This window comes from Capra hircus, chromosome 6 (genome assembly GCF_001704415.2).
Source record: "Capra hircus breed San Clemente chromosome 6, ASM170441v1, whole genome shotgun sequence".
In the NCBI taxonomy this organism is placed as follows: Eukaryota; Metazoa; Chordata; class Mammalia; order Artiodactyla; family Bovidae; genus Capra; species Capra hircus.
Window position 1 is genome coordinate 6,641,128 of NC_030813.1, and position 274,668 is coordinate 6,915,795.

The 274,668-nt window shown below is 40.6% G+C and overlaps 1 protein-coding gene and 1 non-coding gene across 5 annotated transcripts; one reads left to right on the forward strand and one right to left on the reverse strand.

Moving 5' to 3' along the window:
• On the reverse strand, positions 21,778-223,874 carry SYNPO2 (synaptopodin 2). 4 transcript variants are annotated; one of them, XM_005681273.3, is made up of 5 exons: positions 223,449-223,874; positions 63,001-63,152; positions 58,981-59,780; positions 54,393-56,578; positions 21,778-25,621 (listed from the first exon to the last, which is right to left on the reverse strand). In XM_005681273.3, exons 1-5 carry the CDS (start codon positions 223,551-223,553, stop codon positions 25,085-25,087), a joined length of 3,780 nt encoding a protein of 1,259 aa, XP_005681330.2. In that variant the 5' UTR covers positions 223,554-223,874; the 3' UTR covers positions 21,778-25,084. The 4 variants fall into 4 exon arrangements, with proteins under 4 accessions (XP_005681330.2, XP_005681329.2, XP_017904668.1 ...); XM_005681272.3 differs by having other exon boundaries at positions 21,778-25,624; XM_018049179.1 differs by lacking the exon at positions 223,449-223,874 and adding an exon at positions 130,197-131,214 and having other exon boundaries at positions 21,778-25,624.
• On the forward strand, positions 217,596-217,668 carry TRNAE-UUC. Its single transcript has one exon. It is a non-coding gene; the product is annotated as a tRNA-Glu (tRNA).

Here is a 274,668-nt window from a genome sequence, read left to right on the forward strand (position 1 = left end):
GAAGGTGTGGGGATAGTGTTGAAAGGCATTTAAAGCAGGGAGAGAAGTATGAGCTGGAAGTTGCTGTCTGAAACCACATAAGGAGTTCGTGGAATTGTAAGCAGTTTGGTATGGGTGGAGTATGAAGCACCAAAAGATGAAAGGTTATTAGCAAAAGGTAAGGCTGAAAGGAAGGAAAAGGTGAAACCCCTGTGGGCTTCACAGGAGTTAGGACTTTAGCCTGTGAACCGTGGGGAGCTGTTGATGGCTTTAAAGCAGGAGAAAGGCATGATGTGCATTTTTTTGCAGCATTATTCTGGCACTTGGATGATAAACAGAGTGAGGCTGTGGCAGTGAGACACTTCAGACCCTGTTTCAGCGAAGGGCGATGATGTGTGTGCACTTAGTTTCTCAGTCATTCCAGCTCTTTGTGACCCCATGGACTGTGGCCTGCCAGGCTCCTCTGTCCATGGGAGTCTCCAGGCAAGAACACTGGAGTGGGTTGCCATGCCCTCTTCCAGGGGCTCTTCCCCACCCAGGGATCAAACCTGGGTCTCCCATGTTGCGGGCAGATTCCTTCCTGTCTGAGCCAGCAGGGGAGGGAGATGAGGGGCTGGTCAAATGCTGTGACAATGGATGTGGCCGGGCAGGCAGATAACTGGAGACTCTAAGGAGGGAGCTCTCAGTGTTCAGTGATTAATGTGTCGAGTAAGGGCTGGGGTAAGAGGGGAAGCTAGAGCAATGATTCGAGGCCTGGCAGAGGTAGCTGGGCACCTAGAAAGACATGTAGGAGAATGAGCAGGCTATGGGGGGAAAGGAAGTGACATCTTTTTGAAATCCATAATGTTTGAGAGTCACCCAAATAGTGAGGTCTAGTGTGATTCAGGGCTGAAGTGGACGAGATCATTGAGTCAGGCTTGGATATGGATCGTCTGTCACCACAGGGAGGCAGTTGTAATTGGGTTACTCAGGGAGAGCCTTCAGAAAGAGGAGAGCCGGGGCGGGCAGAGTTGGAGCACTCACATTAAGAAAGGCATTTCCATATCTGCTCTGTTGGAAGTTTTGGGTACCTGCTATCCTGTCAAATGGCACAGGTGGTCCTATGGTAGTTTCAAGATACTCTATCAGACTCATCTCTTCTCTGGCTTAGAAATACTGAGCTGCGTCCTAGTTGAATCCTACCTAATTCTCACATGGAGGAAATTTCCTCATTTCCCCGTGTGTCTACTATTTCCAGCACACATCGCAGTTTATTTTAATAGGTGGCAATGGTGGTGGTTTAGTTGTTAAGTCATGTCTAATTCTTTGCGACCCCATATTCTGTAGCCCACCAGGCTCCTCTGTCCATGGGATTTTCTGGGCAAGAATACTAGAGTGGGTAGCCTATCCCTTCTCCAGCGGATTTTCCCCATTCAGGGATCAAACCTGGATCTCCTGAATTGCAGGCAGATTCTTTACCAACTGAGCCACCAGGGAAGCCCTATTTTAATAAGTGGTTTTATTTTTTTTGCCTCCTGCTCTAATTGGGAGCTCCATGAAAGCAGGGAATTATAGTTCTCATGTTTGCTCCAGTGCCTGGCTCACTATAGATGGCCAGTAAATAGTCTCCAAAGTGGATGACTCTGGATGGAAGTGGGTGTCTACAGGTCATTGGCCCTGGAGAAGAGAGCTAAATGGGGATCCAGTTAATTCCCCTGGGAGAAGTCCTTGCTGAGCAACAGTCTCTACTTGGTGCCCAGTACATAATGTGATTTCTATAATGGCATTCATAATAAGAAAAGTTACTTTACTTCAGCAACAGAACTGTCATTTATTAAAAGTCGGTGTTTAATTAATCTTATCATGTAATGTTTGGAGAGCTGTGTTTGTGTCCTGTTGATTTTGGTTAGAAGTAAATAGGATTTAATTACTTTCCCGGCACCAGGTCATTACTTTTTCTTTATACAGAGATTAAAAGACCAGTCTCTGGAGTCAGACTGCCTGGCTTTGCATCCTGAATCTGCCATGTACAAACTTCAGGCCTTGGGGAAGTATTTGACCATTCTGGGCCTTACTTTCCTCATCTGTAACATGGAGGTCACAATAGCAACTTCTTTATAGAGCAATTGTTCAGGGAATTATATAGCTTAATATGTAAACAAAGTGTGACACATGGTAAGCAATCCCAATGGTTATTCGCTATTCTTATTGTTACCTGATGATTTGTTTACTTTAAGAGCAGTTTTCTCCAAAATTTAAAATCTCCATTCTTAACATCAGTTCAATATATCCAAACATTAAACTCTTTTTTCCTTTCCTAAATTTATTTCTCACTTTAGTCTTCCTCATCTCAGTAAAAGTTATGCCATCCAAACAATGATTCAAACCATAAAATCTAAAAATAAACTGCAATGCCTCCCTTTCTTTTTCTGCCCACGTCTAATAAAACGTTTCCAAGACCTAGTGAGTCTGTCTCCTAAATATAACTAAAATCTGTCTGTGTTTCTTCCATCTCTGGTGACTCCACTTTAACTATTATTTGCCTGGATTTCAGCAAGAGCTTCCTAGCTGGGCCTCCTACTTTGACCCTGGTCCTGCTTCAGTTCGGTTTCTTCATTTTTAAATACACAAGTCAAATCAGTTCCACTGACTCGGAACTCTTCCGTAGCCCCCAGTGGTTTTTAAGGGAAAATTCTAATTGCTTATTATAGCCTACAAATCATGTGAAGCATTCATGAGCTGTGATTGCCCTGCCTCTACAACCATGTCACCAATGTGGCAAGGGCCACATAAACCTCTTTCTTTCTTTGACCATAGTGATTGATCCTTTTCCTCTCTACTGCCTGAATGCTCTGAGTACCTCTCTACCTGGAGAAGGTAATGGCAATCCACTCCAGTGTTCTTGCCTGGAAAATCCGATGGACAGAGGAGCCTGGTGGGCTATAGTCCATGGGGTCACAAAGAGCTGGAAGCAACTCAGGGACTGAGCGCAAGTCTTTGCCGGGCTAGACATCTCATCCTTTGAGATCTTCATTGGAATAGTAGGTGCTTGGAAAAGGTTCTTCTAACCCTCTTTATACGAGGGCCTTCCGCAGTTACTCGCTCACTTCTCTGCCATCAGTTACTTCCCTGACATTTATCGTTTGCATGTTATTTCCTGTCTGCATTTCTTGGTAGAAACAGTTCCATGAGGGCAGGAACCTTAAGGAACCTTATTTACCTTAAAAAAAAAAAAATCACTATAACCCCTGAGCTTAGCAGAGTACCTAGCACAAAGAAATATAATATTTGTTGAAGGACCAAAACTTGAATGGAAGCTATTGGGGCAAAAATCGGAAATCAAGAAGCCATAGTACTCTCCATATATTCATTCAACAAGCTTGTACTGAAGACGTACTTTGAGTCATCCATATGATTTGTTAGATGTTAGAGTGAAAGATGAGCAAGTCCTTGTCTCCAATACTGAGTATAAGTGAGACATTATAGAAATGCAGAGGAAGAAGTTTGGAGAATGAAATACTTCACCAAGTGATATTTGAGCTGCTTCTTGAAGGACGAACAGGTTCACAGACTAGGAAAAGAGAAAGCATTTTAGACAGAAGGAAGAGTATGCTGAACACAAAAGGAGAGGCACCTGAATCACAGGATTGTAGAAATGGATTATTAACCAGCTGGAGCAGTGGTAGGAGCTGGAGCAGGAAGGAGGCTAGATTGGTGCTTGATAAGGTAGACCTGGGCCTTCAGGAGAACGAAGAGATAACCAGTTTGAAGAGTTTAAGTAGTTCAGCATTAACAGATGATATGAGTTTTAGAAATACAATCATAATGGAAAATAATGGAACTGGAGACAGAGAGACATAGTATGGCGTATGATGCTATTTGAATAGTTCAAGTAACAGATGATGAGGACCCAGCCTTGTATAGGAACACTAGCAGTAAGGAAAGTGTTTTTGCACTCCATTGGGCATTTTGTCCTAGCTGGGTCTCAATTTTCTTCCTGCAGAATGAGAGTTTTGACTAGATAATTGCTATGATCCTTTTCTGCATCATGAACCCATATATGCCTTAGAATTTGTCTTTTGTTGTAAATTTACTATCTAGTTTCCCAAACATGGAGAGGCCACACCATCTATATCTTTTTATCATGTATATATAGATAAGTGCAAAGAGAATGGACTGTGAAACAGGAAGGCCCAAATTCAAATCCTTGATCTATCATCTTCTGTTAGTATGATCCTGTCAGTTATTGATGTATTCTGTACCTCAGTTTGTTCATCTATAAATAAGGATATTAACAGTATCAAGTATTAAAAGTTAGGAGCCTTAACAGATAATAGAGTTAAAAGCATATAGGATTTAGTACATTGCCAGTATGTATAAAGGGTGATCATCATCATCAGTCTTTCTACTTAGCAGAGTAATTATCACCTAAAAATACTGTATTCCTAATGAGTGATTGACTAAACACTGTGAAAGAGAATATGTCAAATCTCTATTTTTTTCTTGATTATTGAATAAGATTAATTCTGTGAATAAATGGTCTGTCTAGCCAAGGCCATGGTTTTTCTAGTAGTCATGTATGGATGTGAGAGTTGGACTATAAAGAAAGAATTGATGCTTTTGAACTGTGGTATTAGAGAAGACTCTTGAGAGTCTCTTGGACTGTAACTAGATCCAACCTGTCCATCCTAAAGGAGATCAGTCCTCGATGTTCATCAGAAGGACTGATGTTGAAGCTGAAACGCCAATATTTTGGCCACCTTACGCAAACAGCTGACTCATTTGAAAAGACCCTGATGTTGGGAAAGATTGAAGGCAGGAGAAGGGGATGACAGAGGATTAGATGGTATCACCGACTCAATGGACATGAGTTTGAGTAAACTCCAGGAGTTGGTGATGGACAGGGAGGCCTGGCGTGCTGCAGTTCATGGGGTCACAAAGAGTCGGACACGACTGAGCGACTGAACTGATAACTGATACTGTGAATAAATAAGCAGGGGGACAATATACAGCCTTGACATACTCCTTTCCCAATTTTAAACCAGTCCGTTGTTCCATGTCTGGTTATAACTGTTGCTTCTTGACCAGCATACAGTTCTCCCAAGAAGGAGGTAATGTGATCTGGTATTCCCATCTGTTTAAGAATTTTCCGGTTTGTTGTGATCCATGCAGTCAAAGGCTTTAGCATAGTCAATGAAGCAGAAGTAGATGTTTTTCTGGAACTCTCTTGCTTTTTCTATGATCCAGCGGATGTTGGCAGTTTAATCTTTGGCTCCTCTGCCTTTTCTAAATCCAACTTGAACATCTGGAAGTTCACATACTGTTAGAGCCTAGCCTGGAGAATTTTGAGCATTACTGGTTCAGCTTGGGAAAGGAGTATGTCAAGGCTGTATATTGTCACCAGCTTATTTAACTTACATGAAGAGTGTATCATGTGACATACCAGGCTGGATGAAGCACAGGCTGGAATAAAGATTGCCAGGAAAAATATCAATAACCTCAGATATGCAAATGACACCACCCTTATGGCAAAAAGCAAAGAGGAACTAAAGAGCTTCTTCCATGAAGGTGAAAGAGGAGAGTGAAAAAGCTGGCTTAAAACTCAACATTCAAAAAACGAAGATCATGGCAAGTGATCCAATCACTTCAAATAGATAGGGAAACAATGGAAACAGTGGCAGATTTTATTTACTTCAGTTCCAAAAGTCGCTGCAGATGGTGACTGTAGCCTGAAATTAAAAGACACTTGCTTCTTGGAAGAAAAGCTATGACCAACCTACACTGTATATTAAAAAGCAGAGACATTACTTTGTCGATAAAGTTCTGTATAGTCAAAGCTATGGTTTTACCAGTAGTCATGTATGGATGTGAAAGTTGGACCATAAAGAAGGCTGAGTGCTGAAGGATTGATGCTTTTGAACTGTGATCTTGGAGAAGACTCTTGGGAATCCCTTGGACCCAAGGAGATGAAACCAGTCAAACCTAAAGGAAATCAGTCCTGAATATTTATTGGAAGGACTGATGCTGAAGATGAAGGGCCAATACTTTGGCCACCCCATGTGAAAAGCTGACTTATTAGAAAAGACCCTGATGCTGGGAAAGATTGAAGGCAGGTGGAGAAGGGGATGACAGAGGATGAGATGGTTTGGATGGCATCACCGACTCAATGGACATGAGTTTGAGCAAGCTCTGGGAGATGGTTAAAAACAAGGAAGCCTTGCATTCTGCAGTCCATGGTGTCGCAAATAGTTGGACACGACTGAGCAACAATTCTGTGGAAGTAGATGAGCAATAGCTAAGTCTCTAGTGCACATCTGCACCTTGACATATTTAAGAAGCTTTCATTTGGAGTAACAAGTGTGATGGAATCATATCAGATCAGAAGCACATGTGGAAGAATTGCTCAGGTTTTGTAACTTTTCATTTTTTTTTCTGTTTTTGAAAATCCATAATAATTGAACTCTTGTGACTTTGTCATAATTTTTCACGTATCCTGTTGAAAGATTTTCACATCATTCTTGAGCTTGAACTATTTATGCGAGTATAGTAGACTGGCAGTTTCCAGACTCCAGGGCCGCCTTAGTTAGAACGAGTTATTATTGTAGTATGGCCCTTTCTGATTTACTCTTTTGGAAGCACACATTATTATACTTCTTCCATTACTACCTTCCCATTCATTTTATGTTTCTCCACTTTGGGAGGATTTTAGAATGGAGATAATGATAGAGTGCAACATAAAATCTATCCACTAGATCGCCAGTGACATCACCTCTGTCTGTAGAACAGGAAGGGAAGAGTGATGTTAACCCGGGCTGTGTCTGGAACAGGCATAACATTGGTTCAGGTTTATACACATCAAACACCTTAAGAGTTTAAAATGGAGTAACATTCATGTTTGAAGGGCTTCTCTGGTGGCTCAGTGGTAAAGAACTCGCCTGCCAATGCAGGAGACACAGATTCAATCCCTGGTTTGGGACCATCCCCTGGAGAAGGAAATGGCAACCGGCTGCATTGTTCTTACCTGAAAAACTCCATGGACAGAGTAGTGTGGCAAGCTATAGTCCACTGAGTCACAAACCAGTCAGACACGACTGAGTGCACACACACACACACACATTCGTGTTTGAAAGCAGCATTTTACCAAAAGTGAGATAATCGTGCCATCTTAAAACTAGTAGATCTTGCCTTAGAAAAGCTCTGCAATCAATTGTTTGAAGGAAGAACATAACATTGAAAGGAAAGAGAACCTGATGCTCATTGTGGCTTTTTAAATCTCTCCTGTGTTTCACTATATGGTCTAGGTTCCCTTCTCATTTTAATAGTCCATAGGTTTTAAAAACTTACCAAAGCTATCCCTATTTTAGTTCTTAATCTATTAAAATCATTTTGATATCAAAACATTTTTGTGGGATATTTCATTTTAAATGCTTTGAAATCAAGACTCTTTAGCAAAGGAAAAAAATCTTAGATTACGTTGCAGAAAATAAGATGACATTACTTAATCTGCCAAATGCAAATTTAATTTTTAAAGTGACTTACTCCTAGCAACTGGAAAATAAATGTTCCAAAGATTGTAACCACATCTGTAACATTCATTGATGACTTGGAGGAAGGTTGGGTCACCCTAGTGCTCACTCAGCCATTACCATCTTCCCAGAAACTAGAGAAGTGGGGCTCCTGGGGGTCACGCTTGCAGCACAATTTCCTGTTTTTTGTTCTGTTAAGAGTTTACAGAGAAAGCCAGCTGGCAGGCATGGTGTATGTCTGGGATCAAATGGTGAGGTGAGGAGGAGGGTGAGATAGGGTGCACTGTGGCAGAGAAAGGAGTGGGCAGTAGTGGGGGAGTGAAGGGACATGTAGGGGATAGTCTAGTGTTGACTGATTTACTACAAAGTGTTCAAGGAGGTAAACTGTGCTCCTTTTCACAGGAAAGACTTAACAGTTCTCCATGTCCTTCTTTCCTTGGGCTCTTCTCTCTCAAATATATCTTCCCCACTGCTGCCATTACCTCTACCAAGAGGAAATGTTATTTAGCGGCTAAGTCATGCCCAGCTCTTTTGCAACCCTATGGACTGTGCCCACCAGGCTCCTCCTAAATCAGGCCATTTCCTGTTTAAAATCCTTTAGTGGTTTCACATTGTTGCCTGACAGCAGAAATTGGAAAACTGTGGCCAATGACCCAAGCTTAGCCTGACACCTATTGTATACACAGGCAGTTACAAATAATTTTTACACTTTCAAGTGGATAGAAAAAAATTTTTAATAATATTTGATGACTCGTGAAAATTATGTGAAATTCCAATTGTCGTTGTGTTGTTCTGTTGTTTAGTCAGTAAGTTGTGTCTGACCCTTTTGCAGCCCTATGAACTATAGCCTACCAGACTCTTATGTCCATGGAATTTTCCAGGCAAGAATACCATTTATCTATGCAGCACTACACACAATGCTTCATGCCAGGGATGTATCAATGAATAAAATGTGGCCTCACATCGTGAGTTGATAGAGCTAAGGATACAATGTAAGGAGACAAGAACACTGGAGTGGGTTGCCATCTCCTACTCCAAGGGATCTTCCCAACCCAGCTATCAAACCCATGTCTCCAGCACTGGCAGACGGATTCTTACCACTGAGCCACTAGGAAAGCCCAATTACAGTCTCCATAAACAATGTTATATTAAGCCATGCTCATTCATTTTCATATTAGTTGTGGCCATGTTTGTAGAGTTGAGTCAAAGCCCTATGCTTCTCTAAGCCTAAAGTATTTACTCTCAAATTTTTCAAAAAGGAAAAATTTGTCCTTCCCATAGGATAAAATCTACTGCTTCCTGAATCTCACCTTATTATCCAACAATAACACAATCTTCCTTGAGCTTATTAGCTGTGCCCTCTGTCTTGAATGGGTTCCCTCTTGGCTGTACTCACCTCAACCAGTGACTAATGGTAGAAGTGAGTACAGTTACCCAGTCTTTAAGACACAACTCTGCCATGAATTCTTCCAAAAAGGCTTTCCTTTCACCCCACACACAGCAGTCTCCCACCCTTAAGGCTGGATTTTTTTTCCCCTACTCTTCTCATAATCTCTGGGTATAATCCTATCCACGTTCTTGTCTCCTTACATTGTACCCTTAGCACTATCAACTCATGATGTGAGGCCACATTTTATTCATTGATACATCCCTGGCATGAAGCATTGTGTGTAGCACTAGTAGATAAATGATGATGGTTGCTGACTGATGCATGAATGCCTGCGTCTCCCCATGACAGTAGTTCCTGAAGCTACCAACAAAAGGGCTTTTTGTGTTCCGGTCAAAAGTGATACATTCTAGGGGAATTACTAAATGCCCACCAATTGTGACATTTCATTTTCTTTCCTCGGGATAGCCTCTTAAAATTTGCAGTCTATAGCTATAGACCATGATGAGCCTATTTATATTAGTTTCTGCTTTGGGAAAGGATTTGAATTTGCTGTCCCTTTAAACCCAATTCTGAGTACATTCATTGTACCAGGAAAAAAAAAAAATTTAGGACAGAACAGAAATATCATTCAGTGTTTTTAAACCTGTTCGGACTCATAAAATTTCATGTTTCCTTTTGTCACAGAAATAAAAAATCAGGATGAGCATTACTTGCTGACCTGATAATTCTGCTGCTTTCACCAAAGGCACAGTTTTCTTAAATTAAAATCAAATTTTGCCATTGATGACTTCAAATAATAATAACTTGGGGAAAATTCAAACTTGAGTAATTTAATGCCTGAAGGGAGATTTCCTCCAGTGAATGCAATGCATGTTTTATGGAAATATTTAGCCATAAATATCAATGTCTTCATAGTAATAAAATCATTTGCTCTATACTTATGACTAAAATTCAACCTCCTTTTTTTTGCTTTTTGTTTTTTCCATATTGGAATGGCCTACATTTAATGTGTTTTATTTTAAGAATAATTTTATAGTGGGGTAATGGAGAAATAAAAATCTGTTACAAATTATTTTGAAACTTCCTGAGGTAAAATATCCACAGATTTTGTTCATACCTCTGATTTTTTCCCTGTGTTAGCACTTTAGGCCTTGAACAATTCTTATTTCTTTCTTAGTGTCTTCCCTTTTATACAGAGTGAGAAATCCAGTTACTTCACTTATTTAACGTGTTGTGGAAGTTGAATTTCAGTTGGAAACACTGTAAGATTTTCAAACACTATGGAAACCATGTAACTCAGATTGCTACTTGAATCCATGTGGCTTGGACTCAAATCTGGCCAAGACCCACACTTTAAACTGAGATGATACATCTGGTTTCAGGAGTTAATGAAACTCAGGTTCTTGATGTCTCACTGCAGAAATAATTCAGTGAGAGACAAAGTGATAGGTAAGAAATGGATTTATTTAGAGATAATACACTTTTCAGACAGAGTATGGGTCATTTCAGAAGACAAGAGCAGCCTCAAAATATGGTGTGGATAGCTTTTATGGACTGGGTAATTTCATAGGCTAATGAGTGGGAAAATTAGAGATACCAAGAGAACATTTCATGCAAAGATGGGCACAATAAAGGACAGAAATGGTATGAACCTAACAAAACAGAAGATATGAACAATAGGTGGCAAGAATACAATAAAAGAACTATGAAAAACAAAAACAAAAACAAAAAACCTAATGACCCAGATAAGCAGGATGGTGTGATCATTCATCGAGAGCCAAATATCATGGAGTGCAAATTCAAGTGGGTCTTAGGGAGCATCACTACGAACAAAGCTAGTGGAGGTGATGGAATTCCAGCTGAGCTATTTCAAATCTTAAAAGATGATGCTATTAAAATGCTGCACTGGACATGCCAGCAAATTTGGAAAACTCAGCAGTGGCCACAGGACTGGAAAATGTCAGTTTTCATTCCAATCCCAAAGAAGAGCAATGCCCAAAGAATGTTCAAACTACTGCACAATTGCACTCTTTTCACACGTTATCAAAGTAATGCTCAAAATCCTCAAAGCCAGGCTTCAACAGCATGTGAACTGAGAAATCCAGACATTCAAGCTGGATTTAGAAAAGGCAAGGAACCAGAGATCTAATTGCCAACATCTATTGGATCATAGGAAAAGCAAGAGAATTCCAGAAAAACATCTACTTCTGCTTCATTGACTATGCTAAAGCCTTTGACGGCATGGATCACAACAAACTGTGGAAAATTCTGAAAGAACTGAGAATACCAGACTACCTTACCTGCCTCCTGCAAAACCTGTATCCAGGTCAAGAAGCAAGAGTTAGAACCGAACATTAAACAGTGGACTGGTTCAAAATTGGGAAGGGAGTATGTCAAGGCTATATATTGTCACTCTGCTTATTTAACTTATATGCAGAGCACATCATGCAAAATGCCCAGCTGGATGAAGCATATGCTGGAATCAAGATTGCCAGAGAAACAGCAGTAACCTCAGATATGCAGATGACACCACCCGTATGGCAGAAAGTGAAGAAGAACTAAAGAGCCTTTTGATGAAGATGAAAGAGGACAGTGAAAAAGCTGGCTTAAAGCTCAACATTCGAAAAATGAAGATCATGGCATCTGATCCCATCACTTCATGGCAAATAGATGGGGAAACAATGAAAACTGTGTCAGATTTTATTTTCTTGGGCTCCAAAATCACTACAGATGGTGCCTGCAGTCATGAAATTAAAAGATGCTTGCTTCTTGGAAGAAAAGCTATGAAAAAACCTAGACAGCATATTAAAGAGCACAGACGTTACTTTGCTGACAAAGGTCCATCTAGTCGAAGCTGTGGTTTTTCCAGTAGTCATGTATAGATGTGAGAGTTGGACCATAAAGAAGGCTGAGCCCCACAGAATTGATGTTTTTGAACTGTGGTGTTGGAGAAGACTCTTGAGAGTGTCTTGGACTCTAAGGAGATCAAACCAATCAATCCTAAAGGAAATCAATCCTAAATATTCATTGGAGAGACTGATGCTGAAGCTGAAGCTCCAATACTTTGGCCACCTAATTTGAAAAGCAGACTCACTGGAAAAGACCCTGGTGGCTGGGAAGGATTGAAGGCCGTAGAAGAAGGGGATGACAGAGGATGAGATGGTTGGATGGCATCACCGACTCAATGGACATGAGTTTGAGCTAACTCTGGGAGATGGTGAAGGACAGGAAAGCTTGGCATGTTGCAGTCCATGGTGTTGAAAAGAGATGGACACAACTGAGCCACTGAAAAACAAATGAGTGGCAGGGTCATTCCAACTATTTTGGGAAAATGGTGGAGATTTCCAGGAATTCGACCACCACCCACTTCTTGATCTTTTATGGTTGGCCTTGGAAAATGGTGCCTCTAGGTGTGTCATTTAGCTTGCAGATGTGTTACAATGAGCATATGTTGAGACTTAGGTCTCAGTTCAGTTCAGTAGCTCAGTCCTGTCTGACTCTTTGCGACCCCATGGACTGCAGCATGCCAGGCTTCCCTGCTCAAACTCTATGTCCATCGAGTCAGTGATACCATCCAACCATCTCATTCTCTGTCATCCCCTTCTCCTCCTGCCTTCAATCTTTCCCAGCATCAGGGCCTTTTCCAATGAGTCAGTTCTTCACATCAGGTGGCCAAAGTATTGGAGTTTCAGCTTCAACATCAGTCCTCCCAATGAATATTCAGGACTGATTTCCTTTAGGATGGACTGGTTTGATCTCCTTGCAGTCCAAGGGACTCTATGGAGTCTTCTCCAATACCACAGTTCAAAAGCATCAGTTCTTCGACACTCAGCTTTCTTCATAGTCCAACTCTCACATCCATACACGACTACTGGAAAAACCATAGCTTTGACTAGACGGACCTTTATTGGCAAAGTAACATCTCTGCTTTTTAATATACTTTCTAGATTGGTCAATAGCCATTCTTCCAAGGAACAAGTGTCTTTTAATTTCATGGCTGCAGTCACCATCTGCAGTGATTTTGAAGCCCTCCAAAATAGTTTCTCATTGTTTCCATGGTTTCCCCATCTATTTGCCATGAAGTGATTGGACCAGATGCCATGATCTTAATTTTCTGAATGTTCAGTTTTAAGACAGCTTTTTCACTCTCCTCTTTCACTTTCATCAAGAGGCTCTTTAGTTCTTCTTCACTTTCTGCCATAAGTGTGGTGTCATCTGCATATCTGAGGTTACTGATATTTCTCCCTGCAATATTGATTCCAGCTTGTGCTTCATCCAGCCTGGCATTTCACATGATTTACAGTGCATAGAAGTGAAATAAGCTGGGTGACAGTGTACAGTCTTGACATACTCCTTTCCTGATTTGGAACCAGCCCATTGTTCCATATCTGGTTCTAACTGTTGCTTCTTGACCTGCATACAGATTTCTCAGGAGGCAGGTAAGGTGGTTTGGTATTCCCATCTCTAAGCATTTTCCACAGTTTGTTGTGATCCACACAGTCAAAGGCATTAGCGTGGTCAATGAAACAAAAGTAGATATTTTTCTGGAACTCTTTTGCTTGTTCTATGATCCAACAGATGTTGGCAATTTGACCTCTGGTTCCTCTGTCTTTTCTAAATCCAGCTTGAGCATCTGGATTTCTCGGTTTACGTACTGTTGAAGAATTTTGAGCATTACTTTGCTAGCATGTGAGATGAGTGCAATTGTGTGGTAGTTTGATCATTCTTTGCCATTGCCTTTCTTTGAGATTGAAATGAAAACTGAATTTTTCCAGTCCCATGGCCACTGCTGAGTTTTCCAAATTTGCTGGCATATTGAGTGCAGCACTCTCATGGCATCATCTCTTAGGATCTGAAATAGCTCAACTCGAATTCCATCACCTCCACTAGCTTTGTTTGTAGTGATGCTTCCTAAGGCCTACTTGACTTAGGACTCTTGCATGTCTGGTTCTAGGTGAGTGATTATACCATTGTGGTTATCTGGGTTATGAAGATCGTTTTTGTATAGTTCTTCTGTATATTCTTGCCACCTCTTAATATCTTTTTCTGTTAGGTCCATTGCAATTCTGTCCTTTATATAGAGTCCATCTTTGCGTGAAATGTTCCCTTGGTATCTCTAATTTTCTTGAAGAGATCTCTAGTCTTTCCCATTCTCTTGTTTTCCTCTATTTCTTTGCATTGATCTCTGAGGAAGGCTCTCATCTCTCCTTGCTGTTCTTTGAAATTCTGCATTCAGATGGGTATATCTTTCCTTTTCTCCTTTGCCTTACCTTTTTTTCTTTTCTCAACTATTTGTAAGGCCTCCTCAGACAACCATTCTGCCTTTTTGCATTTCTTTTTCATGGGGATAATGTTGATCACTGCCTCCTGTACAATGTCACGCACCTCTGTCCATAGTTCTTCAGGCTCTCTTGTCTATCAGATCTAATCCCTTGACTCTATTTCTCACTTCCACTGTATAATCATTAGGGATTTGATTTAGGTCATACCTGAATAGTCTAGTGTTTTTCCCTAGTTTCTTCATTTTAAGTCTGAATTTGACAATAAGGAGTTCATAATCTGAGCCACAGACTTCTTGGACCCATTTAGTTCTAGTCAGCATTGGACTTAGCTTTCACCATGAGACACATAGACAACTGAGCATAGTTTCCCCTTTGGCTCAATGAGCAGGAGATTGCAAACAACGGGACTGGTTGTTCTGGTCAGTTTACGTTGTGTCCTCGGGCTACGTCATTCTTTCCAGGTTTGTGCCCTGCCCCCTTCCTTCCTATTTCATTATCACTGGTGAATGCTGCAGGACATACAAACCTCTGCCTTCTTTTTATTTTCTTTATCAAATTCATGCTGGACATAGGGCTTGGCTTAGCTGAGCATTGAACTTTGGCTGCTTTATCCCTAAATCAGTGTTCTTTTTCCTCTTAGCCCTCTTGTAAGTATCCACTTCAATAAATTAAAGGCATTTTATATTGCAAATAATCAGACTTGTAGTTTTTGTAGACAGAAACCAGAGAAGATATCATTCGAATTTAAGAACCAAGTTGAACTGGCATAAAGTTCCACATTAAACCACGTTGTGGGAAAATAGGTAAACTCCTCCCCCATTTATTTATTTATTTTAAACATATTATTCTTTTCTGTCTTATGTACTGGTCTGGCAGAAGGCTGTGGTATGAGTGACATGTAGAATAGCAAGAAAAACTACCAACTTCTTGAAATGAGCCTATTTCTGACTAGGTCTGCGATCAGCCCTGGGGTCCTGCAAAACTGCTGTGGACTCATGTCATGGATTCCTATGCTGCTTAAAAAATGGTTGTTCCATCCAAGTGAGAGTAAAGGCAGTGCAGTGTATCTTCCCTAGTTTAAGGATGGCACTTTACTTTCCAACACATGTACTATATCTACAGAATACATCTGTAGCTCAATTTTCTCAGTGGATAATTTTTTCTAGAAGGGATGATGCTGGTAAAAGGCTAAAGCAGGGTCCTCTGAGTATTCATAGTAATGTAGACAGGGTTCTTCAAGATCAATTTGACCTTAGGTAAGATTGTGCCTTTACCTATATACACCCCATTATAAGGGCTTCCAAAGTGATGCTGATGGTAGAGAACTCTCTGACCAGTGCAGAAGACATAAGAGATTCAGATTCAGTCCCTGGGTCCAGAAGCTCCCCTGGAGGAGGACATGGCAACCCACTCCATTATTCTTGCCTGGAGAATCCCCATGGACAGAGGAGCCTGGCGGGCTACAGTCCATGGAGTTGCAAAGAGTCAGATATGACTGACGCAACTAAGCACACCACTCACATCCCTTTATAATTTATTTGGTAATTTAGGGCAAACCTCACATTTATACAGCTCATCATGGTGAGGCAGTCCTGCCCTGGAAAGCCTTTTCAGAAGTATAAATCTTAAAATCCTGAAGAGGTGGTGAAGCTTTTTCCTCTTGGCAGTAAGTGGGAATGGAGGACAGTTTATGAAGAAGAGTGGTAAAGAAGTCAAGGAGAAAGAAGGTGCAAAATAGCAACACTTCACTACAACTTTAGAGAGGAAAAAAAATCATAGCAAGACACACCGGTGGCATTTCCTCATAAAGTTACTTGATTTTTATAGAGGGGATTGCCAGACTCTTTCTAGAAATATAAACTGTTACATTTTTTTAAGACCGTGAATAATGAAATGTCCCTTTGTGAAAAATGCTGCTCCATTAAATTTGAGAAGTCACAGATTTTGTTATTTTCCGAAACGACTGAGTAAAAGCACTTTGCACTAAATGCTTTTAGTGTTATGTGGACTAGGGAAACATTGGCTAGTCCTGAAACATCTCTGTTGCTGTCTTCCTAGTGAACTAGCCAGGGAATTGGACTCTCCTGGCCTTAGCCTGCCGGCTGGCTCCATGTGAAAATAACATTACAAATCTCTTGGCATGTTTTGGAACGTGTAGTTTACTGAGTGATAGGAATTCATAAGAAAAAATGGGCATTTTCTATGGCATTAGCATCTTCATACATGTGAACAAAGAAACAACAGAGTGTGACTCATCATCTAGTTATACAAGGGTTATGTCAAATCCACTACAGTCAGCCCACCTACAGGACAGCACTGCCTGAGGGGAATACAGGATGGAAAAAACAGGATGATGCAGTCTGTGCTTTCGATAAACAGGCCTCTAGGTAGGTAAGTGAGAAAGCGGCAGAAAGTGAAGAGGTACTAAGTTCAGTTCAGTTCAGTTAGTTCAGTTCAGTTCAGTTCAGTCGTGTTCCGACTCTTTGCTACCACATGAATCGCAGCACGCCAGGCCTCCCTGTCCATCACCAACTCCCGGAGTTCACTCAGACTCATGTCCATCGAGTCCGTGATGCCATCCAGCCATCTCATCCTCTGTCGTCCCCTTCTCTTCCTGCCCCCAATCCCTCCCAGCATCAGAGTCTTTTCCAATGAGTCAACTCTTCGCATGAGGTGGCCAAAGTACTGGAATTTCAGCTTTAGCATCATTCCCTCCAAAGAAATCCCAGGGCTGATCTCCTTCAGAATGGACTGGTTGGATCTCCTTGGAGTCCAAGGGACTCTCAAGAGTCTTCTCCAGCACCACAGTTCAAAAGCATTAATTCTTCGGTGCTCAGCTTCCTTCACAGTCCAACCCTTACATCCATATATGACTACTGGAAAAACCATAGCCTTGACTAGACGGATCTTAGTCAACAAAGTAATGTCTCTGCTTTTGAATATGCTATCTAGGTTGGTCATAACTTTTCTTCCAAGGAGTAAGCATCTTTTAATTTCATGGCTGCAGTCACCATCTGCAGTGATTTTGGAGCCCCCAAAAAATAAAGTCTGACACTGTTTCCACTGTTTCCCCATCTGTTTCCCATGAAGTGATGGGACCAGATGCCATGATCTTCATTTTCTGAATGTTGAGCTTTAAGCCAACTTTTTCACTCTCCTCTTTCACTTTCATCAAGAGGCTTTTTAGTTCCTCCTCACTTTCTGCCATAAGGGTGGTGTCATCTGCATATCTGAGGTTATTGATATTTCTCCCGGCAATCTTGATCCCAGCTTGTGTTTCTTCCAGTCCAGCGTTTCCCATGATGTACTCTGCATATAAGTTAAATAAGCAGGGTGACAATATACAGCCTTGACATACTCCTTTTCCTATTTGGAACCAGACTGTTGTTCTATGTCCAGTTTTAACTGTTGCTTCCTGACCTGCATACAGGTTTCTTAAGAGGCAGGTCGGGTGGTCTGGTATTCCCATCTCTCTCAGAATTTTCCAAGTTTCTTGTGATCCACACAGTCAAAGGCTTGGCATAGTCAATAAAGCAGAAATAGATGTTTTTCTGGAACTCTCTTGCTTTTTCCATGATCCAGTGGATGTTGGCAATTTGATCTCTGGTTCCTCTGACTTTTCTAAAACCAGCTTGAACATCAGGAAGTTCACGGTTCATGTATTGCTGAAGCCTGGCTTAGAGGATTTTGAGTATTACTCTAGCATTACTTTGCTAGCATGTGAGATGAGTGCATTGTGCGATAATTTGAGCATTCTTTGGCATTGCCTTTCTTTGGGATTGGAATGAAAACTGACCTTTCCCAGTCCTGGGGCCACTGCTGAATTTTCCACATGTGCTGGCATATTGAGTGCAGCACTTTCACAGCATCATCTTTCAGTATTTGATATAGCTCAACTGGAATTCCATCACCTCCACTAGCTTTGTTCGTAGTGATGCTTTCTAAGGCCCACTTAACTTCACATTCCAGAATGTCTGGCTCTAGATGAGTGATCACACCATCTTGACTATTCAGGTTGTGACAATCTTTTATGTACAGTTCTGTGTATTCTTGCCACCTCTTCTTAATATCTTCTGCTTCTGTTAGGTCCATACCATTTCTGTCCTTTATCGAGCCCATCCTTGCATGAAATGTTCCCTTGGTATCTCTAATTTTCTTGAAGAGATCTCTAGTGTTTCCCATTCTGTTCTTTTTCTCTATTCCTTTGCATTGATCGCTGAAGAAGGCTTTCTTATCTCTTCTTGCTATTCTTTGAACTCTGCATTCAGATGCTTATATCTTTCCTTTTCTCTTTTGCTTTTCTCTTCTCTTCTTTTCACAGCTATTTGTAAGGCCTCCCCAGAGAGCCATTTTGCTTGTTTGCATTTCTTTTCCATAGGTATGGTCTTGATCCCTGTCTCCTGTACAATGTCATGAACCTCATTCCATAGTTCATCAGGCACTCTATCTATCAGATCTAGGCCCTTAAATCTATTTCTCACTTCCACTGTATAATAATAAGGGATTTGATTTAGGTCATACCTGAATGGTCTAGTGGTTTTCCCTACTTTCTTCAATTTAAGTCTGAATTTAGCAATAAGGAGTTCATGATCTGAGCCACTGTCAGCTCCTGGTCTTGTTTTTGTTCACTGTATAGGTATAGAACTTCTCCATCTTTGGCTGCAAAGAATATAATCAATCTGATTTTGGTGTTGACCATCTGGAGATGTCCATGTGTAGAGTCTTCTCTTGTGTTGTTGGAAGAGGGTGTTTGCTGTGACCAGTGCATTTTCTTGGCAAAACTCTATTATTTTGCCCTGCTTCATTCCGCATTCCCAGGCCAAATTTGCCTGTTACTCCAGGTGTTTCTTGACTTCCTGCTTTTGCATTCCAGTTCCCTATAATGAAAAGGACATCTTTTTTGGGTGTTAGTTCTAAAAGATCTTGTAGGTCTTCATAGAACCATTCAACTTCAGCTTCTTCAGCGTTACTGGTTGGGGCATAGACTTGGATTACTGTGATATTGAATGGTTTGCCTTGGAAACGAACGGAGATCATTCTGTCATTTTTGAGATTGCATCCAAGTACTGCATTTCAGACTCTTTTGTTGACCATGATGGCTGCTCCATTTCTTCTGAGGGATTCCTGCCCTCAGTAGTAGATATAATGGTCATCTGAGTTAAATTCACCCATTCCAGTCCATTTTAGTTCGCTGATTCCTAGAATGTCGACGTTCACTCTTGCCATCTCTTGTTTGACCTCTTCCAATTTGCCTCGATTCATGGACCTGACATTCCAGGTTCCTATGCAATATTGCTCTTTACAGCATCGGACCTTGCTTCTATCACCAGTCACATTCACAACTGGGTATTGTTTTTGCTTTGGCTGCATCCCTTCATTCTTTCTGGAGTTATTTCTCCAGTGATCTCCAGTAGCATATTGGGCACCTACCATCCTGGGGAGTTCCTCTTTCAGTATCCTATCATTTTGCCTTTTCATACTTTTCATGGGGTTCTCAAGGCAAGAATACTGAAGTGGTTTGCCATTCCCTTCTCCAGTGAAGAGGTACTAAAGAGCCTCTTAAGGGGGAGTAAAAACCTGACTTAAAACTCAACATTCAGGAGACTAAGATCGTGGCGTCTGATCCCATCACTTCATGGCAAATAGAAAGAGAAAAAGTGGAAAAAGTGACAGATTTTATATTCTTGGTCTCTAGAATCACATGAAATTAAAAGACACTTGCTCCTTGGAAGAAAACCTTTGGCAAGCCTAGACAGTGTATTAAAAAGCAGAGATGTCACTTTGCTGACAAAGGTTCATATAGTCAAAGCTATGGTTTTTCCAGTAGTCATGTATGGATGTGAGAATTGGACCATAAAGAAGTCTGAGTGCCAAAGAATTGATGCTTTCAGATTGTGCTGGAGAAGACTCTCGAGAGTCTCTTAGACTGCAAGGAGATCCAACAGTCAATCCTAAAGGAAATCAACCCTGACTATTCATTGGAATGATTGATGCTAAAGCTGAAGCTCCAATTTTAGCCACCTGATACAAAGAGGCAACTCACTGGAAAAGACCCTGTTGCTGGGAAAGAGCAAAGGCAAAGGGAGAAGAGGCAGGAAAGGATGAGATGGCTGGATGGTATCATCAACGCAATGGACATGAGTTTGAGCAAACTCTGGGAGATAGTGAAGGACAGAGGAGCCTGGCGTGCTGCTGTCCATGGGGTCACAAAGAGTCAGACATGACTTAGTGACTGAACAAAAGCAATAAAAGTAGTTAAGACATACATCTCAGGAAGAATTTCAATGACCCCACTTTCTTGCAGAAAAGCATAAAAATCATCAGTTTGATATATCTGTTCTGTTTGATTCAGTTCAGTTCTGTCGCTCAGTCATGTCTGACTCTTTGTGACCCCATGAACTGCAGCTCGCCAGGCCTCCCTGTCCATCACCAACTCCCGGAGTTCACTCAGACTCACGTCCATCGAGTCAGTGATGCCATCCAGCCATCTCATCCTCTGTCGTCCCCTTCTCCTCCTGCCCCCAAACCCTCCCAGCATCAGGGTCTTTTCCAATGAGTCAACTCTTCTCATGAGGTGGCCAAAGTACTGGAGTTTCAGCTTCAGCATCATTCCTTCCAGAGAAATCCCAGGGCTGATCTCCTTCAGTTTGATTAGCAGTAGTCTTTTACTGAGATGTATACTTGACTACCAGTATTTTCTAGCAAAAACTTTCATGTACACTGGCTACTCCCCCGCCTCTTCAGAGCAGTTTCTCAGAGCTACTGAGAGACTGTCTCCCAGGCTGTCATCCTGAGTAAGACCCTGAATAAAGCTTAAACTCACAACTCTATGTTGTGTGTTTTTCTTTAAGTTGACAGACAGTATGGAGCTGACTATCTCTTAAGTTTTTTAAATCTTTAAGTTGGTACTCATATTTAGGGAATATTTCAATATTTCAAGTGCTGGCTCTTTAAAACTCTTTTTTTTACTCAGATTGCCAAGAGAGTAATTTTATTCATAATTTTTAACAAGAAATATCGAAAAGCTGTGCTTGCATGGTTGCAGTGACCAGGGAGCTCACATTCCTGCTGATGGTTTTAATAGTATGTAAGAAGATCCAAGTCATTTTTAAAAAGTTTTCCTTAAATATGCTTTATTATGAAGCGTTCAATTTAATCAAGGTCAGTCATGGGGCAGCAAAGAGAATAAGTGATTAGAAGCAGTGGAATGACAAACATGGTAGATTCTCTGAGTCCAAAGTGGTTTTAGAAATTCAACCAACACATTATCAAGTCATATTACCACTGGCTATGCTTTTGCTTAGGACTGATTTTTCAATATTATGAAAGAAAGAATTAATAAAGAGTAATATTAAATTAAGAATAATACTATAATATGAAAACATGGGTCTAAGACCTCTTAACTTACACGTGAAACTGATCATATTTTCAGGTAAGTTGTTTTGTAAGTTTTTAAATGTTAAAATGTTGCCAATCAGCATGAAATTCTTTTAATGTGCCTGGAAGCTGATACTGTAGAAACTAAAATTTAAAAATATGTAGTAGATAAGATTAAATCTTTGGGGTAAAGACTATTTCAAAAGAATTTTTTAATAAGGAAAAATGAAAAGGCTCTTTAAACTGATTTTCAAGTTAATTTTTATTACTCATACAATTTTGATTTTCAGTATGCATCTTTCAAATACAGTCTTTTGGGATAAACAAAGGTAGAAATGTTAAGCTAATAAGCAGGAGAACATAGTCATTTTAGTAGGTGTGTGGATAGTGTAAATACTTCTACTTTGAAAAAATCAAATGTGAAAATCTACTTTCTCTTACAAACATTTCTACAGTTCCTCTCTAATTATAATAACTGAGCCTATTTGATATATTTTTTATCCAAAGTTTCAATTCATTAATGTATATATGTGTATGCTTGAGCCCTAACAGTGTAGCCCTTTCCAATATGGGTGATGAGGCCAAAACATGAGATATATTCAGAAATAAACGGACTAGAACCATGTAGTTTTAAAATTCAAGATACAAGCAGTGTTTAAATCATCTCAATAACAGATATTTCACACACATGCAATTATATTTTTAAACTGAAGATAGAAAGAAGTGCCAAATTAGTGTACTTCAAGAGAATGCTTTTTAATCATGGTAGCACAGAACGGTTTCTACCTCTGTGATTGCTACTAGTAGAAAAATGTCTCACAACACATGTGGTATATATTTACAAAGCAGATGGCACTAGCGGTAAAGAAGCTGCCTGCCAATGCAGGAGACATAAGAGATGCGGGATGGATCCCTGGGTGGGGAAGATCCCCTGGAGGAGGGCATGGCAACCCACTCCAGTATTCTTGCCTGGAGACTCCCCATGGACAGAGGAGCCTGGCAGGCTTCAGTCCATAGGGTCGCACAGAGTCAGACATGACTGAAGCAATTTAGCACACATGCAAGCTCTTCTCTGAAAAGAGTATTATTTGGAATATAAGACAAACCAATTTTATTTATGTATTATTATTTTGGCTGGTCTGTGCAGCATGTAGGATCTTAGTTCCCAGCCCAGGGGTGAAATCCACGCCCCTCACAGTGGAAGTGCGGAGTTTCAAACCACTGGACTGCCAGGGAAGTCCCAAACTGGTTTTATTTTTGTGAGAACCATAGTTATCTAGGTTTTCTCAGCAGGAATCAGATGTCAGCATGGCAGCCTTAGCTCAAACATTAGCTTGAGTGTAAGCAGTACAACTTTACTCCTTTTGTGAAAACTGGAGATAAATACCCATATATTTTGTGATGATTTGACAACACACTTTTTTTTTTCTGAATTATATCTGCAACGTATGAGTCCTTGAAACATTGACTTCTAATAAAAATGAGACATTAATTTTCCTGTGAATGAAAAATGTACAACTTTCCTGCCACGTGTTATATTTTCTTTTTTTGATGTCTGGAATAAATTCAGATAGCTTAATACAATGATTGTTTTGATCTAGTGCATGCAAAGAGGGACCTGTCTGTTTCATAATAATATTTAAGTTTAAAATGTCTGCATCTCTCTATTTTAAGTCTAGTGAAAGTTTTAGTGAATAATATAATGTATTATATATAAGCCTCTGGAACTGAAGTATCTAAAATCTAAGGAATGAAGGAAATAACTGCTAGCATTCATTTATAAAAGAAAACAACAAAATAGGATATGATCTTGTACAAAATTCCTTCTGCTAAATTCTACATATCTTAAAACACTGACATCTAGAATAAATGAACCAACACAAGAATTTTTATGTGGGGATTCCTGAGAATTGCTGACAGATTAACCAATATACCAGGCATTATTTTTTTTAATTCCATAGGAACTCTTTAGGAATCCATAATTATATCTTCTAATTTGAGATATAATTCAAATTTCTATGAAGCACTCTACTTTTCTCAATAATTGAACTAATTAGTATCTGGGTGATTCTATTACCAGTAGAACTTACTGTGATATCTTCAGCTTTTTTTTTTTGTTTGTTTCCAAATAAAGGATTACTTGTATCCTGGCAGTTTTTAAAAAATATTATTCTGTGAGAGAGATGATCATAATAATAAATTCAAGAGTCAAAAAAGTAAAACAAAGCAAAATAACCATATTTAGAAACCTAAGAATGTTTTGAACACTCAAGATGTTTTTATTTTTTAAATATTCTCATACTTGTTTATGATGTAAAGTACTTTGAATTTCTTTGTGTTTAATCCTTTGTGGGTGTGACAGTGAGGAGCAGATGTTTACCTGATTGTCTCACGGTCATGCTAACCAGGCATGGGTCATGGAGTTGTCCAAGCAACTGTTTAACTTCCTTTGAACATCCTAATGATGCTTTTCTAAAGAAACATCACTTGTTGCATAGGCTTCTGTGGCATGCTTTCTGTAATTAAACAAATGTTCATGACCTACAGTTGTACAATAACAGACACATCCATCTACCACTTCCTTTAATCCATTAATAGCTTTTTTTCTTCTCATCAGCCCTCACTCATGTAACACATAGCTCAAACCCTGCTGCCCAACAATTCCTCTTGGGCCTTTAATGATACATCTTGTGACACCAATGACCTAATCCACTCTTAAACTTAGTTTGATATATATATGATGAGCAACAAAAATGAATAATGCATCAAAGATCATTTTACAAATGAGAGAAAGTCAGTTCAGAATATCAGAACTGTTAAACATCGAGGAGATTAAATAATCTGATCTTCTCATCTCACAAGTGAGGACATCTGAACCCAGAGTCTATTCCTGTCTCAGGCCCCTGCCTTTAAATAGGTTAAAAATAAATCCTATACCTCCATCTTCTATTCCCCACATATTACACCACTTACCTCAGAAGTCCAACTGAAATGTATAATTGTCTTACTCTCAAATATTTATTTCTTTCTGAGAATGTCTTTGTCTCAATTCCAAAAACCAAATATGAATGTTATCAAATTTTAAAATATATTTCAAAAAAATGCTTAAAATAACACCAAGGAAATCCTTTTTATATAATTACTGCTCATACTACCATTGGAAACTTCTCCAATGTTATATTCCTTGCTGTTACTGCTAATAACAGTTAGCATACCATGTTTCATTAATTCCATCCTGGACTAAGGCACATACAAGAACATAGTTAATTTCGTTTTAATTGAGAAGTGTTTAGTTGCCTAAACCTTCCATATTCATGAAATAAATGGAATTTCTGTGTCATGAACACAGGAAATGAGTTCTTCTTTAAAGAAATTGTCTACGCATCTGCAGAGAAGGAAGTGATTTACACCAATGTGCATACACACACAGATAAATGACCTATGAGAACAAGCCAAGATCAAAAGTGAATCTAAACTATTAGAAAAGTGGAAAACACTGCAAAGAAACATAAAAAAAAAATCTAGGTGGCATATGACCAGTTCTGCTAACTTCATGTTTGACGTCTCCATCCCCTTGGGTGTGGGTTATAGTTGCAGTTGGTTGTAGAGAGACAATAATCAGACCTGGTCTCCATGGACATAATTTCAGAATCGTTTCTGGAAGGCTGCCTGTAATATGCATGTAGTGCCTGTGAACCATACTGGGAGCTGGGCATACTATAATTGGGTAGGGATGCAACATTATATTCTTGCTTTGCAAATGAGCCCGCACTGCTCTTCTGGGTTTGAGGGACATAGGACAGTCTTGCATGCCATTCCTCAGACTGCCCTGGAAGCACCTTTCTACGAGCTGCTGAGACCACATTTGCCACGATGGATTCCTGAATGTTTCTGGGTCTGAAGGCCTCATCCACTAAGCCAAGGGGAGACTTGGCAGCTGCCTCCCAAGGAGTCAGTCTCTTCTTTGCTTCCTCGAGCTCGTCAGTTGGTTTGCTAGCGTAGCTGTACGCAGGCTGGTATAACCAAGGAGATGTTGCAGAGATGGCAGGTGGGACTGGTCTTCCAGGAAGAGAAAGAGAGCGTCCAGTCTGCTAGAAATAATGAAAATGTTAATATATCTTATTCATTTTGGTTTATGCTGACTGGCTGCTAGTCCAAAGCATTCTCCACACCATTACTAAGCACTATAAAGATCAACAAATCCCCACAATGCTTATAATTAAAGCCAAAATAGGCTGCCTCTGCCTAGCTTAGGATTAGTGCTGGTCTGGGACTTGACCTTCCTTTAGGACCCCCTTGCTCTGCTTTTCTGAACCCATAGCTCCAATTGCTACCGTCTTTCTTAGGCATCACCACCATTGCAAGCACCCTGTTATCACTGGGGCCACCCTTACTTCTGTCTACCCTCTTCATATTCGTATCTACATCCACAGCCCACCCTCATTCTAGTCCTGTTTTTCTAATACCAAATAAGCATAAATATATAAATAACTCTGGAAACAGACCATGTTCTACTGGGCTTTGTACTTTTTCCAAGTGACTTTTAATATTTTGTCTTACTTTTATCTTATTTAATATTTTCTGTTTGATGGAGCAGATGACAGTTTTCCAGCCAAGTTCTGTTTATATATTGGTGAAGACCACGCGGATCTTTATTTCCTGAGTGTAGTATATTGCCTGTGTCTCTGAAGGAAACAGTTCAGCCACTTGTTTCATTTGTGCTTCGGTCCCTTTTATGCATATGGAGAAGGCAATGGCACCCCACTCCAGTACTCTTGCCTGGAAAATCCCATGGACGGAGGAGCTTGGTGGGCTTCCATCTATGGGGTCGCACAGAGTCGGACACGACTGAAGTGACTTAGCAGCAGCAGCAGCATGCATGTTACATCCCTTATTTCTTTGAGAGTATGTGTCCCTGAAACATTCCCTTGTGTATGCTAAATGTTCAGTTTGTCTAATATCATGAAATACAACTCTGTGAAAGCTTTTACTCATTCTCTATTTCCAAGGACCTTGAAGTCTGGTTATACATATTACTTCCTTATACATTCCCATTTGCTTGAGACTCTTAGGAAAACTCCTGGCAAAAAGTAGCAAAGACACACTTAAGAGAAATGAATCAACTTGGGAGTATCATAACATTGTGTTTCTTGAACAAAAAGCATTTCCATGCTTTAAAATGTGTTCAAATTTCATAAATGGCTTCAATATATTTTCTTTCTATATCAAGTTCTTAAATTTAAAATGAATAGCAACACCTAGACTTGGACAAAATATCTCAGATTAAAATGTTTGGGGTTTTTGTTGTTGTTGTTCCATTAGGCACACAAAGGTAGGTGGTTCATTGTTGTTTTGCATATAAAGAATAAGGGAGTCAATATAATGGATCTTGATTCTGTCTTTTTAATCACTGAAGCTTTAATAATAATGGAGAATTCCCTGGCAGTCTAGTGGTTAGGACTTGGTGCTTTCACTGTGAGGGCCCCGGGTTTTATCCCTGGTCAGGGAACTAAGATCTTACAAGCCACAGGGCATACCCCCACCCCACCACCTGCCCCCCAAAAAAACTCCTAGCAAAAACTTGTTTTCATTAATCTCCTTCTCTTAATCTAGATCTAATAAGTTACTATTTAAGGCTTTGGTTTCTATTCCACATTATTAATGTATTTGTTTCTTTCATTTAACAAAAATTTTATTGAATTCCTAATATTTCTAGGCATTTTCCTGTGAGCTCAAGATACAAAGATGCTTCAGATAAAGTCCGTGTCCTCAGGAAGCACACAATCCAGTAGTGTTTTTAGCTCTGCAGTTGTGAATTAGTCAGTCAGAGATCAGTTTAGAGAAGAGACTCACTACCTGTTTTGACAGGACCAATAGTTTTGCACATTAAGAAATATTAACATTCAGTATGATAAAGGCTTCCCAGGTAGCATTAGTAGTAAGGAACACACCTGCCAAAGCAGGAAACGTAAGAGTCACAGGTTCGATCCCTGGGTTGGGAAGACTCCCTGAAGAAGGCCATGGCAACCCACTCCAGTATTCTTGCCTGGAGAATCCCATGGACAAAGGAGCCTGGTGAACTACAGTCCATCAGGTCACAAAAGTCGACACGACTGAGCAACTAACACACACATACCCAACCTTCCATACGATAAAGAGAAATTAGCTCTCATCTTCCATAAACATGTCTATGTCTCCCTTTGTCCTTATCTCTGGAAGAAAGAGAACATTGATCTAGAGAGTTGCTGGGGCATTTTTCACATTCCAGATGATACCTATTTTCCATCAGATATAGCAGCTTCTTTAATCAGATCTTTAAAATAACAGAGACTTAAAGGATGGCAATAAAAGGATCCAAGTCTTCACAGAAATATAGGAGAAGTTCCTGAACATACATAAGGGTTACTACCATCACTGGCTAATAACTAGAAAGAGAAATAATTATCAATATATTTGGAAGTAGGAGGTACAATGTGAATACGTGCAGCTCAGTGGCAGGGCATACGAAACACTGGATGAAAGAGAGAAAGTTATTTTCTGGTCTTCTTCTGCCCACTTAGTCACAAAGTCTTCAGAAGAATGGAATCTTAACAGAAATGCAAAAGTTTAAAACACTGTTGAATGATATTCTAATAACAAAGACATCAGGGATTGTTCTTCAGCTAAGGCAAAAACGTAAATCCGTTGAATGTGGAGGAAAAGAGCAAAACTTTGAGGTATAATATTGAAAGGGTAACTCGGAGTTTTCTGAAGAGAAACTTAAAATAACACTGAGTTTACAAAAAAAAAAATCTTGTAGAATAGACATATGCTAAGTATAGCAGCAGTGCTGTGAAGGAAGAGTGCAGTGACCTCAATGAACAAAATGACTGTTGCTCGTCTACACACCCCTCAGTCTGCCAAATGTGACTTCATGCTCCTTTAAGCGCTAACAATAGAATAAAATTACAAATTGTCTTAGGTTAGAAGTGCACCTGTGGTATAAACAAATAGTTCTTTAGGCACATTGTTGTTTCTGTTTATGCCAAAAATATTTCAGGCCTCTAGTTTCTGCCTGCACCCAAACCCCTCATTCTAACCTATTTCCCGAAAGCCATTTTCACATCTTGTTCTTTGGTGCTGTTTCCTCTGTCAGTCTCTGTCCTGAGGCTCATACTGTTCTCTGCTTGGCTGGGTGAATGAAGCCATGTGAGCCGTCCTGAGCCAGAAATGACCAAAGGCACCTGAAAATAACAGAAGCGTTTCTTCTGTTCCGGAGTTTGGATGTCTGATGGTAGAATCCCAACATATCATGGGTTAGATTCTGGATTGGAATTTCTACCTTGGATTGTATTATTATCAAAAGAATTTAAAATTTTGATATGAGAGTGCTTAATATATTAAATTGGTTATTTTTTGTGAATAATATTTGATGTGTCATCAAAATGCTTCTTTCCTTTTGTCTCCTACTACCCTTTAATTTTTTTACCATAAAATTATTTTATTATTAATCTGAACTGGATTAGATTAAGAAATCTATTTTTTAATAAAAGAAATTTTTTTCACCGCTGCTGGATCAAAACTTAGGTCCTGTGACATTCGACTTCCTTTTAGGATTAGACCATCGTAAGTTACTCAAACCATTATATTTCACCTTATAATATTGCAGCCACTGGAATAAGAAATTTCAGTCTCCTCTTAGAGGTAAATCTCTTCTCCTTCCCTAGCTAAGGCTCATTTTAGAAGGACCACCTTCCTTCAGGGAAGGCAATGTGTTTAGCTTCTTCATGCTCTCCTCCTCTTCCTCTCCCAGCTTGCTAACCCTGACTTTTACCCTGAGGTGAAAGTGCAAGGATAGAGACCGAAAAAGAGTAGAAATTTTTTTTTTACTTCATATAGTAACATCATATTCTGGCTTTTCACTCTCAGAGCCAGAGAGGCGCAGAGAAGAAAACTTCTAAGGGATATTTGAAGATCCCTATCACTGGGAACATCTTGTCTATAGTCCTCGATTAATGTCAGTTCATCTCAATTCTAGAGTTAACTTGTAACTCAGTCTACAACCCCTGGAAAGCTGTCTGCCTACACCTTGTAGCTACTAGGGTCTGTTTGCATCCTTGGACAGGCCCTGGGATGACCCCATCCAGCTCTGCCTTACTTCTGCCCTGCTCTGGTCCATGGGAAACAATCACATCATTTGCCCTTGGGAGTTCAGCAGCAAGTTTCCCAATTCTTTGCCAAAACAGTTTTTCAGACCATCTCTCACTCTATAGATATCCTGGGAGGGAGTCAGACCCCAGCCCACTCTGACCTCCCATCCATCCTCATGCTGACATCTCATACAAAGTCTTTTAAGAAGTCACTTTAAATTAAATCTGTTTTCTCACAAGGCTGGAGGTGAGAGGGCAAGGTCCCCCAACTCCATCTACTCTAAACACACACCTTGATCTACAGAGTTCCAGAATTCCTTCTCACAAAATCCTTTCTTCCTGCCAGACTCTGACCCCCTTTAATAACCTGCAGCTGACTAAGGGGTTCAAGAATTGTGGCAGTGGTTTGCTAATCTTTGAGCACACCAGGGACACTCAGGTCTACTGTTTTCTCCGTAAAGTCTGTGTTTATCTGGAATCTCACTTCAGTGTGCAGCATCTCTTGTATTTGAGGGCCTCGGGGGAAACTTCCACTTTTAATATCCTATTATATAATATTATCATTTCATTAGAGAGTATAGTTCTTATTTTCTTTTAAAAATGAAATATAGGCTAAAAATAAAATGACATGTGTGTTTGTTTGTTTGTTTTCTTAGTAACATCAAATAGTCTTGAGATGAAACCTTTTACCTCACCCAGGCCTTGCTCTAGAGCAGGCAGCTCACTAATTTCCAGGCCATCTCAGTCTTTAAGCTCTAAGTGTTGAGAATGTCATCCCTACATTGAAGCAAACTTTGCCTCTCCTAACTTTACCCCACTGATCCCAGGAACATAGAGTGCATCTACTTACACTCCTATCCAGTCATCCCTTCATATATTCCCAGTTACTTCCCTTCTCTTGGAACCCTTCCCTGTCCTTATGCTAGTCTTCACTTTTCCAACTAAGGGGAAATAACATCGATGGTATTCATTCTCTCAAGTTTTCTACATTCTTCTTTTCCTAGTTTGTTAGATAAAGCTAATGCAAGGATAATATCTTGATCTCCTTAAGTAGATGTACTTAAATAAACAATCGCCAGAAGCAAACCAATGAAGATATCATTCAAACTGACCAAATTGGTGTGTCCTCTGGCAGGTCACATAGTTAATATTGGACTTGTTAACAGTAATCTGTGTGTACTTAGAGTAATGTGTCATTTAAGTGTTGAATCATGAGAGTATATGTCATTCTTTAGCTGGTCCAGTATAATGTGAAGTGAAGGCTGTGAGCGTTTGCACTGAACTCACGAATCACCTAATGTTATATATTCCCATCAAAAGAATAAACTGGAAGGAAGTGTTTTCCTACCTCTGCCTTTAATAATAGCCACCACTAGTAGATCACTTACTGTGTACCCAGTGGTGATGCTTAATTGCTTTATGTGGAATATTTCATACAATCCTTCATATAACACCATGAAGTAGGCACTTTTAAAATCCCTGTTTTCCAGATGAGGACAATGACACTTAGAGAGGGTAAGTAAGTTCCCTGAGGGTAGAAAGCTAGTAAGTTCTGGTGTATGGGGAGTTGAACCCAGGCAGTCTCATATGAGGTTTCTTAATCAAATACATCTGGCACTATACTTGCAATGAAATTGTTTAGAAAAAAATAAATTAAAAAAAAAAGATTTGAGGGGCTTCCCTGGTGGCCCAGTGGTTAAGACATTGCCTTCCAGTGCACAGGGTTCGCATTTACTCCCTTGTCAGGAAGATAAGATCCCACATGCCTCTCAGCCAAAAACCAAAAGCATAAGACAGAAACAATATTGTAACAAATTCAATAAAGCCTTTAAAATCAAACAAATAAAACGTTGCTTAAAAAAAGGGAGGAGGACTTCCCTGGTGGCGCAGTAGATAAGAGTCCACAGTTACAAGAATCCATAGTTACTGAGCCCGCGTGCCGCTATTACTGAAGACTGCATGCTTTAGGGCCCACTAGGCTGGAGAATCCCAGGGATGGGGGAGCCTGGTGGGCTGCTGTCTATGGGGTCACGCAGAGTTGGACATGACTGAAATGACTTAGCAGCAGCGGCGGCCACAACTAATGAGCTCCTGTGCAGCAGCTCCTGAAGCCTGCATGCCCTGGAGCCAGCAAGTTGCACCCGTGAGCCCGCATGCTACAAGCACAGAAGCCTGTGCACCTAGAGCCTGTGGTCTGCAGAGAGAAGCCCATGCACCACAGCTGCAGAGTGGCCCCGCTCAGTGAGCTCAAGAAAGCCTGCGTGCAGCAAGGAAGACCCAGCGCAGCCAAAAACAAGCAAGAAACAAAACAAGCAACAAGTGCAGGTAAATAAGTAAGAAATCATAAACGAGCAGTGTATACAAAAAAAAAAAAAAAAGAAAGAAATTTGAATCCAAGGAAACTAAATGGAATGAGACTTTAGAAATTTTGGAAAGGGACATTGAAATCTTAAATTTGGATTAATTGATATTGGCATCTTGCCATTTGTCACAAGCACCAGTAGGCGCCAGTGCGTGGGGATATATCACATTGAGAGGCATTCCCGCTCTCTGAAGGGGAGACACAGGGCTCTCTGCTTCCAGGTCAGCTGAAAAGCTCAGAGGAGCTGGGGGCCCTTTCTCCACTTAACATGGACCATCTTTTATGTCAATTAGATGCTGACTTATACACACAGCTTGTTAATGAAGTAGCTTAGTGAGCTTCCTTGTTACACAGTCTGGTAACCAATTTAACTTGACATTTTAAAAAAGGAAAGGTCATCTGAGGTTTACCTAGGACAAAGAAGTGAACTCTAAAGCAATGCAAATTGCCTAGAAGCCAAAGAAGTTTAATGTGATATACTGATATATGCTTGGAAATTCAAACTATTTCTTACCATAAACCTTAAAAGCTAAAAGAATTGTCTTGACTGAAATCCTGCTCAAACATGCACAGTAGAGCGTCTCCAGATGACAAATATTATTTCACCTCCTTCAACTTCTTTCTCTCTAAACATATATGAACAGTAAACACACATGATATCCCTTATCATAAACAGATTCCAATAATAGCCAACAGGAATAAATGGCATTTCTTTTGTCTTTTAAATTACTGGTTAAAATTTCTACAAACCAGGGGTCCATAAGGGGCACATGGATACCAGAAGGCACCAGGCATTAGCCAGTGCTCCATTTGCTCAGGTCCAAATATCACTATTTGAAGTGATTTTTGACCCCACACCTGAACTGTCAGCTTTAAAATACATACAGCATCTGAACATTCCCTACCACTGCCATTGGTACCATCCCAAGCTAATCTATCATACTCTTTTGCCTGGATTATTGCTACAGTCTCTTAGTTAGTTTCCCTGGTTCACCCCTGCTCCTTTAGTCTATTCTCAGTCTGGCAGTCGACGTTATCTTGTCAGAAACCTAAGTCAGATTATGCCACTTAGTCCTCTGTTTAAAACTCTGTCATGGCTTCTCCTTTCAAAACAGGGAACTCCAGGTTCTTTCACTGACCCACAAGGCCCTGCAGAATCTGCTGATTTCACACCTCCTATACCTCTGATTTCATCTCCTCCTGCTCTGTCTCTCCCACTTTACTCCAGCTACACTGGCCTCTGTGTTATTTGAATAGATCAGGTCCACTCATGTCTCAGGACCTTTATACTTGCTGATCCTCTGCCTGGAACACAGAATTCCAGGTATCAGCATGACCCTACTTCATTTTCTTTAGGCCTTGCTCAGATATCATATGATCACTATTGGCTGTTCCCAGACTCTCTCTCTCTCTTTGCACCCTCAAGATTCCCTCTCCTCCTTCCCACCTTTATTTCTACCCTTAGGCTGATGCCTATCTAACATAAAAAATGTTTATTTAATTATTCTATTTATCTGCTTCTCCACTCTAGAATTTACCTCCATCCAAAGTAGGGGTTATTGTTTTACTCCTTTAGACATCCCTTGATCTAGAACAGTGCCTAGCAAGTAGCTGTTTCATAAGCATTTGTGAAATAAATGAACAATTTCTAGATCAGACTGCCATAATCAGGAAATTTGGCTATCTTTACCAAAGTTTTTGGTCATGTCCTAAGATGCAGCCTTTCTCACCTGTCAGTTACATATGGTGAGGGCGTCACACAAATAGACCCATTTCCGCCAGCCGCAATACATGCACACCAAGATGTCTGGCAAAACAGATAGGATTAATCAACATTTACAGACAAGTCAAATTTTCTAGACAGGTAAAAGATTTTAACATGCTTCAAATAAATGATTTTCTTTTAGGTCAGTGGAGGTGTAAGGGTTTTAAATTGCTTTGATTCTCTAAATGAGAAAAGTCATGGAAAATTATACATGAATCCTAAAGAAAGCCCAAATTAAGACCAAAGAAGAAAAAGATCATGGAAATTGGGATGAGTAAGAGTTGGAGAAGAAAAAGTTAATTTATCACTGAGATTGCAAATAGCTATAGGAAATGGCAATTTCAGCTAGCTGATCTCTTAGGGGCCCTTCCAGCTTTATAGAGTCTTCACTTATAATTTCCTTGAAACTGGAAGCAGGTCAACATCAGAAGAAAGTTCTCCATAGGGATATAGAATTCCTTTATCTAGAGATCTTTAAATATAGGACAAATGCTCCCTTGAGATAATTTAGATACAGTTAGGTAGTCAGGAGAATTTTAAGGTCAGAGAATTTTAAGGTCAGGAGAATTTTAAGGTTAATTTTAAGGTTATTTTTGTTCTAGTCTCTTAATAACAGTGTCTATTTCCTGGGACCTGTCTTCTCAAGTGAATCTTAAATCTTTCTTTCCTGGAGTTTTGAGGAATTCTGTGGTAGCTCTCTCATATCAAAAAAAAAAAAGAAAAATAGAAGTGTGTCCATTTCTTTAGATAGAAATCAACAGTATTAGTCTGCTTACTAAGAATGTACAGATAACCAGTACAGGTGGCTTAGCGGTAAAGAAACTGCCTGCCAAGCAGGAGACTCGGGTTCGATCCCTGGGTTGGGAAGATTCCCTGAAGAAGGAAATGGTAACCTGCTCCAATATGCTTGCCTGGGAAATCCCATAGACAGAGGAGCCTGGTGGGCTACAGTCCATGGGGTCGCAAAAGAGTCAGACCCAACTTGGCAGCTAAACAACATTTATCAATTCATCTTAAACTATCAGATTAAATTTTGGGTTCTAAAACAATAGACTTAAAAAAAAATTGTTTCATTTTAGATTTGAAGACAATCTTTTTGTGAGAAAGAGTAAGAGTTCTAACTGACAATAGGAGCCAGTACGTTGTATTGGAAAGAACGTGAATTTGGACATCACACTGACCTAGGAGTCCTGCCTTTGCCTCTTTTTACCCCTATGATTCAGCCTCTCCCAGCCTTACTTTCATTGGTTGTAAAATGGTAAGAATGCTGGCTACTTGCTTCAAGATTATGGGTAGAGTAGAGATTGTGTTTATAAATCAAATGCCACGTAGCACAACAGATTATTCCTGTTATTGTGAGAAGAGTCCGTGAGGCCTTAAAAGGTGTCAGAGACCTGGTAGAACCTTTTGTTCAAGAGGCAACTGCATAGGCAGGCTGCTGACCCAGGATAAAAATAGGAGGAAGCTGCCTTTGAAGTGGCATTAGCACCGCACGCCTCAGATACTGCTGTGCCAGCCACTGCCTCCCTCATGCCAGGACACAGGCAGCAGGGTTAGCCAGAAACATCACCACTGACCTCATCTCTCTGCAAGCTCTGGGTGGGCCAAAGTATAGACTTCTTAATCTTTTTTGACAATATTGTAAAGCAGTTATCCTTCAATTAAAAATAAATAATTTTTTAAAGTTATATAGATTTCCACTATAGAAAAGAATGAATGATAGGAAAAGTTCAGCTCTCATCAGTTTCTAGAGAGAATTTCACAATAAATAAAGGTGTCGATCCTGTATAAAATAAACAAATTCTTGACCTCGTGGGAGGGTTTTGTAGAGAAAAATTATCAGTGCCTGGTATATAGAAAACACTTCATAAAAGATAGTAATCTTTATTAGTATAAAATTAATATTTATCCTATATCTCATTTGAATTATGATAAATTACCAAACCCACTTAAACTGTGTTTAACTGTGTGAATATACCTTTAGCTGTTCATAATATTCTAAACACCTTTCTTTCCTGAGACAAATCCAGGTAACCATCTCCTCCCTCACTCACTCACAAAAAGAAAAGTTACCATGAATATACATTTATCCTTAGAAGGAAAGTAAGAATAAGAGATCGTTTCTATAGCTTATGTGCCTGCTGTTTGAAGTAGAGCTAATACCACTCAAGCAAACTTGTTTCCCAACTAGAGTGACTTTTGCTTTCTCAGAGGAAAATTTTATCAGCTAAGATATTAAGAATTCTTAAGATATATGCGGATGCTAGAGAAAAGCTTGCTTGGGCCCTTTGCATGATAACATTCTCCAGATTTCCCACTGGCAGATTTTTAAGCAATCCATCTGTAACAACTCCTGATTACATTTATAAAACTGGAAAATCAAGCTGCTTAATGTCAGTGACAGACACATCAACAACTACACAACACGTGACATTATTTCATAAGGATGTGGAGGATACAGCATGAGGGAAATGACTTACTTGATCTTCGTAACTGTTTTTCTATTAAATTTCCAAGCTTATTAAGTGGATGCTTTGGTTCTTATTCTGGGCCGTGGGGAAAATGTTTAACACAATGTTTGTTGGGAAGTTTAAGGTTTAGTGCCAAATCATATGTATGTTTCCTTTGTCAAAAACATGGCCTAGAGTGATGTTTAAAATTGGGAATAAAAATATATAAGCCTTCATCTGGGAAATCACCTACTTGTTTTCTTAAGTACAGAGGAGATAAAAACTTTGCTTAATTGCCTAACCATATCTCTCTGGTACAAGTGATGAATTTTACTTAATGATATCTTTCTTGTTTGAGGGAATTTATACAGTAATTTCAAATATGTCATTTCATTTTAAAGACACAGGAATGGCATAAAGTGAGATTTTCAAATGAATAGATAGAAAACCACTAAGGCGGATAATAGATTAAAGCAGAGTGTACCCTGATGGTGTGCTTTTCAAATGCAAACAGGAAATATGGAAACATGTTCTAACAGAAGGGTCCAGATACCTTCCTTCAAAATAGGAAGTATTTACTTTACTTGAAAATACTAATCCTGGGTATAAATGTAATCCCATGAATGGTCCAAGGAGGTGACTCATAAAGTGTTAGTTAGGATGGTTGTCTACTTGTCAAACGTTCAAAATTAGAGAGCACATATTTAACTTTGTCTTTGGCATTAGCTGTTATTACAGCTTTTCCTGTTGGCATAGCTTTCTTAAAGCACTTACAAAACAGCAATATATAGTTATCTAGACATAACATTGCATATTAATACTATAGCAAATTTCTATATGTAGACCACTCATTTATTCAAAAGATCTCATTCCTTGTTATTTCCCTGACCACTCCTCATTTCCCAAACTCAATTTGATATGATATTAATAAATTATTGACTATCCAACTGCTAAACAATTGTTTCACTTTCAGTACTGACTCATGCAAACGTACAGATGAATGAACAAAAGCCTTATGATCAGCTACAAACATTTCATCAGCCCTCTAAGCCACTTTGGTTGTGTAGTCTTAGTCTAATATAAAAGGTAAATTCTTCTGGAGGTACTAACATGTCTAGACCCTTGTAAATACACATTGGAGATTGAGAGAAGAAGAAAAGAGATCCTTCAGTAAGATATATGTTTAAAGTTCTTATGCAACTACCCATTTTAAAAAAAAATCCTGGGGAAGAGATGGGGGAAAAATGTTCAAGAGCTTATCTATTTGCAAAAAGATTTCTTACACCAGCCAACAAGTACCTCTCAAGCCTGTTTTGATGGTTGTTTCCTACTTCTGTCCTTGTTCTTAATCTTGCTTCTTTCAATATTCATAAGTCAAATGAAGACAAGTCCTTTTTAACATATAGTTAATAGATCAAGTGACCACTGACCAGCTGAAATCACACATGTTAGTGACCTGGGCTGGAACTTTTGTGTGTTTTAGCTGAGAGGAAACTCATGTCCCAGTTCTTTCATGTTTTACAGAGCCTGAAGGAAGTGTGGGTAGGGGCAGCAGCTCTTGCAATTTCTCATTGTGGGTCACAAAGTCCCAGGTGAAATCCAGCTTTGATGTTACAACTGGTTGTCTAGATCAGTGCATTTTTTGCAAAAATGAAGTCTAATAAGACAAAATGAAGTCTGACAATGCAGTGCACCCCCACAATACACTGACAATTAAATGTCTATGCACCATTCACAAAATAAGATTTTGATTTTGACCACAGTTGACAGTGGTAGGTAGAATATTACAGAAGTTTGAGGGGGGAAAAGGGACAAAACAGAGATTGAAGAGTAAAGAAAAAAGATAAATATTAAATGGTTCTTTTCAAAGATTCCTTTTTGTATGCATGCACAATGCATTTGAATAATTTTATAAACTGGAACATGTGCGTTCTAACAGCAAAGGATGGAGATCTAGTGATTGAGGTGAAGTGATTAGCCAAGAGCAGTAGTCCTGCTTTACAGCATTACAAACCCTTTTCTTACTTTACCTAAGGGAGCCTGACTTCTGCCGTAGGACTAGAGGTGTCTCTGAGTTTCAGAATGCTCCCTTCTCAGGAAGTGTGTGTGTGTGTGTGTGTGTGTGTGTGTGTGTGTGTGTGTGTGTGTGTGTAGAATAGTCAGGAAGAATTATAATCGTTTTACAGACACTGGAGCTAAAGCAAATCCTCTAGTCAGTGCTTCAGGGAAAGAAAAATTATTCTCTAACCTCCTACTCTCTCATTAGTAAAATGACATCTTTCATTTTAAGCTATTTTGCTTCAGCTGCTGGAATTAAAGTGAGAAGGAACAAACAAATTCTGTCTAGTCAGGTTTTAAACTGACCTTGGTTTTTAAAACACTTAGCTACATCAAAATATTCACAACACTTAAAAACCCAAATCTTCTTAAGGAGCTGCTGCTGCTGCTGCTGCTGCGTCACTTCAGTTGTGTCTGACTCTGTGACCCCATAGACAGCAGCCCACCAGGCTCTCCCGTCCCTGGGATTCTCCAGGCAAGAACACTGGAGTGGGTTGCCATTTCCTTCTCCAATGCATGAAAGCGAAAAGGGAAAGTGAAGTCGCTCAGTCGTTTCTAACTCTTAGTGACCCCATGGACTGCAGCCTACCAGGCTCCACCGTCCATGGGATTTTCTAGGCAAGAGTACTGGAGTGGGTTGCCATTGCCTTCTCCACTTAAGGAGCTATTTATATGTAAAATTATAAAATCTTAAAGATGGAAAGCATTTTAGGGATCCCGCAGTCAGGCTTTCATGAGGTACAGGAGTTCCTGTTACAACACACCTGATAGGCACTGCATTGGGGACACACAGGCTATGAACACGGATAAACTTGGATTCAGCCAAGGAGTCTGCTACCCTACTGGCTAGGTGACTTTGGACTATTTTCTTAAGCTACCTGAGCTTTGATTTCCTTATCAGTTAAAAAAATGAGGATAATTTCCACCCAATAATGTTGTGAAATTTAAACTAAATACATATACTAAGGCCTGTAACACATTTTATGGCTAATATATTAGTTCCTTTTCCATCCCTTCTCTGCAATTTTTTGAAGTTTTCTTAAATTAAACTGAAATTTATGTCTTATGCTGCTAAGTCACTTCAGTCGTGTCTGACTCTGTGTGACCCCATAGACGGCAGCCCACCAGGCTCCCCCGTCCCTGGGATTCTCCAGGCAAGAACACTGGAGTGGGTTGCCATTTCGACTTCCATTCATTAGCCCTGTTTTTCTTTTTCACCAGTGGAGACCTTTAGTCTCTCATCCATGCCAAAGTGGCTCAAATACCCAGCTCTCCAACCTCCTTTTAGTCTTTACCCCTCCCACTGGTAAATATATAAACATATATCTCATAATACAGAACTTCCAGACACATCACCATCTTTTTAGTTTTAGAAATAAACTGTACTGCATCAAAGGCCTGAAAACAATACTCTTGTTGGGATCAAAGCTGCTACTCAATGGGCCTACCCGTTCCTTTGTTCCATTCACCCCTCTAATGTCTAAACAGCCTCTTTACTGATGTAGTGTTTTGTCAATCCACCACACCATTTGGCTGTCTTAAGTTTAAACAAAAATATTGGAATTTTTTCCTGTGATCCATAAAGTGCACAAACTTCTTTTTAGTTTTGAAGATTGTACCATCATGTTTGTTTTCTTTTTAAAAACTAATTAGCATTCAAAGTGCTTCAAAATTCTCCTTTAGTCTCGATCCCAAAATAAGACTGTTTTGATTATTGCCAGAGAGATTTCAGTTTGTTATTAGTAAGAACATTTTTGATTGGAGATAAGAGACTGTACTGCCCGACGGCCAAGGGAAGTCATACAATCCTTTTCCCCAGAGATAAGAAAAATCAGCCAAGGAACTTTGTACAGTCTCTTCTCTGGATGATAAAATTGTATCATTCTATTCCTAGAAATATTTATTCTGAGACTTGATGAGAAGCAGAGGGTCAGATAAAATCACATCTCAAGGTCCTGTTTATTCTTTTATTTAAAAAACAAATTTAAAAGACTGTTCAAAGCAAATTATTTGCTACAGACTGTAGAATGGCTGCCTGTGAAGCACTTTCTGATCGGAAAGGGAATTTGCTGCCACCTCCTGGGCCTTTATGATAAAGCCGTCAAGATCAGCAGCACGGCCTGTACCCTTCAGACAACATCAAGAGCGTTGGAAAGCAGGTGCTGTTTATAAGTCTGGCTGTCCCAGACTGAATGAACTGGAAACTATTTATGGGTTTTAAAGAATAAAGTTGACTTCAGTGTTTAGCGAGTTAGAAAACTGATATTAAACTGTGGTTCGCAATCTATTAGCATTAGAATCATCCAGGGTAAATGTTACAAAAACAAATTCCTGGGTCCCACTTTTCTTTCTTTGCTAAGTCACTTCAGTTGTGTCCTACTCTGTGCGACCCCATAGACAGCAGCCCACCAGGCTCTCCCGTCCCTGGGAGTCTCCAGGCAAGAACACTGGAGTGGGCTGCCATTTCCTTCTCCAATGCATGAAAGTGAAAAGTGAAAGGGAAGTCGCTCAGTCGTGTCCGACTCTTAGCAACCCCATGGACTGCAGCCCACCAGGCTCCTCCATCCATGGGATTTTCCAGGCAAGAGGGGCTACTAAATCAGAATTTCCATGCGGCAAGAGGAATCTTAATTTTCCCCTTGGAACAAAAGTTGGAAACCGTATGTTAGGATTCTGTGAAGGCAATAGTTTGCAAACACTGAAACACTGCATATAAAGGAAATAGTAGCAACTGGTGAATTGAAGTGTAACAGTAAAACGAAAAGTTCTGCAAGATATATTTTGGTTTGCTCTCAATTTCAGTAATACCAGCCGAAGTGAATTGTGACATTTTCCTGGATATTTCATAATGTTGTAGAATTTAAAATATATTTAGCCCATATTGAGTTTCTGTGAAGAATTATAATTGGCACCATCTGATCGGAGAAAGCAATGGCATGCCGCTCCAGCACTCTTGCCTGGAAGATCCCATGGACAGAGGAGCCTGGTGCGCTGCAGTCCATGGGGTCACTAAGAGTTGGGCATGACTGAGTGACTTCACTTTCACTTTTCACTTTCATGCACTGGAGAAGGAAATGGCAGCCCACTCCAGTGTTCTTGCCTGGAGAATCCCAGGGACGGGGGAGCCTTGTGGGCTGCTGTCTATGGGGTCGCACAGAGTTGGACACGACTGAAGCAACTTAGCAGCAGAAGATAAGCATTAACAAGTAAGTAGTCCAGTGGGCCAGACAATCAGTAAACTCTGAATGTGATTAAAAAACAAACTTCCAGCTAAGGGTTGATATACTTTAAATTAGCATTTTATACAGTCCAGCCTACTCCATAGTAATTTTTTAGCTCTTGAGGATGGTTTTATGACTACTTCTTTGTCAGTCTGATATATGCTAGCACACACACACAAACCATGCAAGGAAGAGACCTTGTTATTTCTCACTTTTTAAGAAAAAGTGTAGCAAAATGGCACAAAGGGAAAACTAAAGTCAATTTAACTGTATTTGGAACAAAAGATATTTTAGATTCAGATAAAGTTTTCAGAATCTCATCTTGTGATCTTTCTCTCTTCTACATCAGTCCCAACTTCTGGTTCTGACTCAGAAGAATTTTAAAGTAACAGAAAACCCACAAAAATTCCCTGGGTTTTAAAGTCAGCTGGAATTTTAGGCTCCTCCCTATATCAGTCACTCAGCTTCTGAGAACTGTTTTTCGTCCCTTGCCCTGTGAACTGGGAGTCTACTCTGTTTAGACAGAGGTTTCACTCTTTCCGGTTTTGGAAACTGATCATGCTTCTCAGGCAAGGGGATCAATTACTCTAAAGAGGCCATTTTGCCGACCCTTTGTCCTGGGACAGTGTTGGGGCAGAGGGATAAGAACAGCTGTTTGCTGCACCTTCAGAGGCAGGCAGACTCTGTCAGAGCCCCAGCTGTTGCAGGCCTGAACTGGGTGGCTTCGGAGATTGGGATGCCACTTTCTGTGCGGTAGACCTAACTGAGCTTCAGCTATCCTCCTAGATGGGCTTCCCCCATGGCTCAGCTGCTAAGGAATACATCTGCAATGCAGGAGACCTGGGTTCGATCCCTGGGTTGGGAAGATCCCCTGGAGAAGCGAGTGGTTACACACTCCAGTATCCTAGCCTGGAGAATTCCATGTATAGTCCATGGGGTCGCAAAGAGTTGGACACGACTGAACAACTTTCACTTTCACATCCTGCTAGAACCTTGCTCAGGATACCAGCTATCCTATTTTGAGAATACATTTCATCTACAAGCATTTCCCCATAAGAATTCTCTCTATATTGCCACATACACCACACTTGTTTTCTTTAATATTGGTACTTTGAACTGAACACAGTCCCTTTATAGCAGAGTCTCAAAGCCGAAATTGTTTCTTTTTAAAAAATATATGTATATATTATACCAGTCTGTTTGAATCCTGGGCTCATCCTTGTACTATAACATTTCTATACAATAGATGAAGACAAAGCAGAAAAAGTTGACCAATAGGCTGACTACAGAGGAATATAAAATATAAAGCTTAGGTAAGAAGAAAACAGTAGAGAAGAAACAAAGATCTCCCAGTAAAATACTCCTGGGGCTAGATTATTCTTCGTGTCCATATCAGATTCATGCAGACATGGCTTTTTCTATTTTTGTTCTTTTAGATTCCTTAAACTGGGATTCATATGAACAAGGAAAACAAATGTTTAATTATCATGTGTGTTTTCCTTCTTGGAAGTTTTTGAAATAGTAGCTATTGTTAGTGAAGTGCCCTTTACAAGAATATTAATAGCTAACATACGTTGAATGCTTTCTCTGTGCCAGGCCCTGTTTTTTATACACATCAACATACTGGTTTGTCTCATCTTCACAACTTGTGAGATACACCTATTATTCTCTCCATATCACAGCAGAGGGTACTGAGACACAGACACACTAAATCATTATCATTAGCTCAATGTCTCCCAACTAGCAATTCCTGGAATTTAGCAGCAGGCATTTTGGCTTACCACATGCTTTCCCGCTACAAAATGTCTCTGTACGCTTGGTGTTTATGTGTATGCCTCACCTAATCATAGGTGAGTTTCCCTTAAGAAATGGTTATCTTTTGCTTCCCCTAAGTCAAGTTAGGCCTTTTATATATTATTTTAATTTAAATATTTGCAGAACAATTTTTCTGCATTATTATTACTAAAATTTGAGGAATTTCTCATCACTATTTTTTTCCCTTTAATTTACCTGGTATAAATTAGCATAGCTGGGCTTCCTTGGTGGCTCAGATGGTAATAAATCTGCCTGCAATGCAGAAGATGTGGGTTCAATCCCTGGGTCAGGAAGATCCCCTGGAGAAGAGAGTGGCTACCCGCTCTAATATTCTTGCCTGAAGAATTCCCTGGACAGAGGACCCTGGTGGGCTACAGTCCATGGGGTCACAAAGAGTTGGACACATCTGAGCAACTAACACAGTAATATATGATGGCTGGAAGTGAGTAGTCTAATGCATCAATGGTCATAGCAAACACCCTCTTCCAATAACATGAGAGAAGACTTCACATGGACATCACCAGATGGTCAACACCAAAATGAGATTGATTATATTCTTTGCAGCCAAAGATGGAGAAGCTCTATATAGTTAGCAAAAACAAGATGGGTAGCTGACTGTGGCTCAGATCATAAGCTCCTTATCACCAAATTCAGACTTAAATTGGAGAAAGTGGGGAAAACCACTAGACCATTCAGGTATGACCTAAATCAAATCCCTTGTGAGTATACAGTGGAAGTGAGAAATAGATTTAAGGGACTAGATCTGATAGACAAAGTGCCTGATGAACTATGGATGAAAGTTCATGACATTGTACAGGAGACAGGAATCAAGACCATCCCCAAGAAAAAGAAATGTAAAAAAAGCAAAATGGCTGTCTGAGGAGGCCTTACAAATAGCTGTGAAAAGAAGAGAAGCAAAAAGCAAAGGAGAAAAGGAAAGACACACCCATTTGAATGTAGAGCTCCAAAGAATAGCACGGAGAGATAAGAAAGCCTTCCTCAGTGATCAATGCAAAGAAATAGAGGAAAACAATAGAATGGGAAAGACTAGAGATCTCTTTAAGAAAATTAAACATACCAAGGGAATATTTAATGCAAAGCTGGGCTCAATAAAGGACAGAAATGGTATGGATCTAACAGAAGCAGAAGATATTAGAAAGAGGTGGCAAGAATACACAGAAGAACTAAACAAAAAAGATCTTCATGACCCATATAATCATGATGGTGTGATCACTCACCTAAAGCCAGAAATCCTGGAATGTGAAATCACAAACAAAGCTAGTGGATGTGATGGAATTCCAGTTGAGTTATTTCAAATCCTAAAAGATGATGCTATGAAACTGCTGCACTCAATATGTCAGCAAATTTGGAAAACTCAGCAGTAGCCACAGGACTGGAAAAGGTCAGTTTTCATTCCAATCCCAAAGAAAGGCAATGCCAAAGAATGATCAAACTACTGCATGATTGCTCTTATCTCACACACTAGTAAAGTAATGCTCAAAATTCTCCAAGCCAAGCTTCAGCAATACGTGAACCGTGAACTTCCTGATGTTCAAGCTGGTTTTAGAAAAGGCAGAGGAACCAGAGATCAAATTGCCAGCATCTGCTGGATCATCGAAAAAGCAAGAGAGTGCCAGAAAGACGTCTATTTCTGCTTTATTGACTATGCCAAAGCCTTTGACTGTGTGGATCATGATAAACTGTGGAAAATTCTGAAGGAGATGGGAATACCAGACCACCTGACCTGCCTCTTGAGAAATCTGTATGCAGGTCAGGAAGCAACAGTTAGAATTGGACATAGAATAGCAAACAGACTGGTTCCAAATAGGAAAAGGAGTACGTCAAGGCTGTATATTGTCATCCTGCTTATTTAACTTCTATGCAGAATACATCAAGAGAAACGCTGGGCTGGAAGAAACACAAGCTGGAATCAAGATTGCCAGGAGAAATATCAATAACCTCAGATATGCAGATGACACCACCCTTATGGCAGAAAGTGAAGAAGGGCCTCTTGATGAAAGCAAAAGAGGAGAGTGAAAAAGTTGGCTTAAAGCTCAACTTTCAGAAATCTAAGATCATGGCATCTGGTCCCATCACTTCATGGCAAATAGATGGGGAAACAGTGGAAACAGTGTCAGACTTTATTTTGGGGGACTCCAAAATCACTGCAGATGGTGACTGCAGCCATGAAATTAAAAGACGCTTACTCCTTGAAAGGAAAGTTATGACCAACCTAGACAGCATATTAAAAAGCAGGGACATTACTTTGTCAGCAAAGGTTCGTCTAGTCAAGGCTATGGTTTTTCCAGTGGTCATGTATGGATGTGAGAGTTGGACTATAAAGAAAGCTGAGTGCCGAAGAATTGATGCATTTGAACTGTAGTGTTGGAGAAGACTCTTGAGAGTCCTTTGGACTGCAAGGAGATCCAACCAGTCCATCCCAAAGGAGATCAGTCCTGGGTGTTCATTGGAAGGACTGACATTGAAGCTGAGACTCCAATGCTTTGTCCACGTCATGCGAAGAGTTGAGTCATTGAAAAAGACCCTGATGCTGGGAAAGATTCAGGGCAGGAGGAGAAGGGGATGACAGAGGATGAGCTGGTTGGATGGCATCACCAACTCAATGCAGATGAGTTTGAGTAAACTCCAGAAGTTGGTGATGGACAGGGAGGCCTGGCCTGCCTCAGTTCATGGCGTCACAAAGAGTCGGACACGACTGAGCAACTGAACTGAACTGAACTGATCAATTGTAACAAGCGAAATATTAAGCTTCCCCCAGCGTTTTTGAGTTATAAGCAAACAGGCTGATGGAAGTAAAAAACATAGTTTTCCCCTTGTACCTGTTCAAAAGTGTCTATCATTTGGGGCTATCAAAGCTTTTTCAACATTTCTTTGATTTAGAAGGTTTTAAGTTATTCCTGAGATAGGTGTCGCTTATCGCCTCTGATGGGTAACTTCTTTTATATATAGTGACCTTTGTCTTTCTGTGATCAAGGGCAGTAATGTAGCCATGTGATTTGATTAGAGAAGGGGTCTGGAGTCTGTTGGGTCTTGATCAGCCCCATCACTTAGACAGGTTCCTTATCTTTACTGTATTTTCTCATCTGTAAAATAGCATGATAATGGTACTTTCTTCATACGCTAGTCATTTTATGATGACTGTGAAAGCTAACATTTGTCAAGTATTTAGAATGGCACCTAGCATATAGTAAGCCCTCAAAATTATCACTTTATTAATGGCTCTACAATTAAGGCCATGAAACTCTCCAAAATATATGAGGGGTTTTTTGGTTTTTGTTTTTGTTTTTAAGATTAACTTAGAAGTTCACATCTTTTCTCCTTAAAATTTACACTAGTTCTTTAGGAGATGTTTTCAAAATGACAATTAGACATAGTTTAAAACAAATACAAACAAAAACCCAAAGCTAAAAAAACAAAGAACTACTAGAAAAATATGAGGTATAAAACTGCCCTTTCTGGGAACTTTTTGACAGAAATAACCTTTTGAGAAAACTTCCATCGAGGGTGTTGTGGCAAGAAAGGTTTGCTGCTTCATCCGTACCCAGGGTGAATGCGTGCGAGTTCAGCCAAAAGGGACTTCATGGAACTCCAAGATTCCAGTGACGACTACATTTTTAGATATATTTGAAACACTGAAAACTTGTGACTCTGTCAGCATTATTCTGTTTAGAATTATCCTTGTTGAAATGTCTCAAGTTCTTATTGGTTCAGTAGCAAGCCAAGCTGCGTGCTGATTCATCATGATAAGAAAGTTCCTTGAATTACTTTTACTGGGAAAGGCATGAAGGGTAGCACTTCCTTTTATGTAGAGCCTTTGATTTTTTTTTTTAAATGACATTCCTCACTACCCGCAGCCCATAAATTTCACCTTTTCATCCTGAAAGAAAAGTGAAAGAATTTTGGGAATTCAAAAATACAAAATCACTGTGAAATCTATTTCCACTTATAAAACAGAGGCTTCTTTTTAGACTGGTTTTTCACTTCCCACATATTATTATAGCATCTGATTTTATAAGCAATCTTATGAAAGTAGTGGGGTACTTTCTAATGTCACTCAACATAGTAAAAGCCATCCATTAAGCATATACAGTGGGCTGTTGGTGGGTAGTTTGGTGAAGATACAATTAACAGGTCTCCGAGAGTGGGGCATGTTCATGTCGTACTGAAGGGGGAGCCTGGGCTTGGGTGTCAGATAAGTATGTAGTTCCAACCCTAGCCCACTACTTGTAAGCTTGATGATTGCCAGACAAGTTGGTTAGCCTCTCTGAGCTTCAGATACCTCACCTATGAATGGAAGTAATAGTGCCTTCACTTCCAGGGTAATTCTGAGTAAATTAAATCACAATGTCATTGGTTAAGGGTGTAGGTCGACATGAAATCCAGGGTCCGCTGCTTAATACCGTGTGATCTTGGGCAAGATATTCAGCCTGTTTGTGCCTCAGAATCCCATCTATAAACTGAGGATTATGGTGATACCTATCTCATAAGGACTGCTGACTATAAAAGATAATTTGAGGTGGTTACCAGAGGGGTGGAGGTGTGGGCGGGCAAAATGGGTGAAGGTGGTTAAAGGTGCAAACTACCAGTTACAAAATAAATAAGTCCTGGGGATACTGCGTAGCATGTAACTGCAATTAACAATGAAAAAAAGGCGAAAAAGTTAGCTGCTGTCATGTCTGACTCATTGTGACCACATGGACTGTAGCCTGCCAGGCTCCTCTGTCCGTGGAATTCTCCAGGCAAGAATGTGGGAGTGAGTAAGCATTCCCTTCTCCATGGTGTCTTCCCAACCCAGGGATTGAACCTGGATCTGACATACTACAGGCATATTCTTTACCATCTGAGCCACCAGGGAAGCCCATAGTTAAGAATACTGTATTGTACATTTGAAAGTTGCTAAGAGAGTAGATTTTTAAAGTTCTTATCATAAGGAAAAAAATTTGTAACTATGTGTGATGATGGATGTTATAGCTGGGCTTAACTGTGATGATCAGTTTGCAATATATACTAATATCAAATTATTATATTGTACACCTGAAACTAATAGTAATATACTGTTATATGTCAATCATATCTCCATTTTTTTTTTAAAAAGAGAGAATCTATGAAGATACTTGGGACAACTCAGGGCCCAAAGTTTGTGCTCAGTTAATGCTAGGTATTATAATTTACATAAAATATTTATGACCACTCCTGGCTTTTAGTAGAAACTTAATACATCATCCCCTCACCCTATCTTTTCCTTAGATCTTATGAGATTGTGTGAATGACTGTTACAGCTTACATCCCCACCCGTGTCCTCTGTACTTGAACTGTAATCTAAACTCAGGCTCTTTGTATGATCTCGAGAACAGACTATTCCACTAACTAAAGATATCAAAGACTCTCTCTGACTTCTAAAATGTCTCCTGAAGAACAATTTAAAATACTTACTGTTGTTTTTTGATATTTAGTTCCAAGAAGAAAATTTTTCTTAATTTATTCCCTAAATGTGCATTTCTTTTCAACTTAGAGCTAATTGTGATCTGTGTTTATATTCCATGAACAACTAATAATAGTTATCAGGAAGCTCAAGAAGTAGGGGCTATGAGGGCAGGATTCCTCCATGGTATATTGGAATGTTATTATTTTAAATATTATTATTACTATTACCAGGTAGAGGAAGAAGGGGCTTCCCTGGTAGCTTAGACTGTAAAGAATCCACCTGGAATGTGGAAAGCCTGAGTCTGATCCCTGGGTTGGGAAGATCCCCTGGAGGAGGGCATGGCAACCCACTCCAGTACTCTTGCCTGAAGAACCCCTATGGACAGAGGAGCCTGGCGGGCTACAGTCCATACGGTTGCAAAGAGCTGGACACAACTGAGCGACTGAGCACAGCACAGAGGAAGAAGTGTCGGCTGGAAAGTAGGTCCTTGTAATTACTTTTATTAGGGACCCTGAATGTATTGCATAAGTCATGAAACACACAAAATTTAGATAAACACAAGAATGAGGTATAAACAGAGGTAAACATGAGGAACTTTACATTTAGAACCAAAAAAATGAAAATTTATGAAATTCTGTGTATCAATAACTATTTAAACTATAGGATCCTGTAGAAGTCTAACTTTTTATACTTAAGAAATACTTTATTAGCTGGCATAGCTCTGATAAAATCAGGAATCTGAGAAATATCTGACAGGATTTGATATTTCTAAATTAAATTTCTCTTCATTCAGTTGCTTCTGAGTAGTAAGGTCTATGGGCTCTTCCTTGGTGGCTCAGATGGTAAAGTGTCTGCCTACAATGTGGGAGACCTGGGTTCGATCCCTGGGTTGGGAAGATCTCCTGGAGAAGGAAATGGCAACCCACTCCAGTATTCTTGCCTGGAAAATCATATGGACAGAGGAGTCTGGTGGGCTACCGTCCATGGGGTCACAAAGATTCAGACACGACTGAGTGACTTCACTCACTCACTCACTCAGTAAGGTCTATGATTTCCAAGTGCCAAATGGTAATTCAGTATAAAAGTATACATACTATGGAAATATTCTTTTTTTTTTTTTAATTTAAGAAACTGGCTGTACCTGATAACATCAAGGAAAAGATAATCTGATTTGGGGGCTTTTGGCTGTTATTGGCCCGATGTCGCACAGGATGGTCTGTAATTTTTTTCCTTTTACTTTCTAACTCAGACTAGCCTTTTAGCAATTTTGCCTGGTGTTTGGGTCCTGTGGGAATTTACTAGCTTGTTTTATGGCCTTTGGCCAATCTTGGTGGGAAGTCTACAGAAGAATACAATTTTGCTTTTTCCCAGAATACTTGTTGACAAACTCAGTGGCACCGAAGTGTTACATGAGTCTTTATGTCCCCCAGAGTCCAGTGATAAGGGGACTTGAGACCAGCAAGGGTCAGTGCTTCTGGGAATATGATGTTGGTTCTCAGAATTTACATATTTTTCTCATGAACTTTTAACAATTTTTATAACAAACTCAACAACTCTGACTGTAAGAGGGAATGAGAACACAGCCCACTGCTTCCCTCTGGAAACATTTTAAGCATTTAGCTTTTTAGAAAACAATCACTTCTTTTTGATGACCATGACTTCAAATACCCTTCCTGCTCGGCCAGTGGTGACTCATAAAATAGCAATAGATTTCAGGAATTCACCTGTAGAATATGGGTGCTTGTAGGTTCTCAAATTTATAACTGGATTAAATGATACAAAGCAAAAAACTTTTGTTTGGAAGATTAAATCCAAACTCAGACACTAACAGCCGTGTGTCTTCTTGTGTTCTCAAGAGACTTCTGTGAAAGTGCTGCAGTCAGAGTGTATGATATGCCTGTCAGCGGAAAACGGCCTTCGAAGTTTTTTTAAGCTAGTAACTAAACAAAACAGTGGTCCCGCATAAGTTAGTCCATTCCCTTTAAACACAGATCATTTGTTCTTAACATATCAGATGTGACCCTTGCTGCCAGGCTAGAATTCAGCTGTGTGATAATATTCAGGAGCGCTATGAAACCCACGTTCTGGAAGGAGTCAGCACTATCTTGAAGAGTTAAAGAACCCTGGCTTAGTCTCAAGAACTATTGTAACTCAGATCAATTTTCCTATAGTTAAGATGAGTTGCTTCCTGTGAAGATTAAATGAGATACATGTTATCATTAAAAATCATACAAGAAATATTTTGAAGTACAAACTTTTACATGCTTCAAAATGACAGCCCCAATGTGTCTTATAAAACATATTCTTAAAAATGTATGCTTTATACTATCAATGAATATTCAAAATGCAGAAACAGTGTGATTTTCTTCTCTCAAAGAAGAATGAGTTTATTATTGAAATATTAGAAATAAAACTGTAACTGTTCTAAGATCAAAGTGGCAATGGTTAGATCCCCAATCTTAAGAGTTCTGTGATTCAATCTGCCCTTCTATAGGACTGAGAGGAGTATGTGTACTTAAATTTACAAAGCACCTTTCTTCATAGAATATCTGGTCTTGTGTGCTGTACTCAGTATGGTACAACATTCCAGGAAGAAAGGTTAGAGACATTATTAAGGGGACACTGGTAGAAAGAAATTTGCATAAGGTCTTGTAGGAAGTCAGTGACTATTGTTACATTTTATTTTATATCCCAGTGCCTGTAAACCATATAATGTACATAAGGCGCCTAACATAACACAAGCACTCAGTAAATGAACGTTGCCATTGTGTTGGTGATGAAAACTTGACTTCATAGGTGTTCTGCATAGAAATTAAGCTAACAAAGGCCAAGCTTCCTCATACCCTCAAACCAGTCAACTAACCAACTGAAACATCTGCTACCAAGAAAAGCCAACAACACCCAGAACTCAAAGGGTGTCCAGTGGGAAGGAAGCTGATGTCATGAGTCCTAAGTCTCCCGCCTGCCACACTGACATCATTTCCAGAACTCCAGTCTGAAAGGTGACACACCCAGCTTATTCTGCATGCAAGTTCCCAGGGGCTCCCTGGCTGAGGAAAAAAGACAAAGAAATCTCTTCTCCTCCAGGGAGTTGGCTTAGTCCTTCTCCCCTCCATGCCTTCATCTCTCAGGATGAAGTTAGATTCTGCTGTGGATACAATTCTGGAAGATTCTCTGCCTTTTCCATAATTTGGGACTGAATGGTTCCGGATGAGAGCTATGCTACCAGCTCCCAGTCGAAGTTGTGGACGCTTTGACTGCATACCTGCCATGCTTCTTGGAAGCTTTTTGGGAACCCCATGACAGTCCCAGCCATGTTAGCTGTGTCTTTAGTCATCAACTCCAAATAGTAGCTCTGCTCAGATGGCCACCTGTCCTACAGGAAACAGACCCCAAACACTCCTCATTCCTACATACCACAAACCACTGGACAACTGGGAATACTTGCGGGTCGTCACCATTCTAGGATACTTTTGAACCAGAGGACTCAAATTGACTACCTTGTGTTCCACTGTCTTCTCCCTAATTCACGCCGTTCTTTCAATGCTGTGTTAAGAATGCAAAGTTATAAAAATGACCTCTTTTCCTGCTTCACCTTAAGATGCCTTTTTTGGTTGTTCTATTAGAAAAGAATGCAAAATGCACAGCATTCAACAGACTTCCTTTCCAGGGAACAAGTAGTACAAACAATAGTATTATATAATGGATAGACTGCTTTTTCCTTTATCCCGTATGAATCTTCCTAATTGATTTCCCAAAAAGGGAAAAAAAGACCAAGCTACATCCTGTGGTTCTAACCTCTAGGTAAACTGCCATCAAAGCCAATAGAAGATTTTCCAGAGAAAAAGAATAAGCCCCATTGTTCTGTAGCTAACTTAATTCTCCTCTGTGTTATATCATAGAAATACCTATGGCTTGCAGTTTTGCAGTGTACAGAGAAGTGGAAATGTTCACAAAAAAGAAACACAGATATTTGCAGAGTGATATAAGCGAAATATCAGGAAAAATGACTTAGAACAGCTCATACAGGAATTTTTTTTAAATACATTGAACAGATAAAGAAGATAGTAATATTTTAATAGGATAGTGAAAATATAGCCGATTGACAGTGATAGCAGAAAAAGAACAGGAATACAGATATTTTAAGAGGATTAACATGGTACCATGTACCCTCACACCAGGCAAACTTTTATGAGAAGTCTCTAGACATATCTCTTCTATTGAGAAGATGGTTTTCCTTGGAGTTGTCAAAAATGCTTTGTGGTTCTCTACATTAATTCATGTTGAATAGTTTCCGTGGTTGGTCAGACTTGGACTTAAAATAGATATGAGAAAGGTCTTCAGGTTTACTGTCAGAAACATTATTGACTTCAGAGCCAGCTGGATGATGACATGGTGTGTGACCAATCCAAATTTACAAGGTAACCTTGCCTTAATCCTCCTGGTCCATCAAATATAGATAATAAAATGAAGGTGCAAGAATAGAATTGCCAGGAACAGTGGGAGAAACAGTGGTCAGAAAGCAAAAAATAAACAGAAGGAAAAACTCTGTGAGGTCACTCAGAAATGATGCTAATAACTGTGTGTTCTCACCCTACAGCCTCCACACACATGGGGTTCCTTGTGCTTCACAGTCAGCCCCCAGAGTCAGTAACCCTTCAGTAACCCAGAGTCGGTAACCTCCCAATCACATGGTTTCCAAAAGGAAAACAATGGTCACACATGTGCCTTTATCTGAAGCCTACCCACCTTTTGATAGGTTCCTCCTTTATAATGTACTCTCCCGCTTGCCTCAGCTGAGGAAAACAAACATGCTTTCATGGGCAATTGGAGAGGTACTAACTGAGTTTCTTAAGTAATTGGGGAGGGAGGATGGGAATCAACCTCTAAGAATAATTATCCTTCTTGCCCAGCCAGTTTACTTTAAAGAAGTCTTTGAAATGAGCTAATATATATAAAACATCTGGCAAGAAGCCTGGTAGATAATAAGTACTCTGTAATTATTAATCCCCCCTTTCTTATCTACCTTGGTAAACTATGTACATTCCAACAATCCCCAAGTTCTCTGTGACATCAAGCAGGTGGCTGAGGTTGACAGACCAGAGCTGATCCCTGTCCTCAATAAATTTCTTATCCCTTAATACTAGTAATAGAGATAAAGCACTACTTAGAAAGGAAACATCAGTCAATACATGTTATATTTTCACTATAATCGAACCTTTTCACTGTAGGAACACAGCTGTTCTGTCACATAAAGACTGTGTCCTAATGTTGATAACACTGATCACTGTCTTGTGGCTAAATGCATAAACCCTAAGTATCCTGCTTACTTAATACAATGGCCCATGTCTATTTGGGGGTGCTCCCAGATTTTTTTAACTGTGCAAAGAAGATAAATATGTTTTAAGTCAATCTGAGTTAGATTTCTGACTCATTAAAAACATTCTGCTTCTTGGACCCAGATTGCGAGGTGACATCTGAAATTAAGTAAGTTGAGGACTCGCTAGGCATTCTCTGGGACTCAAGTTAACACCGCAAACAATTCGTTTCAAGCAAAGTGGACACTCAGCTTCCGCTAAAAGATTACTCTTCCACCACAGATGGTTTCCACACCTGAACTGTGACACCGCTCTTCTTTGCTGAGAACTTTGGCCTTGGTGCCACAAAGTAGGATGTTGAGGCTGATTCCTGCTTTGGAGAGGTGGGGATGGCCACGGGCACTGGGGAAGCGCTGACCGGTGAGGTGGCCTCAGCAAAGAAGGAAGGTGGAGAGGTATAGGCTGGCACGGAGTACACAGAGGAGGCCTGCACATCAGTGGGCGAGCGAGCGTTCACTGGCCGAGGAGGAAGAGCTTGCTTCGCAGCTGGCACTGAACTGACCTTAACCGATGGCTTTGCGGGGAGGCCGTCCTTCGCATCTGGAGGTTGGAAAGTAAACAAGGACGCATTAAGCTGATAGGGTTGGTGCTTCATGACATCCAAAGCATTGAGGGGTTTCTTGCCCTTTTTCTTGCCTGTCTTGGAGGCCTGTGGGCCTGATGGCTGAGACTTGACAGCAGCCGGTGGGTAGGAGGGGGAGTGGATAGGATTGTAGGCCACAGGCGGAGGCGCTCGGACATTGGAGGAGTACTTCCAACCGGCAGGGAGAGACGGGGTGGGAGAATGAGCCCGGGCAGCGTGGGCCTGCACGGTGTCCGAATCTACCACGTACTTCTCCATCCTTGACTGCCTCTTAGCAAAGAGCTGGGCTCCCTTCCCACTCATTCCTGGAAGCTCATTGGATGCTCCCACCGCACCAGCATGAGCAGCGTTCACTGTCGGTGTGGGAGCTGCTGGTTTGGGAGTATAGTTCCGGCTGGCTACCGCTGCCTGTGGGCCTTTGAAAGGACCAGCCAGGTTCAGAGCACTTGCAGGCCGGCCGGGAGCGTAAGAAGGCTGCGCGATTTTGATGGAGGAGACCACGGTGCCATGTGACGGGCTGGATGTGGGGAAGGCAGGAGGTTGCGCTGGAGCCACTCCTGGCGACCAGACTGGAGAAACCGGAGTGACTGGTTGGGAGGATGAGGACTTGACAGCAGGCTTTGGAGCGACAGGAGGCGGGGTCTTCTGTTTTGCAGAGGAGCCTTGCATGAAGTTACAAGCCTCTGCTCCTAAACTGAGGTAGTCTTCTTCAGGTCCGGAATCTGCTCCCGCTCCAGGGCCCTTTTTCCCCTCAGAATTTTGAAGAAGTGACAAGAGTTCAGGATTGGGGCTGACTTTGGGCTCTTTAAAAGTGAACATGGGTTTTGTTGTGCTTCTCCTTTTGGCCTCTTGCAATATCCCCGTTCTTTTCGCTGGCACCGCAATCCTTTCATCCCGGGAAGCTATTCGTTCAGATGAATCGTAAAAGGCCGGCTGGGACCATGGGGCAGGCTGGGGCCACGGAGGGGGCGGTGCTGAGCCGGCTGTTGGACTCGACACTGCTCTGGAGAAGGTTTCAGGTGGGGGTGTGACTGCAGAGTAAGGTGGAGGCGCAGGAAAGTCAGCGATGGGACTTGTCACATTTCGGCTTGGAGAGAAGGGGGGTGCCGGCTGGTTCCCAGACCCCGGGAACGGCTTGGCTGTTCTATTCACAGGGATCATCCTCTGAGCTTCTGCTGTCTCAGACACCCCAGTGAAGCCATTCTGTTGGGGCACATGGCCGAGACCGTGGCTCACCTCAATGTAGCTTTTGCTCACAGAGCTCTGCACTCTCACCGACTCTTCCTCCTTCCTTTGGTAAGACGTCACGGTTCTCAGGCCTGCTGTCTGGGCAGCGTCTGGCTCTCTGCTTGGCACTCCACCCGCCCTCTCCTCCTCTTTTTGGGCTGTGATCTGGTCCATTCTCTCCCTCCTCTTGGCAAACATGAGGGCCCCCTTGCCTGTGGTGTCTGGCAGCATCTCCATCTTGTCCCCTCTGTTCAGTTTCTTTTCAATGTCCACTAGACCAGAGTCCCAGTCAAAGTTCACAACGTGTGTGTTGTCGTCAGTGTCAGACAACAATTCTTCATCCACCTCCGATTCGCTTGCACCCAGAAACGCTACTTCACATGGATCCTCTTTGTCGCCGTCTTCCTCCTCCTCCTCTGCCTCTCGCTCAAGTTCACCAGTCCCGTAGCTGACGAGCGTGTATTTCCTGGCCCTCCGACGACGCTTCTTAAACATCAACACCCCCTTGGAGTTGGGGTTGGGGGCATCTGTCAGAAGGAGGGCAATGCTTTTGCATTTAGATTTTGCTTCTTTCACCTGCTTTTCTGATAAGCTTTCACTCCTCCTGAGCCCTAGGGAAAATACAAAGATTACATTGAGGTGATGAGTTCAAGGAAGACTGCATAGCAATCCAGAAATCAACTCTCCTGGGGGAAAAGAAATACAGAAAAAACATGTTTACAATTGGGTACTAAATTGTGATGCAATCCAACTCATTTCTCTTTCTTCTTTCAAAATGTATACTTCTATATTGATATATATGATGATATAATATAGATATAACTTGCATATATGTCACTTCATTTTTTTCTACAAATACATTTTTATATTGATTAGAATATGTCTCATAGTTTGTTTCTGTATAGCTCCTTAAACTTTAACAATAAACACTGGAAAATAAATGTCAGTTAATTGGATATAATTAAAATTACAACGGAAATAAATGAAGGACATAATAATATTTTCCAAAAATAACTTAGGGCATACCTTGCATTTTCATATTTTAAAAATAAAATGTTGATATAAAACATTTCCAAGCATTTTAAAAAGGAGGGAGGGAGAAATAAGAAAATATTGTTTACTTAAATCTTTTAATGTAATGAGTTTAAATATTTAGGTTTTCTTTTTTTTTAGTTTGCCATTCCCCCAAAGTCTTTGCATTCATAGCTACTAAATAAAAATAAATTTTAAAAGGTAATGAATAATAATTGAAGGTACTGAATCAATAATTAACAATAATTCAGAGTATAAAGTTATTGTGACTATATCTAAGAAACTTTAGCTACAAACTTGTCTAGATAAAGTTGTTCATAAATGCATCGCTCTCTTGGAAATATAATTCTACTTTAGTTACAGCAAGAATAAGTGTAAATCTTGGGGAAATTTTAAATTATATTACTAGCAACCTTTATAGCTGTGGGTAGAAATGATACAGAAATCAAGTCATGTATAATGAGAACCTGACAGTTTTAGAAAAACAAAAATTTATATTTAAAATTTTAATATTAATATTGTTATAAAAAATAAATTGGTGGCAAGTTAACTTATAGCACTATCAATGATAAAAATAAGCATGATTCACAGATAATTTTTGAATTCCTCAAAAGAGTTAAGTAAAAATTTGACATTAAAAAAATTGTTTTTGATTGAAAATTACCTCTGTTTGTGACTGGGGAAAAAAAATCAGACTTAATGGTTAATTTAAAAAAAATAAAATAGACTCAAAATAGTTTTACAACAAAATTACAGATATTCACTGGTAATCAAATTTTACTTAGAGAAAACAGTAAAAAGCATGGTCATCCCTAAATGTAATTCCTTTTTGACTAGTGTTATACAACTTACTATTAAATTGACAGTCACAGTTGCACAGTTGTTGCTAACTTCACTGCCAACATGTAAAGTATGTGAGTGCTGCCTTACTACACTTGTTTAATATGCTATAAATGTGAAGATGCATACAGATGCTTAAAGTATAAGGAATGATTAACAGCACTTGTCAATTCAGCTACACATGGTTATGCTAAAAATATGCTTTAAAAGGAATAACCGTAGTTAGGAGAATTAATATACTACTTTGAATAACCAAGATTATTACTGTTGTGTATCACTCATACATTCAAGTGCCTTTGATAGTCAGTCTTTACCTCCTCAAATGCCTAAAGGAAATTCCGAATTTGTTTTCAAAAAGTTCATGAAAGAAAATTATAGAAATCATAAAACCCAACTGCCATTCCTATCTTCATTCGCCTTTCTGTAATCACTCTCCTGGGTAAAATAAAACACCATAAAAGGCCTTGATTTTAAAATATATCTTGAGTTGGGAGACATTTAAATGACTTCACATGGCCTTGGGGATTGACTTCTGTGTCTAGAAGGTAGATGAGATGCTTTGCAGTCTAGTGAAGACTTAACAAAACGGAGAGGATCATGTAACTGCTCAGTCTTACACATGTCCTTGTCCATCAAACTCCCTTCTGCAAGCATCATCATGCTGCACAATGATTTTTTTTCAAAACGAGGATCTGCTTTTAATATCAGTGGTTGAGCCTGTGTTTTAAAGACACCTCTCCGCAGCAAACTCAACCGTTTTTGACATTTAAACTCAGCATCCACATGACTGCAAAGACTCTCAAATGCTATTTTAACATGGAATATGAGACAAATCAAAAAAGGCACATTAACTTTAGTATTTTCTTTAACAGTCCCCATGTCTTTGGGAAGAAAAGAAAGTGCATTAAAAACATTCAAATCTACTACAAAGTTAAAACTTATTACTTCCAGTTCAGAAATTGGTGTTTTCTACAATTTCATGTTTGTCATTTTGTGCATTAGTTAAAAAAAAAAAAAGCCAATGAAAGACATAAGAAAAACCTTAAAAAGAAAAAATCCAGGCAGGCAAACCAGCAGCAAAGCGCCCTAAGCTCCCAAGCCCCTTCCAGCTGCCCAGCAGTGCTCCCAGGGCAGGACTTACGTGCGTGGCGCGCTCTGTGCTTGTGAGGTCTGCTGTGATCCCTTTCTGAGCGTGGATCTTCTCCCTGCTCTGCGCCTTCTGATGAGACTGCAAAGGATACCAGAGAAGGAGGTGCTTCTGACTGCCCTCCTTCCACTGGAGAATCCACACACCCCTTTGCTGCCTGAAGCCTGCACCCTTCCGTCTTCTGCCTGTCAGAGCAGTCGAAGATCACCTCCACGCGGGGCAGCCCCGTGTCTGCCGCTTCATTTCCCTGGATCACTCTCAGCCCCTGGCCACTGGAGATCTGGATGGTCTTGCTGGACCTCAGAGGAGGGTCCTCTTTCTCGATAGTGGGGGCAGAATTTATGTGGACAATCCCGTCATGCTGTAAATTAGGCTCTGGGTCAGGAGACTTAGATTTTCCTGCTCCCAGGAGAGCCACTACGGCGGCGCTCGTGCCCTTGTGTCTCTCTTGCGACAGGGACAGTTGCAGCTCAACCACAGTGCCTGGCCGCCCCGCTTCTGCCTTCTCACTGAAGATAATCTCCTCTGGTGAGCGTCCACTTTCAGAGTCAGATGTGTGAGGGGCCAGGCCTGTTTCTTCTTTTATGCTCCCAGAAAAACCAGCACCACTCGCTTGCTCCTCAGCTAGGGGAGCTCCACTCTTGACAGGGACCATGTAGAACTCTCTGTACTGGCTCTTTGTGGCTGGTCGAATCTGTAGGGTGGTACTTTCCAAGTACCCTTCCTGGGGGACATTCTCCTGGTTTTTGTTTTCACTTTCAGAGATCGAAGTTTCACTTATTCCACTGGATGGTCTGCACACAGGAAAATTAGTCCAGACAGTTAAATCAAAGTGTATTACACCTGCCAAAGAACTTCCTGACACTTGTATGATGTCTAATACACAATACAGTAAAAATATTTCCTCCTAAATGTCAGCTGCAACATATTTGAAAACAGAACTTGGCAACATGTTTATATTATTATTTAAAGATCTTCCAAATAAACTTGTCTGTAAAGCAAAGCAAAAATGCTCACAAAAGTTTATAAAACCAAAATCCATCCTAAATTCACTTTTCTTTCTTTTTTTTTTTATAGCTATATGGATGCCCTTCACCTATAATTATTGGGGTGTTTTCAAACAATCATGTTTGTTATAATATGACAAAGCATTGTAATGTGTCATTGACTGAGTTAGGTCTGCACATTGTAAAGTTTTATAAACATATTCAGCAGCTTCAGAGCAATATTAGTATACAGATAACTCAAGTAATCCTTTTAGAGGCTGTGCTTTCTTGAAAGGAATGAAATAGAAGCTGTTTTTTAAGCTCCAATGAGCATGTGTTTTGTAATAAGTGGACCCCAGCCCAGTACTCTTGTGCAAAAAGAAATCCTTTCCATGCTGCAATGAATCATTGAGTCATGGAGTATTTATAATCTGAAATGTCTCTCCTTCTCTATTTGAACTTGTCACTTGGAGCATTTTCCTTATAGGATCTCTGAAGTCAAACTGTTCCTTAATCGCTCAGATAAGGAGCCCTCAGCTGTTCACCACAGTCTTTTTATTTTGACCTTAACTGTTCCCAGCTGGTTTTGCAAATGTGTGTTTGCAAGAAGCAAAGTCAGTTAAGGGTTAAATGACTTCTTGCATGAAACTCTAATTTAAACTCTTACTGCTTTTAGAAGAGAAGCATCATTCACAGAACAGCTGTAGGAGATGCTTTCATTTCTTACATTTGTAAATTTTTTAAAGAAGCAGTGGCATCTATCTCAGTCCCATTCTTTTTCCCTCAAAAGTACCCTAACTAATGCAGGATCATTTATTGAAGGGAGTGAGCCCATACTTCTATTATATTCGAAGGAATTCACCTTAGAATTTATGTAGTAGTAAAATTTAGACCAATATTCAAAATAATTACTCTTGACTTTGCTTTTCACTGAATTTAGCAAAACAAAAATAAACAAAGCACAAGCTAACAATCAAATGAAACGCAGCTTTCTCTGTGCAAATAATCTGTAGAGCTTCCTGGTAATAGCAAAAAAAATTATAATATAGTATTTTTAAAACATGGTGAAAGCAAATTAAATATTTCTTATATAGGAAGTGATGAATACACTCTATGCAACTGAAATTTAAGCGTTTCAAAAGGGCAGAGTTAATTTGGGAAGGTCTTGAGATAGAAGTAGATTAAATCACTTTGAATTATATTAGCAATAAATTATGAAGCTGAGAAGAGAGTAGTGTGAATTCATTCCAGCTTTACAGACTGTAATACAGCCAAATGGGTCAGATAAATATTAACATTTATTGGTAGCCAAAATAAAATGGATAGATATACATGAATAAAAATCATAAAAGAATTAGAGGTTAAATAAAGCTTTATACCTTAAAATGCTCATTTCCATTCAGCGCACATAAGTACTTAATTCCAAAATTTATGTGTCATGATTATATGTGTGTGTGTGTGTGTGTGTGCGTAAAACATTTAAATAAAATTTACAATAATAGAGACCATGTTGATAGTCTGACCCAGCTATCTCTGGGTAATAGCCCAGGAAAAGTAAATCACTTGTCCTCTAGGGACAGATGACAGTTACATGAGCAAGAGACATATTTAATTCCAGGAGACAATGTTCAGATATCCAGATTTGTAGGGATGGTAGTGATGATGGTGATAATTACTTTGGGGATGATTTTCATTAGAGATTTCATTTAAAATCTCTGCAATTATTAATTTATTTTGTAAAAATAAAAATACTTAAGATAAAATAATAATAATCAAGATTCCAGTTATTAAAAGTAGCAGAGAACTAGTCCATTTACTTTTAAAAGTAAATCTGTACCTAAGACTCAGCTTTAAACCACCAAAGACTTTCCCAATGACAGTCATCAAAACAAGAACTAGTAGGGGATGTTCCACTTGGCAAGTGTGTTCTGAAGAGACTGGCCTCATTAAATCAGCAAAGACACTAAAGGGGAATAAATTAGAAAAGGTTTTTCTCCTATTTTGGATGTGATTAAACCTTTACAAAGATGGAACTTCAAATACCTCAGAGATTTAAATGTAATAATGGCCAACACTGTGACTATACTTGGCAAGGTTTCTATTAGATCCCTCGAAAAAGCAAATGGCAGCTTTATAAATAAGTAGAATCTCAGTGGTTTGCACAATGGACTTGAGGGTAAACGTTTAGATGGGAGATTGTGAGAGAATGGTGAGATTTCTTTATTGTCACAAAATTTTGGCCAAAGTACGTTCGTGTTTGTATAGAAATGGAATCATATTGAATGATTACCAGAGGGGTAACGCTGTATGTGGCTTCCTAGATGACTCAGTGGTAAAGAAAGTGAAAGTGAAAGTGTTAGTCTCTGTGTGTGTCAACTCTTTGCGACGCTATGGACTGTAGCCCGCCAGGCTCCTCTGTCCTTGGGATTTCCCAGGTAAGAATCCTAGAGTAGGCTGACATTCCCTTCTCCAGGCGATCTTTCTGACCCAGGGATAGAACCCAGATCTCCTGCATTGCAGGTGAATTATTTACCATCTGAGCCACCAGGGAAGCCCCTCAGTGGTAAAGAATCCGCCTGCAATGTGGGAGACATGAGTTTTATCCCTGGCATGGTAGAGTGACAGAAAGACAGGAGCTCTGACTGTCTACATCGAGGAGCAAAGCCATTGCCAAACCGTGGCCCAGCAGGTCCAGCAGGGACAGCATTTCCCTGCCCTCTCATTTCCCTTGCTCTTTCTCTCTTGTTGGACTTCCTGTTGACCAAAGCCAAGCTTCCTAAGGAAGTGGTCTAAAATACCTAAGATTTTCAACAAAATTCTTGAAACAAACTTTTCAAGTTAATTCTCAATTAACCAGAAAATTCAGCTGATTAGAATTACCATTTTCCAAACACTATGGTTTTTCTGTTTATACTAACATACAGAGCACCCTCACTTCCCCATAGAGAACAGTTTATATGACAGTAGGAGCTGTAATTGTTGCTATGTAGTTTCAAGAGAAAATAAATATTCCAACAAATCTTTTTACCTTTTGACGAGCATTTGGAGAGAGTCTGTTATGCTTTCCATGAGCTTGATGACTTCTGGGTAGGTGAGGTCTGCACAAGGGTTGCCATTGATAGAAACCACTTCATCCCCCTCACAGAGCCCAGACCCAGAGGCTTTGCTCTGGCTTCTGATCTGAATGGAGTAAAAAAGGACACAATAATTAGAATTATATAACTTGTAAAAAAAAAAACACGCTACTGTCTTGGAGAAATTTTTACTTGAGAGTAGTAAATAGATCCGCAAACTAAAATCAGCCCTGAGTTTTAATTCGCCTGTTAACCTATAAGACAATCTTAAACACTTCTCACCCCTGGTACAATTTATTACATACCATACTATCAAACATTCAATTCATAGCTTTCTAGGTAAATAGACAAAAAAGACAGTAAATCTATGGTGAAGGAACAAGAATAATGAAATAAAGAATAGTGAAGAATGGCGAAGACAGAGGTTTAACTTAGTTATAGATTAAAAACAAATATTTCATACTGTGAAGCTTGATCTAATCATAACATGGCTTCTCTCATTAAAATAAATTTTAAGAGCCTTCTCATTGTGGGTGGAACACCAAGATGTATGGCAGGGCAATGAGTTTAAGGAGAGAGCTATACAGCTCAATAAGCTGATGAAAGCCCTTCCAGTAAAATGGGGGATATTAGGCAGCAAGATGTTAAGAATTATGTCAAAGGGAAAATCCTTCATTGAAATCAGTTATTCAAGACTTGATAATAAGCAAACTTTAGCAAAAAAGGAAGAAAAAAAAGATTATTTTGCAAAAAATAAAAACAGCCCTGCTTAAGGACTGCATCATATTCTAGCACAGATTCAGTGGAACAAGAACTGACTAAAAACCTTGAAGAGAACTTTCAGATGCTGGAAGAAGAGAAATTCGGAGGAGTAGAAGAGCAGCAGAGAGCTCCCACCAGTCCTGAGTGGGGAGTAGCAACAGTCCTCCCTGAAGGTTAACATTCTGTGTAATTACGATTATGGTAAAATGTCGTGCTAGTCATTCTCCCTCAGCCCATCCTCTACCCTCTCTGGCTCTGCTTTCTGGCCTCTAGAGACTGCAGTGGCCAAGTTCCCTTGCATGCTGACTCCTGGTTGGCGCTGGTCAACAGGAAGCTCCAACAAGAGAGAAAGAGCAAGGGAAATGAGAGGGCAGAGAAATGCTCTCCCTGCTGGACCTCTGGGCCACGGTTTGGCAATGGCTTTGCTCCTCGATGTAGACAGTCAGAGCTCCTGTCTGTCTGTCACTCCACCATGCCTTAACTCTTGTTGTGTTCCAATAACACACACCACCTCCTTGCCTCTTCAGACTAAGGGTAATAATAGCTTCCTGCTCTTGACCTCTGGGTGCTTCATGTTCATTCGCTGGCTTCCAGGAGCCTGTACTATATTATCTTTAATTACACCTTTGAATATGCCACCTATTTTCTGCTGGGACCCTAAATGATACTAATATGTTTTAGATTTCATTTTACAATGTGAATTTAATGGTTTTTAATGAATCATGTATCATGATCACACAATCTCAAAGTTAGGAATACTTTAAGATCATCTTCTGTTTTCCACCAAAGGGATCCCTGTTTGACTATTAAACTCAAGATTATGAGTCCAAAGAGCTCAGAACCAGGTGAGCAGCACTTCTTAGAGTGTTTTCATAGGCAGGCTCACTTCTGATTGGGCACAAAATGTATTTCAGTTTATCTCTAACAGTTGCCCCCTAATTCTTGCTAAGGTCTTAAATGATAATTAATTTGCTGACTGATATAGCTTTAAAGTTTATATCTCCATGTTTATTTACATTTTACATGATACTCCTGGAGGCAGAAGCATATCTTTAAGTGCCAGAACAATGATGCTAATGAAATTTGAAGTGTTTCAGTTAGTTTTGTTCTGGGCGGGTCTATTCTTTTATAGTCATAAATTATATGAAGGCCTTTCCCTTTTCTGAAAAAAATCAATCTCATTCCTTCTTTTTTTGAAAGCACACAACAATTTATTGCAAAATTAAATGAATTCAATATTTCCAAGGCTTTAAAGATGCAGACAAAACAATGAGAAAAAGAATAGTTGCCCAGTTTTGAAAAATATCTGTTTACTGACTGCCAGTTATACTTATTTTGTTGTCTTGCATGAAATTATTATAATGGAGATTCATGAAAGAGTTGTTAATAAATCAAGGACAAAACAATACTCAACAGTGAACATATAAGTTAGGGATATTTCATTCATTTAAATTTAATTTTTTAAATATAATAAAATAGATTAAAAATAGATAACAAAAAAGATAATAAAACATGTTTTTGAAGCATAAAATCATTCATTCAGTGGAGTCAGATGTACTAGTATATGAACAGAAAGTTCATCCTTTTGAAGACCAAAGAGGCTTCATGTTGATTAAACAGATGTGTCGTTATATCCTGTATCCCCTTCCCCGAGGTCAGTCTTGAAGCTGATGCTCCATTTATCAGCAATAAGTTATAAGAGTTTTAAGCAGCTTCATGGGTTTGCAGAGTAAGATGAAAAATTGGTTCTTGGAAGATAAACAAATCCTCAGCTTAACAGAGCTGTCTATCATCCAAACATGTGTTGCTTGATGGGAAGAGTGCAATTCATCATTGTGCTTGTCAAGTGGAGCTTTCAGTGGAATCCAAATAAGCAAAAGCACCATGGTAGGAGCCATCAGCATTCCTTCAGAGCGTGCATTCTGAGGTCAACATTCGGAATCAGCTGCTGCGATTGTGCTCAGTTGACCTTTTACAATTGTCTGAACAGCAGGAAATATTTTTCCCTCATGAACCATGTTAAATATGGTGATATTTTCCTTGCCACAGGGCTTTTCTAAAGGACTACTCTTTCTCTATTTTTGATAGGACTAAACTAAACAAAGGTTATCTGCCAGAGTCATTTGTGCCCAGACATATCCCTTGCAATCACCAGCTTAACCAATATGATTCTGTTCATAGGGGTATTGTGAAGAATAAACATTTATTAGTGTATAAAAGATCTTCACCTTCTGTATACAATTATGCATTTTTCCAATTTGTATAATTGTGCATTATTATGAATCTAAGAAAAAATGTATCCCCTGAGAATATTCTTACTTGTTAAAATGAAATACTTTGTCAGTAAAAAGAGTAAGTTTGGACATAAAAACCGTTAACATTTACAGTGCTGAATCTCTATGAATAAACTTATCAACCAGTTCTCCTCAGGCCATTAGGCCTAGATTCATAAAATATGTGTCCTAGTGGAAGCGAACACCAGCTCTGATGAAAGAAGGCGTAGGTTTCAAACGTGTGGCCCCAGTGCTTACTAACCCTCTGAACTTAGTCAGATGACTTGCATTACCTTCTTAAGCTCTAGTTTTCCAAAATGTAAAATAAAACTAATAAATCTGATCTCTCTTGAGGGTTAATAAGGATTAGAAATAATATATGTTAAGTTCCATGATGCACATACACCTCACAGAGGTGCTCGAGAAGGGATTACTGAATAAGAATGCATTGACTTCCTATACACACACAACACACAGATACACACACACAGAAAGAACAAGCCAATAGAGTTTGTCTGTAAGATGTTTGAACATATCTAGATTTATTTTCAGTTTTTATACATATACTTGGTATTAGCTCATCATAATCTAAGAGAAATAATTTTTCATCTGTCTTTTCCTCTGTAAGTACATATTTTATAACTGAATTGTGGATGAACACCAACCTATTTATTGTCTCCCAGAAGAAGTAATGATATAAATATGTAAATATTAGTGGCTTTTTAAAATTGAACACTTAACTATACTAAGCTCTTTACTTCCTTAAATCATTTATCTCCAGAAAACTTTGATGAGAAATATAACTTCTACTTGTATATGTTCAGATGGCCTGTCATTACCCTCATTTTTATGGAGAGGAAACCAGAGACTTAGAAAAGTGAGGTACTTTGCCTAAAATTATGCAGCTAAGACCAGAAATTGAACACGGGAATTCTGACTTCAGAGCTTGTGTTTCTAATCACAGGGATTCCCTGGTAGCTCAGTTGGTAAAGAATCTGCCTGCAGTGCAGGAGACCCGGGTTTCATCCCTGGTCAGGAAGATCCCCTGGAGAAGGAAATGCAACCCACTCCAGTATCCTCGCCTGGAAAATCCTAGGGAAAGAAGAGCCTGGCGGGCTTTTGTCCATGGGGTCGCAAGAGTTGGACACGACTTAGCAACTAAACCACCACATAAACTGTCTTCCTCATCAATAGTCTAACGTCTATACCACGAACCCTAGAATGAAGAGAGAGAGAGAAGTGCAAAAACAATTGACATAGTGTATATAGCCAGGGAGGAAACGGAAAGACTAGAGAAGGAGAAAAACTTGCCTGGTCAGTCTATAAACCAGTGTTGAGAAAGACAGATTTTGTTTATTTTGTTTTCCTTTTTCCTCTTTTATTATTTTAAGAGCTTTATATATATTAATCTTTAAAGATTTTTCAATCTTTAATTTTTAAATAGTTGATATTATGGCTATTTGTAAAATAATACGTTACAGATTCAAAATTGAGTAAAACTGTCTTTTACAAACTGTGATTTGGTACAACATACTTATGTGAGCATGTGATATAATTCCCTTTCTTTGAAAACATTCCCTTAGAGACCTCATTCCACACCTAATACATTAATCAGATGAGTGAGCTTCTGTCCATAAATACTATTTTCCCCTTCAGTGTTTCTCAATTTAATCAGATACATAACTAAGAGAAATACTGGTAATGTAAATATTTAAAAAATACTATGTCCTATTGCCTACAACCTCTTGACCCATGTCAGGTAAGATTTATTTTACTGAAACCCAGTGAAAATGTAAAGTTAAGGCTTCTGTGAGAAATTTAACATTATTTCACTTTGTAAATAAAATCTGAGAAGAGTATCAGCTTTTACTTTTATGATAAATAATTCCCTGGTAAAATTTTAAGAAGCTCCTTTTCTATTAACTTACTATTGCTTGATTCCCACATCTTCTAGAGCTGACTAGAAGGCAAGCACAAGATTTGAGTTCTCATGGAACCCTGGACTTAAACTATTCTGTATATTGTCTGTGACATATCAGTTGTGTCAGATTCGCGTCAGCAAAACTGTCTTTACTCATGGGTTGTATTTTCACATATAGCTCATTGACAAGTCCACTTGAAAGATGTCAGAGTGAGTGGTAGAACCAAGACAATCTCCTCCTTAAATTCCATTACTATATGTATTAAAATACATGAAAAGGAAAGAGAAAATTAGTGTAAATAAGCCTATCCCATGCAAGGCTATTCTTAATCCATAAAATAAAGTCTTGGGGCCTAAGGATAACCAAGACAGGATGAGAGACATGATCCTCAGACAAGTAAAAACATTTTGAGGGAATTTGGAAAGTAGTCTATGATCGAGTAGCTCCTTCTGAAGCCCCAGCCCTTCAGTTTTCCACTTCAGGCTTTTGGCAAAACTTACCTCATACTTCTGAGACAAATTTAATAAGCATTCCCTCACCCCAAGTGGCTCTTAAACTGAAGACTTAGGTAACCCCGTATTCATCAGCTGTCCAGAAAAATGGTCAGAATGGTCAGTGGAAGGTGCAGCAATGATGTATAGTTAAGGTTTTAGAAGTAAGCAAATAATCCTACTTTTAATGGGTTTCCTATCCAGATTCCAAAATCCAACCTCAGCCCCTGCTGAGGGGTTTTCTAGTACCAAAAGTGAGTACACAAGTTGTTGGGAAGTCATGTTTATGGTGGCACAATATTTTTGGAAATCAATAGGAATATAACAATTTCAGGATGACAAGGCAAAAGAAAACAATAAGGACCAGCACACCATGTAATAAAAATAATAATAACCCAAGAAAAATATTAATAGTAGGAAGTACAAAATCTTGGAATTTAGTGCAGAAATGCAAACAGTGAAATGGAAAAAAAGGTTGAGGAAATATCTGCTGCTGCTGAGTCGCTTCAGTCGTGTCTGACTCTGCGCGACCCCATAGACGGCAGCCCACCAGGCTCCCTCGTCCCTGGGATTCTCCAGGCAAGAACACTGGAGTGGGTTGCCATTTCCTTCTCCAAGGCGTGCAAGTGAAAAGTGAAAAGTGAAGTCGCTCAGTCATATCTGAATCTTAGCGACCCCATGGACTGCAGCCTACCAGGCTCCTCTGTCCATGAGATCTTCCATGGACAGAGGAATCCATGACTGGGATTCTCCAGTCAAGAGTACTGGAGTGGGTTGCCATTGCCTTCTCCGGAGGAAATATCTCTAGACTGGGATAAATAAATAAGAAATAGAACTAGTAACTGAGTAAATCAAAAGTCAGTAGAAAAGACTGGCAAACAGTTAAATGGATTGCTTGACTTTTGTCTCAAGCCCCTTGGAAAGTATCTTGGGTGCAGCAGAAGCAAAGGAGAAAAAATAATATTTCCCAGACTTTCCTTCAGCTTAGGTTCTAGGTGTGATTTAATTTCAACAAAACGATGTACCTGTAAGAAATTTGCACTTGAAACTGAATTAAGCAAAGAGAGGAATTAGACTGTAAGGCATCCATCTTGCTGCTGCAGATCTGGTAGAGATGACTGATACTCTGGATACAGCAGTTCTACTGGCAGCGTCTTAATCCCAGATCACAGCTAAGGTATGTAACCCTAGACCCAGTGCTGGGCCAGCCCAATAGCTTCGACTCCTTAATTTCCTGATTGTGGCAAATGTTGCCAATCCCTTGGATAGCCAGGTCTGCAGTGCTTGTCTGAAGCCTTTTCTGGAGGCCCTGTCTTTCCAGAGCTTTCAACAATTCTATAAGCACTTACATTCCTTTTCTCCCTAAAATAACTAGAGAGGCATCTATTTCCTGCAAATGAACTGTGAGCTGATACAGAAAGATAGAATTAAGGGCAAACATAGAAGGTAAAAAAAAGACAAGAGGTAAAAGGGCAACTGTTTCTCAGATACAGAAAAGGAAAAAAAAGATGGACACAAATGCTGGTATTTCAAGACAGACAGGACAGTGCAGGAACTTATACTAGATAAATTGTGTGGGGTCACCATCTGCCAAGAATAAAGGAGGAGAAACAGAGGGGGATTAAAACTTGAGGACAAGCAAGGAAGTTTCAGAAAAGCCACTGTTCTAAAAGAAGAATAGATAATTCCTAAAATTAAGCAAGGCTTTTCTCCATTAAAGCATTGATTAGTAGGTGAAGAACTTAATAAGAAATTAAATTACACGAATTGTCTAGTGAAAAGAATTCTCAACTATATATACAAGTCAGGTCATGGGTGCAAAATACAAGTAGACACTAGGAATCCACACTCAATAATCTGTTCTCAAACTGATGAAGATTAGGAACTTTTCTGTTCTGCCCAGTAAATATATGTCCAGCTACTTGGCAAAAAGTTTTCCTTTTGGATGACTGTCTTTATCCTTAGGGACCAAGTCACCATAAAAGTAAAAAGTATTCCTGGTAGCAACTTTGGAAAAATTCCTGAAGTAAATAACTCTCTTTGACAGGAATGAGGGCCTTAATCCATGGGGGCTGCATACTTAAGAATCTGCATACCAATGTGATTCCACAGGCAGAAACGAAGCCACAGTGTAAGCGCTATGAGCTGTTATAAAGCAGCCACCATGCTAGAAAACCAACAAGTACAAATATGGAATGGTATTCTCTGCTCTTCTTTCCTTCCAAAGAATGTAAACATCCCAGCTCTTTCAGAAAAACCCTGATGGGCCAGAGCCTTATGTAGGACATGTCCCTGTCTATGCGTTTGTTGGATTAAATTCTGAAAGATTGCACAAAGGCTTTGAACTGCATGCACATTCTTTTTATAAATATTTACACAGAATTAAAAAAAATTTTTTTCAAGACCTCATTTAAAAAAAGCACATGTAAAGCCTAAAAGATTAGACAAATAAGTAGTATAATTAGGAAGACTCAGAAAAGAATAAAGCTAGCACTCACCATTTGGGTTTCTCAAGTCTCTGTTTATATTTATTAACTGTACACCCAACTATTAACCAAATGTTAATTATGCTGCAATACCTCATCTATTAAGAATTTAGCTATCTAAAAAACCTGTAAGTATACTCAACAGTATTTTGAGTGGTTAAAATACAGTTAAAAATACAGTTACCTAAAACTTCTGTACCTCACTCTAAGTATCTGGGATCTTTTTTCAGTCTATTTGCTCAATTTTATACAATTCTAATAAGCTTTTTTGTTTGGTTTACAGAAAATTAGAAATGGAGAGGCGAGCACGAACTTTTTTAAAGGATGTTACAGTTAAGACAACACCAAAGCAAGAAAGTAAAAGCCAACATTTAAAAACACATGAAAATCTTAAAAAAAAAAAAAAAAACTCAGAATACATTTAATTAAAGTATAAAAAACTTCCACATGCTCAATGAGACTTAGTGCCTCTATGTATTTGAGTAAAATAATAGGAATTAATAATAATGATCACAAGTCATTTAAAATATTTAAATCATTGCGGTAGGTTGATTAGATGTAGAAAAAATATGACATCTTTTAGAAAGAATATCATTCCAAACAAATAAAACAGAAGTTTTTCTATTGAAAGGTAGAACTAGGCCTAAGGCATTGCTACATTAATAGAGAACTGGATTAGAATTCATAATCTGAGGCCCTAAATACTTTGCCTGTATTGCTGTTTTTACTGAAATTATTTAATTTCAGATGTGAATATGTCTCATGTACCCTGAAAAATGTATCTCTTTTTCCATAGCTCTAGATATCCTTATACAGGGGGCTCAGGAATGTTAATCAAGGACTATGCCTTTCATAGAAGGGCCAATTGGAATGATATCCTCCAAAGTTTTAGTTAACTGGAAGTTCATGTAATCAATCATTAGTATATAAAAGTGTGTGACCTAAGGCAGCAGCTCTCAACCATTTTAGTCTAAAGACTTATTTACACTCTCAAAAATAATTGAAGACCTAAAAAAATATTTTGTCCTCATGAGTTCTATCTATTGGTATTTACCATGTTAGAAATAAAAAGATCTATAATTGATTTATTAATTTTAAAATTCAGTAATTTTAGAGGGCCAAAAAGTTCATTTTTATGGGAAACCCAAACGAACTTTTTGTCAATCCAATAGTATGTTAACACAGATGTTTTATGAAAAATAACCATGTTTTCTGACGCTAAGATAATTTGATGAACACAGTGATATGGGTTTTGCATTTCTGTTAAATTGCTTTAATGTCTGAGCTTAACACAAGACAGCTGGATTCTCTCCTGTGCTTCTGCATTCATGCTGTTGTGTTACACTGTGTTAACTGAAGTGTATGAAGATCTAGCTTCACACAGATACGCAGTTAGAAAGGGGCAGGGTATTTTAACAGCCCTTCAGATAACTTTGGATACTCTATGACACTACATCAAACTCAGTAAGTGACAGTTTCTCAAGCTGCAATGTAGAATCTGAAATCATAGCCATGAACTTTTCATGCTTCGTTGTATTAAAATCCCCCAGTCACTTTTGCACTTTGGATAGATCTTTGACCTATGTGTGATTCTGTTACATTATACACGAGTCATTTAGAAAATATCGGTTCAATGAATTATGCAGATGGTCTAAATGTTGATACATTTAATCATGTGCATGTGTGTGTTAGTTGCTCAGTCATGTCCACCTGTTTGCAACCCCATGTAGTGTACGATATACAAAATCACACTCCTTAATATCATCAATGACCTCATCAGAGAAATGTTAAGTACTGTTGTTGTTTAGTCACTAAATCATGTCCCACTCTTTTTGGTAGCTTTAAGTATTGGGAAGTTGTCAGATTCATGGTGGCAGGTGCAACTTTCTGATTTTCCCTTGAAAATACACAAATACTGTCAATTGTTTTTCTTGAAGTGACAAGCTCACTTTGCTCATTTTCTAAAAGTCCGCTGAATACCCAAGTCTAAATAATTGTAGTTTGTCAGTCAGTCTTTAAAGTAAAAGTGATGTTCTATGAAAAAAAATCACTGATTGAGCTTGCAGTTCAAAAAATTGTGCAAGTGCTTCCTCAAAACATTCAAAATGCCATACATGTGTTTTCATTTTGTCACACAAAATATTAAAAGATATGTGCTATAAATTTAATAAAATGCAAACGTTTCACTGCTTTGTCAAGGACATTCTTATGTGAAAACGCCATCTTGTTCCTTAAGTGAAACAATGACAGTGATGAATACAAGGACTCCTAGTACCGCCTCAAATGCTAAGGTATCATCGCTTTTACACAATCAGAGCAAATGTCAACACAGTAAAAAAAAAAAAAGAAAACAAAAAAAACCCATGTCTTTAGTACCATTTTGAAAATCATTTTGACCTCACAGATCCACTGAAAGCATCTCAGAGACCCTAGAAGTCTGCAGACCACACTTTGAGAACTACTCATCAAACGGGAGAAATATCAACAACCTCAATATGCAGATGACACCACTCTAGTGACAGAAAGTGAAGAGAAACAAAAGAGCCTCTTGATGAGGATGAAAGAGGGGAGTGAAAAAGCTGGCTTAAAACTCAGCATTCAAAAACTTAAGATCATGGCATCCAGTCTCATCACTTCATGGCAAACAGAAGACGAAAAATTGGATGCAGTGGCAGATTTTATTTTCTTGGGCTCCAAAATCACTGCAGATGGTGAAATTAAAAGATGGTGAATTTAATTTCAGCCATGAAATTAAAAGACACTTTCTCCTTGGAAAGAAAGCTATGACAAACCTAGGCTGCATATTAAAAAGCAAACACATCCTTTTGCCAACTAAAGTCCATATAGTCAAAGCTATGGTTTTTCCAGTAGTCATTTTTGGATATGACAGTTGGACCATAAAGAAGGCTGAGCACCAAAGAATTGATGCTTTTGAATTGGTGCTGGAGAAGACTCTTGAGAATCCCTTGGACTGCAAGGAGACCAAACCAGTCAATCCTAAAGGAAATCAACCCTGAATATTCATTGGAAGCACTGTTGCTGAAACTCCAATACTTTGGCCACCTGATTCAAAGAGCTGACTCATTGGAAAAGACCCTGATGCTGGGAAAGATTGACGGCAAAAGGAGAAAGGGGTGGCAGAGGATGAGATGGTTATATAGCATCAGCGAGTCAATGGACATGAATCTGAGCACACTTCAGGAGACAGTGAAGGACGGGGGAGCCTGGCGTGCTACAGCTCATGGAGTCACGAAGAGTCAGACATGACTTGTCGACTGAGCAACAACAACCACAACATCTAAAGGGATCGAGATACATGATATGCATCCTTAGCCTCTTGGGTGTCTGAGTTTGAGAAAAGGAAATTCCATCAAACACAATGCAGGGACAAACCAGAATAAGGTCCAGCCTCGGGAAGAAAGGCTGACAGAAGCCAGGAAGGGATACATTCTAAAAGAATGTGCTAAGAGCTCATGCTACAGCCATGAATTCTAATAAAAGATCACTCTGGTGATCTGGAGAAATGCAGGAACAAGCAGTTTCAACCCAGATTGTCTGAGAGAGGAGAACTGGGCTGGAGTGTCAAGGGTGTTTGAAAATAACTTCTTCTCAGTTTCCAAACTACTGGCTGGCTAGTCGAAATTCACTGAGAGCTGTAACTGCAGTTCAAATATCTTTGATTCTTTTATAGCCCAATGTATGTCTTACACATATCAGTTCAGTTCAGTCGCTCAGTCGTGTCCGACTCTCTGCGACCCCATGAATCGCAGCACGCCAGGCCTCCCTGTCCATCACCAACTCCCGGAGTTCACTCAGACTCACGTCCATCGAGTCAGTGATGCCATCCAGCCATCTCATCCTCTGTTGTCCCCTTCTCCTCCTGCCCCCAATCCCTCCCAGCATCAGTCTTTTCCAATGAGTCAACTCTTCGCATGAGGTGACCAAAGTACTGGAGTTTCAGCTTTAGCATCATTCCTTCCAAAGAAATCCCAGGGCTGATCTCCTTCACATATAGGCATGCAATAAATATGTGCTAAATATATATCAATATGGCTTCCCTGGTGGCTCAGCGGTAAAGAATCTGCCTGCCAACGCAGGAGACACGGGTTCGATCCCTGGGTCAGTAAGATCCCCTGGAGAAGGAAATGGCAACCCATTTCAGTATTCTTGCCTGGGAAATCCCATGAACAGAGGAGCCTGGCAGGCTACAGTCCATGGGGTTAAAAACAGTCAGACACGACCTACCAACCGAACAACAACAGCAAAATGAGTAAATTTAATTTTATCCAAAAGTCTATTTCAACTTCCTTCAGCAATGGGCCAATAGTTGCTCCCAAGCCTACTAATTTCTATGTATTCTTTCTCTGTCATCTCTTTTAGGTTTGAAATTACTCCAAAAGTATCACGTGGATGAATGGGAAATTCCCAGTGTATCTGTGGGGGGGGGGGGGAAAAAGAAATGGTTCCATTGGATACTGGACGTCAGAGATAACTGAGTTTTCCCCAGCCAAGGGGATGGCCACGCCAGCAACTCTGCAGCTGCTCCTGCCAGTCACTCCGTTTTGCCACCATTCCCTTGGCCCCACGAGAGGTAAGGTCACAAGGCAACCAGTAAAACATACAACTTCACCAAATGCGGGTCTGGCTGCAGTTTATGGAGATAAGCACATGAGCAGAATGGAGCTGAGACACTACCACAGGTGCCGCTGCAGCTTCCTGCGCTCTCCGTCTGCCTTGGCAGCTCCACATGAGCTTACCTGGGCTGTGGGAGTGACTTCCAAATCCTGTACTTCAAGAAGAGAAATCAGGTCATGCCAAGTGCCCTCTGTGTCCACATAAGACACACACCCATCTTCCGTTGATGCATTTTAAAACTAGTCATGCTCCTTGCTGGGATTGACCAATACTTCTCCTATTTATTTCTGATTGACGAGAGACTACAAGATTGTCATCAACTGGCCAAAAATTTCTTGGTCAGTCAGAGCCAGCCAGAGGGAGCCTTGCAGAGGTAGGCAAGAGCCCTCAGCTACGTCCTCTTCACTTAGCTGGAGGTCACTGTAGAATTTACAAAGGAAATGGAGTTAGTTGGAACTTGAGGCTTTGCTTCCATTACCTCATTTAATTAATTGGTTTAGTAATTGTCCTACATAGTCAGTGCTTGTCTCTCAGGGATGGAGTTCTGAGGTCTGAAGTGCCCTCAAAAGCTTTATATTCTAAGATAAACAAAATGTAGGTAATTATAACCAAGTATGACAACTCCTGTGATTAAAGTTAACGTAATATGCAGTGGGAACACGCAGCAGGGATATACAGCCAAGGATCATTGGAGGGGGTAAGGTTTTCCAAAGGACACAAATGTGAGCCTCATGAGGAAAGGCCAAGGCGAGTCAGAAACACAAAGATCTACGAACCTGACATGTAGTGAATGCTGGATGAATTATCTTCCAGCTGTCTGGAAGAACACAATGCTGTCTCCCATTAACACTACAGTATCTTGTAGAATGGGCTTCCCCCAAGGCTTAGTGGTAAAGCATCTGCCTGCCAATGCAGGAGAGTTGGGTTTGATCCCAGGGTCAGGAAGATACCCTAAAGAATGAAATGGGAACTCACTCCAGTATTCTTGCCTAAGAAATCCCATGGACAGAGGAGCCTGGTGGGCTACAATCCACCAGTTCAGTTCAGTTCAGTCGCTCAGTCAAGTCTGATTCTTTGTGACCCCTGGACTGCAGCACGCCAGGCTACCCTGTCCATCACCAACTCCCAGAGTTTACTTAAACTCATGTCTATTGAGTCAGTGAAGCCATCCAACCATCTCATCCTCTGTCGTCCCCTTCTCCTCCTGCCTTCAATCTTTCCAAGCATCAGGGCCTTTTCATATGAGTCAGCTCTTCAGATCAGTTGGCCAAAGTATTGGAGTTTCAGCTTCAACATCAATACTTCCAGTGAATATTCAGGACTGATTACCTTTAGGATGGACTGGTTGGATCTCCTTGCAGTCCAAGGGACTCTCAAGAGTCTTGTCCAACACCACACTTCTAAAGCAACCATTCTTCAGTGCTCAGCTTTCTATGTAGTCCAACTCTCACATCCATACATGATTACAGGAAAAACCATAGCTTTGACTAGATGGACCTTTGTTGGCAAAGGAATGTCTCTGCTTTTTAAAAGCTGTCTAGGTTGGTCATAACTTTTCTTCCAAGGAGCAAGCATCTTTTAATTTCATGGCTGTCAACATCTGGAGTGATTTTGGAGTCCAGAAAAATAAAATCAGCCATCGTTTCTACTGTTTCCCCATCTATTTGCCACGAAATGATGGGACCAGATCCATGATCTTAGTTTTCAGAATGTTGAGCTTTAAGCTACCTTTTTCACTCTCCTCTTTCACTTTCTTCAAGAAGCTCTTTACTTCTTCACTTTCTCCCATAAGGGTGGGGTCATCTGCATATCTGAGGTTATTGATATCTCTCCCAGCAATCTTGATTCCAGCTTGTGCTTCATCCACTCTAGCAGTATTCATGATGTACTATGCATAGAAGTTAAATAAGCAGGGTGACAATATACAGCCTCGAGGTACTCCTTTCCCGATTTGGAACCAATCTGTTGTTCCATGTCCATTTCTAACTGCTGCTTCCTGACCTGCATACAGATTCTCAGCAGGCAGGTCAGGTGGTCTGGTATTCCCATCTCTTGAAGAATTTTCCAGTTTGTTGTGATCCACACAGTCAAAGGCTATGCCAAAGGCTTTGGCATAGTCAATAAAGCAGAAATAGATGTGTTTCTGGAACTCTTGCTTTTTTGATGATCCAGCAGATGTTGGCAATTTGATCTCTGGTTCCTCTGCCTTTTCTAAATCCACCTTGAACACCTGGAAGTTCATGGTTCACATACTGTTGTCGTCTGGCTTGGAGGATTTTGAGCATTATTTCGCTAGTGTGTGAGATGACACAATTATGCAGGAGTTTGAACATTCCTTGGCATTGCCTTTCTTTGGGATTTGGAATGAAAACTGACCTTTTCCTGTCCTGTGGCCACTGCTAAGTTTTCCAAATATGCTGCCATATCGAGTGCAGCACTTTCACAGCATCATCTTTTAGGATTTGAAATAGCTCAACTGGAATTCCACACTGGAATTCACCTTCACTAGCTTTGTTTGTAGTGATGCTTCCTAAGGCCCATTTGACTTCACATTCCAGGATGTCTGGCTTTAAGTGAGTGATCACACCATTGTGATTATCTGGGTCATGAAGATCTTTTTTTGTACAGTTCTTCTGTGTATTCTTGCCACCTCTTCTTAATATCCTCAGCTTCTGTTAGGTCCATACCATTTCTGTCCTTTATTGAGCCCATCTCTGCATGAAATGTACCCTTGGTATCTCTAATTTCCTTGAAGAGATCTCTAGTCTTTCCTGTTCTATTGTTTTCCTCTAATTCTTTGTATTGATCGCTGAGGAAGGCTTTCTTATCTCTTCCTTGCTATTCTTTGGAACTTCTGCATTCAAATGGCTTATATCTTTCCGTTTTCTCCTTTGCCTTTCGCTTCTCATCTTTTCACAGCTATTTGTAAGGCCTCCTCAGACAACAATTTTGCCTTTTTGCATTTCTTTTTCTTGGTGATGGTCTTGATCCCTGCCTCCTGTACTATGTCTGAACCTCTGTCCATACTTTTCAGGCACTCTATCAGATCTAATCCCTTGAATCTATATCTCACTTCCACTGTATAACCGTTAGGGATGTGATTTAGGTCATACCTGAATGGTCTAGTGGTTTTCCCTACTTTCTTCAATTTAAGTCTGAATTTGGCAATAAGGAGTTCATTATCTCAGCCACAGTCAGCTCCTGGTCTTGTTTTTGCTGACTGTATAGAGCTTCTCTGTCTTTGGCTGCAAAGAACATAATCAATCTGATTTAGGTGTTGACTATCTGGTGATGTCATGTGTAGAGTCTTCTTTTGTGTTGTTGGAAGAGAGTGTTTGCTATGACCAGTGCGTTCTCTTGTCAAAACTCTATTAGCCTTTGCCCTGCTTCATTCTGTACTCCAAGGCCAAATTTGCCTGCTACTCTAGGTGTTTCTTGACTTCCTACTTTTGCATTCTAGTCCCCTATAATGAAAAGGACATCTCGTTTGGGTGTTAGTTCTAGAAGGTCTTTTAGTTCTTCATAGAGCCATTCAACTTGAGCTTCTTCAGCATTACTGTTCAGGGCATAGACTTGGATTACTGTGATGTTGAATGGTTTGCCTTGGAATTGAACAGAGATCATTCTATCGTGTTTGAGATTGTATCCAAGTACTGCATTTTGGACTCTTTTGTTGACTATGATGGCTACTCCATTTCTTCTAAGGGATTCTTGCCCACAGTAGTAGATATAATGGTCATCTGAATTAAATTCACCCATTCCAGTCCATTTTAGTTCACTGATTCATAAAATGTCAATGTTCACGCTTGCCATCTCCTGTTTGAACACTTCCAATTTGTCCTGATTTGTGGGCCTAACATTCCAGGTTCCTATACAATACTGCTCTTTACTGCATCGGACTTCACTTCCATCACCAGTCACATCCACAACTGGGTGCTGTTGCCTTGGCTCCCGCTCTTCATTCTCTCTGGAGTTATTCTCCGCTGATCTCCAGTAGCATATTGGGTACCTACCAACCTGGGGAGTTCCTGTTTCATGGGTTTACAAAATAGTCAGACCTGACTTAGGGACTAAACAATATTCTTTTATTAACATAAAGGCTTCTCGGGTGGTGCTCGTGGTAAAAATTCTGCCTGCCAATGCAGGAGATACTGTAGATACAGGTTCAGTCCCTGGGTCAGGAAGATTCCCTGGAGGAGGAAATGGCAACCCACTCCAGTATTCTTGTCTGGAAAACTCCATGGACAGAGGAGCCTGGAGGGCTACAGTCTATGTGGTCGCAGAGTTGGACATGACATAGCTACTAAATAGCAACAGCAGCATCTTGTAGAATACTTCAAAACAAATACCTGTTAGATCGCCTACAAAATGGCTAGAAAAATCCCATCTTTGCTATTCTTAGTGTGATTCACAGACAAGCAACATTGGAGCCACCTGGGGACTTGTTAGAACCACAGAATTCTATCCCTCAACCCAGATGAACCAACATCTGCATTTTAAGATCCCCAGTGATTGATATACATACACATTAGGATTCAAGACTGTCCTGTACTAAAGGCTCATCAACCAGTGATGGCCCTCTAGGACAGGGGTTTATAACCTTCAGGAACATCAGACTCTGGAGAGGAATTTTGAATGCAAAAATCCAGTTTTTATTCCCCTCTCTTCCACAAAAACCAAATCTTATTGCCTGGGACCTATGTATGTGCATTTTTAGCAAACTTCCCAGGGAACCTTGAAGCCTGTTCTTTGATACCTGGTATTATTTTCTATACAATACTATAAGGAAATATATTGGGGGCCAATCAGTTCTGTGTATGTGTGTGTGTGTGAGAGAGAGTGAGTGACTTAAAGACAGATCTTTATTGAGTGACTTCTTCCAAGAGACTGTGGTAACTCTTTTGAGCTTCAAAATAACCATGCTTTTCAATGAGACTAAGAAAATGAGTTTATGGTCTTTATTTTCAGGTTTTTTGGCATGTCCTTTTAACTATAGATCAAATCCCTTACGATTATCAGTGGAAGTGAGAAATAGATTTAGAGGACTAGACCTGATAGACAGAGTGCCTGATGAACTATGGACGAAGGTTCATGACATTGCACAGGAGACAGGGATCAAGGCCATTCCCAAGAAGAGGAAATGCAAAAAAGCAAAATGGCTGTCTGAGGAGGCCTTACAAATAGCTGTGAAAAGACGAGAAGCGAAAAGCAAAGGAGAAAAGGAAAGATATACCCATTTGAATGCAGAGTTCCAAAGAATAGCAGGGAGAGATAAGAAAGCCTTCCTCAGTGATCAATGCAAAGAATTAAAGGAAAACAATAGAACAGGAAAGACTAGAGATCTCTTCAAGAAAATTAGAGATACCAAGGGAACATTTCATGCAGAGATGGGCTCAATAAAGGACAGAAATGGTATGGACCTAACAGAAGCAGAAGATATTAAGAAGAGGTGGCAAGAATACACAGAAGAACTGTACAAAAAAGATCTTCATGACCCAGACAATCACAATGGTGTGATCATTCACTTAGAGCCAGACATCTTGGAATGGGAAGTCAAGTGGGCCCTAGGACGCATCACTATGAACAAAGCAAGTAGAGGTGATGGAATTCCAGTGAGCTATTTCAAATCCTAAAAGATGATGCTGTGAAAGTGCTGCACTCAATATGCCAGCACATTTGGAAAACTCCGCAGTGGCCACAGGATTGGAAAAGGTCAGTTTTCATTCCAATCGCAAAGGCAATGCCAAGGAATGTTGAAACTACCATGCAATTGCACTCATCTCACTCGCTAGCAAAATAATGCTCAAAATTCTCCAAGCCAGCCTTCAACAGTATGTGAACCATGAACTTCCAGATGTTCAAGCTGGATTTAGAAAAGGCAGAGGAACCAGAGATCAAATTGCCAACATCTGCTGGATCATAGATAAAGCAAGAGAGTTCCAGGAACACATCTATTTCTGCTTTATTGACTATGCCAAAGCCTTTTGTGTGGATCACAACAAACTAGAAAATTCTTCAAGAGATGGGAATACCAGACCACCTGATCTGCCTCCTGAGAAATCTGTATGCAGGTCAGGAAACAACTGTTAGAACTGGTCATGGAACAACAGACTGGTTCCAAATAGGAAAAGGAGTACGTCAAGGCTGTATATTGTCACCCTGCTTATTTAACATGTATGCAGTGTATGTCATGAGAAATACTGGGCTGGATGAAGCACAAGCTGGAATCAGGATTGCTGGAAGAAATATCCATAACCTCAGATATGTAGATGACACCATCCTTATGGCAGAAAGTGAAGAAGAATGAAAGAGCCTATTGATGAAAGTGAAAGAGGAGAGTAAAAATGTTGGCTTAACGCTCAACATTCAGAAAAGAAAGATCATGGCATCCAGTCCCATCACTTCATGGCAAATAGATGGGGAAACAGTGGAAACAGTGTCAGACTTTATTTTTGGGGGCTCCAAAATCACTGCAGATGGTGACTGCAGCCATGAAATTAAAAGACGCTTACACCCTGCTTATTTAACTTATATGCAGAGTACATCATGAGAAACACTGGACTGGAAGAAACACAAGCTGGAATCAAGATTGCCGGGAGAAATATCAATAACCTCAGATATGCAGATGATACCACCCTTATGGCAGAAAGTAAAGAGGAACTAAAAAGCCTCTTGATGAAAGTGAAAGAGGAGAGTGAAAAAGTTGGCTTAAAGCTCAACATTCAGAAAACGAAGATCATGGCGTCTGGTCCCATCGCTTCATGGGAAATAGATGGGGAAACAGTAGAAACAGTGTCAGACTCTATTTTGGGGGGCTCCAAAATCACTGCAGATGGTGACTGCAGCCATGAAATTAAAAGACGCTTACTCCTTGGAAGAAAAGTTATGACTAACCTAGATAGTATATTCAAAAGCAGAGACATTACTTTGCCGACTAAGGTCCGTCTAGTCAAGGCTATGGTTTCTCCAGTAGTCATGTATGGATGTGAGAGTTGGACTGTGAAGAAGGCTGAGCGCCAAAGAATTGATGCTTTCAAACTCTGGTGTTGGAGAAGACTTTTGCAAATCCCTTGGACTGCAAGGAGATCCAATCAGTCCATCATAGAGGAGATCAGTCCTGAGTGTTCATTGAAAGGACTGATGTTAAAGCTGAAACGCCAATACTTTTGCCACCTGATGTGAAGAGCTGACTCATTTGAAAAGACTCTGATGCTGGCAAAGATTGAAGACAGGAGGAGAAGGGGACGACGGAGGATGAGATGATTGGATGGCATCACCGACTCAGTGGACATGGGTTTGGGTAGACTCTGGGAGTTGGTGATGGACAGGGATGCCTGGCGTGCTGCAGTTCATGGGTTCGCAAAGAGTCAGACATGACTGAGCGACTGAACTGAACTGAACTTTAACTATATAAATTCTATGGTTCTGAAAACTGAGATGATCCAAAATCAAGACTTTCTGGATTAGAAGTGGTAAACATAATATAAACTAGAGTGCAGCTAAAGGTTACTTATGGGGAAAATTATAATCCAAAAATTACCCCTTCAGCAGATCATGCAGGCACTATTCTGTGTAGCCTGCAGCCATATGAAAATTCCAAGTACCATTTGACAATACTTGTACTAAATGCATAATGCAAATATAACAGCACATTCAAATTTTTATTACTTCAGGTATAATTTGTATTCTCTATCTGCTCATAAAATTTAACATGCTGAAGACAGGAATTTCCATTTGTTTTTGATTTTCATTTGAAACTAAAGATGATGACATTTCCATTTCCTCTCTATTATTACATAAACCTGAAGCAAAGAAATGGAATTACCAAGCCTTATTTTATAGGAAAAATTAAATCCACATTAATTAAATTAGTTGAGCATAATATGGCATATTCTAATATTTGAAGGAAGTTGAATAGTCAAATGACAAATAAATGCATTAAAGTATTTTAATCAATTAAGGTTCAGTATAAAATCATTTGGTGTAATTGAGCACACTACACAACATCCTGTATAAATTATGCTTTTAAAGGAAAAAAATAAACCATGTTAACTTATTCAAATCAGCGCTTGACTAATTTTACAAATTGTTTGTAAAAGAAAATTTAAGTGATACTGAGTCTCCTCCTCTTCTCATGAAACAATCTGAATTTGAATGAAAATATCAAATCAATACCTTTTTTTGAAATGAAATGGTTTGGCATCCATCTTTTATAGTAACACATCTCTCTTACTGTTTGATCACATTTATATTTGCTAAAACTTGCTTTCATTCAGAGTTTGCTTTAGAGAGTAATAAAAAGCCTCAGTTTTGAAGGCATTCAACCATTCACCAAGTACTGAGTTGTCTCCAGGAGCAGGTACTGTTCTGGGCTTGCCTTCACCAGGCTGGCTCCAGAGAATGGGAAGAACTTAGCAATTGAACCTCTATCTTAAAAGGCTGGTTATATGATGTGCCTTGATAACTACAGAGAATCATCAGAGTGAGAGGGGCACTGAACCCATGAGGATTGCTTTAACCCAGCAACAAATTATGTATTAAGCACATAGTATGTGCAAAGTACTATACTCCGAAACATATGAAGATGTTTATGGTAGAGTTCCTAAACAAAGCTCTCTGACGTGGAAAGCTGTTACATTATCTGCCGCAAAATGTAGTCTCCCATTTCTGTCTTTCATTTATTTGTCTGTCCTTCCTTCCCCCCACCCTTTCATCCATCCGCTCCTCCCCTCCTCCTGCCTCCTCCAACTGTCTCTCATAATGATGTTTCTCGCAAATTCTCCATAGACGACAATTGCAGTTGATGGACCCAATCTACTTCTTATTCACAATAATGTGAAAAGAGATCTCTTGTGCTTGAGTGTACATTTAAGATCCACTTTCACAGATTCCTTTTAGTTCAGTTGAGTTCAGTCATTCAGTTGGGTCCAACTCTTTGCAACCCCATAAGTGCAGCACACCAGCCTTCCCTGTCCACCACCATCTCCCAGAGCTTGCTCAAACTCATGTCTATTGAATCGGTGATGCCATCCAACAATTTCATCCTGTGTTATCCCCTTTTCCTCCTGCCTTCAATCTTTCCCAGCATCAGAGTCTTTTCCAATGAGTCAGTTCTTTGCATCAGGTGGCAAAAGTATTGGAGTTTCAGCTTCAGCATCAGTACTTCCAAAGAATATTCAGGACTGATTTCCTTGAGGATTGACTGGCTGGATCTCCTTGCAGTTCAAGGGACTCTCAAGAATCTTCTCCAGCACCACAGTTCAAAAGCATCAATTCTTCAGCACTCAGCTTTCTTTATAGCCCAACTCTCACATCCATACATGACTACTGGAAAAAGCATAGCTTTGACTATTTGACCTTTGTTGGCAAAGTAATGTCTCTGCTTCTTAATATGCTGTCTAGATTATTCATAGCTTTTCTTCCAAGGAGCAAGCATCCTTGAATTTCATGGCTGCAGTCACCATCTGCAGTGATTTTGGAGTCCAAGAAAATAAAGCCTGCCACTGTTTCCACTGTTTCGCCATCTATTTGCCATGAAGTGATGGGACCAGATGCCATGATCTTCGTTTTTTGAATGTTGACTTTTAAGCCAACTTTTTCACTCTCCTCTTTTACTTTCATCAAGAGGCTCTTTAGTTCCTCTTCACTTTCTGCCATAAGGGTGGTGTCATCTGCATATCTGAGGTTATTGCTATTTTTCAGGGCAATCTTGATTCCAGCTTGTGCTTCATCCAGCCCAGCATTTCTCATGATGTACTCTGCATATAAGTTAAATAAGCAGGGTGACAATATACAGCCTTGACGCACTCCTTTCCCAATTTGGAACCAGTCAGTTGTTCCATGTCTGGTTCTAACTGTTGCTTCTTGACCTGTATACCGATTTCTCAGGAGGCAGGTCAGGCTGTCTGGTATTCCCATATCTTTCAGAATTTTCCACAGTTTTTTATGATCCACACAGTCAAAGGCTTTGGCATGGTCAATAAAACAGTTATTTTTCTGGAATTCTCTTGCTTTTTCTATGATCCAGCAGATGTTGGCAATTTGATCTCAAAAGGTTCCTCTTCCTTTTCTAAATCCAGCTTGAACATCTGAAATTTCATGGTTCACATACTGTTGAAGTCTTACTTGGAGAATTTTGAGCATTTTGAGCATTACTTTGCTAGCGAGTGAGATGAGTGCAATTGTGTTGTAGTTTCAACATTCCTTGCCATTTCCTTGCTTTGGGATTGAATGGAAACACCTTTTCCAGTCCTGTGGCCACTGCTGAGTTTTCCAAATGTGCTGGCATATTGAGTGCAGCACTTTCACAGCATCATCTTTTAGGATTTGAAATAGCTCAACTGGAATTCCATCACCTCTACTTGCTTTGTTCGTAGTGATGCTTCCTAGGGCCCACTTGACTTCGCATTCCAGAATGTCTGGCTGTAAGTGATTGATCACACCATTGTTATTATCTGGGTCATGAAGATCTTTTCTGTACAGCTCTTCTGTTTATTCTTGCCATCTCTTCTTAACATCTTCTGCTTCTGTTACGTCCATACCATTCCTGTCCTTTATTGAGCCCATCTTTGCATGAAATGTTCCCTTGGTATCTCTGATTTTCCTGAAAAAATCTCTAGTCTATCCCATTCTAGTGTTTTCCACTATTTCTTGCATTGATCACTGAGGAAGGCTTTCTTATCTCTCCTTGCTATTCTTTGGAACTCTGCATTCAGATGGATTTATCTTTCCTTTTCTCCTTTACCTTTTGCTTTTCTTTTTTTCTCACCTACTTGAGAGGCCTCCTCAGACAACCATTTTGCCTTTTTGTGTTTCCTTTTCTTGGGGATTGTCATGATCACTGCATCCTGTACAAGGTCACAAACCTCTGTCCATAGTTCTTCAGGCACTCTGTCTATCAGATCTAATCCCTTGAATCTATTTTTCACTTCCAGTGTATAATTGTAAAGGATTTGATTTAGGTCATACCTGAATGGTCTCGTGGTTTTCCCTACTTTCTTCAATTAAGTCTGAATTTTGCAATAAGGATTTGATGATCCGAGCCACAGTCAGCTCCCAGTCTTGTTTTTGCTGACAGATTCCTTTACTAACACATTTATATTTGACATGTCTATAGTCCTTGAAGAGGATTCCCTGATGGTGGTACAGCAGTAAAGAACCCATCTGCCAATGCAGGAGATGCAAGTGACACAGGTTTGATCCGTGAGTCAGGAAGTTTCCCTGGAGGAGGTAATGGCAACCCACTGCAGTACTCTTGCTTGCAAAATTCCACGGACAGAGGAACCTGGCAGGCTACAGTCCATGCGGTAGCAAAGGGTCAGATACAGCTGAGCAAGGAAGCACAGCAGATAGCCCTTGAAACAAAATATACATAGTAAAAATATGAGATAATATTGTTTGCATATAAGTATATAAGCCAGATGGTCCATCTGTTCCCCCAAAATCAGTGTTTAAAAAACCGAAATCCATAGGAAAATATGATTGGAGGAAGCATGAGTTGATACTTCTGCATGAAGAGCCAAGATTGAAGAATGTAGAAGACCTGGGCCACAGAGAGCCTGACACTGGTGATGAGTACAATACTGTTCTGTGCTGTGCAAAGTGCAAATTGAATTGTGAACCTGATTTTGAGCAGTGTAGTTGTGTGCTTATAAAATGATGAACACATTATGAAATCTAGATTTTGGCTTATGTCACATAAGGCTTATAGATATAAATCTAAGTACTTTATTCACTCTCTATTGTTCAGGAATTTAAAAGCCAAACTCTCAGATAAAATGGTATTACTTTCAGTTTTTAAAAATATTAGTATGACCATCGTTTTCCCATGCCCTCCATTAAAAAAATGTTACTAGCAAAATAGAAATGTGCCTTCTGATTTGCGTGTGTGTGTGTTTGCACTCAGCCATGTCTAGCTTTATGCAAGCCCACAGACTGTAGCCCACCAGGCTCCTCTATCCCGGGAATTATCCAGGCAAGGATACTGGAGTGGGTTGTTATTTCCTATTTCAGGGCATCTTCCTGAACTAGAGATCGAACAAGCATCTCCTATGTCTCCAGAATTGCTAAGTAGATTCGTTACCACTAGTGCCACCTGAAAGCCCACCTTCTCATATACCTTTGGGTTTTTGGTATATTTTAGTAATATTCTGGCTTCTCTCTTTCTTTTCATATGTGTTTGTGAAGAGAAATGTCTATCAGCCACTTGGCAGTGTACATGACATTTTTCTACCTGCTAGAAAAAGCCAAATGCATTTCCTAATGTGATGTCTATTATCCCTAGAAGTCCATGAATGCAACTGAAAAAAGAATAAAATAGTGAAGCAACAAGGCAAAATATTAAGAGGACCAGAAGAAATGTGAAATAATCTAGGTGGCCACAAAAATTGTTACAAGCATAAAGGAAAGCTTGGTTGATATTAAATGCAGATCAAAAGACGGATGGTAATTAGGGAGGCAGTGTCTGGGTGTTGAATATGCTGGCTATGGCAGATTACCCTGGCTCTTATAGCTAAATGAGAAAGCTGTTAACATAATGAAATAGTTACCACCAGATGTATCTATTATAAAAATAAAATATTATGAGTATTATAATAGAAATTTTAAAATAAATAACAATCATATTGGGGGAGGATTACTTACAATTCAATTCATTGATGTATATGCAGATATTAGTGATGCTCACTAGGTCTCTAATTTATTAGTTTCATGTTTGATTATTGACATTTTTTGATGGAATAAGTATCTTAGATGATGAAGCTGTCGTATTTTTTCCCCAAACATTCTTTTATTTTCTTTGTAAGACTGCCTAAGTACTTGGCAGTCACATGGCTTTTCTTAGTAAACCCCAAGGCTTCCATGAGCATTTCTAGAGCTTACAACCAAAGAAGTAGTTATGGAATTTCAGATATTAAAGCTTTTTTCACAGTCAGACGTTTCTTTGATGTTTGGGTTACTGAACACAAATTTCCTGGATAATTTGTATTCTAGTAAAAGACCTATATAGTCCACTTCTGTTCCTAAGAGTATTTGCCATGCTTCCTGTTCAATGAACACTCTGATTCCATCTTGAACTTCTTCATCAGAATCTTTTTTTCCTTCATATATTGTAAACTATATAAAAGGCACTGGTTAGGACATCAACTTTCACACCTTCACACTGTCTTCTCTTTAAGAAGTTGTATATTGTACCGCTGATAGTGTCAGGGTGAGTGTGGTCGGAGTGGGTTCCCGCTTCCCCTTACCCTCTGCTCAGAGCTTCCTCTTGCTAAGGAAGAGGACATCTTTGCCTTTCTGGTGCCCCAGGGCCTCTGGTTAAAGGCTCAGACAACCCACCTTCCCTCCATAGACACACGGTGGGCTGATGCTTTTTTTTTTTTTTTTTTGCTATCAAACAATTTACTCTCTTTGTAGAACATAATAATTATAGTGGCTCAGTGCTCCAACTGGATATGTGTTCCTAGACTAGCTTGTGTTAAAGTTATTTCAAAACAATGACTTGGTTGTTTGGTATGCGCTCCTTGCACATATTGTTTTCTAAAGGTATTTATTTTCTGTTTTAAAACTTGCCTTGGTTATAAACAAAATTGATTTTTAATAGCTCTACAGACAGGCAGACCCGGGAACACGGACTCCTTGGTCAGGGATGGAGAAAGCCAAGAAGCAACATAATTTGTTCTGTAGAAATCCCCAGTGAGTCATGAATTTGTGGGAACAGTTCTCTCTTGAAGCAAGGGTGAGGGTAGAATGAAAACAGGAAGACTAGTTGAAAAAAGAGACATGAGAACCTCCAATATCATTTCCTATTCTCCACAGCCAAGCAAATGCCCTTTATTCACCCTTGCAGGACACCAGATACAGCTAACAGTGGGTGTACCATAGGGAAAATAGAGGCTTACGTGAAAGATTAACTACTAGACCTTAAGACAACCTCCCCCCACCAGCCACATTTCGGTCTGGGCTCCTGGAACTCTGGCATCTGGACTTTATACCCTTCTAGAAGGAAATTAGATAGCATACTCAAAAGCAGAGACATTACTTTGCTGACTAAGGTCCGTCTAGTCAAGGCTATGGTTTTTCTAGTGGTCATGTATGGATGTGAGAGTTGGACTGTGAAGAAGGTTGAGCGCCAAAGAATTGATGCGTTTGAACTGTGGTGTTGAAGAAGACTCTTGAGAGTCCCTTGGACTGCAAGTAAATCCAACCAGTCCATTCTGAAGGAGATCAACCCTGGGATTTCTTTGGAAGGAATGATGCTAAAGCTGAAACTCCAGTACTTTGGCCACCTCATGCGAAGAGTTGACTCATTGGGAAAGACTCTGATGCTGGGAGGGATTGGGGGCAGGAGGAGAAGGGGACGACAGAGGATGAGATGGCTGGATGGCATCACTGACTCAATGGACATGAGTCTGAGTGAACTCCGGGAGTTGGTGATGGACAGGGAGGCCTGGTGTACTGTGATTCATGGAGTTGCAAAGAATCGGACATGACTGAGCGACTGAACTGAACTGAACTGAGAAGGAAATTAGGAGATTCTGATTAGCCAAGAGCTTTGCCAAGAAATGGCCCCACCTGTTCGCCTACGTACTGTAGCAAGAAATTGGTCTTCTAACCTAAGGGAAAGTTTCTATTACAAAAGACACCAAAACAAGCAAAAGCAAACACGGAAACTATGCTGGGAGGGGAAAACATCAAAAAGTTTGTCACTGATATCTCCAGAGTGATATGGAATTCATGAAACAGAAACAGTATGCTTTAGGAAAGAATGAGAAAGACTCTTGGCAATTAAAAATATCACAGCTCAGTAAATAATTTATAATGTTGAAGAAATTTTCTAGAGTATCCTAAAAACTAAATAGCAAGACACAGGTGAAAATAGAAGGAAAAGGCTATGAAGATTAGGCAATACATACTAATAGCTCAATGTATAAATAACAAATTTCAGAATGAGAAAACAAAGAGAATAAAAGAAATAAATTATCAAATAAGTAATTCAAGAAAATTTCCCATAATTGAAGTACATGTTTTCTAGATCAAAAGGACCCACACAACAGATGAAAATACACCCAAACCAAGGCACGTCATTTGAAATTTCACAAAAAAACTTATGTTTCCAAGAGAAAAAGTTACATGTGAGAGATGACAAAATTAGAATGGTTTTGGACTTCACAAGAGCATGGGAAACCAAAATATAGACTGCCGCTGCTGCTGCTAAGTCGCTTCAGTCGTGTCCGACTGTGTGACCCCATAGATGGCAGCCCACCAGGCTCCCCCATCCCTGGGATTCTCCAGGCAAGAACACTGGAGTGGGTTGCCATTTCCTTCTCCAATGCATGAAAGTGAAAAGTGAAAGTGAAGTCGCTCAGTCGTGTCCGACTCTTAGTGACCCCATGGACTGCAGCCCACCATGCTCCTCTGTCCATGGGATTTTCCAGGCAAGAGTACTGGAGTGGGGTGCCATTGCCTTCTCCAAAATATAGACTGAGACCTCCACAATTCTGAGAACTATTTCCAGCTTAGAGGTTTGAGGGTAGAATAAATACAGTATCACATATACTGGATCTCAAAAAACCTAGCTCCCATCACTCTTTCTTAGGAAGCAGTTAGAGAAAGTGTGTCAAGAAAATAAGGAAGAAAAACTGAGACATGGAATCTAGGAAATAAAGAATCAACTCAAAAGACAGGAAAGTGAGTCTTCAGGATGATTAAGAAGGGAGATTCCAGGAATTAGGTGTATACCTGGCAAAAAGAGCTACCAGTCCAAATCAGAACAGGTCAGAAGACTCTAGGTAAGATGTCTCCAAAACAGATAATATTGATAGAGTTATTAATATGTCTTAAAATATCATAAGGTTTATTTAGACAGATGCAGAGAGTTTGGGGGTGAGTTAATGATAAATACATAGCAAAGTAAAAAAGAAAGACGGCTGTTAATTCTAAGAAGAAAAAAGTTGTGAAAGAAAAGAAAAGGTACTCATAGCATACTCCATGGCTTAACTTCATAGCACAAGCCTTAGCTACTGATTCAACAAAATCTGACGCAATTGCATTGGGAGGATGGAGTAGAGGCAGAGGAGATTATGTGAGCTTGAGGCAGGGAATGCTAGGGGTAGCATCTACGATCTCCATTCTCCATAGTCCTGGACAAGTGGATAATGTTTACAACTAAAACAATACAGAAATTGCACAATAAGCGTGTTTTGTATAAATAAGGAAACAGCCAAAGGTAAAAATGTCACCTTTGGGAAATCTAGAATTGCTTGTTTTTCATCTCCAAGTCTTTTAGAAATATTTGACTCTTTAAACGAGGTATGTGTAATTTGATAAGGATTAAAAGCTAAACTCTAAAAAGCATCATGGCTTTTGTCCAAGTTTTTGTATTTTTAATATTCTGCTTCTCAGGTACACTGGATCTGAGTAACCTGTGAATCTGAACTTTGTGTAAATCAAAGTCATCTTGATTTACTCAAAATTCCACTGTAGAATATTAAATAATCTGTGGGATTTATGGACATGAAAGGTTAGCTTCTTGCCTAATTCTTCAGTGAACTATGAGTATTTAATTAAGGAAAATATTGAAGAGCTGAGTTTTTTTTTCCAGAATTTGTCCTTAATCTACCAGCCAGTATCAAAACATGACTATATATAAATATATAAAGGTGCTTGTGCTTTATCTGTAAAAGACTCCTAAGATTTTGAGGTGAGGCAGTTTTCCTTTTTCCTTTTGTTCTCTCTAGTCAATCGATCCATTCTTCCTTTAACTGTACATGGAAGGGCCAGGATGCTGCACAGTTTCAAGGGGCATGCGTCACATTGCCCACCAGGCTCCTCCATGCATGAGATTTTCCAGGCAAGGGTACTGGAGTGGGTTGCCATTTCCTTCTCCAAGGGATCTTCCTAACCCAGGGAATGAACACAGGTCTCCCACATTGCAGACAGACGCTTTACCATCTGAGCCACCAGGGAAGCATGCATCACATTCAGTTCAGTTCAGTTCAGTCGCTCAGTCGTGTTCGACTCTTTGCAACCCCATGAATCACAGCACGCCAGGCCTCGCTGTCCATCACCAACTCCCGGAGTTCACTCAGATTCACGATGCCATCCAGCCATCTCATCCTCTGTCGTCCCCTTCTCCTCCTGCCCCCAATCCCTCCCAGCATCAAAGTCTTTTCCAATGAGTCACATTAGACACATGTTAATGACACCCCTTGTGGGGCACCAAGTCAAGGAGAAACAAATGGTGGTCGAGTGACTTTTGACCTCTTGAGAGCAAAGTGTAAGGGCAGAGATCAGTGTGCAATACAAATTCTACAATGGAGAGCTGAAGAAAATTCTACTTCACTCATTTCAAATCCTAGACCCAACTTATTTGTGCCCTAGCGAATGACTTCAGAGTTTTGGTGCTCAGAGATTTTCTAGGTGTATGTCTCAGCAGCATTGAGAGAGAAGGAAGGGAAGGAGGGAGGGGGGAAAAAGGAAGGAGAAAGAACAAGAAGACATAGACCCTCTGCGCACATGACATCACTGAATTCTAAAGGGGGAATGAATGTTTTAATGTGATCAGCTTGCTGATCTTCGCTTCCTCTCCCTCCTGTCCTCCTCCCTTCCCCTTTCTCCTGGAGTCCAGCCCTGGCAACTCAGATGATGATGAAGTCATAGGCTCCAAAATATGGCCATGGTATGAAGGCAGCAGCACAAATTTTTAGACAGCATTTCAGCACCACAGCAGAGCCGAGAAGGGAACCTTGTGTAATGCGAGCGGCTATGAGCTTGTGCTATTTGATTAATCCAGAATGTCTGTCCCTGGGGGTTGCATTACCTATGGGTGTGTGTGTCTTTTGCAGTCTCCTATTTTATACAACAGTCATCAAGAAGGCTTCCTTTTCTCAGACAAGCCAAAAGGAGAGCAGAGATAGCTCGGTATGAACCCTAACTCTGGGGTTCTCACCTTTGAGCAAGGTCTTTGACATTAAAAGCAAAGAAAGATTATAATGACCTCTGACACCCCCTGCTTCTAGATTCGGCTTCTGTGTGTGTCAGCCTCTTGCTCCTTCTCACCTCATTAAGTCGCCAAACCTTGCTACCTGCAAGGAAAGATTCATGGAGTGATAATGGGGTGTCTCTCCTCACACAGCAGCCAGTGTTCTCCCACTTGCTTATTAAAGGAGGCTGGTCTCCAGGGGGACCCACATTCTGGAGCTCCTCCCTGTTAACAGACCATTCTTCAAAGCTCTTCAACTTCTCCCTTGTCAGATCCCTCAAAGGAAAAATAACTTCTTGGGCCACAACATGGAGGTATTTAATGTCTCTACTTCAAAACCTTGTAGAAATGCCAAGCAGCAGTGCAAAAGCTCAATGGAAGTAGGTGAGAAGAAAATTCTTCTCTGTGTGTAGAATCTGTTTTGCATTTCCCAGAATGTCCATCTTGTGTTCAGATTGGATGTTTCCTTCAGAACCCAGACCAAAGGGCTGTTCCTCCTTCATGGAGCCTTCCCTCTGATTACCCCACTTTACCTCCCAGGCAGGAGTATTTGTAGTCTGTGAACTCAAGAACAATGGCTTTGAGGGACTTCCCTGGTAGTCTGGTGGCTAAGACTCTGCACCCCCACTGTAGGGGTCCCAGGTTTGATCCCCAATTAAGGAAATAGATTCCACGTGCTGCAACTAAGGCTTGGTGCAGCCAAATAAATAAACAGATAAATATAAAAATACAAAACTTGTTTTTAAGGGAGTTTTAAAAAATGACTTTGAGTTTCTCTTCTGGATAACCGCATAACTTTTAACTATTAGAAAACACATTGTCTCCACTTCTAAACTGTGTCTTGACAAAAACAGGAAACTCATTTAATCTCCCTACTATCCAGACATAATAAATTAGTAATAACAATGACCACAGCTAAACCATTTTTGCCATATACACACTATGTCTAATTCTCATAACAACCCTGAGAGGCAAGGACTATTAAGTCTATTTTGCAGAAGAAGAAACCAAGTCTCTGCGAGGTTAAGTTGTTTGCCCAGGATCACACTGGCAGGAAGTAGCCAGCATCTCACTGAACTTATCATTTCAACCAGAATCTGTCTCCCTCATCCTCTGCTACAAGTTAGAAGGAAAGAAATGAAGGAAGGAAAGAGGGAGAAAGGAAGAGAAGAATATAAACTTAAAAATATCAGAATTTTGCCCATTGGAATAGTACTTCACAGACTCCCGGGGTAGTAAGAGATTGAAGAAAACTTAACACAGCCCATCCTCTCCTTTATCCACAGAGAATAACTGAGACCAGAGAGGTTAAATCCCTAGTCAAGGTTGCACAGACTGTGGCACAGCAAAGACTAACGCAGACCTTAAGGACCCTGACTCCAGCTCCCAAGCTGCTCTCTCTGTAAGATGTAAATTTTGAAGCCAGAACTAAAACATTAAGATGTTTAAAAGAGGACAGCAACTCATAGATATATAAGCTTGTTTGCTTATTTAAACTTTTGCTTATTAAAATCCTCTGGCTACTAAGAAGCAAGAGTTTTAATTGCTATAAGTTTTCTTGAGTAATTTTTCCATCTCCAATATAATATCTAAAGTATACAAAATAGCATAATTTTATTTTGTTGTTTCACCAAAAAGGAAATACTCTTTTAAAATGTCATTTGTTACTTAGCAGTCATAACACTGCAAATAGTGAATGCTTGACCTGCTAAATGCATACTTCTGAACAGCACAAAGGCAGCAAAGTTTAGAATATGATCAAGCCAGTGAGATGTGAGTATTAAAAATCTCTCTATATATAGGGCCAAGTTCAGGACCATGTCATTCCACCCAATTAGCTGATATATACTTAAGGAAAAATGTGTTCAGGGAGCGTCATCAGGTGACCAAATCCTAGATGACTGCGAAATCTAAGAAGCAGAACCGTGTACTTTCACAGTGTCATGTCAACACCCTCATCCAACCTCTCAGAATCCCAATACTGTCTCCTTCAGGAAGCTTTCCTCTTCTTCCTGAATTCTTTCCCTCCACCCCCAAAGTGAAATGCATCCTGGCAGGAATCTGGGACATCTAAGATCCTAGGAATAAGGGAAAGGGGGTTGCCTCTGAGAGAGAACTCTAAAATCAGCAGCAACAGATGAGAACAGGAATTTTCAGAGTTACTTTAGATAAATGGACTGAAAACGGACTAGAGCAGCCTAATGGAAAGAATTACCATACTGAAAGAAAGAAAGAAAGTGTCTTTCTGAATAGGATGTCCAGCTGCAGAAGTTAGAAAAGGGTGGGAGGTAAGCAGTGCCCATGAAAGTACTGCCCAGAGGAGAAGGTACCCAGATGGAGGCCTTGACCCTCCAATACCAGGTGCATCGAACTGTGGGCGTGAGTGCAGCAGGTGCCCACAGTCAAGTCTTTCAACTGTTTATTCTGATTCCACACACAAAGCCATTGTGTCATAATAATGTGGTTTCGAAGGGAAGATACAGCATTGGCCGGGAGAGGCTTCTTGTCAATGTGCTTTAACCTCTCTCTAAAGGAAGAAATCAGAATTCTAGCTTACCCTCGGTCTTCTTGGTCTTTTAGGAACGTGAGTCAGTATCCCCAGAGTGCATTACTGCTTGAACGACGACAAGAACTGTTTTTAGAATTTGGATCACTGATGGTCAGGCCCTGGACTACGTGAAATTTACAAAGATCAGGCCACTTTTGGTCAAACTTTCCCTACCTCAATATACCTTCTTTTAAATTTCAGTTAGAATTAATCGATTTCTTCTCTTACCCACCAGATAGACATTCATTTCTCTCTCTCTCTCTCTTAGGGCATATCTTATGCCTAATATTATATTTACTCTTACTGTAAGACAGTATACCTCATTGAGAGAAGGTATCGTTTTGTTTATTCAATTGCTGCTTTCAGTGTCAGTATAGAAATGAGTAAGATATAGAGGATTCTATATACTCAAGCAGGGGTAACAGATAGGAAAACAAGTCACACATATGGCAGAGCAACAATGAAAGTGTGCATAAAGAACAGAAGTGACGCAAGAGAGGGAGAGATGAGCAACGCTGGAAAGCCCCCCCAGAGGAGGTGATGTCTTAACTGGATTGTGGAAAATAAATGAAACTTCACCCAAAAGATCAGAAGGGGAAAGAATATTCAAAACAAAAGGGAAAATATATGCCAAGGCAAAAAAAAAAAAAAAAAGTGTGAATTGACTTGAGAACCAAATCACAGCTCAGTACGGAGAAAGTGTGAAGTGAAGTCACTCAGATCCAAGCCTGAGGCTGGATGGGTGGAGAGAGAATGAAAGATTCATGTATTCCCCAGGCGGAGTTTGTACTTTACATTGCAGATGACAGAAGCTACCGAAGGCTTTCCACTACAAAAAAGACTGCATCAGATTTGTATTTTAAAAGATATCTTTAGTACCAGTGTGGACAAGGGAATGAAGACAGGTAAGACAGAAAACAGCAAGATCAGATATATAAATAGAGGAATCCTCGTCATTCAGTCACTCAGTCATGTCCGACTTTGCGACACCATGGACTGCAGCACATCAGCCTTCCCTGTCCGTCACCAACTCCCAGAGCTTGCTCAAACTCATGTCCATTGAGTTGGTGATGCCATCCAACCATCTCGTCCTCTGTCGTCCCCTTCTCCTCCCCACTTCAATCTTTCCCAGCATCAGGGTCTTTTCTAATGAGGCAGCTCTTCGCATCAGGTGGCCAAATAGATAGTGTTAAGCTAATTAAACAAGGAGGTCATTAGACAGAGGTGGCTCTAACGCTGTAGCTGCCAACGTAAGCAAGCCAAAACCTAAGTCTAAAGGTTACAAAATCAAAACGCTGAGGACAAGCAGTCACAAACACCCAAGTAGGCTGTAGTTACAGCCCATGTATAATCTCTTTTCTTTGCTTCTGCACTTTTCCTATTGGTCTTTCCCCTATCTCCTGTTGGAGGCAATTCTGCTAACCACTTCAGGTGTGGCACTGCCCAGCTGGAATCTGCAAATGCTCAGATAGACTCTTGACATTTTCAATATACCTGAGTTTACCTTTTAACAATAGGTAGCAGATAGAGAGATGATAAAGAGATAAACTGAGATATTATATAGAGAGAAAATAAGAAGGCATTTGGAAAAGTTCAGGCTAGTACTGGCCAACAAAAACATATGAAACACAGACATAGGCCACATGTCACATATATAACTTTAAATTTTCTAGTGCCCATGTTAAAACATAAAAAGAAACAGTGAAATGTTTTAATATATATATTTACTCCAATATATGTAAATATCCTTTCAACATGTAATCAATGTAAAAATTATTAATGAGGTCGTTTGCATTTGCTTTTCATTCTGTTTTTGGACCCTGGTGTGTATTTTATATTCATGCATGAATGCATGCTCTGTCACTTCAGTCGGCTCAGACTCTTTGAGACCCTATGGACTGTAGCCCTCCAGGCTCGTCCATCCATCAGATTCTCCAGGCAAGAATACTGGAGTGGGTTGCCATCCCCTCCTCCAGGGTATCTTCCCCACACAGGGATCGAACCTATGTCTCCTGCGTCTCCTGCATTGCAAGTGGATTCTTTACCCGCTGAGCCACTTGGGAAGCCCATTTTATACTTACAGTGCATCCCAATTCAAACTAGCCATGATTCATATGTTCAATAGTCACACCTGGCTGATGGCTACCATATTGGACAGCACAGGTTCAGACAATACATGATGAGGCAGTGACTCTTGTAGGGATGGGGAAGACAGGATACATTTATAATATTCTTATGAATTTGACAGAAATTAGGGACTTATTTATGTCAGCAATGAGACAATAGTTGAATATAAAGTTTTCCGATTTGGAAAATCTTGCTGGATTACAATGCCATCAGTCAAGTAAAGGAAGCAAGTTAGGGAAACTAAGATGATGGATTTGTTTGGGATTTATGAATTCGGGGTATGAGAAAGACATCTTGCCTAGTGGGTAGAGTAATGCCAATAGCCTATATTATATGTTTCTATGTTTCAAACACTCTTGTAAGAGCTTTTTGTATACAAATTCATTTAATCCTCAGAACAGCACTAAAAGATAGATACTACCACTGTCTCCCACATTACAAATGAGAAAACTGGGGTACCGAGAGAATAAGTCACTTGGTCCAGGTCTCACTGTTATCAGATAGCAAATGAGAGAGGAAAGATTTAAACCCAGGCAGTCTGGCTCCAGGGTCAAAAGTTATATAACACATCGCACAGCCACTCTCAAAACAGGGCCGACAGAATCACACAAGTCTGCATCTAAATAACTCCTCCTTCACTTACTAACTGTATACATCATCGGTTTTCTCACCTGTAAGAAGAGAATGATATGCCTAACCCGTGGGGTTATCAAGAGGAATGACTGACCTAATCTATATAAAGTGTTCCTCACAGCAATAGGTATACAACAAGTAGTAAACAGTATTAATAGTTGCTGTTTTCATTGTATACATTGCACTTGGAGCTTAATGCAGACTTCAAGTTGAGATATCTATTTCCCTTCAAGTACCTAACTTGGGATGTGGTCTGATTTCTGTCTTTAAAAACAAACAAACAAAAGGACTTTGATTCATTACAAAGACTCATTTAAAGAACTTCACAGAGGAGAGCTAAAGGCTGGAATCATCCTGCAACAACAGTTGAAACAATCATGGGCCTTTAGATCATGAGCCAGCGCTGCTGAGTGTTCATAGCAAGTAGGTCCTATGGAGAATTGCATTGGAAGTAAAAGCATTGCTTGTACCCTCAAGAAATCTAGAAGAATAGATTGAGTACATCATGAGAATACATTTGTTTGCATGTATTTTTATTAGTTAGTGATAAAACAATCAATATAAATTATTTATGATGCAGGGATCTATGGTTATTTGGTTAAAAATTCCAGACAATTCAATCATAAGATCTAGGTTGATCACATCTCCCATCAGGATAATCTTATTCTTGTATGGGCAGGCATTTGGATAAACAAAAGACAAAATTAAATTAACTAAACAACCAAAAGCCATACACAAAGGACATCTTGCTCTACAATGCCTGGAATTTTAAACTTCAGATTTCCAATACATTCATGTTAATTACATGCCATTTCCTGCCAAGCTTACAGTCATATGACCTAAATTAGCACTGTAATTAGCTCTTGCTTCTTACAAAACACTCTGCTTTTTTTTTTCCCCCTCTAGCTGATGAGCTGCTGGGTGCAGAACCTCTTGAATAGCTTTAAAGAAAACTTTGGCGATCAATCAGCGCTCAGACTTCCATGATCCCCCAGTTCACATGTTGAATCAACAAGCGCTCATACTGATGCATCCAATCCATTGTCATTCCATCCCTCAGCTCTCTACATTCCTTTAGGTGACAGGTCTCCTCTTTCATATCAGGACTAAACCAAAAACACACTTTCATGCTCTGAATGCCAAGCTCATGTGATTCTTCTCATCTCAGGTTCTGTCCGGAGGCCCTCCTAGGAAACCTCTCCACGACAAGATGTTCAAGTGGGCCGCATACCTTGGTTGCCCAACAGGCACAGCATATGAGTAACAAGCGTGTTTATAGATTTTGTGGTGTTCCAGCTGTCGCTGATACAAGTGTCTTCTGCTAAAATTGGTATATTTTTGGCTATCTGCTTCATCCCCTGAGTAGTTAAAACATCACCAGCAGGGCCCAGTGGTCTGAGGATGCCACATTTAGATTCTTTGTAGGAATAAAACAATTTGTCAGAAGGTTGCCTAATACGGTGGCAGTAACTGACCCAGAGACCTCCAAAAGAACTAAATGTTCAACAGCAATAAAAAGGGAGCATTAATTAGATCAGGGACAGTGCACGAGATTGGAAATCAGCCAGTCTGGCTTTAGACTGTGTCTCTCCCAACTTGCTGGGTCGGTTCAGTTCAGTTGCTCAGTCGTGTCTGACTCTTTGCAACCCCATGAATCGCAGCACGCCAGGCCTCCCTGTCCATCACCAACTCCCGGAGTTCACTCAGACTCACGTCCTTCAAGTCAGTGATGCCATCCAGCCATCTCATCCTCTGTCGTCCCCTTCTCCTCCTGCCCCCAATCCCTCCCAGCATCAGAGTCTTTTCCAATGAGTCAGCTCTTAAGAGCAGGTAAAGCATGAACTCATACCATTCGCCCATCACTGTTAGTTCAGGAATCAAACTTGCTAATAGAATGTATTTTCAACCCGTTGAAGACAAACATTCATTGGAGAATCCTTTACAATTTAGAAAATTCAGAATAATGTTTCAAATGCAAAAAAGCATATATATACATATATACGTATGAAGAAGTGAAAGGAAGTTGCTCAGTCGTGTCCAATTCTTTGCAACCCCATGGATTGTAGCCTACAAGGCTCCTCTGTCCATGGAATTTTCCAGACAAGAGTACTGGAGTGGGGTGCCATTTCCTTCTCCAGGGGATCTTCCCGACCCAAGGATCGAACCCAGGTCTCCCACATTGTAGGCAGATACTTTACCGTCTGAGCCACCAGGGAGGCCCATATATATATGTGTGTGTGTGTGTATATATGTATGTATGGAGGGAAAATGTGGGGAGGAGGAAGAAGTGTGGAGAGGAAGAAACGACCCTGGAAGCAGTTAAAGAGGTTCCCAACAGACACCTTACAAGGCCGGGGGTTATGTGTAGGATGAAATCTTTGTCACAGGAGTGTAGGCCAAGGAATCTGTCTGCTAAGAGAACTGTGCTTGAAGAGTAAATGGAGGAGGGAGGGGGTTGCTGGCTTATACACAACTATTCAGCAAGTGGATGGGTCCAAGAGTTGAGTGGAAAGCTGTTTGAAGATAGCAGAATTTCATGCAGACATGTTAACAAGCTGCACTTGGCAATCTGATCCAATGGACTACGTTTTTCCTCTGAATTTTAAACCAGCTGAAATCAAGAGACTTCATAAAATGAAGTAAATTTGTCTAAAGTAAAAAGTTTCCAAGTAAATTTAAATCCCCTAAAATTATGTTTCTCTACAATGGCCAACCGCACACACTCTATTGTGTTTCCTATTTCATTTCTACCTTGTAAAGGACTTTTTCCTTTTAAAAAGAACACACACACCCACACCCACACCCCACCCCACCCCATCCCTACATACTACACACTTGGCCTCCTGCCTTCAGTCTCTTCCTTCTTTAATTAATTCTGCAAATCAGTGTCAAAGGATTAATAAATATTTCTAAGTTGCTTTACTATTCAAGGACTAACATTGACTTCCCATTAACTCTCAGATCTACTCTACTTGGTTTTAGTAGTTATCTTAATAAAATAAGCCTAGCTTTGCCTGACTACCTGCCCGGGGTCCAGAGTAGAAGATACTTTCTCTACGATCAGAGCCAGAGTAGAGCCTCTAAATAAAACCACCAGGAGATGCCTCAGATCTGAGTAGCGAGAGAAGCTGCAACCATGAAGAGGAGTCAGGATACAAAAACTGGAGTGTGTGTGTGCTCAGTCATGTCCAACTCTTTGCAACCCCATGGGCTGTAGCCCACCAGGCTCCTCTGTCCATGGGATTCTCTGGGCAAGAATACTGGAGTGGGTTGCCTGCCCTCCTCCAGGGGATCTTCCAGACCCAGCGATCGAACCTGCACGTCTTTTGTCTCCTGCATTGGCAGGCAAGTTCTTTACCACTAGCACCACTTGGGAAGCCCAAAAACGGGAGGGCAGTGAAGAAAGCTCTGTAAGTGAGGGGCTTAGAGACAGGCTTGGAAGGTTGGCAGGAGCTTCTGAGACAGGCTAGAGTTCCAAACCTAAGAGCTAATAGCAAGTCCAATCTAAGTCTTCACTTATCATACAAGCAAGATCCCCACAGATGGCACAGTCTGATCCCCATCCCGTGGCCCCATCTCTCGCCACTGTTCTGCCTCACTCCGCTCCTTCCTGCAGCCTAGAGCGTGGTCACAGTGACGTTCTCCCAATACTTAGAACATGCCAGGCTCTTGTGGGACTCTATACCTCTGCACATGCTACTAACTCTGGAGTGAATTCCCATGAATTCTTTTTTGTTGAACTTCATTAGATGCTGTCTTTACCTTCTTTTTTATTCTTCTATTCTGTCCTTGCTCAGCCAAGCTCTTTTCTGCTTCATGACAACTGTACATGCTATCTCTGCCTAGAAAACTTGTACATGCTATTTCTCCCCTTCTCTCTTTGTATGGCTAACGCCTTCCCATCCTTTGGTTTTTGGCTAATGTCAGAACTGACATCCTCCCAGCCCCTTTCCCTGGAAGCACAGTCGTTAGCGCCACCAGGAGCCTCCAATCTGGCTCAATCCAAGCACCGTTCAGAGTCCCCTGCAAAGGTCAATGGCTGAGGAGCCTCAACAGCAGCATGCTTCTTTCTCTTTCTCTCTCTCCATTCTCACTCCTCTCTCCTCTTCTTTAATTCTCTCTCCCAAAGTCTAATCACTTCAGTCGTAAGGGTTTCCAAACCTTGACAGAAGGTTCAACTTTGATTAAAATTTCTCTAGATGATCACTCACATGTTGTAGATTACAAGCAGCGGGTCTTGCATTTCCCTTCCTTGATTAAAAGTAAATAAATAAGGTGGTCACACCAAAAGGAGTCACTGAATGAGGCCAGAAATGGCTTTGGGAATAGAATTTGAAGCCATGGAATCAGTGATCTTACCTGCATAATTTTATGTTTACACAAGGTAGCTGATTTGGAAAGACATCTTAGCCTGGGCTGGACTGAGTCCCAAGCTACGTTAGCCTAGCACTCTTGCCAAAAGACCCTGAATACATTTGAAAGTCACAATTCCCCCATCCCAGCCCCTCTGTTTATCCTTAGTGAGTCTATTTGTTTGGTTTTGGCCTGCCCCTCCCTGTGGCAGAGAGAGGTCCAGGGTCACATCTGTTTTGTTCACCACTGTGTCCCTAGCTTCTGATACAATACTTGATTCATAATCATGCTCTCCAGTCATGTGCCAAATAAGGGACTGAACAAGGCTCTTACTTATTTTTTCAAGATTAAGCAAAAAAATGTTAATTTCTAGGTAAAGCCTCCCCTCTTTCTTGGGCAGCTATTGGTTCTTGCCTCTAAGCACCCACCACATTGTATATACTACTCTTATAGAGCACGGGATCAAACATTTTCTAAGACTCTATCACATGCACTGTGGCAGGGACTATTTACACATATTTCTCCTTTCAACAATTTCAAGAGATAGATAGTACTTTTTTCCAGATTTACAGATGAAGAAACAGGCTCAAAAAATCCAAGTCACACAACCCATAATAGGTGTCAAAGCCTAGATCCAAAGCTAGGACCCCTTCCCTCTTTTGCAAAACCCCTTTCCATTAGATCATGCTGTCATACAGTTGGAAGCTTGATATCATAATTATCTGTTTGCTGGTTCGTACCACCCCTGGAAGCCAAGACCATTCATATACACATTTTTATGTCCACAGCACTGAGCCATGCCATACTTAACATCAGAGTTAAAGAATATATGAATGAATTAATTTGGGTCTGTCTACTGATGGAAAGTCCATGGGAAATAGATGGGGAAACAGTGGAAGCAGTGTCAGACTTTATTTTTGGGGGCTCAAAAATCACTGCAGATGGTGACTGCAGCCATGAAATTAAAAGACACTTACTCCTTGGAAGAAAAGTTATGACCAACCTAGACATCATATTCAAAAGCAGAGATATTACTTTGCCAACTAAGGTCCGTCTAGTCAAGGCTATGGTTTTTCCTGTGGTCATGTATGGATGTGAGTTGGACTGTGAAGAAGGCTGAGTGCCGAAGAATTGATGCTTTTGAACTGTGGTGTTGGAGAAGACTCTTGAGAGTCCCTTGGACTGCAAGGAGATCCAACCAGTCCATTCTGAAGGAGATCAACCCTGGGATTTCTTTGGAAGGAATGATGCTAAAGCTGAAACTCCAGTACTTTGGCCACCTCATGCGAAGAGTTGACTCATTGGAAACGACTTTGATGCTGGGAGGGATTGAGGGCAGGAGGAGAAGGGGACGACAGAGGATGAGATGGCTGGATGGCATCACAGACTTGATGGACGTGAGTTCGAGTGAACTCCCGGAGTTGGTGATGGACAGGGAGGCCTGGTGTGCTGCTATTCATGGGGTCACAAAGAGTCGGACACAACTGAGCGACTGAACTGAACTGAACTGAACTGATGGAAAGAGGACTTCTGTGGCCTCAAGGCTTGCTCTCCAAGACTGCTGCTAATACTGAGCACGCACTCTCCAGAGAGCTTCTGCCCAGGCCTGAACACAAGTTTGCTCTCCTCCACCAAGTCCCCTTAATCCAACCCCTTGTTTCTTCTGTTTCCACCACAAGATTCCCCAGCACTGAGTGCATCTTACTTTCTTCTGCCTCATCTGGTATTTCTATCTTAGTGATCAGCACAGCACCACAGAGGCATGGCCACATGACACACTCCTTTGTTACTTGGAACATAAACACTTTTTCTTTATTTGCAGCTGAAGTCACTGCTACCAGGAGTTGTCAGTCAGTCCACAAGGTGAGCCCATGACTCTGACAAATTCTTTTGGGAAATCAAAAATAGCATGCGCTCTGTCTTCAGATTCTTTCAGGCTTGCTAGGGAGATATGATCGCACACAAAACAATTAGAGAATGGTGCAAACACGTTCAGAGTCATAGGCCAATTTGAGTCACAGTTTGAGGTCCTGACTCTCAGTCTTAATCTTGCCAGAGCCTTAGCTCTTCCCCACTGCACTCCAAAACTCTCTGCACATACTGTGCAGTCCCCCAGAAGTTGACAGTCTCCTCCCCAGGTTGGGCACAGGGTCTCACAGGCATAATCATGACCCAGGGCCTGATGCTTTCAAGTGTATTCAGTCTTTCAGCAAGAGCACCAGGCTAAGACAGCTTGCAACTCAGCCCAGACTAGGCTAAGATGCCTTTCCAAATCAGCTACCTCATGTGCAAACATAAAATTTTGTAGGTAAGATCACCCGTTTCAGGAATTCAAATACATTTCCAAAGCCTCCTTATGACCTAATTCAGTGACTCCTTTTCGTGTGACCACCTTATTCATTTTTTAAAAAACAAGTTTTTAAATTTCTTTACATATTGGCTGTGCTGGGTCTCTGTTGCTCTGCAGGCTTTTCTCCGGTTGTGGCAAGCAGGGGCTGGGCTTCTCAGCGTGGTAGCTCCTCCTCTTGTGGAGCGTGGGCTCTAGGGCGTGAGGTTTACCAGTTGTCGTTTCCAGGCTCAGAGCACAGGCCCAGTAGTTGTGATGCATGGAGTTAGCTGCCCACGACATGCGGGGTCTTCCTGGAGCGGGGTTTGAACCTGTGTCTCCTGCATTGACAGGCAGACTCTTTACCACTGAACAACCAAGGAAGCCCTTATTCATTTTTTTTAATCAATAAAGGCAAACTATGAGACTTGCTGCTCATCATCCATACCAGCTGAGTAACCTTTAATCAGGCTGAACCAGTTGAGAGGAACTTTAATCAAAGTTGAGCCTTCCGTGAAAGTCCAGAGACCTTTAAGACTGAAGTTACTAAACTTTAGCAGGAAGGATAACAAAGAGAAGAGAAAGAAGAAGAAGAGGGAGGTGTGCATTGCCTTTTGAAGCTCCTCAGCCACTGCCTCTTGCAGAGAAGGGCGCCTGAGCAGAGCCAAGAGGGGGGCTCTTGTAGCTCTGACATCTGTGCTTCCAGGGAAAAGGGCTGGGGTCTGGATCTAGAGCTCTTCATTTTAATGTGAATTGAAGCCCTTCCTTCTGCCAAAATGAAAGGTACAGTCATTTATTAATTTACAAATAGAAGTCCGAATTCTTATAGATTTTCTTCAGAATAACTTATAAAGAAACAATCCTTGGAGCTTTCCTAAAAGAAATACTGGATGTACTCTCTAAAACATTAGTTAGAAATAAAACAGAATCCAAGTGTCCCGCCTTGTAGAGTCCAAGCAATCCCTATTTTTAGAAAGAGGTGTCAGCCAACCTGCTGTATAAGGCTGTGCTAGGAGCCTTGGCTTTTAGGGAAGTTCCCTGCCTTTCCCTCCAACAGGGTTGTTTCATTTCACTTATATGCCTCTCCATTAACACCTCCCTCCCATTTCCAGGGAGAATGAGCTTCCTATTTGGCCTAAAAGTGCTCTTAAAAACATGACAGTGTACAATATGAAAAGCTAAACATGAAACCAAAACAGAAAAAATAATCAGAAGACACAGGTGCACATGTATCTAAATTAATGCTAGAGATATTGACAGACAAATAAAATTTATACAGTATTTGCTCTAGTTGTTCAAATAAACAGGATGAAAATAACTTTTTGCTCATAAAATTGAGTTTGAAAATCAAGGCTATGTTTGCATAGTACCATTCTGTTTTATTGTGTCTGATGCATTCTGTTTTATTTGTGTTTGAACTCAAATTCCCCCATTTAGGCAATGGCACCCCACTTCAGTACTCTTGCCTGGAAAATCCCACGGACAGAGGAGCCTAGTAGGCTGCAGTCCATGGGGTCGCTAAGAGTCAGACACGACTGAGCGACTTCACTTTGACTTTTCACTTTCATGCATTGGAGAAGGAAATGGCAACCCACTCCAGTGTTCTTGCCTAGAGAATCCCAGGGATGGGGGAGCCTGGTGGGCTGCCGTCTCTGGGGTCACATAGAGTCGGACATGACTGAAGCGACTTAGCAGTAACTTGTATGAACTTGGGGAAAATAATGATAATTTTAGCTAATATATATGGAGAAACTATTACACGTCAGGCACTGAGATAGTTATTTTCCATGTTACATAACTTTTCTATGTCACTTTCCTTTTCTGTAGAGTTATGATGATAATATAGTCCTTATATGTTTTTATAAATATAGAAAAACATGAAAAACACCTAGAGATGCAATAAGTGACTATAAAAATAACTGTTTTAAAAATTAAAATGGAACATAGCAATAGCACTGCTAGTATATTTAAGCAGCCACCTAATTCTTATCTGTTCTTAGATGCATCAGTATTAAGAGTCTAAAAGCAATGATTCTGGTACATATTGGATATTTTAATAATCTGAAAAAAAAAGTCAAACCAGAAATAACTAAGACAACATTATCTTTGGATCAAAGTGAAACTCTCAAGAGTGAAAAGCAGATTACTTGATTTCTTTTCTTTGATGTCTTTTGAGTGGGTTCATCTATGTTCTGAGAGAAAGGGAATTTCATCAGAGTTCTAGAAGAAGGACCTAGACCTTAGTTCTCCATCTGTTCTATCTTTATTAACTTGTTCTGTGAACTTGATCCAGTCCATTAACTTTTACACTCATCCATTTGGATATCTATAATTAACTCATTAGAGATTATTTATGTGTAATTTCACCTAGAACAATAAGGATAATGAGATATCCAAAAAAGACCTGGTCTTGGCATACCTCAGCGAGACTGTGGCGGTTTTACCGCGTGAGACATAGCACGCGGTGCAGAACACATGAACGGGTTGCCAGCACCCCACTGGAGTTTCTTGGCCCTTTCAGAGATGTTGGTAGGGGAAGTTGTTGGAAGCTTTAGGGGAAATGTCAACAGCATGCTGAGTGACACTGTGTTTCCTGGTTCCTCTGATCCAGCCAGGGCATTCATTTAATGGCTCGATGAGATGGAAAAAGGAAGAGCATGTACAACAGTCAGCCTGAAATAGCACGTGGAACGATGTGGAGGTAGAGCTGCTGGCCAAAATCCCTCTCAGTAAGGGACTGGTCTCTGCTGCTCACGGTGGCTCAGCCCAGTTCTAACCCTAGCCCACTCGTATACTAAGGACAGTAGAAGGGGCCACATGCGCCTGCTATCTCCTCTCAAACCTGGGACAGGCCAGCAGTGTTTCCCTTACACACCTTTGATACAATCAATGCCAGTTGAGATCAAAGTCAAGTTTCTGAGCTACTTTTAAAAACACACCAGGTCTAAGAAAGATAAAAGGCCATCATTTTTTCAGATCTTATCCTTGGTGACTTTGTTCAGATTCTATCTCCCAACAGGTAAACCTATTATTGTTGAAATCTGATTTTCAACACTCTGAGTGACCTTGCAGAATGTACGATAACCTGTAAGACACTCTTGGCACTTCCCATTTGAGTTGACATTTTTAGATACATCGAACTTACTTTGCTATCTTCGGTTCATAAAAAGCTAAGCTGGTGGAAAGTGGCAAACTGTGTTGTACCCTTATGGCTACGGTCTCCATGTGACTGTTAGAAAATAAAGGAAAATATAAGTGTCAGTAAATGTGGCCTATAGCACAAGAACATTCTGTCTGCCTGTTGATATGGGAAAGGGGTACAGGGTTGGGGAACACGGGTGAATTTAAAAATAAACCTCAGCATGTAAAAGGATTTCAAATTGTCAAAATGAAGGTCACTGATGCTGAGTTGGGTTTTAAAAATTTTTTTTTAATTGGAGTATAATTGCTTTACAATGTTGTATTAGTTTCTGCTGTGCAACAGGGTGAATGAGCAGCAACTGGACATACACCCACTTCCTCTACAGCCTCCCTCCCACCCCCCTGCCCCCGGCCCCTCTAGGTCATCGCAGAGCAGCAAGCTCGGCGCTCCCCTGCTGTCTGTCTGACACGTGGTAGTGGATAAGTATCAGTGACACTCTCTCAATTTGTCCCACCCTGCCTTCTGAGTGGGAGTTTTTGAGTGTAACGTAGAATGGCAGGCTAGAAGAAAAAAAAAAACTTTCTTTCATGGAGTCATACACTTGTTTGTTGAGTTGCTCATTTTAGTTCTATGGAAGTCCAAGGAAAACTCAGCATTTTCAGATGAACAACAGATTGCTGAAAAATTGGTCACATTGGAGGAGCTGGCCTACTTCTGTTGTTCTTAACTTCATGAAGGGCTACAGAATTATGCAGTAAATGGCAGTGTTCATGAGAAATACAGCTGAGTAACCTGGCATAACCATAAAGGCAGGCAACTGTGGATGGCGCAGAACAGAATTAGATCCTAGGTCAGGGAGAACGTAAGGTCACTGAACCAAGCTCTGCACAGGGTCCAGCCCAGCCAGCAGATGTTAAAACAAGACACTTCTGGATGCCTAATCCACATTCAGTAAATACTTGTTGATTAATTGATTGACTTACTGATTGACAAAATGGTCTCTAGGGATGCCAGGTTGGATGACTAGGCTTTGACATTAACTCTATTAATATGTCAGAGGCTTAAGCAGCTCTCAACGTTTTCCTGCCTCAGAATTCTCATGTCTACAATACAGAGATAATCACCTGCTCACAGCGGTTACCGGAAAGAAGAGAAGATGGGGAAAAGGCGAGATTATTGTTGAAACCTGAGGCGCCCCTCTCCAGCTGAGAGGTGCCAGCACCAGATACTGCAGGGAGCCAGCTGAACAGCTCTGCTGTCAGTCTCCTGAAAGGAGAGACAGAGGGCGAGTCCTGTTCCAGGAGCACGAGGCATAGCCAGGCGCATGAAGCAGGGTTGGAGGACTGGCAGAAGCCAAGGAATGCTGAGCAGACGAGCAGGAGCAGCTTGACAATCTCTGGGAAGAAATCTCAGGGATGCTCTCCTCTAAGAACCTTCCCCCAAAGCCCGCTCCTGTTCTATCCTATTAGAGGAGAAGCTCTCAGACCTAAGTGTCTGTACATGAGGATCTCCCTGGGATACTGGTTTTCTTTATCAGATTGCTCAGTCCTACCCCTAGGGATTCTAAACCATCACATTTCAACTGGACCCCAGAAATCTGCATTTTAGCAAGGACTCCAGGTATTCCTATAGCAAGCGGTCTAGGGCCACAATTAGAGAAGGACTGACTTAAAGGGGACCCACCACGCTGTGTACTTCTTAATGACAGTGCCAGCACCCGTGATGACACGAAGATGCCGTTGGGTCTCATATCCAAACAATGCTAATTTTGGATTTCTTGGTGTACTAAGGACCAATATCATTCAGAAAACATTCTCTGAGAACCCATCATGTGCAAAGCATTGAACAGCATAAGAACAATCATGTGCGCAGGTAATTTCAAAACCAGGCTGACTTTCATGGAATCAGCAAGCCCTTAATAGGAAACCTGAAGACAAGAAGGAGTCCTTCTAAACGCTGGGGTCTAAGAAAGCACCTTGGAAGTGGTGCCATCCAAGGTGAAGCTGGAAGGAAGATAGGACTGCATCTGGTATGAAGAAAAGCACCTCAGGCAGAGGGAAGGGTTTAAACAAAGGCAGGGACACCTCAGAATCCAGAGCGATGGCATGTGCCTGGCCTGTGGGGTGTGAGATGGAGCAGATTAGCAAAGAGGCTACAAGGGTGGGCTGTGGCCATACCTCAGAGAGCTCCAAACAATAGGATGAAGTTTGATTTTTGTCCTGAAGGCAATATATGCAGGTTTTGGGAAGAGTAGCTAAAAAGGATGTTTCATTTGTTTAATTTAATAGGTAATAAAATGTTTAACTTAAACAGTATTCTTTTTTAAAAAGTTGAACTATAGTTGAAGTTATACATGCCGGGAAGTGCAGCCAAAATTTTTTTTTGGTTTCATCCATGGCATAGCAGGAAAGAATCCACCTGCAGTGTAGCAGACGTGGGTTTGATCCCTGGGTTGGGAAGATCCCCTGGAGAAGGGAATGGCAACCCACTCCAGTATTCTTGCCTGGAAAATCCCATAGACAGAGGAGCCCGGCAGGCTACAGTCCATGGGGTCGCAAAGAATCAGACGTGACTTAGTGATTAAACAACAACAATGAAATAGTTGAATTATGAGGTTGTGTTAATTTCTGCTACACAGCAAAGTGATTCAGTAATACTAGATATAAATTCTTTTTTATATTCTTTCCCATTATGGTTTATCACAGAATAATGAATATAGTTCCCTGAGCTGTACAGAAGGACCTTGTATATCTATTAAACAATATTCTTAGTAGTTAATAAATCCATGGGGCACAGAATTTTAAAGGAACAAGATGGCACATAAATGTAAAATTTCCCTTCCTTCCACCCCTGTGCCACTGCCGTTTATTCTGGAAGCAACTAATGCAACCTATTTCTTTTGTACGGAGACAACTGTTTGGTAAAATAGATAATGTCCCAATACTGGTTTGATTGTAATGGAGAAGAGAAAGATTAATGACAGAGACACCAGTTTGGCAATCACTGCAGAAGTCCAGGTGATGAAATGAGGCATTAAGTAGAGTAGTTACTCTGAATATAAGAGACTCTAAAAAGACATTTCATCATCCTTTCCTCCCTCCAATCTGTTTAGAAATGGCTGAAATTTCGAAGATGACTGAAATTTTGTCTTGAGACTTGAGGAATGGTAAGGAGGGGAAGCTATTTTGTGACAAGGAGATGGGGAAGCTGTGCGGGAAAGATGAACTCTGTTTTGGAAATTTTTGCTTGTGAAATGACAAATATTCCATTAGCCCATGAGCCATGTAGCTTGCAAGAGAAATATATACCGGGAAGTCAAGGGCCAAGAGCTGGTAGTTAAAGCTGTGGGATCAGATGAGCTTGAGAGAGGAAGATAAAAGGGGTACGGAGGACTAAAACACTTCCACATGTAAGGGGAGAGAAGAGGAAGCCAGCTCAGCAGAGACGAGCAGGACCTGCAGAGACGGAGGAGGACCTGCGTTACTGCGTCCTGGGGGAGAAAGAGTTTCCAAGGGACAGGCATGGAGTTCTGGCTAATACCTCACTGCGGGAACAGAGACGTGATACAGTAAGGAGAAGCGCTGAAAGGAAATCTGTGGACAACCTGGTGATGAGCAGATTACTGATGAGCTTTAAAGGATACCTGCTGAAGAGTGGGGAGGGGGAGTCATGCAAGGGAGACAGTGAAGGGAGGCAAAGGTGCAGGGCCTTGTGAAGACCCTTCTCTCAAGAAATCTACTATGGACGGAGGGAGAGAGGAAAGGACCTGGGGAAAGGGAATAAGGCAGAGAAAGGACTTTTTTTTTTTCCCTGCAAGCGCAGTGGAAAATGTTGACGAGAAAAGGGAGGGACTAGAAAAGGAAAAATATTTAGTGGAGCAAGATGGCTGTAAGAGATCAAAGGGGAAAAACTGAAATGGAGGGAGGAAAACCGAGGAGTTGACACCTTATCACCTCAGCCCTCTCAAGAAAGAAGTTGAGCTTAGCCCCCATGCTTGAGGGAGGCTTTTGGAGGTTTGCTCCCTCACCATCAGTCTCAAAAGAGTTGTGCTGAAAGTACATCTGGTCTCTGAATAATCTTGGAAATGTATTCAAGAACTATCATGTTCTTTCTGTAGCCCATAAAGAAGAGCAGAGCAAGGGACACAGCATTCCTTCCAGATGGGCTTTGGGAGACAACCATGGGGCTCTGATATTGGAAAGAGAACACAAACAGCAACTGCAGCTTGTCTATTAACATCCTGTGAAAACTACCAAAAGGAACGCACAAGCAATTTACGGGGGAGATGCGGGAGATGAGTGGAGTCAGTACGACTCCCTGTGATTTGGGTCAGAGCAGACACTTCCCCAGGATTCGTAAGTGGTGATTCTCCAAGGACAGAATACAATGCCTTCCTCCTTCTCCTCCCTTTCCTTGTAAGCCTCCTTCCTTTATCTTCACTTGCCCATCCTGGATTTACTCCCAGAATACCAAAGAAAGGCAGAGAAGCAGCATTTCTGCTCAGGTTAAAAACGGTTATAATAAAGACATACTAGATGTGAAAAACTGTGTCCTCCAAGGGGCTTCCCTGGTGACTCAGGTTAAAGCGGCTGCCTTCAATGCGAGTAGACCCAGGTTCGATCCCTGGGTCAGGAAGATCCCCTGGAGAAGGAAATGGTAACCCACTCCAGTATTCTTGCCTGGAGAATCCCATGGATGGAGAAGCTGGGTAGGGCTACATGTAGTCCACGGGGTCGCAAAGAGTCAGACACGACTGAGCGACTACACCTTCACCATTCCCTGATTTTGTTCCCAGGTTAATATATTTTAGTTTAGCTTGTTTTGTTTTTATGCTGTCCTAGCCCTTTCTTCTTTATTTTTGTAATAACACTCCAATTTTAAATCTCCCTCATATGAGTGGCTTATATTGTGCCTGCCTCAAGCAATTATATAAGAAAATTATGTAAGTACATTTAAAGTTAGACATTTATTCCTTCATTTTAAAATTTGATATCTCCCAGGAAGTGTTTCTTATTGTTTACAGATTATTTCCTGAATTTCAATAGAGCAGTGTATGTGTAAAACCCACATTGTCCTTCTTAGGCAGCGTATTAGTTGGTCAAAGCACACTTCTAAGGCTATACTGCCCTCAAGTGGTCTGGCTTGAGAACAAACAACTATTTTTTTTCTGGATGGAAACCGAGTTTCTAACCAGACTTGTCTGACTTAACAGTAACTTCTGACCAGAAAAACAACAACAACAAAAATTATTGTATGCCAAGTCTGAAGAGTATGAGGGAAAAGGAAGATTTTATTTCCCAATGTTCTCTCAAAAGGTATAGAGTAAAAAGTACAACAGCAAGAGCCACAAGCTTGTTTTGTTAATCACACAGCAAAAGAGCCACAAGCTTGTTGTATTAATTTTAGAGTAACTGTCTGCACATGTGTGGCCACAGGGATGTAGCTGTGGGATATGGGTTGAACTGGCTCCGTTAGGCCTTTGGGGACAATCTTCAGCTTCTCAAGGGCAACCCCCTCATCAGAACTCATGACATCATGTTCCACAACTAAGGACACACAGTTGTTTGGAAAGAATGCATTCAGGGAAAACATTCAACTTTTCCCCATGTGGCCAAGACTCAAAAAGGAGGCCAACAATTAGGGTGATTACATTAATCACAGGATGGCTTGTGGAGGAGGGTACTGCTGTGGAGGGCCTATAATGGTAGCCCTGTGGGGACTCTGCTCTAACTGGCCACCATCAAGGCCCTCTAATGCCTATGGTTAGCTTCCCACGTTGTTGGTGGAAAAAGGAAGAGACCACCCTCAAAGGGATGAGCAGCCCACTCAGGATGCATTGGGCTGTTCTGGGCTGTTCTGGTCGGTTGTGGGGTATTTGGCCACTCAGCTAGAGAGTCCCTCCTGGAACAGGGGGGACAGCTAAAAATGCACGTGGTGCTGTCCCTTGTGGTTTGCCACACACTCTCTGGTATTTGGGGTGATTTCTGTTAATCGTGAAAATCCTTCAATAATGGATGATTTTTGAGTGGGAAAACACTAGTTCTCATACATTGCTCTTTGGCTGGGCACAGAGATGAACTGGGCTGGTCCAAGTGAGTAGAAACGAGCTTTTAATTCATCCGTTATCTGGTGCTATGGGAAAGAATGCTGAGCTTCGTAACTTGGGATCTAGAATCATCTCTGCACACCAGTTATGGGACCATGAGAGACTCATTTAAACCTTCTGGGCTCAGGTTCCTCATCTGCAAACGGTGACATTAGCTCAGGTCAGCAGTTTAAAGACTGCTACGTGGGTGTGCCCACAGGCTACTGCCAGGATGCAGAGTCCTTTTCCCCTCCTTCTTTAGGCAATAGCAAGCCCACTTGGATTCACTTTGTAAATCTAAATTTGAAAACCACTGGATCAGATGGTCTATGCCTCTTTCCTTTCCAGCTACATTATTCTGTGGTGAGGACAGGTACTCTGAGCGGTGATGGTGACACTCACTGGTGACGTTCTTTTTCTTCTTAAGTGAAATCATATATGGCTCTCAGTCCAAATGCTTCCCTATAAAATGAGTCTCATCTGATTCTGGCATTCTGGGATGACACCAAGTGTGTGTGCTGGAAGAGAGGAGAAGAGGAAGAGGTGTGAATCACTGCGATCCCACAGCTCCTGGGGCACAGAGGCCAGGGAAGGAACCGGGCAGAGCTCACCAAGCAAACACCAGTCTAGGAGTGCAGGCATGTTAATAAGTGTGATTACACTCTATCAGGAAAATCAGCCAGAAAACGGAAGATCACAGCTAAGGAATGCTCTGGAAAAAATACTAGGGCGCATAGGCAGAATAACAACTTTTTTAAGGAAAATGATATATTTATATATATATATACATGTCATATATATTATATATAAGATCTAATTGCAACTTTTTTCTCAGGAAGATATAAGGTCTGAATGGGCCCCCAAAGAAAAATAGCCTAAACAGAATTAAAACTTTCCAGAAACGGAAGGTTTTAATACACTGTAAATGTGTCTCATTCCTAGTAGGAGCCATCATTAATAAAATTAATAAGATTTGTTTTCATCCAGGAAGCTTTCCCTTTAAGGTCACTTAAAAACAGAATAGAACATAAAATGTGGATAGTTTTATTTCTCAACCACTGAAAGGTTTTCCCTCTGTAGTGTTTAAGTTGAGATCATACAAGTATGGATGAATAATAGTTGGGCTTCAATCCCCTCTCTTGATAACATGTGATACAGATTAAGTACCCGACCAAGGGACTCAGCATCACGAAATAGCCACTGTTCTACTTCAAGTATGCCAAGTAAATGCAGAAAAATTTTCTTTTCCACTTTGTGTTTTCATATCGGCATCTGTCATTTTTATTAAGAGATTATAATTTATGAAATTGCTCAAACTGTAGTTCATAGTTACATGAACTTTTGAGGCCTGATCTGTATGCCCCGCAATAGATTTCTCTATTGATGTATCCCATTATTGTGCTGAAAATATCGTATAGATGGTGAATGTTCACCCAGTGAACAAATATTTACAGAGCACGTATTATAGGAAAAGCACTGAAGTAAACAATATGGGGGTGCAAAGATGGGCCAGACACAGTCCTTGCCCACAAAGTGCATACAATCTAGTAAAAAGTGATGTGTGTAAACAACCACAAAATAAGAAAGTAAGTGGTTGACTACTAGACACACGTGTAGTAATATGTGCTTCTGATATAGAGTTAAGGGTGGGATTTTAGGTAATTTTTTCAGGAAAGGGTTTATGGAGCAAACTTTTGGCCCAGGCCTTAGGTGTACATAAAATTTAGGTAGAGGTGGGAAGAGAGACTGCGGCAGGCAGGAGTGGCAGGAACAAAGCTCCGGAGGTGGGAAAGCACAGCCAGCGCTGAGCGGACAGCGAGCCTGGCAGAAGGCTGTTGCTGCAGGGGATGAGGGGGTCGGGGGATGAGGAGCAGCAGACAAGTCTTGACAGGACGCTGGAATTATACTGGAGAGGCAGTTTTATTTCTGCTGAGGGGAGGGAGGGGTTTTATGGCTGCAAGCACAGAAACAATGCACAGAATATTTAAAAGGGAAAGTGGCCGATCCAAAATAGCCTCTGGAAGACTATCAGGCTAGCCCAGGTATCAAATGGTGGAAGTCTGACTTAGAGTGATGGCACTGGAAATGTGCGCGTGGTGGGAAGTAGTACTGGAAAAAAATGCAGTTCAATTCAAAGTCACTGCACAGGGTGAAACAATAAGTTGGACAAAATGAAAAAAGTTAGAGTCCTACACATAAAAACATTATAGCCACCTTTCAGCGGATGGGCTAAATGTGTGTGTGTGGTGTCATGCCTGGAGTAATTAGTGTGATATATTTGTACCTGTAATTAGCCATAAAGTCCTGCCATCATTTTCCAAAGTAAAGGAACATTCTTTTAAAATTAAAGTGAAAAAACATAATCTGGAAGCAGGGAGATGTGGTTAGGTACTCATAATCACTACTTTGTAAAGGAGGTTGAGTATTTTTCCATTTCAGCAAGTCATTAGAACAAGCGGAAAATCTATTGGAAGACAGACACAGTCTGTAAACAGAACAAGATAATGTAAATTTCCTTACAAATAGTCTGTAGTTCTTTTCTTATTTAAAAAAAAATGAGTATTACACCCAATTCTTTTGTATTTTACTTCCCTGTTTACCATGCTAGGGAAAACGTCACATTTTATGTCAGGTGTAACTAGACAACTAGAGTAAATGACTGTCTATAATTACAAAAATTAAAATGGTAACAAGATGCAGTCATTGAATTAATTCAACAATTACAGGCTGAATACTTGTTCTGAAGGCAACTTTGGGCTAAATTTTCAGGGAACTGAGATAAGAAAAACTCAGCTCATTCATAAAAAGGCTTGAAATTTAGTTGACTAACTCTGACTAAAGAATAAGAGGAATCTAAAAATCAATAAATCATCATATTGTAGGCCCCTGAGGTTATTCAGGAATTCATCTGGAGAATTTAGAAAATTCCCAATTCTCAAATTCCGCAACAGCATATCCCTGCCACGAAATATTCATGCAGCAACAACTTGACATCATCAGAGGTATGCTGGACAACAATGGGGCTGGATTCCTGGGCTCACTCACTTGGCTAGTGACCCACTACCTCAAGACAGCTTTGCAGAACTCCTGAATGGAAGTCGTTGCAAGGTTGCAAACAGCAATACCATGAACCTTAGGGATTAATTGACATGTCAAAACTGGGACTGCAGCACTACACAGGGCCAAGTACTGCACAGCAAGAAGCCTGCTCAAAAGGGGCTAAAAGAACAAAGGCATCCTCAGCGCAGAGCTGGCTTCTCAGAAAATGCGGGCCTGGGTTGAGAGTGAGTCATGTTCAGCATTGGTAGAAATGAGAGAAGAACGGGGAAGGGAAACATCCCAGCATCTGGCCTTGCCTGACTTCTTGCTTCTGGGCTCTTTCTTCTCCGTCCTCTGTCTGGATTGGCTAGGTCCCACCTACAGGCTTAGCCCCACCTCAGCCAGTAGGTCAGTCCTTTGCGTGGGCATGCGTGGTTTCAGCAGCTCTGACAGGGCAGCAGGCCTATTATTAAGTGATAGGTGCCACAGCAGGCACTTTATTTAATCATCATACCAAATCTGTAAAATATTGTTTTCCCCAGTTCCCTGGTAGCTCAGATGATATAAAATCTGCCTGCAGTGCAGGAAACCTGAGCTTGATCCCTGGGTCGAGAAGATCTCCTGGAGAAGCAAATGGCAACCCATTTGCAACTAACACACAAATATATCAAGAAATCAAGGCTCACAAAAGTTAAGCTAAGCAACTCGTGCAGGATCATAAATCTGGTGGCAGGAGAAGAAAATTCAAGTCCAGAATCGTTTACTGTGATAGATTGCCTCTCAGGCTCTGAAACACATACTCCTAGCCTTGGGTGTCAGAGGCACAAGACTGGCTTCCTTGCCGGTAGGCTTTCATTGGGTGACTCAGTTTTGACAAGCTTCTGCCTTGTTCTACAGAAACAATCCTGTAAGTATATTCCTGCTGGTCTCACTCTTTGTGACTTACCAGCTCTTCTGCAATGGGAGTCTCTTCTCGCCCTTTTCATACATCCTCCTTTCCCCAGGATGGAAATCTTGTTTCACTTGAATGTTTGGACTCTACTACCAGTTAATAGCTATCCCTGGAACTGTCCGTATAACTAGGTTTCTCAGAATGGTTGTCTTGGATTCTGCATATCTGTCTGTCATCCATATACTGGTCCATCCCCACCCTTGAAGTCTGGCTCTTTCTGAAAGGAACTGCTTGCTCCAGACTGCCCCCAGTTTTCTGTTCTCATATCTGTCCCAAACTCCACTGTTACACTTTCTTTCCTTCAGTACTTGTTCTTCAGTTGCTGAGTCATGTCCGACTCTTCGTGACTCCATGGACTGCAGCACGCCAGGCTTCTCTCTGCCCTTCACTATCTCCCATAGTTTGCTCAAATTCATGTCCATTGACTCGGTGACACCATTCAACCATCTCATCCTCTGCTTCCCTCTTCTTCTTTTGCCTTCAATCTTTCCCAATATCAGGGTCTTTTCCAATTATTCAGCTCTTCACATTAGGTGGTCAGAGTACTGGAGCTTCAGCTTCAATCTAGTACTAGTACCAGACAGATTAGGGAATCTGTCTCCCAAATTATTTAGCCATCCATGTGCAGTCCTTTAACCAAGTATCTGGGCTACGTGTGACTCACAGTGTTAAGTATGGTACAACAGTGGTAGGAAAAAGCATAGTGTATTCTTGAGAGGTGCAGAGCTTGACCTCACAAGGGTGGGAAGGTGTGTCTGACAGGTCGTTGAAAATAAAGGTGAATTAGTGATGTGAATGTTCAAATTACCTTACAGGTGCACTCATTTCACATGCCAGCAAGATGATGCTCAAAATCCTTCAAGCTTTAGCAGTAGAAGGACCAAGAACTTCCAGATGTACAAACGGGATTTAGAGAAGGCAGAGGAACCAGAGATCAGATTGCCAGCATCCATTGGATCACAGAAGTAAGGGAATTAAAAAAAAAAAAGTCTACTTCTGCTTCATTGACAGTACGAAAGCCTTTGACTGTGTGGATCACAACAAACTGTGGAATGTTCTTAAAGAGACGTGAATACCAAATCACATCACCTGCCTCCTGAGAAACCTGTATGCAGGACAAGAAGCAACAGTTAGAACCAGACATGGAAAAACAGACTGTTTCCAAATTGGAAGACAAGTACGTCAAGCCTGTATATAGTAACCCTACTTATTTAACTTATATGCAGAGTACATCCTGTGAAATACCGGCTGGATGAAAGCACAAACTGGAATCAAGATTGCTGGGAGAAATATAAACAACCTCAGATATGCAGATGATAACCACTCTAATGGCAGAAAGTGAAGAGGAACTAAAGAACCTCTTGATGAAGGTGAAAGAGGAAAGTAAAAAAGCTGGCTTAAAACTCAACATTCCAAAAACTAAGACCATGGCATCTGGTCCCATCACTTCACGGCAAACAGATGGAAAATGTGGAAACTGTCAGATTTTATTTTCTTGGGCTCCAAAATCAATGAGGATGGTGACAGCAGCCACGAAATTAAAAGACGCTTGTTTCTTAGAAGAAAAGCTATGACAAACCTAGACAATGTATTCAAAAGCAGAGACATCACTTTGCCAGCAAAGGTCCATATAGTCAAAGCTATGGTTTTTCCAGTAGGCATGTATGGATATGAGAGTTGGATCAAAAGCACCAAAGAATTGATGCTTTTGAACTTTGGTGCTGGAGAAGACTCTTGAGAGTCCTTGGACATCAAGAAGATCAAACCAGTCAATACTAAAGGAAATCAACTCTAAATATTCATCAGAAGGATGGATGCTGAAGCTGAAGCTCCAATACTTTGCCTACCTGATGCAAAGAACTGACTCGTTGGAAAAGACCCTGATGCTGGGAAACATCGAGGACAAGAGAAGAAAGGGGCAACAGAGGATGAGACGGCTGGATGGCATCACAGACTCGATGGTCATGAGTTTGAGCAAACTCAGGCGTGCTGCAGTTCATGGGGTTGCAAAGAGTCGAACACAACTTAGCAACTAAACAACAACAGTGACGTGAAATCACATTAAAGACGATTTTAAATTTGGGGTGAGGCACTTGCATATAACCCAACAGTGATGAGAAGTTATTACTCATGCAGGACGGACTGGAGAGGAAAAGGCTGAAGAGAGAGAAACTGAGAAACCATTAAAGTTGTGCACATTTGAATTGATGAGAGCCTGGACTGGACTTTATAATAACCCAAAGGAAGGTGATAAGAAATACCATATGAAGCAAAAACTGTAGACTCAGTGACAGACCTGATTTTTAGAGAAGCAGAAATCAACTGCAAACTTGTAAGTATGGTGGTGTCATTGGTGGAAGCAAAGAAATCTAGGAAGGGGAATCAACAGAGTGGGGAGAGAACCCTAAAATCCCAGTTCTCTTTCCAAGATGTTTCAGTAATAGCACTGATTATATTTGAGTATGTTGTTAGTAAGCATTCAAGCAGAGGCATGTTTTAAAATCAGCTGAATTGCTGAAGTGAGGCTAGAAGGCGAATGAGAGGATCAGAGTTAAACGATCTGTCTGGGATGGGTGTCGGAGTCAACTCATGCCTATGGTTGAGGGAGCTATAGGGGAATTCAGTCCTAATCTGGCAAGTGGTCCACTGTTTGACACAATATTCTGGGGCTGGGTGTTTGCTGGGCCAGGGGCCAAGGATGGGGAAGGGAGTTATGGATGGACTGAATATTCATAATAAAAGAATCTGTTATACAACTTGGCTCTTAAAAAGTCCACCTCGGTGCCTAAGTATGGAATCTCGTGCTTGAGAACGCTGATGATTCAGCACCCGTGTGAGCCTCTCCCATCCCATCCCACCGAGAAAAGCGGCCCAAGGGCTGCTGCTATCATCCCCCTTGGGTGCTAAAACACTGAAAGTGCTGCAAAATGCCTCTCTTCTTAGATCAGATATGATAATTATTGAGTTGGACTTTAATTTAAATTCTGTTTTCCTTTCCATAGTGTAGATCGGTGACCACGATAAGCCAGTGGCTGACCGTGTCTAAGTCAGTGTCCTCAGCTGCAAAATGGGAACCTTAACACCTGCCTTCCCTTTCTGTGAAAACAGATCAATACAGAATTTATATTTTGTCTGAGTGATGGCAGATTGCTTATTTCAGTATGGTTCTTTTAGCTTATAAGTGTAGAGACCAGTGATGGGTGTAATCAATACAACTTTTATGTAACTCCAGGACGAAACTAGGTTTCTTTTAGTTCTGATCCTAATTAAAATTAAAAACTTTGTTTAAAAAAAATAAAATGAAGGAAGGAAGGGAAAATGTGGTTATTTAAGGTGGGTTCTTTCATGAGGGGGAGTTTCTTGGATATGAACTGGCATTTGTCCAATAATACTCTGAGTTCAGTAAATAACTCAGCATACATGCATAAAGTTTCCAATGACAAACATGACGCTTAAAAAATTAAGTGGAAAGTACTTGGCAGGACACATATTTACAGTTTGATGAAGGGAAATATTTTTGGTGGTTGGCCAAAGCTGACAGGCATAAGGATTAACCCATCCTCACTCATCACAGTAAGAGAAATTGCCAGTTATCACTGGCACCGTGCTGTGGCTTTTCCAAAGAAACCTGGAAGGAAGCTGACCTCTATGTGAGTGTGGTGTGTGTGTATACACGGACATAATGCACAGGTATGCCTTACAAGTGAATGACTCATCGAAGACATGAAACTTCTCTAATGTATAAACTACTTTCTAAAAGGGGGGAAAAAGTCTGATGGTGGTACTATAATTCTCTTCTTTCAGACATGAGTCTGAATATAGGTCTCTCTTCTCACTATGATAACATCTTTTAGCACAGTAAAACAGATGTGATCTTCTGGATGACTTACCCATGGTCACACAACTCATGAACAGCAGAACAGAAATTCAAACCCATGACTGTTTCACTCAAAAGCTCAAATATTTTCTGCTACATCTGCTGCCTGCAAAAAATAATGGTGCGGATGTGGAGACGAAGCAGGAGGCTGGCGGGGATGACCCAGCCTATAAAATATGTATTTCTGATTTTATGACGTCTACTTTTTTCTAATGGTTGCAGGGGAGGCACTGAGATTGATAAGCACTCACTCCAAGACGGAGACAAACTCAGCCTCAGAGAGGCCACAGTGGCTTTGCCAAGGCCAGAGCCAGGACATGGGAGAGCCAGGACACAAAGCCAGAGATATGCGACTTAAAACGTTTGGTTACGGGTGAAACGTTTTCAAGCATGATACCTCTTTAAACCTGACAACAACCCCAGGAGAGGAATGCTACGGTGATGGAAAGAAACTGGAATCAAACACGAGAGACAGATTCACTAGGCTTCCTTATGGGTTATTTCAAATTAGCTCCCACATTTTGAGGCTGGGGTGGGGGAAGATAAAAATAAATAAAAGGTTTTATTTTCCCAAATGGGAAACATAAGGAGATCAGATTTTGTTTGTAGGCTCTGATCTCTTTCTGTATGAATGGTAACTATTGTCCTGTCTTCTTTGTTCCGATGAGAGTTAAGATCATTCTTATATCAGAATTTCTTAAGAAATTAAGCAGTGTTCTACATATAAATGTGCAGTTGTGTTCAGGGCAATCTGCAGAGCACTGTGATGGTCACTGGAACTGCCCTGTGAAGTCTACCCCTGTAGAGTAATTTGGTACTGGGGAGACCTTCATTCCCCTTTTCATTCTTAAAAGAGGGAAATTTCATTCCCCCCTCAGGCGGGACCATATGACACTTCTAGATGTCTCCTGTCATAGAGGGAGCTAACCTGATTGGTTAAGAGCCTGAAAGCCACGCACCATCGTTTCTCCAAGGAGTGAGGTCAGTGAATAGAGCCATCATTTCCCCAAGGAGTAAGGTCAGTGAATTGTAAAGCTAGTGATAGCCAATCCTTTCTCTTACTGGTTTGAATGGCTATGCTCATGGACAGTGGCTCACTTGTGCTTCAGGAGCCAGGAAGTAAGCAAACTTCCCCCAGTAGGGTCAGCCGGGCTTCTGCTCTTGTTGCCAGCTTTCTTGTCTGTGAACGGGTGAGTCAGGAGGCCCATCACCAGAGGCGAATTAACTTTAATCTAATAAATCTTAATTTCCTAAAGGAAATGTTATATTAGCCTAACTTAAAACATGTTAGTTCCCTAAAAGGAAGTACTATTAGCCTCAGGTCAAAGTCACATTTTCCAGGCTACATTTATTGTGACTAAAATTGATAATCTGAAATTAAAGCCTAAAAGGAAGGTAGACTATGCAAGTTAGGCATTTCAGTCCTCTGCTGTCTTGAAACACTGGCGTAACATAACCATCAGCAGGATGTGGCTCCCAGTTCTTAAGAGTCATGGATTTGTTTTGCATTTTTCTTTGCTTTGCTTAAAAGGCACACAATAAATATCTGTTGATTGATTAATAATAAGCTATTAAACCAGAGCTGGTGTTTAAATTAATCCTACTTGAGCCAAAACAGCTGGCCTGAGGCACTGAGCAGATCTCAAATATCAAATGTATCTACCTTCCCACCAGAAAACAACATGCTGTATTTTAAGATGAAAGCAGAGGAGGAAGCGGAAAAGGAGCTAACAGGACCTCTCACTGGCACCAGAGGTGACAGTCTGGAAGCCACTGCAGCTTTGTGCCTCCTCTGAGAGTGCTGTGCTAGTAGTCAGCAAGTCCAGAGAGGCAAAGAATCATTGAGGAGCAAAACAAATTAAAAGATTCCATGTACTCTGGAATTTATGTGGAAGTTCCTCTGAGGAAAGCAGAAATAACTTTTTTGATTGGTTGCTTCATTCATTCATTTATTGGCAAGGAGATATAGAGCACCTATAACTCTTCCAGGTAGAACAGGTTTCTTTGCACTTGCAAATACTTCCAAGATGAAGGGAACCTGTAGAAAGTCCAATGTGGTTCAAACCATGTTCTCCAGGCCAACTTTACCAATAATAAAGCTGATTTTTTTTTTTTTCCTAGCTCCATCTTACTCTGGTCTATCTCTTAATTGATTCAGAAATTAAAAGGGGGTGATTCATTATTGCCCCCTAAAATTTCACAATGTTTATTTTTTTATACAAAAAATTACAGAACTTGCTCTTAGAATATTCCTTAGTTTAGACTGGTTTACATCAATTGGATATTGGTAAGTGCTGACGGACAGCAGGTAAACGGTACACTTGCCGCCTTATTCCTGTGACTCAGCTAGCTGAAGAACCATGCTGGCTGCAGGGTGGAAGAGACTGCAAGAAGTCACCCAGATAGAAGGCCACTGTGTCCACACTGGAAGACAGAGGTGGCCAAATACAGAGACAGGCCGGGCTTGGCTAAGATGCTCAAGAAGTCTGGGGTTGTTCAGAGGTCATAAATATGGAAAGGTAACCAAGGCCCCCCATTTCACATCTTACAGTATGACCTCATCAGCTTAATCCTGGAAATCTTTTGAAGCAAGGGTAACTAAATGCCTACCTTAACTGTAACAAAAGGGAAAGACTTATCAAAGTATTCAACATGGAGCCTGAGTATTCCTTATATGTATTTCTGAGTATTCCTTATATGTATTTCTGAGTATTCCTTATATGTATTTCTGAGTATTATATGTATTCCTGGGTATTCCTTATATGGCATTTGAAGATTTAAGCAAAGCCCCTTCAGTATTCGTTGTGTTTTCAAAACACACTCTTGGTAACCAAATAAACTAACTTGCTAAATAGGTTTATTGACTCCCAGCCAGCTAAATGTCAGACTCATTTACCAAAATCATTCACCTTGGTTCTGGAATGTTGGAATGTAGCTCTCTGTTTTGGCAGTAATTGGATACAGCAGGGTCAGTTTTCTACTACAACTGCTCTCAACTTGTAACAATAAAATAAGGTTATGTGCACTTAGAAGTATATTTATCTGTTTATTATTTACAGAGACGTTTGTGTTTGGTGAGTTAGGAAAGATGCATGCATACATCTTCTCCAAGGGAGGTATCAAGTTATTAAAAGAATAAGAATGAAGTGAAAAAAAATGAGGTTAAAAAAATGAAGATGCAAAATCCATTCTTGTTTTTCTTAGTTTTTAGTGGGGAGTACTGCATGACAGAATTAGTCACTAGTGCCCTGGACCCTGATGGGAAATAATCAAACTCCTGGAACTCCAGGTTGACATAGACAGAAGCGCAGTCTGTGGAAATGTTTCAATAATACATTTTGCTCTCACTAAACTGTTGACTACCTCAAGTCAGAAATTCAGTTTACTCATCCAAGAGTCTGTACCTGGTACATGGTAGGCATTTGACATATAATTGTTAAGTGAATGAAATCTGCTGATAATTTGTAACTCAGGGGTGATAAGATTTCAGGTAAATGCTTCTGTTAGGTGAGTAATTAATACAATTACAAGCACATCTCCAGGAAACTGCATGAATGTCAGTGTTATCTTTTGTTATCATTATTAAACAGAGGCCCTAGAGAATGAACAGAAATGTCACCTAATATTATTAATTAAAAGTAGATGATGGTATAATTGAAACTATAAAAATCGCTCATAGTTTTTCTTATGTTGCTGCTGCTGCTGCTAAGTTGCTTCAGTCATGTCTGACTCTGTGTGACCCCATAGATGGCAGCCCACCAGGCTCCTCTCTCCCTGGGATTCTCCAGGCAAGAATCCTGGAGTGGGTTGCCATTTCCTTCTCCAATGCATTACACACCCAATATTAAAATGCAAACAATAGAATATCACTGCAAAGCAATTCTATTGCGCTTCACTCACATGGAAAGTTTTCATCTATTAATAAATCACTTTTGTTGCCATTTCTACTAATTTTTTCATGTTTTAAAAGATAACCGATCTGTTTTTTAAAAACACCCTGTAATCCACTTCTAAATAAACAGCTACTTCCATGTATTAGTAATCTTGTAGAAAGAACACCCAGAACTTAATAAAATCTGAGAAGACTTTAGAAAATCCTGACTCACAAGAACATAGTGCTTGTTTGGTTTCAAGCCATTGGCCACTTCATTGTTGGGATTTTCCAAGTTAGGTAGTGTTACACTTGGAATACGCCAGCGAGCATTCATACCAATGACCGTAAGTGAAACGTCTAGGCTTTTTCTCCTTAAGGCAGCAGAGGGCAGTAAATGCACTATTAGTGGATCACATAAACCTTTTAATACAATCTGGAGAGAACTGTTTATTTCCATACAACTGCATTTTCCATTTTAAACATGACACATGTAGGTGGTTTGAAAGACAGTACATTTTTTTTTTGTCTCAGATTCATTTTCGTAGCCATATAGAATGTTTACAAAGTACAATGAGCTATCTACCCAGCAATTCAGGGACTTACAGTTCAATTTAATATAACAGAAAAGTGAAGATAACACTACATTGGGATCTTGATCTCAAATTTACCTCTGTAGCACAGGAGATAGAAAACTGTGGTAGCCTATCAGAGACAGTGCTGTGTTCATATTAGCAATGAGTTTAAGAGGCACATAGGCCCTTGAGGTCAACTAATGAGCCAAGCCCCTCTCTTTAACCGACCTGGAAAGTTAACTGGATTCTCTCAACTGGATAGGGGTTAAACTACAAGCAGAAGAGTAGTCTCCTCATTCCTCTCATTCTTCACTTTTTTATTTTGCCACAAAGGTCTAGGAATACTAACTTGGAAATGCAGTAGTATTCAGATGATCTTGATCTTTGTTTCTGCAAAAGTTTCAAGAGGTGAAAGTGAAAGTGAAGTCGATCAGTCGTGTCCGACTCTTTGTGACCCTGTGGACTGTAGCCTGCCAGGCTCCTCCATCCGCGGGATTTCCCAGGCAAGAACACTGGAGTGGGGTGCCATTGCCTTCTCCAGGGGATCTTCCCGACCCAGGGATCAAACCCAGAGAAGAAAATAAACCCAGTGATATCACATACTTGGTTTTTGTTGTCTTTTTTAAACTTTTTATGTTGTACTGGAGTGTACCCAATTAGCAATCTTGTGATAGCTTCAGATAGATAGCAAAGGGACTCAGCCATACATATACATGTATCCATTCTCCCCCAAAGTCCCCTCCCATCCACCCTCCCACATAACACTGAGCAGAGTTCCCTGCTAACATCAGATATTTGAAGCTTTAAATTCTTCTCTGCCTGTGGCAAATCAATATATATTTCATGATCTTTGAAAGCAGGACCCTGTCGCTTCCTAACCCTAACCCCAGGACCGAAAGAAGACACTGCTCTTTTTTTTTGGCTATGCCAGTTCCAGCACCCTAACCAGGGATTGAACCCGAGCACCTGGCATTGAGGACCCAGAATCTTAGCCACTAGACTGCCAGGGAAGTCCTCACACTGCTCTTTGAACCTCAGCAAACTCATTTAAATCTGGCCCCTTTCCTTCTCTCCAGCACTGGATCTTGGTTAGAAATGTTACGAAATGAGGCCAGAATTGGCTATGGATGCTTTCTTAGCTGTGATCTTCCAAAGTCTAGGCTTCAGTCTGGAAAGTGTGTCATTCACTTTCCCTACTGATGTAGGGATGTCAGCATCAGGAGACATGGTTGTATGCCCAGTGGTGAAAGAACCTCTGATAGAACAGACATCTCAGTGAAGCCAGGACACTGCTGTAACTGTCACATTGAAACGTTTCATTTCTGGTCGTTGTTTACCCATCTGGAACGGGAGGTCTGATTGACAATAGTAAGTTCAGGGGCCACCAGTGACTTTCTCCTGACCCCTGCAGCAATTTCTTCCGTCTTTAAAGAACACACATTAAGCCTCGGGCTCAAGAGCTCTTACTTTCATTTTTACTAGTTGCTTTGTTCTTAGCCAGCTTGCTTTGTTCTAAGTCTGCAGTCTTTCAGCAAGGGCCAGGCTGAAATCCCAAGCAAATTCTTCCAAGGCCAAACAAGGAAATGTGTACAACAGTCTCTGGAAACCAATAACCAAGAACATTAGGTTATCTTATTTGGATGTTAATATATCGGATGTTACATATTTTCCACCAAAATTAGACATTTTATGGATTAGCTGTTTATCCTCATTATGTCACATTCTCTAAGAAAGGTTAAAGGTGTATATAGACAGAGGTCTACGTTTTAAGTAGACTCTATGTTTCTTATAAAGTAGAAGGTTTTTCAAAGTCAAAGGGAATACCACCACAGAGGCTCTGGTGTTATAAACTTTACTTGAAATGCTATATATCTTGTGATTTCTTGAGGAGATGGCTAATAACTAACAGAATTATACAGAGGTGGTGCTAAAAACAAACAAACCTGCCTGCCAATGCAGGAGATGTAAGAGATGGAGGTTCAATCCCTGGGTTGGGAAGATCCCCTGGAGGAGGGAATGGCAACCACCACAATAGCCAGGATAGAATGGGAGTTAAAATGGGCTCTAAGTTAGAAACCACTAACTAGTTCAACCACCTAAGCCTCCTTCTCTGCAACATTAAGTGGGATTAATAATACCCACCTAAGTTACACGGTTGGAGAAGGAAATGGCAGCCCACTCCAGTGTTCTTGCCTGGAGAATCCCAGGGACGGCGGAGCCTGGTGGGCTGCCGTCTATGGGGTCACACAGAGTTGGACACGACTGAAGCGACTTAGCAGCAGCAGCAGGAAGTTACAGGGTTATTCTAAGAATTCATTGACTTAATTTCTGTAAACAATATAACACAGTGTTTAAAACCTGTCAAGCATGCTCAGTAAAGCTACCCATTGTTACTGTTATTTTTAAATAACCGGATAAGAAGGAGGAAAAAGATGTACCCATCGCGAGGTACAGATCCTTAAACACTTCCATGTTACTAAGTAATCATTTAGAGCCTTGTGAGGAAGGACCCACTCTTCCACTACATCAGTGGACTCAGGTCCTGGGAGAACTTCATCCATTTATAAATTTACAGAATCTGAACAACCCAGAACAAACCAGGTCACCATTGTTCAGATTGCACCCTGCCCAAAGGGAACTGTTTGGGGCAATCTTTCGTTTTCCAAGCCCTGCCCCCCATATTTGGGTTGTATCATCCCAGAAGAAGTGGCATTTTTTTTTTTTTTTTTAGTTTTGCATAAATGTTCCATATGACCCAGCAGCAGCTCTGGGGTCCAATCCTAAATCCCACAGCTCTTTCATGACCCGACCTTCCAGTCATACCCTGGCTTCCCTTGTCTAGGGGAGCCTGCAGAGAAGTTCGCCCCTCACCTGGGATCTGCCCGGGTGAGGGGGGAGCTATGCTCCTGTAACCTAGCCTCTGGTGAGGGAAACCAATCCAGGTCTGTCCTGGCTGTGGACTCCACCCTGAAATGCAAACTGAGGGAGAGAATGCCTTTTCTTCTTGCCTGAAACATATTGCTTGAGTATTGAGGCATGGGAGCGAGAGGGAGAGATGACGGAAAGCAACCACCTTTTCTGTTTCCCTTTTCATACCAGCAGCCTGAACGGTTGGTTGGTGGAGAACTTCACGGCCGTTGTCACCGAGTCGCTCTGTCTGAACCGCCATCCTAGGATCCACCTAGATCAACCCAGCCTGTCCGGTCACGCTTGGCGTTCTCTGATCTGTAATTCCACCGCTCTCTCTTCTAGCATCCGGTGCATACCGCCAGGAGCGTACATCCACAGAGGACAGGACCTCGGTGCCTCTGCTTTTCGAAATTTTACTCCCGGACCTAAAATGGTACCTGATACATAGCAGACACCCAGCAAATGTTGTTGACTGGGTGTCTAAGTGGGTCAGTACACGTGAAGGAGGGAGAAACAGCGCAACCACAACTGCCTTCTGTACGGAGAACAGAGAGTGGATTCTCTACCATGAAAAGCCCCTCGCTTGAGCATCAGGGCGGATTTAGGCAGAAACAAAATAGCCCGGATCTGAACTGCCTGCAAGGAACAGAATGACTCTGCACAACAGACCGCAAGAGCACCCCAGAGCTGCAGTGTGGGGGCGGGAGAGCTCACTGCAAGAGGGGGGCCTGCGCGGGAGAGTGGGGAGGGCGGCGCGGGCGAGGACGGGCACGGGTGCGGGCGCTGCGCGGGTGAAACCGACGGGAGAGCTCCGGTGACCGGGACCGACCGACCCACGACAGGGATGGCCCAGTGCCATTTGAAGTTGACTGCTGCCTTCTCCCATGACCCCAAAACTCTCAGTTCAAGTTTTGAAACATTATCAGTTTCGTTTTCAGGATGGCTTTGTGTGGGAAGAGGAGAGGCAGATAGGGAGAGGGAGAAGAGAAGAGCAGGATTTGCGACCCAAGCTTGGGTTTATGTCAGGACAGAGATAAAGAAACTGCTGCAAGAAGCAGAGAACATCAGAAGGCAGGAAGTCAGAGCACAGCCCACTGCAAACGCAACAGGGCTCGGGGCAATCTTTGGCCTTCAGATGGACACGACATGGGAATCGTGTGCTTCTAATCTTCACCAGATCTCAAGGGGTCAGAAAGTCCCAGCTAACTCCTGGGGCATCATTCTGCCATAAAAGTTAATTTTCTTGTCTGTGACCCATTTGGACTATGAGTCCCCTAAAGGCAGGGATTTCCTTATTTGGAAAAGCATATGTACTCTAGCTCAGTGTCTAACAGAGAGTAGCTACTGTCTGTTGAATGAATAAACGAATGGCTTTACCACAGATCTTCTTCATGAAAAACTAACAAAGATTAATGAAAAAATCAAACGGGAGAGAGAGAGGAAGGAAGAAGGAAATGGAAATAGAGATGATGGAGAGAGGGAGGAAAGAAGGGTGGGAAGGAGAAAGAGAATAAGAGTGGAACCCTAATACATAAAAACTGAAGGTTTCCTCAGGTGAGTTTTTTTTTTCCTTGCCTCCAATTTATCCCTAACAGACTTTCATTGTCACTTGCTCCATTTTCAAGGACTTCCCCAGTGGCTCCGATGGTAAAACGTCTGTCTACAATGCAGGAGACCTGGGTTCGATCCCTGGCTTGGGAAGATTCCCTGGAGAAGGAAATGGCAACCCACTCCAGTACTACTCTTGCCTAGAAAATCCCATGGATGGAGGAGCTTGGTCCATGGGGTTGCAAAGAGTCGGGTTTCCTCAGGTGAGTTTTTCTTTTTTCCTTGCCTCCAATTTATCCCTAACAGACTTTCATTGTCACTTGCTCCATTTTCTAGAATTAGGTTGAGAAGAGCCCAAAAAACCTAGGGGATGGTTTCCATGGGAAGTCCTCCTCCTAAGCACAGGCCATGCACATCCCTAGAGGCTGCAGTCCCCTCTCAGTGAGAGCCACACATCGCCTGGCCAGTGGCTGAATAGAAGGGGTCCCATTTCAAGGACGGAAAGTCTCCAGGACAGCTCTGGCCTCTATGCTACTGTGCATCCACCTGGAGGCAGTACTCAAAGATGAATAACAAGGTTTCCAGACCTTTGTTAAAAGCTTAATACAAGTTGTTAGGTCAGAGGCTCTGGGGATACCCTGCAATAAAGGTTTTATAGATAATAGAATAAATTATAACAACATTTAATAATACTAATCTTTAAAAGTTGGTTTATCCTCATTTCTGTGTGTATTTGATCACTTATTAGAAAGAATAAGTAAAATCTGATGTTTAAAGAAACGTAAAGATGCAAAACTTAAAAATAAGCTTTGGGACCAGGTCTAAAGACATGAAAATCCAAATGTCATAAGTTGCCCTTATTATTGTAGATATATTAAGCATTGACATAGCAATTACTAATAGTATACATCAGTAAGTCAGGCAAAATGATTTCTTAGTCTGTTCACTTGTGTGAATATGCACTTAAATGAAATACCCATCTTTGAAATTGTAGCTAGGATTAAAGCTTAGTTTTTCCTAGATGAAAATATGCTTACATAGGACAGAAACTACTGTCTGCATACTCACTGCGATCATCTGACAGGATAGATTTCTGCCCAGGATGCCTTGCGGAAAGTATCTGACTTCAGGAATGAGAGTGACTCTGTCATTAAAGGTGGTATAGAAGTGCTTCTTTCTTAGAATCAAATGAAATAACTGAATTCATTCTCAGGCACGTTTGACTCTTATTCTCTACCTGACTTTCAAATATGCCCTTGCTTTAATTTCCCTTTTCATATGACGGGACAAAATACACTATCGCAAGGCAAGTCAATAATATGTGCCTGAGATGAAGTAAGCTCTTGCTCAGTGGCTGTCCCCACAGCTTCTCTTGGTCCTCAGTTTATTTGCCCTCAGATTCTGGACATTACAGACAGTTTGCATTCCTCAAGGCCAGGATCATGGCTAACGGGTGGTAGGGAGAAAAGTGCCTGTCATTCTCCAAAGATACGACCTGCCAACAAAACGCGGATAAGCCCAAGAAACCACTTCCAAACATGGAAACATGACTGGATCAGTTTGAGGCAGATGGAAGATCTTGCCAGTTCTTAATTTTGCCAATCTCCCTAACTGATTTCTCAACCACTCAACACAGGATGAAAGGGGGGAAAAATGACTTCTATTTCCAACACTTTGGCACTATTAGAAATGCAAAAGTTTTCCCATAATAAGTAAAATACATAATAGAAAAATTGAGGATCTGAGGATTATCCTAAACCTTTTACAATTTATGGAAATTTCATAGCAGAGTTTAATTTTTTCTAAGTAAGAATTGAATATATTCATTACCATCTTGGTAGATATTTTATAGCTAAGTTTATTTTTGCATTGCCAGAAAAATGTTTGCTGTTCACTGATTAATGGAAGGAACATGCACCCCCAACACAAAAGCATAAAATTCCAAAAATGCATTAACAACGCTTTCTTTATATACTTACTGTCTTCTATTACGCCATGACTGGGGCTTCTGAGACTTTTTTCCCTCTTAACTTTTCTGATCAGTTGTCTCCGTTTTCTTTGAAGACACTCTTTTCTCCTCTATTCCTAACCATAGGTTCCCTTTTTGGCATTTCTCTCTGAAAGCAATCCCTCAGTGGGCTTCTCTGCTCTCAGGGATTCATTCATCGATTCTATGTGGATGCTTAAAAATATGCAACCACATTAACAGCTGATTATCAGTCATCTACCATGTGAAAGCCTGATCTGTCTTCAGAACAATAGATTCAAAAGTAAAATAACATCTTTTCCACAAACAAGGCCCTAGCTTCTCATTCTGTCAGTGGTGTTAAGACTTAAACGAAAATAATATCCTAAGAGCCATATACTAGAAACTGATGAGGGCTTAGACATAAGCCTGGCTTCCTGGTGATTCACTGCATCACTTTTGGACCAGACATGTTATGGGTTATTTAACTATCCTCTATTGCTTTACATTTGATTTGCTGAATATCTATTAAGCACTTACTCTGTGCCAGGTGCTGCTCTCGATGCAGGCAGACAGAAGCAAACATGAAAGACCCTGGAGGAGTTTGCAATTTTAGAGGGAAGAAGCAAACACCAAACTCATAAAATACAAAATGAGCTACCAAGAAGAGCAATATCGAAGGTAAAAACAGGCTGGTGCAGCAGAGCACCTGGGGTTAGGATGCTGTGGGCTGCTTTGGATGGGCGATGCTTCTCTGAGGAAGCAGGATTAGAATTCATACCTCAATAAGGAAGATACAGAAACACAAAGATCTAGGGAAAGTATGTTGCAGCCCAGAGGGAGAGCATATCCAAAGGCTCTGAGATGGGAATAAGCTTAGCATATCTGAGAAACTGACTGAGCAGGTGCACGCACACACACACACACACACACACACACACACACACACACACACACACACACACAAAGAGAGAAAAGGAAATCAAGCAATAGAAGGTATCAGCTCATGTGGACTCTACAGGGCAGGGTTTCTCAACCTTGGCACTGTTGACATTTGAGGCCAGGTAATTCTTTGTTGAATTGTGTACAGTGCAAGATATTTGGCAGCATTCCTGGGCTCTATCCTCCAGACTCCAGTACGCTCTCCATAGTCATAGCAACCCAAACAAATCTCTAGAAATTGCCAAATGTTTTCAGGGTTGTGAGGAGCCAAATAGCCTCCAGTTGAGCACCACCGGTGTTGGCCAAGGTAAGAAATTTGGATATTATTCTAAGTGCAATGGGAAGCTACTGGAACATCTTAGGCAGAGAGTGATAAGAAATGAGTTACACTGTAGGAAGTTTACACTGGCTTTTGTGGAAAGAGGAGAGAGTAGAGGCAGAGGGGAAATTAGAAGGTTACAACAGAAACATAGGTCAGAGACAATGCGTGGTAGCCAAGAGGATTCATCTAGGAATTAGGTAGATGGGGTTCAGGGAAAAGAATCAAGCATGATGCTTAAGTTCTTTGCTGGAGCCATAAAGTAGTTGGACCTAAGCTCTAAGCCTGAGATGACAGTGACATTTATTGATAGGGAAGACAAGGACACAGATTTGTGGATGCAGAAGATAGAAATCAAGAATTCTGTTGGCCATACTAAGTTTGAGATGTCTATTGGATATCCAAGTGCAGACGTGAAACAACAGTTAGATGCCTGAGTGTGGCCCCGGAGGACAGTCAGGATTGGGGGTTGAAATGTATAGATGGAATCTGAAGATGAGAAATAGATGGGATTCCTTAGCTTACTCACTTCCTTTGGATGCTGTAACAAACTGAGTACACACTTGTAGCTTAATACAACAAAAATGTATTCTCTCAATCTGAGGCCAGAAGTGCAAAGGCAAGGTGTCTGCAGGGCAGCACTTCTGGAGCGTGCAGGGGAGAGTACATGCCTCACTGTTTCTCTTTTTTGAGGCTGCAGCAGTCCTTGACTGCAGCCTCTGGCCACAGATCTCCAAGCTCTATCTCTTTGGTCATATCACTTCCTCTTTTGTCTGTAAAATCTCCCATATGTTTCTCTCTTTTTATAATTCTTTAAAATCCAATCATTTCGGCCATGCTGTACAGCGTCCAGGATCTTAGGTTCCCAACCAAGGATCGAACCTGTGGCACTCTGCATTGGGAGTACAGAGTCTTAACCAGTGGACCACCACGGAAGTCCCTCCCTTATGTTTCTCTTATAAGGACATTTTGTCATTTGTCATTATTACGGCCCTCCTGAAGAATCCAGGATGATCTCATCTCAAATTCCTTAATTCAATTCTATCTGCAAAGACCCCTTTTCCAAAACAAGGTAACACTCACAGGTTCTGGGAATTAGGATGTTGACATCTCTCTTTGGGGCCACTATTCAACCCACAATAACTGATGTAGACAAAGAAGACAAAAGGCTTGTTCCAAAGACAGTGACACTCTAAGGACAGGGCCTTGCAGACTCCAAGTAGGCAGAGGGGGAGGAGCTAGGAAAGAACGGCCAGATAGTACAGAGGCCACGGACGACTAGAAAGAGAGAGCCTAGGGCTCATGTTTCCTGTGTATCGCTCACATGTCTTTGTCCCAGGATAACTTTTAAAAAATAGTTGAATTGAAATGAATGTTTATAGTGATCTTCCTAAAAAGCACATTGTCAGTGCCAGTAAACTTCCTTGAGGTTGTTGGAAAAACTCAGGGGTAATCACTCACACATTTATTGTTTTAGGTAAGCACATGGAAAAAAGAGAAAGAAAGAAAAAAATCTGTTTTATTTTGTGCCAAGTTTTTACTATAAAAGTAACCATCGCTCTTCTTTTAATTCTTAATTCCCAAGGCACAAAAGACTAACATTTGAAACCTATTTAGCAAATTCTTTGGAACTTGTAGCAAACTTACAAAGTTAGATTTAGGATTCAAACCTCCATGATGGTCAGTGAAGTGAAAGAAATGGAAAGCAATGATTCAAAGAAATTGCTTTCCTCTGATGCCCTGATATGGAAATGGGAAATACACCTTCACTCCTGGGGAAAATATACATATTATCTTTTCATAGAAATAATAGATTTGGTATTACCAATAACTTTATAGTCAATACTTTTCAGCTTTATAGAAATATATCATGCGGGATCAAAATGTCATCTGTTTTACAACGCAAAAATTGTTATTTAGAGGAGCACATTTTAAATCAAAATAAAACTGAATGTATGACTTCAGAATGCAGGAACACAAGTCTTTTTTTTTTTAAACCCCAGGTGTGACTCTTACTGGCTGGCAGGGTGCTTTAGGTCTTACCCCTCTAAAGCTCTTGGGAGAGCAATTAGAGGGAAAACTTCAACTTTTCTTATAGTCATCTCGCTTCTAAAAGGGAAACAATGACTGAAGCAGTCTGTTTCCTGAGACGGGTGATGACTGCAAGAGGAGGCTTGAAGAATTTTCTATAATTTCCCTCGGTTCACACACTGGCCAAGTTGTAAGGCAAAGCTATTCAGGAGCCTTTTCCTCTCCACTGGAGATGGATTCAGGACTTGCAGTCTCATACTTCTGACCCTCTCTCCTCCACCTCCTGCCTTCACTCCTACCTGCCACAGGACCCTAAGGATTAGACAAAATTAGGTAAGACTGAGACTTGCTTGTCTAGGGCCTTACACCTGCCTAGCAAGTATAATATCAAAGAAGTAATGAATCAGTCAATTAATTTGGTGTACAAAGTTAGAGAAAAGCATTTTATCAGAGGACTTAAAATAATATGACGTGTATGAAAATCGTTGGGATTAAATTTCACTTGTACTTTCCTCTTGTTAACCACTCTCCACCCCACTACCAAACACATACTGTCTGAGCCACAGGAAAGCCCATAAATAAGCCGTGAAATTCTCCAGGCAGGAACACTGGAGTGGGTGGCCGTTCCCTTCTCCAGGGGATCTTCCCAACCCTGGTATAGAACCCAGGTCTCCCACATTGCAGGCGGATTCTTTACCAGCTGAGCTGGCAAGGAAGCCCAAGAATACTGGAGTGAATAGCCTGTCCCTTCTCCAGGGGATCCTCCTGACCCAGGAATTGAAACAGGGTCTCTTGCACTGCAGGTGGTTTCTTTACCAGCTGAGCTACTGGGGAAGCCACAAACACACACATATGTCCAAACCAGTACTCTGATCTGACTGGAATGGGTGAATTTAACTCAGATGACCATTATATCTACTACTGTGGGCAAGAATCCCTTAGAAGAAATGGGGTAGCCATCAAAGCCAAAAAAGAGTCTGAAATGCAGTACTTCGATGCAATCTCAAAAGTGACAGGATGATCTCTGTTCATTTCCAAGGCAAACCTATCAATATCACGGTAATCAAGTCTATGCCCCAATAAGTAAGGCTGAAGAAGCTGAAGTTGAATGGTTCTATGAAGACCTACAACCTTCTAGAACTAACATCCAAAAAAGATGTCCTTTTCATTATAGGGGACTAGAATGCAAAAGTAGGAAGTCAAGAAACACCTGGAGTAACAGGCAAATTTGGCCTTGGAGTACAGAATGAAGCAGGGCAAAGGCTAATAGAGTTTTGCCAAGAGAACACACTGGTCATAGCAAACACCCTCTTCCAACAACACAAGAGAAGACTCTACACATGGACATCTACAGATGGCCAACACTGAAATCAGATTGATTATATTCTTTGCAGCCAAAGACAGAGAAGCTCTATACAGTCAGCAAAAACAAGACTGGGAACTGACTGTGGCTCAGATCATGAACTCCTTATTGCCAAATTCAGACTTAAATTGAATAAAGTGGGGAAAACCACTAGACCATTCAGGTATGACCTAAATCAAATCCCTTATGATTATACAGTGGAAGTGAGAAATAGATTTAAGGGACTAGATTTGATAGACAGAGTGCCTGATGAACTGTGGATGGAGGTTCGTGACATTGTACAGGAGACAGGAATCAAGACCATGCCAAGGAAAAAGAAATGCAAAAAAGCAAAATGGCTGTCTGAGGAGGCCTTACAAATGGCTCTGAAAAGAACAGAGGTGAAAAGCAAAGGAGAAAAAGAAAGATATAAGCAGCAGAGTTCCAAAGAAGAGCAAAGAGAGATAAGAAAGCCTTCCTCAGTGATCAATGCAAAGAAATAGAGGAAAACAACAGAATGGGAAAGACTAGAGATATCTTCAAGAAAATCAGAGACACCAAGGGAACATTTCTTGCAAAGATGGGCTCAATAAAGGACAGAAATTGTATGGACCTAACAGAAGTAGAAGATATTAAGAAGAGGTGGCAAGAACACAGAAGAACTGTACAGAAAAGATCTTCATGACCCAAACAATCATAATGGTGTGATCACTCACCTAGAGACAGACATCCTGGAATGGGAAGTCAAGTGGGCCTTAGAAAGCATCACTACAAACAAAGCTAGTGGAGGTGATGGCATTCCAGTTGAGCTATTTCAAATCCTGAAAAATGATGCTGTGAAAGTGCTGCACTCAATATGCCAGCACATTTGGAAAACTCAGCAGTGGCCACAGGACTGGAAAAGGTCAGTTTTCATTCCAATCCCAAAGAAAGGCAATGCCAAAGAATGCTCAAACTACTGCACAATTGCAATCATCTCACATGCTAGTAAAGTGATGCTCAAAATTCTCCAAGCCAGGCTTCAGCAATACGTGAACTGTGAACTTCCTGATGTTCAAGCTGGATTTAGAAAAGGCAGAAGAACCAGAGATCAAATGGCCAACATCTGCTGGATCATCAAAAAAGCAAGAGTTCCAGAAAAACACCTATTTCTGCTTTATTGACTATGCCAAAGTCTTTGACTGTGTGGATCACAATAAACTGTGGAAAATTCTGAAAGAGATGGGAATACCAGACCACCTGACCTGCCTCTTGAGAAACCTGTATGCAGGTCAGGAAGCAACAGTTAGAACTAGACATGGAACAACAGACTGGTTCCAAATAGGAAAAGGAGTACGTCAAGGCTGTATATTGTCACCCTGCTTATTTAACTTATATGCAGAGTACATCATGAGAAACGCTGGGCTGGAAGAAGCACAAGCTAGAATCAAGATTTCTGGGAGAAATATCAATAACCTCAGATATGCAGATGACACCACCCTTATGGCAGAAAGTGAAGAAGAACTAAAGAGCCTCTTGATGAAAGTGAAAGTGGAGAGTGAAAAAGTTGGCTCAAAGCTCAACATTCAGAAAACTAAGATCATGGCATCCTGTCCTATCATACATGTCAAATAGATGGGGAAACAGTGGAAACAGTGGCTGACTTTGTTTTTCTGGGCTCCAAAATCACTGCAGATGGTGACTGCAGCCATGAAATTAAAAGATGCTTACTCCTTGGAAGGAAAGTTATGACCAACCTAGACAGCATATTAAAAAGCAGAGATATTACTTTGTCAACAAAGGTCCATCTTTTTCCAGTAGTCTTGTATGGATGTGAGAGTTGGACTGTGAAGAAAGCTGAGCACCGAAGAATTGATGCTTTCGAACTGTGGTGTTGGAGAAGACTCTTGAGAGTTCCTTGGACTCCAAGAACATCCAACCAATCCATCCTAAAGGAGATCAGTCCTGGGTGTTCATTGGAAGGACTGATGTTGAAGCTGAAATGCCAATACTTTGGCCACCTGATGTGAAGAGCTGACTCATGTGAAAAGGCCCTGATGCTCGGCAAGATTGAGGGCAGGAGGAAAAGGGGATGACAGAGGATGAGATGGTTGGATGGTATCACCAACTCAATGGACATGGGTTTGAGTAGGCTCCGGGAGTTGATGGACAGGGAGGCCTGATGTGCTGTGGTTCATGGGATTGCAAACAGTCAGACACAACTGAGTGAATAAACTGAATGTCAACTGTTGGAAACAAGTAAACCACATTTTTTTTGAGAGGCAAAAAGGATGAAAACAATGCCTACTACTCAAGATGCTAAGAATAAATTGAAAAGTGCCTTGAAAAATCAAAGCAGAATAATGGTCAAGGAATTGCTGAGGTTAAGAAACCATACACAACTTGCCAAAAGTTGAAAGTTCAGCAAGCAGCTCTTTGATGTGACTGGAGAATTAGCTCATCTCTGCATTGTGTTCACTACATAAGTGGAGGGGTATTTTGGCAAGAAAAGTGGCAGCAAATTCTTGGCTTTTCCCATCAGGCTCTGACAAACATGAGCAGCCCTGGGTTTCAGTGCAGGCTCTGTGACCTTTCCACTTAGTGACTGAGATAAGTCCTTGTCCCTTGCTGAGGCCCTCTCTCTCCATCTGCAGAACAGGAGCAATAATGAACACACTGACTGATTCGCAGGTTTGTTGTTAGGATAACATGTATTAGCAGATATGAGCAGCTTTGAAAAAGTTTAAAGTTGCAAGTCATTTTATTATGTAGGAAAAGGTTATCAGGATTGAGATTTTCTGACCCTATTCAGGCCTCATAATCAACCAGGATGAATACCATCCTTTCCATTCAGTTCAGTTCAGTTCAGTCGCTCAGTTGTGTCTGACTCTTTGTGACCCCATGAATCACAGCACACCAAGCCTCCCTGTCCATCACCAACTCCCGGAGTTCACCCAGACTCATGTGTATCAAGTCGGTGATGCCATCCAACCATCTCATCCTGTGTCATCCCCTTTGCCTCCTGCCCCCAATCCCTCCCAGCATCAGGGTCTTTACCAATGAGTCAACTCTTCGCATGAGGTGGCCTATATTGGAGTTTCAGCCTCAGCATCAGTCCTTCCAATGAACACCCAGGGCTGATCTCCTTCAGAATGGACTGGTTGGATCTCCTTGCAGTCCAAGGGACTCTCAAGAGTCTTCTCTAACACCACAGTTCAAAAGCATCAATTCTTTGGCCTCAGCTTTCTTCACAGTCCAACTCTCACATCCATACAAGACCACTGGAAAAACCATAGCCTGGACTAGACAGACCTTTGTTGGCAAAGTAATGTCTCTGCTTTTTAACATGCTACCTCGGTTGGTCATAACTTTCCCTCCAGGGAGTAAGCATCTTTTAATTTCATGACTGCAATCACCATCTGCAGTGATTTTGGAGCCCCCCAAAATAAAGTCTGTCACTGTTTCCACTGTTTCCCATGAAGTGATGGGACCAGATGCCATGATCTTCATTTTCTGAATGTTGAGCTTTAAGCCAACTTTTTCAGTCTCCACTTTCACTTTCATCAAGAGGCTTTTGCTGCTGCTGCTGCTAAGTCACTTCAGTTGTGTCCAACTCTGTGTGACCCCATAGACAGCCTCCTACTAGGCTCCTCTGTCCCTGGGATTCTCCAGGCAGGAACACTGGAGTGGGTTGCCATGTCCTTCTCCAATGCATCAAAGTGAAAAGTGAAAGTGAAGTTGCTCAGCCATGTCCGACTCTTAGCAACCCCATGGACTGTAGCCTACCAGTCTCCTCCGTCCATGGGATTTTCCAGGCAAGAGTACTGGAGTGGGGTGCCATTGCCTTCTCTGCAAGAGGCTTTGGACCTTCTTAAGTAATAATTAGAGTAGCTACCATGTCTTTAGTGTCACATGGACAAAGCATTTAACAATAATCTTTGATACAGGGTTACTACTTCCATCTTCACAGATGACAAAAGTAAAGTCCAGAGGGATTAATGGCTTTCCAAATCACAATTCTGATAAATGGAGAAGGTGGAGTTTGAACCCAGATCTGATTCCCAGGCACATACTCTTCCAGAATGAAGACCAGAGAGACGTGAGACATGGCCTCCAGTAGCATGAGTGGGTGCATTGACAGACCTCAGCACTCCTCACTTCCCGTCTCAGTCAGCACCCACTAGGTTCCTGCCATGGAAGATCACAGTGAACTTTTAAGAACTACTTTCATAGGAATGTTTCAAAAAAAATTAAAATTATTACAATAAATTCAGACATTCTTATAATCTATTGTGTAAGTGAGTTCATAAGCTTCTCATCAACAAGTTCTCTTCCTGCATCTATCCTCCATGTGCCTAAGGGAAGGGAATAAGATCACTCAAGCTCTGTGCTCTAGAAACCTTTTTACTGTTCTGCGAGTTACACTTGCCTCCACCTCTCCCCCTAAGTTTCCTCCCTATTGTTTTGTGACAAGTGCTCAGTAAGCATTATAGATTGACTGGCTATCTCAGAAAGGAGTGATCTACCCAGTAAAGAATAATTTTTAGGTTGAAAAAATTAAAATAAGTTAAAACAATAAAGTTGTGACTACTTACATCTACACTGTGCAATGTGAGTGTCCTGGTTCATTGAGAGTCTCTGTGCCCACACTCTCCTCTTCCTCTCTGTAACGCTTAGAACTGTTGACCACAGTTGACTCCTTGAAACCGCCTCCCCTCTTGGAGTCCATAGTTTTACACCATCCTGATACTCCACAGCCTCCACTTTAATAACTGCATCTACAAGGACTTTTCCTCTACTTCCAACTCCTCACACATGGACTTTACCTCAGGTTTTATCAGTCCCCTTCAAAACTGGTCTCCATCATGAAGATGGCTTCTGAATCTCTTCCTTTCCAGTTGGTGTCTACTTTTCACTTGGATTCCATATAGTCTGTGTTTCCCAGGTTAAAAACCTTTGAAATAATCTTTGATGTTTCCACTTAGGTTTCCATAGCAGTTTAGGTAATTCCTCTTGATACTTCCTGAGAAATACTCCTAGAAGATATGCCTTATTTTTTTTACTTATTTAAAATGGATCTTTGAATTCCAGGCCCTCCTCTTGAAAAATGCACAAAGGTCTGAGTAAGGCCCTGTTTCCTTTTTCTTATCCCTTCTATTCTTGCACATGGTTGCCAGATTAATATTCCCCATATACTTTTTTTCTTTCCCGCTCTTGCTCTTGACCTCTTAAGACAGCTTTGCTTTATCCATGAAATGAAATCAAATTCTTTGCCTGACAGTCACATCCTTGTAACATCTGGATTTAAGCAACCTTTGGAAACAGATCTATTTTTCTCTACTTTAACCTGTTGCTTTGTAGACTGGTCTTCCTGCTGCTCCCCTCTAGCAATGCTGTGTATATTGGCTCAAACCTTCCTCTCACCCAAAATGCCTTCTGTTCTCTGCTACTCTCATCCAATTCTTCCAGTTAGAAAGGCCCAGTTCCTCAGTTCCTCTCTTCCCAGGAAGCTTCTCCTGGTTACCTCAGTCCAGAGTAAAACAGGTAGGGGAAACACATTCTCTAAATCTGTAGCTATTGCGACCTCAGAGCCCACGCACCAGCTAAGACACACTACTATGGGACATGCTGCATTGTGGAACGGAGTTATCATTTAGCTTCGCATATGTGAACATCTAAATTTCTCATTACACTGCACCTCCTCTGAGGACAGAAGCAGTTTGGCATGGTGGTAAACTATGAAGTCTAGAGCAAAACCGTCTGGGTTCTGGTTATCACTTACTACCTATGTGATCTTCCGCAGTATATTTTATTACACCTCAGTTTCCTCATCTGTAAAAATGTGGATAATATTATATTTCTTTCACAGACTTATCATGTGAGTTAATATGTATAAAATGCTGAGACAGTACCCAGCACATAGTAAGTACTTTGTAAGTGTTAGCTATTATTCTTTCTATTTCCCCATGTATACCTAAATATAGACAGATGTATACACACATATCTATATCTACGTCCATATTTACACACACTATATCTGTACCTACACCTATATATATAATATAAGCATACACACACACTTTCCATCTACATCTGGAAAAATAGTTAATAAACCAACCAGTAAATCTGGGGAGTGTGGAAATGCCATCTATTTCAGGAACAGATACGTGTTTCTGTGCAGCTCAGTTTTGTGCCTGGATTACGCCTAGAGTTCCTCCAGCCTCTCATTCTTTTCCTGACTGCACATGAGTGTTCTTCTGAGACAGCCAGGTGGGTGGCAGACTTAATATCAGTTAATTCTGTGACCAGAATAGAAATGCTCATTTTCAGTTAAACATCTTTTCACATCTGAAGACATACACATTCCCTAGATGGCAATGATGAATCTATATGAAAGGGTGCTTTGTAATACAGTTTGTGTTGGGTTTGGAAATAGGATCTAGGACTTTCCCCATGGATAATCTTCCTGAAGTAAAAAAGAGAGAGAGGGAAAAAAATGGGAAAAAAGCCAAACCCCCATTGAATGATGAAGACATTTAAGGCCCATCTGTAGGTAAACTGCCTATTTTAAAAACACCTTCTTTTGTTTTAAAGATGTGTACCGGTGTTGTAAAATATGATTATGTGAAAATTTATGTACTTAAATCTTTTAAAACCTGAATTAAAAGTGTGATTTCATAATATAACATAGTAAAACCTATACGAGAAGAAAAGCATAAGTACTTGGGGATGCTAAGGAGAAGTGATGGTTAGAGGCTGAGGACAAGGCGACAGGTACCTGGAGACAGATGCGGCCATGTGTAGGAAAGTGGAGATGGACAAGGGCCTGAGCAGGAATCCTGGCCTTCTGGGCGGGGAAAGGGGGTCTGCTCCACCTTTTTCATTCTGATCCATGCCTCACCAAGCCCAGAGAAGTCCAGTTTTGTTAGAGGAAAATTCACTGAAGAGGACCAAGAGAGGTCAGTACCCCTGATTCTCCATGGAACTCATTAATACCCAATTTCATGCTGACTTATGGTCTTCACTTAGGTGATATTTGGCAACCTATATTAATTCTTAGGCATCTATAATTAGCAGGGTGCTTTTGCAGTTACATGTGCAAATTACAAAAATTCTACATGGCACGAAGTGTTCAGAGCCTCATGGTGTGCACAGTTATGAGCAATTTTTGATTTTCAAAAGGAATGGCTACAGCTGGAGAAAGGTTGAGTCCAGCAGAATCTCTCCTGCTCTGGTCTGAAGTTAATACCCTCTAACACTCATTTCTGAGAACTCTACGCCTTTAGTAATAATCAATGAATAATGAGCAGCTATCCTGTCCCAATGAGAGGAATCCTCTGAAAGAAGTGCATGGTATTGTAGAACTTTAGAAAAACAATTGTCTGCCCACTAAAACTTCAAATTAGATCAATGTAGGAAACTTGTTTCATTTTCTCTAAGCTCTCAACATAGTTTGGATGAACCAGCTAAAATATTTCAGCTGAAAATGAATAATGTGTTTAAACTCATATGTGAAGATTTGAAAAGGGTTGTCTTCGTATCCCTTCTTACACTTCCATTAAATGAGGTTCCAAGGTCACTTCAAAATTATGCTAATAGAACTACAGCCTTGTTTTCTTTCTTTTCACATTAGATTTTTCCCAGGGAGAGACTGAAGGACTTATTTAAAAGGAAACAATGTGGGTTTTGCAGGGTTCTGAGTTAGAACTCTGACTTTACTGGTTTCAGTCTGATACCTGTAACTTTGGGAAAATCACTCCACCTCTTTGAGCTTCAGTTTTCTCTTTTATAAAACTGAAATAATAGTAATTCTTTTGAGAGTTGCTAGGGGATTAGAAATAAAGCTTTATAAAGCACCTAGCCCAGCGCCTGACACATAAAGTACTTTATAAACAGTTTCTTAGTATCACTGTTGAAAACTACTAAATTCTTCTTTGTTGGCCTGTATGTGTAATAATGAGGATGTGCCTAATTGTTCTATATGGCAAGATGAATTAAATACCTACCATCCAATGTGTTCAAGTAAAATACCAACAAAACAACTGAATAGTAAGGTTTAATACTTACGTGTAAAGATTGCTATTGTATTATTTCTAACATTTTCACCAATCTACAGTCTTGCTGGAATGGAATTTGAGAACGTATATAAAGTCAGTGAGGTAATTCAGAATACATAATTATAAGTAATTCAGACAGAACATCCCCTTTTCTAAATGGAAAAGTATGGTGTCCAATATTAATAAGAGAAAAAAGAGAGCTATTTTATAAATTCAATTCCAGAAGAAGGATGAAGTCCTGGTGAATTTCTCTCTTTCTATTTAAAATGCCTGTTGCCCTGGTTAAGCATCTTGCATATCTTATCTGTAATCTATCTTCATAAGACTCCTCAAAGTGGTGTAGGGGGATTTCCATCTCTACTTCTAACTTTCCCAGGGTGGGGAGGCAGGAACCCACTGTCTCTCCTTAACCACTCCTCATTCATCCTTGGAGGAGGAGGGCCTTGCCTGATCGGCTGAGATAGGGAAGAGGGACTGAGCAGGCTTAGCTTTTGTCAGATGCCACCCCCCACCCCCACCCCCCACCTTGCTCCTCCCTGCTCAGGAGACCACTTACTTAGGATCTATTCTCAGACAGTCCATGTGATGAGTTTAGAAGAGTGGCGGGGAGTTCCCTGGTGGCCCATGGTTAGGACTCAGCACCCACACTGCTGGGGCCCGGGTTCACTCCCTGGTCCAGGAACTAAGATCCCACAAGCCATGCAGCACAGCCAAAAAAAAAAAAACCCACAGTTGGGCTCCTCCTTGGTGAAGTGAAATACTAAGATGCTCATTATGGCCATACATCTTGGCCACATCCTCAAAATCAGCTTAATTTAGTTTTTTAAAATTTTTATATTTAAATCTTCATCTGTTTCCTGGGTTTTGCTTCTCAGTTGTTTCCAATCTCAAGAATAGATGTAATTTGCATTTTATGATGAAAAGCCTCATGTCTGAAGAAGTAATATACATAGCTTGAGAACAGCTGAGTTAGAATTCCAGCCCTGGCCTACTTTACTATACAATCTAGCTTCTTTTCAGGATGCAGCGCTGCCTTCTTTTTCTGGACAGTAAAAATAACATGACTAAATAATAAAAACTCCTGGACCTATTTAGAAGCTATATATTTGCACCCGCAGGTCCCAACAAACTGGCCATCTCTTTGTGTACCGGTACTGTCTGGTAACAGAATGTGTCTGCTCTGAACTTTCATCGTTACATTCTGTCTCTGCATGAACCAACCGCATAAAGAAACAAGATGGGAGGAGGCAGAATTAATTAGAGCACAACTTTGATGCAAATCAACCCAATTCTGAGTCCACACCCCGACCTGCCTCCTCTATCGAGTACTCTAGGAGGCAGCATTCCTCTGCTGTAATCCTCTCAAGGCCAGACAGCTAGGGACCACCCTGATAATCCAGAACCTCCAAAATCATTCAAGTATCCAACCCTAAGCCTGCTCACCTTGCCTTGCCCATTCCCTCCCTGGAAATCACAATAAAGCCTTTTGCCCAAGCTCTCCCCTGTCTCTCTGCCTCCTAACCAACCCTGGTTCTTCCCTGTGTGTCCCTTCATGGTGTGGTGTGTCTCCTCCCCCTGGAAACTGTGCGTGACAAGCCATAGTTGACCCTTGAACAATACAAGTTTGAACTGTGTGGGTTCACATATACGGGAACTCTGTTCAGCAGTAAATACAGCGACTACAAGATCCGTGGTTGGTTGAATCCAAGAATGGGCAACCATGAACACAGAGGGCTGACGGTAAGTTACACATGATTTCCGAATGCAAGGAGGGTTGGCGCCCCTAACTCCCACGTTGTTCAAGCATCAACTATAAATTTTTAGTGGCAATTATCTTCTGATCTGTTGGCCTCACCATATCTTAGTAAAAACAAAATCCTGAGTACATTTTAAAACAAATTTGTACCCTTGCAAATATCAGAGATATTTTAATATTTTGTTTTTTTTGGTAGCAAGTTATATTCTAAAACTCTATTACTATAAATTAATGAAGTAGTAATTTTCTATAATTCTTTAGAAAAGTAATATTATTCAGACAAGGATATGGAGGTTGTTTTCTATTGTGGGTTCTTTTAATAGAATGTTGTTTTACGAACTTCATTACATGTGTTTGACAGTAGTTTAGCGTAAAAGCAATTTGAAGTCACCTGGTTGCCTTACAGATTCAATGGAATTTTTCTGAAAGCTTCATGAAGATCAGAGTTATATTCAATGCAAAATAGTATGAAGCCATAATGAAACGAAACTAATTATAACTTCTGTGCATATTCTAGAGGAAGAATGCAGGGTAGCATTACTCGATACTATATGTAAAAGCATCTAGCTAGGTGAGCAAAATGTAATCGAATTTTAAAATGCTATTCTTCCCCACCAATATCTACAACAGCACCCAAAAAGATTTGTGTTGCATTTTAGAAGGAAGTTGGAGTATTGAAAACTAATAGCAGCCTCCCAGAGTTAGGGCAATATTTCTCAATCTTTTTTCATGATCGTTTCCTAAGAGGTCTTTTTTCCTAATTGTCCCCATCCTCATTAAACGCTAATACTACGTGATGTTGGAGAAGACTCTTGAGAGTCCCTTGGACTGCAAGGAGATCCAACCAGTCCATCCTAAAGGAGATCAGTCCTGGGTGTTCATTGGAAGGAATGATGCTAAAGCTGAAACTCCAGTACTTTGGCCACCTCCTGTGAAGTGTTGACTCATTGGAAAAGACTCTGATGTTAGGAGGGATTGGGGGCAGGAGGAGAAGGGGACAACAGAGGATGACATGGCTGGATGGCAAACCCACGATGGACATGGGTTTGGAGTTGGTGATGGACAGGGAGGAGTTGGTGATGGACAGGGAGGCCTGGCGTGCTGCGATTCATGGGGTCACAAAGAGTTGGACAGGACTGAGCGACTGAACTGAACTACAGATAATACTACACACATGTGCGTGTGTTGTGGCCCGCTGATGGCCCACAAACCAGTATAACAGTTAAGATATATTTTTGCCCCCAGAGAAATAATTTTCACCCCCGTGGGGATGATCTTACCTTAATGATAATCAGTGAGAATACATGGTTAGAGTTACCAATGGTTCTTAACCCTGGCTACACACTAGAACGAACTGAAAGGGATTTAATTACCAGGCCCCCATTCAGAGATTTTGTGTAATTCATCTGAGATGCGACCCAGGCTTTGTTATTTTAAAATTCTCTAGTGGATTAGATCAAGAAAGATCCTTTACTGCTAATCAGAGAGGAGCACGTCTAAATGCTTATTCCACGCTTTAAACCTGTGACAAGCTAACCAAGTAACATGATGGTGTGTTTCTAATTTACCTTCATTGTTAATGGACATACATCAATTCTTTCATACTGTAATAAAACTAGAATATTTATGTATATTTATATGAATGTTCCATGTATAATGAGGGGACAATTGTGAAGAAAGAGGACAAGGATCACGATTCCAGGAACATGGTATTTGAAGGAGAAAATCCCCTCTTTTCATCTTGGGGCAGCAGAAGGGCATTATCTGGGGCAGGAGAACACTCAGTTGGCACCATGACCCAGGGGGGCCTGTTTTGGTAGAACAGTAGTTTTCAGAGTGGTCCCTAGACCTTAGAACTTACTAGAAATGCAAATTCCTGGACCTTACACCAGACCTACTGGATAAGAAATGTGGGGTGGGAGACAGTGATCTTTGATTTACTAAGCCTACCAGGCTATCATGATACACTCTAGAGTCTGAGAACCACTGTGGTAAAACATGTTTCCTGAGCATTTTATGTCCCAACCGCTTCTTTTCTTTCTTTCCTTTTATTCTTACTGCTGCTTTTTCTCCTGTGCTTGATTAAATTTGTTCTTAATTTCATTCCTATTAACCAAGATCTTAACAACCTGGATCATATTAGTGCAATCAACAAACATTAAGAATTCCAACTTTCATAAACCACAGTTGGAAATAGTGTGAGACGGAGCTCTAAACCACTTTGAACCCCTCTCTGAACAAATTCTAGAGAGGGAAAAGAAAAAGTGTTGTTTTTGTTGTTGTTGTTTTGCTTCCAGAGTTCACTAGCCAAAGAAGTTTCCTTTTGGACTATTACATTTAAGCTTCTTTATGTTTTGCTGGAAATGCCAAACATAATCAAATCCCCCCAAATTAAGGTGATATTAAACAAAAAGCAATTTAGAGTATGGTAATCATGACATGTAGTCTCATTATTCGGAGATGGCAACGGCAACCCACTCCAGTACTCTTGCCTGGAAAATCCCATGGATGGAGGAGCCTGGAAGGCTCCATGGGGTCGCGAAGGGTCGGACACGACTGAGCGACTTCACTTTCACGTTTCACTTTCATGCTTTGGAGAAGGAAATGGCAACCCACTCCAGTGTCCTTGCCTGGAGAATCCCAGGGACGGGGGAGCCTGGCTGGCTGCCGTCTATGGGGCCGCACAGAGTCGGACATGACTGAAGCGACTTAGCAGCAGCAGCAGTCTCATTATTATTTAAATCTTGCCGATTCCAAAGCTACACTGTTCTTCTAAAATCTAAACACATGGGCAGACACACAGTGCTATGGAAGCACTTCCTAGCAGAACTGAAAACATAGCCCACATACTAGAATTAAACTCTTCCATTCCCTTCAATTGCTTTAATTTTCCATGTAGTTCAAAATTTCCTTGTAACAAGGGAATAGATTTGAAAGCTGAAGTGGGACGATAACTTCTTCTGGGCCAGGCCTAATTAACAGAATGCTGATTCTGCCCATTAGGAGAGAGGAAGACAGTGAAAGACAGAGAATAAGCGCAGAGTTTGAGGCAATAAACTTATTTCAGGTGGCTTTAACCGAACTTAAGAGACTGGATGAAGATCGTCCTCCTCCTCTACATTTTAAGAGGAAATGCTGCTTTAAAAAGGTTCAGGTTGTTGACATGAACCTAGAAAATAGTACCGTATGGGAATCCAGGCCTAAAAACAAAGCCCATTTGCTATGTAGCTTAAAGGGGAAGGCCGTAACACGTTACATGTCTCACTGCCCATGAAAGGTAATATATCTCTGCTTGTGACCTTATTGTTCAAATATACCTTGTGCCTGGTGTAAACCATTTTCCCCATCTGGCTGAAAAGAGATAATACAGAGATGACAAAGAACTTTATCACTAGAGACTCTGAAGTTCATGGAATTCAGTCAGTCTGCCTAAAAATGAATTAAACTGCCTTGAAGCCAAGAAAAAATGTGATCTCTTGTAAAACCTGAAGCACTAGCGAAAAACTCATCTTGACAGACAGATTAAGAAGAGTGTTTGCTTAAAATTTTTAGTTGTAACTTCACAAAAGTAAGACAACTAATCAATACAGTTAAAAAATTGGTCAACTTTAAGTGCTTGACCCCCTGAAGAAGCTGAAGTTAAACGGGTCTATGAAGACCTAGAAGACCTTCTAGAATTAACACCCCCAAAATTTGTCCTTTTCATTATAGGGGGCTGGAATGCAAAAGTAGGAAGTCCAGAAACACATGGAGTAACAGGCAAATTTGCCCTTGGAGTACGGATTGAAGCAGGGCAAAGGCTAATAGAATTCTGTCAAAAGAATGCACAGGTCATAGCAAACACTCTCTTCCAACAACACAAGAGAAGACTCTACACATGGACATCTCCAGACGGCCAACACCGAAATCAGACTGATTATATTCTTTGCAGCCAAAGATGGAGAAACTCTATACAGTCAGCAAAAATAAGACCGAGAGCTGACTATGGCTCAGATCATGAACCCCTTATTGCCAAATTCAGACTTAAAATGAAGAAAGTGGGGAAAATCACTAGACCATTCAGGTGTGACCTAAATCATATCCCTTATGATTGTACAGTGGAAGTGAGAAATAGATTTAAGGGACTAGATTTGATAGACAGAGTGCCTGATGAACTGTGGACGGAGGTTCGTGACATTGTACAGGAGACAGGGATCAAGACCATGTGCAAGAAAAAGAAATGCGAAAAAGCAAAATGGCTGTCTGGGGAGGCCTTACGAATAGCTATGAAATGAAGAGAAGTAAAAAGCAAAGGAGAAAAGGAAAGATATAAGCATCTGAATGCAGAGTTCCAAAGAATAGCAAGGAGAGATAAGAAAGCCTTCCTCAACAATCAGTGCAAAGAAATAGAAGAAAACAACAGAACTGGAAAGACTAGAGATTTCTCCAAGAAAATTAGAGATATCAAGGAAACATTTCATGCAAAGATGGGCTCGATAAAGGACAGAAATTGTATGGACCTAACAGAAGCAGAAGATGTTAAGAAGAGGTGGCAAGAATAAACAGAAGAGCTATAAAAAAAAGATCTTCATGACCCAGGTAATAACAACGGTGTGATCACTCACTTAGAGCCAGACATTCTTGAATGCGAAGTCAAGTGGGCCTTAGGAAGCATCAATATGAACAAAGCTAGTGGAGGTGATGGAATTCCAGTTGAGCTATTTCAAATCCTAAAAGATGATGCTGTGAAAGTGCTGCACTCAATATGCCAACACATTTGGAAAACTCAGCAGTGGCCACAGGACTGGAAAAGGTCAGTTTTCATTCCAATCCCAAAGAAAGGCAATACCAAAGAATGCTCAAACTACTGCACAATTGTACTCATCTCACATGCTAGTAAAGTAATGCTCAAAATTCTCCAAGCCAGGCTTCAGCAATACGTGAACCGTGAACTCCCTGATGTTCAAGCTGGTTTTAGAAAAGGCAGAAGAACCAGAGATCAAATTGCCAACATCCACTGGATCATCAAAAAAGCAAGAGAGTTCCAGAAAAACACCTATTTCTGCTTTATTGACTATGCCAAAGCCTTTGACTGTGTGGATCACAATAAACTGTGGAAAATTCTTAAAGAGATGGGAATACCAGACCACCTAACCTGCCTCTTGAGAAATCTGTATGCAGGTCAGGAAGCAACAGTTAGAACTGGACATGGAACAACAGTCTGGTTCCAAATAGGAAAAGGAGTACGTCAAGGCTGTATATTGTCACCCTGCTTATTTAACTTATATGCAGAGTACATCATGAGAAACGCTGGACTGGAAGAAACACAGGCTGGAATCAAGATTGCCGGGAGAAATATCAATCACCTCAGATATGCAGATGACACCACCCTTATGGCAGAAAGTGAAGAGGAACTAAAGAGCCTTTTGGTGAAAGTGAAAGAGGAAAATGAAAAAGTTGGCTTAAAGCTCAATATTCAGAAAACGAAGATCATGGCATCTGGCCCCATCACTTCATGGGAAATAGATGGGGAAACAGTGGAAACAGTGTCAGACTTTATTTTCTTGGGCTCCAAAATCACTGCAGATGGTGACTGCAGCCATGAAATTAAAAGACGCTTACTCCTTGGAAGAAAAGTTATGACCAACCTAGATAGTATATTCAAAAGCAGAGACATTACTTGCCCACTAAAGTCTGTTTAGTCAAGGCTATGGTTTTTCCAGTAGTCATGTATGGATGTGAGAGTTGGACTGTGAAGATGGCTGAGCACCGAAGAATTGATGCTTTTGAACTGTGGTGTTGGAGAAGACTCTTGAGAGTCCCTTGGACTGCAAGGAGATCCAACCAGTCCATTCTGAAGGAGATCAGCCCTGGGATTTCTTTGGAAGGAATGATGCTAAAGCTGAAGTTCCAGTACTTTGGCCACCTCATGCAAAGAGTTGACTCATTGGAAAAGACTCTGATGTTGGGAGTGTTTGGAGGCAGGAGGAGAAGGGGACGACCAAGGATGAACTGGCTGGATGGCATCATGGACTCGATGGATGTGAGTCTGAGTGAACTCCAGGAGATGGTGATGGACAGGGAGGCCTGGCGTGCTGCGATTCATGGGGTCGCAAAGAGTCGGACATGACTGAGCAACTGAACTGAACTGAACTGAACTTACTCCTTGGAAGGAAAGTTATGACCAACCTAGATAGCATGTTGAAAAGCAGAGACATTACTTTGTCTCAAAGGTCGGTCTTAGTCAAGGCTATGGTTTTTCCAGTAGTGATATATGGATGTGAGAGTTGCACTATAAAGGAAGCTGAGCCTGAAGAATTGATACTTTTGAACTGTGGTGTTGGAGAAGACTCTTGAGAGTCCCTTGGACTCCAAGGAGATCCAACCAGTCCATCCTAAAGGAGATCAGTCCTGGGTGCTCATTGGAAGGACTGATGCTGAAGTTGAAACTCCAATACTTTGGCCACCTGATACGAAGAGCTGACTCATTTGAAAAGACCCTGATGCTGGAAAAGACTGAGAGCAGGAGGAGAATGGGACGACAGAGAATAAGATGGCTGGATGGCATCTCCGACTCAAGGGACATGGGTTTGGATGGACTCCAGGAGTTGGTGATGAACAGGGAGCCCTGGCCTGCTGCCTTTCATGGGGTCACAAAGAGTCACATTTGACTGACCAACTGAACTGACTGAAGTGCTTGACCCAAAAATCTTAGCCTAAATATATTTCTTTTAACCATATTCATTTTTACAGTAGAATAGAAAGCCTTTTATTGATTTCACTCTTAAAATACTCATGGCATTCTCCTAACACTTTACATGAGACATTTAGAAATGAGAACAAGCTCAATTATGTTCTGATAGATTGAAAGGTTAGAGGAAATTATAGGAATAAACCTTAATATAACTTTTTAGGATTTTACAATCTCCAACAATATCAATGAAGACAGAAGATGCACTGTACCAATTCTAATAATGTTTTAAAAACACAAAAGGAATAGCCAGAAACTGCCTGTGTTTTATAGCTGGAATGCAACAGAGTGAGCAAATGAAGTGGAGGCTCACACAGGAAAGCAGAAGCTAACCTGGGGTCATTACCAGGGTGTGGAATCCTTTGAGAGCTGTCCTCTTCTTGAGTGACAGATTTCTAAAACTAGGTCACAGAAAGAATGGGATAGTCAGTGACCTCTCCTAATCATCTGTCACTTGTATTCAGAACAGCGCTGGAGCCCCTAATCAGCACATTTTGAGCCCTCATTTGGCAAGAAAGTGCTGGTTTTGCCTAACATCTTCTCTTTCTTTCTAAACCCTCAAAGTTAGGTCTCGTACACAAAATGAAACCATATACTCTACAGCAGAACACACGGCTTTAAGTCTATGGCACCGGGACCTATGTATTATATAAGGAACTTTCTGGATGAGCGTTGCTTCATGCTGTCTCCCCACCTTCTTCTTTCCTTTCACTCTACCTCTGGTTAGCTTAGTAGATGACCACGTGATCCCGCCATGCCTTTATTTACAGAGTCCTACAATGGACACACCTTGCTTTTTCCAGGTATTTTCCTGATAATGTTTTTCAAGAGTGTTACAGTATTCCGTCAGCAATTGCTGTCAAAACAGCCACAAGAGAAACTTCTGAGGGACAAAATGTTGACTATTTCAATTCCATATATGTAACACTAATTTTGAAGTCATCATGTTACAGAACTTCAGAAGTTAGGATAATCTGGGGCACATTATCTTGCTTTTTAATACCTGTATAACAACTACCTTGGTTATCATCATTTGGTTGCCAACATCTTTTATCTTAATATATATGGATAACATATCTTACTTCCTTGTCCCAAATAAGATGTGTTTCAACATCTCCTGCCTAAGATATACATAAAGTCGTTTGCAAGATATACTAGTACTTCAAATCTGGTTCTAATAGTTATTGACTTTTTTTCCTTTAATTGTTCACTTTTAGTTTTTAGAATTTCTTTTTTTTTTTTCTCTAACTTATTTTGATTTGGGACAGCCAAGGGTTTCCTGTCATGGGTGAGCTATTTCTTATCAGTATTCTTTTAGAATAACACTTTATATTCTCCTCTGGAACCTAGAATGATACATAGCAAAACATCTTTTATCAAAATTCTTTGCGTTCTTTGTATAGTTTTTAAACAAGATCCTTCTACAAAAAGTAATGGATAGAAAATAAGGAATCAAAGAAATAACATGACTCAAATACAGTCAGGATACACCATTACAGAAACTTTTGGTAGGTACAAATAACAATGGTTCACATTTATTTTGTGCTGACTACATGCTCGGCATGGTACTAGGTATTGTACATTCATTGTCATTTAATAAACAGAAGTTCCAGGAGACAAGTACCATAACTGTACCTGTTTTAGAAAAAGCAAGAGAGTTCTAGAAAAACATCTATGTCTGCTTTATTGATTATGCCAAAGCATTTGACTGTGTGGATCACAACACACTGTGGAAAATTCTTAAAGAGATGGGAATACCAGACCACCTGACCTGCCTCCTGAGAAATCTGTATGTAGGTCAAGAAGCAACAGTTAGAACCAGACATGGAACAACAGACTGGTTCCAAATTGCGAAAGGAGTATGTCAAGGCTGCTTATTTAACTTATATGCAGAGTACATCATGTGAAATGTTGGGCTGGATGCAACACAAGCTGGAATCAAGATTGCCAGGAGAAATATCAATAACCTCAGACATGTAGATGACACCACCCTTATGGCAGAAAGTGAAGAAGAACTAAAGAGCCTCTTGATGAAAGTGAAAGAGGAGAGTGAAAAAGCAGGCTTGAAACTCAACATTCAAAAAACAGATCATGGCATCTGGTCCCATCACTTCATGGCAAATACTTGGGGACAAAATGGAAACAGTGACAGACTTTATTTTCTTGGGCTCCAAAATCACTGCAGATGGTGACTGCAGCCATGAAATTAAAAGATGCTTGCTCCTTAGGAAGCAGAGACATCACTTTGCCAACAAAGGTCCATCTAGTCAAAGCTATGGTTTTTCCAATAGTCACATATGGATAGGAGAGTTGAACCATAAAGAAAGCTGAGCACTGAAGAGTTGATGCTTTTGAACTGTGCTGTTGGAGAAGACTCTTGAGAGTCTCTTGGACTGCAAGGAGATCAAACCAGTCAATCTTAAAAGAAATGGACCCTGAACATTAATTGGAAGGATTGACGCTGAAGCTGAAGCTCCAGTACTTTGGCCACCTGATGTGAAGAGCTGACTCATTTGAAAAGACCCTGATTCTGGGGAAGATTGAAGGCAGGAGGAGAAGGGGATGGCAGAGGATGAAACGAATGGATGGCATCACCAACTCGATGGACATGAGTTTGAGCAAGCTCTGGGAACTGGTGATGGACAGGGAAGCCTGGCGTGCTGCAGTCCATGGGGTCACAAAGAGTTGGACACGACTGAGCAACTGAACTGACTGACTGATTCTGTGAAGGAACTGAGGTTTACAGAGGCCAACAACTAGTTCAAAGTCATACTCCAGTTCAGGCAGGATGCAAACACAACTCCTCCTGAGCTCAGTACTTTATCATTGCACTATTCTCTTTCCTATATATATAAAACCATAAATATCGCCCCAATGGTGTATATTTTTAATGTTAACTCTCAGCTAAATTCCACCATGGGCTTCCCAGGTGACTCAATGATAAAGAATCCACCTGGCAATGCAGGAGACACAAGAGACACAGGTTCAATCCCTGGCTCAGAAAGATCCCTTAAAGAAGGGAATGGCAACACACTCCAGTATTCTTGCCTGGAGAATCCCCATGGACAGAGGAGCCTGGCTAGCTGTAGACCATAGGGTTTCAAAGAGTCAGATACAATTGAGCACAGATTCCATTATGATTCATTTTTCACGCATTGTCTACAATTGCCAGATCTACTGTACAAAGTCATTGAATCACCAAGTAAATCCATTATTTCCTTGCCCAAGGACATTAGTTATTAAAACATGTCTCCTAAAAACCAAAATAAATATGAAAAGCATAATGGGTAAAGCATAAAATTGTGTTATTATTCTTTTTATTATCGCAGTTGTTGTTGTTATTGTCGGTTGGTAAAACATGGCCTGCATTATTACCATAAAGTAAAACTTGTGATTTCAGTTTAGGACTTCCCAGGTGGTCCAGTGGTGAAGAATTTACCTGCCCATGCAGGAAACACAAGTTCTATCCCTGGGTCGGGAAGATCCCTTGGAGTAGGAAATGGCAAACCACTCCAGTATTCTTGCCTGGGAAATACCATGGACAGAGGAGCCTGGTGGGCTACAGTCCATGAGAGCCCAAGGAGTCAGACACGACTGAGCATTCACACACGTACTTCAGTTTGAATCAGCATAAAAGTTAGTGATTTTTATGATTTCTTTCCTTCTACTAACTTTGGAGTTCTTCTGTTCTTTTCCTAGTTGCTTCAGGTGTAAAGTTAGGTTGTTTATTTGATGTTTCTCTTGTTTCTTGAGGTAGGCTTGTATTGCTATGAACCTTCTGCAAACTAGTACAACTATTATGGAGAACAGTGTGAAGATTCCTTAAAAAACTGGAAATAGAACTTCTATATGACCCAGAAATCCCACTGCTGGGTATACACACCAAGGAAACCAGAAATGAAAGAGACACATGTACCCCAATGTTCACTGCAGCAGTTTACAACAGCTAGGACATGGAAGCAACCTAGATGTCCATTGGCAGACAAATGGATAAGGATGTTATGATACATAAACACAATGGATTATTACTCAGCTATAAAAAACGAACACATTTGAGTCCGTTCTAATGAGGTGGATGAAACTGGAGCCTATTATACAGAGTGAAGTAAGTCAGAGAGAGGAACACCAATATAGTATATTAATGCACATATATGGAATTTTAAGACAATAATGACGACCCTATATGCAAGACAGCAAAAGAGAAGAGATGTAAAGAACAGACTTTGGACTCTGTGGGAGAAGGCGAGAGTGAGATGATTTGGGAGAACAGTATTGAAACATGCATATTACCACATGGAAAAGAGAACACCAGTGCAAGGTCAACGCATGAAGCAGGGCACTCAAACCGGTGCACTGGGGCAACCGGGAGGGAGGGGGGAGGGAGGTTCAGGATGGGGGACAGCTGTACACCCATGGCTGATTCACGTCGATGTATGGGAAAAACCACCACAATATGGTAAAGTAATTAGCCTCAAAATAAAATAAATTAATCAATTTTCTTAAAAAGCAATTAACTCAGCCTACTTTCAACTAACATGTATTGCTGTTGACTCGAGTTGCTATGCTTCTCCCAGTAGGGATATGTCCTTTTCCTTTCTTTATTATGGGAAGGCATTGTTTTGTTTTCACTGTCATTGGTCAGTCCCTAAGTCATATCCAACTCTTTGCGAGCCCACGGACTGCAGCACGCCAGACCTCCCTGTCCATCACCAGCTCCCAGAGCTTGCTCTTAACTCATGTCCATCATGTCGGTGATGCCATCCAACCATCTCATCCTCCTCTGTCGTCCCCTTCTCCTCCTGCCTTCAATCTTTCCCAGCATCAGGGTCTTTTCTAATGAGTCAGCTCTTCACATCAGAAGGCCAAGGTATTGGAACTTTAGCTTCACCTTCAATGAATATTCAGGACTGATTTCCTTTAGGATGGACTGGTTTGATGTCCTTGCTGTCCAACGGACTCTCAAGAGTCTTCTCCAGCACCAGAATTCAAAAGCATCAATTGTTCCGTGCTCAGCCTGCTTTATGGTCCAACTCTCACATCCATACACGACTACTGGAAAAACTATAGCTTTTTCTATACCAACCTTCATCGGCAAAGTGATGTCTCTGCTTTTTAATATGCTATTTAGGTTTGTCATGCTTTTCTTCCAAGGAGCAAACGTCTTTTAATTTCATGGATGCAGTCACCATCTGCAGTGACTTGGGAGCCCAAGAAAGTTAAGTCTGTCATTGTTTCCATTTTGTCCCCATCTATTTGCCATGAAGTGATGGGACCAGATGCCATGATCTTAGTTTTCTGAATGTTGAGTTTTAAGCCTGCTTTTTCACTCTCCTCTTTCACTTTCATCAAGAGGCTCTTTAGTTCCTCTTTACTTTCTGCCATTGAAGTGGTATCATCTGCATATCTGAGGTTATTGATATTTCTCCCAGCAATCTTGATTCCAGCTTGTGCTTCATCCAGCCCAGCATTTCTCATGATGTACTCTGCATATAAGTTAAATAAGCAGGGTGACAATATACAGCCTTGATGTACTCCTTTCCCAATTTTGAACAGTCCATTGTTCCACATCTGGGTCTATCCATTGCTTTTTGACCTGCATACAGGTTTTGCAGAAGGCCAGAAAAGGTGAGTTTTCATTTCAACTCCAAAGAAGGACAATGTCAAGGAATGTTCAAATTACTGTACAATTGTGTTCATTTCATATGCTAGCAAGGTAATGCTCAAAATTCTTCAAACTAGGCTTCAACAGTACATGAACTTAGAACTTCTACATGTACAAGCTGGATTCAGAAAAGGCAGAGGAAGCAGAGATCAAATTGCCAACATCCACTGGATCACAGAAAAAGCAAGGGAATTCCAGAAAAACATCTACTTCTGCTTCATTGACTACACGGAAGCCTTTGACTGTGGTGATCACAACAAACTCTTTTCACTGTAGATAGTCCAGAAAGAATAGAGGCGTTAGCTAAGTGACTGGGAGTTTGGTAACCGTGTCAATTTACCTGGGATTAAGGGGTTTCCTTTAGTTCCTCGGAGAAGGCAATGGCATCCCACTCCAGTACTCTTGCCTGGAAAATCCCATGGACGGAGGAGCCTGGTGGGCTGCAGTCCATGGGGTGCTAAGAGTCAGACACAACTGAGCGACTTCCCTTTCACTTTTCACTTTCACGCATTGGAGAAGGAAATGGCAACCCACTCCAGTGATCTTGCCTGGAGAATCCCAGGGACGGGGGAGCCTGGTGGGCTGCCATCTATGGGGTCGCACAGAGTTGGACACGACTGAAGCGACTTAGCAGCAGCAGCAGCAGCAAGGGGTTTCCTAGGAAGCAGAACTTTCCGTTTTAAAATCAGGACACTCCCAGCCAAACTGTGATCCATTGCTCCTCTACCGGGAGCAGACTTTTATTACTTCTTCTGTTATAACACTAACCTATCTCGAGTACATGAGACAGACATTTGATTTGACACTGAAAAGCCATCCCAAATAAGGTCTATGTGGCCAATGTAAAGTTGACATCTGAGGAAAGAACTTAAATACCTTCTTGCCTAAAGTAGAAATTCGCAGATTTAGAAGTGTGGTTTAGTTCAGTTCAGTTCAGTCACTCAGTTGTGTCCGATTCTTTGTGACCCCGTGAATCGCAGCACACCAGGCTTCCCTGTCCATCACCAACTCCTGGAGTCTACCCAAACTCATGTCCATCGAGTTGGTGATGCCATCCAGCCATCTCTTCCTCTGTTGTCCCCTTCTCCTCCTATTCCCAATCCCTCCCAGCATCAGGGTCTTTTCCAATGCGTCAACTCTTCGCATGAGGTGGCCAAAGTACTGGAGTTTCAGCCTTAGCATCATTCCTTCCAAAGAAATCCCAGGGCTGATCTCCTTTAGGATGGACTGGTTGGATCTCCTTGCAGTCCAAGGGACTCTCAAGAGTCTTCTCCAACACCACAGTTCAAAAGCATCATTATTTGGTGCTCAGCTTTCTTTATAGTCCAACTCTCACATCCATACATGACCACTGGAAAAACCATAGCCTTGACTAGATGGACCTTTGTTGGCAAAGTAATGTCTCTGCTTTTGAATATGCTATCTAGGTTGGTCAAAACTTTCCTTCCAAGGAGTAAGGGTCTTTTAATTTCATGGCTGCAATCACCATCTGCAGTGATTTTGGAGCCCCCCAAAATAAAGTCTGACACTGTTTCCACTGTTTCCCCATCTATATCCCATGAAGTGATGGGACCAGATTCCATGATCTTCGTTTTCTGAATGTTGAGCTTTAAGCCAACTTTTCCACTCTCTTTCACTTGCATCAAGAGGCTTTTTAATTCCTCTTCCCTTTCTGCCATAATTACACTTTAACAGAGGACAGATTGGTGGTTGCTAGCAGTGGGAGTTGGAGGTGAAGAAGAAAAGGGATAATTTGTACTGAAATACAAACTTCCAATTGTAAGATTAATAAGTTCTGGGGATGTAGTGTACAGTATGGGGACTACAGTTAACAATACTGTGTTCTATATTTAAAGGTAGCTAAGAGAATAGATCTTAAAAGTTCTCATCACAAGGGAAAAAACTGGTAACTATGTGAGGTGCTGGCCGTAAACTAAACTTACTGTGGTGATCATTTGCAAGAAACACATATATCAAATCATTATTTTGTATCAGTCAGTTCAGTTCAGTTGCTCAGTTGTGTCTGACTCTTTGTGACCCCATGGACTGCAGCATGCTAGGCCTCCCTGTCCATCACCAACTCCCGGAGATTACTCAAACTCATGTCCATTGAATCAACCATCTCATCCTCTGTCGTCCCCTTCTCCTCCTGTCCTCAATCTTTCCCAGCATCAGGGTCTTTTCAAATGAGTCAGCTTTTTGCATCAGGTGGCCAAAGTACTGGAGTTTCAGCTTCAGCATCAGACTGATCTCCTTTAGGATAGACTGGTTGGATCTCCTTGCAGTCCAAGCGACTGTCAAGAGTTTCCTCCAACACCACGGTTCAAAAGCATCAATTCTTCGGTGCTTTGCTTTTTTTATAGTCCAACTCTCACATCCATACTTGACTACTGGAGAAACCAAAGGTTTGACTAGATGGACCTTTGTTGGCAAAGTAATGTCTCTGCTTTTTAATATGCTGTCTAGGTTGGTCATAACTTTTCTTCCAAGGAGCAAGCGTCTTTTAATTTCATGGCTGCAGTCACCATCTGCAGTGATATTGGAGGCCAAAAAAATAAAGTCTCTCACTGTTTCCATTACCTTAAACAAATACAATTTTATATAATTGGGCTTCCCTGGTGGCTCAGCTGGTAAAAAAATCTGTCTCCAATGTGGGAGACCTGGGTTTGATCCCTGGTTTGGGACGATCCCCTGGAGAAGGTAATGGCTACCCAACTCGAGTCTTCTTGCTTAGAGAATTCCATGGACTGTATAGTCCATCAGGCTGCAAAGAGTTGGACACGACTGAGCAACTTTCACTTTTCTTTCATATATATATGTCATTTATGCCTCAATAAAACTGAGGGGGGGATTTAAACTTTTACATATAAAAAGCACTATAAGACCTGTCCTAAACATTCTCATACTGACATAAACTTGGTTGTGCACACACCTGGCATTATTTCCACATTTATCTGTGGTACTGAAATCAGTATGACTGTTAGTTTATGTTTTGCTAACAGTCATACCTCAATATGAGCATTTCTCCTGAAAATGATCATCTCCAGAGGCTATACATTTACTCCAATGTCATCAACTTAGCTCAAGACATTTCTAAAACTCCTTTTCAGAACTGCCTTTAAAGTCATATTAATATAATTTATAGCCTGACTTCAATTTTTATGAACACTGTTTTAGAAGCATGGATGATTTTCCTTATTTACCATATATAGGTCCAAATAACTTGATTTTCCCCCAAAGCAAATTCCTGCCTAAAAGGGCAATGTTTGAAACTTCTGATGTTATTCAAAAGAGCATGACAAAAGCTCTAAAGACAGTTCCAAAAAGGAATGACAGCATTGCTTTGATCAATGGTAGTATGTTAAGCTGAAGAAGACAACTCCAATTTTAAAGAGAGCAATTTTGGAGTTATAGGCTCTATATGATTGTTCCTTCCCCCCTACATCACTTATGTTAACTTAAAGTCATGCCTTTCAACTGTCAGCTAAAAAGCCTTTAATTTCAGTACTCATTTTAAGCACAGACCTCGGTGTCATCATGCTATGTATCAATCCACTTAGATCTCCTTTTGTGGTGCCTGCTCCAACGCTGAGCCCCTCTCTGCAGCTTGCCAGATGTCCTCCTCCAAGAATTACTTTTCCCCTCAGGGCTGTCGTGTTTACCTCTAAGATATCCACTACTTAGCTGGTAATTGCTTCATGGAAGAGTTGGAGGACGTGGTTAGTTGTAGGAGGTCTTTTTAGGTTAACTTGTCAAACACATCACGTCTAACAAGGTTTTCCAATGTCAGCACTATTGAACTTTTAGATCGGAAAACTGTTTGTTGCAGGGGGCTGTTTTGTGTATTATATAGGATAGATAGCAACATCTCTGGCCTTTATCCACCAGATGCCAGTTGTGAGAACCAAAAATGTCTCCAGACAATGCTGAAGGTCCCCCACAGGGCAAAACTGCCCTGGTAAAGAATCACTGGCTATGCAAGAAACATGGGGATGTGTTGGTTTTTTTTACAGAGTTTTAAATAATATACATTATGCTGAGACAGATTAGTTTGAAAGGAAAACACCCCTTCAAATTTAAACCAAATAAAAGTATATTTTAATTAATCAGTATAACAAAATCTGTATTTGGAGGGAAAAAAATGTGGTGCTTTCAGGTGAGACACTAACTCCATATGCCAGGTAGAAAGGTGTCCATTCTTTTTCATTCCACTAATATTCACTGAGCGTCTACCAAGTGAGAGATACTCCCCTGGGCAATGGGGCTACAGTAGTGAGCAAGACAGACAAGATCTCTGGTCTCAAGAAGGCTACAATTTAACAAGTTTGGGAGATGTTAAGTAACCCAGTGCGATACGTGCCATACCACAACAGGTGATAAGTATATTAACCATGTTTTTTACTGTCTCTCTATATTTGTTATTGTCTATATTTTATGATGGTTCGACATCTTGGCGAAGGGTTTTGTGGCAGGAGAGAGACTGCTAGTTAATTCCTAAAACAGTAAATAACATGCCTGGAAGCACTCCTACCATATGAGAACCAGCCAATCTTGAGTCTCCACCCTCAACCATCTTTAACCCTCATCCGCCAAGCCAGTACCTCCCCTGCCCTAAATCAATGTAGGTCCAGGTGTCAGACAAGTAGGACTGTCCCTATGCGCCAAAGCCTGCTGGAATTACTCAAACTAGCCAACCCTAAACTGTCTTCCTGCCCTGCTCTGCCTTCCCATGGAAAACACAGTATAGACTGCGGCCTATGCTTTCCCTCATCTCTTCCTACATCCTGACTGATACGGGTGCTTCCCTGTGTGACCCTGCATGGCACAACGTGCCCCTCTCCTCTCTACAAGTGTAGTGCCATTAACCTTGTTTCTTTCAATGGCACTAACCTCTCTGTGTTGTCCCTCAGTCACCCCTAAAAACTTAAATCCCACAGGTACACTCGTTGAGATGACACACAGAAAGGTTAACGTGTTCTTCTCAGGGGGACCAGAAGTGCTTCCTTAGGAAAGGACAGAGCTGGAAAGGAGGACACATGGGGAATACATTTCATGCAGGGAGACAAGAATATATAAACGGCCAGGTGTGACCAAGCTGGGGTAAGAGAGCAGAAATGCAGATTCACTCAGAATATCATCCTGCAGGCAGCCAAAGGCCTTAAGTATTTAAATCAGGTAAGTAACAGGATTTACTCTCTTTTGCTAGAAGATCATTCTGGATGCTTTGTGGGGGCAGTGATCAGTTAGTAGATTTTTAAAGCAATATCAGAAAAGATTGATAGAATCCTGAATGAAGTTGGTGACTGGGAATGAACATGCACAGGGTAGGCAGTCAACTTATATTTGTTGAATAAATGAAAAAAATGTAAGTTCACATGCTTGAGTCATAGGACAGTTTTTTAGGGTAATCACTTAAAGCGAATTTACTCCTATTTTGGAAATAATTCTAGTAATTTTTAAAAAAAATCTACAGGTGATTAGAAACAAAAAATTAAGAGAGGGGAGATGGAACTAGAGGTACGCAGAGTCATACACACTGACAGGGCACTGAAAGCTAAAAAGGAAAAGAGAGGAAACTAAAAAAGCTTTGTATGTGGCATTCCAGCATTCTTTAGTGTAAATGCTAACATGTTCACAAACTTTAACAAAAGACAATTTGAAAATTGATGCTCATGGGAAACTCTGTTATGTCTTCAAGGCAAGATATGTAAACTTTTAATAGATTTATTATGCAACGGCAATTATTTTTAGTTTTTTAAAAATAATTTCACTGGGTCTTTCTCTTGCCTGGGCTGGGTCTTCGTTGCTGCACGTGGGCTCTCTGTAGCTGGGGAAGTGGGGGTACTCTCTACCTGCAGTGTGTGGGCTTCTCACTGCAGCAGCCTCTCTTGTTGGGGTCACAGGCCCCAGAGCACCGAGGCTTCAGTATCTGTGGTTCCTGGCTCTAGACCGCAGGCTCAATATTTGTGGCGCATGGCCTTAGCTGCTTCCCAGAGCAGGGATTGAACCTGTCTCTTCTACATCAGCAGGCAGATTCTTTACCACCAAGCCACCAGGGAAGCCCTATTTTTAGTTTTTAAAGCAAAGGTTACATAAAAGTCGGAAAGATTCAAAGTGTACAGTGATGATGCATTCCAGCTGAGCTTCCAGATAGCTGGGATACGTGCGTATCTGGTGTAGCTCACTCTCTCATAGTGGGAAAGCCATATAAACAAGTTGCTGCCATAAGTGGAAATGCACCACTCAGAGTGACACAATGAAATCTCTCGCCTTTCTTGTTTATAAACTCATACAGACCATGCTCCTTGCAAAGCACGTAAAGCATGACATGATGTTTCAAAGTGGCTATCCCACTGTTATCGGTGTTTTCTTTGTCAGTGTATGCACGAATTTAGGGCGCTTTTTGCAATGTGAGTTCCCTCTCCGCCCTCCGCAGCACAGCACCGACATCACCATTCTGCCACCTTCTGCAGTCAACATGAGCTTCTCTCCACAAACTTATGACCGTGTTCTTAGACATTAAAATAAAGCTCACTCAGAAAATATTCCTAAATAGGGCACAATGGTTAAACTGAACTGGCAATGCTATAAATATTACAGGGCCAAAGTATATTTTTGTCCTTCTCTATGCCAGATGCCGTTAAGCCAACTGTTAATACACAAACTTTGTTTTTGTTGTCGTCAAGGAGAGTATGCAGCTTCTTCAAGACTATTTTAAATTCTGTGCCTCATTTCACATAAATATTTACCCAAAGGAACGTGTTTGACAGTGAAAAATCTATACAGTGTCATAATCCTTTTACATAGAGCAGTATTTCCACTGTATAGACCTTGCTGAAGATATAAAAAAACTCTCCCCTGGAAATCCCACTCACCGTGAGAAGAGAAAGAGGAAAAAGGAAAAAGTATCATCATTCTTCAAAAGTTAAAGTTTATAAAAAGAAAATGTCTTTGTCAAGAGGCCCGAACAGTTTGTCGTGTGCTTAGAATATGTTCAACTCAGCAATATCAATGGAAAAAATAAAGAGTAATGGTGGGTTATTTTTAAAAGCATCTGAAAATAACTCTGTGAAGTGAAAGTGTTAGTCATTCAGTCGTGTCCGATCTTTGCGATCCTATGGACTGTAGCACAGCAGGCTTCTCTGTCCATGGAACTTTCCAGGCAAGAATACTGGAGTGCTTTGCCATTTCCTTCTCCAGGGGATCTTCCCAACACAGTGAACAGACCTGGTCTCCCACATTGCAGGCAGATTCTTTACCATCTGAGCCACCAGTTCAGTTCAGTTCAGTTCAGTCGCTCAGTCGTGTCCGACTCTTTACGACCCCATGAATTGCCGCACGCCAGGCCTCCCTGTCCATCAACAACTCCCAGAGTTCACTCAGACTCATGTCCATCGAGTCAGTGATGCCATCCAGCCATCTCATCCTCGGTCATCCCCTTCTCCTCCTGCCTCCAACCCCTCCCAGCATCACAGTCTTTTCCAATGAGTCAACTCTTCGCATGAGATGGCCAAAGTACTGGAGATTCAGCTTTAGCATCATTCCTTCCAAAGAAATCCCAGGGCTGATCTCCTTCAGAATGGACTGGTTGGATCTCCCTGCAGTCCAAGGGACTCTCAAGAGTCTTCTCCAACACCACAGTTCAAAAGCATCAATTCTTCAGTGCTCAGCCTTCTTCACAGTCCAACTCTCACATCCATACATGACCACAGGAAAAACCATAGCCTTGACCAGACGGACCTTAGTGGGCAAAGTAACATCTCTGCTTTTGAATATACTATCTAGGTTGGTCATAACTTTTCTTCCAAGGAGCAAGCGTCTTTTAATTTCATGGCTGCAGTACCAGGGAAGCCCCAAAATAAGTATTGTATATATTTTACAAATAAGAAAATCTCAACATACTTTAACACAACCTCTGAAACAGAGATTAAATTATATATATTAGCATGACTACACTGGAATATTTAACAATTAATAAAAACATGTTCAGGGAAAATCACAGTGAGGCTATTAGTGAAAAACATGTCTTTTAAATACTGTTCTAACTTGTATAACAATAACTGTTCTAGAGACTTTTTAGAAATATTCCAGAAACATCATTTTCTAGTGGCTTTGCCTGCAATAAGTAAACATATCCTAAAAGCAATGATAATATAATAGTTCAGTTCAGTTCAGTTCAGTCGCTCAGTCGTGTCCGACTCTTTACGACCCCATGAATTGCAGCATGCCAGGCCTCCCTGTCCATCACCAACTCATGGAGTTCACTCAAACTCACGTCCATCGAGTCAGTGATGCCATCCAGCCATTTCATCCTCGGTCGTCCCCTTCTCCTCCTGCCCCCAATCCCTCCCAGCATCACAGTCTTTTCCAATGAGTCAACCCTTTGCATGAGGTGGCCAAAGTACTAGAGCTTCAGCTTTAGCATCATTCCTTCCAAAGAACACACAGGACTGATCTCCTTTAGAATGGACTGACTGAATCTCCTTGCAGTCTAAGGGACTCTCAAGAGACTTCTCCAATACCACAGTTCAAAAGCATCAATTCTTCAGCACTCAGCCTTCTCCACAGTCCAACTCTCACATCCATACATGACCACAGGAAAAACCATAGCCTTGACTAGACGGACCTTTGTTGGCAAAGTAAGGTCTCTGTTTTTGAATATGCTCTCTAGGTAACCAATATAAACTAAACACCTGTTACACGCCAGGTACTCCATTTAGCACTTTACATTTTGTGACCTGAGCCTTGCAACAACCATAGAAAAGGTTTTTCTGTAATAAAATATTATTTCCTCTATGGAGAAGCTGAGGCTGGGTGTTCAAAGCCCACCAGCTGCCAGGTCAGGGTACGAGGATTCCAACCCCGTCAGCTAACCACATCCTAGAGAGCTAGTAGTGCACCAACCCACTCCTCCAGCAGCTTGTGGCCGACTGGTCACGGTGAACTTCAAAGAATCCAAAAGTACAGAGAGCCGACGTCATCTGAGGGGGTAGGTACATTCCAAGACTCCCAGTGGCTACTTGGAAATGCAGATAGTACTGAGTCTTACACATACTGGGTTTTTTTTCTTATATAAACATATCTATGGTAAGGTTTAATGTATAAATTAGGCACAGTAAGTGATGAATAACAATAACTAACAATAAAAGCAGAGCAACCACACTGCCATAATCGTGATATGAATGCGGTCTCTCCTCAATATCTTACTGTGCTGTGTTCACCCTTCCCCTTTTGATGACATGAGATGATAAAATGCCTAAGTGATGAAGTGAGGTGAATGATGAAGGCATTGTGACCTAGTGTGCGGCTACTATTGACCTTCTGACAGCACCTCAGAAGGAGGATCATCGCTTCAGGCAATCCTGGGTCACATAGCCACGACGATGTCGATGGCTGGCTGTCAGGAGCAGAGGAGGTCAGTGGTTGGGGGTGAGGATGGAGGGCAGGATGATGGAGTGGAATTTCATCATGCTACTCAGAATGGCATGAAATGTATTTATTTATTTAAAAAATGGGGGTGCACCATGCAGCTTACAGGATCTTAGTTCCCCCAACTAAGGATCAAACCTATGCCCCTTGCAGTGGGAAAGTGGAATCCTAACCAACCGGCCTGCTAGGGGATTCCCTGGCATGCAATTTAAAACTTATGAATTGCTTATTTAGGGAATTTTCCATTTAATATTTTCAGACTGTGGTTGACCACTGGTAGTTCAAACTGAGGAAAGTGAAACCGTGGATAGGGGTGGACACATACAGGTGCTCTGAAAGAAAAGTAGAGAATGCTTTTAGAGACTATAAAGCTCAGGCTATCAGGGGAGAATCTAGACTAAATGATCTTTGGCCTAAGAGGTATTAGTTAGAAGGAGTCAGGCAAAGAGATGGGGAAAGCTCCAAGCAACACAGGGCATGTAGGGAAAGGACTTGAGGCAGAAAGAGTGGATTCTACTAGTGAAACAGAAAGGAAATGAATCTATCTGAAGTGCATTAACTGAGAGAATGGAGGGAGATGGGCTTGGACCTGCAGACCATGTATTCACCCTGAACGCCACGAACATCGATTGAAGAGTTCTGAGTAAGCAGAAGAATGACGCTGTTTGCAGTTGAAAATCCTCTGGCTGCTGATTGGAAAATGGACCACAGGATGGGAAGACAGCAGTCTGGAGACCACTGCAGGAGTCCCAGGTCACTGATGCTGATTCCCGAACTGGTGGCGGCAGTAAGGTTGCAAGAACAGAAGTGAGCTTGAGGTGTCTGTAGAAGTAGATTGACAGGACTTGGTGGTGGATTAATTAAGAGGGAGATCTAGAAACCTCATCAGAGGCTTTCCTTAACTCAGTGCTCAACTCCTTCCTACTTCTGTTGCGTCTGATGGAGACCAGCCCTTTTCAGAGATAATACCAGTGCAAATATTTTATGAAAGGATAACCATGGTGTAACAGTTATTGGTTAGGGGTAATAGGTTGTAAGTGTAACTAAATTTTCTTGGTGTTTCTAGGTGGGAGAGGTAGACAAAGAGGTGGGAGAAAGCCATCTACTGCTAAGGAACAGCTGTTACATCTCCCTTACAAATGCTTCAAGTTGCAGATCCTGGGGGTTGTAACTGTGTTGGAGAACATTAATGGTTAGGACAGGATTCACAGTTCAAATGGCAGAATCCAAAGGCATGTTGATGTAATACTTTCTCATTAACTTTTATGGGACAATAAAAAGAATTATCTTTAAAAACAAAATAGTATATGTTATATATATATATATATTGGAGAAGGCAATGGCACCCCACTCCAGTACTCTTGCCTGGAAAATCCCATGGACGGAGGAGCCTGGTAGGCTGCAGTCCATGGGGTCACTAAGAGTCGGGCACGACTGAGCAACTTCCCTTTCACTTTCCACTTTCATGCGTTGGAGAAGGAAATGGCAACCCACTCCAGTGCTCTTGCCTGGAGAATCCCAGGGACAGGAGAGCCTGGTGGGCTGCTGTCTATGGGGTTGCACAGAGTCAGACATGACTGAAGCGACTTAGCAGCAGCTGCAGCAAGATAGTCATTCTTAGTCTCCCTTTTCCAGGCTCAACATCCCCCATTCTCTCCAATGTTATTGATGTTGACAGAGTCAAAACACCCTCACTCTTTTGACTTTTCTTCTTTATATGAATTCTGGCTAGGCAATTCCATACTCAGGTATTCAGTTCCATATACTGACAAAGAGACTGTCCACATGGCCATTGGGAAGTGGTTTATTGCCATATATAGAAAGATGCTGAGGAAAAGAAGACTAAATCTTGCAGAGAATCACCTAAGTAGCAGTCTGTAGAATCAATCTCAGAACCTAAACTAAAATACCTGCAGAATGTGGGCAAAAAATATGTCTTAGAACATGATTCCGCTAATCTCCAGCCATTGATATTGGGCCTCATTACTTATTTCTGTTGTTGTAGACTTGAATTATTAGTATTCTAACAAACAAGCGCCTAATAATAGATAGCATTAATATATATTGATTTTGTGATTTATTATATATATATTTTATATTTATATGTAATAGTGTGTGCTTGGTTGCTCAGGCGTGTCAGACTCTTTGCAACCCCATGGACTGTAGCCCACCAGGCTGCTCTGTCTGTGGGATTTTCCAGGCAAGAGTACTGGAGTGGGTTGCCATTTCCTTCTCCAATATAATAGTATATATATATATATATATATATATATATATATATGCTGCTACTGCTAAGTCACTTCAGTCATGTCTGACTCTGTGGGGTGCCATCACCTTCTCCAATGACTATCTTAACTATCTTAATATATATTAGAAAACCTGTCATGTGCCCACAAGAGTAAAACAAGGCTCAGTGGATAAGGAAGCAAATTTATGCTCAGTGTAGAGAAGGCCTTTCCCAGCAGAATTGTTCAAAAGTCACACAGGCTACGGTGGCTCACTGTCACAACAGACACTAAATGACTATTTTTGGCATCAATGTTTTGTAAAGTTCTGTCAGTTTGTTCAACTAAATAGGTTGTCTGGCAATATTAGAAAGTCTAGTTTGGATTCTAAGTCTCCTTCTATTCCTAAGATTCTCTGTGTAACTAGTAATGTCTTTAGCCCCCATTCTCACCATTCTAACAGTCACAGGTCTCTAGCTGGTGTTTGGGGTAGTTCATTGGCATCACACTGGGGGTTGGGAGGAGCTTGAAGCTACACTAAGAAATGAGTGCATTTTATTTCTCTGGCTACAGTGACTGGGTCATTTCTTGGGAATTCTGGGACAAATATGGTTTTTTCCCACCAGTTATGGATAAGAGGCATGTGGCTTCTGCCATAACTGGCAGTCATCTTAGGATCGCAGGGGAGATCTTATAGAGAGAGGATGAAGAAACAAGGAAATCAAGCAAAGAGCTGGAGAGAGAAGGACCCAGACCTGGTCAAGGTGCGGACACCAGATCGAGCCATGCCTAACGCTGCCTTTCTCAGCTTTTCAATCACGTGGACTTTTCAATTACATGAGCCAGTGAAGTTTATTTTTGGTTTAGGCAGTTTGAGTGTGTTTTCTACACATGTAAACAAATGATACCTAATTCCAATTCTTATCCAAATATGTGTAAAGTCATCCATTCTCAGAAACATAGTGAAAAAGAGACAAGCTGCATTTTGCATGCAGGGATCCACTTAAAAACCAAGAGATCTCTTAATCTCTGAATCATATAAACTCAATTTATGTCAAAATCTGGCTTCTGTAACCATCAGGATCTCTTTTGGGACAAACTATGTTAATCAACACTGCAACTAAATATTTACTAAGGATTTAAAACAGATCTAAAGTAGTCTTACAGAAAACTTTTCCTCCTATTTGCCTAAACTTAATCCTTCTTCCTCCATGCAGGGCTACTGTCAATGAAAAACACAGTTACAATCAATTTAGACATCCTCTGGGTTAAAGACCTTGTGAACTGATATTAAATGCTTAAATAGTTTCTTGGTTTACTTAAAGTTTCCTTAAAGTTTTCTCAACACTTAGAACTGTAAGAACCTTAAACTATTTTGCACGATGTTTTCCAATCTTTCATATCTTGATTTTATAGAATTTGGCTTTTAATTTCCATATCAGTAGGTCATCCTCAATGGGTTCAAATTTTACTGACTTCTACTTATCTGTGTCTATATGTAAATTGAAAAATGAAACCACAGTCACACACTAAAGCCAAATGTTACCATCACCTTGCTTCCCAGCTGCTGGTTTGTGGTCCGTTAATGTGTTAAGATACTGATTACTTTCCCTTCAGTCCTCTGGGCAGCTATGCAGGGCCCAGACAGACCCAGACCCTAGATCAGAAACCAAAGGCCAGAAGCAACCTTGTCTGTTCACCCAAAATGCAACGAAAACATTTTCATTTCCTATGTGAAGCACCACAATAAAAAGTCCATGATGCACTACCCTAAATAGCACTGCTTAAAGATTGCACCTTGCTCCTCTTTTATTGAACTTGGTAGATTCTCACTCTGGAAACCTATAAAAAACATTGTTTTGCTGGCATATTGGTAAAGGAAGCTAAGCTTTCCTTTGAGTCTGAATTCAGAGAATTCCAAAAACTCCAAAATTTACTTTCTTTTTCAGTAGTGAGATAAAATATTTTCACTTGTCTCTTTCCCTTGAAAATTATTTTTATATTCTTTTGCTCCCTCTTATGAAAATGAATTTTAGCAAGTGTTAGCTGTGAAAAAATTGTGAATTTTCTGGGTAGAGCATATTATACATGACTCATTAACGAGACTCCTTGTAACACAGAGATGTGAGAAATGTTGCAGAGATAACACCACCTGGCCCTTGGAAAATGTGTAAGGGACACTGCAGAAAGAGGGGAACTTCTTCCCGTGATGATGCCAATGAACTACCAAGAACCTGCCTGTTACTCTCATTAGCAATGGTAATTTACCACTTGAGATTTTAAATTGCAGAGAGCAAATTCTTATACAGGTGCTCTCACATTGCAACTTAACGTTGACACAGGAAACACCATTTTGTGGCAAGCACTAACCCTAAATAGGGTCTGTGCCCAGTTTCCATGAAGATTTCTTGGAAATCTTATCCATGAGCCAAGATAAAGTAATTGAGTATCAATAGTACCAGAAATCTGGCAATTTGTCGGCTAAAGTTTAAATTTTTCAACTGATCAATTGCTTCAAGATGCTTGCCTTCAAAGCATAAAATTTCTTATTTTATTAACAATAATCAGTCAGATACAAGCTCAAAACTCTGCTCTGTTTCTGATGGCAGGACAGGAAGCTTTTCAGAGCTCTTATTTTTCCTAAACTAGAATATTCCTTTGAATCTCACACTAAGTGCTGCCTTATTCCTTGTGAGGTCAGCACTGCCTCTATCTCAGAATACAGGTAGGTCAACGAAAACGCTCTCATGTATTTTCAAACATCATGGGATCTTTGAAGTGAAAACTCTTATAAAGAGTTGAAAGCGCTATTATTGGAAGTCTTTTTGGAAGTTTATACCATTTTGGTCAGAACGAAAATACCTGCTGAAGAAAGAGATTACAAGGCTGTGGAGAGCCAGAATCAAATGGTTTAGAGCAGCTGGCACACTGCTCATGCTTCACTGTGCTAAATGTGCCCCTTCCCAAATGGGCATTAGAAACAGAGTAGTTTAAAAGCATGCTGAAAGTTTGAGCAGTGAGAAGTGTTTAATTCAGAGGAAAAAGCAAGCTTGTGTTTGCAGAATTCAAATTAATGACTGCTGTAGTAAAGAGTTTTCAACCAGGAGATAAACAAATATTTGCTGATTTTTAAATTACGCATAAAATTGACCCTTATTGACGCCAGTTGTTTTTGTTTCAGTCACTAAGTCATGTCTGACCCTTTGCAACCCCATGGACTGCAGCACACAGGATCCTCTGTCTTCCATTGTCTCCCAGAGTTTGCTCAAATTCATGTCCATTGAGTCAGTGATGCCATCCAACCATTTCATCCTTTGTCACCCCCATCTCCTGCTGCCCTCAATCTTTCCTATCAAGGTCTTTTTCAATGAGTTATCTCTTCACATCAGGTGGTCAAAGTATTGGAGTTTCAGCTTCAGCATCGGTCCTTCCAATGAATATTCAGGACTGACTTCCTTTAGGATTGACAGGTTTGATCTCCTAGTCCATGGGACTCTCAAGAGTCTTCTCCAGCACCACAGTTCAAAAGCATCAATTCTGTGGTGCTCAGCCTTCTTAATGGTCCAACATTTACATCCATATATGACTACTGGGAAAACCATAGCTTTGACTATACAGACCTTTGTGAGCAAAATGATGTCTCTGCTTTCTGACACATTGTCTAGGTTTGTCATAACTTTTCTTCCAAGGAGCAAGCATCTTTTAATTTCGTAACTGCAGTCACCATGCTCAGTGATTTTGGAGCACCCCAAAATAAAATCTGTCACTGTTTACACATTTTCCCCATCTATTTGCCATCTATTTACTTTGGCCTCCTGATGTGAAGACTTGACTCACTGGAAAAAACCCTGATGCTGGGAAAGACTGAAGGCAGGGGGAGAAGGGGACGATAGAGGATGAGATGGTTGGATGGCATCACTGACTTGATGGCCATGAGTTTGGGCAAGCTCTGGGAGTTAGTGATGGACAGGGAAGCCTGGCATGCTGCAGTCCTTGGGGTTGTGAAGAGTTGGACACAACCGAGAGACTGAACTGAATTGAACTGATTTGCCATGAAGCAATGGTACCAGATGTCATGATCTTAGTTTTTTGAATATTGTGTTTTAAGCCAGCTTTTTCACTCTCCTCTTTCATCTTCATCAAGAGGCTCTTTAGTTCCTCCTCACTTTCTGCCATTAGAGTGGTATCATCTGTATATCCGAGGTTGTTAATATTCCTCCCAGCAATCTTGATTCCAGCTTGTGCTTCATCCAACCCAGTATTTTGCATGATGCTCTGTATATAAGTTAAATAAGCAGGGTGACAATATACAGTCTTGACATGCTCTTTTTCCAATTTTGAATCGGTCTGTTGATCCATATCCAGTTTTAACTGTTGCTTCTTGACCTGCATATAGGTTTATCAGGAGACAGGTAAGGTAGTATGGTATTCCCACCTCTTTAATTTCCACAGTTCGTTGTGATCCACACAGTCAAAGGCATTGGTGTAGTCAATGAAGCAGAAGTAGGTGTTTTTCTGGAATACCCTTGCTTTTTCTGTGATCCAGTGGATGTTGGCAATTTGATCTCTGTTTCCTCTGCCTTTTCGAAATCCAGGTTGTACATCTGGAAGTTCTTTCACGAACTGCTGAAGCCTAGCTTGGAGGATTTTGAGCATTACCTTGCTATCATGTGAAATCAGCTCACTTGTAAGGTAATTTGATCATTCTTTGGCATTGTCCTTCTTTGGGATTGGAATGAAAACAGACGTTTTCTGATCCTGTAGCCATTGCTGAGTTTTCCAAATTTCCTGACATACTGAATGCAGCACTTTAACAGCATCATCTTTTAGGATTTGAAATAGTTCAGCTGGAATTCCATCACCTCCATTAGCCTTATTCATAGTAATGCTTCCTAAGGCCGACTTGACTTCACACTCTAGGCTATCTGGCTCTAGGTGAGTGATCACATCATTGTGTTATCCAAGTCATTAAGACCTTTTCTAGTGTAGAGATTCCATAAATGTCTGAGGCACTTTTTGACAATCCCAACCAAAGAACTCTTGATTCAATGAGCCAAAGGAATGGAAAGAGATCCATGGTATACAGGTGGGTAGTAATGAACTGGGTGTGGAGCTGGTTTCTGAGAATCTGGCATCCTACTGACTTGCTCTCAGAATTTGCTAAGCCTCACTCCCAGCTATTTCTGTTCTGTGTAGCAGAGCTGAATTCTGCCTACAGTTTAGATTATAGAGAAAACAAGTGATATCAATTCATTTCAATATAGGATCTCTTTTTTTCTTTCTTCCAGAGAGAGTCAAGCTTCCTGGGAATATGGCACTGATGTATAAAATTTTTCCAAAGGAGCCTGCTATTTTGTAAGTGTTCAATAAATATTAGAAACAAGAGTAGCCTAATGACCTAATGTACAATCCTATAGAGTCCTTCAACTTAAGGAGCTAATAATTCTCATAAATTGAAATGTCAGCTGTGTAATAGTTTAATACCATAGCAAGGACCCAAACTAGTAATCAGAAGGCCTATGTTCTCATCCCAGCTCTGCTACTGAAAGCTCTATAAATGCAGACAAGTCACAAACTTTTCAATAGCCAATATACATACTTATGAATCCCTAATTTCTCAGATTTACTGTAATAATCCAACAATGTTCTTTTAAAATTGGAAGGTCCTATAAATTGAAAATCTGTGTAAGATGTGATGGTATTCTCATATCTTAGTTAACATGACTTAATAGATATAATTTAACCAACTGTATAATAAATATTTATTGACTATAGCACTCATTTTAACTCTTAATCCAACTCAGAAACTATTACTTTGAGTCATCATCATGGGTAAAGAATTCGCAAGGCAGATATTCCCTATCCTCAAGGTAGTCATAATCTAACAAAAGTGACAGACCTAGATATAACCACTCATTTATTTGGCAAATATTTGCTGAATTCCTACTAGATAACAGGCACAAATATGAAAAGGTCCTGTACATGACATCAAGGAGCTTGTATTTCAGTAAGAAAGGGAAACTTTTTTTTTTTAATCTGTGAATTATTCTGTACAATACATGAATGCTTTAATGGAAGTATGCATAACAGTTTAAGAGTAGAAGTGGGAAGGGAACAATGAGGAAAACAAGAAGGCACTAAAATATGGTGACAGTACAACTGATGAAAAGCTCAGGATAAAATTTACGTTAAAACCCCACCTATGCGGCCTTTTCCAAGTTACGTGGTTCCTCTATTAGTTTCTAGGAAGGTAAAATGGGCGAGGGAGGGGGAACATATCATCTTCCTCATAGGGCTTCTTCGTGAATTGAATGAGACGATGCAGAAAATAGTTTTGCACCTAGTGCATGATAAATGCTTAACAAATGTTTAATTATTGTTATCACATTTATGTCCCATCTTTATTCTCTCTGAATGCCGAATAAAATGTTATATACATAGCTGGTTCTCTAAATTCTTAGCTACAGCCCTACAGTTATTATTATGAACGTTAATCTAAAGGATTATCATCATAAATATCTATTCCAACAACAGAACACTGAAGAAGTAATTTTTGTTTACTAAATTAATACCATGCACTTACTTTCGGCATTTGATTTTTCTCTTCTATGAGCAGAATGAAGAAAAACTAAATCAGAAACAAAACATACATATTGATAAATCATGGACTGGGGGTTCTAATTAATGGAATCTGACTTAAGCCAGATAAATCTATTTGTTATGATAACCACTATATATTTTTGTTTAAAAAGCTCATGTATACTTTTTTGGAAGTTTCCATCATAGTAAATTTAGGTTATTGCAATTTTGTAGGCTCTTGGGAGATAACTGAAGGATTCCGTACACACACACACACAAAAAATGAGGATCTGAAAAAATCGTTTATCTAAAGTGAGAGGTAGGCTTCAAGAGGAAGAAATGAGGTATGCATTTTTCTATTAAAAATTAAAAGCCAGCTCTCCTCTACTGGGGAAATTAACCAATATATTTCTTTTTCTATATTATTAGCCAAAGTGAGATAAGAAACCTCATGATTTTAAAGCTTTAAGAGGCATTTGATTTTCTAAAAGGACAGTCTGAATTCTTTATGTTGATATAAATTTAAAGATATAAATGACTCAGTTACTCATGCAAAAACATTAATCTCGATTTTTAAAAGATCCAAAAAACTGTCCAGTTTATATTTTTATGACAAATAAAAAATAGCATTCAACTGACTTTTTTTTCCCAATATGCATCTATTTTTTTTTCTCCAGTTTTTCTGAGATATAATTGACATATAGCATTGTATTGGTTTTAGGTGTACAACACAATGATTTGATATATGTATATATTGTGAAACAATCACTACAATAAGTTGAGTTCATATTCATCACCTCACGAAGTTACAAACTGATTTTTCTTGTGGGGAGAAGTTTTAAGATCTTACTCTTGTGGCCACTTTCACATACATCATATATATCATTAGCTATAGTCACCAGGCTGTACATTACACTCCAGAACTTACTCAACCGGCTTTATCTTTTGCTTCTGCTCACTCTTTCTTTTTCCTTCCCTCTCTCCTTTCTCTTCGCCTCCATCCTTCCCTCTTTCCCTCTTTTCTTTCATCCCTTCTATTCTTCTTCTCTTTCTTTTTTCCTTTCTCTTTATCCCTACCTTTCACTTTTCTTTTTCTTTATATAGCCAGGGACCAGGATCTTTCCTAAGTGCTGGCAAAGAAACAGTGAATAAAATAGAAATGATTCCTTCCTCAGAGCTTACAATCTTCTATGGAAAACTGTTAATTTAATGAGTGTTTTTATTCCAACATTAGAAGTGCGATAGCCAGGCAGGTACAGTGCAGGACAAGAGCACATTACTGTGGAATGTTTGGTTCATGAACAAGAAACAGCTCATTATCCAGGGTTTTCAAAGTTGCTTTACAATGTACTATGTAGGTATTTATGTATAAGTATATAAAAACGAAAATACAACATAAGCAGGCTTTGACTCACAGTATGTGATTAGGTCTAAACATCTTGGCTCACTTTAATAGGCTTAATCCTCTTCGCCAGACATTTATAAAATAAAGGAACAAATTAAAAAAAAGGTTAAAGACAAAAAAACATCCTTTTGTATCTACATGGGGATAACCTGAAACTTTTTGAGTCATGCCTAATCTTTCCAAAGAAATGTCACTGCACACATTTGGATGTCTGGAACTAGTCTGGATTTTCAAGTCTCAAAGTATCAGTTATGACCTAATAAGACCTATGCCATCTGTTTTCTTCTTGCTTGGAGAAGCTTTTTTTAGTTTACTCTAGAAGGACATATTTCAAATGTATTTCTTCCCACACAAATTTATATGTAGGTTGGCAAGCTTTCTCAAAGGTCAACACTTCTGACTTCATCATAAGTCAGAAGTGTTTTTTTCCTATAGTATAATCACCAATGACTGTTTTTCAAATGCTTTTTATGAGTTTTGATCCTGACCAATTAGCAAATAAAGCCTTACATGGACTGATTAGTTCTGAACAAACAAACCTCTTGCCATAAAATATCAACACTTCTTAAAGGGTAACACATTAGCAATTTCTAATTTACTGTGCCTACTTGTCTTCTGGGAAGATGGCAGCTGGCCAGGCAAGAATATCCAGGCTTGTTTGAAAGCTCACTCTGGTTGCCTAGCAAATCTCCTGTCATGGGAGTCGGGCAGCCCACCCTCTGCAGATCCTGAGCACCCAGCAGACACCCTCCTTCTCTCAGGTTGAGGTCCAAGCACAAATGCTTTTTAAATAAGAGAATAGTTTCTCCTTTTCTGTAATCTGCTCATATACATTTTTAACACAGAGCATTATGAAGTTTGAAATGGGGGAAAAGTTTAATATTTCTAGATAAGTAGAGTTTCCTGACCAATTTCTATATAATACCAGCACAAGACATATAAGCAGAATGCTTTTTTTTTCAAGATGGAGAGCAAAACTAAATTTTCCAAAAACTCAAATTATATCCATAGAATATATATATAAAACTAACAGCAGCTACTAGATAGCCTGTAGCAGCAACGCTTTTGCAAATTCTCAGTCATCCATGGAAAATTAAACATCCATCATTTTCCAAAGTTCTGTCATCATTGTAACTCTTCAACCATTTTTAGAAAAAAACAAACCCTGGAATGACATTATTAAAAGCAACCCTGGGTCAGCATGGCGACTAGTACGTATCATAACGCAGAGTCAAGTCTCTACATTCATAGAGACATAATATATTAATAGTACTATCTTGCAGCTATACTACTACACTGCTGATCCAAAATACAAAAGATATGTTTTTTTTGGACAAATCTACTTTTCTAGTACAGAATGCTAATCAACCACACAGTTTCTGTTTCCCCTTCCTCTGTCTCCCCCTCTCCCTTCTCTTCCCCTCTATCTCTCTTGTGCAATTTCAAGAAAGTTCTGGGAAGCAGCTTGGTGATGGAAAAATACTGTTGGAGAGTCAGGGCAATTGAGTCTAGACTCTTCTCAGACACCACCTGGTTGCATAGCTTTATTTTTCTGCACCTCAGTTTCCTCACCTGAAAAAGGACAAGATTGGCCAAGGTAATTTTAGGATCTTTCCTGGCCCCAACATTTTATGTCTTGGCTCCAGTATAAACTGAAGAGAATCAGCAGCCACTATGAGTTGGAAAAATAAGAGTAAAGGTCTGAATAATGTCAAATCTTGGAGTTTAGTTTAAATGCAGAAAATATCTGTGGCAGGAATCTCATCTTGCTCCTCTTCCCAGCATTTGCTAGGGTCCAGGCAAGGCTGTGCACGTTAGACGAGCTGGTGGCAGAGGACTAGAGGAGGTTTTGTGTTTTGCTGAAACGGAAAAAAGGAGAAGGCTCCAGGAAAAGAATTAAATAGATGATGTCTCCCTATGCACTCCTCTAAGAAAGAGGTATCAGTCGACCGGCGGGGATGGTTCAGGTGGGGGCTAACAGAGGATGAGTCTCTGCTGCTTCTGTGTCTGCCTGCTAAGGTGGGCCCCAGGGAGGGCAGTGCATTCTTACTACTATGGACAGACGTGCGGGGAAGCGGGCTCCGCTGCTGGGCTTTGGCAGACTTAGGAGAGCTGGAAGACAGCTCCTCCGGCTCCTGAAAGGCATATTTGGACTATGATAGTAATAATTTACCTATATTACTAGAAAAGGAAATGGTAACCCACTCCAGCATTCATGCCTGGAGAATCCCATGGACAGAGGAGCCTGGCAGGCTTCAGTCCATGGGGTCTTAAGAGTCGGACACAACTTAGCAACTAAATCACCACCACCAGAACCTTTATTACAGTTTATAACTTATAGCATCTTAGAGTTTTTGTTTTATTCAGTCAGTTCAGTCACTCAGTCATGTCTGACTTTTTGAGACCCCATGAACCACAGTACACCAGGCCTCCCTGTCCATCACCAACTCCTGGAATTCACTCAAACTCATGTCCATTGAGTCGGTGATACCATCCAGCCATCCCATCCTCTGTTGTCCCCTTCTCCTCCCACCTTCAATCTTTCCCAGCATCAGGGTCTTTTCAAATGATTCGGGTTTTCGCATCAGATGGCCAAAAGTATTGGAGTTTCAGCTTCAGCATCAGTCCTTCCAATGAACACCCAGGACTGATCTCCTTTATGATGGACTGGTAGGAACTCCTTGCAGTACAAGAGACTCTCAAGAGTCTTCTGGGGAGGGAGGTGGGAGGGGGGGTTCATGTTTGGGAACGCATGTAAGAATTAAAGATTTTAAAATTAAAAAAATTAAAAATTAAAAAAAATTTAAAAAAAGAAAAAAAAAAAAAAGAGTCTTCTCCACCACAGTTCAAAAGCATCAATTCTTTGCTGCTCAGCTTTCTTTATAGTCCAAATCTCACACCCCTACATGACTATTGGAAAAACCATAGCTTTGACTAGACAGACCTTTGTTGACAAAGTAATGTCTCTGCTTTTTAATATGCTGTCTAGGTTGGTCATAACTTTCCTTTCATGGCTGCAATCACCATCTGCAGTGATTTTGGAGCCCCCCAAAATAAAGTCTGACACTGTTTCCACTGTTTCCCCATCTCTTTCCCGTGAAGTGTTGGGACCGGATGCCATGATCTTAGTTTTCTGAATGTTGAGCTTTAAGCCAACTTTTTCACTCTCCTCTTTCACTTTCATCAAGAGGCTCTTTAGTTCTTCTTCACTTTCTGCCATAAGGGTGGTGTCATCCGCATATCTGAGGTGATTGATATTTCTCCCAGCAATCTTTATTCCAGCTTGTGCTTCTTCCAGCCCAGCGTTTCTCATGATGTACTGTGCATATGAGTTAAATAAGAGAGTGACAATAAACAGCCTTGCCGTACTTCTTTTCCTATTTGGAACCAGTCTGTTGTTCCATGTCGAGTTTTAACTGTTGCTTCCTGACCTGCATATAGGTTTCTCAAGAGGCAGGTTAGGTGGTCTGGTATTCTCATCTCTTTCAGAATTTTCCACAGTTTATTGTGATCCACACAGTCAAAGGCTTCGGCATAGTCGATAAAGCAGAAATAGATGTTTTTCTGGAACTCTCTTGCTTTTTCCATGATCCAGCGGATGTTGGCAATTTGATCTCTGGTTCCTCTGCCTTTTCTAAAACCAGCTTGAGCATCTGGAAGTTCACGGTTCACGTATTGCTGAAGCCTGGCTTGGAGAATTTTGAGCATCACTTTACTAGTGTGTGAGATGAGTACAACTATGCGGTAGTTTGAGCATTCTTTGGCATTGCCTTTCTTTGGGATTGGAATGAAAACTGACCTTTTCCAGTCCTGTGGCCACTGCTGAGTTTTCCAAATGTGTTGGCATATTGAGTGCAGCACTTTCACAGCATCATCTTTTAGGATTTGAAATATCTCAACTGAATTCCATCACATCACCTAGCTTTATTCATAGTGATGCTTCCTAAGGCCCACTTGACTTCCCATTCCAGGATGTCTGGCTGTAGATGAGTGATCACACCATCGTGATTATCTGGGTCATGAAGATCTTTTTTGTACAGTTCTTCTGTGTATTCTTGCCATCTCTTCTTAATATCTTCTGCTTCTGTTAGGTCCATACCATTTCTGTCCTTTATTGAGCCCATCTTTGCATGAAATGTTCTCCTTGTATCTCTAATTTTCTTGAAGAGATCTCTAGTCTCTCCCATTCTATTGTTTTCCTCTATGTCTTTGCATTGATCACTGAGGAAGGCTTTCTTATCTCTGCTATTCTTTGGAACTCTGTATTCAGATGCTTATATCTTTCCTTTTCTCCTTTGCTTTTCACTTCTCTTTTTTCACAGCTATTTGTAAGGCCTCCTCAGACAGCCATTTTGCTTTTTTGCATTTCTTTTTCTTAGGGATGGTCTTGATCCCTGTCTCCTGTACAATATCACGAACCTCTGTCCATAGTTCATCATTCACGCTGTCTATCAGATCTAGTCCCTTAAATACACCTTTGAATAATGTGCCTCTTGTAACTGATTGTGTTTTTCTCCGTGCTTTGACTGCTAGAAAGTTTCGAGCCTAATCTGTAGCCTGGCTCTCAGGTTACTATGTATTTTTGTACAGGTGTGCACTGCACCACTCAGGGGGTGCTATGCTCCCTTCTGAGTAGGTGTCAGAACCATTTAATCAAGGCAGAAGGAACAATCCATTAGTCATCCTTATTATTCTTTCCCCCTACCTCCAATGGATCATCCTAGTCTTTCCACTGTATGACACAGACGTTCCTCAGCCACATCCTGTTCTTCTCAACCTGCTGCAGCTGCCTCAGTTCACCTCCTCACCATATTCTACAGTTGCAGTAGCTTCCCAGCAGCTCCAGACATGTACAGAAAAGCAAAAGATTTTCTTTCCTCTCCTGGATGGCTCAAGAATTATGTAAATAAATTTCACTCTCACTAAGACTCTTGAGCATCCCTTGGACTGCAAGGAGATCCAACCAGTCCATTCTAAAGGAGATCAGTCTTGGGTGTTCTTTGGAAGGAATGATGCTAAAGCTGAAACTCCTATACTTTGGCCACCTCATGGGAAGAGTTGACTCATTGGGAAAGACTCTGATGCTGGGAGGGATTGGGGGCAGGAGAAGAAGGGGACGACAGAGGAGGAGATGGCTGGATGGCATCACTGACTCGATGGATGTGAGTCTGGGTGAACTCCGGGAGTTGGTGATGGACAGGGAGGCCTGGCGTGCTGCGATTCATGGGGTCGCAAAGAGTCAGACGCGATTGAGGGACTGAACTGAACTGAACTGAACTGAATGCTTTGAATAGCTCACTATTACACACTGACAGGACAAAATCCAAGATCTGCTTCCAGGCTTACAAAGGCCTCCCTAATCTGGCCCCTGTCCACCTCTCCAGTTCACATCCTGTAATCCCCAGCTCTGTTCTCCACTCACAGAGGTGCTTGTAGTTTCCCACACACCCGTCGTGCCATGTCTCCTCACCATTTCATATATTACTCCATCTGCTCCACTTGCATTTCTCCTCATCTGCCTCAAGAAAATCTATTACTGTCTCCTTATAAGACTACATTTTGGAGGCAGTGTGTTAGTCACGCAGTCATGTCCCACCCTCTGTGAATCCATGGACTAAAGCCCGCCAAGCTCCATGGGATTCTCCAGGCAAGAATACTGGAGTGGGTTGCCATTCCCTTCTCCAGTTGGAGGCGGAGTCTGTGTCTAATTGTTCTTCGCTTTCCCAGTTCCTAGCAAGACAAGGGTTGGGGAATAAGAGGAACAAATTACTATATATAAAATAAATAAGCCACAAGGATATATAGCACAACACAGGAAACACACCCAATATTTTATACTAACTACAGTGGAATATAACCTTTAAAAATTCTGAAACTATTTTGACCCCTTGAAGCTCATATAATAATGTACATCAACTACTACTGCTAAGTCGCTTCAGTCGTGTCCGACTGTGCGATCCCACAGATGGCAGCCCACCAGGCTCCCCCATCCCTGGGATTCTCCAGGCAAGAACACTAGAGTGGGTTGCCATACTATTCCTCAATAAAACAAAACATTGGAATTTTTTAGACATTTTTAAAATGTCTTGGAATTCTGAAACATCAAGTTTGGGAAACTGTCATACTGAGATTTCAGGACACCAACTCTGTATCTATAATTGTAACCTGAACCCAGCAGGCAAAGAGTTAACAATCATACATGGCACCCCTAAGTTCATGGGGAATTCTTACCATCTTTAAGATAGATCCCACCTCCTCTTCTTCCAACTGTACTGGAGGCAGAATTAAAATGACCTTCAGTTCAGTTCAGTTCAGTTGCTCAGGCGAGTCCGACTCTTTGCGACCCCATGAATTGCAGCACGACAGGCCTCCCTGTCCATCACCAACTCCCGGAGTTCACTCAAACTCACGTCCATTGAGTCGGTGACGCCATCCAGTCATCTCATCCTCTGTCATCCCCTTCTCCTCCTGCCCCCAATCCCTCCCAGCATCACAATCTTTTCCAATGAGTCAACTCTTCCCATGAGGTGGCCAAAGTACTGGAGTTTCAGCTTTAGCATCATTCTTTCCAAAGAACACCCAGGACTGATCTCCTTTAGAATGGATTGGTTGGAACTCCTTGCAATCCAAGGGACTCTCAAGAGACTTCTCCAATACCACAGTTCAAAAGCATCAATTCTTTGGCACTCAGCTTTCTTCACAGTCCAACTCTCACATCCATAAAGACCACTGGAAAAACCATAGCCTTGACTAGATGGACCTTTGTTGGAAAAGCAATGTCTCTGCTTTTGAATATGCTGTCTAGGCTGGTCATAACTTTCCTTCCAAGGAGTAAGTATCTTTTAATTTCATGGCTGCAGTCACCATCTGCAGTGATTTTGGAGCCCCAAAAAATAGAGTCTGACACTGTTTCCACTGTTTCCCCATCTATTTCCCATGAAGTGATGGGACCAGATGCCATGATCTTCGCTTTCTGAATGTTGACCTTTAACATAACTTTTTCACTCTCCTCTTTCGCTTTCATCAAGAGGCTTTTTAGTTCCTCTTCACTTTCTGCCATAAGGGTGGTATCATCTGCATATCTGAGGTTATTGATATTTCTCCCGGCAATCTTGATTCCATCTTGTGCTTCTTCCAGCCCAGCACTTCTCATGATCGACTCTGGATATAAGTTAAATAAGCAGGGTGACAATATACAGCCTCGACGTATTCCTTTCCCAATTTAGAACCAGTCTGTTGTTCCATGTCCAGTTTTAACTGTTGCTTCCTGACCTGCATATAGGTTTCTCAAGAGGCAGGTTCGGTGGTCTGGTATTCCCATCTCTTTCAGAATTTTCCACAGTTTATTGTGATCCACACAGTCAAAGGCTTTGGCATAGTCAATAAAGCAGAAATAGATGTTTTTCTGGAACTCTCTTGCTTTTTTGATGATCCAGCGGATGTTGGCAATTTGATCTCTGGTTCCTCTGCCTTTTCCAAAAGCAGCTTGAACATCTGGAAGTTCACGGTTCACATACTGTTGAAGCCTGGCTTGGAGAATTTTGAGCATTACTTTACTAGTGTGTGAGATGAGTGCAATTGTGCGGTAGTGTGAGCATTCTTTGGCATTGCCTTTCTTTGGGATTGGAATGAAAACTGACTTTTCCCAGTCCTGTGGCCACTGCTGAGTTTTCCAAATGTGCTGGCATATTGAGTGCAGCACTTTCACAGCATCATCTTCCAGGATTTGTAATGGCTCAACTGGAATTCATAATAATTAAATACAGCTGCATTCAGGAACTCTATTAGAATTAGACTTTAATGAGCCTAAAGGTAATAATAAATGTTGCTCTGAGAAAGCAAACGAGTTCAAGATATTTAGGCTTGTGTCCTCACACACGGGTCATAAGTCCTGATACCTGGGATCTGTATTAAATGTTGAGCTTCCAGTATTTAAGTAATGACAGTGAACTATGACTAGCCAAGAAAAAAAAATGCAATAACTAGAATGAGCTTGGGGGGGTGGGAAAAAATCCATGCATTATTTCCAAGTAGGCTGGGCTTTTAAGGCCAGGAATCAAGTGATTGAGGCTGGCACACTACTGGCTGGTTAGTCTAGGCAGCAATTCATATCTGATGCACATGACTGGGTAAGAAACGATATCTGATGCCTCACATGCTAGTAAGTCCAGGTACTGAAATCGTATTTCCTTGTGTTCTCTTGCCATGTCAGCAATATTTTCCATCCTGATGCTTCTCTAAATCACATTTGTTTAGTTCCCATGGCACTGAAATGGCCACATTCTTGAAACTTTGGTGCCCTCCACAACATTAATTAGACTGTAAACAGAAATTCTAGCAAAGTGCTACATCTCACCATGTGATGGAATTCACAGTGCAGGTGAATATGCCTGCACAGAGCATATGCCTGGAAGGAAAAGGACAATCCCTCTCACTTCAGGAAAAACATCGGTTTTTGGATCCTACAGCTACAAAGACTGTGTACTAGGTTTTATGTGCCTTGGATAGCAATTTGCAGAATAGTTTTCCAAATCCTGATAGTATGTTGGCTGTTCAACTTCAGTGCACAATATTGGGGCTTTTGCAACTAAGAGGCTGACAGAAATAAGCCTGTAGAGAAGGTGCCTCACTGCCTGCAGAGGGACCTAGAGGAAAACCTCCCTTAGAACAGTGCAGATGCCAGCGGGAAAGACTGTCGCTGCCTAATCACTGAGCTTTACTTACCTGGCCAGGGAATCATGCTATAAGAGGAAATCTCTCTGCGTCTCTTTGGAGACCCCTCAGCCCTCCACCATGCCCACACAGAAATGCTCAGTCACACACACACCGGGACCAGCACGATGGCCCTGTCAAGTGCCTAAGAAGGCGGGCAGGAATGCATGGGGGCAGGAGAAGAAATGCCCGCAGGCACAACTAATCCAGCACTGAGCAAGGTCTTGCCCTTTCTCTCTGAATTCCCCTGTTGGCTTCTGTGTTGCCGATACATTAGGCGCACATCTGGGGAAGTACTTCTACCGTATCAAGAGCCATGTGGTTATTAATAATGAATTAACTCAGAACGCTTGTGGCTTCATTCCATCCTGCATAATAACACCTAAAAGGCCAAATTAATAAGTTCTATACTCCTCACTGCGATCATGCCACGAGACTTTCTTCTGCTGATTCTAGATCCCCATACTCTGCAAATAAAAAATGGGCAACGATTGCCTGCAGACCTCTACCATCCTAGAGTTAGGGCATACCCATGAGAGAGGGGTTGTTTTTGGCATGTCTGTAATTCTGCATTGATCCGTTGGTCCTTAATCCACTGTAGAATGCTACACACCCATACAAAGCTCCTGGGTACTGCCCTTCACATTTAAAGCTTTGATTTACTGACAGATGTGTAAACCTTGATGTATCTAGGCAGCTCCAGTCAACCACATGCGTATTGAAACACAGACTACATAGAAGCGCACATTATTCCAGCTGAGATCAGCGCTAACTGAAACTTAGACTAACAGTCCCCTTACAACTTTCTTGAACAACTTGTCACATGAAGGCCAGGGGCTTTTGTTTCATGGTTTGTTTTGTGTGTGTTTTGTACAGCCTATTGAGATATCTGTCCTTTCCTCATGCTAGGAACTTTTCATAAGCAGAGGTTCGGGAAGTTAAGGAAAGGAGCCTCGTTATAGAGAAGCGCAAAGGCCATACTGATGTTAGAGCGCGTCCTCTCCGACGGGTCTGCAGGTTCTAGGCATGTCCTCAGCTGCGCTCAACAGCCAGCGTCTGTATGCATCTATATTCGAGGAGGGATGGCACGGGTCAGTTAACCACCCCCCTTTTTTTTTTTCTTTTTGTATTTAGATCTAGGAAGCAACCTTCAAGGTCAATATTTGGGCTCTTGGACTAAATACTATGTGTGAAATTTGACCAAAACACCAACTATCTGAAGTTGCCACCAAGTTGTGTGTATGGCAGAGACTTTTCCCCCCAAATATATGCAAGGAACTTGGATACTGCAGTTCCTTTATTATATATCCATGAGATGTATTGCCTTATTTACAAGATTTACTTTGTACTGTAGCACATACCTATAATAGAAAATGCATGCATAGATAAAGCCAGCCAGTCCAAAAGTACATGGTGAAAGTACGCAGATGATACTTCCAGTAAAACCATCTTATTTCTTCCTAACAGCCTGAGCCTCTTAGCTGTCCAAAGTCCCTAACATAAAGTGATTCTTGTAAGGACATGAGTTTAAAATGTAAGACAATACTATGTCTCTCCATCCTGTTACAATAACAGCAATTAAATTCACAACTAACAGAAATCAGAAAATGCCAGGAGTTAATGTACTGGAAAAGACTGTTAACCCTCTTTGGTTTTATAAACAAATTTAACTTATATGCAGAGTAGATCATGAGAAATGCTGGGCTAGAAGAAACACAAGCTGGAATCAAGATTGCCAGGAGAAATATCAATAACCTCAGATATGCAGATGACACCATCCTTATGGCAGAAAGTGAAGAGGAACTAAAAAGCCTCTTGATGAAAGCGAAAGAGGAGAGTGAAAACGTTGGCTTAAAGGTCAACATTCAGAAAACAAAGATCATGGCATCTGGTCCCATCACTTCATGGGAAATAGATGAGGAAACAGTGGAAACAGTGTCAGACTTTATATTTTTGGGCTCCAAAATCACTGCAGATGGTGACTGCAGCCATGAAATTAAAAGACACTTAATCCTTGGAAGGAAAGTTATGACCAACCTAGATAGCATATTCAAAAGCAGAGATATTACTTTTCCAACAAAGGTCCATCTAGTCAAGGCTATATGGTTTTTCCAGTAGTCTTGTATGGATGTGAGAGCTGGACTGTGAAGAAGGCTGAGTGCCAAAGAATTGATGCTTTTGAATTGTGGTGTTGGAGAAGACTCTTGAGAGTCCCTTGGACTGCAAGGAGATCCAACCAATCCATTCTAAAGGAGATCAGTCCTGGGTGTTCTTTGGAAGGAATGATGCTAAAGCTGAAACTCCAGTACTTTGGCCACCTCATGCGAAGAGTTGACTCTTTGGAAAAGACTGTGATGCTGGGAGGGATTGGGGGCAGGAGGAGAAGGGGACGACAGAGGATGAGATGGCTGGATGGCATCACCGACTCGATGGACGTGAGTCTGAGTGAACTCCGGGAGTTGGTGATGGACAGGGAGGTCTGGCGTGCTGTGATTCATGGGGTTCCAAAGAGTCGGACACAACTGAGCGACTGAACTGAACTGAACTGATATATGTCTCTGCATAAACATGTACATCCTAATCAAATATGTGGGTAGAACATATAAGGTCCCATAAACATGCAGGTAGAAAAGAGTTAAAAGCAAAACCTATTTGACCATCCCGTCAGACTAGAAAGTAAACAGTTGGAGTTTCCTCAGGAAATTTTTCAGGAGGCTAAAGTAAGAAGTACCACCAATACAGCATGTTTTTACTTGCAGAAGGGATCAGCTACCTGTGTGTCTTGGGGCAGACAGCCAATCTATTTTTTCTCCAAAACTGAAGGAGTTCTTGAGGGAAAGAAACAGCTCTGCACATCCTGTAAAGGTATGGGCATTTCAGATAGTATCTGACTAGAACTGGTAACAAAAGGAATTTAGCAGTAACAAATTTGCATGTGGTTAACTGGAATTACTAAGTGGCTAAAACAATTAAGCTGAAGTACAAAAACATGTTTTTCATGTGAGTTTTCCCTTGATCTTCACTCCTCCCTTATTTGTTTAACCATTCTACGAGCATATGCTAGTCGCTAATGATGCAAAGATGAATTCAACACAGTTGCTACCTGCAAGGTGTTCGCGGGGTACTGAAGGAAACAGCCATATAAACGGGTAATTATGAAACAATGTGTTAAGTAACAACGATATGCACAGAGTATTATGAAAATAGAGAGGTAATTCATTCAGGGCCAAGACACCTCACCTTCTGAGGAGGGAGAGAGTTGCATATAGAGGCAGAAGCAGGAGTGAAGACAGGTGACCCAAAAAAGTATACATACATGCATATATGCGTATATGTGAGCAGTAACCGTGAGCAATGGGTGTTACTAGAATTTAAACCTCAAATAGTAAGAAGGAAAAAGATAAGGCTAAAGAATTAGAACATCATTGATAAAGGATCCCCAAAATTAAACAGTATTTGCTTTAGTCTGAAAGGAACCAGGAAACACTGAAGGGTTTTAATCAGGAAGTTAGCAAGGGCCAATATGTGTTTTGCCAACATCACCACAGCTTTCAGTTGTGTGGAGGACAGATCTGAAAGTAAGGTGCTAGGGACAGAGACGCGGACAGCATTATCACAATAAAGGCAGGAGAGTCTCAAAGGATGCAATCATAGAATGCGAAGGCGGTGGAACACTACAGCATACCAACACTTAGAGGCTAGGTAAAGAACTCAGGTGGACTTTAATAACCATCTTCCTTGGCTACAGGAGCTTCTTCCCTTTTCAAAAAAAAGTTTTATTTTGTATTGGGGTATAGCTGATAACCTGGAGGATGGCAGGGCAACCCACTCCAGTATTCTTGCCTGGGAAACCCCATGGATGGAGGAGCTGGTGAGCTGCAGTCCAGAGGGTCACAAAGAGTCGGACATGACTGAAGCGACTGAGCACAGCCCAGACAGGGCTGATTAAACGGTTCCCAGTTGCTGCTAGTGGTAAAGAATCTGTCTGCCAACGCAGGAGACATAAGAGATGCAATATTCTTGCCTGGAGAATCCCCACGGGCAGAGGAGCCTGGCAGGCCCCAGTCCATGGGGTTGCAAAGAGTCGGACACGACTGATGGAACGTAGCGTGCACGCATACTGATGAACAGTTTTGGAATAGTTTCAGGTGGACAGCAAAGGAACTCAGCCATACATATACATGTATTCATTCTCCCCCAGACTCCCCTTTTATCCAGGCTGACACATAACATTGAGCAGAGTTCCATGTACAGAGTTCTATACTGTAGGTGGAGGAGATTATTCTTAATTTGGGCAGTGTGCAAAACCTGCATCCTGGTTATCCCACGATTATATTAGTGTTCAAAAAAAGAACAAATGGTTTCATATGTGTATTTCAAACATACTCACTTGACTTCAGATTTATTTCATCCTGAGCAAAACTGTGCCAGTATGCAATTTTAATAAAGTTGGAGTATGAAACGCATATTTCTTATTAGATCGCACTAAAGCTACAAAGAGTTTTCTTGATGGTTAAATTACCTTACAGTGGAGAGAGAAAGAGCACAGCAAGCAACTGCCTTTCCTCTGTTCCCTGCTGGGTTATTTTATCCTTAGAGCCTGTGCACCATCCAGGACAGAACAAGTACCTGGTCGTGTGCCCGCTGTACGTGCCAAGAACTGTTGTATCTACTCTGTGTGAAGCTGGACCACTTAGATAACAGTTGTTTTTCTTGATGTGGGTGATCTCACCCACTCCAATGACTTCAACCACCAGCTGCACACAGATGAATTCCAAATCTTTCCCTCTCTCCTGAGCTCTGGGGCCTTACCCATAATTGCCAACGAGACACTGTGGATTTCCTCCAAAAACCTCCCACTTCAAATGCACAAAAGTAAGCCTGTTATCCTTGTACACCTCTTCCTTCTTTTATAGTCACTATCTCCAAGAATGACCCCAAAATTTGCTCAGTTACCCAGGTCAGCTCAGATTCTTCTTTCTCCTATACTACCTGTATACCCACCTCATCCTACAGAATCTAATTATTCTGATCAATGGGCTTCATCTCCTCCTTTCTACTTCTCATCCTCTGTCCTCTCCCAGCCTTGAGGTCCCTCACCCAACCAATCCTATCTCCAGGGCTTGATCATATTATTCCTTAAAGGTGTAGAATGGTTTTAACAGATTCCCATTGCCTTTTGAAAATTCTAGCTACTTCGAGGTCACAAGTCCCTCCATGACGTGGCTCCTGCCTAACTCCACAACGATGTATCTCATCTGTAGCTTTCCACCCTCAAGTGCCCCACTCATGCACACCCCGAGGCCCTGGTTGCAGCAGACTCCTGCTCTCAGAGGATCTAACAGGCCACACTGGCTTATGCCTTAAGGCTGTTCCTTCTTAGAACATGTCGTTTGCCCCTGCTCCATCCAGACAGAAGCCTTCCTGTATTCATGCTTCAGTTTATGTATTTAATCTTCCAGAAAACATTCTGATCACCCCTGTATATCCCCCTTTGTGTCTCCATTATTGTCTACACCATCATCTATAAAAACACTTAGAACATCATATCATGCTAATTGTATCACATATTTGACTCTTTCTATAATAATGCAAGCTTTTTGAAGAGAACTTTTTAATATTCATCTTTGCATCCCAGGAGCCTAGTTTGATTCATGGCATTCCCTTAACTGATGTTTATTGACACCAAAGCAGTTCTTAAAAACTCATATTCAGATGAATACATTTTTCTCATTTCCTTTAATTACTTTGTTATTTGGTAGCCAAAATATGGGGCTGGGGACTGACTTAGCATGGTGATGGCAGAGACTGAGGTCAAAGTCCAGCTCTAATCGCAGATGGCTGATAGAGCACAGACCTAAAGGACAGGGAGACCCATCCAGACTCTGAAGAATAAATGCCATGCTCTATTAGCACTTTCTGTCATGTTTGTCCCTTATATTTGCTCTCCCTCACTCAGTGTAAGTATTCACTAACCAAGTCTTTTTGAATAAGTATTCAATAAGTATTTTTAAAGATCTCATTGTGTTCACATGAGTAGAGTATCCGCATTTTCAAACAACATATCCACACTGGGAACATCTTGCTAAAAACTGGCAAAGCAGAGAGCATTTCAGTTTGATACTGCTATAGAAATCTTAAAATGTATATTTAATTTTCGGAGAAGGCAATGGCACCCCACTCCAGCACTCTTGCCTGGAAAATCCGACGGACGGAGGAGCCTGATGGGCCGCAGTCCATGGGGTCGCTAAGAGTCGGACACGACTGAGCGACTTCCCTTTCACTTTTCACTTTCATGCATTGGAGAAGGAAATGGCAACCCACTCCAGTGTTCTTGCCTGGAGAATCCTACGGACGGGGGAGCCTGGTGGGCTGCCGTCTATGGGGTCGCACAGAGTCGGACACGACTGAAGCGACTTAGCAGCAGCAGCAAATTTTAAGCTAGGCAGTATGGTTGGTACAATTATATTTTTTATATGCAACTCGATGAACTTAAGGATCTAAAGTAGTCATTGAGACACCTGAACAAGAATTAAATCATTTCTAATTTACCCAGTAATCACCTAACATAACAATACATGTCATATCTTTTGGCAAATACAAAACTAGATATAGTGAGTTAAAAAGGCAACTGAAAATCTTATCCCAATGTTTGAATTAAGTCTTTTTTAAAAAACAAGGAACAGCTTATTTTGTCAACAAAGTAGATTCAGGAAAATGCAATCCATAAAATTTCCTTTTAAAAATTACTCTCTTGTTCCACAGAGTTTAATTAGATTCTGTTTCATTATAATTTTATCTGAACTCTATATGCTGTGCACAGCCTTGTAAATGAGTCATAGCATAACTATTCCCACTTTGTAGCCAGTTCTCCAGAGAAGCGAAGGAGAAAAGAAACAACTGCCTTTTAAGGAAATCAAACCTGTTTCTAGAGATAAACCTCTGTCCATTTCTACTCGAACATATTCTCAGCAACCAAAAAATAGAACACTATAAAATACAGATCTAATTAGTGAACCACCTGGCCAAATATATCTGTAGGTTTATTTAATGTTTCTCCTATGTTATAATCTATTACAGATAATCACATTACATAAACACGTGCACCTGGCCACATGTGAAATGGTAAAAAATGAAAGGACATTTCTTTATGCAAACATTGAAACATCTGGTTGCAGTTCAGGATTATATTTTGGCTACTTTATTAAAGAAATTTGTTTTCAAAATCTAGGAAACTTGTAAAACATGGAATTTGTATTGCAAAGAATCTGAATAGAAAGCTAGAGGGGAAAGACTGTGAAACACAGGGCCACACAGTAAACACTGTTCAATTAACTCCCCTCTGCCTAGCTCTATAATTTGATGGTAAAATGATCACCTTAATTTGGACTTCTCTCTAACTCTGCTCATTCACTGAATTTGAAAAGTGAGAGAATATCAAATTTTAGTATACGGAGGCTTGAAATTTAGCTAATTTTCCAAATATTTTGCAATTGTTTTATTCTCCTTACTTTATACCGAAATATGCCTGCCACCAGTCTTTGTCTCACTGTCTTAGAATTAACTAGAAAAATGACTCCTGGCATAATCAAAATTTCTTTTAAATAAAGTACAAGTGATTGATTGATATTTATCCAGTACCACAAATTCATTTTTACAGACTGAAATATTTTTAGTGTTGCTCCCTGGAAGTCATACATAAAAGGAACATACATATACATATATGTACATATGGCTACATAATATAAAGCTAGGTTTCATTTACTTTCCTACTTCACTTATCCAAACAACAAAGCTACAGCTGAAGAATTCAAAAATTAAAAAACTTGATTCCTAGCTGTTGTCACAACACCCTGATGCCATTATTAAGTCAGAAAATTGCAATGGCTGAATTCTAGAAATGTGAGATGGTGGTGACAGACTGGGGGCAGGGGATTGCTTTTAACCAAGTCACTTTTAATCTCCAAGATGATTAAAACAAATTTTTTGAAAGTAGCTGAAATTTCCTGGAATTGAAAGAACACCATTATTTAAGAAAAATAAAAGGTTTATTGTAAAAAATAAATCTAGTAAAACATCTTGGAAAACACATTTTAAATAATAATTACTAAAACTCAGATCTTACAGACAATACAGGTGTATATTTCTTAGACTTTAGTGTAATAAAAGATTTTTCTAAAAAGACCCAAAAAATTATAAAAGAAGATAATTGATATGTTTGGCTATACTGAAATTGTTGTTCATCCAAAGAAACCTTAAATACCATGAAAAGGTTATAAACCTTCTGAGTTCATTTGGTATACATCCAACTGACAAGGTTTATTATATGAAGAATGGGTAAAGTTCTTATACTAATCAGTCATGAAGGATGCAAATAACATAAAAGAAAAATGTTCTAAAGATATGAATAAGCAATTCACAGAAGAAAAAACACATATTGCCAAAAAAAAAAAAAAAAAACAAGAGAAGAGATATTTGAATTACCTGGTGGTCAGAGAAATACAAATCAAGACCACAAGAGATAGTATTTTACCGCCAAAAGAATGGCAAAAATTAAAAAATCTGATCAAGTGTTGAAGAAAATGTGGAGGCATAGGGTTCCTTAGGCATTGCTGGTGGAATTGTAAATCATGTACCTATTTGAAAAATAGTTTTTCCTCCTAAGCTGATCATTTACAAACCTATTACCCAACAACTGCACTCCTGACTTTATAGCTAAAAGAAACCCTCACCCACTTGCAACAGGAAATGTTCTAGCTACACTGCTCAGAGCGGCAAACACCCGGAGCAGCCCACGTGTTCTTTGACAAGAAAATGACAGGTAAACTGTGAGATGTTCACACCGTGGAACATTACACATCCAACACCACAAACGAACAGGCTGCAGCCATATGGATCTCAGCCAGTGAAAAAAACACTGAGAAAAGCAAAACCTCCAAAGGCTAAATGCGGCATGAGGCCCTTCTTATAAAGCTAAAAATAACTAAACTTAAAACATCTCTTTCTTTAGAATGCATAAATATTCAATTCTATCTCAGTCCCAAAGAAAGGCAATGCCAAAGAACGCTCAAACTACCACACAATTGCACTCATCTCACACGCTAGTGAAGTAATGCTCAAAATTCTCCAAGCCAGGCTTCAACAGTACGTGAACCGTGAACTTCCAGATGCTCAAGCTGGTTTTAGAAAAGGCAGAGGAACCAGAGATCAAATTGCCAACATCCGCTGGATCATCAAAAAAGCAAGAGAGTTCCAGAAAAACATCTATTTCTGCTTTACTGACTATGCCAAAGCATTTGACTGTGTGGATCACAACAAACTGTGGAAAATTCTGAAAGAGATGGGAATACCAGACCACCTGACCTGCCTCTTGAGAAACCTGTATGCAGGGCAGGAAGCAACAGTTAGAACTGGACATGGAACAACAGACGGGTTCCAAATAGGAAAAGGAGTACATCAAGGCTGTATATTGCCATCCTGCTTATTTCACTTATGTGCAGAGTACATCATGAGAAATGCTGGATTGGAAGAAGCACCAGATGGAATCAGGATTGCTGGGAGAAATATCAATAACCTCAGATATGCAGATGACACCACCCTTATGGCAGAAAGTGAAGAGGAACTAAAGAGCCTCTTGATGAAAGTGAAGGAGGAGAATGAAAAAGTTGGCTTAAAGGTCAACATTCAGAAAACTAAGATCATGGCATCTGGTCCCATCACTTCACGGCAAACAGATGGGGAAACAGTGGAAACAGTGGTTAACTTTATTTTGGGGGGCTCCAAAATCACTGCAGATGGTGATTGCAGCCATGAAATTAAAGGACACTTATTCCTTGGAAGAAAGTTATGACCAACCTAGACAGCATATTAAAAAGCCAGAGACATTACTTTGCCAACAAAGGTCCGTCTAGTCAAAGCTATGATTTTTCCACTAGTCATGTATGGATGTGAGAGTTGGACTATAAAGAAAGCTGAAGAATTGATGAGCATTGAAGAATTGATGCTTTTGAACTGTGGTGTTGGAGAAGACTCTTGAAAGTCCCTTGGATTGCAAGGAGATCAAACCAGTCCATCCTAAAGGAAATCAGTCCTGAATATTCATTGGAAGGACTGATGCTGAAGCTGAAATTCCAATACTTTGGCCACCTGATGTGAAGAAATGACTCATTTGAAAAGACTCTGATGCTGGGAAAGATTGAAGGCAGGAGGAGAAGGAGATGACAGAGGATGAGATCGTTGGATGGCATCACCAACTCAATGGAGTAAGCTCTGGGAGTTGTTGATGGTCAGGGAGGCCTGACGTGCTGCAGTCCATGGGGTCGCAAAGAACTGGACACGACTGAGCAACTGAACTGAATTGAAATATTTGATTAAACTATATAAAAAACTATATAAACTATATAAAAAGAAAGGCAAGTAATAATAAATACAGAATTCAGGATGATGCTTACCCTGAGTCCGTAGAGGCAGGATAATATAGTGAGAGGTAAGGGCAGGTTATTTTCTTAGTTTTTGTTGAGATCACATGTACTTACAATACTGTTAAAAATAGCTCAAGAAATGTGCTATGCACTAAGGATTATAATTACTCCAATTCTGTGTTCATGTTGTCCAAATCATTCAAATCAATAATAATTCCCAGTCCCCAGCTTAGACACTTTTAGAAGGCACTGTTTTTTAGAACAAATAATAGCCTTATTTGTTTTTCTGTTCTTTTGTCAAAAATTTTTTACATCTAATATTTTCTATTAGTTAAGAATACTTCCAAATATCAAAATAAAAACCTAGCACTAAGTTCAATGGATTTAATCCTTCCCAAACAACTCTAACTTTGCTATAAGAGTAATTACCCTTTCTTTCTCTCTTTCTCCTGCTAATATTCTAAAAAACACTTTTCTAACTGAAGGAGATCAACCCTGGGATTTCTTTGGAAGGAATGATGCTAAAGCTGAAACTCCAGTACTTTGGCCACCTCATGCAAAGAGTTGACTCATTGGAAAAGACTGCTGGGAGGGATTGGGGGCAGGAGGAAAAGGGGACGACCAAGGATGAGATGGCTGGATGGCATCACTGACTCGATGGACGTGAGTCTGAGTGAGCTCCGGGAGTTGGTGATGGACAGGGAGGCCTGGCGTGCTGCGATTCATGGGGTCGCAAAGAGTCGGACACGACTGAGCAACTGAACTGAACTGAACTGAACTGAAACCTCTTTTCTCTCAAATAGATGCCATCTTCACTCTTTCTGTTTTCTCACCCAGATCCTCTTATGTGTCAATGTATGGTCTTATCATCCTTTTCCTTAAACCCTGAAATATTTGTCACTGATAAGCAATTCCTTAAAATATTCTCCTTTCTTAACATACCAGAAATGCTTATGCTCTTTCTGTCTCTCTTGTGACCTCTTTTAACTTCTTTTTCTCTGTCCAAACTTTGTATAGTGATCTTCTCCAAGATTCTGTCCTGTATCCTCTTTGCTTCTTGCTTCATGTGTTTCAGCCATTTCCCCAGATAATCTCTAGTACTGGTAACTTTCCTGAGCCCGGACTCTTAACTCTTCATTACACAGCAACTTCTGGATGTCCAAATTCAGTTTATTTAGAATGAAATTTATTTTCTTTTCTCCATAATTGCTTCTTTCAATAAATGCTACATCCATCCCTTTGCCTTCCAAGATAAAACCTCCAACTACAGTCCACTCTTCCCCTATTCTTGCCATCCACAGCTATATATTTCTAGTTTATCTGTGTTTCTCCTTTTTCAGCCCCAGCGGCCTCAGCCTAATCTAGAGTCTCATTATTTATTTGTCATTGGTGGGGGTGGTTTAGTTACTAAATCTGTCCGACTCTTGTGACCCCATGGACTGTAGCCCGCCACACTCCTCTGTCCATGGGATTTCCTTGGCAAGAACACTGGGATGGGTTACCATTTCCTTCTCCAGGGATCTTCCCAAACCAGGGATCAAACCTAGGTCTCCTGCATTGCACACGGATTCTTCGCTGACTAAGCCACTGGACTATTCTAACCACCTCCTTCCTATTATTCTCCATCCTCCAAGCTCCACCTTTCAACCTATCTCCACATTACTGTCAGTCACCTTTCTAAGCATGCCAGTCCCCTGTTTAAAAATCTTTAATGAGAATTTTAAAGAAAGAGTTTATAACAAACAAGATGATGCATTTGAAAGGAAGAAGACAGTGACTTTTAATCCCTGGTTCTTCTCAGTTCCTCAGTTAATAAACTGAAGAGAGTCTAAAATTTGGTATCTTTTCACTCTTTCCATGATGGTGAGATGTCAAGACTTTCATTATAGCCGTTCTTACAAAGACTTGAGTCTGATACAGATGCTTCATGCAAACCACAGAAAATGAACGTAAAATTTCAAATGTTATTATAGTGACCAGTGAACTTTTATGTGTACATAAAGGAAAGAACAATAAAAGAAAGAAGGCCAAAATATCAGACTGGTAGTATCTGATTGAATTCTATCTAACACATACTTCATTGAGATTTATCCAGTGCTCATGAAAGAGATCATTTTAGCACTGAAACAGGACAGTTTCTCAGAAGATACTAGCCTCTGCAGCTGCTTGCTGTTCATTCACCACGCCACGCTCTCGCATGCTTTAGCGTGCGTGTGGAAGCTGTTCCCTAGGCCTGGAACGACTTTACCCACTTCGGGGTCCAGTTTGAATAGTGACTCCTCTGTATGGTTCCTTGAAGCTACTATGCAGAATTAATTTATTCATGGTTTCTATTTTATAATACATTATATATTCTTCTCCTTAAAACCTTGTCACCTTCTTAATAGTTATAAATCTGCCTCTTCCATGGAGGTTTGCCTTTCTTAAGAGCAAAGATAATATCTCATTTATCCCAGAATTTAGCATATTTGTGGTATAACAAGACATATATTTTGTCTTTGTCACTAATACCTGGCACAAAACTCCTTAAACCCCTGGAATTTCCTGAGTGAGGAGTGTCTTTCATTATTCATAAGGAATCTGTTTGAGCACACCTGAGTTTATATAATGAGGTGACTGAGATCAGGACTCCTGGATACCCTCAGGATGAGGCTGGTCACTAGAAAGACCAAGTGATTAGGAAATTTCAGCCCCACCCATTGACCTCTGGAGGGAATGAGGTAGGAGGTGTTGCATATTAAGCCCTATAAACTCTTGAATAACAAGATTTGAACTTCTGGGTTGATGAACAGGACACTTGATGAGAAGGTGCTGAGCCCTATATCCACAAGGAAGAGATGCTGCTACACTCAGGACTCTTCCTGACTTTCTCCTACATACCTCTGCATCTGGCTGTTCATCTGTATCCTTTATAATATCTTTTATAATAAACTGGTTCAGTTCAGTCACTCAGTTGTGTCCGACTCTTTGTGACCCCATGGACTGCAGCACGCCAGGCTTCTCTGTCCATCACCAACTTCCACAGCTTACTCAAACTCATATCCATCAAGTTGGTGATGTCATCAAACCATCTCATCATCCATCGTCTCCTTCTCCTCCCTCCTTCAATCTTTTTCAGCATCATGGTCTTTTCAAATGAGTCAGTTCTTCGCATCAGGTGGCCAAAGTATTGGAGCTTCAGCTTCAGCATCAGTTCCTCCAATAAATATTCAGGACTAATCTCCTTTAAGATAGACTGGTTGGATCTCCTTGCAGTCCAAGGGACTCTCAAGAGTCTTCTCCAACACCACAGTTCAAAAGCATCAATTCTTTGGCACTCAGCTTTCTTTATAGTCCAACTCTTATATCCATACATGACTAGTGGAAAAACCATAGCTTTGACTAGATGAATCTTTGTCAGCAAAGTAATGTCTCTGCTTTTTAATATGCAGTCTAGGTTGGTTGGTCATAGCTTTTCTTCCAAGGAGCAAGCGTCTTTTAATTTCATGGCTGCAGTCACCATCTGCAGTGATTTTGGAGCACAAAAAATTAAAGTCCCCCACTGTTTCCATTGTTTCCCCATCTATTTGCCATGAAGTGATGGGACCAGATGCCATGATCTTAGTTTTCTGAATGTTGAGTTTTAAGCCTCGTCTTTTACTTTCATCAAGAGGCTCTTTAGTTCTTCTTCACCTTCTGCCATAAGGGTGGTGTCATCTGCATATCTGACGTTACTGATATTTCTCCCAGCAATCTTGATTCAAGCTTGTGCTTCATCCAATCCAGTATTTCTCATGAGGTACTCTGCATATAAGTTAAATAAACAGGGTGACAATATACAGCCTTGACGTACTCCTTTCCCGATTTGGAAACAGTCTGTTGTTCTATGTCCAATTCTAACTGTTGCTTCTTGACCTGCATACAGATTTCTCAGGAGGCAGGTCGGGTGGTCTGGTATTCCCATCTCTTTAAGAATTTTCCAGTTTGCTGTGATCCACACAGTCAAAGGCTTTGGCATAGTCAATAAAGCAGAAATAGATGTTTTTCTGGAAATCTCTTGCTTTTTCCATGATCCAGCATATGTTGGAAATTTGATCTCTGGTTCCTCTGCCTTTTCTAAATCCAGCTTGAACATCTGGAAGTTCACGGTTCATGTATTGTTGAAGCCTGGTTTGGAAAATTTTGAGCATTACTTTACTAGCATGTGAGATGAGTGCAATTGTGTGGTAGTTTGAACATTCTTTGGCATTGCCTTTCTTTGGGATTGACTTCCCTGGTGGCTCAGACAGTAAAGCGTCTGTCTACAATGTGAGAGACCTGGGTTCGATCCCTGGGTCGGGAAGATCCCCTGGAGAAGGAAATGGCAATCCACTCCAGTACTATTGCCTGGAAAATCCCATGGACAGAGGAGCCTGGCAGGCTGTAGTCCATGGGGTTGCAAAGAGTTGGAGACGACTGAGCGACTTCACTCCCTGTTCTTTGGACTGTTATGAAAACTGACCTCTTCCAGTCCTATGGCCACTGTGGAGTCTTCCAAGTTTGCTGGCATACTGAGTGCAGCACTTTCACAGCATCATCTTTTAGGATTTGAAATAGCTCAGCTTGAATTCCACCACCTCCACTAGCTTTGTTCATAATGTTGCTATCTAAGGTCCACTTGACTTCACATTACAGGATGTCTGGCTCTAGGTGAGTGTGAATGATCACACCATTGTGGTTATCTGGGTCATGAAGATCTTTTCTATATAGTTCTTCTGCGTATTCTTGCCACCTCTTCTTAATATCTTTTGCTTCCGTTAGATCTATATCATTTCTGTCCTTTATTGTGCCCATCTTTGCATGAAGTGTTCCCTTGGTATCTCTAATTTTCTTGAAGAGATCTCTAGTCTTTCCCTTTCTATTCAGTTCAGTTGCTCAGTTGTGTCTGACTCTTTGCATCCCTATTGACTGCAGCACGCCAGGCCTCCCTGTCCATCACGAATTCCTGGAGTTTACCCAAACTCATGCGCATCGAGTCAGTGATGCCATCCAACCATCTCATCCTCTGTTGTCCCCTTCTCCTCCTGCCTGCAATCCCTCCCAGCATCAGGGTCTTTTCAAATGAGTCAGGTGGCCTCATTTTCTTTGCATCAGGTGGCCAAAATACTGGAGTTTCAGCTTCAACATCAGTCCTTCCAATGAATATCTAGACTGATTTCCTTTAGGATGGACTGGTTGGATCTCCTTGCAGTACAAGCGACTCTCAAGAGTCTTCTCCAACACCCAGTTCAAAAGCATAATTATTTGGCACTCAGCCTCTTTATAATCCAACTTTCACATCCATACATGGCTACTGGAAAAACCATAGCCTTGACTAGATGGACCTTTGTTGGCAAAATAATGTCTCTGCTTTTTAATATGCTGTCTAGGTTGGTCAACTATTTTAGTTTACAGACAGTGTTTTGCTGGCAAAGGTCCATATAGTCAAAGCTATGGTTTTTCCAGTAGTCATCTACAGATGTGAGAGTTGGACCATAACGAAAGCTGAGTGCCAAAGAATTGATGTTTTCTAACTGCGGTGCTAGAGAAGACTCTTGAGAGTCCCTTGGACTACAGGAGATCAAACCAGTCAATCTGAAAGAAAATCAACCATGATTATTCATTGGAAGGACTGATCCTGAAGCTGAAGCTCCAATACTTCAGCCACATAATGCAAAGCACCAACTCACTGGGTAAGACTCTGATGCTGGGAAAGATTGAGGGCAGGAGGAAAAAAGGGTAACAGAGGATGAGATGGTTAGACGGCATCCTCAACTCAATGGACATGAGTTTGGGCAAAGTCAGAGAGATAGTGAAGGACAGGGAAGCCTGGCGTGCTGCATTCCATGGGGCTGCAAAGGGTCAGACACGACTGAGCAGCTGAAGAACAACAACAGATACTTTTTGGTTACAGATAACAACTTCTGGAAGGAGTCAGAGATAAGGACCCAGGCTGTGCTCTCTGTAAATCACAGATATGAGTGTGATCTCAATGCCCCCAGGGACACTAATAATTGGAAGTTTGCTAGCTGCTCTGCCACGCTCAGGGACAAGTTCACTCACATTCTTCAGCAGCAGCCTTCCGGAGGATGGATGTGGCCCATAATCCACCCACGCCCACCCCTTCAACCACTTTCCAGAAGAACTCAGGACAAAGTTGCCTTTCTCCTAGGAGTGCAGGGGTTCCTGTGTACGAAGCTGGAGAGCTGTAAAAACTTTAGGGGGTTAAACTGCCACTGTCTCCAGGCCTTGCCATCCCCGACTATGTATGAGAAGGGAGGGCTAGAGCACACCTCTCCACAGCACTTGTCACACGTTGACCCGATCATCTCATCCTCTGTCGTTCCCTTCTCCTCTTGCCCTCAATCCTTCCCAGCATTAGGGTCTTTTCGAATGACTCAGCTCTTCCCATCAGGAGACCAAAAGTATTGGAGCTTCAGCTTCAGGACCAGTCCTTCATAAAAACTAAATACAGGTTTGGCAATACAGTTTATAAATTAAACATCCCTCCAACAAAATAAATTCTAAAACCTAAATTTCAATGAGGTGTTTCTGAAAAGAAAGGCTTCTCTTAACCTACCCTATCACTTTAAGAAAACAATACTAAAATGATATTTGTAACAATACTTTTATAATATGGCTTTATCATGTATAAAACCTACTTTCACATATCTTTCAAAGATATATTATTTATTTGAAGTTAGTTTTTAAACATCTGATTTATCTGACAATGACATCTTGATCATTACATGCTGCTAAGTCGCTTCAGTCGTGTCCAACTCTGTGCGACCCCATAGACGGCAGCCCACCAGGCTCCCCCATCCCTGGGATTCTCCGGGCAAGAACACTGGAGTAGGTTGCCATTTCCTTCTCCAATGCATGAAAGTAAAAAGTGAAAGTGAAGTCGCTCAGTCGTGTCCGACTCTTCGCGACCTCATGAACTGCAGCCTTCCAGGCTCCTCCGTCCATGGGATTTTCCAGGCAAGAGTACTGGAGTGGGGTGCCATTGCCTTCATGGAAAGCTGCAAACCCTCATTCCCTAGGCACTAATACTCTCTTGTCCTTTACTTTTAAATACTGATCATCTTTATGCAAAATTTTGTCCTGAAACAATCTAGAAATTTAATAAAACTGGAATGTGGGAATTTTTTTTCCTCTCAATTTTCTTTTAAGACATTTTAGAAATTACCAATCCTATCAATACTTTTAAGTGTTTTGAAGTGAAAGTATGCTACCTAGATGGTATGACCTTGACGTTTACATATTTATCTGCCAAAAGGAATTGTACTGACTAGCATACTAATGAGTGACATGTACATGATAAGAAATCTTCTCCTTATATATAATAGTTGACACCAAATTAATTCAGATAGTCTTCATTTTCACCAAAAAAATATATAGCATATTCTCAGAGTAGTAATCTTACTTCTAAGGATTAATTCTATAGAAATGATCAGATAAGTACACAAACATATTTTATATATGCAAAGTATTCATTTGAGTGCTATTTATAATAGTGGAAAATTATAAATAACTTATATGTTCAGTAGGGGATGGGTTACAGAAATTATGGTCAACATGTAACACTATGCAGTTACTAAAAAGATGATGTAAATCGGGACTCACTGACACAGAAAGATGTTCATGTTGTGCGTTTAATAAGAGAATACATTTAGTACCATTTCATTTACATGGAATTGAACATAGGTGTGATTGTAAGTTGGCATGTGTGAAGAGAGAGAGGGAACCAAGAAGAATATCACCAAAATGTTAATAATGTGCTATTTCTGGATGGTATAATTTTTACTTTATTTTTATCCTTTTCTGTAATATTTGAATATTTTAACAATGACAATGTGTCATTTTTATAACCTAAAAATAAAAGCCATTTTCAGTTCTAGCTATTTTAATTTTTTTTAATATAGAGTTTAATCCATTTGTGGGGTGAAACTATGATTGGATTCAAAATACTGCACTTTGAGATGTGGAAGTAAACTAATCAAGGCCAGGTTTACCACGGACTGTCTCTTGTTTTTCTTTGACACAGTTTACCCAGATGAGAGGGGTTTAAAGAATAGATGAAGAGTATCAAACACATTCCCTCTTCTCCATCAAATCAGAATTTGTCATAGAAGTCCAGCAACGTCAGAATGAGTGGTTTTACTCTGTGAGATAATCTATACCCACTCTCCACCTGGAGTTTCTAGTAGGGTAAGAAAATCAAACTTAAAGGCTCTTAATTATGTCAGATCCAGAGTTTGAAAAAAGAAATTAGATTTAGAAAAACACCAGTTCTATTTAAATCCATGAATTCTTAGTGATACTTTTTAAATAGTTGATTACATTCATGTATGATAGTGAACTGCCTTTTTATTTAGAAAAGTAATAAAGAAAGGGAAAGAATAAAGCACTTATTTAAAAAATCATTAGAAAATGCTGAATTCAGTAGTAACTCACTGCAATACAATTTTCATTATTAAAAAAGTAAAATATAGCAAAAAAAGCACATTAAATCGATGTCATTTGAGATTTTTGCTTATTTATTTATAACACATATATGCTACAAATTATGATTTGGTGAAATGAGACTAAAAGTCCCATAGAAATGCCATATAACAAATTGCCTTTTTGCAGAAAACACTGCTTTATTTTTTCATGTTAACAGAGAAAATATGACCATTCATGGGTGTTTTCATTCATCTATTATCTTCTTGATTTAAAATAGAATCTAGCTATAAGGCACTTTATGTGTTCTATCAATAAATCTTTCCCTTTATAAGTAGAGAAATGGGGAGTCAGAGAGTTTTAGTTGAGGTAGCAGACTAAACTCAAGTTAGTACCTAAAATTCAGGTCTCCTGATTTCCATTCAGTCAATGATCTTTGCACTGAACCTCTTAAATTGGCATCTGGTTACTAGATAATATCAAATCAATAGGAACACACACACTTACAAAGTATATATATCACTCTTATAATCACTCTTTAAACAAACTGCTCATTTAAAAAAACACCAGATAAAGCTTCAGCAAAATCAGGCTTTCCAGTAGTTGCTACCTCACACTACAGAATAGAAAATACACATCTACTCATTCATCCATTTATTCAACAATGTTTCAGTAAGTACATGGCTGATTTAAGTCCCTTGTTACACATGTATGTACATTATCTACATTAAAGAGCCCTGTTTTAGGAGATACACGATCTAGGCTCCTGCCTTCAAAGAGCAAAAGTGACAATATAAGCATGGAAAATGCAAATTTTTAAACCAGAGATACCAATGAGCAAAAGGCCTCTTTATCACAGCCATTAGCTCTATCAGAATAGTAATATTTGCTTGTCAAGTACAAAATAAGAAGGCATACTGTGATCTGAAGCCACCCTTTGCTACCTTGGCTCTGTGTAAGAGCTGCGGTTTGATGGTAACGTGAGTATTTCTAAAGGAAGAGTGCCCTTGTTTCATGCTGTGCTAACCTGCCACCACAGACCCCTTCCGGCTGCCCTTTACCCTCTTCAATCCTGCAGCAGAATCATCTCCTGGCTCCCACTTGCCTTTGATACAGATTCTGAACTTCAATTCATTTACCTTTATCGTTCAAAACATTTATCCTTAAAGCCTCTGACAAAACTCATGAACTTCCTCAAACAATATGTCCTTGTTTTCGACTGAAAGTGATTTTATCCCTTACTAAATGAAAAAGAATCATTATTAACCAGGTAAAAAATAATAGTCCTTATTGCATACCTTTTATGGACTGGGAGAATTAAATACAGAGAAACATTCCATTGCAGAAAAGATCAAGGTCAAAGTCACAGAGACCTGGGAGAAGAATAAACATGTCATGTTCAGGAGAAAACGAGAACCGCCTCCCAGGAAGAAGCAAGCTGCTCCGACCAGAGACAATGATAGGAGGCAAAGGGCCTAAAGCCTGGAAAAGGAGTTTCTCGGAGTGAAGGACTGGACCATGGAGACACACTCCTGGAAAGTAATTCTCCACCCTAGTTCATACTAGTTCAGCTCTGAATTGAAAAATCCAGCATATTGTTACCTTTCCATGAAAATCAATTAAGGAAGAGAGACTTATATACAGCTTTCTCTTTTGTGCTCTCTCTCTGTCTCTTCTCTCTCTTTCACACACACACACAATATTATTCCTTTTTCTTGTGCAGATAGGCAATATCAGATTTGGTGTCTTAATTTGCTTAGGAAGCTACAGGGGGAAAGAGAGGCATAAAAAGAACTGGATAAACAATGAGAAGAGAATGGGGGCTGTGAAGACAGAGAAGGAGGAATTTTCCTTCTCAGAGAAGGAAAAGAAGCTGAGGGTGAGAGTAGCTGACGGTAATGAAGAACAGAATGGAATAACTATCATAATGGGTCCTTAATTGAATTCATGTCTACCCTCAGCCCAGCGCCTGCAGCTGAAGGAAGCCCTTGGTAACTCACTCAACATGAAGCCGCGTGGCCATTTTGGCTCAGAGGAAGCACACAACGACGGGCTTCCTCTCTCAGACTGCAGCTCTGCCTCAGGATGAAACTGTTATGATCAACATTTCCCCATCTGGCAGGCAGGCGGCCAAAAGATTGGAGCCCTGAAAATGGATCACTGCGTTTTGACTCTCTGCAGCAGCCAATACATGTAATATAATATTTACACAATTCAACCTAATATCAGTCATGCTGAGCACCATCCAGTGGAAAATGTTATGCTTTTCATGAAAGAAACAAAAATAAAGGTGACTGTTACGGTAGTATCTGACTCCCAAAGCCTAAGCTTTTCACAAACTATTTTTCATTTTAGCTTCATCTTGACTGATGAAAATAACTCTCCACTGTTGGAAAAGCTAAAAACACCAAGAGTTTAACTATTATCACTTACTCAGAAAAAGCAGCCTTATATAGTAATAACGTCTTCTAATTTAGCAGACAAGGGTTGTGGAGGTGGAGGCTGGGGAGGGATTGAAAGGCTCATTAGCTTTCCCCTAAAGGCCCTGGCACAGAGTTTTCCTGACTATTCAGAGATCAACGTCCTATATTTACTTACCAGGGAACAATTTATTTTTCTTTTATATTTTCAAAGCACTTGAAATGATTCCTTCTCCTCGTGATGGTTTCCATATGCTGCTTCCAGTGAAAGGGCAGTGGCTTACTCAGTGAGCATAAGGCCACATTCTGAAACCATTACAAGCCATCTCACAGGGAGAGATCCCGAGGACCGCAGAAGCCCCTTCTTAGGACACTGGGATCTGGATCTCAAAAAGCTTTGCATGGAAGACAGCAGATAACCCTTCAATTTTATAAAGGTTGGTTAAATAAAACTGGGATAACCACAGATGTGGTAGTAGTAATTTTTTTTTCCTCTTGCTTTATTTTTTATTTTTTAAATTTTAAAATCTTTAATTCTTACATGCGTTCCCAAACATGAACCCCCCTCCCACCTCCCTACCCATAACATCTCTCTGGGTCATCCCCATGCACCAGCCCCAAGCATGCTGTATCCTGCGTCAGACATAGACTGGCGATTCAATTCTTACATGATAGTATACATGTTAGAATGCCATTAAAACACTTGAATGTTTCCTGTGTGTTAAGTAATTTGCATATGCGATTTCTAACCCTAAAAACACTCCTCAGAGCTAACACTATCTCCATTTGATAAATGAGAAAACCGAGGTGCAGAGACTCAAATGATTGAAAGAGTCAGAGTTGACTTACTCTAAATGGAGCTAAACAGCACTATAAGTGACAATTCTTCATGGCTTGAGGTATTTTCCTTTTAAAAATCTGTACTCAGGAGAAATTAACACAACATTGTAAATCAACTATAGTCCAATAAAAAAAAAAGTGTACTATTTTTAAGTGGGATAATCATTTTATTTGACCTTGTAAAACATATAACTTAAGGATTTACTGCCTCAAGCTGAGTAAACTACATAAGAAAGAAATCTTGATTCATAATTGATAGCTGCATACATTCTGTGAAATGTTGCATTTTATTAAAACTGAAAATTTTCCCTGGGTAAAATAATCATCAAAAATAGTTTATTTAACTTTTGTGCTCTTGACTTGCATTAGGTATCTGGAGAAAAGGGACGGGACTGCTTTTCTTAATTTCTGAAAAAAAATAAATTTGTGTAGAAGACAGTTTGTTGTTGTTGTTTAGTCGCTAAGTCGCAGACTCTTTGTGACCCCACAGACTACAGCCTGCCAGGCTCCTCTGTCCAAGAGATTTCCTAGGCAAGAATACTGAAATGGGTTTCCATTTCCTTCTCCAGGGATGGAATCCAGGTCTCCTGCATCGCAGGTGGATTCTTTACCACAGAGGCACTAGGGAAGCCCAGAAGACAGCTACTTCCTCCTCTAATTAGAAACTGGAGCCGATTATACAGAGTGAAGTAGGCCAGAAAGAAAAACACCAATACAGTATACTAACACATATATATGGAATTTAGGAAGATGGCAATGACGACCCTGTATGCAAGACAGGGAAAGAGACACAGATGTGTATAATGGACTTTTGGACTCAGAGGGAGAGGGAGAGGGTGGGATGATTTGGGAGAATGACATTCTAACATGTATACTATCATGTAAGAATTGAATTGCCAGTCTATGTCTGATGCAGGATACAGCATGCTTGGAGCTGGTGCATGGGGATGACCCAGAGAGATGTTATGGGTAGGGAGGTGGGAGGGGGGTTCATGTTTGGGAACGCATGTAAGAATTAAAGATTTTAAAATTTAAAAAAAAAATAAAAAATAAAATAAAACATTTTAAATCTTAAAAAAAAAAAAGAATTGTAATAACAATGATAGACTCCTTTACTGCATGATTACTATGTATCAAATATGGTCTTAACATAGAATGTTTCAAAATTATCACAAGACACATTGTTAACTGATTGCTTGGCTCTCCAGATGCCTCACCTGTAAAACTGGTGACTTTTTTTTTTTTCTGTAAAAACAGAAACCATTACATAGTAGGACATTTTACAGATGAGGAAACCAGCTCAGAAAAATCTGTTTAAAGCTATACAGTAAGTGGTAGCCAACATTAAAATGCTTTCATCTTTTCAGTGGGTCAGTTTCCAAATAACATCTAAATAAAATCATCTCTTTTTGAGGAAGAAATGAAATTAAGATAAATTTGAAAATATAGTAAAACTATCTGCTCTAGGTCTGACATTGATGTCAAAATAAATAGGATCTGTACATCAAATGCTCTTTCAAATCAGTTCAGTCGCTCAGTCGTGTCCGACTCTTTGTGACCCCATGAATCGCAGCATGCCAGGCCTCCCTGTCCATCACCATCTCCCAGAGTTCACTCAGACTCACGTCCATCAAGTCCGTGATGCCATCCAGCCATCTCATCCTCTGTCGTCCCCTTCTCCTCCTGCCCCCAATCCCTCCCAGCATCACAGTCTTTTCCAATGAGTCAACTCTTCGTACGAGGTGGCCAAAGTACTGGAGCTTCAGCTTTAGCATCATTCCTTCCAAAGAAATCCCAGGGCTGATCTCCTTCAGAATGGACTGGTTGGATCTCCTTGCAGTCCAAGGGACTCTCAAGAGTCTTCTCCAACACCACAGTTCAAAAGCATCAATTCTTTGGCGCTCAGCCATCTTCACAGTCCAGCTCTCACATTCATACATGACCACTGGGAAAACCATAGCCTTGACTAGACGGACCTTAGTCAGCAAAGTAATGTCTCTGCTTTTGAATATGCTATCTAGGTTGGTCATAACTTTTCTTCCAAGGAGTAAGCGTCTTTTAATTTCATGGCTGCACTCACCATCTGCAGTGATTTTGGAGCCCAAAAATAAAGTCTGACACTTTTTCCGTTGTTTCCCCATCTATTTCCCATGAAGTGATGGGACCGGATGCCATGATCTTCGTTTTCTGAATGCTCTTTAACACTTCTTAAATTCTTCTTATCTCACTGGGAGAATTAATTTCAGAGGAAGGAAAAGATTAACAAAATGTTTAACCAGAAATATACGATGTTCATGGATTGGAAGAATCAATATAGTGAAAATGAGTATACTACCCAAAGCAATCTATAGATTCAATGCAAACCTTATCAAGCTACCAGCGGTGTTTTTCACAGAGCTAGAAGAAGTAATTTCACAATTTGTATGGAAATACAAAAAACCTCGAATAGCCAAAGCAATCTTGAGAAAGAAGAATGGAACTGGAGGAATCAACCTGCCTGACTTCAGGCTCTACTACAAAGCCACAGTCATCAAGAGAGTATGGTACTGGCACAAAGACAGAAATATAGATCAATGGAACAAAATAGAAAGCCCAGAGATAAATCCACGCACCTATGGACACCTTATCTTTGACAAAGGAGGCAAGAATATTCAATGGATTAAAGACAATCTCTTTAACAAGTGGTGCTGGGAAACTGGTCAACCACTTGTAAAAGAATGAAACTAGAACACTTTCTAACACCATACACAAAAATAAACTCAAAATGGATTAAAGATCTAAATGGAAGACCAGAAATTATAAAACTCCTAGAGGAGAACATAGGTAAAACACTCTCTGACGTACATCACAGCAGGATCCTCTATGACCCATCTTCCAGAACACTGGAAATAAAAGCAAAAATAAACAAATGGGACCTAATTAAACCTAAAAGCTTCTGCACAACAAAGGAAACTATAAGCAAGGTGAAAAGACAGCCTTCAGAATGGGAGAAAATAATAGCAAATGAAGCAACTGACAAACAACTAATCTCAAAAATATACAAGCAACTCCTGAAGCTCAATTCCAGGAAAATAAAAGACCCAATCAAAAAATGGGCCAAAGAACTAAATAGACATTTCTCCAAAGAAGACATACAGATGGCTAACAAACACATGAAAAGATGCTCAACATCACTCATTATCAGAGAAATGCAAATCAAAATCACGATGAGGTACCATTTCACACCAGTCAGAATGGCTGCGATCCAAAAGTCTACAAGCAATAAATGCTGGAAAGGGTGTGGAGAAAAGGGAACCCTCTTACATTGCTGGTGGGAATGCAAACTAGTACAGCCACAATGGAGAACAGCGTGGAGATTCCTTAAAAAACTGGAAATAGAACTGCTTTATGACCCAGCAATCCCACTGCTGGGCATACACACCGAGGAAATCAGAATTGAAACAGATGCGTGTTAACCCCAATGTTCATCACAGCACTGTTTATAATAGCCAGGACATGGAAGCAACCTAGATGTTCATCAGCAGACAAATGGATAAGAAAGCTGTGGTACATATACACAATGGAGTATTACTCAGCCATTAAAAAGAATACATTTGAATCAGTTCTAATGAGGTGGATGAAACTGGAGCCGATTATACAGAGTGAAGTAAGCCAGAAAGAAAAACACCAGTACAGTATACTAACACATATACATGGAATTTAGAAAGATGATAATGATAACCCTGTATGCAAGACAGCAAAAGAGACACAGATGTATCAAATAGTCTTTTGGACTCTGTGGGAGAGGGTGGGATGATTTGGGAGAATGGCATTGAAACATGCATAATATCATATAAGAAATGAATCGCCAGTCTAGGTTCGATGCAGGATACAGGATGCTTGGGGCTGGTGCACTGGGATGACCCAGAGTGATGATATGGGGAGGGAGTTGGGGGGGGGGCTCAGGAACGTGTACACCAGTGGCGGATTCATGTTGATGTATGGCAAAACCAATACAATATTGTAAAGTGAAGAAAAAATAAATAATAAAATAAAATAAAAAATAAATAAAATAAAATGTTTAACCAAACATCTACATAAGACGTGGTAGCAATTATCCATTTAAATAAAGTTTTCTAAAGAATGGCCAGTAGGCTTCTACATTATAAAAAGCTGAAACGGATGAAAAGGAAATAGGAAGATGATAGCTTAGAGTTGTTCTCTGGGACCAGTGTGTTAATCATTTAAAGATGGGAAAATAGCCACATGGTCGGCATTACCAGGAGAGAGAGTTTTTTGCTTTTATCACTGTGGAAGACTGGACTTCTAACAGCCATTTCTCATGGAAATGGTGTCAGCTGCAACTGGCATCTTCACAGTTCCTTGAGTATGCCAAGCGTGCTTCAGTCCTAGAGCCTTGCCCTCGCAGTGCCCTGTGCCTGGAAGGCTACCCCCATTTATCTGCCAAGCCAACTAGAACTCCCATGTACATTTATTTTCAACTACAAAATGAAAAGGAGCTCTAATGTTTGGAAAGTGAAAATGTTACTCGCTCAGTAGTGTCCAACTCTGCAACGCCATGAACTACCACGGGCCAGGCTCCTCTGTCCATGGAATTCTCCAGGCAAGAATACTTGAGTGGGTTGCCATTCCCTTCTCCAGGGGATCTTCCCGATCCAGGATTTGAACCTGAGCCTCCAGCACTGTAGGCAGATTCTTTACCATCATGGATTGACATCAGTACCCTGTGTCCAGTCTGGTCCAGACAGTCAGGAATTTCATACAGTACTTGAGGTGACCCCACTGAATAGGTTCATCTCCTAGCATGGCAGAGGGGAAAGAGGCTTCCTCATATGTTCCTTCTTTTGCAGTATATTATGTATTATGGTGCTCGATTAAATGAATTTCCATGTTTTTATCTATCAATAGTTTTTTTTTTTTGCATGTATTTTTTTTTTTAGTTCTGCAGACTTTTATTTATTTATTTATTTTTTTAGATACAATTAATGTTCATTTGCTGTTGTATCTTTTTTTTTTTTAACTCTCAAAAAATGACACAAGTTTTAAAATATTCCTGACAGGCAACTATTGATTAAAAATAACATTACATTTCAGGCTCAAGAGAAAAGGAGTTGACCCTCCTCTATATTCCTTCAGAAACACTTCATCAGCCATGGAGTGAGATTAAACACAATTACTATTTAATCATATGTGACAGGTAGGTAAAATATTCAGAATTACTAAGAACACTATTTAGAATATGGATTTATATCCACTGTGGTTAGAGAGGAACTTCGTCTTATTGCATTCTATGATATTAGTGTGAAGTAGTCAAGACTAAGAAGATATATAATAACTAAGCATCAAAAACTTCCAAATTTGTTTTTTCAACAATGGCTGAAGTCAGGCAGTACTCAGTTTAAACCATGACAGAATTAAACCAAACCATAATGTTTAGAAAGCTCCTCATGGATGCATTTTAAAATTGTTAAAAATAATACAATATGGGCAACAAACCAAGATATATTTTTTATCAGCAAATATTGTTGAAGATGTAAAGAAAAAAGAACTAGGAAATTGGTAGAAATAATATTAGAACAAACTATATGGTGGAGGAGTTTTGCTGTAAAGTTAGATAAAAGAACATGTTTCTGGCATGTCCTGGACTATTTTCTTGATTCTGTTTCAATACTGAAATAGATGAACTACTTCTTTGGAAAGCCAATAAAGAAGAGTACTGGAGATAGATAAGTTCTCAAAATAAATGAATTCTTTAATTAAAAAAAAATCAGTGTTTTATGGGAAAAAATGTAAATAAGGCCACTGATGAAGTACCAGCTTTAACATGGATTAACAAAGACAAAATTCTTGGAGAGGTTCATGAAATGCCTCATATAAAACTCATTCAGTGCATTATTTTTAGGCAAGTTAAATTGAAGAGAAAAGCAAAATGAAAACAAGGGCAAAAGAGGTTCAGGATGTCATCAATATGGCTGATTTTATAAGAACTCACACTTAATACATACTGGTGTCTATAAAACACGTTGCAGTGATATAGAGAGTCCCGGTGGCCATTCAGAGCCTGTGCTTTGGTGTCTCACTGGCCTCCATCCTGGATGCCTGAACCTGCTCTACCACCTTACGTTACTCACCTAACTTCTCTAAGGTTCAGTTTTCTCATCTGTTTTTTTTTTTCTTTAAAAAAAAAAGGATAGTTAAGGCTATTGTGAATGATATAATATATAAAGCACTTAAATCTACAGAAGATTTTTTTTAATGTTATGGTTATTTTGATGACTATGATGGGAAGACTTTGAAGTATTTTAAGCAGTGGTATAGCAGGTGATTTAGAAAAGTAAAAAAAAAGGATAGTTAAGGCTATTGTGAATGATATATAAAGCACTTAAATCTACAGAAGATTTTTTTTAATGTTATGGTTATTTTGATGACTATGATGGGAAGACTTTTAAGCAGTGGTATAGCAGGTGATTTAGAAAAGTCTCTCCAGCAGCTCACTATAGCATGCACCTGAGGAATGTGAAACCCTAAGCAGAGAGACAGTTAAAATGCCCAGCTAGTCATCTAAGAAACAGCTGGAGAGGGCCTGAGCTGAAGGAGCAGGAGTAATCACATATGGAGCAGGAAGTGAGTGAGCCGTGGAGGAGGTGAAGTCAGAACTCAGTTCCCACCGCAATGTGTCCTAGACTATATGGTAAAATTCTCAAGCATGGTCTTACTGCTAGAAATTTTTTGCTTCAAAATAAAGTAGCATGGGAATTCCCTGATGGTCCAGTGGTTAGGACTTGGTGCTTTCACTGCCATGGTCCCAGGTTCAATCCCTGGTCGGGGAACTAAGATTCTACAAGCTGCTTGGTGCAGCCAAAAACAAAAATAAAGGAGCAAGTCATATTTGTTTAGAAGACATGGGAAATCTGATCAGAAAAAATAATTTAATCTGTTCTTCAGAAGACAGAATTATGAAAGTTTCTAGTCTATTTCTATTTCATTTCCTAAAATTATTTGTTCCAGAAAGAAAAGCTACAAATAAAATGATCTGACACTAATTTAAATTATAATATACTTAATGTCAGAACAGAAGAAGTAAGTTTGGTTTATGGGACCACAACAATCTTTCTACCGAGGTCTGTTTAGGTCCTTCGTTTTGTCTTAACCAGCTGTTCAAGCTACACTTAACCCAAAAGTATCATTAGAAGACTGGGTGAACCCAGGTCTGGCTCTACTACTTATAAGACCTGAGGATGTCACTTAACCACTTTCTGCCTCTGAAAGGGGATCTTAAATGGGGTAACCTCATTGAGTTCTCTCATTATATTTAAAAGGTGATTAAAGAAGTGCCCAGCAACCCATAAGTATCAATATGAGTTTCTTGAAATTATCTCCAAGAAGGTACTGTTAAAGGCAATAAGATGTTTGGAGGAAAATGACACTCTGACCATTATTATAGATTTCTTCTGGAAAAAATAATGCATCCTAAAAAGATGAAATTCAAGCCATGTAAGTTTTGATAAAGGAAGCATGGGGCTTCCCTGGTAGCTCTGCTGGTAAAGAATCCACCTGCAATGTAGGAGACCCCGGTTTGATTACTGGGTCAGGAAGATCCCCTGGAGAAGGGATAGGCTACCCACTCCAGTATTCTTGGGCTTCCCTGGTGACTCAGACAGTAAGGAACCTGCCTGCAATGTGGGAGACCCGAGTTCAATCCCTGGGTCAGGAAGATCCCCTGGAGAAGGCAATGGCAACCCACTCCAGTATTCTTGCCTAGAAAATTCCAGGGATAGAGGAGGCTGGCAGGCTGCAGTCCATGGGGTCAAAAAGAGTCAGACACAACTGAGCGACTCACACTTTAGACTGAGCAACTCACACTTTATAGACTAAGTGGGATCAGATAGAAGATAAGTGCATAGTTCAGTTCAGGAAAATCCATCCACAACATTGTTTTATCTTTGTAGCACCTACACTACTTTCAAAGTGGAAAAGTTAGTCTTGGGTGAGTAAGATGATGAAAACCAAAACCCAGTGGATAGGAAAACTATTTGTGACATAATCAAATAACACATCTTGCATTTATAATGTTTTGAAGAGTAAACCCACCACATTTTTTAGTACTTTATCTGAAACACACCATATTTATATACCAGTTAAGGATAACTACAGCCAGACCATCATAACACCAAATTGCATCTACTATGGCTGACCTGCCGCATGCCAATGGCATTCACAAAGACTTTGAAGACACAGTTTGTTGACAATGTGGCCATCTCTGCTTTTTAATAATAAGAAAAGAATGGTAAATAATTCAGAAAAATAAAGTGCCTAAGGTAATTCAATACTATAAATATGTTCTCATTGAGATGGTCAAACAATGAAATATCCCCCAAAGATCTAACGTTATTTCTGTTTCTCAGATAAGCTTTTAACTTCATGAAGTTGTTTATTCTTTCAGATTGTTTAATGATGATGACACACGCATTCTCCGTTTCCTTTTACGAAAACCTCATGGCATTTGGTTTCTTCATGAATCTGTTAGAACAGACACAATAAACATTGGAGGCCATGTATTTTTCAGGTTTATTTACAAGTAAGCCAGTTCCCTTTCCAGTCTTGTCTCTCATTGCACGTTAGCTCAGAAATGCATTGCCTGTAATCCTTGTCCTCAGGCCCAATAAAGGAAGAAATCATTTTGAATGGTTTTAAAGATCAAATCTTAGATAGGTGACATTCTATTTGATACAATTCTGTATTGAAGTCACTGCAATTTTCAGCATTACTAAATGATAGACTGTTCTTTAACAACTGGACTGCCAGGGAAGTCCCAATTGGTGAGAAGTTTCCAAGCTAACATACATCAAGTACGTGTGATTGATAAGATGAACCTGAGTTACGGAATCAAAGTTTTTGAGGAGTGTCTTTCATTTGGTTATAAACATGAAACTACTTTATTTCTTCCAGTAACTGTTTTCAACTACCATAAAGCCAAATCCCTCCCTTAATAATTCTTTGGTCAGATCCCATGCCTTTTTGGTGGCTTTTGGTTATTAAAACAGTCTAGTCCAAATACAGCTTTGATCTAACATCTATCTCTAAGCTCTCTCCCAAAGTACAGTAGCTGGCTCCTGGCTCCAGGGCTTGGCAAGAGGCAGAGAGTATTGTCTGCTCTCTACCAACTTCCCTCCTACTCCTCCCAGGTTGAAGGCAGGAAGGAAGACTGAAGCAGGAGGGGGAAGGTAGATCCATTTATTCACAAGTGAATGTTGTAGCATTTCTCTTTGCGGGTTTTTGTACTTCTTTGGTTAATGTCGAGTGGCCATCACTGTCCTTTCTGCAGCTGGTGTCCAAACGCTGGGACACTTGTGTGCTTTCTTCTAGGAGCCGGGAGGCTTTCACCCTGCAAGGTTCCCTAACAGAAGAAACAGGGCTCCCGCCCAACACGTCTCTGTCCCTTCCAAGGCCCAAGTAGTTCCTCAAGATGCCAGCCTGCTCCTGCAGGCCCTGGCTAAGAGTTTGACCTTTCTAGGTAGGCCAAGCAAGATGGCTCAAGTCCCACCAACGCCTTTCTATGACAGTCATTCATCCAGAGGAAATGGAAGAATTCATCCAGAGGAATGAAAGTTCCTACTTGCCCATTCATTCTCGCTCTGTCTCTCTCTTCTTCTCTCTCCTTTTCCCTCTCCCGCCCCCCGCTCCATCTTTCTCCAGTTTTACTTCCCTACCTGCCTCTCCCTACCTCCATCCCACTGTTCATACAGGCACTAGGCAGGCCACCAACTGCAATGACAAAGAAGACAGCCTATCAAGGATGCACCTGGAATGGTTCCTGGCACAGGACAAATGTGAGCTCCATATGGACTCTGTCTAGATAATGGCAAAGTTCATGCACAGTCACGGTCATTATTTTATCTCATTGTCTTTCAACAGTGATGTCTTAAAACATGCAAGTCCAAAATAAAAATTTTATGTAACATCTGCTTAATAGATCTAGCTAGAGTGCATGGATTTCTATAAGTATAGATGTTTTTAAAATTTCTTGAAAGTGCTCTAAACATCAATAAAAATTCAGTGATCAGTCATATTTACTAATAAAGATATCCCTAGCTTTCCATATGTAGTAAGGAGGATTTATCCCAAAAGTACATATTCAAACATCAAATATTTCCTATTTTTCCCTTTCAAAATCACTGTGTTTCTTGAATTTATTCTATTTGAAGCATTTTGATATCTCACTGATGGCACTAAGGGATATGAATTATGTATTTGAATGTGCTTTGCCTAAACACTTTATATTCAGACATTTAGTCATTGGCAACCCACTCCAGTGTTCTTGCCTGGAGAATCCCAGGGATGGGGGAGCCTGGTGGGCTGCCATCTCTGGGGTCGCACAGAGTCGGACACGACTGAAGTGACCTAGCAGCAGCAGCAGCTAGAAGGCTCTCTAGTCACTTTTTACATGTGGAAAAAAGTTATAGATTATCTCTCTCTTTTACACACACACACAACAGTTAAGGCAAACATCCAGGTGCTTTCATAATATTTTAAATCAGTAACTTTATAGTAACACAAACTAAAAAAATTAAAGCAAACATCCTGATGCTTTCTTATAATGATCTTTTTAAAACTAAAAATATATTTCCTAGATATTTGAGGAAAGATTATTTTGGGGAGAGCAAGAATGAATTTTTTGACCCTTATTCAAACTAACAGCCTCTCTGAATCCTGATAATAGAGATCTTTCAGCAGAGAAACACCTCCAAAGCACCCTTCATGAGCAATTTGCTTCAGTTCTTCAAAAAAAATCACCACTCAGTGGTGCCACTTTGAAATAAGCACATCAAGAACTGAGGAAAACCCATTCTATTTTGTAGGTGTGGCTATGAAACAGCAACCAAAAATCAGAGCTTCTAGCCACTTCTGTCCCTGCACTTTAACTGGTTGGCAAGTGATTCTAAAATTATATACTAATAGGGCTGTAGAAAATTCGAGCAAATAGAACCTCACTAATGGTAGCGTCCAGTTTCCAACGTACTTCTCCTCTTTCCCACCCCACTCAAAATCTTTGTCTCTTTCTTCTTCTACACACACACACACCCCCTAAATGAGTCAGGAAGAGTGATCTGTCTCAGGACCGGCTGCGTGTTAGATCAGAGCTGGAATTAGAACCCAAATCTCAGTGAAAGGAGCCGGCCAACTGCTATCCTAGACTCGGGACAGATCCACTTCGGGCTCATGAACTCTACATACACTGAATTAGGCATTAATATTTTGTCTGATGTTGCCTACCATTGACTCCTAAAGAAAAACAATGAAACCGACAACCTTTGTACCTTTTAATCACTCTGCCAGTTCCAAACGTTAAGATCAAAGGCCTGAGGCAGGTTACTTAGCCTTTGAAGGTTCTTTCCTTATCTAAAATTAGCAGGTTGAACTGGGGATCTCTGAGAAACTTTTCAGTTCTAAAAATGTCTGCTTTTCATCTGCCCTTTTATGCTTCATCCTTGATGGTTGAAATTTTCACTAGGTGGCAGGATTCCACCATCACATTTTGAAAGGATTTTCTGAGGAAGCCTGGGTGCAGAAAATTTCAAAGAAACTCTTTTCTTCACAGTGAACATAAATTAAAAAAAAAAAAAGCCAAAGGAAAAGAAGAATAACTACAAAGGCCTATGGTCCATATATTTCATGAGGATCTAGATCCATTTTTAATGTAAGTATAAAATAGAAAATTAATCAAAATGTTCTTTCCTAGGTACTTCAATTTAGTATTAAAATTGGGTAAAATCTGCTTTTTCTCATGTATTTTAAAATTGGTTTTAGCTGAAAAACAATTAGACAATACCGGATCGCCTCAGACAAACTGGTAAGCATACTGAACCAAGAAAGAAAGCAATCTAACAGAAATAAAAAACACCGAAAATATTTTAAACCATTATTAGATGCATTTCAAAGTTCACCTCTAAGTTATTTACAATATATTTCCAGTGTCTCTGAATTTTATTTTGAGCACTTAACAAGATGAATGTACATGATGGACCGGGGTACTTAGAATTTTGCATTTATTAGCCAAATCCTTAAAAGAATATTCTTTCAAATAAATTTATGAGATCTTCATATTTTAAAAAATTATTGCCCCAAGCTGGCCTTTTCATGGATGCTGTATGATAAATGTCATTAACAATACTTCATAAGAGCCCCCCAAATGGCCAAGCCAATTGGTTACACTGAGCTGAGCGTTTCTCCTCAGCCAGAGCCAAGTAAAGGGACACGAAACAGTAACAACTGTGGCTTCTAAGACTGCCGAGAAGAAACGTTCCCAAGTGTCTTGCTGGTTGCCAGAGAAGCAGCTGATAAACCAGGCTTTTCTTCAGCTGATAAAATATAGCACTCTTTCCCCACCCCATTAATGACTGATTAATTACATATGTGCTATATGTTACTCTCCAAAGTTTTTCTGAAGGAAAAAAAAACCCACATCCAAGAAGAATTCAGAGTCAGCATCAAAATCAAACGAATATAGCGACCTCCGAATTAGAGCTTGAATAAACCATCAACAAGTTGCTTTTATCCCTTCTCTCCCAGCCCAGAACAAGATGTGAGAGCCCATCTTTGGTGGTCCTACCTTAGCGACTTGTAAGGGCTGCTGCTGCTCCTTGCCACCTTGCAGTCGGAACCCCCAGGGCGCCCCTCCGGTCATGGAAATGCAGATAAAATCCCCCGTGCCCATGTTCTTCTTTCAGTCGGGTAGCATGAAGAGCTTGAAAAGACAGACGGAGTCTGGGTGCGGTTGAGTCTCTGTGCTCAGCTTCGGGCTCGCGCCGAGGAGGCAGCACTGGGGCGCACGGAGCCTCCGCTGCAGCCGCCGCCGCTGCCCGGGCTGCCGCTTCGAATTTGCGCCGCTAATGGGATCATTCACCGGGCGGCAGAGGCGCTAGAGGCATCAAGGACAAGCCCACTCCTGCGTCACGCTCCTTTGCTCAGCCCACCTTCAGGGAATGGGAAGAGCCTCACACACAAGATAACGTCCCCATTTTGCGGCGAGATGGAGGGGGGTGGGGATGGGGACGGGAGCAAAAGTTCTCCAGGTCTAACGGATTAAATCCCAGCCCTCAAATGAAAGGAGAGAAACACTTACATTGAATAATTCTATAAATAATAGAGGACACATGAAGGTTTTGCTCTCCAGGCCACAAGTGACATCCTAAAATATGAGCTCTAAGGGTTGAACTACTAGATGATTAGATTCTCTCAAACAAATGTTTTGAAAATTATCACAGTAATGATGGAAACAGACAAAAGGGAGTTTAAAAAAATTATTTTTCTTAGCTTTGCTGTTTGCAGCCTGCAGAACTAATCTGCAGGAAATAAAAGAAAGCAAAATATTTATTTTTAAAAAACGAAAACAAAACCCTTGTACTCCGAAAAGCACTTTTCTGAACTGGTACTTAACATAGTCCAGAAGATGAAGAAGAGAGGCAGAGAGAGGGAGAGAGGAACCCCCGGAAGCTACATTCTTATAACTACGTCTATTGCATGATTTGCTTTAAATTTAAATAGTGTTTCATTTTCTTCCTTCCTCAACAGGAAGGAAACTTCTTAAACCTGATTAGTCAGCTAACTGCATACAGTGTCACTGCATACAAGTTTCTTATTTTTATATAGTCTTTCATCAAGTGTTCTGAGTCTGGGTGGCCCAGTATAAATTTGATTTTATATGTGGCCCAAAATAGTTTAATGTTTTGAATCTGATATGACCTACCGAAAACTGTCCAAATGAAATGGTTTTATTTTCCCATAATACTTTTATTTTCCATGACATTTCATATAAAAACACTAAATAAAGGAGAGCCTGGGAAAGTTAGCATTACATGTGCCACCAGACCCCTGACTTCCAGTCTCTGCCTTTTTCATTACTCGGAAGCATCATACAATGAGCATTTACACAGCTCTGTTCCTAGAACCTAAACATGCCAAATGATTTTGTGTCTGATCACCATGTAATCAGAAACCGTTGGCGCCGGAAGAGACCCTCCGAAGGTCATGAGGACCAGACTCTCATTCCAAGTTTGCTTCTCTTTGGAAAGGTAAATTGACTTTACCAACATCTTTCTTTTAAAAAGAAAAAGAAGTTTGCAAGTACTGACATCCTAAGATAGGAACTCTGAGAACAAAAGAGAAAGAAAAGAACTTTTTTTACGCTTGTTCTTTCTGTTTCCTCCTCTCTTCCACTCCTCACCCACCCTAGTCTAGCTTCTGTCCCCACAACAGGAAAAACTCTCAGCAAGGTTACTTATTACCTTCTTGCTTTTCTGTAGCCCTTGCTCTTACTGACCATGTCCTAAACTGTTTTTTCTTTCGGGCTTCCAGGACACAGCATGCTCTTGGCTCTGCTCTTGCCTCCCTAAACGCTCCTGTCTCACTTTGGGCACTTCTTGGCTTCTACTCAGCCATTAAATGTTGGTGTTCTGTGCCAGGACCGTGTCCTGGCCCTTGTGTTTTCTCACTGTACACCATTCCTATGGGTTCTCTCATTCACCCCACAGAACTTAACCTTCCCCCTCAATCTCAGATATCTTTCCTTAACTCCAGGCCTGTGTATCCAACTGCCTAATAAACCTCTTTCTATGTGAATATATCACAGAAACCTAAAACTCAATATATTCAAAATCAAGTTTGTTATTTATTCTCAAACTTCTGTCTTCTCCTCCTATGCCCCCCATCTCAGGATAATTAACTAACCCATAACCTTTCTCTTATGCATGGCCCTTCAACCCTGACTTAAAAGTAAATATGATGCTGGAGGCTGGAACTGGGACAGCCCTGTTGTGACTATGAGGTAAAGCCAAGGGTAACAGCAAAGATTCCAGTGCTGACCAAGTTAATGCCAGTAACTATCCATCTCCAGTTCTCTTTATTGCACAGGAAAAATAACCCATACTTTTAAAAACTGCTGTGGGTCCAGTTTATTGTTACTTGCAGCCAGCAACTCCTGACTGCATTGAATGAAGTGTTTCCATCCAACCAGTTCTTTCAGACAGAGAAATAGGAACTGACATGTTGCTATAATTTATTAAAGATTTATTCTATGTCAGAAACTTGACATATAGTATTTTATTTCTTTGCATGTTTATCCTCAAAGCAGCTTTTCTAGGTAGTTATCAATGTCTTCTTTTTGCTGGTAATTAGCTCAGCGTTAGAAGCTACATGTAATTAGGATTTGAACCTTTGCCTACTCGAATTAAAAATATCTGTTTTTATCATTGCTACCCTATCTCCAGGCCTTAAGTATTTCCTTATTCTCATCTCATGCATCCAATTACTCATTAAGACCTACAGATCTAACTTCTATTAATAAATAGATTGCAAATCTGTGCCTTCATCCAGTTTTCACTGATAGAATTACTTCTGTCTCTGTGCTGGATTTCAACAATCTTCTAACTAATCTCTCTGTCTTGGCCTTGCTTCTTCCTCAATTCATTTTTCACTCTATATAGCCAGTGTGAAATTACTGAAATGCAACATCTACCTTGTTTTCCCTCTTTTTTTTTGTCTTGAAGGTTTCTTAGAAGAGTCAAGTTTCCTTTGCATAGGTAACCCTTTCTGCCTCCCACTCCTCACTGCTCCTGCCTCTTCTCTCACCTTGAATTTTATGATTCAGACACACAGGATTGCAGTCAGTTTCTCTAACTAGCTCTGTGTTTCCATCTCCTAAGGCATTCTTCCAAGCTGTCTAGTCCTCACCCACACACAGCTCACCTGATAACTTCTGTTCATCCTCTGGCTTCAGATTAGATATCATATTCTCCAGGAGTCTTTTCCTAACCCTCCCCCTCAGTGTCCAGGTGAGAGGCTCCCTCTATGCATTACCATCACTCTGTATTTTTCCATCTCATCCTAATGGTCTCTTAAAATGAGTCCGTTACTGGATTATTAACCTGTGAGATTAGGAGTCATTTCTGACTTGTATCCCCAAGTCTAATACAGTTCCTGACACCTAATTGGTGCTCAATTATTATGAATACAATGAAAAAAATAGTTAAGATATCCCAGAATAAAGGCATAGAAAAGAAGGCCAATGAATTCTAATTTTTTTTTTCTTTCTCTCCTCTTCATTTGACTTTCAAAACCTGAAATAGAGCAGAATTCTTGAATTATACCATTTAGAGACCATGTAAAACAGGTAATGGCTGCCACCTAACATTTTGCTCTTCCCCACTGGTAGCTATTAAGTTGGGTAAAACTGATCCTCCCACTGCAACCAGCATGGATGATCTAAGTAATAAGAATAATCTTCCTCCTTAACATAGAGATTAGTTCAGGAGTGGGTGCAAATCTAGGCCTAAGTCAAGGACAGTCCTCTGGCCCCAGTGATTAATTTGTATGTGGTCCAGCCAGAGGGAAGCTCAAGGCTTTTCCAGGTAGCTATCAGGAGCGATGTCCACCCTTCGTGGATATTGACAGCAGTAGTGGAACCCAGGATGAGGATGAAAATCCACCAGGTGGTGGTGGGAGAGTCCTCCAAGGGTCACTAGGCTCCTTTATATCTTTCTAGGTGTGTTGGAACTCAAGATCCTAATGCTTCTTTTCCTGAGCTATTGCTCAGGGTTGTGTTTGCAGCATGCAGCCTTGAGAAATGTGGTAATTTCCAAGCCTTGCACAAAGAGCAAGTTAGCTAGCTGATTGTTAGCCAAAAACAAAATAATAGCAATGGACTCATTAACTTTAGTGTTTCTTAGCCATTGCACAAATTTACTGTGTGTGTAACACCCATCTGGGTCATACCACATCAACCCTGTGGAGTCTAAGGCAAGATTCACTGCTGTCAACAGGCTGATGTTCATACTGCTTGCTGCATCCTCGAAGTGAAGCTCTTTGTCTCCACCCCAGAGTTTCACCTCTGCTTTCAGCATCCATGAAACAGTAACAAGGTAGCTTAGTAACTTGCAAGGAGGGTAAAATTAAGTCTCAGGCCAGTGGGGTAAAACTGAGATACTAGTAGAGGAATGGAAACAGAGCCCTGGTCAAAAACCACATAAGTCAGCTCTTAATTTTATTTGGGATGTAAGAATTATATCAAGACCAAAATGCATATTTTAAGAGAAAAAATGTGTCTTAAGTGGTTTTGAAAATGATCTTCTTAGACTGACTCTACTTCTGAACCATTTAAATTACTTAAGACTGTACCAGATGCTCTACTCTTCCTTCGTTCATTCATTTGGTTTTTATTCTGCTAATAATATTTATACTGTCTTTCCCAATTTGGATAGCACATTAAGATTTCTGAGCCTAACATGAACTGGGAAGACATATTATGAAGCAAAAATATTCCATTAGGAATGACTTATTCTGCAATCATTTTACATTGGTCACCTATGCCTAGTTTATGCCTTTTTTATTTTTCTAATTTAATTTTTCACTCAAATATAATTTTACTTTCTATTTTGAGCTAATGCCTATGATCCCTTTCTAACTATTCAAAAACAGAAGCTATTCTTCATCATGAATAATATAGTAACATTTTAAATTCTGGAGAAAAATAAAGCATTACAGTGAACTTCAGTTCAGTTGCTCAGTCATGTCTGACTCTTTGCAACTCCATGGACTGCAGCACACCAGGCTTTCTTGTCCATCACCGACTCCTGGAGCCTACTCAAACTCATATCCATTGCGTTGGTGATGCCACCCACCCAATCAGTCCTCTGTTGTCCCTTTCTCCTCCCGCCTTCAATCTTTCCCAGCATCAGGGTCTTTTCCAATGAGTCAGTTCTTCGCATCAAGTGGCCAAAGTATTGGAGTTTCAGCTTCAGCATCAGTCCTTCCAATGAATATTCAGGACTGATTTCCCCCAGGATGGACTGGTTGGATCTCCTTGCAGTCCAAGCGACTCTCAAGAGTCTTCTCCAACACCACAGTTCAAAAGCATCAGTTCTTAGGCACTCAGCTTTCTTTATAGTCCAGCTCTCACATCCACACATAACTACTGGAAAAACCATAGCCCTGACTAGATGGACCTTTGTTGGCAAAGTAATGTCTCTACTTTTTAGTATACTTTTTAGTATGCTTAGTTGATCATGACTTTTCTTCCAAGGAGCAAGCATCTTTTAATTTCATGGCTGCAGTCACCATCTGCGGTGATTTTGAAGACCAAAAAAATAAAGTCTGACACTTTTTCCGTTGTTTCCCCATCTATTTCCCATGAAGTTATGGGACCAGATACCAAGATCTTAGTTTTCGGAATGTTAAGTTTTAAGCCAATGTTTTCACTCTCCTCTTTCACTTTCATCAAGAGGCTTTTTAGTTCGTCTTCACTTTCTGCCATAAGGGTGGTGTCATCTGCATATCTGAGGTTATTGATATTTCTCCTGGCAATCTTGATTCCAGCTTGTGCTTCATCCAGCTCAGCATTTCTTATGATGTATTCTGCATATAAGTTAAATAAGCAGGGTGACAATATACAGCCTTGATGTACTCCTTTCCCGATTTGGAAACAGTCTGTTGTTCCATGTCCAGTTCTAACTGTTGCTCCTTGACCTGCATACAGATTTCTCAGGAGGCAGGTCAGGTGGTCTAGTATTCCAATCTCTTGAAGAATTTTCCAGTTTGTTGTGATCCACACAGTCAAAGGCTTTGGCATAGCCAATAAAGCAGAAGTAGATGTTTTTCTGGAACTCTCTTGCTTTTTCCATGATCCAGCGGATGTTGGCAATTTGATCTCTGATTCCTCTGCCTTTCTAAATCCAGCTTGAACATCTGGAAGTTCACGGTTCACGTACTGTTGAAGCCTGGCTTGGAGAATTTTGAGCATTACTTTACTAGCGTGTGAGATGAGTACAATTGTGTGGTACTTTGAACATTCTTTGCCATTGCCTTTCTTTGGGATTGGAATGAAAACTGACTTTTTCCGGTCCTATGGCCACTGTTGAGTTTTCCAAATTTGCTGGCATATTGAGTGCAGCACTTTCACACCATCATCTTCCAGGATTTGAAATAGCTCAACTGGAATTCCATCACCTCCACTAGCTTTGTTCGTGGTGATGCTTCCTAAGGCCCATTTGACTTCCCATTCCAGGATGCCTGGCTCTAGGTGAGTGATCACACCATCATGATTATCTGGGTCATGAAGATCTTTTTTGTACAGTTCTTCTGTGTATTTTTGCCACCTCTTCTTAATATCTTCTGCTTCTGTTAGGTTCATACCATTTCTGTCCTTTATTGTGCCCATCTTTGCATGAAAAGTTCCCTTGGTATCTCTAATTTTCTTGAAGAGATCTCTAGTCTTTCCCATTTGATTGCTTTTCTCTATTTCTTTGCATTGACCACTGAGGAAGGCTTTCTTATCTCTCCTTGCTATTCTTTGGAACTCTGCATTCAAATGGGTATGTCTTTCTTTTTCTCCTTTGCCTTTTTGTATCTTTTCTTTTCTCAGCTATTTGTGAGCAAGCAATTCTTTTGGTTTCTGATCACAATTCCAAAGTGTGTCTGTGGGGCGGTGGCCCCCCACACCACCAACAAGCAAATCTCAGGACACCAGCAGGGTGTCCAAGAATTCAGCTAAATTCTAACACTATCTACCAGGAGATAAGGCGCTCAGTCCCACCAGTCTGTCCCCCACCCTCACTCACACTCACTGCAGATGCCAGTTGCAATCCTGTGTTCTTGCTTGTGCTTCTAACCAACTGGCTATAGATTAGAGTTTCCAAGGACAGCCCCCTCCTTGGGTTTGATTAATTTGTTGAGTGGCTCCCAGAACTCAGGTAAACACTTACTTACATTTACCAATTTATTAACGGATATGTGATAAAGACTACAGATGAACAGAGGGAAGGTATGGGTAGTGAAGCGAGGGCATGTGGAAAGGGGCATGGGCTCTCACGGCCTGTGCTAGGGGCACCACCCTCCTAGCATCTCCATGCGTTCCCCTACCTGGAAGCTCCCCAAGCCCCATCCTTTTGGGATTTTATGGAGGCTACATCACATAGACATGATCAATCATTAACTCCACTTTCAGCCCCCTCGCTTCTCAAGAGAATGTGGGGCGTGACCGAAAATTCCAAGCTTCTAATCATGGTTCGGTCTTTCCTGCAACCAGCCCTCAATCAGGAGCCATACAGGAGCTCGCCCAATGTCACCTCCTTAAATCAAAGGCACTCCCATCACCCAGAAAATTGCAAGGGTTTTAGGAGCTCTGTGGGAGGGACAGAGGTCAAAGGCCAATATTAGAACAGGAGACACTCCTAGTGTTCTTATCACTTAGGAAATGACAAGGGTTTTTAGGAGCTCTGTGTCAGGAACTGGGAACAATGGCTAATATGTATTTTTTATTATTTCACAACATTATTGTAAAATTATGTGAAATTTAGAATAACCAAAACTGGAAAAATGTGCCATGATTTCACTATTTACGCCAAACTCAAGTTTTCTTTCCTTTTGAGCCACCAAGACTTGGTGATTATTAAAGGGACTTTTAAAAAAAGTAGCAGGCATTTTACAACATTAGCTATTATATTTATGTTACCAGGGTTTCCCTAGTAGCTCATTGGTAAAGAATCTGCCTGCAATGCAGGAGACCCAGCTCCAGTCCCTGCGTTGGGAAGATCCCTTGGAGAAGAAAATGGCAACCCACTCCAGTGGGCTGGAGAATTCCATGGACAGAGGAGCCTGGCAGGCTACAGTCCATGAGGTCAAAGAGAGTCAGACACGACTGGGTAACTAACTATGTATTTATGTGAGTTAAATGAAATGAATGATTCACCAAATGAAACCACATGGATGAAAATCCTTATAGGATAAATACATATTAAAAGTTTAGTCATCAAGACAGTATGATACTGGCACAAAGACAGAAATATAGATCAATGGAACAAAATAGAAAGCCCAGAGATAAATCCACACACCTATGGACACCTTGTCTTTGACAAAGGAGGCAAGAATATACAGTGGCCTAAAGACAATCTCTTTAACAAGTGGTGCTGGGAAAACTGGTCAACCACTTGTAAAAGAATGAAACTAGAACACTTTCTAACACCACACACAAAAATAAACTCAAGATGGATTAAAGATCTAAATGTAAGACCAGAAACTACAAAACTCCTAGAGGAGAACATAGGCAAAACACTCTCAGACATAAATCACAGCAGGATCCTCTATGATCCACCTCCCAGAATTCTGGAAATAAAAGCAAAAATAAACAAATGGGATCTAATTAAAATTAAAAGCTTCTGCACAACAAAGGAAAATATAAGCAAGGTGAAAAGACAGCCTTCAGAATGGGAGAAAATAATAGCAAATGAAGCAACTGACAAACAACTAATCTCAAAAGTATACAAGCAACTTCTGCAGCTCAATTCCAGAAAAATAAATGACCCAATCAAAAAATGGGCCAAAGAACTAAATAGACATTTCTCCAAAGAAGACATACGGATGGCTAACAAACACGAGAAGATGCTCAACATCACTCATTATTAGAGAAATGCAAATCAAGACCACAATGAGGTACCACTTCACACCAGTCAGAATGGCTGTGATCCAAAAGTCTACAAGCAATAAATGCTGGAGAAGGTGTAGAGAAAAGGGAACCCTCCTACACTGTTGGTGGGAATGCAAACTAGTACAGCCACTATGGAGAACAGTGTGGAGATTCCTTAAAAAATTGCAAATAGAACTGCCTTATGACCCAGCAATCCCGCTGCTGGGCATACACACCGAGGAAACCAAAATTGAAAGAGACACATGTACCCCAATGTTCATCACAGCACTTTTTATAATAGCCAGGACATGGAAACAACCTAGATGTCCATCAGCAGATGAATGGATAAGAAAGCTGTGGTACATATACACGATGGAGTATTACTCAGCCATTAAAAAGAATACTTTTGAATCAGTTCTAATGAGATGGATGAAACTGATACAGAGTGAAGTAAGCCAGAAAGAAAAACACCAATACAGTATACTAATGCATATATATGGAATTTAGAAAGATGGTAATGATTACCCTGTTTGCGAGACAGCAAAAGAGACACAGATGTGTAGAGCGGACTTTTGGACTCTGAGGGAGAGGGAGAGGGTGGGATGATTTGGAAGAATGGCATTGAAACATGTATACTATCATGTAAGAAACAAATCGCCAGTCTGTTCGATGCAGGATGCAGGATGCTTGGGGCTGGTGCACGGGGATGATCCAGAGAGATGATATGGGGTGGGAGGTGGGAGGGGGGTTCATGTTTGGGAACTCATGTACACCTGCGGTGGATTCATGTCAATGTATGGCAAAACCAATACAGTATTGTAAAGTAAAATAAAGTAAAAATAAAAATTAAAAAAATATATACAAAGAAAAAAAAAGAACAGGGAACTATAGTCAATATCTTGTAATAACCCATAATGGAAAATAATCTGAAAAGTAATATATGTGCATACGTATGACTGAATCACCTCACTGTACACTTGAAACATTGTAAGTCAACTATACTTCAATAAAATATATATATTAAAAGGAAAAAATAAAAATAAAAGTTTCATTTTCAAAAAGCATACATTGTAAAAATGGTGTGTGTGTGTGTGTGTGTGTGTGTGTGTGTGTGTGTGTGTACTTTAGGACAATGAAGATGGAGTTACACATATGAAAAAAGACAGTTTTAGGCATTTGAATTTTCGAAACACTGGAGGGCATTTGACTGTACCCTCAAGGAATGAAATACTATGACTCATGATGTCTGCTGACTATATCATTTTGCTACTTTATGGTTTTGCTAATAAATCTCCCTTTTTTTTTGCATGCCAGATAGTACTGGATTATCTGAAACAGAAAAAAATAAAAAGATAATTTTAAGGAAAAATGTAAGGTAATGTCAATGAATTATCAAAAATGAGGTTTACCTTATAGCTTCTACATTTTTTAAACAAACAAAATCATTTTACCACAGGTACAATCATTATTTGGAACTGTCACTAAAAATTATACCCTCCAAAATCAGTGTTAAAATTTAGAGCTTTGAAACAATGCATTTTGTTATTGTTGCTTTGTTTTATTTTTCTCCCTGCAAAAAAATGACTGACAACAATTAGACATAAGATTATGTATCTGAGAAGAAATTAATATCCCAGACAAAGACAGTAAGATCTTTTCAAATGATTGTTCTTAACCCCTGGAGGAAACATGCTGGTTGGAATTAGTTACAGTTATTAGGTATACACATAATTGATATGAAGCATAAACATTTGTTAACTCATGTTTAGCAGTTATGCAACTCGCTGACTACTGGAGAATTACTAATGCATCATCTGCTGACCCTGCTAGGGCCTGCTGCCACTTGAGCATTTGTGTTGTTTCCTGGAATGCACGTCTGTGAAATACCAAGTGAGCAGGTGGTGTTGGGCTCTGCAACATTCCAATGGAGGCAAGAAGGAGTCATGTGGAAAGACACTCCAGGGCCTCCTAAAGGCATTTTCCCTGCGCTTCTATGTGCCTGCTCTTGCTGAATGTGGTCTGGGGAGAAACCACCACTGTTGCTGCTGCTGGTGATTTGAAGTCCCGTTGTGCAGGGTTACAGAATTAAAGAGATGCACGCTGGCAACTCCTGCTTTCACACAAGGCCCAGAGTTGCTGCCTCGCCCAGCCTTATGGCCTCAGGGAGTAGTTTACTAGGACTCTATTATAAAGCCCCACAGACTGAGTGGCTTCAAGAACAGGCACTGATTTTCTCACAGTTCTGGAGGCTTGAAGTCTGACATCAAGGTTTCAGCAGAGCCTTCTAAGGTCTGTCTGCTTGCTTAGAGATGGCTGTCTTCTCCAAACGTCTTCTCATGGTCTTCTGTCTGTACCTGTCTATGTCCTAATCTTGACACCAAGCATGGAATTAAGGCCAAGACCATAGACAGCTCAATGATCAGAGAAGGCAGAGACTGATAACCTGCTCCTCTGTTAAATACTAAGTGCTACTTGCTCAGTCATATCCGGCTCTTTGCTATCCCATGGACTGTAGCCCAACCAGGCTCCTCTATCTATGGAATTCTCTAGGCAAGAATACTGGAGTGGGTAGCCATTCCCTTCTCCAGCGTATCTTCCCAGCTCAGGGATCAAACCTGGGTCTCCTGTATTGCAGGCAGATTCTTTACTGTCTGAGTCACCAGGGAAGCCCTATCACCTTTGCAAATCCCAAGGAGGAAGGGGCCCTAATAGTACCTGAGATTGGTTTTCCAACCTGGTGAAATGGAGGACTGGAGTTGTTTTTATATTCTTGAGCTAATTGAAAAGATATTTATGCACTTTTGAGCTTATAGTTTGTCCATTCATTCAAAAATCATTTGAATGAATAAGGCCAGATGCTTTTCTAGGTTTAGGTGGTGTAGCTGTAAGCATCTTGGGCAAAATTCCTGATCTCTTGCACCTGCATTTTACCGGAGACAAGTAAGTAAGTAAACAAACACATTAGCTTCAGACAGAAATGAGAGCTAAAAAAAAAAAAAAAGAGAGAGAGAGAGAGAGGAACAGAGTGTCATGGCAGAGTAATGGGACGATACACACGGGAGACCAGAAAAGGCTTCCCTGAGCTGAGACACAAAGCATAAGGGGACAGTTATTTGAAAGGCAGGAAGAGTGGGAGGAAGAGCAAAAATATGCCTGATCAGTGCAAAAAAAAAAAAAAAAAAAAAAGAGAGAGAGAGAAAGATGGAGGTTAGTGTGGCTGAAGTGCAGTAGATGTGAACCCATTGCTGGAGAATCTAACGCGAAGTTAATGAAGCTGGAACTCAGGACCCTCCCTTCCAAGATCCCTTCCAAAGTCCCGGAAGGAACACCAGCAATGAACTCACATGCCTTTGTAAAATCTGCCAGAGAAAAATACTTGATCTGAATTCGGTTAAGACTGTGATCTCTTTTCACACCAACTCCCCCTGCATGTAGTGATGGAACATTACTGAAATCCAGCTAAAGGGAAGATGAGTGGGAGCTTTGTTCAGCTTGGTTTTGATGGAATATATTTATGTGGTTCTCGATCACGTTTACATCAAGCTGTTCCCAGCTGCACCAGCATAGGAATGAACAGCTCCGAGGCACACTCCCCCCATGTCTTAGGCCTGTCTGCCTGGTGTGGAAACACTGAAGGACAGGGCCAGAGGTCTGACTGTAACATCAACCATTCTAAGGTGCTGACACTGTTAAGTTTGGGTAGTAGTAATTTGTCGCTCAGTCGTGTCCGACTCTTCGCGACCCCATGGACTGTAGCCCACCAGGCTCCTCTGTCCATGGGATTCTCCAGGCAAGAGTACTGAAGTGGGTTGCCATTTCCTTCTCCAGGGGATCTTCCCGACCCAGGGATCGAACCCGGGTCTTCCGCATTCCAGGCAGATGCTTTAACCTCTGAGCCACCAGGGAAGTCCTAAGTTTGGGTAGTAGAGGAGAAACATAGATTGACATGTGCAGCACCTACAGATTCGTCTGGAAACTTGTTCAGTAGCTAAACATAAACATTGTCAGTGAGGAGCTAGTTTCCTAATGCTGCCTAGTCAAATGCGAAGCTGTCCCCTCTCAGGAACACACTAGATGATACAGCACACACAATTATAAACGCACCATGTGGGTTTTCTTTTTTTGCCATTACGAAAAACAAAACTTATCAAAATTCCTATGTTTCTGGGCACAAGCCTGCAATGAGGTTATAGTGCAAGCCAATTATCAATAATAAAAACTCTTAATTTAATATAGCTAAAGTTTACTGGAAAAATAATATTACAAAATTACTGTCATATAAAGAGGAAATCAAAGAGAATTCAACTAAATAATGTAGGGGGAAAGAGGTGTATCAAACAGTTAGTAACAATGTTGTTCTTTATCTGGATTTTGAAATGATTGTAATAATGACCTAATCATTATACCTGTAGCTAATTTGTTTGGGTTTTTTCATAGACAAAACTAATGCTTTTTCATTTTTGTAATTTAGCTGTCTCTCTTCTGATCTTTCATTTTTCATCAGGTTTTCCACCCTCTGTCTAACTTTATATCTTCACAAGATAAATTAAAATGTCTGTTTTGCCCTTAGGCATCAGGAAGGTAATAATATTTAAAATAGATACATTTATATTTACAAATGACAAAATGTCTAAAGTGCTATTCAAAATGCCTTAAAAAGTAAAATAAACCATGCTTATAGGGTTCTTGAATGAAGCCTTACCCTGAAGCCAAATTTTAGATAATAAGTAGTGATTTCTTAAGTTGGGAGTCACTTTTAACTTCAGAAGCAAAATTTAATTCAAATTGCTGCATGTTTTGCATCAAAGTGATATTTTTGAGACTAAACTGTTAAGTGCTGTCAACTGTCACAGGTTTGCTATCTACCCTGCCTTTAAAATCTTACTTTAATGAGCTAGTTTAATAGATGTTTATTATTTATTTCAGGCACTGTTCTAGGCATGAGATATGGAAATCGACAAGTCAGCTGAGATGAATTCTCTCTAGAAGCTTGTATTCCAGGACGCGGGACAGACAATGAAGACAAATAACCCTACGTCATGTCAGAAGGTGGTAAGTGCAATGAAGGAAAATAAAGCTATAGGGGTATGAGAGGGGAGGGAAGAGAGGCTAGGGCTTCCCAGGTAGCTCAGTGGTAAAGAATCTGCCTGTCAATGCAGGAGACACTGGAGACATGGGTTCCGTTTCCGGGTCGGGAAGATCCCCTGGAGCAGGAAATTCCTGCTGCAGTATTCTTCCCTGGAAAATCCCATGGACAGAGGAGCCTTGTGGGCTACCGTCCACAGGGTCGTAAAGAGTGAGTGAACACAAGCGCATAAGGGAGAGGCTGGCTACTTCCTGTCATATTTGAGCGAGACCTGTTTTACGTATTCGTCATCTGTTGCAGTAGGGGCGGTTGTCATTGTTTATTTAGATCTTGAAATAAGTGACCAAGCGAGATCCTGGAGGTATACTTCTACCAGAGGCAGACAGGTAGCAGAGAGAGGCCGGAGTCTGGTGTGGATTCGAACCCCAACTCTGCCATTTTCTGCACAGCCTTGGGTAGATCATTTGTCTTTTCTGAACCTTGGGATTCTCTTCTTTTGAAGTTTCCCTGAGAAATAAAAGATGTTTTTTAAGTGCCTGTTTTTTATACAAATTTTAAATGAGTAACTGCTTAATAAATCTTTCCTTTAATCCCTCCCTTGCTCCCTAAAGATGGTCCTTTCTGGATGGAAACACAGGTGCCTTGCTGAGAGTTTTAGAAGGAAATAGCTTTTCACTGAAGGTCAGTGCAATGGACTTCCCACAAAAGTGAGAAATTTACTAGAAAATTGCTAATTATTTTCAAGGCAGCCAGCAATAACTGAGCAATCAGACAGGAAAATGGCCACCATTGAGCCTGAGAGCATATGATCAGCTGACTGGATTTCATTACTCCTCATAAATGTTTGCAATCAAGACAGGCCTAGGTTTGTGTCCCTGTTCTGCCACCCACTAGCTGCTTTCTGTGGCTTTCTAAGCCTCAGGTTCCTCAAATCTGAAAAAGATAAGGCTATTATGAAAAACTGTGATATTTGCTGCTGAGGCTTAACCTTGTGCTGGAATCTAGGTGGGGCTTGGTTTATTTTTGTTTTTGTTATTAGTAGTGGTTAATCAATTTTTGACTCAGAGTGCTTTCCCATTCACCATCTTACCAAGGGGCTTCCCAGGTGGTATTAGTGGTAAAGAACTCGCCTGCCAGTGCAGAAGACATTAGAGACGCAAGTTCGATCCCTGGGTTGGGAAGATCCCCTGGCAAAAGGCATGGCAACCCACTCCAGTATTCTTGCCTGGTGAATCCCATGGACAGAGGAGCCTGATGGGATACAGCCCGTAGGGTTGCAAGGAGTTGGACACAACTGAAGTAACTTAGCACACACACACATATTACCATGACTAGTAGAAATAACATCATTCTTTTTTTTTTTTTTTTAATTTTAAAATCTTTAATTCTTACATGCGTTCCCAAACATGAACCCCCCTCCCACCTCCCTCCCCACAACATCTCTCTGGGTCATCCCCATGCACCAGCCCCAAGCAAGCTGCACCCTACGTCAGACATGGACTGGCGATTCAATTCTTACATGACAGTATACATGTTAGAATTCCCATTCTCCCAAATCATCCCACCCTCTCCCTCTCCCTCTGAGTCCAAAAGTCCGTTATACACATCTGTGTCTTTTTTCCTGTCTTGCATACAGGGTCGTCATTGCCATCTTCCTAAATTCCATATATATGTGTTAGTATACTGTATTGGTGTTTTTCTTTCTGGCTTACTTCACTCTGTATAATCGGCTCCAGTTTCATCCATCTCATCAGAACGGATTCAAATGAATTCTTTTTAACGGCTGAGTAATACTCCATTGTGTATATGTACCACAGCTTTCTTATCCATTTATCTGCTGATGGACATCTAGGTTGTTTCCATGTCCTGGCTATTATAAACAGTGCTGCGATGAACATTGGGGTACATGTGTCTCTTTCAATTCTGGTTTCCTCAGTGTGTATGCCCAGCAGAGGGATTGCTGGGTCATAACGTAGTTCTATTTGCAATTTTTTAAGGAATCTCCACACTGTTCTCCATTGTGGCTGTACTAGTTTGCATTCCCACCAACAGTGTAGGAGGGTTCCCTTTTCTCCACACCCTCTCCAGCATTAATTGCTTGCAGATTTTTGGATCGCAGCCATTCTGACTGGTGTGAAGTGGTACCTCATTGTGGTTTTGATTTGCATTTCTCTAATAGTGAGTGATGTTGAGCATCTTTTCATGTGTTTGTTAGCCATCCGTATGTCTTCTTTGGAGAAATGTCTATTTAGTTCTTTGGCCCATTTTTTGATTGGGTCGTTTATTTTTCTGGAATTGAGCTGCAGAAGTTGCTTGTATATTTTTGAGATTAGTTGTTTGTCAGTTGCTTCATTTGCTATTATTTTCTCCCATTCAGAAGGCTGTCTTTTCACCTTGCCTATATTTTCCCTTGTTGTGCAGAAGCTTTTAATTTTAATTAGATCCCATTTGTTTATTTTTGCTTTTATTTCCAGAAACAGAACTGTGAAGTAAGGCTGTGAGGGAGCATGGTTCCATCTATAGTTTCATTCCAGACAAGGATTTCATTTCAGTCCCAATTCTCCAGCATCTAAAACTGTGTCTGCACCCTACTAGGAGCTTAGAAATATTTGCTGATGGATTGATTGTGTTGTCTCCCAGTTTTCCTGCTGGACTTCACATCTGTGTGTAATGGGATTGCTGAAGCAGACAGGGAGATTTCTTTCTGTCCTTCAACCAGAGGAACCCCTTTGCCCTCCAACATGGCTAGTGAGACAATTTCTACAGGCCCTGGATTTTTAGTTTTCTGAAGTTAATCATAGCTCCTCAATAAACACACATGGAATGAAATTACATACAATCAAACTGAATTAAATGTAAACACAGTAAATGTTTTAATTTAGAGTTTTAAATGCAAACTTAAACTAACATATCAAACCTGGTTTGTAGTTTATTTCTAGATTTCAACTTTTGTTGACTAACGAGTTCAAGGAACAATACTTTTTCCATCTTTGATCATTTTCTCTTCAAAATCTTGTAGTGGTTATAAACATTAAGTCCCACCAAGTAAGTGTCATTTTCTAAACTCTCAGAGGAGAGGGAAAAAAGACAGCCAGGTGAAGCAAATTGCCAGAGATCACACTGGGATCAGTGAGAAAGCAAACCAGACTTAGAGTCATCCTACCCCAGCAGCAGTGAAGAGAGAATGTTATGTGGCCCTTGCTTTAGGCCCTTGCCCTGACAACATATTCATGGAAATTTCCTACATTTTCTTTTCCACACTTTGGCAAATTTGACCTTAAGTATCTCTAAGGATAGAGCTTGCAAGGTGGCTCGGTGGTAAAGAATCTGCCTGCCATTGCAGGAGAGGCAGAAGATTCAGATTCAATCCCTCGGTCAGAAAGAACCCTTTGAAGAGGAAATGGCAACCCACTTCAGTATTCTTATCTGTAAAACCCCATGGACAGAGGAGCCTGGCAGACTACAGTCCATGGGGTCACAGAGTCAGACACCACTGAACAACTTAGCATGTACGGCTCTAGGGATAGCATTTCCTTCCATCTTTAATAAATACACTTTTTAAAAAAATCCGTATGAATGACTGACTTGTACTGACGGATTTATTCACTTTGTCATCATCTCTTTGTGACAAATAGTATGTATTTTTGCAACAGAGATAGTGAAAGGGGAAGTCTACGGCTGTAAAAAATGAAACTAATAGGTACAGCCAGGAATTGGGTCCATACTCTTAAAAAATTATACTTGTTGGCATTATTCTTTAACCAACAAGGCCATTTGACTTAAATGATACAAAACAATGCAGACAAATAGAGCACCATCCTTCATTGCCTTTAGTCGTTTGAGAGAAATTGACTGAGTTCAGTATATTTTTTAAATTCATTTTTATTGGAGTATAATTGCTTTACAACAGTATGTTGGTTTCTGCTATACAGGAAAGTGAATCAGTTGTACATATACGTATATCCACTCTTTTTTTAGGTTTCCTTTGCATTTAGGTCACCACAGAGCACTGAGCAGAGTGCCCTGGGCTATTATTAATTAGTTAATCCCAGTCTCCCAGTTCATCCCATCCCCACCCTGTCCCCCCTTGATAACCGTAAATTTGTTCTTTATGCCTGTGTTTCTCTTTCTGCTTTGCAGATGAGGTCATCTATACCATTTTTCTAGATCCCGCATATAAGCAATATTATGCAGCATTTGGTTTTCTGACTTACTTCGCTCTGTATGACGGTCTCCAGCTCCATCCGTGTCTCTGTAAAGAGCATTACTTCATTCTTCTTTGTGGCTGAGTAATATTCCACTGTACATGTGCACCGCATCTTCCGTACCCACCCTTCTGCCAGTGGACATCCAGGTGGCTTCCATGTTCTGTCCTCTGTAAACAGTGCCACAGTGAACATCAGGGTGCATGCATCCTTTCGAATTCTGGATTTCTCTGGATATATGACTAGGAGTGGAATTGCTGAGTCATATGGTAGCTCTGTTTTTAGTTTTTTAAGGAACCGCCACACTGTTCTCCAGAGAGAACATTCAGTTTACATTTCCAGCAACAGTGTAGGAGGTCTCCCTTTTCTCCACACCCTCTCCAGCATTTATTGTTTGTAGTTTTTTTAATGATGGTCATTCTGACTGGTGCGAGATGATACCTCACTGTAGTTTTTATTTGCCTTTTTCTAATAGTGAGCGATGGTGATTGTTGCCAGGAAGAGCAGCCTGTCTTCTCCCTTTTGGGCTCTGCTGTTGTCCCAGGGCATGAGAGCACCCCCTTCTGGTCTCCTGACTCTATTTAATTGGGATTTCTGGATCGTTTTGTTTTGCTCTTTTTTTTTTTTTTAACTTACATGCCTACTTCAGTCTCTGTGTCCTTGTTAGCCTCTCTCTCCCTGAGTCTGCATTAACCTGCAGCTTTTCTCCCTTCCTCCTTCTCTCCTGCTTCCCTCCTTACCCATCTCCTTACCTGCTTCTACTTCTCTTTCTCTTCTCTCTCTCTCCTTCTGTCAGCAAAGTCCACCTCAAGTATCATTTCTTCTTTGGCAGAGTTCCATAAGCACCACCCCCAGCATAATCCCTTTATTCTCCTCTGATACCGTAACACAGTGACTCTGCCGCTATTACAGCACATATCATACTGTATATTGTGATTTGCATGTATACCTGGTCCCACAACTGGCTAGTGAGTTGTTTGTGGGTAGGGACTCTGTGTTACCCACGTTTATTCCAAACACCTAGGACTGAACACACAGACGGCTCTCAATAACTTTTAAGAATCACTATTTGTTTTCTTTCAGGCTGCATCGGCATCTCTGCTGCAGCGCGTGGCCTCTTCCACTGTGGCCTGTGGGCCTCTCTCTGCTTGTGGCGCACAGGCTGCGCTGCCCCACGGCGTGCAGAATCTTAGTTCCCGGGCCAGGGACTGGACCTGTGTCCCGTGCATTGGACAGCGGATTCCTAATAACTGAACCACCAGAGAAGTCCCTCGATAAATAGGTGAGTAGCCTTGGATCTTCTTGTTCCTTGGGTTAGCAAATATCTAATTCTGAGATGCCTAAAGATTTACCAGAGAGGATTGTGAAACCTACCACAGGACCATCAAGGCCTCCTCATCAGCAAAGCCATTGTTTATGTTGAGCTGCTAGATGTCACTCTAAATCACTGAGATTTTCAAATGTATATATTCTTAAAATTAGTGTTTCCTCTTGTTAGTGTGAAAAAAGATGCATAGAGTCTTCAACTGTATAGAACTAATGGACATTCTCCCTCTATTTTTATTCTATGTAGTGTTTTAAATAAAGGATGTGAATTTGCTTGGTTTCTAAAAGCAATCTATGAAAATTCTTTATTCAACAAATTTATTCTTTATAGATATACACCCAAATACAGGCTTTATTTTTATAATTTAAAAGAAATCTTGGCTTCAAGATAATTTATTAATAAATATATAATTAAGCCATTTATATTATTATCTTATACTAAACTTGAGGCAATCTTCATAGAATATATTATCTCCCATTCTTTTCTAAACGTTGAAGGAACAAAACACAGACAATCATTTCTTCTTTGGTTTTCTACATTAAAGGCACTGGGTAATTTAACAAAACAGTGCAAAAGAAACACCAAATGTGAGAAAATTCTTCATTCCAAGGAATTAATAGTATTAGTGCAAAAGTAACAGCCAGACAGAGCAACCCAGTTTCCCAGGAAACTTCATAGATCATAACCTTATCAAGCTGAGAGTTTGATAAATTGTGATGGGTGTGCATGTTATATAATAAAAAATGATAACTCCAAAGGCCAGCCAAAGCATGGTAAGTTAATAGTAGATTGGATTGCATTTGACAGTGGAAAGCCTTTGATGGAAAAATTTCTGGATTTTTTTGTAAAAACTTCACAGAGCATATGGTTCACTGAAACAGGATAGGAATTTTTAAAATCAAATGTCTTAACTAATCTGTGAAATTGCTAAAATTTTAAATCTCTTCACAGATGAACATAACGTGAAAATTAGTTAAAAGAAAATCACTGAATTTCAGTGTAAAGTTTAAGCTTGTTGTTAATTTCCCGTTGAATAGAATGCTTTCATACTGTCATACAGATTTTTCTAGAACCACTTATTTGAATAATATCAATCATTATATCATAACAAAGAGAAATGTAGAGTATTTTTAGTTTTTATAAGGAAAGTGAGTGGCTTTTTGAGGTTTCTCTTGTTTTGGCTACTTTGACTTATAAAAGTAATTTGGGAAGAAAGTGACTCAATAAAATTGCAAGAATCAAGAAGTAGTGGTGATCTTTTGTTTAGCTTACATTTCTCTTGTTTTCCTTAGAATTTGTACCTCTGCGTAGTTGAAAATCACAGGGCTTCCTGACCATTGAATCCTCAGGGGCAGGCATTTTCTTGCTTTCATTTCTTCCTTGCTGCACAGGCCCATGGATTGCTGCCTCCTTCACCAGCCTTGTTAACAGTGTTAGCATCTTCTCTGGTGCTTACTAGCCTTGGTAATTGTAGCTACATACCAAGAAGGATACATATACAGTCTCTCCAGCATCCACTTCCTTACTTCCCTGAAAATGAGCAGTGTAGCTACTTCTCATTTTAGAATTTTATCATTATTCATTGTAGGATAGAATCTTGATTAAAAAAAATATGATCAGACTAAGAAAGTTGCAAAATTTTTAAAACATACCATTTTTGGAAAGACCACTTTTTTAAGTAATTTTAAGTTCACAGTAATATTGAGAAGGTACACAAATTTTCCACATACCTCCTTCTATCACCTTTATAATGTTTTAGTGCGTATCGTCCCTTTTCCGCCTGTAGCTCGAAGACCCAGGAACACGGAGGATTCCTATCTGCTCTTCTGTTTCCAGAGCAGATCTCATGTGTTCCTAGCTTTCCTGTTTCTAGGCCCCAAGAAGCCTCCCTCTATAAAGGCCTCCTTCCCTATATAAGCCTAAAGACACAAAATGAAAGGTGTAAGTCAGCGTCAGAATTAGGTTACCTGTTTCAGCACCCTCCAATCTTGACTCCTTTCTCAATGGGATCAAAACTCGAGATAGATCATGATGTTACCACACCTAGAAGCTTTCTTTGAATAATTATGGTTTCTGAGAGTCTTGGGATGATATAAAAATAAGCCTGAACTCTTCAGTTTTAGTAATGCATAATGCCTACTGTGTAGTGAGGCAAAGGTTATGGATGTCCTTTGTTTAGCCCAAAGGTGCTGGTTTCATCAAGGTTTATGTATAAGTGACTGAAACCCCGTCCCTCATTCGACCTTTCAAACTTCCTCCAGTTTTAGTTCCCCTCTCTGCCCCACCATAACCACTGGCATCGCCTAACAAAGGGATGGAATAGAGGCCCTATTTGGAGGCATGGCGGAAGGGTGAATTTGGCTGCGAGTTAAGCTTTAGTGGCAAAATCTTTCCTCCTGATTAAAGTCAGTAAACTAAATGAACACCGAAATCCCATATACCCTTCATGTCAGTTAAGGGAAAAGTAAACTCAAATATTCTAAGATAAAAGAAAGTTACTTTACTCTCCTGTTCAGTAAATAGGATGATGACCGCCATAATAATGACTGCTCTATGTATTGCTACTGGCGCTATTATTAAACAGTTGAACGGCAAATAGGAACACGGAGGCATAATACAGGTAGCAACTTCAAAAAACTGGCTCTTCCCAATACCCTTTATTTGAAAGTGGAACCTCGTGAGCCTCAGCCAGCCATCTGAGGAGGGGCGGCTGCTCGACCCGTGAGGGTATTGGAAGACTGGTATTGCAAAGTGGCTGAACATCGATAGAGGAGAATCAAGGTCGGCTGTTGGAGTGCTGTGGAAACTGGTTAAGTCCCTTGCTCTCCGCTCTGGCCTTGCCGGCTCCCTCTAGCGCCCCCTATTGGCAGACCTAAGAAGGAGCTTCTGGCAAAGCGGAAATGCAGTCTGAGTCGCAGCTGGAGCATCACGGAACAGCGGAAGGTAGAAAGGTGGATTTGAAGCTGAGAGGCACAGTATGGTAACTGCCATACTGCACACGTGTGGGATACATGTGGGTGAGACAGTGAAGGAACCAAAGAAATGGTGATAGAAGGAGATTCAGGTTAGTGTCAGAGAAGGACACGGGAAATTTTTAATGGTAAGTACTGTGGCTAAAGGGAGACCATTGGCTTTACAATTGAGATTTGGCTAAGAAGGCATTTGCAGAGAGTCACTGAAATAGATTCTAGATCTTAATAAAGTGGACACAGTCATGTGGACTGCTCTTTCAATGACCAGCTACAAAGGGAAGAAATGTAGAGACTGACCTAAAAGAGATAATAGCATTGATATACCATTAATAGCATAATATACCATGTCACATATGGTATATTACCGTACGTAATCACCAGTCCGAGTCTGATGCATGAGACAGGGCGCTCAGGGCCGGTGCACTGGGACAACACAGAGGGATGGGACGGGGTGGGAGGTGGGAGGGGGTTCAGGATGGTGGACACATGTACACTCATGACTGATTCAAGTCAATGTATGGCACAAACCACTACAGTATTATAAAGTAATTAGCTTCCAATTAAAATTAATTAATTAATTTAAAAAATTTTAAAAGCAGAGACTTTAGGGTCTGTCTAGTCAAAGCTATGGTTTTTCCGGTAATCATGTATGGATGTGAGAGTTGGACTCTAAATAAAGCTCGGCGCAAAAGAATTGATGCTTTTGAACAGTGGTGTTGGAGAAGAATCTTGAGAGTCCCTTGGACTGCGAGGAGATCCAGCCAGTCCATCCTAAAGGAAATCAGTCCTGAATATTCATTGGAAAGACTGATGTTGAAGCTGAAACTCCAATACTTTGGCCACCTGATGTGAAGAACTGACTCATTTGAAAAGACTCTGATGCTGGGAAAGATTGAAGGCAAGAGGAGAAGGGGACAACAGAGGATGAGATGGTTGGATGGCTTCACTGACTCAATGGACATGAGTTTGAGTAAACTCCTGGAGTTGGTGATGGACAGGGAGGCCTAGTGTGCTGCAGTGCAGGGGGTCGGAAAGAGCTGAACACAACTGAGCAACTGAACTGATGACCTGGTAGGCTCTCTATGTGACTTATATTTATCTGTATCATCTCCATCTTTCTCATGTTCCCCCTTCTGCTTCAATCTTCCCTTCAGGTTTAAATGTCTCTTGAAGAATAGAAACAATAACTTGATTTCCTTTGATCTGTCCTCACAAAACAAGCAAAATGCCTTATATATAGAAGATGCTTAATGGACATTTGTTGAGTGGATGGATGGATGGATGGATGGGGATGGGTGGATGGATGGGTGGATGGATGGATGGGTGGATGGGTGGATGGGTGGGTGGATGGATGCGTGGGTGGATGGGTGAATGGGTGGATGGATGGATGAGTGGGTGGATGGGTGGGTGGATGGATGGGTGGATGGTGGCTGGCTGGATGGATAGATGGATGGACAGTTGGATGGATGGACGGATGGATGGATGGATGGACGGGTGGATGGGTGGATGGACGGGTGGATGGATGGATGGGTGGGTGGGTGGATGGGTGGATGGGTGGGTGGATGGGTGGATGGGTGGGTGGATGGGTGGGTAGGGTGGGTGGATGGGTGGATGGGTGGGTGGATGGGTGGATGGGTGGGTGGATGGGTGGGTGGGTGGATGGGTGGGTGGATGGGTGGGTGGATGGATGGGTAGATGGGTGGATGGATGGGGTGGATGGGTGGATGGGTGGATGGGTGGATGGGTGGGTGGGTGGGTGGATGAGTGGGTGGATGGGTGGATGGATGGGTGGGTGGATAGGTGGATGGGTGGATGGATGGGTGGATGGGTGGATGAATGGATGGGTGGATGGGTGGATGGATAGATGGATGGACAGGTGGATGGGTGGATGGGTGCTGGCTGGCTGGCTGGATAGATGGATGGACAGGTGGATGGATGGATGAATGGGGTGGGTGGATAGATGGATGGATGGATGAGGATGGGTGGGTGGGTAGATGTGTGGAAGGATGGATAGGTGGATGGGTGGATGGTTGGGTGGATGGGTAGATGGATGTATAGTCAAATGTTCTTGAGCAGATGCTTTGCATTTGCTTCTTGAAGTTCCACAGAGCAAAGTGGGACAGGAGAGGAGAGCAGAGGGTGGAAAGAGTTGGGATCTGTGTGGGGACAACAAACAGACAGCTGTAAAAGATAAGAAAGAAGAGTTGGCAGACCTGATAATAAGTTGCATTTCAAGAAATAAGAAAAAAGAGTAAAGACAGCTAGACTGTCTACTTGATGTGCAAATAGCAAATGTTGTTTTATATTTTAAAAGTGTGAAATTAAAGTTTAACCCCAGATGACACAGAATGATATTGCTCCTGACATCAGCTTAAATAAGTCATCCCAGCTTATTTGGCTCTGTCTCTGATAGGCCTGGTGCAGGCATTTTTAATGCTCTAGATGGCATCTGGTTATCAAAGCAAAGACTTTCTGCTAAGTCATCTTAAAGTCCAACCTAACTTGCACAACATGTTGTCTTATAATTAAATTAAAATCGCAGGATGTTGGATTAGAGGGATCTTCCTTCAAGCAGACCCAAGGTTAGTGAGAGAGTATGACCTGTCCAGGATAGAATTTCCTCACCCAAATACACGCAGAACATCTTACTGGATTATTTTGCAACTCACTGGGAGATTCGGGGTCCAATTTGCTAAAAGATTTTCTGTTTCCATTTTTCTTTTCAAGTCAGGTCAGTATGCATTTATTCAGCTCTGTTATTGAAAATGATATGAAAAGTATTACTGAGTCCAAAGAATAACTAAAAGAGCAGATAAAATGCAAGGAAAAGAAGAAAAGTAATGAGTGAATAAGTAAGTTCATTCATGAATAAAGAATTTGTTCATGAATAAATAAAGTCCTTCATCCTACAAATGAACTTGCAGAGCTCTTACTTGTACCAGGCACTGAGCAAGGTAGGTGCTGTGCAATAGAGAAATATAAGCCATGGGTTCTGTCCCCAGGAGTGTAGGATTTGCTTTATTTTTTATAAATAAAATTCCCATTGAATAGTTTTTTAAAAAAAGAAAAAGTGATTTTGAGGAGGGGGTATGGGGGAAAGGAGAACTGATAAGGCATTTCCTTGATAAAGAGGAAACACTTTCTTAAAGATGGAAAAGAATGAGTGATATCATAGGGAAAAAATGTGCAGAAAGGAAGTAGACACATTTGTAGGGTGATCTTAACCAGATCATTAAGGTAACTGGTGAGGTGCTTTTCTGAGGATGAATGTGGCTATGGTGGTATTGGGACCTGAGGGAGTGAAGATGACTCAGAACACTTCTTGTGTTGATTTTAATAGGTGCAGGAAAAAATTCCATAGCTGAGATGGAAAGAATCTAACAAAATGATTCCTAGAACATGTCTGAACCAAACCAGGAATAAGAATTATATACACTCTCTGGTGCATATGTGTTAGATTCTAAGCCTCCAATTTCTGTAGTCCAGCGTTTCACAACCAAGGCACTGTTGACATCTTGGGCCAGTTAATTTTTTGCTGGGTATGGAGGACTGTCCTGTGCATTGTAGAGTGTTTGGCTGCTTTCTGGCCTCTATATGCACTAGATGCCAATAGCAAATCACCCCCTTACCCACATCACAACAATCAAAAGTGTTCCCAAACATCGTCAAATGTCCCCTGGAAGCGAAACTACCCTTGATTGAGAATCACTGCCCTGGCTCCTTGAGATCAACAAAGGCTCTGCTGATTCTTTGGTTCCCAGCTATAGTCCTCTCCCTGGGCAAAGGCTCAATTCTCAGCTTCTTGTCCTTCTCTGGAATCTTGACATTTCCTTATCCTAGTTGGTTCAGCACTTCTGTTGCCTTTAAAAATTTATAATCATTAATAAATTTGAAATTGTTGATATCTTCAGGTGATTTCTTCTATTTTAACTATACTATTTTTAATTATGAAAACCCTCAACAGTTACTGAGGTACCTGGTCAGATAAGAATAATGCTAAATTGAGAGTATTTTTCATTTTAATTGCATTATATTGAAACATAGTAATAGTTCAGCAGACATATTTTCACAGGTACTCTCTTTTGCCTCCATTCAGAGTATAGTGTGTGTACTCAGTCACTCAGTCTAACTTTTTGAGACTCCATGGACTGTAGCCTGCAAATCTCCTCTGTCCATAGAATTTTCCAGGCACGAATACTGGAGTGGGCTGCCATTTCCTTCTCCAGGGGATCTTCCTGAACCAGGGATCGAACCTGCATTTCTTGTGTCTCCTCCATTGGCAGGCAGATTGTTTACCACCAGCGCCACCTGGGAAGCCCATTCAAAATGTATTTATTTATTACATGTTTAACTAAACTAAATTTGCCCAATTGTCCCTATATATACATCTTTTAAATGTTTTGCCAAATGTAAAGTTTTAAAAATTTTATTCTATTTTGGTAGAAAGGACAATTTTCTCTGAAAAAAAGGTGGGAACATAATCAAAGGACATTCAAGATACCCCAAAGATCTATTATCTAATTTTAAAATCTTTCACCGTTTGAACTTGGATTATTTCAGTACTTAAAAGTAAGTTTAATATATTGTATTGCACTTAGATTGATTTACAAAGAGCTTCCTTAAGGGCTCAAGCACTTCTATAACTTGATCATGTGTAGCAAAGAGACAAAGTGTGTACTTCCACACAGCATCTGAATTATTTTTTATTTCAACATCAAATTTGTAAAAAAAAAAAAAACAAAACAAGTATACAGTTCAGTAACTCTAATTGCACTATACAAAATATTTATAAAATTTAATGACTATAGCTTCTACTTCAATTGTTAGATCACCACAGCTCTTTTGGGATGGAGTTATAAATTTTATATGTATCACAACCAATACAATAAGCACATTTCTTCAAAATATATTTCCTAATTTAGCGGAACATTGTTTTTACTATGTTTTTACAAAGTCGTCCATCAAAACTTGTGTTCATTTTACCACTGTATAAAGCAAATAATTTTATCTCAAAGTTGAACTTTTGAACTAAATGTGTAAGGTCTGTAACATTATATAAAGTGTCAGACACTTTATCTTGACAGAATGAACTTTAGTTTTACTCTGATTCCATGATTTGTATGGGGAAAAAATTGAACCCTTTTTAACTGGCTGCTTTTTATTTGTGGCATCTGATTGTTCTTGCTGTTGTTCAGTTGCTAAGTCACGGCTGGCTCTTGGCAGCCACATGGACTGCAGCACGCCAGGCTTCCCTGCCCTTCACTGTCTCTTGGAGTTTGTTCAAATTCATGTCCATTGAGTCAGTGATGCCATCCAACCAACTCATCCTCTGTCACCCCCTTCACCTCCTGCCCTTAATCTTTCTCAGAATCAGGGTCTTTTTCAATGTGTTTCTTCTTCGCATCAGGTGGTAAAATTATTGGAGCTTTAGCATCAGTTCTTTCAGGGACTATTCAGGGTTGATTTCCTTTAGGCTTGAGTGTTTTGATCTCCTTGTTGTCTAAGGGATTGTCAAGATTCTTCTCCAGCACCACAATTTGAAAGCATCAATTCTTTGGCGTTCAGATCTAAAACCATAGCTTTGACATTACAGTCCTTTGTCAGCAAAGTGATATCTCTTCTTTTTTTAATACACTGTCTAGGTTTATCACAGCTTTCCTTCCAGGGAACATCTTTTAATTAAAATTAAAAATTTTAATTTTCTAGCTGCAGTCACTGTTTGCAGTGATTTTAGAGCCTAAGAAAATAAAATCTGTCACTGCTTCTACTTTTCCCCCTTATTTTTGTTACTATAAGATTTTCATCATTTAACAATTTATGAAGTTATTCTGTTAGTGAAACTAATAAATACTTATCACTTCACTTTTTATACAATCCTCAGAAAACTGGGAATTTAAAATGAGCGAAGTATAGCCATAAAATCATTTGATCCAAATAGAAAGTCATGCTTCACAGACAGATATGTAACTTCTCCAGCTGCGCATGTTAAATCATGATCTCTGGGGACAATTGTCTTAAAATAACACTGGCTTTTGAAATAGATACTTTTAGTGTTCATGAGCTCAGCAATTATGGCCCTATTGTTGGATGGGAAATTTTAAATTTTTGTAAGTTACACCATCAACATTATCCTTTTTTTTTTTTTTTTTTTTTTTGAGAAACAGAAACCCAGTACTTAATTTTTCATGAAACAGTCTTGGCTTTTTGCCTATTACTGGCAAGAGAGTCTATTGCAATTTTTTTTAAGGCATTGATAATGCTATAAGAAAAATTTAAGGGTACTGACAAAACCGTTGCAGCTAGAGCGTTCAGATCACTGTCAATACACAATATGGTAACCAACCTCTATTTCCTGAACATATTTCATGGATCCCTAGTCTGTCATTACCCACACATCTTAACGACCCTGCTGACTAGCAGTGTGGCAGTTTTTTACATCTTGAAACCTGTAGAATGGGCCATGGCATAATTGGCTAGAACACCAAATAGACCGTGCTGGGCAACTGTGTTGGAAACTTTTTCCTCCACCCCCAAACCAGAAGGTTTAGACTATTCCTAGCCACTCGAATCCAAGTGCACATCAGTTTATCAATAAAAATTCCATAGAATGTCCTGTACAGCAGCTGTTAGTTATTTTGTATTTAGCAATGTTCTGGAATAGGTTTACTCTAACCAGAAAACTGTCCTCATATGTGCTAAACTGAGAATTCTTTTCCCTGAATATTAGTCTTAAACTTCTAGATGAGACTATTGCAGAAATTACAAGTACACAATAAAGCCCTATCAAAGTGATCCTCGTTTATTTCATTTATTTATTTTAAAATTTTAATTGGAGGCTAATTACTTTACAGTATTGTGGTGGTTTTTGCTATACATTGACATGAATCAGCCACGGGTGTACATGTGTTCCTCATCCTGACCCGCCCTCTCACCTCCCTCCCCATCCCATCCCTCAGGGTCATTCATCCCAGTACACCGGCCCTGAGCACCCTGTCTCATGCATCGAACCTGGACTGGTGATCTGTTTCACATATGATAATATACATGTTTCAATGCTAGTCTCTCAAATCATCCCACCCTCTCCCTCTCCCACAGTGTCCAAAAGTCTGTTCTTTACATCTGTGTCTCTTTTGCTGTCTCACATACAGGGTTATCGTTACCATGTTTCTAAATTCCATATACATGTGTTAATATATTGTATTGGTGTTTTTCTTTCTGACATTTCACTCTGTAAAATAGGCTCCAGTTTCATCCACCTCATTAGAACTGATTCAAATGCATTCTTCTTAATTCCTGAGTAATATTGCATTTTGTATATGTACCACAGCTTTCTTATCCATTTGTCTGCTGATGGTTGCTTCCATGTCCTGGCTATTGTAAACAGTCCTTACTTATTTTAATACCACACTGAACCCTCAGTCACTCAATCAGTTCAGTCACTCAGTCATGTCCAACTCTCTGTGACCCCATGGACTGCAGCATGCCAGGCCTCTCTGTACATCACCAACTCCCAGGGTTTACTCAAACTCATGTCCATTGAGTCAGGGATGCCATCCAACCATCTCATCCTCTATCATCCCCTTCTACTCCCACCTTCAATCTTTCCCAGCATCAGGGTCTTTTTCAGTGAGTCAATTCTTCATATCAGGTGGCCAAAGTATTGGAGTTTCAGCTTCAGCATCAGTCCTCCCAGTGACTATTCAGGATAGTCATGACTATTCAGGATAGTTCCTTTAGGATGAACTGGTTTGATCTCCTTGCAGTCCAAGGGACTTTCAAGAGTCTTTTCCAACATCACAGTTCAAAAGCATCAATTCTTCATGCTGAGCTTTCTTCATAGTACAACTCTCACATCCATAATTGACTACTGGAAAAACCGTAGTCTTGACTAGATGGACATTTGTTGGCAAAGTAAAATCTTTGTTTTTTAATATGCTGTCTAGGTTGGTCATAACTTTTGTTCCAAGGAGCAAGCGTCTTTTAATTTCCTGGCTGCAATCACCATCTGCAATAATTTTGGAGCCCAAAAAATAAAGTCTGTCACTGTTTCCACTGTTTCCCCATCTATTTGCCATGAAGTGATGGGACCAGATGCCATGATCTTAGTTTTCTAAATGTTGAGTTTTAAGCCAACTTTTTCACTCTCCTCTTTCACTTTCATCAGGAGGCTCTTTAGTTCTTCTTCGCTTTCTGCCATAAGGGTGGTGTCATCTGTATATCTGAGCTTACTGATATTTCTCTCGGCAATCTTGATTTCAGCTTATGCTTCATCCAGCCCAGCGTTTCTCATGATGTACTCTGCATATAAGTTAAATAAGCAGGGTGACAATATACAGCCTTGACATACTCCTTTCCCAATTTGGAACCAGTCTGTTGTTCCATGTCCAGTTCTAACTGTTGCTTCCTGACCTTCATGCAGATTTCTCAAGAGGCAGGTCAGGTGGTCTGGCATTCCCATCTCTTTCTAAGAATTTTCCACAGTTTTTTGTGATCCACAGAGTCAAAGGCTTTGGCATAGTCAATGTAACAGAAGTAGATGTTTTTCTGGAACTCTCTTGCAAGAGAGTTCCAGAAAAACGCTGAACCATACTTGTTTAAATTAGAGAAAAATATCTTTAAGTGGGTGGTACGAGGGGATAGATATGAATGCAGACTGTCTGAGGTATACTGGGGCATATGAAAACCCTAAAGTATAAATTCACAGGAGAAATAAATTCAGTTCAAATCCACAAATATTTGTTGAGGACCTACCAAGCCCAGGAACTTGAGCTTTAAGCTGATGGGAAAATACAAATAAGAATTAAGCCCATTCTTTTCTCTTACCTTTAGGAAGGATAAGGCATATATATAAAGGAGTCACATTCAGAGTAGAATGGTATAATTGTGAATGAATGAAGACTCTTGCATTGAAGAAAATAACGCAATATTTGTTTCCAGAGATAAAACTTGAGCTTTTGAGTGAAAACTATTAACTGGAAGAATTGTATCCAATTCTGTGAGCTCGACAGTTCCCCATATTTAATGCTTTTTTTTCTGATGTGATTGGTAATATGATAGTAATATGAACAAATGTGATAATGAAATGTGTCAACATTTCAAGGACTTGCATAACTCAGTGGATCAGTATTTTCCTAATGACAAATGTGTAAGTCATGTTACAGAAATCTCACATGGGTAGAAAATGGTCATTCAAATTGCAAGATAGACAAATGGATTTTAATGTCTGAAAATTGTATTAATATGGTTTCAGATGCCACATTACAACTAATCTTTAAGAAACAACCCCTTGTTAAGTTTTGGTGTATATCTAAAAAAGAAAGAATATCCACAGTTTTCTGAAAAGGCTATTAAATGTGTCCTTTTTCCAACTTATTGTCTTTATAAGGCTGTTTTCTTCCTGTTCCTCAACCAAAATACCTAATCACAACAGATTGAATACAAAAGTGTTTATGATAATCCAGCTGTCTTCTCTTAATCCAGGCATTAACAAGGTTTGCAAATGTAAAACAATGCTATTTTTCTCAGTAAATTGGCCTGTTTTAGAAAAAATATATTTTCATTAAAATACTGTTTGCATTGACATGTAACAGCCTTGTTGCTATTTCAAAAAGAATCAATGTAGAAAGATCACCTATTATACAGATGTATCTAATTTCATGACACTTGGACTATTGGGAAAAGAAGGGAAAGAGATTATGGCAGAAATGATTGGAAAAGTTTTCCCCGAAGAGCTGATATTCCAGTTTAGACTCTGAAAAGTAGAATTTAAAGAGGAACTCTTTTCGAGAGGGTGAAAGATCATACGTAAAGGCTTGGAAACAGGAAGGTACCTGTTATTCTCAGGAAATAATGAGTAACGAGTTCAGTTGGTTGAAATGTAGGGAAAACACCATCTTCCTGCTTCTCCTGGTACTCACTCCCCTCGGCTTTTCTTTGTCTTCCATTCCATAAACACTGATGCTCCCAATGGGTTTGCCTTTGGATCTCTCTTCTCACTCTGTATGTCCCCCTCAACAATCATGTCCACCTTCAAGACTGCCACTTCACTTCTCAGCTGTTGGATCCCAGATATTTATCTCACCTTCCTTCCTGAGCTCCAGAATTATATGTTCAGGACATCTTGAAAGCAATAAACCTAAAATGGAATAAACATCTTCCCAGAAACCACTCCCTCTTCTATCCCCTTTATATCCCCTTCTCGGCACCCCCTCCCCCATTCAGAAATAACTCAGGTCAAGAACAGCAGTCACCCTGATCTTCACTCCACCTTCCCCCCCTAGCATCATTCAGTCTTATCCCCTTACACCGCCGTTTCTTGCTTTTCTTTTCTATACCATTATGTTATGCTCTAGTCTCACAACCTTCCATTCCATTCTCCATATTGTTGCTAAAGTCAATAATACAAAAACAACTAACCTAATTATGTTTCCCTGTTTTGAAATCCTCGGATGCACCCTTCCAAAGATCTGTAATACCTTGGTGGAACATAAAATGCCATCCATTACCTGGCCCTTGATCACTTCTCTATTCTTAATACTTGGCAGGTGCCCTCCTCGGCCCATAGCGAACACATTCCTTGATTCAGGCATAGTAAAAACTTGTTTTCAAAATGTCACCAGATTGTTTTAATTTTCCATGCTCTTGTTCAGGTGCTTTCTCATCCAGGAATGTCCTTTTCTGCCCCATCAACAAAGAATACAAATTCACCTTTCATCATTGTTTTAGAGATCCATTTCCTGTAAGAATCTTTCTTTTCATATTGACTTCAGTAAAATATTTATTTTCCTCTTAATAGTAACACTTTACAGTGAAATTTGTTCCTGAAACTATTCTTAATTGGTATCCCGTCTCCACAGCATGAAATACTACTGAATAAAGCATTTTGAAAAAGCTCTTATTGTTTTACACAAAAAGCAAAGCAATTGTAAATATCTAGCTGAAAGTACCCACATCCATATTTCTTCCAATGTTACTACATATAAACAGGCAAGCAAAGAGCCAAGGTTTATAAGACATATATGATAGCCATGTGTGTATCATGTCCTTTCAAAACTTTTTCACAAGTGACTTTGTATTGCTGGAATTCCTTGAATATTTTGCAAATTTAATTTCTGATCTGAAATTGTTTTATATCACAGAAGTATTTTGTTTTGAGAAGTTTTCCCCCACAAACTGAGCTACATTTCTAGTCTTTCATATTAACGTACCTGGTTATTCACAGCCCATTTTAAAAAGGATTAAAATTCTTAAGCAGCAACATCATAGCTGTATTTGCCACCCCCTGAATTCAAGTGATATCAGAGGTACAGATAAGCCTGCCAGAGACTTGCTTCATTACTGGGCTCAAGTCCCCCAAATCAGTGAGCACCCAATCCAGCAGGCAGAAAAGAGCAAAATGAAAGACTTGTATAAGCAGAAGGGAGTGGAAACAAGGAAGTCATACCAAGGAAAAAGCAAGCTGGTTATTGCAGAGTTATTTTCCTCTAGGGGACGGTAGGGGTCAGTCAGGTAGATTACCTCTCTACTGCTAACCAGGCAATTCCTGATTGACTGGTTTAAGACTGCATTTCTGGGAGAGCCCAAACTGTAATTAAGTCTTAGTTTGGTGGCGTGGGGCTTAGCATGAGTGATTCCATTTGGGGCCTGTTGTCTTATCTTAAAACAAATTTGGAAGGAGGTTTACAAAGGAACTGAGACAGAACTGTGTTTGAGCATCTCCTGTAGAGGTCCGGGTCAGCAATGGACTGCCACAGTAGGGGGGCTCTGGGGGCAGCGGCCCTGGGTGTGGCATAAGCCCTCTTGGAGGAGGTCACCATTAACCCCACCATAGAGCCGCCAGAACTTCCACAGGACTGGGGAAACAGACTCTTGGAGGGCACAAACAGAACCTTGTGTGCACCAGGACCCAGGAGAATGGAGTAGTCACTCCACAAGAGACTGATCCAGACTTTCCCGTGAGTGTCCAGGAGTCTCTGGAGGAGATATGGGTCAGCAGTGGCCTGCTGCAGGGCCGGGGGCCCTGAGTGAAGCAGTGCTTGCAGGGGACCTTTTGAAAGAGGTCACCATTATCTTCATTACCTCCACCATAGTTTGGCCTCAGGTCAAACAACAGGGAGGGAACACAGCTCCAACCATCAACAGAAAATTGGATTAAAGATTTACTGAGCACGGCCCCACCCATCAGAACAAGACCCAGTTTCCCCCAGTCAGTCTCTCACATAAAGAAGCTTCCATAAGCCTTTTATCCTTCTCCATCAGAGGGCAGACAGACTGAAAACCACAGTCATAAAAAACTAACCAATCTGATCACATGGACCACAGCCATGTCTAACTCAATGAAACTATGAGCCATGCCATGTAGGGCCTCCCAAGACAGGTGGGTCATGGTGAAGAGTTTTGACAAAACGTGGTCCACTGGAGAAAGGAATGGCAAACCACTTCAGTATTCTTGCCTTGAGAACCCCATGAACAGTATGAGAAGGCAAAAAGATAGGACACTGAACATGAACTCCCCAAGTTGGTTGATGCCCAATATGCTACTGGAGATCAGTGGAGAAATAACTCCAGAAAGAATGAAGGGATGGAGCCAAAGCAAAAACAACACCTAGCTGTGGATGTTAGAAGCAAGGTGATGGAAGCAAGGTCCCATGCTTTAAAGGCAATATTGCATAGGAACCTGGAATGTTAGGCCCACAAATCAGGGCAAATTGGAAGAGTTCAAACAGGAGATGGCAAGAGTGAATGTCAACATTCCAGGAAGCAGCAAACTAAAATGGACTGGAATGGGTGAATTTAACTCAGATGACCATTATATCTACTACTGTGGGCAAGAATCCCTTAGAAGAAATGGAGTAGCCATCATAGTCAACAAAAGAGTCTGAAATGCAGTACTTGGATGCAATCTCAAAAATGACAGAATGATCTCTGTTCGTTTCCAAGGCAAACCATTCAATATCATGGTAATCCAAGCCTATGCCCCAACCAGTAATGCTGAAGAAGATGAAGTTGAATGGTTCTATGAAGACCTACAAGACCTTCTAGAACTAACACCCCCAAAAGATGTCCTTTTCATTATAGGGGACTGGAATGCAAAAGTAGGAAGTCGAGAAACACCTGGAGTAACAGGCAAATTAGGCCTTGGAGTACAGAATGAAGCAGGACAAAGGCTCATATAGTATTGCCAAGATAATGCACTGATCATAGCAAACACTTTCTTCCAAAAACACAAGAGAAGACTCTACACATGGATGTCACCAGATGGCCAACATTGAAGTCAGACTGATTATATTCTTGCAGCCAAAGATGGAGAAGCTCTATAAAGTCAACAAAAACAAGACAAGGAGCTGACTGTGGATCAGATCATGAACTCCTTATTACCAAAATCAGACTCAAATTGAAGAAAGTAGGGAAAATCACTAGACCATTCAGGAATGACCTAAATCAAATCCCTTATGATTATATAGTGGAAGTGAGAAATAGATTTAAGGGACTAGATCTGATAGACAGAGTGCCTGATGAACTATGGATGGAGGTTCGTGGCATTGTACAGGAGACAGGAATCAAGACCACCCCCAAGGAAAAGAAATGCAAGAAAGCAAAATGGCTGCCTGAGGAGGCCTTACAAATAGCTGTGAAGAGAAGAGAAGGGAAAAGCAAAGGAGGAAAGGAAAGATACACCCATTTGAATTCAGAGTTCCAAAGAATAACAAGGAGAGAAAAGAAAGCCTTCCTCAGTGATCCGTGCAAAGAAATGAAGGAAAACAATAGAATGGGAAAGACTAGAGATCTTTTCAAGAAAATTAGAGATACCAAGGGAACTTTTCATGCAAAGATGGGCTCAATAAAGGACAGAAATGGTATGGACCTAACATTAGGAAGAGGTGGCAAGAATACACAAAAGAACTGTACAAAAAAGATCTTCATGACCCAGATAATCATGATGGTGTGATCACTCACCTAGAGCCAGACATCCTGGAATGTGAAGTCAAGTGGGCCTTAGAAAGCATCACTACGAACAAAGCTAGTGGAGGTGATGGAATTCCAGTTGAGCTATTTCAAATCCTAAAAGCTGATGGTGTGAAAGTGCTGCACTCAATATGCCAGAACATTTGGAAAACTCAGCAGTGGCCTGGCAAAGGTTAGTTTTCATTCCAATCCCAAAGAAAAGGTGAAAAGAAAGTGAAGTCGCTCAGTTCTGCCTGACTCTTTGCGACCCCATGGACTATAGCTTACCACGCTTCTCTGTCCATGAGATTTTTCAGGCAAGAATACTAGACTGGGTTGCCATTTCTTTCTTCAGGAAATCTTCCCAACCCAGGGATTGAACCTGGGTCTCCCGCATTGTAGGCAGATGCTTTACTGTCTGAGCCACCAGGGAAGTCATCCCAAAGAAAGGCAATGCCAAAGAATGTATAAACTAATGCACAGTTGCACTCATCTCACATGCTAGTAAAGTAATGCTCAAAATTTTCGAAGCCAGGTCTCAACAATACATGAACCATGAACTTCCAGATATTCAAGCTGGTTTTAGAAAAGGCAGAGGATCTCTGGTTCAGAGGTCAAATTGCCAACATCTGCTGGATCATTAAAAAAGCAAGAGAGTTCCAGAAAAACATCCATTTCTGCTTTATTGACTATGCCAAAGCCTTTGACTGTGTGGATCACAACAAACTGTGGAAAATTATTAAATAGATGGGAATAACAGACTACCTGACTTTCCTCTTGAGAAATCTATATGCAGGTCAGGAAGCAACAGTTAGAACTGGACATGGAACAACAGACTGGTTCCAGATTGGGAAAGGAATACGTCAAGGCTGTATACTGTCACCCTGCTTATTTAACTTCTATGCAGAGTACATCATGAGAAACATTGGGCTGGATGAAGGTGGAATCAAGATTACTGGAAGAAATATGAATAACCTCAGATATGCAGATGACACCACCCTTATGGCAGAAAGTGAAGGAGAATGAAAGAGCCTCTTGATGAAAGTGAAAAAGGAGAGTAAAAAAGTTGGCTTAAAGCTCAATATTCAGAAAACTAAGATCATGGCATCCAGTCCCATCACTTCATGGCAAATAGATGGGGAAAGAGTAGAAACAGGGTCAGACTTTATTTTTGGGGGGCTCCAAAATCACTGTGGGTGGTGACTACAGCCATGAAATTAAAAGACTCTTACTCCTTGGAAGAAAAGTTATGAACAACCTCGACAGCATATTAAAAAGCAGAGACAACACTTTGCCAACAAAGTTCCATCTAGTCAAGTCTATGGTTTTTCCAGTAGTCATGTATGGATACGAGTTGGACTATAAAGAAATTTGAGTGCCAAAGATTGATGCTTTTGAACTGTGGTGCTGGAGAAGACTCTTGAGAGTCCCTTGGACTGCAAGGAGATCAAACCAGTCCATCCTAAAGGAAATCAGTCCTGAATATTCATTGGAAGGACTAATGTTGAAGCTGAAACTCCAATACTTTGGCCACCTGATGTGAAGAACTGACTCATTAGAAGAGACCCTGATGCTGGGAAAGATTGAAGGCAGGAGGAGAAGGGGACGACAGAGGCGAGATGGCTAGATGGCATCACCGACTCAATGGACGTGAATTTGAATACACTCCAGGAGTTGGCGATGAACAGGGAGGCCTGGCGTGCTACAGTCCATGGGGTTGCAAAGAGTTGGACACGACTGAGCTACTGAACTAAACTGAACTCAGCTGACCAAGGAAATGCAAAATATTCACAGCCGTTATGCCCAATTACCCGAGGAGGAGGACATCTCTGATACAGAAATGACAGGCCACACGTTTACATAGGAGCCTAGACTTCAGAATCTATCACACTTGTGCTAAGAACAGAAACAAAGATCATGAAGTCAGGGAAAGGCCACTCATTTGCTAACTCAGATGATTCAGTGACATGAGATTTTTATCAGTCGGTAATGGCAGTGATGTTTTTCAGTACATTGTAAGCACCTGATGCATGGAAGCAGGGAGCTGATTATTTAAGAAGGTCTAATCGAGACAAGAAATTAGCAAAGGGAGCAAGGCAGTGATGAATTAGAAAAGTGAAAAGGTTCTGTGAAAGCCATCTGAGAAATTAGCCAACGTTTGTGGAGAGAAAGTAGAAGTTAGGGGTCATCATGTTGATAATGAAAATCAAGATTTAGTGAAGCCAGTTTTATGACACAGTGGTGAGGTCTCTGACAAGTCAGATCTTCCCTCATTTATATTTCCTTTTAAAAGATTTTGTTTCATTATAAACTGTATGGTCAATATGGTGGGGCAACAAATGGTTTGAAACTGTAGTAGAAACAGTGGAGGATGGCATTAGTGATACGTTTAAACAGGACAGAAAGTTCAACCTCAGAAATAGGAGAGGACACTGTCCTTCCTCGCTGATTGAGTGCATGGAAGGTCGTCCTATCTAAGGAGAAGATTTTGGTTTTCCATCTTCTGCTTCCCACTTAGTGACACTGTGCCCCTGGTTTCTATAACAATGAGATTGTAAAGCTGAAATTTGGAGGCAGATGAATTGGCTTTTAGAGGGAAAGCATCGTGCTACAAAAACAGATTGCAGCCATGAAATTAAAAGACACTTACTCCTTGGAAGGAAAGTTATGACCAACCTAGATAGCATATTAAAAAGCAGAGACATTACTTTGCCAAAAAGGTCCATCTAGTCAAGGCTATGGTTTTTCTAGTGGTCATGTATGGATGTGAGAGTTGGACTGTGAAGAAAGCTGAGCACCGAAGAATTGATGCTTTTGAACTGTGGTGTTGGAGAAGACTCTTGAGAGTCCCTTGGACTGCAAGGAGGTCCAGCCAGTCCATCATAAAGGAGATCAGTCCTGGGTGTTCTTTGGAAGGACTGATGCTAAAGCTGAAACTCCAATACTTTGGCCACCTGATGTGAAGAGTTGACTCATTGGAAAAGACTCTGATGCTGGGAGGGATTGGGGGCTGGAGGAGAAGGGAACGACAGAGGATGAGATGGCTGGATGGCATCACCAACTTGATGGACATGAGTTTGAGTGAACTCTGGGAGTTGGTGATGGACAGGGAGGCCTGGCATGCTGTGATTCATGGGGTCGCAAAGAGTCGGACATGACTGAGCGACTGAACTGAACTAAACTGAACTTGGATGATTGGAAACTTGATGTAATCCATGGTAAGAAGGCGTGGAGCCTAGAAAGACAGAAGCTGAGAGCCAAATTCCCAGCAACTTGAGGACTGTGTACAGTGTTGAGTTAAAGTGAGCCTTAAATGGATGACTTCTCCTTCCCTTCCCTCCATTTTCCTCTCCTCTCTCTCCTATTTGTGTGTGGGGGTGGGGATGGGGGGAGCATATACCTCCACGAACACATGAACTTTAAATAAATGAATAAATGAACATATATACATGTACAGAGCTGGCTTAAGACTAAATATTTAAAATAACTAAGATCATGGCATCTGGCCCCATTACTGCATGGCAAATAGAAGGGGGAAAAGGTGGAAGTAGTGGCAGATTTCCTCTTCTTGGGCTCCAAAATCACTGTGGACAGTGACTGCAGCCGTGAAATCAGAAGTCAATGGCTTCTTCACAGGAAAGCAATGACAGTGTATTGAAAACCAGAGACATGACTCTGCCAACAAAGGTCCATATAGTCAAGGTTATGGTCTTCCCAGTGGTTACGTGTGGTTGTGAGAGCTGGACCATAAAGGCAGAAAACCAAAGAATTGATGCCTTCAAGCTGAGATGCTGGAGAAGACTCCTGAAAGTCCCTTGGACATCAAGGAGATCAAACCAGTCAGTCTTAAGGGAGATCAACCCTGAATATTCACTGGAAGGACCGATGCTGAAGCTGAAGCTCCAGTATTTTGGTCATCTGATGCAAACAGACCACCCATTGGAAAAATCCCTGATGCTGGGAAAGATCAAGGGCAGAACGAGAAGAGGGCGTCAGAGATGGCTGGACGGCATCACCAATGCAATGAACATGAACTTGAGCAAATCCTGGAAGATAGTGAGGGGAAGGGAGACCTGGCATGCTGCAGTCCATGGGGTTGCAAAGAGTCAGACATGACTGGGCGACTGAACAATAACAACAATACATTTACAGAGAGAGAGACAGTGCTGATTCTGTTTGTTTTAAAGCTTGCTTCAAAGTATCGTTCTGAAATGCAGTTGTAATTCAAAATTTGCTTGACTTTTGAAATGGACTTTTTAAGGAAAATATAGAAAGTGTGGAGAGAGTTTGCAATCTTGCAAAAGGCACTGGAGTGCAGATCAAGAGATCTGAGTGAATCCATGTGACTTTGTGAATATGAACTTGACTATTTGAACCTCATCTGGAGAATGAAAGTATTAAATGGACTAGAGTGATTTTTAAGGCTTCTTCCAACTTGGACATTTGATTATCCTATGAAATCTGGGTTAAGTAGACAGGCAATCTTCACATAGCACGTTAACATCTGGCAGAAGCACACCTAAAGTGTTAAGAGCTGGGAGGGACAAAGTCAGCTTCTGAAATATTGAAATCGCCCTCCTCCCACCCCAGCAGATGAGTACCTTGCTCTGTAATGAAGTGAGAACAAAAAGGATCACATTATAGCGACATGAATAATTTGTTACAGGTGAACATGTTTAAAGGCAGCAAAGTCAATACATACATAAGATTACCAAAAGAGGAGGACCAGCATATGGGCTGGGCTGGCCTTCATTCAATCTTCCAAATGAGATAGATACATTCAGAGACATCATGCAATTATAACACAGTAATAAATCCAGCGAGAAGCAACCATGCTCACTGGAACAGTTAATGGATATACTTGCGTGTATTTACTTGGATGGATCACTTACCAGCTATATGTACTTGGGTAAGTTAATTATGTGTTCAGTGTAAAAAAATTTGAAAAATATAGAAAACTATCAAAGAATAAAAAAGACAATGCAAGGGATTCTGAAATATATAGTTTTAGCTTTCCAACCTTTATATTAAAGCAAAACAGAACAGGTGTTTCTGTATTTGTGATGCTTATTACTTTTACCTAAAATATCATTTAAATACATATGCTAAAGTCGTTTCCTTTAAGAGCACTAGCAGACAGAAATGTTTATTAGTTTATTAATCAACATTATTTTGGAAGTTTCAATGAGTGTAATAAAAAATATTAAATGAAATAATTTGTAAATCTACTGGAATAAAAAATATATAGGTCTAATGATGTAGTTGTATATCTAAAAAAAGAAAATTGAAGTTTAAAGTAATAAAATAAAAAGAATTAGATAGTTCTATCATATGTGTGTATATATATATATATATATTTACAAATCAATAGCTTTTCCCTTACTGTCAATAAACAAACACAGAATGAGAAAAAGCAAACACCTATAAGACAGATAGTAATAAATAGTTAAGCTAAGAAGGAAAATAGAGGAACTATATTAAAGAAACAAAAATTCTATACTAACTTATTGAAGGGTCCAAAGGTAAAGCAATCAACAGACAATGGTCTGGGTTGGAAAATTTTAACATCACAAAATATCAAGCCTGTAGAAAAAATATGCTAGGCAGCATATTAAAAAGCAGAGACATTACTTTGCCAACAAAGGTCCATCTAGTCAAAGCTATGGTTTTTCCAGTGGTCATGTATGGATGTGAGAGTTGCACTATAAAGAAAGCTGAGCGCCGAAGTATTGATGCTTTTGAACTGTGGTGTTGGAGAAGACTCTTGAGAGTCCCTTGCACTGTAAGGAGATCCAGCCAGTCCATCATAAAGGAGATCAGTCCTGAATATTCATTGGAAGAATTGATGAAGCTGAAACTCCAATACTTTGGCCACCTGATGTGAAGAACTGACTCATTGGAAAAGACTCTGATCCTGGGAAAGATTGAGGGGAGAAAGAGAAGGGGACGACAGAAGATGAGATGGTTGGATGGCATCACTGACTCAATGGACATGGGTTTGAGTGAACTCTGGGAGTTGGTGATGGACAGAGAGGCCTGGCGTGCTGCGGTCCAGGAGGTTGCAAAGAATTTGACACGACTGAGCAACTGAACTGAACTGTATATATTTAAATATACAATTTGAGATATATATATACACACACACACACCTGTAAAACCATCATCACAATCATATCCTTCAACCTCAAAAGTATCCATTGCCCCTGTGTAACCCCTCACCCTCTCCCCATTTTCAGGCAACTACTGATCTACTTTCTGTCACTATAGATTAGTTTGCATTTTTATAGGAATTTATGGAAACAAAATCTTATGTTCTCTTTTTTGTTTGGCTTCTTTCACTCAACATAATTATCTTGAGATTCATTCATTAATTGCATGTAGATCATTCCTCTTTATTTTTGAGTGTTTCACTGTATGGATATACCATCATTTGTGTAACTATTCACCTGCTCATAGAAATTTGGGTTACTTCCAGTTTTGAACCTTTATAAGTAATGTGGTTATGAACATTTGCGTATGAGTCTTTGCATGGACAGTCTTTTTTCTTCTTGGAACTTTCAAGACTCTAGAAGAAAACAGGAGAAAAATATTTGTGATCTTGAATTTAAAGTTTTAGGTTTTTCACTAAGGTTTATGCTCTATTTTGAATAGTTTCTTTATAATGATGCGAGGTAGGAAGTTCAATATGTATTGAAGTTCATTTTTTGCATGTGAATATCAAATTGTTTCAATACCATTTGTTGGAAAGACAAGAAAAGTTTGTTCTCCTTTTTCATCTTTGTTGAAAATCAATAACTATATATGCTTGTGTGTGATGTGAAAATCACTCAGTTGTGTCCGACTCTTTGCAGTCCCATGAACTATACAGTCCATGGAATTCTCCAGGCTAGAATACAGGAGTGGGTAGATTCCCCTTCTCCGGGGGGTCTTCCCAACCCAGGAATTGAACCCAGGTCTCCTGTATTGCAGGTGGATTCTTTACCAGCTGAGCCATCAGGGAAACCCATACATGCTTATATTTATATATAAATATTTGTAGAATCTCTAATCTATGTCCTTATTGTTTTTGTCTATTTTGATACTAATGCCATCCTGATCTGATTATTGTACCTTTTTAATAAGTCTTAAAGTCAGATGGTATAAGTCCCTTTCTTCTTTTTCAAAGTTGTCTTCATTAATATGGGTATTTCGTATTTCCATAAGAATTTTTGAATAGCTAGTCATTATGGAAAAAAAAACCACACACACACACAAAACTAAACTAAACTAAAAACACCTTGCTGGGATTCTGACTCAGGTTGCATAAACTCTACAGATGAATCTGGGAAGAAATGACTTAATAGTATTAAGGCTTCCAATTCCTCAGATCTAAAGTTCATCAAATCAGATCCTCAGCTCTAAACCTCTGCTCTCGATGCCTGTTGGTGGAGATGAGTGGGACGCAGAGGTGCTCCTCTAGGCTGCAGGGTGCTCCAGGGGAAACAGACTCCTCGTCATGGACACTGTGCAGCAGGTGTCACCTGGGCCCAGCACAGGACATCGACAGCCAGCATGAGCTCTCAGACCCGCGCCCCCGCTTCTAGACTCAACGTGTAGATCCAGGAGAAAGGGAGAGGGGACCTCTCCTACTGCAGTCCAAAATAATCACCTCAGTTCTTGGTCAATAAAACACTATCCACTTTGATTAACGATAGAAACATCTGTCCCCTTCAAAAGAAAACTCCACCCTTACCCATCAGGGTATGATTTTAATGCTGCTGCTGCTAAGTCGCTTCAGTCTTGTCCAACTTTGTGCGACCCCATAGACGGCAGCCCACCAGGCTCTCCCATCCCTGGGATTCTCCAGGCAAGAACACTGGAGTGGGTTGCCATTTCCTTCTCCAATGCATGAAAGTGAAAAGTGAAAGTGAAGTCGCTCAGTCGTGTCTGACTCAGCGACCCCATGGACTGCAGCCCACCAGGCTCCTCAGTCCATGGGATTTTCCAGGCAAGAGTACTGGAGTCGGGTGCCATTGCCTACTCTGGATTTTAATGCTAGATTCCATTAAAACAATAGAATCACCAAACTGTCTACACATTTTCTCAGTTCAGTTCAGCTTAGTCACTCAGTTGTGTTTGACTCTTTGTGACCCCATGGACTGCAGCGTGCCAGGGCTCCCTGTCCATTGCCAACTCCTAGAGTTTACTCAAACTCATGTGCACTGAGTCGGTGATGCCATTGAACCATCTCATCCTCTGTCATCCCCTTCTCCTCCCGCCTTCAATCTTTCCCAGCATCAGGGTCTCTTCCAATGAGTCAGTTCTTCGAATCAGGTGGGCAAAGTATTGGAGTTTCAGCTTCAGCATTACTCCTTCCAATGAATATTCATGACTGGTCTCCTTTAGGATGGACTGGTTTGATCTCTTTGCTGTCCAAGGGACTCTCAAGAGTCTTCTCCAACACCACAGTTCAAAAGCATCAATTCTTCAGCACTCAGCTTTCTTTATAGTGCAACTCTCACATCCATACATGACTCCTGGAAAAACAATAACTTTGACTAGATGGATCTTTGTTGGCAAAGTAATGTCTTTGCTTTTTAATATGCTGTCTAGGTTGGTCATCGGAGAAGGCAATGGCACCCCACTCCAGTACTCTTGCCTGGAAAATCCCATGGATGGAGGAGCCTGGTGGGCTGCAGTCCATGGGGTCGCGAAGAGTCAGACACGACTGAGCGACTGCACTTTCACTTTTCACTTTCATGCATTGGAGAAGGAAATGGCAACCCACTCCAGTGTTCTTGCCTGGAGAATCCCAGGGATGGGGAGCCTGTTGGGCTGCCGTCTGTGGGGTCACGCAGAGTCAGACACGACTGAAGCAACTTAGCAGCAGGTTGATCATAACTTTTTTCCTAAGGAGCAAGTGTCTTAATTTCATGGCTGCAGTCACCATCTGCAGTGATTTTGGAGCCCAAAAAATAAAGTCTGTCACTGTTTCCACTGTTTCCCCATCTATCTGCCATGAAGTGATGAGACCAGATATCATGATCTTAGTTTTCTCAATGTTGAGCTTTAAGCCAACTTTTTCACTCTCTTCTTTCACTTTCATCAAGAGGCTCTTTCATTCTTCTTCACTTTCTGCCATAACGGTGGTGTCATCTGCATATCTGAGGTTATTGGTATTTCTCCCGGCAATCTTGATTCCAGCTTGTGCTTCATCCAGCCCGTTTCTCATGATGTACTCGACATATAAGTTAAATAAGCAGGGTGACAATATACAGCCTTGATGTACTCCTTTCCTTATTTGGGACCAGTGTGTTGTTCCATGTCCAGTTCTAACTGTTGCTTCCTGACCTGCATACAGATTTCTCAAGAGGTAGGTCAGGTGGTCTGGTATACCCGTCTCTTTCAGAATTTTCCACAGTTTGTTGTGGTCCACACAGTCAAAGTCTGTGGCATAATCAATAAAGCAAAAGTAGATGTTTTTCTGGAACGCTCTTGCTTTTTCAGTGATCCAGCAGATGTTGACAATTTGATCTCTGGTCCCTCCGCCTTTTCTAAATACAGCTTGAACATCTGGAAGTTCGCAGTTCACATACTGTTGAAGCCTGGCTTGGAGAATTTTGAGCATTACTTTGCTACTGTGTGAGATTAGTGCGATTATACAGTAGTTTGAGCATTCTTTGTCATTGCCTTTCTTTGGGATTGGAATGAAAACTGACCTTTTCCAGTCCTGTGGGCACATTGTCTCATATTTAGTTAATTCAGTGTCGTCCACAGTCCCTTTGTTATTCTAGCATATATGCCTATCTGTTGTTTCTGATAGATTAGTACAATTTATAGGTATTACTTGATTTTTGAAAATACTAATTTAAAATTTGTAATTATTTGTTGGAAGAGGTCTCCTCCCTCCACCCAAAATCAGTGGCTCAACTAGAGTTTGTTTTTGCCTCTTGTAACAGTTCAGAGGTAGACATGGGGTTCATGGAGATATGCAGGGACCAGAGTCCCTTTCATCTTGTTTCTTCTTTCATTTTTCCTAGAGGATTATCCTCATGTAGATGGCTAATTTGGCTTGACCATGACCATGTCTACATCTCAGCCTGCAGGAATGTGAAAGAATCAGGATGAAAGGTCTAAAGACGAGACAAAGAAATTGCAAACACGATCTCCACTCTGGTCAGTGAGTCACAAGATGACACCCGGTTGTCAGAAAGGCTGGGGCTGCAATCTTTGGCTGAGTAATCACACACCAGCTGAAACTTATAAGAATGGAGAATATCCCAGGAAAATTAGCAGAGAATTAGCATTCTCTGTGCTTGTTGTTCAGTTGCTAAGTCATGTCTGACTCTGCCACCCCATGGACTGCAGCACGCCAGGCTTCCCTGTCTCTCACAATCTCTGAAAGTTTGTCCAAGTTCATGTCCATTGAATCGGTGATGCCATTCAACCATCTCATCCTCTGTCACCCTCTTCTCCTCCTGCCCTCAATCATTTCCCAGCACCCAAAGAGTTGGCTCTTTGCATCAGGGAGCCGAAGTACTGGAGCTTCAGTTTCGGCATCAGCCCTTCCAATGAATGTTCAGGACTGATTTCTTTAGGACTGACTGGTTTGGTCTCCTTGCAATCCAAGGGACTGTAAAGAGTTTTCTCCAGCACCACAGTTCGAAAGCATCAATTCTTCAGCGTTCAGCCTTCTTACAGTCTAATTCTCATATCCATAATGACTACTGGAAAGACCATAGCTTTGACTAGATGGACCTTTGTCAGCAAAGGGATGTCTCTTGCCTTTTTATACACTGTCTAGGTTTGGCAGTGGAAGAGGGATTGGCAAACCATTCCAGTATTCTTGCCATGAGAACCCCATGAACAGTATAAAAAAAGCAGTCTCTGTCACAAATATAATATTCCAAGATCTAAATTTCTGATACTGTAATACAATATAGAATTGCATTATTTTTCTAGGTAATCAAGTGGATTTGAGGAAGGAATCAAAGAAAATTATTTCTTCTTGTTAATGATCATATATTCAAGCACTGACTTCAATTAGGTTGTGAGTACAATTTCTATTTACTTCTCCCCAACTAGTTTAGTGAATTACCAGGTGCTTGTCATCTTGATTCAGTCTTAATACCAAAAAGGGAAGGATTTGTGATAGAATATCACATAATAATCTTTTAATGTTATGAAGATGAGAGTACCTTCCTTATAAGTATTTTGTTACATGAAACTTAGGTTTCTTTCACCTCTTAAGTGCCTGTTCTCCTGTCTTCTTTGCTTATATCAAGAAAAGCAGTGCAACAGAAACAGAGTCTTATCTCATTTAATTCACCAGTTGGAAAATCAAGTCACCAGGAATGAGGCATGAGTAAGGGGTGATCTGTGAGTGCAGAGCTATGGCCATGCAGTCGTCACAACCCAGTTTTCCTCCTACTTTTATAGTGGGTTTTTTTACAGCTACATTTGCTTTCCTCTCAAACCTTAGTCATCATCAGGAAAATTTATTAGAAATCAAATGACTGAAGGATAAATTTCTGAGGCCTAAAATCGCATAGACTTTGTAAAATCAGTGTTTGCGAAACGCCAGATTTTCTATGAAGATCTGCTACCTTCATATAAGTAAAAAAAAAAAAAAGGAGGGGGGAGTAAGTCATATCCTGTCATTCCTCAGTTTTAAACCTGAAATGACTCCTTTTAAAAAAATCAGAATAAAAACCAAAGTCTTTTAAAACGGCCTAAAGTACCATCTCCGTCCCCTGTTGACCCTCCCATCCTACAACTTTCCCCTCTTCCCCTCAGCTCCGGCCTTGCGGATTTGGCAGTGTAGTGTCACACTGCCCACTCTGTGGCCAAAGCCACGAGTGATGTAGAACACTCGGAACAAGATGCTGAGATAGTCAGTGATTCTACCTAGGAGTGAAAGTGCTGGGTCACACGGTAACGCTATGTCTAACATTTTCCTCTGTCTCTTCTTGAATCAGCTTTGATGGGTTACATCCTCAACTGGTTTCAGTTGTAATTTTTTTGTGGGGGTGACACTGCATATTTTATTTAAAAAATAAAATTTCATATAGAGTGACAACATTGCATATATGCTAAGAGCATAGCCTTCGAAGTCAGACTGTCTGGGTTTTTTGTTTGTTTGTTTTGTTTATATGTACATTGTTTACTTGATTAGAGAATTAAAATTCCAAGAGAAATGAAAACATATATCCAAACAAAAACTTCTACATAAATGTTCATGGTAGAATTATTCAAAATAGCTGGAGATGCAGGTAGGAACAGGAGTCTGATCCCTGGGTCGAGAAAATCCCTTGGAGAAGGAAATGGCAACCTGCTCCAGTATTCTTACCTGGGAAATCTCATGGACAGAGGAGCCTGGCAGGCTACAGTCCATGGGGTCACAAAAGAGCAGGACACCAGCTAGTGACTAAATAATGGCGAAAACAAAACCGAAATGTCCATCAATTGATGGGAGGCTAAATGAAATCTGCTATATCTACACAATGGACTATAATTTGGCAATAAAAAGTACTGAAATATACTACAACATGAATGAACTTATAAAACGATTGTCACAAAGGATTACATATATATGACTCCATTTCTATGAAAGGTCCAGAAGAGGCAAATCTATCAGTAGAAATTATGGGTAATAGTCAATTATAGCTCAATAAGGCTGTTATTTTCTTTTAAAAAATTCCATAAACACCTTGGTATTGGGGCTTGATGAACACCTGAACTTTACTGTGACTGTTATTGTTTGTTAGCCCACCATGTACCTTTTCCCCAGCCCCACTTAACATGGCCTAATTTACTATGCTTCCATGTATTTAACAAAGTCCAGATCTTGACCATTTCAGCTTTTTTAAATACAAAGCTTCTTCATATTGTAGCTTTGGAATTAGACATCTTCAAATTTCTTACGTGATATAAATGCTTCAGTTCAGTTCAGTTGTTCAGTTGTGTCCGACTCTTTGCGACCCCATGAATCGCAGCACGCCAGGCCTCCCTGTCCATCACCAACCCCCGGAGTTCACTCAAACTCACATCCATCGAGTTGGTGATGCCATCCAGCCATCTCATCCTGTCATTCCCTTCTCCTCCAGCCCCCAATCCCTCCCAGCATCAGGGTCTTTTCCAGTGAGTCAACTCTTCGCATGAGGTGGCCAAAGTACTGGAGTTTCAGCTTCAGCATCAGTCTTTCCAAAGAACACCCAGGACTGATCTCCTTTAGAATGGACTGGTTGGATCTCCTTGCAGTTCAAGGGACTCTCAAGAGTCTTCTCCAACACCACAGTTCAAAAGCATCAATTCTTCGGTGCTCAGCTTTCTTCACAGTCCAACTCTCACATCCATACACGACCACTGGAAAAACCATAGCCTTGACTAGATGGACATTTGTTGGCAAAGTAATGTCTCTGCTTTTGAATATGCTATCTAGGTTGGTCATAACTTTCCTTCCAAGGATTTAGAGTATGATGATTCTAACTTTCCAAAGGCCACCTATCAGAACTCTGAGTGTTGTCAGGAAATTTCTTCTTTCTATATGGTCTTTTGCAGAGTTGACTCTCTCCCTTCTTAAAGTTAGAACAGAAAGACCTTAAGAACACAGAACACCAGCACACAGATGTTCCCTGTGACTTCACCTTTCAACTAGGATATGGTTACCAGGGTGACCAAGTTAATTACATATGGAACATCAGAGCTGCTCTCAGGTAGAAATAGCTCAAGTGAAACCCAGGAGGGCTGGGAATCCAGGCTGACCCTCAGGTCTAGTGAAGGTCAGTGTCTCAACCACAGGAATAAGGTAAGAAGTTAGTCACTTAAGCTATGGGCACGAGGGGCCATGAGACGGGAAGGGGGACTGAAACCAGACGTCTGTATCATAGGGAAAAAGAGATTTGTGATCAGCAACTCCAGTCACTGGTGGACTTGTGTGGTTAATTACTATTTTTGTCATTTGAAAGTTTGAATATAAAGCAGTAACGTGAAAAATGTAGAACCAGTTAATAGAGAATAGTACCTCAGAATAATATCAAAAAGAAAAGAGTATGTGGTGGAAATAACTTTCGGATTAGAATCAGAAGGCATGACTTCCAGCTGACTCTAAGATTAGTAAGTCATTTCCATTTCCCGAGCCTCAGTTTATTAATTAACAAAATGATTGGGTTGAATTCCGTCCTCACCGAATATTTGGTTGAATATCAATCTCTCTCAAATCCTTCTCAGCTTTAAATAGTTAGGAATTCAAAACTGTCTTAGAACTGAAACCACAAATTGTTTGTTTCTGGTGCCCTGAGCAAGGGGAGAGATCAAATGTACAAATCCAAATTTTGTGGTTTTACAGGAGCTGCAAGCTAACCAAGTCATCACCGTGTTCCCAATTCCAAGTGATTCTCTCCTACATTGTGACATGGCTGTGATATGAAAATTTTTATTTTTTTAAATTGATTTTTCAAGTTGCCCTGCTTCAGCTTAGGTTGCGCTTCTTAAACTCCATCAGATATTTCCATCATATTGAGAATATAAGAAACCTAATGTAAAACAATTTTCATTGTAGATTTTTCAAACCTGACCAGTGTTGAACTGGATGTAGGCAGGTTCAACCAGGTTAACCACACATTAACATCTTAACAAAAGTAAAATGGGGAAAGGGACTATTAGTCTTCACTAGGCTGGAACAGCATAAAATGCCAGCCAAACTTATGGAGCATTTCAGCAGAAGCATCATGCTCATGCAAGTTTTTACCTAAGCATATTATCAGTAAAAGGAATTTGTCAAGTCGCTTTCACTTTCTTGTTGCACAGAAGAAAGTGTATTTTGAGAACAAAACGCTGGTCTGGTGGTCCTTTTCTAAGTTTG

What these genes read in the sequence shown, in the direction of transcription:
- SYNPO2 (XM_005681272.3), bottom strand. Translation starts at nt 223,553, where the DNA reads ATGGGCACGGGGGATTTTATCTGCATTTCCATGACCGGAGGGGCGCCC. An exon ending in CTCCAAATGCTCGTCAAAAG is followed by an intron (nt 59,781 to 63,000) that starts GTAAAAAGATTT and finishes TCCTGTGTGCAG; the next exon opens with ACCATCCAGTGGAATAAGTG. An exon ending in GCACAGAGCGCGCCACGCAC is followed by an intron (nt 56,579 to 58,980) that starts GTAAGTCCTGCC and finishes TATTTTCCCTAG; the next exon opens with GGCTCAGGAGGAGTGAAAGC.